Source organism: Bombus vancouverensis, chromosome 12, assembly GCF_051014615.1.
Source record: "Bombus vancouverensis nearcticus chromosome 12, iyBomVanc1_principal, whole genome shotgun sequence".
Classification (NCBI taxonomy): Eukaryota; Metazoa; Arthropoda; class Insecta; order Hymenoptera; family Apidae; genus Bombus; species Bombus vancouverensis.
The window spans coordinates 5274010-5490279 of record NC_134922.1 but is presented as its reverse complement, the minus strand read 5'-3'; the positions used below and the strand labels follow the sequence as shown (position 1 = coordinate 5490279).

The 216270-nt window shown below is 38.1% G+C and overlaps 1 protein-coding gene across 1 annotated transcript; it reads left to right on the top strand.

Annotated features, from left to right (window-relative positions):
* The first annotated feature begins 42788 nt into the window (after positions 1-42788).
* LOC117160838 (uncharacterized) lies at positions 42789-201077 on the top strand. The gene is made up of 7 exons (XM_033341872.2): positions 42789-43027; positions 51202-51711; positions 103433-103547; positions 156114-156238; positions 197526-197767; positions 197956-198088; positions 198183-201077. The coding sequence occupies exons 2-7, from the start codon at positions 51474-51476 to the stop codon at positions 198956-198958; spliced, it is 1629 nt and encodes a 542-aa protein (XP_033197763.2). The 5' UTR covers positions 42789-43027; positions 51202-51473; the 3' UTR covers positions 198959-201077.
* The last annotated feature ends 15193 nt before the right edge of the window (positions 201078-216270 follow it).

The following is a 216270-nucleotide window of genomic DNA, read 5'->3' as shown; positions in this document are numbered from 1 at the left end:
TCTTTGTACCGCAATATCGTACAGTTAAGACTGTTAGACGTAATTTATTTTCACGAAAGTAAAAATGTATATCTAAAAATCAGAGAGAAAATCTCCTGGACATAATAATTCCTATACATATGTATATACAAATATGATGGCTTATGAAAGTATATGAATACTTACAGACAAAACACCAACTTCACGAAAGTATTTGACCACCTGTACATCAATACAGACTCAGTAGGCAACGATATATCGTTATCAACTTTTAATTCCGTGATCATAAAAGCACCTAATTAAAAGATGATATGTTTTACAGGTTAATATTCAGTTAATATTCAGTCAACATTCTCTCGGATCCTAATCTGAAATAATTAGTCCAACCTAGCATCTCTAACATACGATCATTCGCTACTCACATTCATATCAAATTCCCCATTCCCGCACGATTGTTTCTAGATAAGGGTTATCGATTTTCCGTCACTCGCTGGCAAACAATTCTCCATAGAGCGAAAGGGTTAAACACGTGTGTACCGTTTCACGAACTATTCACAAACATTGCATTCAGTCTGGTGAATCAGGCGTAAATCTGGCTGCAAAAGTAGCCTAATTTACTTTTTTTTTCGACCTCCGGGGAATTGTAACGATTAAGCCGGTAACTCAATGGGTGCTGACGTCGGGAAGAGGGAGACAACGGGCCAGATGATTAAACACGGGGAATACATTTGTTTCACTTTCGCCTGGAGGAATAGGCAAATACGCGAAATTGTACTCCGCCAACCGATCGGCTGATTGATTCCAGCTACCACGGGAAAAATTTTCTCCATCGTACTAGACTACAAACCACGTTGTAAAATGGAATACACCTGAGTTTCTAAAAACAGGTGTCAACCTGAGAAACTTTTTTGTTCGTCGATCCATCAAAACTTTCGTGTATTTTCCACGGTATTCCTGAAAGGTGAAACGAATCGATTATTCGAATGAACGAACGGGAGATTAATTATCGGAACGTAACAAATTGTCGACGAACTGAATGATCATATTATACGGATTATATTTTATTATAAGACGGAAACTTCTATTAAAATCACCTGCTACGAGCCCTTCGAATTTTTAATTAAGACTACCCGAAACAAGAAAGATCCAGCGTACTCGCGATGTTTTAACATTTTTCTCAGACATAAATTTTTTGACGCTGGACTAACACGATACGAGCGAAAATGAGCAAAAATTCGCAGCGTGATTAAATCCCTCGAGTTTTGCACGCTGTAAACGACAGGTACGCTCGTGTAACGACGTTTGATCCCTTTCGCTGTGAAGAGTGACTAAAAACGAAAGACCCAAACGGCAAGAATGAACCAACAAAATTACGGATATTGACGGATCAGTGAAAATCGGTGATTAGCGCTGTCGTATTAATCGACGCAGTTTCGTAACCGTGATATCCAGCAGGCCTATAACGTGTTCATTACGTGTGGTACACGTCGAATTGCCTTACCGCTGTTGCACGCCGCTATTTGCTTTACTTTGAACCATCAAATTCTGTATCCAGGTTTTTGGCGTATGGAATGCACCAAAGCCGAGCGTATTTGTCAAGTAGTTAATTATCATTCGCATAGCCCTGTCCCTTTTATTTACGGCCACCGGTGGATGTGTTCCGGATCGACGTGGCGACCAGTGTAGTCGATGAGACATCCCTATCATTGTTACAGAGCATTTAATTAGCTCGCCGATTTTTCAAAACAAGACTCGTTCCGGAGGAAGCATCGTTAGAGAAAATAGAGTCACGGATCTGCGAATCGATCGATGAAAATTGCGTTATACCGTGAGAGATTTGATTTTCGTAGAAATCGGAGGCGGGGACTCGCCTGGCAATTACCAGAGGTATTGAAATCCGATTAACGTCGGCTCCATTGTTTATCGCGATTCGGACGAATGGCAATTTTGAGAAAGGTAAGCTTTATAGCGATTTTTTCAATTCTGGCCACTTGAATGATCTTTGTAAAGTAAACGGATCATTGAGTATCTTTCTCGATCCCTTCGGTACAAGTTTCCTACTTTGATTGTAAGTGGTCTTAGCGTCAATTCATTTTTAACAGATATAATGATTGAAAGCGAAACGAAACTTCCGAAGAATTGAAAAAGCAAAGTGTCATTCGTAAGGAACTTTAGGATCAATTGAAAGAATATAACAGTCTTAGCGGTATATCATTACAGATGTATTAATAACACAGATTGATACAAATGCCTAAATGGTGCTCGCGTTCGGAAAGTGCTTCGACAGCAACGCAAACTTTTGATATATAGCGTGTTTAATGGCAATGTACCTGGCTGAGTCAGTTATGAATATGCTAACCCGAAAGGCTGGATATGTCGAAGCTAAAACCAATTTCGCTGTTCGTCCTCCTTTTTTTTTTTTTTTGCAACTAAAATTCTGGAACACGTCCTGTCGTTCAAAAAATGACTGAGACGGAATGGATTAAAAAGAGTCCGGGCTTCTTCTAACATTCATGCCTACTTACCATCCATACGCTATCCAAGTACATTTTCCCAATATTCCTGCACTACGAGGCGAATGAAACGAGAAAAAAACACTATACGAAGGAGACGAGGAATAAATTTTTACACGCAATAATCTACTATTAATGACATAAAAACGGAACTTCTGTTAAAAAAAAAAAAAAAGGAGAAGGGCGCCGAAATTCGCACTAAAATTCCGAGTAAAAGCCAATATAAAATGGCCCTTGCGAAGAGCGTAAAAAAAGGGGGGAAAAAATATAAAATTGCATCATAGACGATATTCTCGCTAACATATTCGATATTGCGATTTATCGCGGTGCCCTTAAAAAGGTGGACACGAATAGGATGGGCACGCGAAGGGGAAGAAAAATCTCGTTGCTCGACGCATGTGTCGCCCTCCAAAGCCTCGTAAAAAAGCTACCCTAGATGCGTTTTATTGGTCTAGGCAGGTAGGTGGTATACACAGGCGTGAGGAACCGGGAGTTTCGCTTTTTTCGCCGCAAGTGGGGTTGCAAAATGTACACGTGGCGTCCTGAGATAACGCACGCTTAAACAAACAGCGTTACGGAAAGTTGTCTGGAATCTGTAAACAAAAAAGGTTCACAGAGTTTCCGCTTGTAATATAGAAACCGTAAAAGTGATACGTGCAACAAGGAAGCAACCGACAGAATAGAAGGAAATCCTACATGTTTTTTTTATATTCAATCGCGAAAAGGATTACCTGTAACTTTATCCTTTTTTACGACACGCTACCGGTAAAATGAAAATACCGTGACACGTGTTCCGGAGTATCGACTCTAGATATATCGTGTCGTAAAACTTGTTCCCTTTCGTGTTACCGTGAAGATACGAAAGCAATGAAACTTCTTACAATTTACTACTATTTTTTGAATGCACAGCTTTACCACCGTTCATTGTATTCTAGGATCCGAATCGATACGTAGTTTTACGATGTACATGCAATGCTGTAAAGTGTACAAAATAAACACAATATACAAGTGTAAAAAATAAACATGCATGAGATTTTGAAATAAACATTTGCATAGAAATAGATCTTGTACGAATTACCTTTTACATCGAAATCTTCTATTCTAATTGAATTAAAAGATACTTCAAAATACCTATGTTCTTATAATTTGAACCTTTTCTAACATTGGAGAAATATACAAGAGAATATGTTTTCTGAAATTCCAAATTACCCGATTAATAACAAAATAGATACGGAGATGCTCATTAATCAATATATTCTAAATTTAACTATCATCTTTATTTTACGATTTAATTTACGACTAATTTGCGACCATAATACAAAACACGGAACATAAAATATGTACCTTAAATTACATTGAATCGTGAAAATCAGGAACGAACGTGTTAACGCAACGAGATCACACTATACAATAAATCTAAAACCCTTCCTGTAACTCGCATAATCTTCGTGTAAGCACACTTTTTAGCCCACCCGACGCTTTTTTTTATGTCTTTGCACTTGTTAACGGATGAACATTAATCACGTGCGCGAAGACTGGCTCGTTTACAGATTTCCTTCGTTTCCTTTCGTGCGATCTGCTTCGGAGAGTCTCTACTTCCTCGAAATGAAATCACTTTACGCGACTGTAACTAATGCAAACAGAACGTGTAACGTTAGCTGAAAATGTACGTGAATCGCGCAGCCGTTGTTGAGGCAAATGTGAAAAACTTCCTTCAAATGAAATAGAACGTTGCAACCTCCGTGTGTGGCAGTACAAAATTTGCTTCACGGAAGTTGCTCTACATTTAATAAAAGGAGTGTTAGCTCTGGCCACGGTCTATAAAATTAAATTTATGTTTTCTGCAGTCTGATTTACACGGCGATGAATTCTGGCTGGATAATTCCATGTTAATGTTAGCGCAGACATGGCAAACAAAATAAATTTGACAAATGTACGAATTTTCCAAAATGAAGGAGAAGAGATATAAAAGAACGTTTCTTTGCATTCCATATTTTACAGTGAATGCTTTAGCGCTCGGTCGAAAAATTTCGTAACCTCGATAAATTCACGACAAGATTAAACACGCGAACGAGTAACGACTTTTAGTAAAAGTTTGTCTATCTCGCCACCTGATGCTAACAGGATTGTGTCCGCTAAATTTCGCGTACAATATTCACACGGAACAAAGTATAGCGTTACGTGCTTATAAATTATATTTCGACGTTGGCGAAATTTGAATCGTGTTTATCATGCCATCACAACTAATTACGCCACTGCTCATCGAACTGTTTTATAAATTATCTACACTTTGGCAGAAACTGGGAACCTGTTCGGCCATCGAATACTATTTACGAGTTATTCAATGTGTGAAATAATTCTCGCGCAGTTATAACGTCCACCGGTATTTTCCCGGAATGGAGAAAAATGACAAATTTCGCGCAGAATTTTTCCGTCCTAATAAACTTTCGAAAATTACAAAGCGCGCGGTAATTCGTTGAAAAGCAGAGAGGTAGTTGTAAAAACAATTTGCCAGCTGTCGTTTCGTGCTCACTTGTAAACAAGAGAACATCATTTGACCGGATCAACTCTGTCTGTTCCAAAAAGCGCCGGTCATTCAAAACAATCAAAAACGATCCATAGTCACCCTATTGCGACTCGTCTCTCTCCGGTTAGTCCCTCGAAGAAAATTTATGCACGTATACTGTCGATGCCGTGTAACGTCGCGTAATGGACGTTTTCGAAAAAGCGAATTGCACCGGGCGTCGATACGCGGCCGATTTAAATATGCAGATACAGCCAGTGATCAGGGAAAACGGTCACTTCTCCGCCACGGCCAGAAAACTGACAAACGGGGGGTATCCAGCTTTCGCACACCGCGGCAACTTCATTATTTTGCCTGTCAACCGTCGGCTGATAAATCCCTGAAACGTGACGGCGGCGGCAGATATTGCGCGTTTCGCGGTCACGAGGACCGCGACATCCGCGCGCACACCCTATCATTGAAAATAAAAATTTCACACTGGCTCGTTAAAGCTTATCGCGGCCGTGGCAATAATTCCTCGACACGAACGAAACGCTCTGGCACGATAATACGCCGCCATTTTTATGATAATCCCCAGCACGGGCCGGAACCCATCCCTGATAATTACCGAGTAATGGTTCTCTTTCAAGTTTTTGCGAGGCCAAGTTCCTTGGCGAAATGGCCTCGGAGTTGGGAAACTAAACTCGGCGACGATTTCGTGCATTCCGCGTACCCACTGGATGCTATTTCTTTTTCAATTGTGCGGCTTTATCACGTCCTATTGTTCAATTTACGCGCTAATGGATCGTTCTCTTAGGAAATGTATGTGTAGGAGGATAAGTTATCTTTGTGACATTCGAGGATAATCGTGTTAAAGTTTCATCGGTTTTAATATTTCTCGTAGTATCAGTGCTTCGTTTTCGTAAATGTATGTGGATATATAGTTCGTGAGGATACGTTCGTTATTTTCTCACGAGGTTTTAAGAGGTATATTTTAAGAAAAAAGATAGGAAGAAGAAAGGAAGGATTAACAGGAACGAAACCTAGGGAAGAATTAACAAAAATATATCCACTGATAATTTAATCATATATTGTGGCGCGTGCCATATTCATATTTGATGAATTTCTGGAACAACTTACGTGTATGGAGGAAAGGCAAAAAGGCAAGTTTAACTTAGGATACTTTTAAAAAGATACAACTTGAGGCATTACGCTAATATGCGGATATTAAAAAAAAAAAAAAAAATACAAGTGAACCTTCAACGGAACAACACTTGTTTAATTACGGAGAAACTTCTTAGCCGATTAGTTTTGAGATCAAACGGACAGAACGAAATTGTCACCGAGAAGTTTTGCAGAGGATTTAAAGTGGCATCGTTTCGTGTATAATTTACGAGCGCGCGTAGTTGGACAACCGGTAGCGTCCCGCGAGTAAACGTGCGGGTTTGTCTCGATTATTAACGCCGGTAATTCCGTTTTATCGACGATTGCCACTCTCGAGGCGAGACCTGGCATTCTCCGTACACTGCCATGAAAGGCCCCATGAGTAATCTGCGGATGCCGGCTAATACAGTGAAATATTAAGTGGGCTACTGGCCAGTAGTTTTTCTAGGGATGCCCTGTAGCTAATTATGGTCGCAAAAGAGAGGCAACACCCTTCGTTAAATCTCGTTTTGCTCCTTTATCCGCGTAATAGCGAAATCCTAGATGAAATATTCGAGAACGCGAGAAAGCACCAAAGACCTGTTAATATTACTCCGCTGCTAGTGACAGGCTCATCATTAACTATTGTTGTCGAGTTAAAACGCGGCGTTTATGGTTTATTTTATTTTCGTCGCAGGTTTCAGTTAAAGCTCTGCTGGCATATTCTATAGGGGATCGTAAGAGCAAACATAGTACAATAAAAAGTTCATAGACGTTTTATTAAAAAGTTGTAATTAAAATGTGAAACCTGATGTAAACGCTGCAGGTGTAATTTCGTTTCGAAACGTCGATTATCGATACAAACTTGATATCGATGCAGTATTGAATTCATCGTAAACCGAAAAGTTCGTCGCGATTTTGTATCATTTCGTAACGCGTAATATTGGCTCGTTTAATGCATTTCGAGTATGCGTGCCGTTCATAATAATTCTGGCAATATTCGAATGAAAATGTGCGAATCACGAAGAAAAAAGCATAAAATCACAAAAATACTAGTGCATTAGGATTAAAAAATTGTATATTGGTATGGGAGCTGTTTTTCATAACAGGAGGATATAAATTCGGAGACCGAGATGATAATGAAATTCCAACCAGACCACGGGACGAGAAATTTTCACAACTGCGTTTTCCTCGAAATTTAATTAAAATTTTTGTCTGCTCGGTTCCCTCGTGCGTTTTTCATTCCGCGCTCAAGATTTTCCTCGCTTTGTGAGGGAAATTACCAGGTTAATGGGAGGTTTCAGTGACGAAAATGTTGCGAATGTTAGCTGTTTCGGATTACTATTCAAGAAACCTAACTTATCCTTTCGTTCCTCGAACAAGAGCAGACAGAAACTTGAGGGAATTCATCTGTCGCCTTCTGGCGTTAAAGAAGGATCGTGTAAGAGGAATCAAATTTCTCGTGTGGCTTAAAATAATCCAATGGTCGTTTAACAGTGTGTTCGTTAGGAAGCGTAAAACAGAATTAAAACCGTTCCAAGCCGACAGGTTTCGCGCGAAAATCTCGTTTCTCTCGACTTATGACAGGGATGCTCGTTGCAACTTAAGGAGCTCAGACGCGTAATGCCTGCCTCTATTCGTGAAGCACGGCCTACGTGAACGCACTAAAACGAAACATTCTCTCTTCGAGCGAGATAATTAGGCAAAGCGTGAGCAAGCAAGCTATCGGTTGAAAAGAGAAACTCACTCTGCTTCTAGAGTTCTCTACCGAGAATACTCGCTCTGCCTCGAGAGTTTCTCTTTTCAACCGACAGCTTGCTTGTTGAAGAAAAATCGCGAGAATTAATAGCGTCTAATGCGTAATATAGTTCGTGACTAAGTGGCACAACGACGCTGAAAACGTGGATCGTTCCAAAAGATGTACTTACAATTTATAATGTTCAAACATTTACCAGCGTGTTTAACAAATGTTCGCGCTTAAACTTGAAAAAATAATCAAGAAACTGACTTTCTCTGGCTATTCTATTTACCACCATTAAAGATAATACGATCTTACCTGAGACTCTGAATATAAATTCGGATTTAAAGACACATCGATTCGCAAAAATGCCCTCGAATCATCGTCAAAGCACGAGAATTTTGGAATCAAGTTTGATACCAATGAAGTTACCAAGTACCGATTACATTTTTCAATTTCATTTGAATTTGTCCCTGAACGAACGCTATAGGATACGTTCAAATTTTCATTCAGTCGCGAATACGAAAATCCAGATAATCAGAAAATCCTGGAGTCGAATCGCGACAGGCAAGGTTCGCGTCGTCAGTATCCATTTGCACAATTCGTATCCCATTTGTAGAATAGAGGCAGATAGTAGACTCCTCTTCATTAGTTCAATTAATTCAATCTGTGCGGAAATACTTTTCGCGGATACATACTTCGTACCCCCGGAATCGCCCTCGACGATACCTGACCCTTCCATTAAGGGTATTGAATTTCGACTGTGCGTTTTGGCTCACCCCCCGTAGTCCGAATTCCAGTAGCGATCAGACTATCTGGACCATCCGATTCCAGCTAACCAGATCCGTTGAGACACGATTGTACCAGCGTGCCAGAGGTGAACGTCACCGCGAGGGCTATTTTCCATTCGGTGTCGAATAGGAAATTCGATCGGCGGGGCTGAATTCGCTCGAACTGGGAGCATGTTTAATCAATTGTTACTAGCAGCACAATCGGTCCCTTTTCCTTCATCCGTGGAATCCCACCGACACCTCAGTTCCTTCGAATTCTACCTTGCATGCTTGCCTCTTTTTGCCCTCTACTCCTTTGTACATGCTTGCACTGCTTCGACTGTTAAGCGTATAAGAGCAACGTTCATTTCCATTTATTTGTTTCAAATGCAAAAAGAACAATTAGAAATCTCTGTATGGGAAAGGAAAAAATAAGTCTAAGTGACTAGCGCGAAGAAAATTCAGAGAATTTTAAATTTCAAGCGCTAAACTGCACAGAGCAACTCTTTGAAATATTGGAAATATTTTTTTGAAATATCACGTAAGAGAATGTATTGGAAATATCACAGTTGCGTACGCGAAACTAACGTGTTGATAGGAAATCAAAGTGTCTAACTAGGATTCCTATTACCCTGGGCGTTTTGACTGCCAGGGTTACCCTCTTGTCCCAGAGAAGGGGCTGAAAGCTTGTACACGCGTGAAACACGCAGGATCGCGGAAGAGACAGGTGAGTGGCGTGGCAGACTAAAGGCGAGATTTGAGGAAAGCGATTAGCCGACATCCTGTCAAATGCATGCATCCCGTCCCGGTTGTCGCCTTTGTAGCAATCGACGCCGATAGCGCGGGAAAATTAATTGAAAACCGATGTAGTTGCGAATAGTTCGATTAATTTTCCACAGGTAAGTGGCAACCTGTGTTACTCGAGGACGCGTAATTTGCATTCAATGCACTGATAGTAAACGACTAAACGCGAATGAGAAATAATGACATAAATATCAAATAATTCTTGAACGCCCAGAGTTCTTATTTCTTCCTACTACCTTTGACCATAGCCATAGTGGAATCTTCTTAGAAGTAGAGAATAAGAAAAGAAAAATTGCAGAAGAAGGATGAAACTTTCCCGAAGATCGTTCGTTGAGATGTCCATTTACTAAACATTCTTTGGACATCGAGGAAATTAACGTTACCAATTATTGTAAAAGCTTGGAACTGTAGCGGTACTCGACAGCAAAGATTAACTCTTTTTCCAATGGTTCGTCGGTACGTGCCACTGTTGACAGGCTGTTTACGAAAGACCGACGAAACATAAGCAAGACCGCGATAAAGCATAAGTGCCTACAGGCCTAATGAGCCATCGATATCCCTACGGTCCTTCCACCAAATACTCTGAAGAAGTACAACGAACGCGTGCGTGGTGGGGATATCGAGAGGTGACAAAAAGAAAAGAAAGGGATTAAGAGATCAGTCGTGATAGAGAATCGTAAACGAGCGTCGTAAGCGAAGAATCGAATAAATTGTCGTCCCCACGAATCGCGAGTCGAGACTTGTAACGAAGACATTAGTCGAATTAATAAACACACTATTAAATAAAACGCCGAGTATTTCTTTGGCACCTTGCACGTCCTCAAACCTTTGCACCACCTCAAAACTTTGCCTATTTATTCAATTTATAATTTGAATTCTATAAGGAAAAGGTATTAAAATTTCCAAGGTCTTGCTGTTGGTTATATTTTTCTTGTAGCTGAAAATCGATTAAATAAGGATGGAATTATGATTGAAATATAAAAATTAATTCTGAAATTGGATACTGAATGGTCCTGGAATAATTTCGTATTAAACGACACAATGGCAATTGTGAAATAATCATTGTTTGATGAAGAGTGGATTTGTAAAGTTACCGCGATATGAATGCAGATTAATATGCTATTGAACGTTCCCTCCTTATTTATTTACGTGTAGGCTATTTGACAGGCTAATACATCAAACAGAAACTAATTATCTCTTGACTAACAAATGTAATCGAGTTAACTCCGTTTAGTTATAATTTAGAGATTGAATTGCTATTCACTTCTGCTAATTTGCTACTACACTAGCTACTGCACCGCTATCTGGAAGTTTCGAACTACGAATAATTAATTGCACTAATTGACGTATTCTATACTTCACAGTTTATAGTTAATATCTACTTTAATATATGTATATGTATAATATTCGACCTTGCGAGCTCGTTATCTCATTTTCGTAATGAAATATCCTGTATTTTACCTGATATAATATTTTAGTGAAAGACGTATTAAAGTATTGCAAATTTATTTAATAAAAGCTTTCTTTATACACTCAAATTATTCTGTTTTTACTGTCCGATTAACGTGTTGCGAAAATTGCACATCAGTACGCCGAATTTCACATCCCTCGATTACGGAATTTAATTACTTTTGATAATCAATTATACATATAAGTAAATTAATAACAGATAACGGTATATAGATGTTCCTATATAAATAGCGTCGGAATTAAAACAAATATCAAATTAATCTTTGTTCGTATGTAGAATTTGTCGATTTCTATATCAATTTTGAAGCAGATATTTTTAATATTATTATCCACTCCAAAAGTCACGTGAAACCGCGATTTTGACACCGAGTTCAAAAATTTTATACACTTTAGATACTATTGATAAACGATGTATTCCACTAAAGGATAAGGTAGACTCGACAATTTAAAAGATGATTTACGACCTTAGCCAAGCTTACCGCACGCTGACGGGAATTTTATCAGCATCGAGGACGCAACACCTGTTTCAAACTCTTTTAGAAAAAAATCTAGCGAGAAGCTTCACAAACCTAACGTACAAGAATTAAAAGTGCCCTTAAGATTCGAGTTTAAAGAGCATCCATCGATCATCGGGATGTCACAGCTCGAAACGAAGGCGAAACTCGTCATTTAAAGCAACTGCGTTAATTAATCACGCGCACGTGCCCTACGTCAAAAACGGCACAGGCATTCCAGCACGTCCGGCGTTATAAACACGGTTCGGTTAATGTAAGTATCGTTAAACGAGGGGGTTAACTGACGGCATTTAGATGAGCGTTCGGGGGTGGTTAATGGCCGCGCAGATCCGCGTGACGAAAACATACGCTGTGACTACCAAATATATAGGTATTCCCGAATCACGACGAACCGATGCCAAACCAGTGAAATATTTTCACTGGAATAAATGTAATGCCGACAATTAAGTTGGGGCAATGGTGAAAACGATCACGGATCTGTGACGGTGTGTTTATTCGACGGCAGCAAATAAACGCGGGGCATGTTATTATGCCACGGCGATATTTCGGCATCTGTTCGATCGTAAAACATTTTCGAACCCGAAATCGGCAACCGGTGATGATTTATCGCGCACGGTGTCAGCAGTCTTTGAAGTCACGCATCGAGGGTTGTTTAGCCGCCGCAGATTGATTAATTGTAAATTGAGGCGTGCATTGACGCGATCGTAAGGGGCAGCAGTTTTTGCCATTGATGGGCGATTAATAGAGGGATCCAACAGTGTTTGCATCATTCGCGTTTATTTTAAAAGGAACGAATGGTCGCAAGGCTGCTGTGCAATCGGGGTGTGCATGTTCTGTTCCATTTGAAACGAATAACTTTGCTTTTATGATGGTGCTTTACCCATACTTTGCCAAATGATTTCGGAAATCGACATCTAGATCATTGTGCGAATCGTAACATTTATGTGGAATGAATCAGAGGTATTATAACTGCTTGAAATAACGTACTCGTAAAATCAACTAGGAGCAAAAGTTTATAACTTTCGGGGATCGATGTATTTCAAGAAGAATTACCAATTACAATTTTTAAATGCACAAACAAAGGGACGAATAAATTGTATAGATATGTTAAATGAATTATCTTTAATCCCAACATTCTCTGCTTAAAATACTAACAGCCTAACTATCTTCCTTTACGATGGATTTAAAATTTTATAGAACCTATCTCGATATAACGCCATAATCAGCAGGCTTCGCATGGACTCACGCGTGAGGTTGCATCTAAATCGCGACTTTCACTTTTTATTCCCATTCCTTGAAAATTTCAACCCTTCACCCGATTGCGGAACGTGATTCTTCAAGCCATGTGCTCCACGGCTTGAGCGCTCCGTGGACGTGCCCACTAGCAAAAAAATATATACATGCATGTGTGCTCGAAGACAAGGATAATCGAATGAAAGTTAGAAGACGAAAGAGACACTCGACGAAGAATTGCTTGGCATCCGAATCGTGGATTATTCCGGAAACGTTCGAATTCTCCAGCAGCCGGTGGTTGGTTAAAATAGGACATTACAATGCTATCTGTGTTACCGACCAACGTACGTGAAGGGAACGTGTACGCAAGTGTAGTCCATCGATAGAAAACAAGGGTTAAAATTCACGGTAAAATGCCAGACTTGCTGGAGAATCTACTGGTTTCGAGACACTTGAGTTTAAATATTTATTAGGATTTTCAGAAACTAGTTAGGATATATAGCTTACTTTACATCGCCTTATATCTTTTTCAATTCCTGTTCTTTACCTTTTCTTAACTGTAATTCTACTAACAACGATGTTTGAAAGAACCTTCAATTTTTGTTAGTTTGCTTCATAGCTATCACCAATGTGGGTACAAATAAAAATTATACAATATAAAGGAAATAAGCAAAGATGAGGGAAGATGAAGTGAGATTTACGATAAGAAAATGTATGTAGATATGGAAGTTTTGGATAGTTCTAGAAATTGTTCAGAATAAGTTCACGGAGCATAAAAGTTTTCTGGAAGAAAGAAAATTGGATACGAATTGGAAATTGTTGCGAAGATTAAGAAATACAAATAAAACGTAATAATTCATAGTTTCGTTATTTATTACAAAATAATAATTAGCTTTATACTTGCTTTATACTATTATCATGAATATGTAGATAAAATACAATAGCAGTGAACCAAGGAAATTTTTGATGGTACATTCAAACACGTCTTACCGATAAGGAAATTTATTGATTTACACTGTGAACATGGAACTTAGTGATATTTCCATAGGAGGGTAATTTGTTAATGGTCAAACAAATTTCCTAAATAAATAAAACATAACTATAAGAAAAATTAATAATTGTAATAACTGTTCCTTTTTGAAAAAAGATAGAACTTGAATGAAATGCTTAAATGCAACGAAACAAGATATGAGTCATGTAGAAAGTATCATTACCAATAGTAGGTTAGAAGAATCTTACCTATTTATACCTCACAAGAATAACTTCCTTAGATATCTACAGAAGATTTTTGGTATACATGATATTTAGTGAACACATCTATCATCCAATACATTTTTTACCCAACAGATTCCAGCGCTAACCAATATCATTTTAGTGTCACTTCTAACATTATCGATTTACGGTAGAAAAACAAAGTCCTTTCCTAACCACGTTCCATCTAGATGGCCTCTGTCTCTTTAGGCAAAAATTAATTAATTTTTAAATAAATTATCTTTGTAGCAAAACTTCAAGCTTCGATCATTGTACAAAAAAAGAAACAAACAACGAACAACAAAAGGAACTTAAAGAGAAAGACCAACACTGAGAACTAAATTTAGCAATACAATTAGTAAATCTTATACTAACTTTGTAATTCTAAATGAAGCTATTTGGTACATGTGTCAATAATGTATACTTTACTGTCATGACAGAGTAAAATAATTGATAATGTAAAAAATAAGAGTGAAAAGCATTCCACAAAGAATTACGCCTACTTTATTTATATAAATATTATATATACATGTATGTGTATATATATTCTACATTATGTATACATTTAAGTAAAATATATTAACCATTATATATTTTTCTTAAATACTGATATATATACATATTTAAGCGCTATTGTGTTTTCCTATTAACCTAATTATAAATCTAATTTACCTCAAAAGCATGTGTCTAACTGTAAATTAAACTTGAGTTTAAAAAATTCCATCTAAATGTATAAATGTAATTTAACCTACCTATTAAAGATTGAATGATTTTCAAAACTTACTTGTATAAATTCGTAATCACGACAAAGTAATAGGATATTGTATAGAATATTATACAAAATTCGAATACTCTTTCATTCATCTCACTATGGTTTCTGAAATACATAATTGGACTGAATTAATTACGCATGTCCTTTACCTTTCCTTTATTTCTCTTCCGACTCCTTCCTTTCTTACTTCCTCTACACTTTTCTTCCCTTTCTTCCCCTTTCTTTCCAACCTTTCATCTTCCTAACCTTCTCTTCGACATTCTAATGGCATAGAATCTTCTTTATGCACCTCTTTTATCTATCTCAAATGATCTGAAAAAGAACAACATACTTCCACAATCCTAGTGGAAGAATACCTAGTATATTGTGACACTAGCTGACAAAATAATTTTAGAAACCATGACAAAATATCGCAACACTAAGTCTTAATATGAATCCGACAGAAATTCGTGTATGAACAAAAATTTAAAAAATATTACTTATTAAAAAAATTATTAATGTACTTATATATCTTGTATCAAACAGACTAAACTTTTTTATTTTGAAGCTTTTCCATTTTGCACTTACAGATTTTATTTCAAGAAATGGCTCGATACTCTACTTTAATAACTTCATAAATTACCGAGAAAGAGCACGCTTATTGAAAGACAGACTAAAACTCAGTGTATGTAATAATTGACTGTATTAATAGTCTTAGATGATTTCTTTATCAAAACAAAGCTGTGAAAACAACAACATCGAAAATTTGTGTTGATTCTGAAACCTGCTGATGGCGACATATCTCTTGCATATGAAATTTGATACATTTCCTTCTGGCGAATAACATTCAGTTTTAATACCTTCATATTTCAAATTTTAAATTCTACTGAGATTATACCAGATATGAAAATGCTAAATATGAATTTCATAAAGCAGAAAGTAGGATGAAAAGTTAATTATTATTACAGCGTTACGGTAATTACTATTGCTCTGTAATAATTACAATTTTTACAACAATGAAGTCGTAATATTCAAATAAACGCATTCTAACATTCCTTAATTATTTGAATATGTATATGTTATTTATTCATACTTGTTTATTCATACGAATATTTAATTTGAACAAATAACTGTATCTGATTCTATAAATAACTGTAGTGAATACATTCTCAATCATAGTTATTTAAATTATTTACCAATGCTAATTAGTAATATTATGATCAATATTATACTGATATTAATCGTTGATATCATATTACAAATGAAAAAAAAAACGCGACGTGCAAGAAGAACTATCCTAAATTGACAATTAAAACACAAAAAGAGGAACGTTACCACTCACGAGTATGATAAAAACTCGTGGTCATTATGTTCGCCAACAATTCTACGTAACACAACCAGTCATCCGTGTCGATTTGGACCTTTCATCCTATGACATGATTGAGTGATCGGAGGAACAGAAACGACGTGACTCACCATTATATGCGAAGAACGTTGTCATCGATACTGGAGTAGGCCAGAAGAAATCACTGAAGACGATGCCACGAAGATTGTTATCGTGAACAATCAATCCGACTCCGTGTAGGAAGAGAGAATAGGAGTTGTGAACAATCTTGAAGAAAACATAGAATATTACAATTAAGGCAAAAATAACGCAATTACAAAATCTTTAAGAACGTTACATATATACTGCATACAGCAATATATATGTACGTATATTATTATCGACTATATATCAATGGTATAATAACTAAATATTATCAATTATTCAATAAAAAGACAATACAAACGTATACATACCATTGCTTTCATTGCAATAAATCGAAAATCCATGGTAGGCCATCGTAGAATTCGTTAACCAACATGACGTCGGCGTAGAGTTCTTTTAAAACATTCGCGCAATTAACCAACCAAAGGAAATCAAAACTACGAGATATATATATATGCGGAACCAATTATGTTAAAACGAAGCAGCAACCCAGCTCAAATTTTGTTTTGTAACCTCATAATACGCGTAAACTACCGGTAATTAACCAAATGAACGAGTCGAGAGATACGAATAAATTAAATTGCCCACAAAACATCACAGATTATAACAATTACTAAATTATGAAATACGAAACGTATATTAAACAAACGAAGCTAACAACAGTGCACGAACGGTAACAGAATAACAGCAAAAGTGAATATTTAAGAATTATATATGTCGGAGATGAAAGGAAAACCGGAACCTTCCCTTTGCAATTTTGAGGAAGCCTTCTAATGCTTTAGCCTAGATTTTATTATAACTGTAATTAAGCAATTGTCATTTATAATTGTTTGATATTTGTGAAAGCGAAAGTGGATTCGAGGTGACAACTGGTCGCCGAACGTAGCCACGGTCACGGGATAAACGTTTTGCCTGACGAAGGTGTGGATCGGTTGTATTGTTCTCCCTAGAAATCACATAGAATTGTACTTTAGAGATGTCGATATAATGGGACACACGTTGTATTAGGAATCAATCTCCAGACAGAAACTGCCTAGTAACGGCGTTTGGATCTTTCTCGATGTTTCCAAAGAGTATACAACAAACTTTTGACAGAAATTGCCTAGCAACAACGATTGGAACCTTCTCGATGTTTCCAGCGAGCATATAACAAACAAATGCAGTCGTATAGCGAAAAAGATTTTCATCAGATATTCATTCGTGTGATCGCCTTGGAAAGTGATACATCGAGCAATTTACCGAGTGTCTCAGCAATCGTATTTTTGTGTTTAAAATTATTCTACGCATAGTAAAGAGTTATCCCGTTGACCGTGGATTCGTTTGAACCCCGGAACATTGTTAATAGCGTTAATTAAATTCATTATTCGTAAAACCTATCAATCGTTAATCTCATTATTCGTTAAATTTATTATTCGTAAGACATATTATTCGTTCCTCTTATTGTTCGTTAAACTTATTATTCTTTAATCTAATTATTAGTTAAACTTATCGTTTGTTAATCTTATCATTTATTAAACTCATTATTCATAATATTTTTGTAAAATCTTGTTTATTCGCGTAAATATATTCTCTGTTTCGTAAAACAATGGCTAATTCAAACGAAGAATCATTACGCGCCTTAAATCCTAATGATATCCCGACATATAGATTACATACGTATAATATATAGGTTACACACGTCGAGTAAAGTAACACGTCTCGCCGTACGACTTTCGACACTAAACTTGCGTCACAAATCGGTCACGAAATAAGCAAGGTAGTGGGGAAACCGCGGGAAGCAAATCGAACGAACACAAATACTATTGCCCTTGCCCTTTGCAATTAGTTTGTTTTCGTTTTCATTAATTATATTAATATAATTAATGTATTTCATTAACATTTATTCTTATATAATATATAATTATATATAATATATAATAATATGTAAATATATTATATAATATGTATTCTTATTCGCTATAATTAATTTTTAATATGTGTACGCTGTGTTAGAAATGATTGGTACGTATTACTTTTATTATTAACATTATTGTTAAATATGATTATTTCAGTGTATCTAGTCATTCGCATTGTATAATTTAATTTATAATAACTATCGATAAGAATGTTAGACATTGAAAAGAATGTTATGGAGACAAAATTAATTTATATTTCATTAAGTATGTTATAAGCATTTATATGAATTTGAAAGTATAATTGCACAGAATACATGTAATATGAAAAAATACATAAAATATTCAAAGTATTGTGCTTTCCATAATATTTACAGGTAAAACGATTTTCTACCGAGACTACCTTTTTTAATTATATTATCAAAAATATGAATTTGCATAAAAATACACATTCTAATCACGATTCTTATTTCTAACAATATAAATGAATTTGCTTGGAAGTAAACATCCTCGTGGGAATATCCTCCATATAATGCACGAAGATTATCACGGCATTCTAACGATAAGTGAAAATCCTAGTTGCAACACGTATGATTTATTGCATGCATTCCTCTGTACCAGATGCAGGATATGTTTCAACACGCATCTGTCGTGCATCGCGATAATTTCCTCGCCAAGAATGCGTCGCGATGCCTCTATTACATGCCCCTGCATCGAGTAATCTTCGACAGAACATTCCTACACGTTCCTTTCATTTCGTCGACAGAATAATTTTTATATCCTCTGAAAATTGAATTATTTCTCTGGCAGAGATTCATATTTGCCTGGTTTACGAGCTTTTCATTACATAACTTATATTTTATCCTTCGGGACGGATTTATTTTATTATCATTGAATTTCCACCGTGATTTTTATATCTCAATTTTTAAACGATTTATACATATAATTATATAAATATATAATAAAAATATATATTACAATACATACGATGGTATACGATAAATCTTAACATTGAACAAAAGAAACTACATTACCAAACAACGCCATCGAGTTCATGTATTAGAAATAATCGGTTTCTTGGAGTACACCCATTTAGACCACAAACACCACGATTGTAGTAGCCTCTTGCTTATCTATGCAAATCAAGATTACGAGATGATATACGTATCCTATTGTCCAAATATAATCTATATTAACAAACCTTAACTTCTAACCACATATACCCAAGATCTCGCAAGGAAATATATGAAATATAGAAAAACTTTAAAGCATAATTCCCTTGGATGCTTCCCAGCGTGAAAGTAGAGGGAACGAAAAAGCAAAAGATGAAAAGAAATGGATCGAGATGGAAGAAGGGACGCGTCTTAAATAAATCTGATGTGATACGACCTTTTTTTCTGTCAGCCAAGTAAGTGGATACGTTGCCAGTACGGACCGTAATAACTTGCAACATTTCCTGGACTAAATTATTTATTATCCTGCAGGATGCAGGACTCCCTTGGGTGAGTACGAACGACCTAGGAAGGAAGATATTATACGTCAACAATGCTCCCAGGGCAGTGTATAACGTTTTGCTTCGCGCACCTACACGTTGAATCTCTTTCACGGTTAAATTGGTGAATACGTGGAACTGTTTCGCGTGTTAATTCGCCTGGCCAGTGACATTTCACCAAAGAAATAGTGCGTTCACTCTAATTACACCCGGACAAAACCGCGAAAGGTTTCCTTTTTCTCCCCACGGACGACGAAATTGAAAAGATACCACTGAATATAATACTACATAAAAATTCGTATTCCGATAAACTGATAAATCTCGATATCCATCTATAAGATTTTACGTAGAAATTTATCGGTTTTGTGCGCGATAAAAGTTTAACGACAATTATAACCGACGATCGTAGAAAAAGAGATTGGATTTACGAGTTTCATTAAAAGTTTGTTTAATGCTCTTTATCACTCTTGGCGTTTGTAAAAATATGAAGACGAATTCTATCAGATAGTTGAAATTCTCTTGTGGATATGTAAATCGATTTCATTTTGTAGTAAAAATTCAACCTCAATTAACCTTCGATCATCGTAGAAAATGCGATGAAATGGATTTACGGGCTTCGCTGAAAGTTCAATCTAGTATCCTCTATATCTTTTTCAACATTTGTAAAAATATGAGAACGAATTTCAGGAAAATACTGTTTTACAAAGGTAACGTGATTTATATTATAATAAACATTTATCGTGCTAATATGTATCAAATACATGGAGTGGAGTTATAATCTTCATAAAATATCAATATTTTTCAATATTATCTTTATTACTCTTATTAAATTAATATTTTATTAACGCTCTAATGAAACATTTTATCAAAGAGATAGTTCTCTGCAAATATGTCTAATCGACTTTACAATAGATATTTACAATACAAATTGTGATATGAATCCATATAAAATAAGATGAATGTACCGAGGAATTTCGAGAAAAATTTCATTTCCATCCTACCTGTTATTCTTGTTACTCTTCCTGCCTCAACTTTCTAGAAACGGATGCAATGGAACAGAAATATATACATAGCCATCGTACACTATATCGGAAAAGGTATGGAAAATATAAGCATAGACAAAAGTAAAAGCAGCAAAGTAAAACTGGTCGATTCAGTCGATTGTTTCTCGATTTACGAAACAACAGAAACACCCGAAATGCGAGTGATACTATATCAAAGAGGCAGTGGAACGCGACATCTGATCGCGAGGTTAAATTTCTCGATTATCCAGACTCACTGACTTTTATTGCTATTCAGCCACTGCCATTTGAACAAGAAAGACGTTCATTCGTCTATTCTTTTTCTTTCGACGTGAGAGGTCAGTCGTGTTCTCGTCTCTCCTAAATCACCGGTGAACTTCTCTCTTACTTTTCGCATGTTCCTTTTTTCTTCCGCTTTCCTGTTCTTTTTTTTTAATGCCGGCACATCGTCTTCGAATTTACCCGCGGCCGAAGAATAGTCTCGTGAAAATTACTTCATGGTGGAGTGGCGAAAATCCCCGGGGATGAATTTGAGTTCGCACACGCCCGCTTGACAGCAGATATCGGAGAACCATTTCGAATGTCCGGAGGCGGCCTTATAAAGATTTCAACACTTGTAAAGATATTACTCTCGAAGCTTCTTTTTTCCATCAATTTTTTAGAACAATATCCATCGATTTGGAATTTGGTTACGTTAAGATTTTGTAACGGCAGCTGCGTTATTAATTAATAGCAACGATAATTTCTTATTCTCGTAAAAATTTATATCCATTGCGTAATAGATATTGTTTCTTTATCTTCTTAACAAAAATGGACTATCCGTTCACGCATTATATCTCGAATTATTAATAACAGTGCTCTCGTTTATTTTTTCACTGAATTAAAGTGTGTTATAAACGTTTTAACGATGGTCAACATGGAAAATTTTTATAGAGAAACTTTTCGCACAAAGTTCTATCTTTATCCAAAGCAGGTTCGAACAAACGTGAAAATGACTTCAGAAAGTTTGCAGACGCAGGGGTAAAGCCATGGAGAAAGGTGAGACGCGAGAAAATAATATGGAAACCGTCTTCAGTGGTCAAAGCTGGCCAGTACAATGGGGTCCAAGGATATCCATAAGGGAGCTACCTATCCTTATTTAAAAGCGGTCTCTTTTCCTGCTCTTACTTTTCATATTCACGCTTTCACCTGGTACATCGAGCGTACCTGGTCTATTGAATAAATCTCATGGAATACGTAAAATTGTCTGGGATCTGTAGACAGCGCTGTAAGGAGCAGACGTACCTTCCGGCTTGTTATCTATCGGCCAGAATCATGGAAGTTTTTGTAAAAATTGTGAGAATTTCCTGTTAAAAGGTTCAGTCGTGGATTTTTAACCGTCGAATCGTATCGATTTCGATATTTTGCTATTTTTAGGTAATTTTCATTTGCCATAAGAAAATATAATTCTTCTAAAAGTTGTACAATTTCCATGTTATGAAAATTCATTCCTGTAAATCAATGTTCTACGCATTTGATCAAACTTTAATGAAACTTACAGCGACCATTGATCTACACGTAAGAAGTAATAATCGAAAAAGAAGTAGCTACGTCAAAAACAAAACTCTAAAAAAGTTTTCGGCATCTATTACATTTTTCTTTTTTTATCCTTTCAAGGTACACATCCCATGTGTATTCTCTTCAGTCCCTCTGGAAAAGAAGCCCCATAAAAATGCCCAGGATTCTTGAGCAACTCTCGTTTCTGGCCAACCTGAGACCCAAGCTCGATATCTTTTACGTGTCGTCTGGTGAATTATGCAAGTAGCCATGTACGACGTACCTATAGGCTGAATACCACCTTCTCTGGAGGTTACCTGTACCGTGTGATGCAAATATGGTGTTCTGGAAAAAAGAATGAATTTAAATATTACAGCATGCGTAAAATTATACTGTTGCACTATCACAAAAATCTATTTTTTTTTCAGTGTATTATAGTATAAAAATAACAGTAACACAGTTACGTCAGTTCCAAGATGTCCTCTACTTCTCAATAAATAGCTCCTACGCAAGTGTCCTCTAAAAGTTGACCTAAATTACAGACTGTTTTTCATCATTCTATATCTAAACTTTTTACTACGTTCATATATCTACATTCTTCAACTGTACTAGGCTCTATATCCTTGCCCTATATCATTATCCTTGTCATAGGTTCACATATACATATGTTGCGATGCAGTCTATCCGTTTCATTTCTCATTCGTTTACCCACTTCAGTCAGATCTACGTACTAATTTATGTACCTGTGCTTTGCTTTCTTCGTGTCTCTATGTGTTCAGCACTCCTTTCTCAACTGCCTGTTTACACAACCATCTGATATATCCATCTATTTACACCTTTCGCTACTTCCTTCCGAAAATTTTCTAACGTACACACCAATGTATGAATTTCTCTTCTTCCCAATTTATTAAAACCATGTCACTTTCGTTTATTCCTTCCTTTCGAATACATGGGGTGAAAAACAATACTAAAATAAGGAAAAATAGATCAAGGAATTTATATCAACTTTCATAGAAACCATCTCTACATTGTACATTTAAGATATCCTTACGGATTATGTGTCTGGATGCATCGGTTTGCAGCTGTCCAGGTATATGCGCGTTTGCGCGTCGGCATACGTATGGGCCTGATATACGTTCCTATGAATATACTGCGTTAGGACTCCTTTGGGAATGTTTCGACCCCTGCAACTATTACGAAGGAGCTCTGTGCTCAACTCAGCCTCGATACGATCGCAGAATTCCTTTCGAAACCTGATGGGATATGGGTATATCGATCTTTGCACTGTCTAGCGTCTTTCAGACTGCCAAGATATGCCGTGATCACGATTCAATTTTAGAATTACTTGGTAAAGTATCTATTGACTCAATCGATTGGTAAGGTGTTACAAATATTTGTGATACACAGGAACAAAGAGAGGTTGTATGTATATATACAAAACTCTGATTTTTATGAAAAAATTAGCTCCATCCAATAGAGGATTTCCTCGATGCATTAAAGACAAATGATTCTTGTAATATTCATCATTTGCGTAATAAAATCTGAAGAAAATTTCCATTTCCGCAAGAAATTACACTTCTTAATTTCAGTCGATTTAGCATTTCATTCGAAACTTTGATCAACCTACAAATTCATTTATTTCCACCGAAACAAGCTCTCGCCATTCATTAATCTCCCTCCGACAACCAGTCCAAACAACGATTAATTATCCCTCTTCTCTTTCGAACGATTATCAAAATCGTAGTGTCACTGACGTCACGATATAGACATCGCCGACGAGCTTCTAGAAAGACGTTAAATTATTGTCGGACGCAGATCGTTCAAATACGGGTCTAACATCCATTTAGTCCCGTTTCTGATGTCGAGACTAGTCAGGGCGTTTTAGACAATGATATTTCATTGTTAAGCGCTATTACAGAGCTGGGTGCTAACCTCGAGGATCCTAAGGGTGTCCTCCATCCTGGGAACTCTATAGGCGATCGATTTCCTCTTGACTGAGCCTTAAGCCAACACCCTTTGGAACTAGCGTTTCGTCCACTTGCAAATCGAGAAACTTCTCTGAAATGCAATTTAGTTGCCACCTACTTTGTTATGATTTATTTGGTGGATTTTGACACTCGCATTTCTCCTTCTGGTGCGTTCTGTGATATACAATATATAATATTCCGGCAATACGCGTGCGTCGTGTAATATAAGAAAAACAAACATCCTCGAGAAATAAAGGCGAAAAAAAAGGAACGAAGCCTCGAGTTCCATTCACCGAGCTCTTGCGTAGATGTTGGATAGTGAATAGTTGGATACTGAAATCTCCAATGACGGAAGTATCAAACTTATGCCAAAGCTTTTATCTGTCTAGCAATCTATATATTTTAGAAAGAATTATTCAGATTTTCCAACATTTACGGTTATAACTCTATCAAAGTTCTATGAGAAATTACAAATTGGACATTTTGACTACTCTAGTTTTAGGACTAATTTGGATTTCTTGCCATTGCGAGTGTTTAAAATTTACAATCGGAGGGGAAAATATAAAGGTTGTTTTGTTTTTCAATCAATACTACCCCGATACTGAACTAATTACATGTTTCGCATTAATTAAGTTACATTGATACACCAGATTTAATAATTTTGTATACGTTAATACGGATGCCTGTGAATATTCGTGTGAACGAATTTCATGAAAATTTATTCGCTACCTCTTCTATTTGAATCAACTATACTGAATAAAAAATGAGGCAGAAGATGAAACTGAATTTTAAACTGGTTGAAACTTTAAAAATAGAATTTCGCTAACTACTACGCTCGAAAACGTTTATACCAAATTGCTGATTTTAATATTTTAAAACCGCTTCATGAAAATAGCGTGCTGGCTATGACTTATAAATTTCAGATGCTTGTATATCTTCTCAATACGAATTAAATAATTAAAATGTCCTATCCTGAGATAATTTTTTCAACGATTTTAAAATTTTTGTTGTTTCTTGATACAATTTCTACCGGAAAAAGAACTGCTTTATTTTTAGTACCAAGTTTTTATACAAATTTTACTAGAATTTCTGTGAAACGATCATCGCGTCGCTTCGGTAATGTCATAGACATAGAACATCGATTTTCAGACTGCTACACGACAAACTGATCTCCTGGAGCATCGACCAACCCTTTCAAATTGTTATCCTTGCATCTCAACGAAGGAAACTTGGATCACTCGGGTCCGTCCTTCTCTCATTTCCATTATTTTCCACAGGCAATTCCGTTCTCTGTTTAGATCAATTACAATAGCTATTAAACATGTAGAACTCGATTTTGGCAAGGCCTGAAAGTGAAGAGAAGACTTTCACATCAATTTACTATTCAATTTGAGTTTGAAGGGAAACTAAGGTGTAGTTTGTGAGTGTCTGTTTTAATGATTGAATGTTTACGCATTTATGGAAAATTTTAAGTTCTCTTTATTCTATTTCAAGCGTGAAAAAACCTCTATTTAGATTTCATTGCTCTAGCTGTATCTTTAAAATGTATGGAATTTGTGTGAAACCTATATAGACATGCCCTATCCCGTGTTTTGAAAGGTTTCGAAGAGTGGGAATTTAGGGAATTTGTTCAGCTATATTTTTCGTATCAAATATTATTGCCTTTTAGGAAATATGAAAAGGAGCACTTGGTTATATAATATTCGTAACTCCACTTTTTTTATAGCCGATCGATCTGGTTGCTGACGTCACGAGCAATGGATACTCGTGCTATAAAATATTTCAATACCTATTGGTGCCGTATTACTCAGCTACATTCTACAATCGGAGTAAAACGACTTTTTTCATAACAGCGTGTTTTCCATCCTCTGAAAGGCTTTAAATCTTCAGGCAGAGGCAATGCGGAGAGATTTCGCGGAAGAAATCCGGAAGCCCACCACCGGCAAAAGAGTCGATCGTAAAGCATCTCGTTTCCTTCCTGTTTACCAAGAGGGGTCACACATAGGCAACCAAAGTTTGCAGTTTTGGCCTATATTTGACAACACACGTTTATCTGCAAAGCCTACAGCAATTAGCAATTTTAGCAGAAAAATCGTATCATTTTGCCAAAAGAATTGTATCATCCTGTATTATCCTTGACTCTTGGAATTTTACTTTCAAATTCTCGATCTGTCCCTGGTCCAATTCCCAAGCTACCCTTGGTTCTATTGTCTAGATTCTAGATGCCTAATACATGAAGAGTGTCACGGATCTCGTAGACCTCTAGCTGTATAGTGTCCACCAAATCTCTAGATACTTTGGATACTGAAATATTCGATATCTCAACTTTCGTGGAATCCTTAGAGACTCCTGAGACTATTAATAACTTCAGCACCTATGGAAGCTCTCGGTGTCTGAGGGATTATGGATACATCTGGTGCCTTTAAAGCTTCCAAAGTTATCCATTATGTGACTATTAGCTCAGAGCCATGAATAACTTACTTTCCATTACCCATGTATCAACCTGTGGTTGATGTTGCCTCTTAAGAAATTACACAATAAGCAACTCCCAGGATAGAAATTTTATAAACGATGACAGATCGAGTACTCGAAGTTATCTTGTAACTAACTTAAATGAATATACGCGTGCATTAATTATAAAATTTTTGCATGTAACGTTAGTTTCGAATGGTCTCGCATGTCGAAACGCGAGCAAACCTTTCGGAATAGGTCGTTCCCCGTCAAGCAGCCGGTGCTTCTCTGCGACAGGAAATTTGATGAGGGTCCGACCGAAAACAAAAGAAATACGTATTTACACACGAGCAATCGTCCCGGAGTGATAAAGGCTCTCCATTGGCTTCTCTTTCTTGTTTTAGCCCTCAGAAAAATGCGCTCGTTTGTTCTCGACCCCTCATTCACAGGCTTTTACCACGACTGGCCGCTGGTCGTTCGTCGAACTTGTCAAGGGTAGCGTGATTCTCGCTAGGAAACCGTTGTTCTCCGATTCACGAGAAAAATTGCCGATAAATTGGCCGAAGAATGATCTCGTTCCGCAAAGATCAGAATACCTCAGAAACAATCGTTTTCCATTCTCGTAGGATTTAGATGTACATGGAGACGTTGAAAGGGGAAAATTGATTTTAGTGCTCAACACTTTTAAGAAATCAGAGTGTAAATCGTTCGAAAATCGAGAACGAAACCATATATCGTACGTTTTATTTTTCGAATAGTTCAGGAATTATGTGATTAACTAGCTATAGTGAGTATTGCTCGTTGCCGATGGTATATTTCGTGAATCGTGATCGATCCTCGTGGATATTATTGCGGAGTTTCTGCCTCCCGGGCAAGAAGGGTTGTTTGTGGGTAGAACGTGCCGCAAAGCTCGCAACCAGACTTACGGGAAGTCAAGCTTTAGGAATAATGAGGCGTTCAGTTCGCTGTTTTCTCACCCTCTCATCCTCGACTCTGTTGATTCTCTGAGTTTGCAGTCTCGCGAAATGATCATTTAAAAATGCTTAGAATAAGAGTCAAACGTGTCACGTTGCAAATTGTAAATTATTCGTTATACCAGCCTTTGCATGAAATAATACTTACTGAAATTGGAAATTTTTATAATCTCAGAACAAGAATATGAATCGTAAATCTGTTTATGAGTATCTCAAGTAAGAGTGCAGATGATGTGACTAATAGTTGCAATAATGTTAACAGAAAATAAGTTTGCCGCAGGGAAACGAGCAAGAAACCTGCAAGAACAGAATAGAAAGGACGATAGAAACTTCCTACACAGGTATATTAAAATTCAGGATTTTCCGCAAACTTTGTACAGTAACTTGGAACCCAGGAGACAATGAAATATGAAATTATATCGAACACAGCAAGTCTCTGGTTGCCATTTAAGTTAAACTACGAATGTTGGAACGAATGAACATCAGGATGAACCTCTTTAACTTCGTGTAGCTACCAGGAACACGAACAGCTTCAGTTTACGATGCATTTCTGTTGGTTTCAGCTTTTGGCATTAGTCATTCTGAGATCTGGGAACATTGAAAATGTTCCACTCAATTGAAAACTAATGCAAGCATACTGCTGCACAAGCAGAAGTTACGAAACTTTATGATGCTAAAGAATAACGTAACTTACAAGTCTCGCATAAGAGATGCATTACTTTTACTTAGGTTCATCATAATTACTTGAAATAGATAATGCAAGATATTAATTTCATTTCCTTTCTGTTTGATATTAATTTTATTTTCACTTCGCGGGATATGGAATCATGAAACGTATCGGCGACGTTGTCAATTTTCCAGATTCGTCAGATTCGCAAGACGCAAAGAGCGCAACTGTACAGCGAAATTTCTTTCCTTTTGCGTATGAAGATTGCGCTCGCATTTGTACGCAAATTTATCCAGTTCCGACTGGAAAAGGCGATGCAGTCGCTATACGAACGTATTAAAATTCAGGACTTCTCACAGGTCCCCTGTAGGAACTTGGAACTCCCGGAGACAATGAAACGTGAAATTATGTTAAAAAGCGAGTCGCATGGATACGAGGGTTGCGTCTAGACGGAAGGGGATGGACTGGGGAGGTGTACTGAGATAAAAGTTACCATGCTTATCGCTTCTCCTGATGGAAATTCACCGCCTCGCTTGTAGGACACTGCTCGTCACGTGAAAGAATTTCAAATCTTGTCAACGAGAGTATCCGTTTTGTCGATGCTTGCTTTAATAGAAACAGCAATATTCATGAATTTATATCAACGCATTTATTTAGTTTCGCATTAAAATTTGTTTTGTCAAAAATTGAATATGTAAAATGTTTGTAATCAATATTTCATCATATTCGGGTTACGTTCGAACGTGCAATTTTACAGCGAATTATGAATCTGGAAATAATATTTTAATAAATAACTTCGAAATTATGAATGGTCATTGATGGGCGGTCTATCCAATGAAATATTTCTGTTTTCGTCGGAAGTTTGAAATAAATAAAAAATATAGAATTAAATTTGTCCATCAAAGATAAAATTAACGTGCGCATAGTAGCGCTATCTTCGGAGAATTATATTTTGATGCTTCCGGACGTTGCGTCGATGTCAATACACTATCCACTAACGTTAATTACTATTAAATTACACGTTGGTTCCAGTTATTGTAATATTGCCCAGTCGTCTAATGGGTATCGACTGTTACTTGAATGCAAACGTTCATCGTGAAACCCATGTATACTAATGAGATGTGCTTTGGATGAGTGGTTAGTTCGGGCGTTTGTAGAATACTACGCATCGGTGTTATATTAACGAGAGACACTCTGTAAACCACGTTGCGAATTGTGTTGCAATTATAGAAAACATTTCATACGGGGTAAAACAATTGTTATAATATTGTCCTGTATTCTCTTTATTCGCTTTTGTATAATAATAATCGAACAACGAAAGCTGTATTCGAATTACGCTTGTAATATGACGAATTTATACGATAAATTCAACGTTACTGTCGTATTAAAATATATTTCTATATTTCTTTCCCAAAGTCACGAGCAAATTGCAAGACAAGAGCGTTCCAGTTACTTCGCGCTGTATTTTCCACAGATTTTCGTGTCTGCAAAGTAGGATTAAAATTGGTGAATTTTGGATTTGATTTTAATTTTCAACAGGTGTTCGACGCTGCATGAAGTTCGTTGTTGCAGAAATCGTAGTTCCGAAAATTAGGAGCAGCAGCTGCAACAAGAGAGTTTCCTAAACGTTCGAAATTCTGGCTTCGATAAAACTTTACGGATGTTTGGAATAATTCTGTGCTAGAAATTTAATACCATCAGAGTTTCAATACGAGCGATAAACTAGAAACTAACTAGAATGTTTGGCTATTGGCTATTTAATAAGTGTTCGTAACATAGGAGGCCCTTTACGATGGAATATGGTTTTTACAAAGTTTAACAAATTTTGGAACGAGATTTTCACAATGCATAATAATTTACTAATTATAATAGATTGACAAGAGACAAATTGTACGTTATATGGTGTACAATTTTAACAATTTTATTGAATTAGTAAGAAATTAATGACAGTTTTTTCGATAATAAAACAAATCAATTTACATATCTTATGTCTCATTTATCTTAATTGCTAAATCTCTGTCACAATTTGCTGCAATTAGCCGGAATAAACCAAAATCTATTTTCTCATTAACGTTTGCGCTTGGTAAGCCAGATAAATCCCTTGTATTATATTAACCTGCCCATGTATCAACCATCTGCTCTATTTTCCACTCACGTGCCAAGCGTTCCGGTAAATCCTGAGAGAGATTTTGACGACCTTCCTGACGCAATAGCAATAAAATATTGACTGATGATAAAATGGATATATTAAAGGAGATAGGACACTACCGCTTATTGGATACTGAATATTCTTATATAACTGGTGGAGAATTTGTTACTAGAAATTTTAACTCTAACACGGTACACTGTAATTTGAACTAGCTTCGCTCGACAATGGTGTCTTAACTTCACTAGTGTTTGTAACGTCTACTACCCGAGACTTTCAATGCCTCTATAAAAGTTTATGCAGAGACAAGGCGAAATTGCTATTGCACGACTCGTATAGTAGGCAGCGTACTGCGCGAAAACACAAGCTATCGTGAAGATAATGACATTATTTATTAGCGTTGGAATGACGTTTTCTTTCTCACAACGAGACATAGCTGTATTACAATGTTGTATCTCCGATTTGTATTTTGTTGTAGTTCGAAGTGTAATTTATTTAGAAACAAGAGATAAATAATTGGAAATAAGAAATGTTATCTCAAAATTAAAACTCTGTATGTTTCCCGAAATAAAAATTATTGTATCTAATATACCATTGAATTCACTCTCGTCGAGTTATAAACAGGTTTAATTTGTTTGTGATTATTTAAAACAACACCAAGGAATCTTATCGACCATATAACTCAAAAAATATTTTTACACAATCAGAAATGTTTTGTTTTCATTTTACATGCATCTCGACGGCATCTCTTTCCGGCCGAACCTCAACGAGATGTCGAGTGTTGGTTGGATCTTTTGAGGGAACCATGGCGAATGTTTTAAATGAAAACGATTCCATGCAACACCCGACTGCCAGAACTCGTTTGTCATTTTTTTTATCCAATCGCGTACCTTCACAACGTTTCCTCCAATATTTCCTGCTCGTAAACCTGAACCTGGGTATGCAGGTATTCAGATACAATTTCTGAACAGAACACAGTCTCGCGATTAATAATTCTTTCTAAAACAAAAAACAACGAGTAAACAGCCGCGGTCGGTAGATTTTATCGGTTGGTTCGTCGTTAAGGTTAAAGCTACACCCTTGGCCTCCTTCGCCGTCCATTTTTGGCTTCCTTTTCAGCTTTACGTTAAGCATCGTACCGGTGGAGCGGCAAAGAGCTAGAAACCCGCCAGGACCAGAGAGTCTTTTTATTGACGGTGATAAACATTTTTATGGACCCCACGCGAATTACTACTTTTTACAGCCTCCGCTGCTCGATCTGTGCCGCCAGCATCCCTCTTTCACCATCAACGATATCTTTCACCCTCCTGCATTATTCTTCTGCTTCTTGGGTCTTCTTTTTTTCCTTATTTCTTCGAAAATACTGCTCGATTTGAGGAAAAATTCGTTGGTAGGAACAGCAGCCGATGCTGTTTAAGATTTTCATTAAATAGGTCGAGGATTTAGAATTCTTCAACGGGTAGCTATTCTTTGAAACTCATTGAAGATTTGTCGTGTATATGTAAATTTGCATATGCAAATTGAGGATAGGAAAAACTCAGTTGGATCTAGTTCCCCTAGTCCGATGAACGATAATTGTTACGTACGATTATGCAAATATTATAGTGGTTAGGGGGAACTTTTTCCAGCTTTATCCTTTCTTCGTTACAGTTTTGAATCGGAAACTTTGGTTATTTGCTGGCAGAACGCTTACTGCGTTCATTTCTTTCCTTCATTCTGGTACAATTAAAATCAACATGAAATCTTGGATAATTATTTAATTTCAGAGAACCTTCTATTGTCTTTCGCGCTTAGAATGTCTGACCATATTTGTGTTTCTCTATTGCAGCCGTTAAAACTTGTCACATTTTGGATAGTATTTTTCATGACTATCGTACATTTTTGTCATTTTTATATTTTATTCGAATGCGATTTCAAAGCTAAAATAGAAGATTGGAAATATTTTATCCATCCAGTGTCAGAAAAATTTAGTATGGTAGTGAATATTTGTTGCACTGCATAGAGTAGCTAACCATGAGGTTACGGAGATGTATGTATGGCAAGGGATGCAGGGTCAGGGTTGAGGGATGATGCAAACCCAGGAGTGCAACCTAACACCCAACCGCTCTTATCTCCGCGTATCTGAAACGTCTATTGCTGGAGAGGTTGCTCGACGAAGCGAAATATTCGTCTTGTATGACGGGTCCATCTAAATTGAGATTCGATCGATTCACTACACCAAATTATGTATATACATTCTCTTTGTTCCCAGATTCTCTACATCTCCAAGAAAAAGAAAAACAAAGCAGATGGAATCCAAGAATTTAAAAAATAATCAACTTAAAATTTCATTAACTTAAAAAACTGTCCAGTAAAAGATTTATGGAAGTAATATGTTCACATGTAGGATATAATCATCATCTTAAGGAAACATCACCTTAAGGAACGTATACCTATCAGGATATAACTCAACGTTCCCAAGCTGAGATTTTATTTTATGTAACGTGCCACACATGCAGCGTCGATTTTTATGTATTTATTCGTCGATACTTTAGCACCGCATACAATGAATATTTTCCGCGGCACGTTGTTCCTAGGTAACATTCAACACGCTGCATCGATAATTTCTCACAACACAAAAGACCACGTGCTTCCGTTCCAAATAAATTCAGAATTTATATAATGATAATTAACAAACTCTTGAATAATACCACCCCTTGTCAAAAGCTACGTACATTGAACTGAAAGTTCGCTGGTTTCGACATATCGTATTGCAGGCATCAGATATTATTAACAAAGGAAGGATCGAAACAAGTGGCGAAAACGTCGATGTTCACAAGCAATGAGAGTATCTGATACTTGGAACAATCGCGTCCCAGAAACGTACAAAGTGGATGAAATCACGTAACATCCGCAGTGTTATAGTGAGTACAGTTTTGAGACGTAGCTACGTAGCGACATACATAGTTGGTATCTCTGGTGCAGAAGCCATAAAGGTTATCGCCATTACGACACACGACCTCCATGATACTACACCTCCGTGTCTCACGTTTCTACTCGAGGGCAGGACTGCAGGGAATTAGTCGTTGGATTCTGGAGAATGCAGAAACCGCGGGAACAAGCCTGTATCTTCCAAGTGTACAAATACAAGACAAGCGATCGTCTTCGAAAGGATGGTGGTCGTGCATGCACGTATTTCGTCAGTGTACGGAATATTTACTTCAATTAAGTTCCCCCGCTAACTTCGACGAAACTTTCGATTGACCGGCGAACTTTGTGCACGGACGCGAGTGTTGCGCTAAGTGGGTACGGAATACTTAATTAGAATGACAGAGAATGAGAGTATTGTAAGTCATATCGAAAAGTGTACTTCCTTTTGAACGAAGCTTCTGCTATATTACAAAGTTTCTGATTTTTACCTTAAAAAAGTTAATGGAAATGGAAGAAATTGCATAATCGTAAGAATTGTATAATTGTACAATTAATTCGTTATTGAAAATCATTACAATTCTTTATCTAATTACGGACGCAGCCGATGGCACACGTTGGTTTTTACATGAAATAGCTGATCATCATCGTGTTAAAGTTAGACTGGCAATTGTATTTTCATAACTAATATCTCTCCTGACGATACATAATAAAAGATTTAGTGGAGTTTGTAGTTGAATAGTAGAGTAATATGCAGATTCATCGTATTTGAGAGGCATGCATTGTTTGCTATTAGGGCAAAGGTAAATGCAAATAACAGCTGAGCAGGTTGTACCTGTTGGTAAGCAGAAACGTTCCGCAATATGGAATATCGAATGCAGTGACTTGGCTGTTCTGGACAGACAGACACCTAGGCACGAACCTACCGGATGCATCAAATGCACCAAATGCACCGTGATAACGTCACTCACAGGATGTAGGGTTGGTAATTCAGCCCTCCAAAGGCATGGAAGGGGGCAATTCAGCCCCCTTTCGCGTCTGCCTGTACACCACAACGAGTAATTTTCGAAATTGCCCTTCCAACGTCAATTTTAGAACACGTTATCCGAGGATTCGAAGGAAGTCGCCTTGAGAAAATTGCTAGAATTTGATCTAAGAAAGATAAAGTATGCTTCGAATCGAACATTGTTCAGAAATGTTAAGAATACGGCGACTTTTGTGTCTGAAGAAATATTCGAGAAACATTCGTTGATTCTTCCTCTGATTTTAAATCTTACAACGCAAGTGAAATATGGCCTGAACGTGAACGGCGCGGATCACGAAAGATTGTCAAAATCTTTACTTCAAATAAAAAATACAGTTGGTTACCTAAAAGAGACACAGTTTCCGGTTTTCCGCTAGAAGCGAAGAAATTGTCCCCCTCCGTTCTGAACAATTTCTTCGCGACAACATGTTGTCGCGCAATTTTTCGCGTTCGTTCATAAAAATGTATCTTAAGAGTACTTAGGAAATAAAGTTTCAGGATCCGTGTCATTGGAGTAGAATGGAACGCGGGACATCAGTACGCATTACAGGAGGGCAGAGGTACAGACACCGTGTAAACGAATTTCCGCGTCACGTGCAATTCCTTCGCTATATCCGCATTGTGACCTCACCCCGTTCGAGCTCCTTTTCTTTGCTCATCCTGGTTCGAACCTTGCTCTTCCATGCAGCCACGGCGAAATAAAATGGAGGAACGCTGGCAGAAGGGATGAAAAGAGCGTGAATGTTCCCTTCCTCTTCTTCTTCTTCTTCTTTCTTTTTTTCTCGCCCCCCGCCCTCCATCTTTCCTTCCTACTTTTCTCGCGATGCAGCTGAAGAAAGACGGAGTTTATTTTTATCTGACACCTCGAACTAATTTGATCTCACGTTCAGAGACACTCTTTGAATAAAAGTTCCCTATTTAGGAGCGTCTGGACGCTTTCCACGCAGAATTCCGCGCTGTAATGGCATCACAGGCGTCGTCACCGACAGGTGCAGCCTCTCAATTGCTGACCTTTGATCTTTTCCAGCGATAGATTTTGTTCTGGCTTCGGTTCAAAAAGAAACGGTCAGAAGCGCGGGGGAGGGGGTAAATCGAGAGGGTCGTTTTATATACTTGGATACGATTTATGATATCATTGGAAAACTAGAGAAAAAATTTTAATGCATTAAACACATATGCCACTTCACGCGACGTATTGCACGATAGTTCGCCGACTGGTGATATTAGAGATCCAATAGGAGTGGTAAGTTTACGTCATAGACTTTTACAGTCTGTAGGAAAATAAAATACGAAAGAACATTAGACAAACGAACGTTCGCTTCTCACTTCCACATCTCTTTAATTGAATAACCAACGAATAAATATTTCTCAGCACGTTTCGCTGGTATCTGCAAGAGTTTCTACTCACCATGAAAATCGTGAAAGCTTTCATAGAATTTGGAGCTGACATAGAACAGTGTATTTTGCATTCTGAATCACCACGTACACTCGATCGTGCTTTAAGTTGAAAGGACTCGTTTTACCACGAATTACTTTCTCGACACACGGGCGCCAGCAATTTCATTCATCGAATTGTTGCTCGAGTGTATTCGTACCAACGCATCTTTATTGGGCGCGCATATTGAAATACATGGATTTATTCCTGACAGTTCCCTCGACAATTTTTGTTAAGCTCTATTTCGTTGAAACGAGGACGGATGTTTTGTAAAAGTGCATCAGTCGCGACAGTCTGCTTGGAAGTCTCTCAGTCTGCTCAATTAGACTGGGGTACTGTGCGAGTTGCGTGTACCTGGTTTTACAGTTGATGCACCTGTAATGCAGTCGGCGAGCAATTAGCTACTGCTCCGCTCGCTCTGTCGGACACGCTTTTGTCCTCTACTAAAAAGCATCTACACAGACCGTGGAATTTTGCTACCTTATCATAATATCATCGTAGATCCTGATGACACACAAGCTGCACGCAAAACGGCTTTCCACTATGGAAATGTCGTTGGGATTACTACTTTAGAGAATAAACATTTTTACTTTTTACTCCGTGAATTTCCGCGAATTTATGAGACGTTTCATTCCCTCGTGGAATTAATGAGTTTTATTTTAAAAAAGAAAATACTATCGTTAATTGAATAATATTAACAAGAATTGTGGCAAGCGTTTATATTTTAGATAGAAGAAGCAGTGTTGCGATTTATTAAAATTCTTTGACCTTCGAATGTAGTGTAGCTCCCGTGTTGCCAGGAAATAGCTCAGGAAACTTTCGACGAGTTTATGTTAATTTTCGGATGTAATATTTCGTAGCATATTTAAAACTGAGGGCACTCATATACGGCAAAGTATCTTTGTGTGAATCTACGAACGTGTACTTGTACCTTTCGTCCTGTTGCACTCTCGTCTCAGAAGAGAGATTTCCATGCTGTTTCCATGCTATTCCCAAGCGTAAAGAACTAAAGATTACTGTACTATATCGAAATCGTTTCTGGGAAAGCGTAATAAGATAAAACGAATGAATAAGAAAGCAGGTTAAGACAGAGAAGTAGGGGATTCTAGAGAAGCTGATAACAGTTTGGGAAGAAAATTGCAGACCTGCGGGTTACCTGGACCCAGTACGACTGTACTGGAATTCGAGATAAGAAGGAAGATCGCTGGTGGAATACAAAAATATTACACTTCGACTCTATTTTCAAAATACATATACGACACTTTATATTACATATATTTATTAGAGTAGGACGAATATTTAAGCAAACGTCGAGATAAAAGATTGCATTATACATTTATGTAAATTCCCTACCATGTAACCGTCTAAATACAGTGTCGTCTACATATCTACATGCCTACATTTTTAAATCTTATTTTATCTGAATATTGCTGCGATACTATAATTTATGAATGCTGCATTACACCGATACTAAACGGTTCATTTACCAGAATTTTTAATGTCCAGATATTAAATTACGATACAAAGCTGCAATATTGAAGGTTTACTAAAATTATTGACGTAATAACAACTTTGTTCTTTCATTTATTAAACATATGCAGAGGCTTTTGGCAAACTTATCATCATTAAATGATATTATGGTATAAAGGTACTCATTTTTTTGCGCCATGTACCTGACATTTATTTTGATTATATCACTTCAATGTACTTGTATAATATATCATGATAGATATTGAAGACTAATAGCTGTAGCGTAAAATTTCTTGCTTAATATAAATATTCCTATATGATCAGATCCTCACTTTCTTTCGCGTTAATTCATATCGTTCACACTTCAGAAGCTCCGTTACTTGTTAGATATTATTATGCGAAGAATAGTCGACGCTATAGAAAGAGCGAGCTTTGCGAATGGGGTTTCTGAAGCTCTCTCGGTAAACTCAGGGCTTTCCTTTCGACGAGCTTTCAGCATTGTGCCGGCTAGCACGTGGAGGTTAGCCTGCGCACGTAAATACCATGATTGATGGGCTAGAAACAGCTCTCGAGTCTCCTCTATCCTCTCCCTCTGCCACTCCTCTGTTGCTTCTCTCTGCCCTTCATTCACGTCGTACTTCGACCTATTTGGTATGAAGAGCGAAGTTTACAAGGAACATACAATGGAACCTGATTTTCCGCACCCATACTTTTGTCTTTGGTCACTTAACACGTCATTTGCTGTGGCCATTGTTTGACTGTTCGACGCCACGTGTCGGCATCACGCGTATCTTTCCGCCCTCTTTGAGTTCGAATTCTGTTCCCAATGGAGATCAGACAAAATTTCTCGAAGAAGTCCATTAAATGTGATTATATTCGATGGGAGTGTTTCTTATCTTATGATTTATGGTTATCTCGAGGGATGGATCTATCTCCCTTTAGAATTATACCTTTTGAAATTCATGACGTTGTCGAATTGTTTCGTAGCCGATGCTGGATCTGATATGTTCTTTCGGCGAAGTATCGACCGAAATATTTCATGCTTGTAAATAGGATTCCTTTCAAAGGATATTTATTCTCACTGGAGAAACGATCGTTAAACGAAAAGAATATACTACGTGGAATGATGTACAGAGAGAATTTTGATACATTATGTTTGGCACGTTATGTGGATACTTGAATAGATTATTTGAGCAAGTTTTAGTATCGTAGGGAAACGTTTCCGTACGGTCCAATATCGATTTTGTCCAATAGCATAAATCTATTAAATTCCTTTGAACATTAAAGCAGTTCATCGATGTTATTCCCGCCTCGTATATAATTTTCGAGCCATTTGATTCCGATCGTACTATTCAAACGATGGGTTAGTTAACAAGGCTTGAGAAATGAGATTTATTTCATTTACTAGAGTCAAATTAACATGAACATTTCATTTTACAGCAAAGAACTAGGTTTTATCAATTTCCATCAAATATGTGTCCTTTCTTGAAATCTGATCTCTATTTAAAACGAACTACAGTGTCGCAAATTTCAAGCGGTGATGGATCGCGGAAAGAACACGATACATGTCCTATTTTTTTTTTTTTTTTTTTTTGTGGTTTCGCAATGTTAACAAAATTAAATTGTTCGTGAACCGCAGCTAAAATTTAAAAGACAAACACCAAGGTAAATTGTAGGCGACCGCAAATCGTTATGCTGGCTGCGCCGGTAACTACATCGAATTAGGGTGAACCGAAATCAAACTGAATCAAGCCAAATCAAACCGACACACAAATTGTAAGGGGTAGTAATTGTAAAGGGTATCCACAACACTCATGCAGACGTAAACAGCCGATACAATGACTTACTACATAAAATACTTGTACATTTTTAAATTTCAGTTCACTCAAACCCATGATAATCAGACTTCAAATTTATCACTTGTTCCTAATCACATAGACTACACAACGTAAATTATCAGAATATCACAAAGTTTGTTTCCCAATTTGTAATGCTTAATTAAAACATAATTAAACATTCGTCTTTAATGGTTACTACCATGATGTTACTTAACAGGCAATTTAGCTAACGGACCTAAGAGACATACTAGGAGAGATCTGTTATCGGAGTTTAGCGGTTTCCTTGATCCCAGCGTGGATGTCTCTGACGCGTATATCTTCACCTGCAGTGCTATATCCGTATCTGTCGTGGCATTCGACCCTGGTATATGACCTCAGGATAGATCGTGTCCTCTGAAAACCTCATTCTCCAAATGATTCAACTCTTCTTCACTCCTTTTTGCCTTCCAAATATCTGTTGATTTTGCAAACAATTTATTGTACATAACTTATCGAAGTTATATTCATTCGATAACAATACGTAACTTTATTTAACGTTCGCTATCCCTTGATATCTTTATTCCTGAACTAGTTTCTCACTATATGTTGCTCCTATAAATCACAAGAAATTTTTATGCGCGTGCACGTTTTATAATGAGTTTTTACACACGACGTTGAGGAAAATGATAATGCGGGACGCGAATCTCTATTGCTTCCTCAGGATTGATCGATCGGTCTTGCACAGGGAGCGAGTTTCGTCTGGCAGGTATTTCTGTCGCTGGTGTTAGTTTCGCTCCCGCGGCTGTCGTTTTTCTGCTACGTGTATCGTTTCTTGAATTTCGGCAGTTATGCCTGGAATATCGAACAGGTTATCAAAAGTGTTGAAGGTACATGTATGTGAGGTAACCGTATCGAATATTGTAGATTATGAAGTTTGTAGGCCTTAAATATTCTGGTCAGATAAAATTTTTGCAACTATACGTGTGTTTTTTAATATTTTTCATTTGACTTCTTTAATATTTAAGGACTTAAGGATACTATTTATTAGTATTCTTTATTTAAGAATTTAGTATTTAAGAATTAGAGAGTACACAAATTTCGTTAATGCTGCAGCAGTTTGCTGGAAAAGAGTGCTTAATAACTTTATGGAGAAGCAAATTTTTTCAGGGCTTATTGGGGATTTTGCCGTCCACCACGTGCACATTATAAATTACGGTCGAATCATGTTTATTTTATCATCCGGTACGATTAATTATTTCCCAACGATTAATTATTCTCAACATTTCTCGGCAATTAATTATCATTAGACGTTCACGTCTGGCGTTAGGATGGCTGTAATGTTATTGACCGGATCTGAATCTCGCAATTACTATCTTTACTATTTCATATATTATGAAAAAGGAATTAACATTTCATATTAAATAAAATTATTAAATAAAGCACGATAATTTTTTTAAATAAGATTAATGCTGTAATAAACAATTATTGCAATTTAAAACTTTTGTGCGATACGATTCCCGGAATAGTCACGACAGAATTTGATAAAAGAAGATCACTCTTATCAATTGGAACAGGAAGTATCGATTTCATTTGGTAGTTTAATTGATTAATTTTCCATGAGATTGCAATGTCCATTATTCGAATTCGCTCAACGTTGTTTCCGGTCGCTACGAAAATGAAAGTGTCATACGGAAGGTAATATCTGTACGATGGTACAACATTAATCGGTGGAATTTCTGCGAGGCTCGTGCAGCAATGTATTAACAATTTAACGAGCCGACACCTGCGATAGCTATTATAACACAATTATATACAACGCTTCGCGCGGAGGCGTGTATGCGTATTGCGAATTCGTGCAGCAGACTGCATCCGTACGCTAGAATGCAAAGTGAATTGCTTGAGCTCATAGGTCCCGACATAAATTCTCTCATTATTCCCTTTCTTGCCAAACTTTATTGAACGTCTATTGGATAGATTTTAATGTAGCATAATCTAAAATAGTAATTCATTGGAAACAGGTACGAATTTGTGTGCTAACTATGTATTCCAGATATGACCTGTATTCCAGATATGAGATACAAAATTTGATATTGAATTTTGAAATTCTAAAGTGTACTCTGTTCCCTTTCTTTTATAAATTTTAATATAATTTTACGGAAAGTATCATATATAAATTACAGTTTAAATAATATGGCATTTCTAGAAAAAAGAATAGGATATTCTGCTAATTGGATAATTCAATTTTTAGAAAAGCACAATATTAAAAATACCTACGTAAGAATGATATAAAAGTATGAAGAGAATGAAATTAAGTTTATTGAATATCGTAAACATCGCTTGCAAAAATGCAAAAGTACAAGATAGTAATTATTATTATGATATGTGTTTGATGGTAGACATCTTATTAAGAGTAGTTTCAGATTGCATGCTCTAAGCATGGTATTAAGGATGCTTTCCGATACTAATATAATCATTTCGTAATAGTTAGCAAGTCAGTGTAAAACAATAGACTGCTACATAACTGTACGAGGAATTTCTGCAACTTTAATAACACCGAGATATAATATATGCAGTTAATTACTTCATCGTGAAAGTTTAATCGCTTGGAAACTAAAGTTCCTGTTAGTACGTTGTTAGGCATTGTTCAATTCGTTATATGTCAATAAATTATTTAAGCGTTAATATATTTTACGTTTGATGCCTTCACCGGATACTCGGAAATTCATTTGTTAATTGTAACGAAATAGTTCTTGCAGTATATTAAACGCAATAGCTCGTAAATTATTAATAAATATATAAAATATTTAGTTCGTATTTCGCGGCTGCACTAGCGGATGTTAGATCGATACTACCACTATCTATCGGTGGTGCGCCGAATTAATGTCGATTGAGATTGAATTCTTCGATTTCCGCCATTACGCTTCCCGCCAATTTGAGATTTACAAGCATACGTCACGCTCTGCAGTTTTTGTACATTATTTAAGTGATTAGCGTAATTAACAGTGCCAGATATCGTTAGTACTGCTCAACTCGGTTTCAGAGATGGAAACAATTAAGGTATTTGGAGATTTTAAGTCTACATATATCATTTGTGTCAAATTTTCGACATGTGTGTAATCATTGCAAAAGTGAATGTTCTTGGCGTCGTTTACATGCTTCAGTTCCTATATCAAGTCACCCATGATAATTCAAATACTAGTAAACCGCAATTAGATTACAATTTCAAATTCATAACCTCAAATGAATAATATCATCTCGCATCATACAAATATTAAAACTATCACACCTCATCGAAAGTCCATTCGAATATTCTCTTTCGAAACATAAATCAAAGTATGAAACATGACACGTAACAAGCCATTGGCATCGTGTTTAATTTTTTGTACGAGTACGTGATCACGAGAAAGTGATTATGAAAGGGTGATCAATGGTAATCGTTCGAAAAATTAAATATGATGCCAATAGCTTGTTATGCGTCATGTTTCATACTTCGACTTATTGTTATTGTCTGTTATTGTATTATATATATATTGTCTTGCTGTATATTGATTGTCTTAATATTCGCATTGTTAATTTAAGATTATGGAATTGAAATCGAATAGAGGTTAACTAGAATTGCCAGGATAGCTTTACTAATCAATCGTAGACGTTGTAAATCTGAGAAAGCATACTGTGATATGATTTCACACACGTTTATACCGAAGAAAGCCCGTTGCAAAAAGCTCGTGCAAGTTCGCCTGTCCTTGTATCACTCGGATAGAATCGCTGGCACGCTTTAGGTGGTGGCGCGCGTGTTACGAAGGGCAGTTCGCCTCCGGCCGCCGTCGAGTACGAACGGATTGATACGACGTTTCTCGAGCAACGCGAACCTCTGTTACAGCTGTGTGTTATATTCTCGTGACAGTTCAGTGTCCAAATGTGCTACCGGCTACCTCCACCCACTATGCAGACACTCACGTCATTTATGCATCGTTCAACGTGACTATTCCTGACGGATAGTGATCGAATGCTGGAACTTCTACATACACGTTGCACATCTGGATTTTGGCGACTTTACTTCAAGTACAGGTATGTTTTACACATAATTGGATATCTTAGAATTAAGTAGTTTTCATGCAAGATTTTTGACGTTTTAACGCCAGACTCCGTCGATAATATAGGATTCTATGGCATTTTATGTGGGTTTATTGATATTAAAAAATTGTATCGCTCGAATGAAAGATCGATTGTTATGATAAAACTGGTGTCAGTGTTCTATAATAACTTTTGGAATTAATAGAATCTCGGTGATTGGTTAACGTATTTGAGTGTATGAAATAATGACTATAACGACTACAAGAAATTTGGAGTATATTTTTATCCATAGCTTGTAACATGCTAATGAAAGATTTGATTTCGTACTAATGAAAAACGGAGTTCATAAAATTTATTTGAAAATCAAAGTAAACCAGAAATAATTCAATAATTTCGCGAATTTAACAAGAATCAATAGTTGAATTCTTTTTCATATTTATTTCGGAACTTTTACAATATGCATCGAAACGTGAGAGTTGATTTGATTGAATCATTAATTTAACAACGCTGGAACGCAATATTCCTCCCTTTCTACGTAGTTGAACAGAAGATACTGTGCATACGAGAAATACAGTAACGAGTGATACTTTTATCTTTGTGTGTAGCAGGGGATTATGAATATATTATTCTGATATTTTCTGTACGATTCTGTACCATGGTATTCTCTCGAAAGTCCGACTCCGGTCTACGGATTATTCATTAGATAATGAAATGAATTATTACCATTGTAGACTTTAAATAAAAGTAGCAAGCTAAAGAGAGATTAATTAATTAATGTAGACCACATCATAGAAAAGGTTTTCCCATCGCGTATAATTTTGATAACAACATGGTTTAGTAGGTTGCAATGCGTATCTCGTAAACATGCGTGTTTACAATTTTTTGTAAGAAATACAAATTCGGGACTCTGTTTACATGTTGAAAACATATTATTTCGTTCATTTCGAGGATCTCATTTTATCAACCATTAAATGTAATATACATATATATAAAGGAATTCCTTTTATTTTGAAGAATTATCTCTAACTAAATAATATTCATATTCATATACAGATTATTCAAATTAATACTTTCGTAATTAATGAGTCTTAGGGCTCTTTTGTATAAGATTAATCATTCATGGAATTTGATGGATATTTAATTACCTTCTGATTAATTGAACTTAGAAAGTAGTCAAATTAATTAAGCTCAATTAATGTATCTTCTAACATATATTATGACATAGTTTGTACAATTTTTACATTTAAATTTTTAATTAAGCAGCAATCTAGGAACAGAAATAATGAAAGTTTTCAAACAAAGATTACCAGTTGTACCAAAACTAAGCTGTTTTAAATAAATTTTGCAGAAGGAAGTAAGGGAATAGAGAACTGAATAATTACGGGTTAATTAGACGTGACTTTCAATTTTGTAACTGTGAAAGAACATTTTCAGATAAATTGTAATTCGTGGTCGGCGAATTATTATCTCCGTGTAGATGATTCACAGGACAGAGAAATAAACGGCTCAATATTCCCTTGTGTATTCGCAAGCCGAGGCACGCCGCATTTTCCCCGCAAATTGTTTACGTCTTTTATTTCCGGAAACTGAGCTACGCTGTTACTATTTACTGTGAACCTGTCAGTATGGTGGCGAAGAGGATAAATGATAGCGTTGAAATATATGGTAACACGCTAGTATAAAAATCTTATGAGAAAACGTTATGCCAACGATCATACACGTTAATTGTCATGAAATTTAAGGATTATATTTATTGGAAAATTTAAGTCAATGCAACAAACGTAAACGCAAACAAAATTTCATGTGGTTAGTATAGAAATATCTTTAGTGGATGTTAAGATTTTAGACATTTTTGTTTAAGTCTTGTTAAATCGAACGATAATGTTTTCCTTCAAACATTTTTTTAATAAAGGAGAATTCTTTTGTTGAATTTTTTTAAACCTTCTGCGAAAATGTTTTTTAATTTTTACAACTACGTTTTTTTAGTTCGCACCCATTTCTATTCGTGTTTGAACATTTCATGTGTAATTTACAAACGTCAATACACAGTACTTTCAGCTATAATCTTTGTTTTATGGTGCTAATGAACGTTTTTGTTACCATGGGTTACAAAAAATGTTAAAAACGTTGAAACTCCGCAGTTTTTGAAAACTAGGTCGCGTTTAAATCTCTTTTCATATGTCACCGAGTCGTTAGAACAAAGTTATTCGTTTTCCACTATGTTCATTTGCCTAGCTCTTCTTGCAAAATAACAAATTTCAAAGTATAAAAATTACATTTTAAATGAAAAATATACATGGCGAATCATGATCCCCTTTACGTAAATTTCGAAAAATGTCCTTACGTACCTTTATCCATAGAACTTTTCCGGTTATTTCGTGCTATTAAAACGGATAAGTGCCAGGACCCAAAAGAAATCATAACTTCATTGTATTAGAAGTTTTATTCATCTCCTTTAAGTCGACCAATTTAATGAATGCTGGAGTCGGAGATTTAAATCGGACGATCCTAAGTAAACTTAGCACGAAGATCGACGTTTTAACAGGAATAAGTACGAGTAAACGGAAAGAGAAGCGGCTCGGGTGCGCGTTAATTTATTTAAGTTGGAATCTATACGAGCGAAGGAATGTAAAAGAAACAGAGAAACGAGGAGGAGAACGCTCAACGTTATTCCGAAATTGTTCTATGGATTTCTCGTCGCGAAGCTTAACGATCAAGAGGAGTCGCGCGGACGTCTCTCCTGGGAAATTACGAATTACATGTTTTTCAATTAAATATACCGAGACTCGTCTACTGGGAAATACAGAGTCGACGCGTGGAGAGGGGTGACGAAAAATCAACCGCGAGATTCGCGTTTGCTCGTTGATCGCGAATTTTAAAGAAGCCGCGTTCGATCGTTTTAACTTGATATTATGAAATGAAAGCAATTTCCTGATCTGATTGCGTGCATTAAATTTAATTCTATTTCATTCTGTTTGATAATTTTGGAATCGGCAACGCGTTGCATTAACGACACGTAATATATTTTGGGGACAGTATAGATTGGAAGCATTTGCGTCTGAAATGATTAATTTCTTTCCATGATCTCTTGTTTGTAAAGTTTAGAGATTATTTCGTAGAAATGTCAGAAATATTTATTATTGTTGCAATACTTCATTCGATATTCGTGTTTCTTTTTATGCATAATGCAAAAGGAGTATAGAAGAATAATTGCCCAGTTACGCGGTCAGCTTCTTCTTGTTCACGCGGGAAGATTAATCTTGCATTGTAAAGCGGATTACATTCTTCGTAATAGATTATCTTTAATGATAAAACGATACAAATGATTTCACGATGAGCATTACTCCATGATTGATCACCGACTCTTATTGAATTTGTCCAAGAATGAATTGCCATTCCATTACTCACGAGAGTTGCGAGTTACAGTTCTAGCAAAACCAGATAAAATCTTGCATGGCGTACAAAATTGTTCAGGATATTTTGAAGAAATAACAAGAAATGCTTTCTCGCATTAATCTAACGTAGGAAGAAATCATTTTGTGATTGAAAGCAATACAACAAGAAATATAATATCCGCAGCTGCTTGTTCGATCTTTTCAGTGAAATCAGAATTTCATGTCGACGAAATCGAGCGCATGTTATGAAATTCAACTAACGAGAAGAAAAATCATATACGACAAAGAATGAAACATTCGGAGAATATATCTTTCAATTCATCTTTCCTATCTTCGTATTGGAATTTTTCCAATAACGTGTTTGCTTTTTGCGAATCAACAGTTTTCATATTTTTTCCCCCACGACCGATGTAAAAAATAGTTTCCAATTACAGGATCATTTCTCATGCTGCAATTTATACGAGTCGACCGGGGCTTCTCAATACTTTTGGTTTAATTAATTGAAAAAAACTGAGCGTTGCAGCGTTCGAAGTTCAAATTGCTGCCTCGTCCGAGAAGGATACTCGAAAGATTTTCGTTCTTGTTAGGAAGCAGTTTCGAGTGGTTATTTAAGTCTGTTCCGCAAACGCAAGCCGCTCCTAGGCTTGCACGTTTCGCGGGCCATTTTATTCGCTTCTTTTTATTCCAACTTTCCTCTTCCTTTTCTTCGCCGTTCTCGTTTTCTTCTCTCTTTTCGTAGACCGTTTCTTAAGTATCAGGTAATTAAAAGTTCGAACCCACCACGATTCACGCCTGGAAAGATCAGTGCCAAGCTTGCTCTCGCCTTCTTCGTTCACCTTTCACGAGTGACACGCGGCCCCTCGACTTCCTTTCTTTTTACACCCTTGTTTCCCTTTTTCTGATCGGTTTTTTTTGTTGAAAAAGTTTGCGGCTGTCACGACAGGTTCGACGTTCCGATGAGAAAAGTTGAAAAATCCCACAGTGGTTTCTGAGCGAATGCCGACGGTTGTTCTAACGTTCTTTAATGTTCTCTCGCTTTCTTGGAATGCTCTTCACTGGGACCTGGAAAAACTGTCTTACGCTTTTGAACGAAAACTTCTCCCTCGCTAGTTACCAATGAATTTCGACTGAAAGAGATGAAAGCTGCATGAAATATGGTGAGGATTTAATTACGTCTTTTAACCATGATTTTTAGGTTACTTTATTTCCTTTGAGCAGGGCCAAATGTATACAGTATATTCATCACATGACCATTTTAATGAAAATACTACTTTATCTATACCTACAGATTTTTTACACGTGTTAAATTAATTAACGTTAAAGCAAATACATTGTCTTTCTTTCTATAGAAAACGAGAAGAAAACAAAAATAAAACAAAGAATTTGTTTCAAAATAATGTATCGTTGAAATCTTTCACTGAGCTGAGCTATCTTCTTTGTCTTAAATTGCATTCAACATATAATTTTTTCATTGTAGAAGCAGGAGGTATATTGTAAATGAGAAAGTAACACGATAAAATTGAATATTTGTCGAGCTAGAATGGAAGAAGCCGCGAATTTTGACGAGAAGCAGAAATCGTTTTGGAGAGAGTTGAAAAACGCGCCATTCTTGGATGGAACAGTGCGGTCTGGGGAAAACGATAGGTGCAGACCGTTAATGGTTTTTTAGTTATGCAGAGAAACCATTAAAACGTTTGCCCGCTCTCGAAGAAATTAATTCCAATTGCCGTTATCGCGGTGGTTGAAAAAGCTGCCTACCTCCCAGCTAGTGATCGCGGTATGTGGATGCTAGGAGGGATACCATTATCGCCACCACATTTCCCACATCGTGGGTGGTTCGGTCGGGCCTCAGAGGAAACTTGAGTTCTTTTTTCGTATTACTTCACGTTCTCGTGCACGAGTATGGAATAACCGAATAATAGAGAACAGTACGAGCAATAGGATTCTTATATTCCAAAGTCTGCGATATGTGTTCGATTTAATTGGATTCTTGTTAGTACTCCTCGATATCGTCTATGAGCGAGAAAACCAGAAAAAACGAAACAATAATGGCAATACCATATTTTATATTTTCATTAGCCTGTGAAATGAATTAATTGTTCGTAAGGAAAGTAAATCATCATACTCGCGACTATCCATTTTTCTACCAAGCTTTTATTTCTCGAGTTGAAGTACCGACTTTGCGATGATGTTCCATAAACTCATTCTTATTATCGGATAATTATTTTTATAACGGACCATAAATATTCATTTTTATATCGGGACAAAAATAATAAACGTCCGATTGGAAAATGAGCACGAGCGTGACGACACCTTTTACCGAGCCATCTCTTTGCTCCACGACTCGGTAATTTTATGTGCTTTACGTTATCCTTCGATCGATAGGATCACCATTTTCTGCTTCTAAGTCTTTAATATCTGGAATCTCTGATATTTCCCCGGCTGTTAGTGCTTCGAAGAAATAAGGAATCTTTCATTGTCATTGTCTCTTTCGTTTCGTTTCGTTCCCTTCCTGGTGACCCAGTTAGAGGAATAAAATTGCCCTTTAAAAGGAGCTCATTAAAATACTCGTCGATAAATCGACGTTGCCTCTTGCTAATGAAGCTTCCGTAATTCTTCAGAAGGTTCGCCGAAATTATAAACAAAAAAGAGAAAGTGGGTTAACGCGATCGAAAAGTTGAATCGACAGCGAGGATGTGGACGACGACGGTTAGAAAAGAGAGCGGGGCAATTTGCGAGGCGTAACTTCCGAAAATCCGTGGATTTCAATGAGTGCTGGTGGCACAGCTGCTTAGAACGAGCGAACGGTGTAAACTTCTCGACGGAAATTTGCGCGACGACAGGAAGTCGCCGGGGCTATATTTACGAAGACGGAAATATTCTCGCGGAAGTAAATTCCCGTTTACGATGCCACCCGGTGCCGTTTCGAAAAAGCTTTATTCCGCTGCATGCGCGTCGCTTAAACATCAGGTCACCGGTTATAAGCTGCGGTTTCATTGTATCGTAAAATTACGCCAAGTGTGAAAAATACGAGCCGACAGGTATCAAACGCTTCTACTTAAAATCGAAACGGCATTCCTCGATGCTGTTTCAACCGTGTCGAGGAACAGATGGTTTTATGGTATAATTTATGTTTGCCATTCTATGAAAGACGTGTTTGGAGAAAGTTCGGGAATATTGGCTCGCTTGGTATGTTATCTACTAAAATAATACACATAAAATAATGATTATCGGCGAAATATAAACAAAGTTGCAATACGTAATCTGCTGATACCAATTTTATTGACGTGTTCGTTAATTTCATATATTTTATCAAATAAAGGACTTGTGAAAGGAGGAGTAGTAGAAATTCTTAGAGTCTTATGATAATATCCGTACAAAATGGACCAAAAGGTGAAAAATTCGACAATCGTCTAGTATTAAAATTGATTCTCTGGAATATCAGTAACGGTGTTAATTTATCGTACAAATCCCCAATTCTAACAAGAATTTCATTATCTTTTCTCGCTTTGAACAAGCTTCGTACCAGAGGGAATTGAACCGTGAACAGGATAAATCCAGATTTTATCCATAACGAGTGGAATAAAAATTTAGATTGGATCAGGTTTCTTCGAGAATATTAAGGATCAAATGGAATCCAGGCATATGTCTGTCATTCATGAAGCGGTTGGACGCAGTAGTTAGCGTTGCTCGCCATTTAAAACAAATTCACGCGGTGGTTTTTTTCCATCCCCCTTTTTCATCTATCCGGACCGTTGTCAGTCTGATCTGTTTCACAGTCAACGAATTCCGTACGCGTCCGTGTCGGAACATCCGCTGTTCCGACACCAGCATCGATAAAACTAGCTCAGTGACATTTCTGATCCGGTAAACAACCGGCTGCGCTATTCTTTGTTCAACCGAATGCCAGTTTCGAAAACGATGAACGGCCGTTCCGTCAGAACTGTAGCATCGATCAGTTTTACGTTGCATTTCGTTTTCTGTAAGAGTGATTGGTCGAAACGAAACGCTATCAGATATTAGGAAATGATAACAAATATTTATTTCAGAGGTATTTCGTTTTGTTTTTCATTTTATTTCCACTGTTTTTATTTAATCCACACAGATGGGATTTGGATGAAAAAGCAAAGTTAAACGAGTATCAAGTAACTCTATACCGTTGCAATAACGTCAACGCTTTTTAGTTTGCTTTGCACGAAAGAAAAAAATTATTTGATGTTGACGTGCTGACAGCGTTTGACAGGGAAAACTTTCAATTTGATTGCAAACGTTCCTCAATCAATTATTTGCTCGCGACTACAACTTTCGTTTCAACGTGGGAATCAGTGTTGAGCACCAACCGCGAGAATTCTCATTGCGAATTAAACGGCGGTGGCACGCGACGGTCACGAGAACGGTTCCCAAGAGGCGTACGATAAAGTCAAACTCGATGGTACCTCGATAACTCGCTTATCGTGGTCGGATTATTCGCTTTCGTCGAACGAGAACGACAATATCGTTAGCTGAGCGACAAATGGCCACCGGCTTGAAACATCCTACGTTTAGACTCGCTGTGAAAATCGAGAGCCTTTATCATATTCATATTCATCTTCTTTAACAATCATCATATGTAATATGTAATATTATTTTTTTATAATATCAAAAATTTTGCAAGGAGAAATCACTGAGAAATATTTACCTATATAAATATAAATAAATGTATATATAAATTTATTTATTTAAATTATGATTTCAATGAAGTACTAACTTTGTTTTTCATTTTGTTCTTTCTAGGATGCTTAACGGAAACAATAAGACACCATTCCAGGAGCGTCGTTTTGTATTCAAGGACGCACTATGATGAATACGTGAAACTTTAAGTATAAAAGTGACGCAGGAAGAAAGACAGTGTATTGAACTTGAGAACAAATCGTATAAGAATGTGTCGAAGTTCGCGAGAAGTTTCTAGCCGAAAAGAAAGGAGAGGATGGTTGAAATCGGTGAGATGATTCCATAGATTATGTAGAATGTTTTCCTGAAGAGAGTGCGGAATCCCATAGACGAAGATGTGCTGCTCGGGTGGCCCTGGTGGCATCAGATTGACCAGATGTGGCGTGGTTTGTGGAATCGCGGCGCTCGCTGCTCTCAGCACAGCGCTCGTCGGTCCTGCTTGGCTTCACACCGAGGAAAAATTGAATAGTCCTTTTCAACCACGTAACTTTGCCAATGTCGTGAGTGTGCGATTCAACTTGGGGCTCTTCTTGGTCTGTCCGAAGATCGTAGCACCTCCCAACGTAACATTGAGTGAGTAGCTTTTCTTTTTACTGATGTAATTTTTGCAGGATTAATTTGGAGCTCTGTTATGATCTAGTTGATAAGTGATATGGCGAAATGTAATATAAAGTAGTAATTATTGTATTAACACCGCGAGTGAAACATGAGTAGGTAGAACATCTATCAGTGACTCTAATATATTTGAAACCTCTTCAGATACACATGTTTGTTTTAACTATAAGAACTTGCTATTTTCAAACGTGTTAAGTAAGCTTTGAAAATACGACGAACAGAGATCTTAGATTTCATAATTTTCGAATAGGCCTATTAGAGTATAGGATTTATCTATTCAGAAATATTAGAAATTAGGGTTTCCAATGATTTCTATCCTATATGATAAGTTTATTGATAGATGGATCTATTTACAATGGATTAAGCAGGAAACGATAGTTATTTAACGTGAACTAATTGCAGTAATGTGCTATAATTAAGACAACTAAATGGATAATTCACAACTCACAACTAATAGTTTACAACTCATAAGAACTCGGCAACTCAACTCTTCACTCCTCACACCTCGACTCTTAGTTAACAACTCATAACAACTCGACAACTCAACTCTCCACTCCTCACAATTCGACTCTCAATTAACGACTCATAACAACTTGGCAACTCAACCCTCCACTCCTCGCAACTCGACTCTCAGTTAACGACTGCCTGTTAATTCGTCCTTCTCCTGTAAGCATTCCTTTGTCTCTTCTCATAACCCCACCACGTACGTGTTCCGTAACTGTCCGCGGGCATGGTCACATAGGCCTTCTTCCGCGTAACTATTCGATTGAAGGACTGACGACACATTGATGGGCCGCTCGGCCCATTGAAGTTTCCAGACCTTTTTGGCCTATCGGCACTTAGGCTTTCTCGCAACATTCTTTATGGTTCACCCGATATTTCTTAGGCAATCTATCCACGATACTACAAGAGAAATAATATTCTGGAAAGTAATATTTGACAACGTGATGAAATTATTCTGTATTATTTAGTGAAACTTTTTGATAAAATCTGGATAGCTAAAAACTAAAAGGGGTGAGAGAAATTCGGTAGCAAGTAACAATTTTATTCTTGCTGGGAGATTCTCACTTCGTCCCATTGTTCTTTTAACAACGAACGAAGAAGCAGATAAGGTGGAAAAGGAAAACTGTTAGGATTACAAGACTATCTGTATTCATTAAACTCTTATCTTCCATACTTAGGCCTTGCTAATTAAATAGTCTGACAGAATTAATACGCGATACCCTTTGTCTTCAACTTCTATCTTTCTGGCAAGCGTTCGCCAAAACTCAACCTTTTTCTCTATTTTCTCATGAAACTTTTCGCGAAGTTCAAGCAGGAAACCTCTATTCAAAAGATCTTCAAGACCTCCCATCAGCCTCATTCTTTTATAAAACCTTTCGCTCTTCGATAAAATTGTCGCCCAATTTAAAAAACTGAATTACACATCTTTTCAATGTCATGGTGGCTTTTCAACGTTCCAAAAAATTCTTTCCTCGATCGAGGAAATACTTTGTAAAGTTTCCAAAAATTCTATCCTCGACCGAGGAAATCTAAAATGAAATGTCAAACTTTTTAAAGAACGTTTCGAGGAAAAACATGACGATCTCAGGTAAATCATCTAGGGGAATAGTTTCCTAGAAAGTCTGAACGTTACAGATGTCTATCAGACATTTTCACAAAGTCAATATCCCAGCTGAGTTAATCCTGGCCGAGATCCTTGGTTGATCTTGCAGTTGAACAGAATTTCATCCGAAAACTTTCCTCGTAAGTTCAACACCGACAAATATAGAAAACATCGCTGAAAGTTCTCGCGCGCGTTCCGCGCTTCTGAGAAAGCGTGCCCACTCGTGGCAACTTCAACAGAAGAGGCGGCAGGGGAGGGTGGGACACCTTTATCTAGAGACTTCGAAATTTTCTGTCAGCTTTGCGCGTTCTTCTTACTCCGTAAGAAGAAAAGAGAGGGGATCCCGGAGATTGCCACCGCGTTTGAACTTTTCTCGATGAGCGGGCCCACGTTGTCTCTCAACTCTAGGACGAAATCTCGCAGGACAAGGAGGGGTGAATAGCGTTTGCGACAGGCGAAGGATTTTCAGGAACGGCGTCGAGCGAACGTAAAAACAAATGACAGTGGCTGTAAAGCGGGGTCGAGGAAAGCTCGAGAGAAAGGGGCACGGTTACAAGGGTGGTTGCAACCACCCGGACGATGACAATTTCTTTTTATTTCCCTTGCTGTCTCGTCTCGCTCGCTCGACCAGGAGCTTTTCACTTTTATTTCTTTTCTTGGCTCTCCTACGTTCTCGGCGCCCGTGTCTTCCTCGTCTGCTTCCCTTTTTCTTACTTTCCTTGCCGTGGTCCAAGATTTTTTTTCCTGCCATCCGCTCTATGTACGTCGTACGTGTATTCTTGTATGGGCGTGCCGACGTTACACATCAGTTTATCGCTACGTTTTCTGTTCCTTTTTGTAGTTTAGTTTGTAGTTTTAGTTTTTTGTAGCCTAGCTACTATCTACTGATTAACGATGTAAGTGGGTGTGTGCGATTCTTCGATTTTTCGGATAGGACGGGCTTATACCTTTTCTTTCTTTTCTTATACCTTTAGAAGCTGAATGGAATGATCAAGACATTGCTTTTCAATTATAAAAGAACAGTACTTCGAGCCACGTTTTATCTCTTTCGTCCATATGGCCACAATCTTTCACAATGATCTCAAAACTTGGGTTAATCTTTCAACTCGGAGACCGAAGTTCTGTATTTCACTCTCTCTCGTTGTTTTCTTGGCGGTGTTCAGAACTGAGATCCAGTTTCGATGAATGGAAGGAAAACACACGGAGAGGGTCAGCCCAAGTTGCAAGTGAGACATCGGATGCTCTTCCTCCTGTATCCCCCTGGGATCAGAGTCTTGTGCTGTTCGGCATTGTTGTCTTTCTCTTTTTTCTTCGTCTCCACGATCTGACATACCAGCACGGATGGGATTCTTGAAGCAACCGTAAGAGAAATCCACCTACCGGGAAATCAAACTCGTGTGCAAAGTTTCCAGGAATGTTTAAGAAACCATATAGCGATTTAGTTGTTTTCAAATGACAATCTCTAGAGAATTACGAAAATTGATCTCTATTTAGAAATAGAGACGAGGAAAGAAAAGATTTATCGACCTAAACTAAATCTCTAACTAAAGACAAATTCTTGTTAATATGATATAACATAATATTATATAATGATTCTGGTCGTCGTTACTTCTCAAATTATCGTCTCGTCATTTCTAAAAGGAACGTTAATGTAACATATCGCAACTTAGAAGAGGCTTCTCGAGTTTATCTTCGTGGTCGATGATACGTCGTTTTCTTCACTCGCCAACAAAAGTCCATTTTCTTTTCTTTCCTTAGAAAAGCCCAGCGGAGGTTTTCCCTGCAGTTTCACACGATTAATTTCCCTTATGCGATCAGACCCGTTAGAGCGGGGAAGATAAATCTGACGTAACGCCTGGGGATTCCATCCTGGCTCGTTAAAAATGGAAATTACCGGCATTTTAAAAAGCTGATCTCGCAGAGCGTGCGGAAGCGGGCGCAATCGGGCCGGAAAAAGTTGGTAGAATTTGGCCTGGGAAGCGAGCTCGGTCTTCCGCAAAATCTACCAGGGTTGCTAACGAGTCCTTATTATCTTCGTCATCGGTCGGTTTTCGTTTCGCTGCCGACGAATCCTCGTAAGAATCGCGACGAGCACGCTGATTTCCAATGGATCGTTGATTAATGATAGACATTAAATAAAATGCTCGGCATCGTTCCGAAATAGCGACGAGCCGGTGCTACGTTGCGAGACATTACCACTTTTCCGTCTGACTATGCTCATACTGTTACTACTGATCTCCTACTCGTTGAAACTAGGACAACATGATTGCGAACACGATAGGGGAAAATACAGGTTAACGTGATTTAATGGTCGGCAGATCGGTAATTATGTAATTTAATATTGCTAGTGGCTAATATTGATAGATATTCGTATGTTATTTGGAAAATTAATATTGTATTTTCGTTCCTTTTTAAATTAGAGATTCGTGTTTCGCGAATTTTCGACGTATCGATGGGAAGGTATAATGTCTTGTTAAAATCGAACGGTACAGAGTGCTTTGACAGGATTATATAGTGCTATTCGCATTAATGATCAGCATTATATGTTGACTGTAACGTTAAGCCCAATTCTATGTCGCGTATTGATCTCAATCGAGTACAAGGGTGTACTGATTGGCAGATCTGCAAATGATTAAACCACGCTAATTGACCGATTACCGCAATTTCGTGCTAACTAACATGATGGTAGTCTTTAAAGTAATCAAATTACGTCACGAACAAGTAACTAAACTGTATATCAATGCGCGAATCATACAGTGACCACATTCCGGTTATATCCCGGGGAATTTGGAGTTTCGCTATTCGTTTTATTGCTTAACACGAGGCGTTAAACGCTACTTAAAATATATCATTTTCGGCAGATCTCATTTTTTAAGCTTGCACACGTATTTTTTCCCTTCGTACAATTTTCTGCTTTCTCTACTGGATACAGTCATCCTTGAAAGGCATTCAGATACGTCCGTCCAATTTTATTCATACGATTTCAAGCAAATGGTTCAGACACTCTAAACCAGATACGTATTCGTAAGTCGAATTTTTATCAGTTCCCAAACACTCTTCATATACTCGACGAAATCCTATTACTCCAGCAATAAAGAAACAGGAGAAATTTCCTTCAATTTGCCACCGAAGCACGATCGCACGTAGAGCTTAGAATCTCGGTCGAAAAAGGAATCCAGCCATTTTCCATGTGGACGGTTAACGATTAGTTGCGAAAAGACCGGTGGTTTCCTCGGCAGCTGTTTCCAGAGTCGAACCGTAAACGGCTTTCGAATTCATTTTTCAAGGAGCAGAAGCAAAAACATTGACAAACGACGTAACGATATTATAAAACAATTGATGAATGGCTCGATAGCCAAAGGATGACGACAAAGTGGTGTGTGTATTTCTTTTAGCCCGTCGTCGCAATTCACCCTTTTGTCTTTTATTTTCATTTTCGCCCGCCGCTTCTTCTTCCATCGGCTGACTCTTCTTCTTGGCGCGTATCGTAAGCCGTACAACCTGATAAGTCGCCTTCTCAATGGAGACAAATCGTTGACGTTCCACAGTTTTATCAAAGGTAATTAATTATCTGGAACGTAACGAGCTTTACTTTCCTCCAATATCGAAATACACATTTGATGAATCACAAACATAAATATAAATAACTAAACAGTGGTGTTACGTTCATTGTGAATTTCTGATTTGAAGCTGATGGTTTCATCGACTCGTTGCTAGATTTGAGAAATTATAAATAGGAGTTGGAAAGAGAAATTTCAATGAAACGGTGACTACCTACTTCGAGTCTAAAATTTTAAACAAATATTAACGAAGTTGTTAATTATTTAGATACGATAGTAGAGATGGGAATTTAACAACAATTCCCTTCGAGTTTAAGCTGCTTCGATCGTGCTTTCGCAGAATAACAAATGGATCTTTGATACTTTCTTAAATTATGAAATTTTACCTAAAACTAAAAGCCGTTTTGCGATTCATTCACGAACAATTTTAAATCCACGTTGGAGAAAGTTCGCAATGTAGGGTATCCAAGTAACCAAGGAGGTTGCCTTAATTTATTTAATAGATCCATTCAGAGTGGTGTATGGGCAAAGAGCGTGCAATGCCGTTCCCTAAAGACCACCGAGTTTCATTCAGTATATTAATGTTTGCATACAAGTACAATTACTCCATTCACACCTAATCAAAAATTAACGCTATTGGTGCAAAAATGTTACCAACAATTTTCCTCAAGAGAAAATCATGTAGAATGTTTGCAGAATGTTGCTACAGAAACCTGAATTTCTTCCAGTAGATATATATCATTTTATTAGTACATACTCCTAAGAGATTCCTCTATTTCTCAGCGTACAAAACCATTTTTCACAATTATCAAACTTACGTGATTCTTCTCGTTTATTCCATAAAAAATGTTTGCTCCAATGTTAGTTTCCCTTTGCTATTAAATCTTTCTCTTAATTAAGAAAAAGAAGACTTCTTGAAAGGATTGCTCGAGAATCGTCGATCGCCAATTTATATCGTCTAATGACTTCTTTCTCTTCAGTTTACTGGCCACGTGTACGCGTTTTTAGCGATGGATAAGAAGGAGGAAATTCGACAATATAAATCGCAACTGTCTCGACGCGGAGTGCACCCTCGCCACAATAATGAGATTATTTGTAATTCCAGCACCGACTGATCAAATCTTCCTAATTTCCTGGATCCACTCGTTTAAAATTCCGCTCGCGGAGTGCTGTCCGCTTTCTCTGGGGGGAGGGGAGGAGAGAAAACGCGCCCATCCGAGGCGACTCTTTCTGGACGAGGTAGAACTGTTGCGGAAGAAAGCTTTCGTTGCCAACTGGAGAAAGAAGCCAAGAGACAGAGAGCGAGAAGAGAGAGAGAGAAATAGCGGAGGGAGCTTAAGGGAGGAAAATTGAAAATAAACGGGCAAAACGCGACTAACGGAGTCGTATTAACTTCTAACGAGTGCTCTGAATACTCTAAATTAAATCGCCGAGCAGTTGGAAATTCGCAGATTCGGATAAAATTTTACCTTAATCCGAGATTCCTTTCTTTGTTGGTAGATATTTGACCGCGAAGATAATTCTTCACAGATGTTCATTCTCTAAGTCGTCAAATTTTTGTTTGTTATGTTGAATGAAAATTCGTGAGGTAATATAGCATGATGATAATTATTGATTTCTCCTCTTTGATAAATCAAATTTATTATTCTCTTTGACGTGGAAACTTTGCATTCATTAATGAAATAATATGCATTTATTAATTTTTGCTTTAACGAATGCAAATTTATTTGTATTAGTTGCTGTAGTAATTGCAATGTAAGGTTATGATGATAATAATGTTTGTGAATATGCGATATTTAATACACGGTAATAATTGGCATTAATTGCTGTAAAATTGTAATATTATGTAACGTATTTGGTTGACATGTGACCCACATTATGTTTGTTAAATTAGTTTGCAGCTCGTTTTGAGTAATCTGATATTCACTAGAACTTAATTAAAATAATTACTGGCAAACAATTAGCCAATGTCTGATTAAAGATTAGGTATCCTTTTTTTCATAACAGATTACTCTGTGGATCCACTAGGTTTATTGTTAATAATTAAGCAAAGAAATGACATTAATCTGCTTTATACTCATTGATTTTTATCCTGTTGTTACAATTTAACGTAATTAACACTTGATTGAAACAAAACCCATTGATCGATTAAGCTTCTCGCTGTGTGAAATTTGTCAAGCCGGATAATAGTTTAGCAATTTGTTTGTACATCACCGGTCCGTCGTTAAAGACGATTACGTTGAAGTATAATATATTTGATCATAAATTTTGGTGGAAATTTTCAGCACCATAAAATTGGGAGAGTATTTAAAAAAATGACAATTACGTCAAAACTATTCATCCAGATATTTCAACTGAAAATTCTAATAAAAAAGCAATTCGTCAGCTACTTCCTCTGAAATCCGAAATATGATCGCGCATTTACTAAAATGTAAACTTAGTCGTTGTTCTCTTAGAATGCAAAACACGCCGGTCCTTCGTATAATAAGTACTGCAGACAGTAAATAATGACCGAAATAATCTGGAAATTTTACAGTGTGTAAGACTTCACGATGCTTTGAATCGCGAAATATTAACGAGCGTTTGTTTTTACCTCGTCGCGACGATAATTCGATATAAAAATTATTTTAACGAATCGCATCATTTTACGAAAGCTTAAAGTAAAACGTACAATGTTGGAGGAAACGAGCAGTGAAGTTTCGCCGAGTTTCTTCCTTTGTAATCTAGCAAAGGAACGATGGTAACTTAAACAAAGTTTTCTTGTTGCACGCAAAATTAAACTGGTCTACAGATGCTAAACTTCCTGAAAAGTCCTCAGCTTTGCTAGCTTACAATTTTGTTTCTCCATTCACCAAGCTTTCCCCCAATGAAACGATTCCCTCTTGAACTTTTCCTTAAATCGAGAAAATAGTCTTCCCTCCGCCCTTGTTTCCCATCTCCATTGTTCCTCTTTTTCTTTTCCCAGTTTTTATTTTATTTTGCTTTTCCCTTTCGTTGTTTCTCGTTATTTCGATCTCTCGTTTCGTCTACCGGTTTCTCTGTCGCGAAATTCTCTTTCTCGCCCTCGGCCTTGCACCAAAGCAATTTAATCAGAGTCCGTTCCCTCTTGTTTCGTCCTATCGGTCTCACCAGCCACGGCTTTTCTTTTATTTGTACTCGAGCTTGCGGCGAAGCTCCCCGGTAGTTACTCCTCTGGACAAACGGAAATTTGAATAATCTTGCCGGTAAGCCTCGTTAAATGCCACCCAATGAAATTTGATGTTGATCGTGGCTGGTGCGAGTGCAAGCTGCCGTCGCTGTTAGTCACGCAATTACGTGATTGCTGTTGTCGGGATTATTCAATTACTGGCAACGTACGACCGGTAAAGCTACGGGGTGTCAATCAAAGAATTCTCGAGAGCTTCGAGATATAACAGAATTAGATTCATCACTATCTGAATTAACAACGACGTGGAAATATATGTCATCATGTATTTTAATTCAAATCTGCAGTAACGTTATTATAAACTTTGAAAGCGTTTGGAAAAGAAGCTTTACGAAAATTATGAGAACATTGAAATATTTTAGAGGGAGATCTATGGAAATTTTTCAGTTTTTGGTATCATGTCGACTTGAAAAATATTCTGCCTTCTGTAAAGTTACGAGTTTCCGTATTTTGTTGAAAACTGTGTGGTAATATCGAGAGAAAGGTAAAAAAAACGAGATTTCAGGCGGCAAACATAGCTTTAGTGTAAAAAATGTGACTGTTTTCCTGTTTCATATAAAATGTTGAATAAAAGTGTGCATGCACAATTTCATCGCGGCTTTAGGTTTACATGTGTGCGTTTACGCCCTACTGCGTTGCAGATACACGTGGACGTCAAAAATTTGACTGTCTGATCTTCGTTGCTTTCCAATTTTTTAGTTGTTGCTTTGAATTCTTTATTGCGATGTGTAAAACAAAACATGCCATTTTTATGCCAATGAATTTTATGCATGAAACAAAATACGTTAAATTGGCTTGCCTTTTTTCGTGAATGTATGGAGAATATTTGGGCAGATTAATTTAATTCAACATTTTGTTTTTTTATTTCTGTTCCTCGGGAATTCGATTATAAATTTAGGAAACGATGTACGCTAGCTTCAGAATTGTCAGATGATCGATTGAAACGTCGTTAATTAAAATGAAAAGGGAAACTACAATTTACGAAATTGCGTTGCGAGCATTGATTGTGTTTTTCATTTATAGGATTACGTGCTACTGGGATAGATTAAAGCAATTTTCTGGTCGTAATACAACTAAAAGCTTTCCGGTACCTCCATCTTAAAAGCTTTCTTCGGTTTCATTAAATATTGTTTCTGAAGGTGCGTCTGCGCGTCCCCTTTTCCACGGTTAACGTCGAAACACTTTAATATTGACATATTCACGGGGACAAACACCGTTATTTGACCGCTCCGGCGAAGAACTTTATTTCATTTCCAACACGTTTACGTTTGCCACTGACAGGTAATCTCCACTAGAAACCAAAGCGTTTGAAACAATTAAATCAATAAAGTTACTCTAATTACAATTACTAATTTTTACACAATAAAAGATCCAATTCAAGCCCTTTTGGCCATTTGCTTCGACTCTATAACCGAGTAATTTCGTAGAAAATCGGTGAAATTTAAATAAACGGCTCGATATGTTGGAATGGAAGAGTGAAATCAGGGTAATTGGATCGAACGATAGTCAATGGGGATAATTCCTAATTGTGCTTAACACACTTGACACCTGACGATCGACGTGGTTGCAATTCCAGTCCTTTCGGTTCGTGGTTTCGAGAAATCTAAGAAAATCTGCTGGATTTTCTTGCGGCATTGCCACAGACAGCGGGATAAAAAGGGAAAGAATGTCGTGCGCATAAGGGTAGCAAAGGGGCGGCGAGAGGGTGTGGTAAGCAGCAAGAAACTTGGATCGACTACCTGATGGGACGGTGCCATGTACCAGATGTTCGGTGTGGTTCTCAGTGCCGTAGATTGTGGAATCGACAAGCACTCGACACGGGAAAACTTTTTTCGACTTACCACCTGATCCCATCTATTTTTACTTGATTTACAATTTCGGAGAGCTTTTAGTCTAATGGCGTCATTGGGGTAGATTTCAAGCAGCTTCTGCTCCTCTATTAAAATTTCACTACGTTGGTCCGGTTACTTTATTTCAAAAATACGTTCGTTAATCATTAGAAAATACTTTATATCATAATTATAAATACTAAATATCATTAGAAAATTATAATATCGTTTTATATCGTTTTCTGAATCACGGTTTTAATTGATAATTAAAACAGGAGTACTATTATAGAAGTTGAATGAAAGCCGCTTGTATTATTGTTAGCGTATACGATACTTCTTATTACAATATATGAATGTCGTCTTCATTTCATTGAAGTTTCAATATTGATTTTCAAATTTCATTAGTCGGGAACGAAAGACTTTCTGGTGATTTTCTCACGGAACGGTGAAACTTGAAGTTCGAAGTGGATGTAAAATGTTGGGGCCAAGTGCGAACCGTTGTAAAGCATTACGTGGGAATCGCGCAAGTTTTGGCTAAAAGATACAATCGACATAAATCACCTTACTCATTCATTGTTAACACGATTATCGCGGACTAGGAGTTTTCTCATTAATTCGCTGTTTGGAAAGTTCTGTTCTTTCATATCGTTCGTCGATATGATATTGCAAGAAATATCTGTAATTCGCGGTATAGAATTGGCGTTTTAAAAAGAAAATTCGTATTTTGTCGGTCTCAAATCCTTTGCACAATGCGCGATATGTAAAAATCGATAGCCACGCTAGATTCAAAAACACACGTTCGTGAAATGGCAGTGAGCTTTTGCAAAAAAATGTTCCTTCTATCTTTTGTTTGCGAAACCTTTTTATAATCGACCGTGAACAAATTTTGCAGACATTTTATTCGGTTGTCGTGTACCTTAAAACTGGGTTATATTATACAAGTTTGTTGAAAAAGATGGAGGATTAGACGTGCTATAGATTTCCCGTAAGCGCTTTCTGATTACTGTTTGAAAAGCGAATGCAGTTCGTACGTCCGGATATTCGCGATATGACTATCTATGAAGTTGAAATAGTCGGCACAAAATTTCGATGGAACTATACGTTTTTCGTTCAAATATTGGCACGTCGAATCAGTGTTCGCGTAGAGACTGCACACGAGAATCATAAGCTTTCATTCATTCATAAATAGGATTGTCTAGTTGCGAGATAATTTTGCTAGATTTATTGAAGTGGAAGTTACGACTGCGAGATTACGCGATGATACAGATAAATGAAAATTATATGAACGTGTAGTTAACAGCCCCGAAAATGCCTCGTTAAAATTGTCTAGAAATATCTCCTCATTATTTTCGGTTATTCGATCGTTTACACTTGTGAAAGATCGAACAAAGAAAATTTGTCGTCCTGCCATCAAGATACGTACGTTAGATTCATCAGAATAGACACGAAACGTGTGCTTTAGTCGTAGTACAGACCGTTGGTAAACATTCATTTGCAGCGTGTACTTTGCTGACTGTGTTCGGTTTATTTTAATGTATCCCTGAACGAGGATAACCCTGCACTTGGTAGTCTTGAAACGAGATTAAATTTATAGGATGACTGTTTAACTTATGAGCTAGGACCATCTGTAAATGTCGTGCTTTAATCCTTATTTACGGTTCAGTTCCACTAAACTCTAGTTACTCGCTTTTATGTCAAACATTATTAAAAAGAGGATTGCTTCTAAATTACAGTTATGCTTTAGTTGTGCATGAATTTTGTAATTCCTTTAGAAGATTTTAATTAAAAATTAAATTAAATTACAGATGTTTACAAAGAAAAGGGTGTTAATTGGGGGAGGGGGTAAGACGGGAATTTCATTAAAGCGAATCTTTAGTTGGATCCATCAATATTTCGTTTGCCAATCAAGCGACTCGGATATCGGAATTCAATCTTTATCGCTCGATTTTCCGACCCACCCTCGTTATACGCAGAAATATGTGGGGGCCTGTGCGCATACGTGTACGCGAACGATCACAAACACAACCGTGTTTCTTGTCGAAACGGCTCGCATCGTTTCGCGGGTACGAACCTATCGAATGCCAAAGTTTCGAGCGTTTATTGCACTTTGACCGTTCGACAGTCGCCCATCGGCACTCTCGACAGTTATTTGTTTTGAGAGGGTTCCGGAAAAAGGACCGTTTTCCTTTTATAGTCCTGGCCGAATCGTTTCAGAAATCTCGATACTCAGTTACGAAGATTATGGACTTTTATTTCACGGAGATACGATGTTTATTTCGTTGGCGATAAAAAGAGGAAACGCTTGTTGGAAAAATTACTCTAACTCTGTATCGTGTATCGTAAACACGATCTGGCTTGTTTTTCCAAAACCTTCTCTATCGACCCTTTGCTACTTTTTAAATTGGTGTAAAAAAATCGATGTTTTGAAAATTAAGTTTTGCGAACAGCAGTTTTCGAGATAGCCGAGTTAACTCTGTTACGAACTTTTGTATTTATCCATCGTTAAACAATATTTTACGATACATAGAATATGCTAGGTTGCCAAATTTCTTTTTATCAATCATTGTGTTAGAAAACGATTCGCTTGGGGAAATAACGAAATACAATTCATCGCTTTGAATTAATAGTTTCATTAGCCATTCTACCAATTTTCGGACTTTGTTTTAGTACCATTCCTTCAACTTAAAAATTCGTGAACGAATCGTAGAGTGGGAAAGAACTTTGTTTTGAAGCTAGAAATCGATGTCTTTTTTGGCCGAAATTATGTTGTTTCGAGAACTTTAAGCTTTAAGTTGTTTTATGATCGTGCATGGGTATTGTAATAGATATTATCATCTTTTGCATACCGAAACGCAGCGTTTGTGTGGATCAGTTATCAGATTTGCGCGTCACGTCAAGTGGAACGAGATAAAGTAAATTTAACGACAGAAGAAATCTCATTTTGTAATTTTTCACGGAATTCTCTTGTCTCTAAATAGAATAACGAATATTTGATTTTTTCTAAAGTTCAACAATTAAAGAGCGTAACTAATTGCCTGCGATTAATTTGGCGGAATTAAATTCTGTGGATATTGTACATTTCTCTGAAGAAATAACTTCAAAGCAATTTCGTTAATATTCTCATTATTTTACGAGTCATTGTAAGTGTATTAGTTCACAAGCCATTTTATGAGTTATATTCATTTCTTTTATTACTTTGTTTTTACCTTAAATTCTCTCGAAACTGTCGCATTGCTTTGAAACAAAATAAATATTTTTCATTCGACGAATACTTTTTATTTAACGAGTATCGTGTTTCAATTTTTACGATCAGTGTGTAAAATACGGGAAACCAAAAATTAAAAATTGATTAATGTAAATGAAAATCGACTCTGTCTAATAATACCGCTAAGAACGGAATCGAATTCATTGGGCAACCAGAAAACATTCTCATTTCCTTTTTAACGAGATCGCAGTCTGATAGTTGGTGTCATCCAACAAAATTCCTTTTTCCATCGATCTGCAGATGCATTCAACTGGAAAGCGATAAAGCAGGTTCGTTATCAGAAACGATATCTTTGCTCGAAGCGGTAATCAAGTTTCAACCTTCCGGTCGCGGTACGCTTCCGGCTTGCTAGTTTCCCTTGCGCGCTGCGGCTATTAAACAACGCAATCCGTGATTCCACTCGGCCGATAAATTAATTTTCCGGCTTCGTTAGCGCCATAATGAGCTCGTCAACCGTAATTCTCCATCGAAGTCCCTCTGGACGAGAACCGCGTTTCGATAACAATAATCTGTGGCGATCCTACGTCTCTTTTTAGCCTCAAGATGATATCGAATCAGTGCATTAGAATTTTCTAGGAAGATTTTGAAAAAGACTTCAATAATTAGCAATTTCTAGCTTACTTTTCAGAGCTGTATGTAACTTCTGATTTGAAATTTTTGTAAACTTGGTGCATACATATTGCAAAATAGAAATTAAGTATTCGTCGATACAATAATAAATTTCTGAAAAACTAGTCACCATTATATTTTTATTAATTAAGGAGCAATATGAAGTGTATAGTTTCATGGAGGAATTGATATTTATATAGGACTTGAGAAAATTGGTTTTATATTACAACTGTGTTTAATTTTGATAATAACGCAATTAGCCATCGGTACATTTTAATCGATCAAGTAGTTTACCTTTTTCATATTTCTCAGCATGCCAACAGTCCATAATGACACTACTGATTGGATGCATGCATAATTAATTTCTCAGAATCGAGATCTGCTATTATAATCAGCAGCATCGTGTACATAGCAAACAATGGAACGACGAAATACCGCGTCGACGCAAATTTCCATGAATTGTTGTTGCATAATTAATATTATGCTTATATTAAAATAGTTGTACAAATGCATTGCATTTCACGAATATCTTCTGTATCTCTTTTTCCCCCCTTATTTGTAAATTTCTGTAGAAAATATTTTCATATAATATCCAACAACGTTACGAAGAAAACGTTTAGCTTCGTCGATTGTTGGGTTGAAAAATCTATAATCGTGCTTTGAGAGTTAATAATGAAAAGGAAGTAAGGGGAAGTGTTGGGAAAAACGTAATATATTTCGGGGATTTATATCTTCTCCTGAAGGAGAATTTCTCTTGGGTAAAAGTTATTGCCTCAACAGCCACTCAAGTATACCGGTTCCCGTATGTCGATTTATGTTGCTACCGATAATCTACAAAAAAAAGAAAAGATTATTATATTACAGCATTATTTTTATACTATGTTTACTCTAAAATTTGTTCATATTTCATTGAATATTTTACTTTTTGTGGTGCTGAGGTGAGTAAACGTTTACTCGTGTACAAAAAATGTAATAAAATATCTAAAAAATGCTTTGTCAATATATTCGAAAAGTAATTGCTGTTAAGTTATTGTATAAATTTTATATTATTACGTTGAAACGAGAAGAATACATCGTTAATAAAAAATGCAATATAATATTGTTGGTTAAGTTCTTGCAGACTTATGTTCATATTTTAGCTTTCACGCTTTTCAATTTTTCTCTTGCAACACAATCGATCGCTATTTTAGAGAAACTGAAATTCAGTCTTCTGCCGGTTGAACATACATTTTTTCGTTTATTAAAGATCAATCTCTTCCGCTGGTGAATCTATTACTGAACAACTTTTACTCCCATATTCCCTTTGTTTCATTCTAAAATTTTAGATCAATCGGAACAATTTTCTACTATTTTATATTCCGACAATAATTCTCTCATTCAATTTTCTTTCTTCAACTTTAACTTATCTGTATTCGAGTTTCTTTCTTTAACACTAAAACACAAACGTTCATAATTTCCCTACGTACAAATCTTTCATTTCTTGCAAATAATATCTTTGATCGTCGATTATTATCCAAATAGCATGCCCTCCAGTCATTAACCAAAGATAAAACGTACAATATCGTATCGTGAAAATAAAAATTTGTGAAATCTATAGATGTCTAGAGAAAGTTGTAAAATTCAGAAACGTTCATATCAGAGAAATATCATCGACTCACATTTGCGAGTTGGGTTTAAATATTTTTAATGTGCAACGTTGTATCATAAAGATAAAGATCTAGCAAAAATTTGTAAAACCGAAAGAAACCTGGACAAACTTAAATACATAAATTTCACAAACATTCGTATTGGAGAAATATCGATTAATGTTTACGAGCTGGGGTTAAATATGCAGGTAACATTGACCTTTCAAAGTCAGCAATTAACCGAAAGAGTGGAGTTCTCTTTCGTCGTCTCGCTCTTTTTAACAGTACGCCTATCAATAAAACCACCCTCTGTCCTCTTGTAATGGGTATCCACGTCCTCCGGAAAAAGGGAAGGTCGAGCTGCTCTTTGACGCGCGAAAGTCTAGCCGATGGAGAAGAGGACAGGGGAGCAGGGATAGAAAAAGGTATCTGAAGCTTCGGTCTGGGCCAAGTCGTCTGAGCAGAAGTTCGTGGGATGAAGATCAAAGGAACCATGTAATTTACTCACAGAGTCGTCTCCTATCAGTGGATGACTGCCATGTTGGCACGCACACGCGTACACGTGTCGCTGGTTGTATTATATTTGTAAGGGAAACGATTCGTAGATGTTCATTAGGCTTCGGTGAAACATACGACTACTTGTCGAAATAGAGTGTGGAAAGATTGGAGTAGAGATGTTTGGTTAGTCGAGACTCTAATCTTACTCAACACTATGGATCAATTTACAAGACATTAATGATTGTAGCGAAGAAGGTAGCGTGGAATTGTAATGTTAGTTTGGAAATCATAGTAATTAACTGTAATGTCAATACGTATCTACTTATTTGCGGGGTTGGAATTAAGGAGTGGATACGATAAATAACGAAAAGAAGTAACGATAAATAAAATGATAAATAAAAGAAGATAAGTAAGAAAAGTAAGAATTTCTTTTCATTCAGAATGTTCTAATGGTCCTTCAAGTTCTAGATATTAAGACAGATAGTAGACGATACACCGGCTGTATTTCCAAAAGAAGAATCCCGGACAAAGATTCTTGAGAAATTTTATTTCGTACGTAAATACATCCCTTTAACGAGCAGTGCGAGAGAGTGGCCAGAGTAGTTAACGAGAAAATGTAAAAAAATTTCGAAACAACGCGTGACATGTTAATAACTCGTGGTGTATAAAGTCGCAACGTGTACGAGATAAAACGCGCATGCTTAAAAGTGACCTATATCCTGGTAGTTTTACCGAGGAAAAGGGCGGTCATAAACAGAATATGTTCACGAGACACGTGTGTAGGTTCGACCGACTTCGAGTTTCTACCTCTGACACTCGTACAAATGCCAGGCGAGGGAGCAAGCGTTTATACGCGCGACAAGAGATCGTTTTCGTTGTGCTGAAGGTTGCTCGTAGAGAGCGTGGACGACGACGTAAAAATTGCCAGAGGCGATGCGGCACGTATACGTCGCCGTGAAAACTTCCAGATGATTCCATTTTCCCATGGGATGCTTACGGAACAACAGAGAGCAACGTGGGTCAGTGGAGACCAGCAGTCACATCTTGGCTACTATGACGCGAGCAGAGAGGAAATAGAGAAACGGAGAGGAAGAAGGAAATGAAGAGAGACGCCACAATGACCATGGTTGTGTGTAGCGCTGTAACTTGTCGGCATTAAGCCAATTAAGATGACGTATGGCTGCAAAACTTTCGCTCTACGAACCGCCACCAAGGACAATTAATTTCGCTTGCTCGTTCTTACCACCTTATAGCTAGTGATGGGATCAAGCTCGAATCATATTCATGAAATTGAGTCAATTCCAATACCAAAGTTTAGTTTCGTTTTCATTGTTACTTACAAAAACTTGTGTTCCATTTTCTGTATTTATTGTACAAGCACTTGAGTTAAACGAGATAGTTTCGAACGAGTACTGGTAACTATTTTGTCATTCGAAAACATCGAATCTCGTAAAACTTAATACTTCAATCTTGAAAGATAAAAAAGTACGTGCATTTCTGTTTACTTAAAATTTTTCAGATGAATTCAAATTTGTACTTAGTTGATCCCATCGCTACTTGTAGCTAACGCGACACCATGCTGCTAGTTTTACCTTCTGGTAACTCGAGTTGCAAACAGAGTCTCGTGTCTACATCCTCTATTTCTTCCTCCTTAACTGTTCCGTGTGACACACGATAATTTTTCACGTTTCCGTCGTGGCGAACGGGAAAATTGATTTCTGGAGTTTCTTGTTGGTTTGCTGGTCATCTGTACGATTTGTCACAGGTAACGTCTGTCGTTAATTTGCCCCAGGGGTGGATCGATTTGTAGCAGTTTCGACTTCAATTAAGAAGATCGGTGCCAGACCTGGAAATTTGTGGCAAGATTTTATAAACCAGTGGCCGATCCAAGATCCGAGACACGGTTAACTCGACGAGGGGAAAAAGTTCGGAAGAAAATTAACGAGATCGAAGCAAAAAGATTTTGTTAGCTTTCGCTAACTCAATTATTATCCCTAACAGGACTCGCGTTTTTTACGTTTGCTCGAAGAGATTGAATTATGAACCGAAATCAGCAGTTATATGCTCATAATGTTTGCTCTATTTGTTTCTTCGTCGCATGGGTTCGCTTTTCACTTTGGTTTGGCAACGCTCCACCTCTTCCTAATTTACATGATCTCGTACATACAATGTTCTCTACCGATTTTCTTGTTGAAGATGTGAAATCTTTGGACCTTGTCCAAAGGAGTCGCCGGTGCAGGGAATGTTGATAAAATGATTAAATCATAATTTTCGCATATGTATATATCGTACTGTATATAAGAACTAGAGTTCACTGCTGAACTACTTTTGTATAATATTTAATTAATAAGTATGTTAATTAATAATAATAATTATTATTATTAATTATTTAATTAATAATTTTAATTAATAAGTATTTTGTTCCTAGATTCTAGATTTTTAAAACTAAAAGAATGTTATTCTTTCAAATACGCCGTGATTTACGATGGGATCTGAAAGACCTGACTCCGACACGGTAAAATACGTAAGAATTAACACATTCTTCGTGCACCAGTTCTGTTCGATCGCTCATCGACAAGAGTTTATCGCTCGTTTGTTATCACTTGTACCTTGATAATAGGCAGAACGTTTCCAGTTGAATCACGGAGCCCTGAATTCGAATCGACAGCCGTGACGACGCGAAATTCTCGTTCTATTTCCTCAATTTGCGAGCTCTGGAGCATGCGATCCGCGTTAAAAGGGTCAATAGCGTTGACAGGTATCGGAGTCCTTTCTGAAAGGCTTCTCACATCCGATTAAAGCAGCCGTTGCGTCATTTCCGTCTGGCCACGTGCCGGATCGAAAGATCGAAGGGAGCGGCCGCGTTTCTCTCTTTCTCGATTTGATTCGTGTGGCATTCAACGCGTCTATCTACGCGTCATTTCCGGTTAGTTAACCTCATTGAAAAGCAGACCCAATGCCTCCGGCCGACTTCGATTCGAGATACGCGGCTGGAATGCGCCCCGGTTATATCATCGCGAAAGACATTTCCTGTTACTCGAGAAAACGGGAAACAGGTGGGTACATGTTAGCTTTAGCCAACTAAGTTGTAGATGTGGAGATAGAGAGATGGTGACATGGTCGCCGGATGGAGTGGCTTTTCTATGAGTTGAATTTTAAAGCGAGAGAAGACGCCGTGTCTCGATAAATCGCGTCTATATTTATAATGTTCTCAAATTCAACGAGATGTCGTCAAATCTATTTAATGGTTGTTAAAATTTCATTTAAAATTTGAACGCGAAATAAAAATGTAGCGAAAGTTTAAGTGTCCCGAATGAAACTCGATGTAATTAACGGCGTGATTATTAAGAACTTTGGATCGGCCATTCTGAAGAAATATGGTCGAATTAATTGAATCTTGCTTCATATTCTAACATCCTTAAATGATTAACGTAAATTTAAGTTTGCCAAGGAAGCGAACACTAAAATGATGTACATTTAGTCGGAACGTTTTAACGAGAAAAAATATCACCGAGAGGAAATATTCAGCGCCAGACACGGTACTCGAGAGACTTTTTTTCAAATTTCCAAATGTTGAGTGCTCCGCGCTTCCGCTGAATCCGATAGGAGGCTCTTTAAAAATGTCACGTTGGAAATTACGATGTTCATATTTTTAAACGTTTCACATATGATTTTTGCATATTTTATATGTTCCAGGAGAAATTTTATGTTGGCAGATTATCAGAAAGAAGCTTAAAATTATCCGTACATTTAGAAGCAACAAATACATCAAAGTTTAATGATTTGGTTTTTCAATAATAATATAGGGATGCAGTGTTTAAAAGATTTTATATTTGATTCAAAGTTGAATTAAACTTAATGATCGTAAAGTTTAATAATATTTTAAAGCGGCGAACGTATAAAATTCATATCGACACGTGTTCTTCTGGTGAAATTATTTCACAATTCCCATGGAACCAAGAAATCTTGTTACAAGAAGATTTTGAATCACAAACTTTCATAAATTGCTCGAAGAAAAATCGCCATCAGTCCTGTTACTGTTCATCTAAAGTCACTTTGTATGTAATAAGGGACTTCAGTTCCACGAAACTACTTTGAAACTTCACGCTTCTTACATTTTTACTCGGCGAGTGGCAAAACAGGTCGATGTTTCTTTTGAAAGAGTATCTTCGAGATGCATATAATGGAAACTGTTTAATAACGTGCATTTACCTTTGACGATGATAACTATGCAACGTTAAAATTGCTCATAAAAAACTTTTAAGCATCCTGTTCCGCCTTACGGGGAATTTGTGCTATATTGCATTTTTAATAGGAGTTATTCAATCGCGCTAGCAGCGTAACGTAAATTTGTTACAAACATCAAAAAGGAAGTATTCGGTCTACTTTGAATTTTTTAATACAGCAAATATGGAAGAGCAATGAATTATTTCGAAAGACACGTTTTATACGAATTTAATGGAAAGCTTGTGGAAAGGCAACGAGTTACTTTGCACTAAACATCTTGTAATTTTGATATTTCCAGATTGTACATTTACAAATTTGTACATTTGCAGATACATTTTCAGATTTCTTTCAAATTTGATCGCTATGATCATAATAGTCTTATTATATTATAAGATTCTTGTGTCTTATTATGCTAATGAGATTTCAAAATTGATATAGCACATACGATATGAAGACGTAAACGTTTTCTATGGCAATGTTCTAATATAATCATATTTCTGTCTGAATAAAACTCGATATTGATTTTATAAGTATCTACGTGCTACTATAATAGTAATTACACAAACAAAAATCTGAGTTCGATGATTTGAGTATTAATCGTAGGTATATTCTATGCAATCCTTTCAAACGAACAAGCGATTGTATCGTACTTCAAATTAAGTGGTTCCATATTCGTAAATTCACCATAAACTCTTCGATAGGTAAAAATGAAGATTCGAAAGTACAAAGAATGATAATCGTAATGGAATGTGTGTCGAGGTATTTTTGTTTCGTCAGGATGGCAGCTCTTAATCCACTTAGCGAGCCTTTTAATCGCAACGAGAGGGTAGTTTTTTGCGGCGATAACAATAGCCCGTCCGGATCCGTGCTATTAGCAAACGGTGCACGCGACTATGCACGTTTAACCAGCGTAGCGCCATAACTGATCCGAATTAATATGGCTTTGGATGCAGAACGCCGCAACAGAAACTGACCACGGTAAGAATTTATGTTTCACAGCAATTAAGCTGGAACGAACGGCTTACGCAGGGCCGCATGCTCGCCGGAAAACGTTCGCCGATTGATTCGCGGCTGGATGAACGTCTGTGTTCACCTGCGCCTCGGATTTCAACAAGGCAATTGAATTTCATCAAACTTAGATTTGCCACTGTGTGTGCCGAGCTATTTGCGTTTTGTAACGAATCCACTATGTGACTTTCTTCGGCGATCGATCGATTTTCTTACAACTTAAAAAGAATCGATTGTGATTTCACATTGATCGCGCAAAACTTTGGAGGAAAGTTTCTCGTTCTTGAATTCCGTTAAGACTCTATGGCGAGATCTTTCCGTAATCTACCTCTTTCCCGAGATTATTCCCGTAAATTGGACTTTATTCGGTAGCCGGAGAAATTCTGGTTAGTGGAATAAGTTCGAACGGTCAGTCAGGCCGTTTTCGTCTTCTTTCTTTTTTTTTTTTTTTTTGCTCTTTTATGCAGGAGAAAAAATTGGGAATTAAGCTTACGTGGATCGCGCGTTGGAATTTCTCGTTACTCATTTAAATCGTTGCTTAATTCTATGCAACACTTGTATGCTGTCGGAAATTCACGCACTAATAGGCTGTCGCGATGTACAGAAAACGCGTATAATGGAGCAAGCGTTTAATTAAGCGCCGCTCTGCGTTGAAAGGTCTTTAGTTATGCGGATGTATGTACGTGTCGGGCATTTTTGTCGATCGTATTTCGTTTGTCCTCGAAATTTGCTGCTTCACGATGAAGCTACAATAGAGTAAATAAGATTAATTAACTGTTAGCGAGGGTAATACTTTGTTATAGAATCCGAAACACTGTATGTCTCCACACGACTATCACGAAGACGAGGAAGTTAAATTCCTTCGAACGCCAAGGGAAATATTTCTTGAAGGAATGTTTCTAGGAGGAATTTGAAATGGTATCTGGATATTTAAAAAAATAGAAAAAAGACAAATATTAATATATTCGTGCATTGGTTTGCCAACTTGGAACCGCCGATCTGGAAATGTTCCAGCAGGAGAAAAAGACCGATTATCCAAAGCTTGGTTCCTGGCTGTCCTAATGTTACCGACATGGATCGCTACTCACCGCGAATCTAAGAGGAAAATTTTCTACTTTCTCCCCTCCTTCTCCGTTGCTAGGATTTTCTCGGTTCCTCCTTCGACGACTCGTTCATCCTTTACCTTCTTGGCCATAGACTCTAACCGCTACTTTCATAGCTACGAGAAGGACGAGGGAAACTTTTGTTCCCCTACCAAGTCGACTTTCATTCGTGTTCTTTTTCTTTGCTCACCTTCTCGCCTTTTCGCGCGCTACTTTTTATCCCTGCCTGCTGGCAAATTCAGCTTTACGAGCGTGAATCCGTGAAAGTTCCACACGTCGCATGACGAGAATGTGAAAGATGTAAGAAGCAAATGGAAAGAACGAGTATTCATGGTGTGATCGCACATCTTGATCAATTGATGTTTATGTTAAAGTACGTCTCGTAAAAATACGTCTTTATCCTACGACTATCGTGTACTGCATCGATTGTAGTGATGCTATTCTAAATTTCTACGATACAATTTGAAATCGAAATAGAGAATTTTCGTTAACGATTTAGGCATGTGGCAGCTGCGACATCACGGTTGTAATATTTGAAAAGTAGTTTTGTCTCTTTCTTTTTCCTTCTCGTTTCTTTCTAATTTTCTTCTTTTATTCTTTTCGCCCTATTTTCGGAACCTTATTTATGGAACTTTTCAAATTCTGCGAATAAAGCGACGAATTATTGCGTCGGCGCCACACAGCAGTCGGATAAAACTAACGAGTCCTCCAACGTGGAAGAAGCTGGATACACATTTTCTTTCTGACCATGGAACGTTCAGTACACAAACTTTTCCATTTTCCCGGTAGATCCTCGTTTCGTGCTCTGGCTGTTGCCCGGGTTTTTCACCGACGAAAATCGCATGGAATCTACATTACATATTCCGGAAGTTTGTATGCGGTCCACGGGTTGTAGGTCAGCCATGTCCAGTACGGAATCAGGAATGTACACAAAGTAAAAGCTGACAGAGTACTGCAGACAGTAGAGGCAAACAGAACTGCGGTTAACCCTCGCTAAATACCTATATGCCATGCCAGATCATAGATGATGGACTACTAACTACGTCGCTGCTATCTAGTAGTAAGACGATGTCTCCGGTCGGACGACACCGACGCATCGGACAGTGATTGCCTATTGATAGTGGCACACATCGCAAATATAAATACACACGAGCTGGAACTGTAATCGGTTGACATATTCGACGCGTTTCCGATGCACCTCGTATAATACGCGCTTATTACTTCACCGGTGAACAAAACATTTTCTGTCGGTACACTGACCGAGTTTGGAAATGTTCCTCCTTTGAAAACACGTTTTCATGGCGAAACACGTTTTCAGAGTTATGAATAAATTTCGCCTTCGAACCGCGGTTTCGCATAGTTGCAGCAAAATATTATCGCATAGGAAGATGAGGATGCATTATGAATGGCTTGAAAAAATATTTACGAGATGCGTCTTGTGGGAAATGGATTCGAGAAGTTGAACAAACTTCTTCGCTTTTAAATTTGTTTTTGATTCTTTGATTGGTATTCTCCCGACATTTTATGCAATTGATAATTTAAATGAGTTTTTTAAAGTCTTAAACGAAGTTTCATATAATCTGTATCATGGTTGAGTGATAGAAGACGTTTGCAATTTTGTAAGCATAATTCTACTCTGCTAAGAACTTCAATTTTCATTATCTTTTTCTAGAAGATTTGTAACATTATATCGAAAGTCGAAGTTAAAATTTTAATAAGCTTAAAGTACCGTGAAAATCATTAAAAGTGCCCGTTCACAATGAATCAACACAACCATGTCCAACAAAAAAATATTCGAAAGCTTTCGATGATTCTGGCAGACACGTTCTTCCTGGTGTAACAACCGAAAGAAAGAGAAGTATAAAAGGCGCCGAATAACTCGCTACGGGATAAAATGCACGGCCAGGTAGAAACTGGAAGGGGATACATCGTAAATTGAGGTGTTATCGAAGCTTCGAAACCCTTTAGCAACTAGATACACAGCGTCCGACACTGAACAATGTTGGAAAGAAGATAGAACTATCGAGAGGAACGTAGACAGATCATAACCGAGGCAGAAACCGAGAGAGGTAGAGAAAGGAGAATCATGTTCGTACCGTTTCCCGTCGGTGGAAAATTCAACTCGTGTCCGAGTATTCGAGTTTCTGGTATAAATTAGGAAAAAAGTGAAAATACGTGGAAACTTGGGGAATCAACTTCATTTTACGCTCTTATTCTACCCTTTTACACTTTTCCAATCACTTCGAGCAGATGTTGAACGTCGATTTTTTGTTCTTTCTCTTTGCTCTTTTTATTGTGGTGGAACAGTGAAAACGGTGTTTTCGAAGTTTCTTTCTCGAACGTTTTCGAGAAATTGGTCATCGACTTTTGTACCCTTTTCGCGCTTACAAGTGTACCAAAGGAGGTGAAAAATAGACGTTAGAGAGACAGCTCGTCCCTCTTTCGTAACGACACTTTGAAACTTACGTGCATGGACACGAGAGTTACGTACATCGACGTTTTCACCGGAAGGAAACTTCCCGCGTGGGCGGGGTGGTGCTAGTCGTAGTGGAATGATGTCTAAATGGGAGACCGCTTAGCATTTCTTTCATAGATTATTTTCACTCGAGAGGTTTCTGTATGGACAAGAGAAAATCTCTCCTGACTTTGACTGTGAATGTGAAACAGACTTAGTGTATGTGCTTGAATTTTTCTCTTCTTCTCCTTTATGTTAAATCGAAAAACGAGAAACGTCGTCAGGAAAAACACGTAAACACATTCGTATACTATCCGTAAATTTAACGATTTGCTTCTAACATTCGACTGATCTGGCGAAGTTGAAATCCATCACGATTCGACCAGTTGGAAATATAGAAATTGATAGATCCAATGTCAACTTTGGCAATCAATTGATTTAGTTGGACAAACGATGGATCAATCACTTTGACGTGATACTAATTCCCATTTGAATAGTGCGTTTAATCGTGATGATAGAGAAGTTTCGTAATCACAGCATCACAGCACACGATCCGCAAAATCTCGTGCATTTGCCTGAGAAGGCAGGCCTCGTAGGCTGAATTATGCCAACAAATTTCACTGGTCCGCCTTGGCAATCGATCTTCTCAGTCCCCTATAGGAATGCGAGCACTCACGGAGCTCGCAACTACAACGACGTATTGTGCCGACGATAAATCGAGCGTCGACCAACCTTCGAGACTTATGGAGAAGGCCATGGATTAACTGGCGATGCTAGAAAATGCCAAGACTCGTATTCACTCATCTGGCCGAAAGGTTTCTTTGCGATGCATTACCATAAAGTTCAGCGAGCCACGCTATTGAGAAGTACCTCTGTAAACATTTTCATCGTTTCTCTGCACAACATCGATACGTTACATTTCCAAGAACTTCTTCCAACTGTACTGATTGTACTCTTTCATTCCTTCGTTTCGTTTCTTTCGCCCTGCCTTCGCCGTAAACGTATCTTTACAGACGTATATCCTTCCACGTGGAAGAATGTTGACTCAAATTTAAGAGGTTTCTGTGAAATTGCTGTCGTTACTCTTTATTCTGATTCCACAGTTCGAACTGATTTCATTAAAATTACTCACTTGACTAGTTTTCTTCTTCGAATCGGATTAAGATGTTATTGGCGATTGGCAGGTGTAGAAAAAAATTCTTGTGTTTGTAGTTTTATATATATTGTCATATATATATTGTCATTTTAATCATTGCTTTCCTCGTAATATGGAACTCTACTACAAATAGTATTAGCCGGACCTTTTTCAATTCCTCTTGTTATTTCGAGTATAACCTTGTTTGTCAAGATTTCTTTTTCTCTCGTTACGTGGTCTTGAAATATAATAGACTGTCCTCTTCGGATATCGAGCAATATCGTCAAGTGGACCAACTATTTTAGTTTTCTTGTTATATAAAATAAATATAACTTGGTAATTGTATATTCAATTTTGAAATAAGTACATGCCAAAAAAACAGATTTATTATTTCAGTTTATATAAAGTTTCACAAAATGAATGAAATATTCGTGCTTTGAGGCTTCGTTTAATAGTTATAAATATATTTGTAATGGACACCATACGGCTTTAAATAAATACGATTTCTCTTTTGAGAAAATTCTTCCTAAAAAAAGGTTAGAAAATAATTAAAAAAAAAATTAAGTTCCATTAATTTATCGTGTCGCGAGTCTTTGAAATTATCCAGAAATTTATAAGATGCGAGAAATCTGGCACCTTAACTGGCAGCGTCTTAACTCTTTTGGATTATATGGGTTAAAAACTGTTCTACCTTTTGCTTAGTTTTTTATGCATAGTAGGATATATTTCAACCTGGAAAAATTGAAGTTACTCATAGCCATACAGTTTAATATTTTATTTAAAGTTTTTCATTCAGTTGGCAATGCTATGAACCAACGGTAAATGCGTGAAATAAGTAAAAATAAAAACTTGTACAAGTCCAAACAGATTCGTAAGTAGTTGACACTGTCGTGATTAAGGTTGGGGAATTGTGTGGTGCAGTGAATTTTTGTCTTTCATAACGGTATATGTTGTTTCTTTTCTTAAAATTTATTAGGAGTAAATAAATAATTTTACAATAAAAAAACGTATTATTGGATATTTTATACTAATTTTGAAGCTGAATGGGATTGTATGTACCCCGCCCATCCCATTTCATTCTGTGCAACTTGGGTTTTTATTTCCTTTAAAATCGTATGCCTTAAAGAGTTAAAGAGTGAGCGCGCTTAGAAAGAAGGGTAAGACGTGAATAGTCTGGTTTCTTTGTGCAGCTTAGAATTATCTTTAGATCACGCACTTTGCCGACAAGTTAGAGGTAAGTTGAAGCCGAGTTGGAGCGTGCTCAAATGCCGTGCTCTCGTATAGGAGGACGGTGTTGCAGGTGCGACCGTTTTGAGAGAACTTTGACTCGTATTATACTCGTTAAGTTAGCTGCAAGTTGTGGCTGACTATTTCGTGGCACTCTACGGAAACGTGCTTGAAACTGTTCGATTTAAATTAATATCGTGTACACGAAATGCTTAGTGTTATGGTGTAAAGAAATTTTGGAGATGTGCATCCCTCTTCTCGTGTTTCAGGATCAAAGGATTCGTTGCAGCCTTCCCTGTAATCTTATTTCAAACAGTAATTGCGATTATTATTAAACTGTCGGAAGATATTATATGTACATATATAATGGAGAACAGAAGAAAGCTTAATGGAGTAGTAGAGAAAAAAGACACCACAATTGTGAAAGAAAGAGTTGTAATCGACAAGGATGATTACGTTATAAATGAATATAATATGGATGATTATTTTTGACATGTGTAGCTAGATATTCTTATTATATATAGGTATGAATTTTAAACTTTCTTTTGCTCACCACTGTATTCGTTATAAAATTAGAAAAATGGCAAACTAACATAACTGTAAAATGTATCAAATCAAAAACTGTAAATGTATCACGGCTTGGTTCTAAAGATTGTTATCGAGGGGAATTTAAATGCAGGAAGGTGTGTTAATTAATTCAACATAGATTAACGCGTTTTTTTGCGAATATTTGTTTCTTACATTTTTACATTTTTACATATAACACGTACCACGTTCGTCCTGCTATTCTATTCCATTTACTGGTGACATTTTTTCCCCGTCGATTGGCATCGGAACGATTCGATTTTACTTTCGCCTTCTACATCGCTGTTGGAAAGTTCAGCAAATAGCGAAGAGTAAGGCGTTCCGGGATACAGGAAACGAGAAAATCTCCCTCGGGATCGAGGTAGATTTCGATCAGGTAGTCGTCGTGTTATGCTTTCGTGTCAGCCAGTGGATCTTTGAGAAAGTCAAAAGAATCTTTGAAGTTGCGATGGCACGATTGCAAACTTAATTTTAAATGTGCCAGAGGTCGGCGGGGTATCGTATCTTATTGGCTAGGACGAAATTCTCTGGCTTGAAATGAAGTCAAGTGGGACGAATAACGCGAGTGTAAAAAATATTCACGTTGTTTAACTTTATTTCTGAAGTTCTCTAGTAATCTGTTATTTTCCTTTGATGATACATCGGTTTGAAAAATAATACTCGACATTTCATTTTTAGCAGAATTATATGTTTTTAGAATTATATTCTTTATTAATAGATTTAATAGTTGATTAGAATTCATGAATCTTTCTATCTCCATGCTACACTGAGATAGTAATTATCCAAGAACATACCTTTGGAGATCACGGTTGCTCCACTTACATCTTAGATGCTTTCCTTGTCTGGATCCTTTAGATGTGGTAGCGTTGATGAATTACATTCCCGCAGATTGCGTTCACTTAAATCCTAGATCGTGTAAGGTTTAATTGATCAATGTTGAATGATCTGCAGTTCCCGTTCTAGTGAAAATCAAATAAAGAGTTCCCTCTTCCCTTTTTTTTTTTTGACAACGTCACGCGCAATTCTTTAAACTCAATATTAAAAGCTTCCTTGGTCGCATTGTGAACTGGAGAAACGCAACTCATTTTAATCGACTCGTTAGCAGCGTCAGTTGCACGGTTAAACGACGGCCGTGCAAACGAATTAAATTCGATCGCGATAATTAAAAAGCGCACGAGCTGCGAATGAATAGGTATCAACGTAAATGAAAACGCGACTCGCGTTATTAGAGACGGTTCGACTCGCGACTCTCGTTCGTGAAACGAATAATAAAGCGTTGGAATTGCGGGACAACTAATTAACGATGTGCTCTACACGCGTTATTTCAATCGGGCAGCAGGAGTGGGAATTTGCTGCAAAATTTTATCAAGTCGAGTAGCAACCACCGCGTGATTCTGCAATTCAATGCGTTCCGTGCTTGTGAGTTTCTTTGAGGCACCAGATGCCGGGCACGGGGTTAAGAGGTAATGTCTGCTGAAGGAAGAAGTGGGTTAAGTGATCCTGACTGAATAAGTAGACTCGAGTATCGCTGCGTGACTGACAATGAACCTTTTGTCAGCTGTTAAATTTGTTTTGCAAATTGCCGGCGCTTCTTTATACCGGATCGATCGGTGAAAATCGCTAAAAGCTGTTCGACTCGAGAATGAAACCGTTCGCCTGTTTTACACTTGCATCCTCTCTCGAAGCTTTATCGGTTGGCTGGTGACTATGAGAAATGATGCGCCTGGCGTTTGATATAATCGAACATCGTTTGGTACCCTCTGACATCTCCTTTCAAGGCAGACTCCGATCGATTCGTTCCTCGCATGTGAAAAGTGAAATACGTGATAAATTATACGAGTAGTCGAGATTAGTTATCGTCGAGGCTTCCATTTCGATTTGCCGTTATTTAATAAATATTTCATTGAACTGGATTATGTTTGTTTGCACAACAATTGTAAGTTGCGAGTTGTTTGCGCGTTGTACATGAAATCCGCAGTTTCACGTACTTTCATAGTTCCAATTGACATGGAGGATTATCAGCTTCATTACGAACTGCTTCAATCGCTTTAGATTATCTCGTTATAATTTTATGAAAAAAATTGTTCGATTTCCCGATGAACGTTAATTATATCGGTTGAAGTTTCTTCGCCGGCAGTTTTTTGCTAAAGTTCCGACGATCCGATGCTAATCCCACTGTCGTTTCCAGTTCCATTTAAAATATCCCGATCGACCGTCTCTCATTCCGTGGGATTTCAGTAAACGGGTTAACGAACTCGCTGCCAAAACCGGCCAACGCTGAAATGGAAAAGCATCAGCGGCCCAACATAGTCAAGGCAAAAAACCACTCCGACGGAGCTGTAAAAAGATCTTCTGTGGCTACCGAAAAACGGATCATATTTTCAATACGTTCGCATCCTCGTCAGTTATATACAAGTTCTCGCATCGGTACTTTATGTTTGTCTTTTCGATAGACCAGGACAGCGAATTCTTAATTATTCGTGTTAAGCTAGTTTCATCAACGAAATATTAAAAAATGAAAAATTTCCGTTCATTTTTCATCGAATCCAGTTTATTGACAATGCAACGATATTTAAAAGTGTTATCATCAGTGACTATCGAATTCCTGCGATATCTAGTTCGATTTAATACAGATCAAAGAAGAAAATGGACAGAGAATAAAGAATAGCCCCGCAATGGTATTTTGGGAAGAGAAACCGGGCGACTGTGTAACAGAAAAATGGAGGGAAAGAGAAACGAATTCCAAGTGTAGAGCGGAAACGCGATCTTCCTTCGGCCGTGCACCGGATTTATCCGAATGACGTATAGATCGAGTGACCAGTGGCCGATAGACTCGACCGTCGAAAGTTTATTAGTAATTCGTTTTATCCGTGAAATCCAATTGGGTGCACGGTCGGCGAAGGATAGGAAGCGCATCAAGCCGGTCATACGAAAAAAAAAAAAAAAGAAAGACAAGATGAAGAGGATGACGAACAACTACGTCGAATTGGCCGTACGGCTATGGTCAAAGACGGTTTCTCTCGTGCACGAGAATCTTTGTCTAACCGAAACTTTTTACCGAGACTGATACCAGCCAGTTGGACTTCTACTAATGCAGTTTTCTTGTCAACGAAGAACCGATGGTTGCGTTCAATTTTTTCTTTCCTTTATCGACGAATACAGATGGTAGAAAACCGTGAAAACTTCGGGACCCATATTCCGCGACAGTTGCCGAACTTGTCTGCGGGTTGGAGCTGCACATCGAAGTTTACAGACGAGATCGGCGTCTTTTTCAGGACGGTTGGCCGATTTCACGGATTCTTGGCCTCGTTGTTTACACAAACTGGACTTGGGATTGCCTGGAACCGGAATTTTTCGTGGAACTTTTCGAAATTCCTGGCAGCTGCGCGTATTCACAAACTGGAACAGATTTCGGTAGCTTCGAATTTAGATTGAAATGTCAAGTCGATGATTTGATAGACCATAAAATCAAATATCTTTAGTTGAGGAATTCTTGAAATGTAATTTTCTACAGATATACGGGAATGTTATATCTGATAAAACTGGATGTTATAATGAAAATACGAAATCTTTGAAGCACGAACTCGCAGAAGGAGGGTCCCATCGCCGATAAAGTAGCGGATTTGACTAGTGCGAGCTACAAAAAAGAAAATGCAATGCGAGAATGTTTTGCATCGTGATAAATAATGAAAGCAGACAAATTGGCATTGGGGAAAAAAGTAAAAGGGCTTGAGAGGATGCAAGAGGGAAATAGATTGAAGAAATAAATTGAACGCCAAGTATGCAAACGTTTAAACATCAAAAGCTCTTCCTGTATACGAAAGCGCGTACAAGATATTTTCTTCTCGCTGACTTTTTCCTCTTGATAAATGACAGCAGGAATAGCGCAAAGAATCAGATAGGGGAATAAAAAATGAAGCTCTTAAGGATTCAGAACCGCCGAGGAAACCGGCAGTGATGAGTATCTATGATTTGTTTCGTGTATAATAAAATGTAGAGGACAGGAGGACGTAGGAAAAAAGTAATTGATAGTATAACATATACTCTCAACAACGTGCCCTATCTAAGTTCGTCTGTATTGTTCTAGGAGAAGAAATAAAAATAGGGAAAAGAATGTACCAGGACGTTACAATCAACATCTCTTTTCTATGCACCTTGTTACGTATAATTGTCCCAGAAGGTAGCTGACGTTTCTTTACAAAGCTTCGGTTTAATTATAGGTTTAATCGCCGTATAGATGAATACTGCGTTTACGGAACTGAAAACGAAGTGCACGAGCATTCGCCTGCATGGACTCAGATGCGAGTCTCACGGGTAATGCTGCTTTTATCAAATATTTTAATCAAGGAAGATGCGCCATTAAATTAAATTCCTGCGTCTTGATAATTAATTTAAGTACATTTCTAGACAGTCGCTCCTAACGGCATTACCGTAACACATCGCGTTTCTTCGTTCAGTTCAATTTACGGTATATACGTAATTAAAAGTCCATCATATTTTTTCTATCCCGCTATAGTGAGATTAACCCCGAGTCGCAAGAATTTACATCAACGAGTCTCTAATACGCATGCTCCAAATAGAATTATAAAAAAAGAGAGAAAGAAGTAAAGAGAAAATTGCAAAAAGGGGATAAAGAAAATGGATGGTGCTTCCCATTTCTTATTACATTAATTTCAAGGCCTCTTTCATTTTCTATGGCACGGTCTCGTTAGGGTTTAATTGCATCGCGCATACCCGCTATTTTGATAAGAGCGTCCTGGAAAGAAGTAGAAGACAGCGGCGACAAGGCGACATGCCACGGAGTAGAGTGAATAACAAGGAAGGTGATAGAGAGAAAGAGGGAATCAAGAAGGGATGGGCTTGGTGATATTGATTTTGCAGCAACAAACCAGCGGCCGCATTTCATAGCCTAGCTAGGGCTACCTTGCGAGCGCAGGACCCGCAAAACAGCAGAAGTTAGCGAAAAGTTCCGAATTTTCGTGATAAATGCAACGCGACCAGCTGCGCCGAGTAAACCAGTTATCGACCATAAAACACATACACCGGTTCGAAACCTGCCGCCTCACCCTCTTTTCCTACATTTTTCTTTTTTCCCTTAATCGATTTATTTTCTGGTGTTGCGACACCGGTCGTTGCCTGTTGGAAGTTATTAATCGTCGAACCGTTTCTCGTTCGTTGTAAACCGAACAGTAGCGAAATTTTTCCACCCGCTGTGCTCCTATCACGTTTTCCTGAAGAGATATTGATGCCAAGAGTTACGACAGCGCGCTGGAAATTGCACGAAATTGCAACTTATTTCGTACAACAATTTTGTCAGAGAATATAATTAGTTTCTGGATGAAAGGAATAGTATGATCTCGTATAAAATTTGTGTAAAAGAAAAGGACTTGGTATTAAGAATCTGTATTTCCCATGTATTTACGATTTTATCTATATTAATTAACGATAAGAAGTTTTTGAGGAAATACTTTGAGGAAGCTTTTGGAGGAAATGCGTTCTCGATGAACACAATTTGCGCGCAGGTGCAGCGGCTGCGATTTAAGTTCAAGGCTATAAACCACCGTACGAGTCTACTGTCCTTAAGGTCGACTTTATCACTTGCCTGGTCTTATCGAACTTTACAGGTCGACGAATACGTGGTCCGCGTAGCCAAGCATTTCCACGCGATTAGAAATATTTTAGTTTCTTCCTTTTTCTTTCTTTTTTACCGGTGCTTCAAAGTAATTTATACGAAGCATGCTGGTGGCTCACACGAGAAATCGCAAATTTCTCCCAAAGCGTATGCTTAGCCGGAAATGCATACAAGGCAACAGTCGAGTTGAATTACTGGGATCGATATTTTTGCAACTTTTGTCCTCGCATTTTAGTTTGCGCTGCGAAATCTAGAATATAAAACGATGTAATTTTAAATTCGTGGTAGAGTCATGTAAAATTTTACGGAAAAATAAAAATCGTAAAATAGGAGTTTAGGAACAGTACACGTTTTTGAATTAATATCGGAACTTCAATTTCTTAAATAGAAAATAACTCGACCGCGATACAAATTCTTTGGTATTTCGTTTTAAATAAATTTAACGTAGATAAAATTAAAGAAATGATAATATTTGATATCGTTTAACTATTTTAACAATATTAATAGTTACAATAGGAAAATTGAAGTAAGATCTACCAAGGGCTGTACTCTGACGTACGTAGTCAAGGATTGAGGACTGAGAGGGGTAAAATAGGGGATTGGTAGCTAATATGTACAGAGATTACATTAAGCGAGATTTCCGAGTCGAATGCCAAAATTAGTAGCATTAACACGGAATGTCTAACCGGATTAAATCCTTTATGATATAGCATTTCCCCTAACCACGAGTCGATTTTATCCCTTTTAAGAAGATTTCCTTTGATCAGGATGCCTTTACTGCATTATCATCTTCGTGCCTTTGGAGTCAAATCCTGAAACGACATCGTTATATATATTCGTTATATATATCGATATATTCGAGAGTACGCGAATTGATAATTTTAATACACCTCGTTTGTTAATTAAAAGTTTGAAAATATACAATTTTATTTTTTTGATGACAGATAGGATTAAAATAGTCTAACAAGAATTTAAATGTCTGAGGAAGTTATTTAAATGAACATTTGCCCTTGAATATAGAGGCATCAGAATGGCCTATTGGCCACCGTTGAAAGGTAACATTAGCTCAAAGGATGGTCCAGTTTAACACAAACACAAAGACATTGGCAAGGATCTTGTCATGCCTTTCGTCCAATTAACAAGTCTCATCAGTGTTAGTGCCTTCGGCGAAAGGGACGTGTCTGCTTTGAATGTGTCCTTTGATTTTCAGATGTGCATTGAATGTGTAGACAGTTTAGTATCGTCGATTAATATTCCACAGCTTTTTTAAATCATAGGATCGTTTGGTAAATCATCAGGTTCGTACAAACTTCGTCGAATATTTTTCTTCAATTTTCGATCATTTTCAAACAAATCATATGCCTCACAGATCGTAAGCCGAGAGTTATAGGAATTTTAGAAAGTGCAATACTAGTTCAGTTAGATTCGAATCTCCATTACGCTATGCCCGGGCCTAGACGTCCATTTTGTTAATATCACCGAGTTGATGACATAAAAGCATTTTATGAAATCCATTTTCAGACTAATGGATAGCTACATTCTGTGTCGAAATAATGGATAGACCAGGGAAAGGGAATATTTTTGCTCGTTGCATCCGCCTTTGACGATTGCTGCCCGTATTTTCCGCCGGCAGTTAAAGGACTTTTTTATTTCCACGACAATATAAAAATAGAACGTGCACCGGAGCTTTTGTGTAATTTGGACACTTTTTCGGTAGTCCGTTTATAACTTTTCTCTTCCACGTACCATGCAACCATTTTCCGCAGCCATTCCACGATGCTACGGCCAGCAAATCCTCATCTCTTCAACATCCAGTATCCAACTCGAATAGCTAATTCATTCGAGTTCCATTCAGCAACTTCCAATTAAATCACAGTCTTATCAGACCGCGTATCTGGATCACGTAAAATCAATATCATACAAGCATCTGTGAAAAATCGTATGTAACAACGTAATAACATAACTAACGTAGTCAGTGTCCATAGGAAGTTACTTCATTTCCATCTAAATATCCGCCATACAGCGAATACCGCACAAGTCTCGCTTATCCAGCCATCAACGGGAACCGGCCACCGGTTTTGCAACTTTATTGCTCGTACACTTGACGTAGCCAATTATCTTGGCCAGCCTTTTGTTCCGTAAATATGGTTCATAATGCGTAATGGCGAGTATAACGAGACTCTGGCTGTTGTTCACAGTGTGTACACGCATCCTCCTTCAGCCGCGATATCCTTTGATCATTGTGATACAGGTCTTAATACTGGTGTTGGAGTGTGTCCTTCGACGATGAACGAACCACCCTCCTGTGCAAGAATTTATGAGCGGCTCTCGGAAAGCAATGGCGGACGGTGAGCTTTGAGTCGTTATCGTTGGCAAATCCGGAAATCGATGAAGCCAGGGATGCTGGTGTGTTCTCAGTGCAATATCCCGTGCCCGGTGGCTAATGTCTGCTTGCCTATCCATCGATCTACTCTTAATGAACCTTCTGATCATTATCCGCGTCGTCGCCGTCTCCTTCCGTTTCCGGTAGTTTAGACTAACGCTGGAAACTTCGACGGCAAGTTTCCACGCTCGTCTCTCGTCGCCTCGCGTCACTTTCTGATACTGGATTCACCGATCAGCCGATTTAGAATTCACCGTGTTGATCCGTCATCTCTTTCGATGTTTACATTTCGAATGCGACGAATTTACACGAGAGCCTTTGCATAAGAGAGTAAAATATCTTTTTGGAAATCGTAGATAGTGGAAAATATTAGAAGAAACCTGTATAATTAATTGTATGATTAACGGTATTTCGCTTTTCGATGGACAAGCGTTTGACACGAAGACATTCGAGGTTCTGAAATGTGTAACATGGCCTCGTGAATGGAAAATAGGGAAACAGTAATTTCGTGTGTCAAAAATGCTTGTTGTTAAAGAAGGAACTGCACTGGATATCCTTTAGTCCCGCAAATTAACAGGACAAATTCGTACTAAATAAGCCGGACCCCATAAAAACGTAAATCCTTTCAGGGCGAAAGACGGCTCTGAAGTCTCTTTGTATTTTAAAATATGCGGGACATTCTCTTCAAAGCATCGTTAGCAATGTATGCTGCTGCGCTATAGAAAGGATCAAAGAATGCCACAGTTTCATGTGTATTATTTTTCTTCTTTCTTTACGGAAGCTTAATGGCGATATCCATCAAGAGCTATATGGGACTGTCAATTCATTTTGGCCAAAATCGGATGACAAAACCCCGTAATACGTTACGACTTTCATCGGATGATCGATCGATGGGGGACAAATATTAGTCCAGAGAAATTCCTTTCGTCGTATATCCAGATGAGCCTGAAACTGCACACAGTTCACGACATTTTGCCCTCAAATGTATAATATGTTGTCCATAATTTCATATGCATAGGTTCACGAAAGTATCCAAATACTTGTGCATGCCTGTTACAAATATATTGTATATTTTTAGATTGGTTTTAAATTTGATCATCAATGCGAAATCATAACAGTCGTGTCTCATTACGGAGTTAATGAAATTTCAAACTGTTTTATAGACATGAAATATGGACATAAAAGTTTTCTATATTAAGTACGTAATAACTTACCAAATATTTTTGCAAACTGATCTATACTATCCCTATATCTAAAAGGAAATATTTAGAAGAAGTAACTCACATCTCTTTTCTACACAGTCTGTATAATAGCGAAGTACATTTCTCGTAATAGCTGCAGCAACATTTTAATTATTCAGATACGCATGAAGGATTGGAGTTGCATGTAACACGCATGAACAATCGAGCGGGATCGGTCGGCGCTCTATTTATCTGCTAAATCTGCATAAAATCTGGCAAATCCACGGGATTCGATTCCGCGATCGAACGACCATCTGTATGCATCGCCGGGAGACTGTGGCACGAATTTCAGGGAATAAATTGCAAATATCGTTTCCATGCTTCTTTTTTTCGGATAACTCGCTTGTAATCCCTTTGTCGGGCATCAGGAGGTATCAACAACCCAGCCGAGACACTCGTGTTCGATCTTTGGCGCTCATCCAACGCTTCCGGTCGGTTACCTTCACGACTCATCGCTTCGTACAATCCTCGTGTAACTCCCTGATTCCTCCAGTATTTGTGTGTTTTACTTTAATCCGCTTTCCCTTCAAGAGCCTCGCGTTTGTTAACAGAATATTTGCCGATTTAACATACTATCGTACAAGAGATTAGCGTCGTGTAGTTTTTTCCCTGTTACCTTTAGAAACACCTTTCGTGAGAATCTTTTATTTGTTAATCGTATTGATTACACCTAGGAGACGTACAATTCGAAATTAAAATCTGGTACAAATCATTGCTCTGGCAGTGTGTTGCGTGCGTTTCACGAAATCTTTTTCATCATTTTCTCGTGGCAAAAATGTGACTTCCTAACCTGAATATTACGGTAGCATCATGTTATAATCGTTTTAAAGATAAGTTCATTTTCTTTGAGTAGATATGTCCATAGTAACTGAATCTTCTTTGCACAAGTAGATAATTAGTATTTTTACAATATGTTAGATTTATATTGCAACTTGTATCGATAAAAGATAATGTTTGAGAAACAGAATACTGTACGAAATGGAGTAAGTGAAGGGTTTTAGATGTCCAGCGTGCTGTAGGCCACGGTACAGTATCGATTTTTCTCCCCGACGTATATAATTGATGATTACCGGAGAACTTACCTTCCGGCCCATGGTTTATTTACCAATGAATCTCGGAGATTCCAGCCATGTTACGCAATCTCACATGATGGACCGTTTTCACCAAGCTTGCGCTTTATCAGTACGTTTAAAATCAATAATCCCACTTACAATTTATATCTTGTCAAACATTCATCGTGTATCCTCCCACAAACAATACTAGGAATATATTTATATGTATATATATCGGGTTCACGTCAAGAATAGGGTTAGAGGCGTTTAACGAACTTTCGCTAGGATTAGCCATGGTTGTTATACAATAACGGTAATGTTTATTATCACAATCGTAAGTATTACAAAGTTATCGAGTAACCGCGGTGATTAGAGACGAATGACGGTGGCCTCAGGTTCGATAACGAATTCACGGCCAACGGGACGACGAATGGGATGTGATATACGATCCTGGTGTCACTCAACGTGCAAGTATTATAGTACTGCTCTCGATAGACTCAATCACAGTCCAAGTGGAACTGCCCTTATATAGTCCTCTCCCCACCTCTCGGGTCAATCTTCGTTTTTAAGGACAGCTATATAATTATTCCATACCTCTGTTGGGTACACGTCCCTCCCGTGACTGTGGCTACGTTCAGTGACCCGTTATGTCACTTCGAGCCCAAGCCCATCGTCATAAACCTTAAGCACCCATAATCAGATTAGAACATTACAACTATTTCTTAGTTTTATTACTTAAGTGTAGCTATAGTAAAAGTCTGGACTAGGGTATTGGGGTTTTCTCCAACATTCCAAAAGGGAGGCCCCGATGTCCTTTCATCTCCGACATATATCTATGTATGTAAAAGCTTTCATTTTCAGTTAACAAATTAGTTGAACTTTGAGAATTCCGAAGAAATATCTTCAACATGCTTTACCCTCTTGTTCTCATTTTGCAACTGATCTTTTAGTTACTGTTACACTAAAATTGGTTTATTCGGAGCACGTGACTGACATGCCATCCCAATCGATGTTATGTAAGCTGACGCAGGAACGACAGCCCGAACTCTGACATCGTCTAAAGAAGAGTTAATCCAAAACGAATCAGTGTCAGCGTCGGATTAACCAAACGCGTAATGTCAGGCTAGAGGCAGTCCGAAAGTAGGCGAGTAATCCCCTTCTAGTCCCCGATCGCTGAATCCAGCCGATTCCCTTCCGATTCAGTCAATTCAGCAATCTTTCTCTGGTAGACGCGTAGTTTGAATTTACTGCCACCTTGAACGACGACTTTTACGAGTGTTACCAAGATGCTACCTGGCATAATCCGATGTCCACGGTCGCCCCAGGACACGCGTGGTTTCTGATTGGATCACATCCTTGAATGTCCTCCGATGACCACTCCTGCCGCACATACCATAGAACGTTCCATGAGGGATTTATAGTCCGATGACAGTTCTACTTCGATTAAGTGGCAATTCCGATATTCGTTGACGCTTAACCCAATTCCGGAACAGTCCTTGTTGAACTATGAATGAGGAATTTATCACTGGATGCTCCGGATTTTCTTCTTAAATTTTATTGCATTTGAGAAATTGAATTACCGAAGAACGAAAATCATTTGAAGACGCATTTTACGAATATGTGCTGTGTCGTATACGAAACATTCCGGGATCTCAAGACCGCTGTAACGAGATGCGATGTAATGAGATAATGATCATGTTAACAAAGTTTCAAACAAATTTAAAAATGTAGAGAGGAGCTATAAAATATTTAATGTAAGCATATATTTCGCAGAGACGCATTACTCATAAAAGTTTTCAGTGGTAAATGTTCAAATACTGCCGTGAGACTGTGGCGGACGTTAACATTTTTTAATTCCGATAACAACTAGTACTCTAATGCAAACTTTTTATTCTCGCATATTCCTAAATCAAGCAAGAGATTATGTCAACCCCGTGTCACAATGAATCATTGATCCACTCTACTTCCCTTCGTTCGAAAAAAAAAAAAAAAAAAGGAAAAGAAAAGGAAGAAGTAGAAAAACAAACGAAACGTAATCTTTCACCGCAAATGTCAAAGAATCAGAGAATGTATCCGTGACGGATCAACGCGTCAAAAGTTAGCCAATTTCATGTGGAACTGTTCGGGAAAAGATCGAATTAGCGAAAGACTGAAATTTATCGGTCTGTCACGTGTGACCAACCAGATTCGGTGTCTCCACCGTTCCACGTTGGTCATCATCAATCACGCGGATGACGAACAAACACATCGATCCACTACTTGTTTGCCAGGCCCTGTCCGGTTATTGAATTATTGACTTTCCTGAATCGGGTCACCTGTGTCAAGGATAGAATCAAAAAGTGCATCGATATCGCGCACGCATTCAACCGCATCCTTTTGAGAACAAACGTCAATGAATTAGAAACCGGGCGGTTAGAGCTTTTTAGATCGGAGGACGTTCCCTGCACCGTCATAAATTATTCGATGCCAACAACTTGCCCTTAAAAAAAACCACGGACTAACTGCGCTCGCGGTTTAATTCAAACGCGGCATCATACTCATCATGTCGCGTTCTGAGGCGTTAGTTTGTTTTTCAGTATAATATTTTAACCTAGTTGCATGCGTAGCTCGTCTGAATTTTCTGTAAAGAGGAAGCGAAATCGGTGTTTCGTGTGACGATCCCTTGGATTTTTGAAAGGGTACAGAGATAGGAGAAAATATTGATTTACGAAAATTCTACGTTAATCTTTCGATATCCATTTTTAGAATTCTTTGTAAAACTAAAGAATGTGAACGCAAGTGTAAGGAACGATGGATAATGACCGCTGGAAGCTTAATTCCAGCTATCTATAATTACGGTGTCGTATGTAAAGGGGGTCAGCAGTTCATGACGTGGCAAGTTATATTAATACACCGTTGATAATAAGGGTATTGACACGAAGTCATTATTCCTTTTTATCAAAGATATTTTAATCCTTCTTTGTCAGCATCTGCTAGCATTTCCAATATAAGGTCGGTGCTGAAAATAACACGCGAGAACTAGATTAATTATAACGATCAACAGCGTAAATAAAATAAATAAAATAAAAACTCGCACGAGTTGAAGTTAGAAGTATTTTACAGGAAACATTGCTAATTAAAATCATCGACCGATAAACGAGTACAAGGTAATGACCAGGTTTAGACACACCGGTAATTTCAGGTTACTGCATCGATTGACCAGTTAACAAGATTTAATTAATGCTTTCCGGCTGATCGATCGTCGCGTTTCGCTCTGGCCGGCCAGCTTGCGAATAACTCTTGTTTCGAAAGTGCATCGAGGCCAGAAAAAAAGTGTGTTCCAGGTTCGGTGAATTTTCTATCTTTAATGGCGAGCGGAAACAGAGTCGTGGCACAGTGAATAATGACTGGCCGTTCAATGGGAGCTTAATTCCACGTGTGCGTGATTGCGGAATAGTATGCCGTTGCAAATACACGTAGAGAGAGGGAGCCGGTGCTTTTTATCAAAAGCCTCGATGTATTAGCGGGACGCTGGCGCCATACGGTCGTCCTGAATTGTTCGACAAGTGGATGACTCCTGAATTATTATTCATTGTCCGGGCGAAATTACTGGAAATTTCACGCTTTGCTGAAATCTCTGCCAGCGGATAGCCTCCTCGCGCCCGAGCCTCGATTTTAATGTCGTTATCGGACGCAATCGTACCTACCGGATTTCATTCGAAGGAATCTGCAAATTCACTAGTCGACGCCCGTGTTAAATGTACTGCAAGTTTATGGTCCACGCGGACACTCCCTTGCTCGTCTTCGTAAATAGTTTGCATCCATTTCGAGGTTTCAGGGACGCGTTTGATCGTAGAGTATTTTCATGGTTTCTCGTTTGGAGTTTTATTAGTGGAGTTGCTCGAATTCAGATAACTTTACGAATTTCGAAGAAACTTCAACAGTCGGACTGCTTTATTTTTCATAGTTATAATTACGAAATTCGTTTCACCAATGTAAGATATTTGTGGTGATAAAACGGTGCACCAAGAGTGATATTAGAGTATTTCGAAAACTTTTTTTGTAATTTGTTAAATGCATGATATTAGAGAAAAAATCTAGTGATATATTAATCAATAGACATTAATTGCCAAAACATTTTTCCAATTTTTTATACCTAACTGTAATAAGATGAAATATGATGATCTCAGATCAGATAGATTCGAATTCTGTAGCGAGCAAATTGATCCATCGAATGTATACCGTGTGTCATTTCGTTGCGAGTTTCATAACAGATATTTCAACGTTTTTAATTCCGACGTTGCGTCTTTTTGCCGTTTCTTTTTTACGCGGCTCGAAGCGGAACGATCCTGGAAATTAATGGGACGGTAGTGAGCCACGACATTTAAATGCGGCATAAAAATTCACCTGCTGCACCACACAGTGGTTGCACCTGTATTCATAAGGTTGTTGCGAACGAATCGTGAAACTTACAGATTAATAGGGGGCATTTAAACATTCCCGTAAATTACCCAGTGTGATATAATTTCCCAGGTACGAGGCAACGAGTGCTTAGCACACTCGAACGGTATTGTTTTCATTTTCCTGAGTGCAAAATTTTTCATTACTTTTGAGAACGGTAGCTAAATCATCTGAACTTTCGTCGATAAGCGGATCGTGTAGGTTGTCAAGTATCCGTTTCGACAAAACTTTGCAGATTTACGAATCCCATCAATTTTTAATAATATTTTCTATATATTACGATCTGCTTAATAGCAGCTCATACATCAAGTGGACCTTGATTTTCACTAGAGACAAGAGTTCATAGTTAGAAATGATAGTAACCTTGGAAAATTTGTATTTTCGAATTACTGTTCTACATCATGAAAATTATACGACGTCCGTTTCTTAATGGTCACTGCACTGTCTAGAACGAATAACGTTAGAAGTGCTGAACAAAGGTGATTAAGGATTGTATATGAATGCAGCCTGGCGCATAATAATTCTGAACGATCCTTTACTGCGGCGCTAAATGTTTCGCAGAGCGTCGACCTCGACGTTGTTTTCGAATTGAAGGTTAAAGAGACGTGATCTAAAATTGTAATTACATGTAATACGTAAAGCCAATCAAGAGAATGGACAGGCAATGGAGGAATAATATTACACCTGTAGCTAATGATCAGATACAAAATTTTACACCTTTGTCATCGTAAAATAAAATCGAAAAATTAAACAATTGTTCAGTCCATACTAAGGCTTTGGAAATTTTTCAAGAAATCTCTTCTTCGATGGTAGCGTCACGTCTTTTCAATCCAGCGGAAGAGCTGCAGGTCCCGATAGATTGGCTTTAAATCCGCGCGCCTTATTCCCGGACACGCTATAGAGAACACTCGATGCAAGTTTCCAGCAGGTGCAGTGTTCGGGCAACGATTCCTTTATCGCCGGGCTTTTTCATCAGAATTACAAACAATCGGTCCCGAGTATGCTTTTTAATCCGACCCAATAAAACAATCGAGCGTTCCGAGTCTTCTTGACTCTTCTCTTTCTTCCTCTCTATCTCCTCTTCTTTCTTTCACTTCCCGTCTATTCTGCGACTGCCGCGTCTTCAAGTCGATGAGGTCACAGAGAAATCCTCACCCTCCTCGATGTCCCTCTTTATCCCTCTGCTCGTTGCAGTTCCAGCCCTCTTTGTGCGCTTCCCAAACCCTCCTCTCTTTCGCTCTTTCGCTCTTCCGCGGCTCTTCCCGTTCTTTCAGTTCTTCTTCGTTACTCCCGTGGGAACACCGGCAGCGATGCTCGACCTTCGTCTCTTTTTAAAACAATCGAGCCTCGTAAACAACGTCATTCCCAGCTCTTTGTTTTGGCCGGCCATCTTGCCGCTTCAGGGGAAGAGAATGACTGAACTCGGTGAGCGTTCTCTCGCTGCGTCGACGATTATTTTTACCGCGCTCTGCTTCGAATAATCCAGTCCTCGTGGGGCTTCGTTGCTTTTACCTGAAAGTAATCTATTTGTTCTCGTCGGTGGCAATTTTGGCTCGATGCTTCGAAAGCAATTGCGTTTATTATACATCGCGCTTAATGATCAAGCTACTTCGTTAATGCTAAGTACGTACTATGTATTTGCCAACCATGCAAAACGTTTCGCAACGTTTTCAGAGCTACATTTAAATCGTGAACGAACCGCGAGTTGTAATTTCCTTTTCTATTATCATGAACATAGAACACTTGCTTGCAAGATATAATCAATTTTCAGTAGATCTTCAACGAAACTCTTATTTGGAGTTCTCAGAATTTCGAAGAACGTCGGACGCCAGAGAGCGCGTTACTCGAGGTAGAAGAGTATTTGTACTTGACAGACGAGCCTCTTTCTGACGCTACTTGGCAGGCTTACGATTTCGTCCCCGCAATCCATTTCCTTGTAGAAGCTTTCCAGTCCCTTTCTTCCTTGCTGTACCTGCGGCATAAAAAGCCACGAAATCCTATAAAGCTCGAAAGAGTAGGCGGTAGAATGAAAAGCTCTTAGCATGTCGGCATCTGTTACAATCCGACGTACTTGCCGGACTATAAATGGACCTTGACAATTTAAGAGGGTCCTGCAATCGGGCGAAACAAAATTATTTGCTGCGATACCCATCCATGGTAACTCGAGGCGAAAAAGTTTCACCACGCCCCGGTAAAATTGTAATAGCAGTGATGAAACAAACGTCGACGTGTCGTAAATCTAATAAAACGAATGGGACCTTTGCGACTTGCTTTAGAATTTCCCTGAAAAATGTTCCTAAAAAACATAGACGATTTTCTTGTTTCCATTCAATATTGTTTTATTCAATTCCTTTGTAATATATAATATATATTACTCACAGCTAAAATATTTCGTTGGTTGATAGTATTCGGTATTTGCATTTTTATCTTGAGTATAGCGTAACCTTGTAAGAAACGAAGGAGCATAGGGAATTTTCGGAAAAGATTTTATAATAAGAATATTTCTGTCGACACGTACGTAGAAAGTATTCGGGATTAATATGTTTGAGCCTCGTTTATAAGTAATTTCGAGTCGACGCAACGCTGGGAACGGACGAGGCATTAAGTCGAAGGGTGAGGAGCAGAATCGAGGGTGAGAAGCGAGCGATAATGGCGGTTATGGAGGGTGAGGGCGGAGAGACTCAGCGATCCCACTTTCGAAGACACGCCGTGCAGAGTGACGAGAAGGCATGAAGACGCGAAAACGCCCGATGAATACTTAACGTCCTCTTCGGTGTCCCTGAAGAACTGCGTGGTGAAACGCTTTTGATCCCTGGAACCGTCCTTTTCCTGTCAACGCGAAAAATAAGAAACCATTTTTCGTCATTAACTTGCGGATACCATTCTGTCACGTACCATGCTAATGCCCGGCTTCGTAACGACGAAACTTTAATGAAACGTTGAGTAATAGTTCCGATATTGTTGCTGCCACGTGGATTTAATGCCATTCGAAACTTTAATGCGAGAGGAAGGATTTAAGATTTAGGTTCGCATTCACAATCTTTTTTAATGCGTTCTATCAGTCACAGTACACCTGGGAAGGTCTCTACATGCTCAACACAGATTCTTTTCATCCGCTGCAAAATTTCTATGCGAGATCATGCATCCCCGATTCCTGTGTATGAATTTTTATCGCTTCTATAAAGTTTCTCGCATAGAAAGAAAGAAATTTTGCTCGGTTTAAGCGATCAAAGCATACGATTAAGCATACAAATTGCTGCGGAAGGTGTCATTTTCGGCTAAAATACGCGCAACAAGGAGAAACTTCGTCCTTTAAGAAATAAGTTTCACTCCAGCGACGCCTTTACGTAACTGGCGAATAGCAAAGACCGGAGGAAGTCTGATGACGACGGGTTGGAGAGGAAAGAGACGGTCGTCAAGGGTGTGTGTGGTTGAATAGCGAGTAAGGCGCCAGGAGAACAACAAACCGCCACGAGACCGCGATGGCTGACGCTCCGCTCTAATGGCACCACTCAAGATGCAATATCGCTGCATGAATATTATATAGCATCCACACGACCAGCATCTGCCAGATACTCGCGTCTTTACAGCCATCTTAGACGGTCGTATCGTCGCGGAGGTCCGTGTATCAGTAGAGGTTGGCACATCGAGAGACGAGTATACGTGTGTCTCGACACGGGGTGGCTGCCGCTTTCTCGGCTACAGCCGCCTGTACCCACGTTTCTACGTATGTACCAGGGACTCCACTTAGCTTGAAAAGCTATGATTATTTCAAGGTGCACTCACAAAAATTGGCTGGCCTGCTGTGCGCTGGCTAGAATCGGCCTTCAAGGGGATCGTTCGTGCACCACCCTTTTCGGTGGTATGTTGCGCCTTTTCCAAACGTTGCTCTTGAAAGAACCGTCGGCCCTTTGATGCCAGATCGCCGGAACTTGGCTTAAAGAGGCCGCTTTCCGGTTAATGTTGGATATCGAGAATATCGGGATTTTGACGTTTCCCTCTTCGATGATACCATTGCTACCACGATATGGCTGTTCGCGTTGGTTATTTGTTGCTTCAAAATCCTTCGTACCTGTCCATTTTTCAATGCTTTCGAATATCGATTGTGAACGATGAAAGCTTTGAATTGACGATCGTACTGAGCAATCTTTTTTGCGGCTTTCGATACGGAAAATTGATCAAAGACAGAGTGCGTTTCGTGGATTATCGAAGCAAATGGTCCGTCGACGAATATAACCAAGGAAGATTTATATTACTGTGGAAAAATCTGGGATCGCCTGCTAGTACGAAGTATCATTTTGTTCTCTTTATGTAACTTTGTTGGATTCCTGCGAGATTTATCAGTTTCATGGGATTACCAGCTATTTCATGGAACTGGACGGTCCACGTTTTAAATTACGCCGGATGACACACCTGTCACCGGTCTAGCTAATTTGGATTTTCAAAAGCTTCATGAAAATCTACCCTCGTCCAGGCGTCACGCTGTAACACACGTGTGACGCGTTACACGGCCGAAATGTTGGCGAGGAAACCTCGTCCGGTATGTACGGCCACGTCTCGCGGGTGCAACGCATTCAATTAATTGTTAACATGATTCACGATCGCGCGGAGCTTCTGTAGAAATGAAGTGCATTTCAGTTACTTGTGCGAGTATTAATGGAACCCTTTAAAAGCACGTGCTTCCACAGAACGTTCTGCGAAATGTTCAGATTCAATGAATTCTCGTAAATCATAAGGAAAAGGAGATGTTCGAATGATTTTAGAAAAGTTGGCGAAACAGATTTTCGATTCAACTTAGGAAAAGCTTGAAAATAATAAAAAATTAGAATAATTCGTACGAGTTCGTTGATTTGTTTAACGCAGCCACGAGCTAGCGATTTAGTTTGTAATTAATAAAACGCGTCACCTGGCTCTGAAAGGCGGTAAGTCTTCTGGCTTGATGTTTTCACGTGGAAATGCTCTCGGAGGATCTTTCTCGGTAATGAATGAAGTTAGTTGAAAAGGGGGTGAAATTTTTGTTGGGACGTCTCGATTCACTGTCGCCCGTTACCGTTTCTTCAGATAAGAAGCATAACGGCAGGACCTATATTCCGTAATTTTACGTTTTAACATTTCATTCGAGCACGTTGTCGAGTGATACGGTGATTTCGAAGGATTCGAGTTAAAAGACGAGCTCGAACAGCCAAGTAAGCCAAATAAGATGCGAACGTGTCGAGTGTGAAACATTAACGAGGAGTAAACACGTAAAGAGACCGGCGTACGTAGATTGACGAATAAATAGATAGGTGCATGTACAAACATACATATAGCGGATGTAGGATTTCTGAATCAACAGAGAAGAAGCCATGGTCTGTCAAATTTCAACGAGGCTTTGGCAAACGGCATAGAATTGAATTTCACATTGTTTTTTGAAACTTATCCACATTCTTAACTTCCTGTCACGAAATAGGCGTCCGCATGTCTGACGCGTTTACAGCTCAAACAATTTTAAATTGCCTCGCGTGCGTCAGATGTGTGTAGTTTTCATAGTCGTTTATTCAACGTCGGGCCACGTATAAAGTTTTATTACATCACACAGTCCCCACAAAATACAGGAATATAATTTTGACGGTCACTTGCGCGTTTTTACACACGACGCGAAAATATTAATTTACTTAACGAAATTTATTTCACTTAAAATAAACCCATGCGCTCGTGCATCGCGTTTTCAATTCTACTTCATTTTTATGCGGGGATTAATGGGAACGGAACCAGGAAATGAATATCAACGTTTCGTCGTGCGCCTGCATAAATGTGAAACTCAAGAGGGAAACTCTACTCTCTTCCTCGAAATGTAATATTTCCAGCGTATGAGAAGAAAATTGTTATAATTTCTAGAAGAGTACTAATTACCGACCGTGTATTTTTGCCAGTTAACTTGAAACGTAATTGGAACAAAGGGAACTCAATTTTCAAAAACATGACTTTTCCCATTGCTATCATTAAATATAAACGATAGATGTATCTTGAAAGCCATAAGATAATATCACGGTGCTCGCTTCGATCTCTTGTTACGAAACGTACCTCTGTTGTCAGAATTTTCCATGCACCTATGAAGAGAGAGGAATTTTTTTTCATAATTTGCAAGCACCCTCGATTTATACAGGATAGCCTCATGGGTCTGATCTCGCCTCATTAACTGCGAATCAGCAGAACATAATACCGCCTGAAAAAAAGCGTCCAAGGTAGATAGAGCGACAGAGGAAGGATGAGGATGGGTGATGGTTGGAAAAAGAAGAAGGCGGGACAAGCGTGAGATAGAAAGGAGAGACAGGAGTAGAAAAAGAGGACACGACAGGAGGAAAGAGTGGAGGAAATTTCGGGACATGGAGTTATCAGGTGGGGACGTGGAAGAGGTAATAGCCTGTGAAGGGAGGAGAGCAGGAGGCGCGGAGATTGTAAAATCGATGAGGTTCTTTCGCGCTTGGCGCGAGTCAAGTTCCTTAGGGTACCTGACGTTTCCTCATTTCTTCCGAAGTCGTCGAACGTTACGGGGCCGCGAATTGCTCTCGGTTTTTTCCTCAGCTCGGCTTAAAACACGACAAATTCTCTCAACCCTTGGCCCGGAACCTGGTAACCAGAGGCCGGGGGAGGGGGTTGAGAAAGCTATTTCCCGCTGTAAAGCGAGCTGTCTGCAGTAAGTATAAACTCCGGAGCTCAAAGGTGCTCGAGGCGCCTTCGAAACTCGCCGACTAGAAGTTGCACCCCCATTTGAGGGCGAGTGTACGCGCGCGCGCGCCAACAATCGTGACCCCATCCCCTATGCCCATGGGATTCGGAAGTTTGCGTTTTCTTCGCCCGGCCCCCCTTCTTTTACCGTCTTTCCTCGCCTCCACGCCGAGTCGCTCCCGTCGAGGGAATTTTTTTAAAAGCGGCGAACAATTTGAGATAATGGTTTGGTAGAGATGGATTTATGTTCGCCGGCTGCGAGAGCCTGTTATAATTCACTTTTCCGGGAATTTATGGACCAACCTTTTTGCAGATTGGTATTATGTTTTGTACCTGTCCGCGCTCTCTTGTGGTTTCATTACAGTGATTGGAACGATCAGTGAACTGCCATTCAATCAGGTTGGTCGATTGATATTTTTTTCATCGTTATCGTGTGTGACGGCTTAAGCAAATACAGCTGCTTATTGTCTCTTCGCAGCTTTCTTCCGCTCCGTTGGAATTTACATTCATTTCTGAATGCTGAATTTATTCTACCCTGTCATAATAAGCATCTTTTCTGGAATTACATGTATGTGTAACACTAATCCTTTAATAACAACGCGAAACTTAAGCACTACGCGAAACTACCAACTACAGTGTAGCTGCATTATTCCGTTAAGTTTTCGTTCTTCTCGTACTTCTTGTTGTTTCAGTCGGTATTTGTTGAAGTAGAAGTGGTTTCCACTGTTCGTAGTTTCTATGTAGTACTGGATTTAGCAGTACACCGTTTTGGAATCGGAATCTGAGACATTACCTTTCTGTTTGTCACGTAAAGGATCGGAAAGAGCAAATCAAATTTGAAACAAAAATCTTCTTTTATTATTAATGGAAAAAGGATTACGCCTTGATGAAGGCGTATTGTGTATATGTCATTAATAAAGAGAAAATTTATACCTCGCTTTACGACGCTGGCTTTAGTAACTCTTTGGATTAGAGACATTTCAAAAAAAGGAAAGGTATTGTAGGAGATATATTAAAAGCGAAAAAATTGTTTAATTTTACTATTCAAGAAAGGAAGAAGTATTGTGCCTTGATGAAAATTTATCATAGACGAAGAAAGCCTTCATCGCTTCTTTTACAATACGGCATTCTATCTTCTTCCCTTGTCAGTAGCTCTTTGCGCTGCAGTTGCTTGAATCCCTATTCCCTTCGGGAATTTAAGAACAAGAGCCTTCGCGCAAGAAACCTCCCTCTCTTTCTGCGTCCTTTGATACGCTCGCTTGTTTCTAGATTTCAGATTTCTACAAGGTGAATATCGTACTGTTCGCGGTCTTCTTGATGCTCGTGGGACTTTTATCTCATTCAATCCATAGAATTACACATTTTGTTATAAAATACCGTACCGGCTTGAACGATTACCTTCGATGTCTCGTGATAAAACAACAGGACGTCGATATCCGAATTAAAGAAAATTCTATAACAGCCGATCACCGTTAAATTCCGAAAACACCAATTAAATTTCCCGGTTGCTGCTTTCACTTTTTATCAAAGCGTAAAACGCAGCAGCCCGCGAAACGCAAATACAAACGCGGTATCGCATTGATCCGCTATCGAGAATCGAATCGATCCGCGCTGGTTCCGGTTTAACGGCGAATCGAGGATCGACGCGGTGCCATGCACCCGTCGTTATAATAAATTTACGCTCGATACTCATCCGCGCAGGGCTAGGATACGCGATATTCATATTTATTTATGAGGAATGTACGCGACCCTATTGATTTTTCGACCTTAACGCCGTCGGCTCGTTATTCGAGCGCCACCCTTTCAGCCTTTCACGCGGTTCCACGGCCGAACAAAGTGAGCCTGGCATAGCCGGCACAAGTCCAAAACGGCATGATGTTCAATTTCGCGGAGCATGATTTAAATATTAAATTAACAGAGGCGCGAGCTGTACGGGAAAAATTATTGCATGTCGGAAGAAATAAATAAATAAACACCGGTTTCTTAGCAGACAGGCTACGTGTTTCTGAACGTATCGTCGCAACCCGTCGGATAAAACCAGATTGAAAGTTTGCAGCGGAAAATGCGATGAAAAAGATCGAAATGTAAAATATTTTGAAATAAATCGAAAGAAATTTCCATTGTTGTACAATAGAACTGAGTTATATCCTGACAAATATTAAATTTCAATTATCTTCCGTCGATATCGCTTCGAATGTTTATTGTAGATAATTTAAAATTAAATTTAAAGCCTGAAATGAATGATTGTGTGTATCGATTTTCAATAAAACCGAATAATTCTTTCAGCTATTTCTACACCGCCCTGTTCGTATGTAAAATACAATAGCCTGGAGGATATACTGTCACAGGATTTAGGATTCACTCAACTGGAGTTCACCCCTACCGTCGTATCGAAAATGAGGTAAGAGTTGATTAACCTGCGACATGCATGTGTTATTAGGTTATCATAAACAGGCCTATTATAAACCTTTTTACGCCGACGCTTCATTTTTATCGACGTTAAATCAACCCTTTCGCTCTTACCGATTTATATATACACTCTCTTTAAATAGTAACGATGTCGTCGGAGCACGCATGATGGAAAATGTTTTTTGAAAGAGAAGATTGTTTGCGGATGAAATTTATTGGAAAACAATCATCCTACATTTTATATACATGTATCAGAATTCTAATAATAGTGCTTTCTTCTTGCCGCAATAAATCAGAGATAGTAATATAGAAAAAATTGCAATTACGAGATGAATGAGAGCGTAGCGGAACTAAGTGTAAGTATTAAATTCGAAATTTGAATGTCGGAATATTCACTTACGTTACTGACAAATTACAAAGCGTATCGTTAATTTAGTATTTAATAAGCTGATATAATCAACGCTGAAGCATTATTTGAGTTCAATCGAGCCAATAAATTATCATTTATCAGCGTAGACTTCTCTTTTTCAAATACTCTCTATTTCAACAAAAGTAAAGCAGGAAATCGTAATTATTACAATGTAATTATTTACAACAGATTAAATAAATTCATACGATCGATATCTATGTAAATATATTAGGATATTCGATTCGCCAAAAAATCTTCGTCGATTTCGTTAATAGCGTTCGCAACAACTCAATCAGTACTGAATCATCGTCGCCAAATTTCTTGCCTTGACAAATTCGCTTACATCGTAGAATTAGAAATTTCCGAAATATTTTGAGCGATGAACCGTAGAGAAAAAGCGGCGGGGAAGCGATAAAAATCAACGGAGTACCGGACGATTATTTACGGCGGAGCTAGCAACAGCACGAATAGAAATTAAATGCGAACAGCAGTTTAACGCGATAATTAATTCGAAATCAGCAGAACCGCTCGCAGATTAACAGACATCCAAGCCCCGGTTTTAGTTGTCTCGCTCTAGTTTGCGTCTGCAACCTCGTCGTCGCTCGTTTCTACCCTTGGTCGTGTAGTTGCTGCAGATAAACGCGAATACTTCATAAGCTCGTAATCCTGAAACAAAACGCCCGCCAAGAACAAAAGGATTCGCTCCTGGGTCTCTGTCTAGCACGGCAACCTCTCGTTTCCACTTGTACGGCTAGCAACCAGCTCTCTCGATACGCACTGGCAACAACCTCCGAGGGGTCGCGTCTTCCTCCTTTCGCGCTTCTTTTCCCTTCTTCGGCTATTTAAGTAAGTCTTAACCGAGTCGCGAAGCCAGTCGGTTATTAAAAGTCACTCTCTGCTGGCAATGAAACCAGCTGCCAACTTTACTTCGCCTTTTGTTTGCGACGCTGAATGGATCTGATGTCGAGGAGGAGGGGGTTAATGGTTTACGCGAGGGTGGAAGATGGCCTCGAGGTCTTTTTCGGGCGTTCTATCGCAACCGTGAACGATTGAACCGTTTCTTTTGATGTCTTTTTAGATTTGGGGAAGGTGTAAGTAGAATCGATAGGGTAAGACGGGAGACCGGGGGATTTTTTCGGCCGAGGGTCTTTTTTTTATTGTTTGGGAAAATACTCGTACGTCTCTATAGAATAAGCTTGGGTTTGGTAAAATTGAATTAGGATATATCGAGAAACAGAAATTGAGATTCCTTTTGTTTGAGGCGAGCAGTTGTTTTTCATCGAATCTCTCTTTTTTTAACAAAAAATTTCAAAATTCAATTTTCAAGTCAAGTTGAATCCTTCGTTTCCGTAAAGATAAAATATCTTTAATTTTTAATCGATACTCGCTATATTTTCAGCATCATTACCATCCTATCGATACTTTTTTGTAAAAAAAGACCTACAAATCATCTCATCAGAAATACGGTGTATATGAAAAACGCAGTTGTACATTTTACGCAAAGGAAAATAAATATCTCGAGTATCAGCTTTTTCATTTAGATTTTTAAGGATCGACCGTGTTACCAGTACGTCTGCCAAAATCCACCTCCAGTATTTGCTGTAGATATTTACTTTAGACGTTACTAAAAAGATACACGGCACCGTAAAAAAAATTCACGGGGAAAGGAACAGGGCGAACCAGTTGAACCAATTTCGGTAACATTCGACCAACCGAGTTGCAAAACCAACGGAACGAAGTCCGAATATTACATATCGTAAATCATTATCAGAAAACACAATCAGCTTTTTGAATCGTCGGCACATTGTCCTTCTATGTTGTTCGCCCGTAGCAAAAATGGAATCCTCCTGAAAATCCTATTTTCTCGGATCGTGTTGGACGTCAAGCACCACTGCTGGCCGAAACAAAATTGCGAAACAGTATTAGATATACGCGTTTCAGTTTTCGTGGAAGCTGAAACAAATAGTAATTTTCATTTTCAGACAGCGACCGATGCTTGTAGAATGTGAAAGTTTCTCGATAATGTAATTGTGAATAGAAAAATGGTAGTCAGTCATCGAGGAAATAGGAGGATTTGGAATTTCTAAGTTTTCTTTTAAAGAGAGGACTACGGACAATCTTCTTATAAAATGTGTTCCCATTTACAGAGGTTGTGTAGTTAGTAATCTATCCTAAATCCTACGTTGACCTTTTTTCAAGCTTAACTTCCTCTTGTAATTTAATTTTTTGCAGCTGCAATTTATATTAGACCATCGGACTAGTCTAATTTCTGTATACTTGGAAATTAAGAGTTGAAACAGTTTGCTATCATTTTTTTTATTTTTATTTTTTTTTAATTAATGAGAAGAAAAGTATTCAAAAACGAGAATCTGATTTTGCCAATGTTTGATGCCCTTCCAAATGATCGAGTTAAGTTTATCCGGATCGATGCTATTACATGGCATTAACAACCCGATCATCGTAACGGTTACAGCTCCATAAAGTCTTGGCAAGCCTCAGCGATGATACATCTTGTAATCTCTTTTCCTCGAGGAATAACGGAGTTCCTCTCTCGCCCGCAGGCCATAATCTATTTCTCTGCTGCATTTCTGCACCACTATCTCCTTTTTCTCTCTCGTTTCCTCTCGTTGCTTCATCGTGTTCACTTTCCGACTTCTTCGCCCGCGCAGCTGAACCACCGTGTCTTTATCCTCTCGAGGGAGGTTTATTCTTGTTAGGTTAAAACCAGAGAAGCAGCAGCAAGCAAAACAGCGGTTACGTTCCGCTTACCGACGGTATAACTTTTAAGATCGCAAGGACACGTACCGTTGTTTTACTTGTTTATTTAATCAACATTAATCGTTTAATAAATTGTGCAGTTGATAATTCAATGGGAGATAATTGTGTATAATTCAATGTACGATATGGGTAATTAAACGTTATTCCAGTCAGAGGTGATAGAACGATCAACTGCGTCGAAGTTAATCGCTTGACTTATTGAACAAATAAATACCAAAATTTAGAAATTCTTTGGGAGCGTAGTCGATTAAATTGGAAAATTTGTCAGTATTACTTGGAGAGAAAATAGAAGATTTGTGAAAATGTACATGTAGAAAAAATAGTTGATTAATCATCCGTCGTATTAGTTTTCATGAGAGATTATCTCAATTTCGAATGAATTTTTACTAATTAAACCGTACGTTAATTAAACCACAAGCTTCTTTGGATGGATTATTATGTCCAAGTTTTCAGCTTTTGAACTTTAATAATTCTAACAAAATCCTACGAAAAGCTGCGGAAGTTCCATCGACTTTTGCATCAAACATCAAACGTTGCCATTCATAAATCATTGAGAATTCGCCAATTTCAGATAAACTTCTTACGAAGGTAGACTTCTAACGAAGCTATGAAAAAGCACTAACTTTAATAACTTTAACGCTTATCCTAAGTGTATTAAGTATCCAGTCAGGGTCGGTCGTACTTCGACATTCTTATTCTTCCGGGAGCTTCGCATCACAAAAATCAAATCTTAGATTCGTGTTACCGGTTCACTCTGTCGTGTCAAGGTGAGACGACACGCCAGTCAGTCGGCGAGGGAAATCGGTATTAAGGGATGAAAGGATTTCGTTGTGGCGTATTTTGCCTGTAATCCAAGTGGGTCACCCCCGACTCCTTTTTTCCCTTATCGCGTTCGAAAGCCGAAAAGTTTTCGAGGCTCTATGAGCTCTACACTTCTTTGCCCGCACAGGGATCAAGCACGATTTTCGGCTGCAGAGATTGGAAATCGCACTAGCCGTTATTTCAACCTTCGGATAGTCTCGCCCCTGAAACGGCTATTGTGCACGAAACCCTGGAACAAGGTGACTTGTTCTCCTTGCGCCCAGGCTGCGCCTTTTTTCTTGCAACTTCGGAAATTCTGGATCGAGGGAACACCGGATATTACCTCGACCAAACTGAAGATACTTTTCTTGCCGAGAATATTTCTTTTCGGACGTGGCGCCCGCTCGATGGAAATCTGAACGGATTTAACAGAGCAGAAGCTCCCTGAATCTATCTGGAATTCATGGTGAATGGTAGCTCGTCGATGATATCAATGGTACAGTCTTCTGATTGAGTGTCAGCTATCTGGAGAGGAGAGAAAAAAAGAAAGATAGAATTGTAGAATTAATATCGATAGATAAAGGTTGAATATTATTGGAGAATGATGAAAGTGGATATATAGGAATTGAGCAATGATTGTTATAAAAAAAGGTAGAAAACCGATTCTTGAATGACTATGAACTTTACAAATCTTTAGTTATTTCTTTCTATTTTTTAAATTCCTATTCTTACGATGGAATATGATCTCAATTATCGAGGAAAGTTAATAGCGGCTGTTTACGTCCCGCATTGGAGCTTCCTTCCATATTTTAACAAACTTTATTGGTGTTTGGGTCTTTTATAAGAAGAATAGCATTCTGATCGATCATTATTTCTTTACTGTTCGCTGTTATAATCTTTCTTCCCTGCAGAATGCAACAATAGTCGTTTCTTTTTTTATTTTTAATGCATCGAATAATCTTCATATTGGATATTATAGAGGACCGACCGATCTTTTTCTTTTACAATTTTCTTCACAAATTTTATTAAGATACAAATTGTTCATTAAAATATGAGATACGTGATTCTAACATTTTTGGTCAAAAATATTATTCCACACATTTTTTAAATATCTTATAAATAATGTAAAGTACGCATATTTCATATATTTCCACTTTGCTCGGAGACATCTGAAAAACGCGAAGGAAAATTTCCACGTTGACGTTTTCCTTTCTTGAACCGACACTTATTCCACGCGCTTTCTCCCGCTCAAAGATCCCCCCCCCCCCCCACAACGTAATTGACCGGCTGCGATTTGTTGTCGGAGATTCGTGATATTTTTCTACTGTCGATGACATTTTACACAAGAATATTCGATCGTCGCGGCGCTTGTTATTACAAGCCTCGCTAAGGGTTTGTGTCGGGCTATAAATTACTTTTCCAACGAGACGAAGTCGACCGCAGACCCGTCAATAATTCATCGCAGGCCTGCACCCACCGAAAATCCTTTCACATAGACGGGAAAGACCTGTATGTTACAGCAGAAAAATATTTAATTTACCAAAAACCCCGCTGAAAATATTACGTCGAGATGAAAATTTTTATAAATCCTCCCGTGAAAATTGCGCGAGGTATAATATGGTGCAATGTGAATTTAGGATGTATCATGTTTTTGACATTTATTTATTTGAACAAATAGAAGCAACTTTTTTTATACCACGTATCTTTCGAACTTATTTCATCTGCACGAAAAAATGAGTTGAAAATAGAAAATAACGTGTTTTCAGTGAAGACTTCACTCTTCAGAAAATCGGTTCTGAAAGTATACCGCGTACTTACCTTTAAAGTATTATTTATTTAATTTTATGTAAGTTACAGGACCGGAAAGCATCTTTTTCGCCATCTCGATCGCATTGCCACTGAATAAATTTCCGAAATCATAGAAGGATATAGAACAATTAAAAGAAAAGAAACATCGAATGAGAATGGCCTCTTGTCTTCCGACTACAACGTACAGATGAACGTTTGACCTTAAATGCTTCTAACACGATTACAAATCGTTGAAGAGTTAAAGCTAGGTTCCTTGTCAGAGTATACGTTTTCGTAATGGAGAAGGCATATATTTCAGAGTCAGTTTCATTTACCCTTTCACAGAACTCCCCACTTTCACCCTGTTTTTCCTCTCTCCTTTTAACCACTCTACACGACCTACATGTACAAATAAGTAGGTACGCGCGTTTCAAAGTTTTACAAAAATGTCTCTTTGTTTTCCTTTAAGTATTCATCTTACGGTCCGTAGTAGTTCCGTGACTTTATACGTTTATTTAAATGTTTTAATTCTGTTGATCTTCCCATCGTGTATTGAATTGAATATTCTTCGCTAGAATATTTTTCACATTTTCTAAACGCATACTTCACTGTAAACTTTAAAATAGTAGCGTGATTCTGCAAAGAAAGCTTCGTGATTTGGTATTTCAGAACAGTTGTAAAGTTCGTGTATCGATATCTACAAAGCACAGTTCCTCTTGAATCCCTCGCACCAGAAAGAAACGTTATTCGTACGTCAGCGCGATATGCAAATGCATTACGGTGACGCGTGTCAGTGTTGGAACGCGACTGATTGTTGCGCAAGGGTTTGAGAAATTGTCTGAGATCCTTGTAGCAGAAGGCGTTACGTGTGAACCTCGATCCGATTTTATCGTCAAACGAAATGTTGACAATTTTGAATCGTGTCACCTGTTGCACTGATGCGATGCATCTCTTCGGATGCGATATTAAAATGCAAACAGTCAAGAACGTTTAAACCGATGCACTTGACTCGCATCACCCTGTGAAAAATGATTGGATCGCATAAAATATGAGACTCTTCGGCATATTTCTCCTCTTACCAGAGATGAGAAGTCAATTCTTAAACAAACTGAATTACGACAATTCTGCATTGAAACATCAGAAAACTTGTGATTTGATTCTACGACGAATGAAATTAATTTAGGAATTTTTTAAATAACGCTGATATCAATTTTTTTACGTATGTAATATCTTAGAGTTTTAAGTTTGTAAATAGTTTACGACTGAACTCGCAAACTCGTTGTAGTGTGAGTAAAATAGGACGCTGTAAGTCAGACGTTTAAGACAACCATTCGAAAGCGTGTGATCTTCCAGCTGTAAACTTCGTCAGGAACGATATTTCCAGGCTGAAAAATTTTACAACGATTCGTTTACAACCACTGAAGTGCGATCGTAAAGTTAGGAGATCGTAATGTCTAACACGCAATTATGGCTTTACGGCTAGTAGATATACAATCGACGGAGAGTTAGCTCCGATATAACTCTTACGTCGATTTATTTGATTAGTTGCTTGAGTAAATCTATCGAGTTTTGGTAATTGTAATTTTATTGTCTGTCAATTACCATATTTAATTTATCGAAGTAGAATTTACTTCTGTTTATCGAAATATAATTCTTTTCGTTTACGACAAAACAGCATTCATAAAAATTTGTTGTAAATCAGTCAACAAATTCGTAATCGATTTCACACAATCACGTTTAATCCTCGATAACGATATTCCTCTTCAAATATTCCTCTCGAATTTTGTACCGTTTTAAAATCATCTTCTTGAATCTTTTCACGTGGGAACATCTTTTTACGCTATATACCGTTGCCTTGCGTTCTATACGCCGTGAAATTTCCACTTAACAACTTTCGAACAACGATTTTTTCGATTCAACGATTCTTTATTACGGATCTCTCGGTTCGACGAAGTTCGCCGAAGTTTATTGAACGTAAGCATACACGCGAGAGATCTCACTGTTCATCTATTTTACAAGTCGCTCGTTCGCCGCATCGTCCATGCCTCGGAAGATAAGATTTTCCCGAAATTTATCGGGGCGAGGCTGGCTGGTACGCCCGGTGCTTTAACGTACTCATTTTCGCTGGCGCAGTCGGGACCTTATCGGTTTTCGAGGAAACTCGGAAGATTCATCGGCGTGGAGCACGGGAGAAAAAAATCGGCCGCGTGTGTCTCGCACGTGCAAGACTCCACGATGTAAGTGTGCTCGTAGCTCTCTCTTCCGCCAGAACAATTTATCAGACGTCGGATTTCGGCTAGCTTCGAATCCTGCGGGCCATCGTTCTGTTTCTACGATCCATTTCCTCTACATTTGTTTCGCCTGGATACCAGAAACGTAACCACACACGGGGAATTCTAGGATTCCAAGTTAAATAAAGGGTTGTTTGGTTCGACACTAGCCCAAAAGGTGTATCTCGATGTTAGGCGAATGCGTGGAAAATGTTTGTTGAAATTGGTTGAAAAAATAATTTTAAAATTATATATAATAGAATAGTTAAACTAATATTACTGATCAAATTTTACAAGCTCCCGGTGATAACAAATCCCCTTTCACTTTATCACAGAAAATAGACAATTTGGGTATTTCAGTCAGAGAATTTGGCCTCGATTCTATTCGACTACTCACGCACGTACCTTCCACACAGCACTTACTAACACTCGTACATTCCCCCTTCCTCTATTTTATACTCTCTTTCACCCATTCCAGACAAATTACGCAGATATTCCCAGGACACATTCGATCACGTCCACCCTGAATTTAGGTCGAACTAGATGCCACACTCAAAATTCAATCACTCGTTATAAACATTCGCACCAAGTTCTCATTCACCCCTTTCCATCTGTGGTTAGTGTGGTTAGATACTATTGGTCTAAATAATGCAGGAACAACATCGTATTATTTGTGGGAAGACTTTTAAATACCTAAATTCATGTATTTTTCTTACCCTTTTTAGTTCCACTCAATGTTCCATTATTTCTTAATTACTCAATGTCCCATTATTTATATTTCGTAAATTACTTGTCATAATCTTCTATAATTTGCAAGACTTCCTCTGACAAAATAATTTCAAGCAACACTTATTCGAATAAATTTCGCGCCGATTTCATTCAAAGTATTCGCTCAACGTGAATTACGAAAGGAATGAAATGTTGGTCGGGCAGGAATCCGATAAACTTCGTTCACGCGATACACATATGCAATTTCGTATTTGCAATCCAGTCGAAGCGTCACGCTAGCCGAAATCGATTTCCGACCAATTCATCTAACGGTTACGTACATTTTTTCCCCTCTGTCTCCTTCTAGTTCTCCCACTGTTTCCACCGACTCTGTTCATGCCCGTGCTCGCCTCCACCTTGCCCCTTTTCGTTTCACATCAGATGACAGCCAATTTTTATTCCAGTGATTGCATTTGCAATTCCCATGCGAAACTCCCGTTTTTAGTCACACTTTTCGCGCGTCTCTGATCCCTTCCTCGATTCTTTCCGAATAGCTTTCGCCCTTTCAACAGGGAATACATTTCAACCTCGAAGCGTTCAACCACTGTTTCCTTGCTGCTTTTCCTCCCTCGATGATCGCGGAAAACGCGACTGATGAATGGCCACGATATTCTCGCTAATAGGTGAAGGAATTTAATCAAAGACCAGATGGACGAAATGGTCTTCGCGAAGCGATGAAGGTAAAAATGAAAAGGATGTTATTAACAGTTATTAAAGTTAGTAATTGGTGATTTTAATCGTAATAAAATACAAAGCCACAAATTTCTAGTAATCGAGATAGAAATTCGAAAAGTTTTATTTTACATATTGTGTCATTTATTATCACGCGAATTCTGAATTTACGTATCTAAGTTTAACCGAAATTCTATTTTACGGACATCACATTGAAAGTAATATTTCGTAATGGCTTGCACGAATCGTAAAGGCTGTTTTTACTTCCACAATATAAGCGTATCTCTTCTGGCGAATTTTATTTCTCCTCTATATAGCTCCGTTCCGAATGAAGAAGCAGATGTTTTGTCAATAGTACCACTCGCATTTATTTAATAGCGATGCTATTTACAGCTAATTATTCTTCACAGAGAACGGGCTTCAGCAGGCTTATTTGACGTTCGTTTTGCGCAAAATAGGAAGCCAGTGTTCTCCGCATCTAAAACAAAAGGGGATGGTGTCGAGGGAAAGGGACAATTTCACAAGAGCAAGGCATGGCTCCTGAAAACATAATTCCAGTTCTTTAGGAAGCAATTAATTCCGTCCTCGAAGGAACGATAAAGGGCAAGGGAGAAACAGCAGTGGAGGTGCACGGCAGGACAGACATTTAAATTAAGTGGCTTCCTTCGAAATTAGATCAGGCAGAATATTCTCCGTTGTCCCGTTTCTTTGCGGTCAGTCAGTAATTCGTTCGTGGCGTAACTCTCGATATAAAATTTGCAAAAACCCAATTTGCAATTTGCAAGAAGACAACTGATCGAGCCAACCGCTCCATGGTAAACATCCCCCTAAATTGAACGACGATAAAGCTACGAACACGCGGTACCAACCGCGATTTTGGGCACGTCGATGTTTGATGATGTTTGATTCGTCAATATATGCCTGGAGTATACTGAAACGTTATGATGACCGTTTTGTCGATATCTTGACAGATGTTGTTTGCACGGAATATATTTCGTTGCTCTTTTTACAGTTTTTTATTGCGAAATTTGCTAGAATAAGAGTGCGGGAATAATACATGAGGGGCTCAGAGCGAGTTTTATTTCGTTTTAGAAATAAGGCAGAGTGGTGGACAGAGGAAAATTTAAGCTTGGTACCTGCATATGTTAATATTACTATTTCACATTAGACATTTGAAAAGAAACGTGTGTTCTCGGATATGCATATATTTATTTACGGTTTTGGTCAAATAAAAATCCACCGTGTAAAATCGCGGCACCATTTTTCCTCCGAGTTCTTCGTATCAGAGTGGTTCTTCTTACAGGCAGAAATCGATGTGAGATTGTATAGCAGTTAGTATCGCCGCGAACTTTTCTGCATCCAGAGAACATTCAGGAAGGAAGTTGGTTCATCGACGAATCTCGGTTGTTGCGATACTTTAAATGTCTCGTTGGAAGATTTTACCTGCAGCTTTAATGGAAATTGGAAAACTTTTGTCGTTCTCTATTATCCTCCAAGCGCGATTCACCTTAAATAATTACGATTTCGCACCGACTAGCAATAATTTCCAATCGAAGCAGTGACGTTTCAATTAAAAAAAAAGTAGAGAATAGGAGAATCTATCGAAAGCTAGAAGCTAAAGCTAGCAATACATCTTCAACTTCTAGCAAGGAAATTCTACCAGAAGAAGTTCCATGGGTCCCTAACTTGTCTCGTTGGTACTTGAGTAATAAAAAGAGGTTGCCATCTCTCGACCAACGTCAGTCAACTTGAAACTCCTCGAAACGAAAAACGACAAATCCTACAGAACCGTAGAAACAAACTACAGCACTCGTGTCTCCGACTGGGCCATTGGCATGTTTCGGGAAGAGCGATTCTCGACTACTCGTTCCAGCTTAACCCAATTCCACGGAAAATGGAACTCAACCTGATCGCTTCTTGGCCACGAGAAACCGTCGATAATGACTTTTTCTGCAATTGAGTTATAAGGAGTTAGGAGTAGAACATAGAAAATATTCCGATTCTTGACAAACAGGAGAAGCTTTCTGTTCATTTAATATAAAACAGAAATAATGAAATAGCAATTTAATTCTAAAATACATGTTTGGATCACAGAAATTTTTTTAAAACTTTTTTAAAACATGGTATTTTACATGTTTTCCTTTTCAAGTTTTCCACTCTTCCCGACGGTTAAAATTTTTTCGGTCGAAGTCGTTTAGTTTTTAATATACTTGATAGTAGTAACGATATTAGGTCTCGTTATAAAGTTTACGTAACTTTAATTCGCCTTCCTCTGGAGTTTGAAAAGTATGATTTAAAACATTCTGGCTCTAGGATTCGGATATGTAGCTTTCAAGACTCAATTCTCTAAACTTTCTGTTCCTCTGAAATTCCGCATGATTCTCGTTTCTTAATCACGCGTACTCCCACGCGTATAATACGCGCTCTTACCAAATGCAGCGAAATGTTTCAGACGTTGTATTAGAAATTATTCATCTGCATCTATGGGTTAGGGAAAAACCGTGCTGAATATGTCTTTTGTTCCACTGTCATCCTACTATTCACATTTCCAGAATGGAATAAAAGTTATCAACGGAATGAAAGAAAAAGTACGAGGAAACGAAAAGGTACGTAGCGAGAGACGGTGGTTGTTTCGAAGGGTGGAATAGCAGATAAAACAAAAGGAGAGAGAAATGGAAGAGGGGACGAACTGCCAGACGCAGAGACATGGTTTATTCCAACGTTCCGCATCGTTAGGGCTCACGTTTTGACGCACACCACCGAGGCATCACGAATTACGCGCAAGCCAGCTCGTTGTACGCTCAGAGAATGTACGCGACGCTGGTATTGCCGATGTTCTCCTGAATGGGCTGATACAAAGGGATCCACCATATGACGTGTAGCCGACTGTATACGCGCAACCGCCCTATTCGTGTATCGTCCAGCAGCATGGTGATAACTCAGTTATTGGGCGGAGAGTCCTACAGAGTTCCATGTCGTCCCGTGGACCAAATTTCTCCTTGGCAAGAGCCGCTTTCCATGTATCTTTTCTGCAAGTAACTTATTCCACTCTCTTCAGCGAGGAATAGTTCGAAAATACACTCACAAGTGTCCAGACGCTTTGGTTGATTTGTGATAACAATATTTCAATTTGAACAAAGTCTATACAATTAGTCACGAACTAGTATTCGGAAGAAACCTTTGTCGATGTTATATTAATTTAATTTACGATCCAACTTGTAATTCAGGTATTAAAGAATTTGAAAATGAAAAGCTTCTCAAGGAAACTATTCCGCGAGAAAGCTAACAAAAAGAGGGAGAAGATAAATAATTTATCGATTCTTTCAACGATCAAATTGGATTTTACTCGATGATCGGGTACTTAGCAGAAACAACGTTAAGTAATGGAGGAAATTCGACGCGTTATAATCTAGTTAATCGATACAGTCTTTATCATATGCAGATCTTACTTCCCTAGCCATTTTCCTTCATTATATACGAAGGGTTCCAGTGGCTCTTTGTTTTCATTGGTTCAATGTGGAAATCTACTTACTGGAAAGGTTATTACTTAATTGCCAGTTCATCTATAAGCGGAACTGTACAGACGTGTTGGGTTTTCTCGTGAAACTGGAACGATTTAATTATTCAGAATTAACAAGCTATAATCCGCGTAATATAGATACTAATTCTATCGAAGTATAAGAAATTTTATACTTAAATTGAATTTTTCTGCAATAATCCTTCTATAACCCTCTGAGGATTTTTCCTTCACTTAACATTTGGATTCGAAGAAAAGACTTTAGCGAAGTAGAAGCATTAAACGAACTTTGATTTTCGAGTTCAATTAGATCTGACGAACTTCCGTCTTGAAAACTTAGCCACGAGCTGGACTCGAACATCTCGTTTAACTGTCAGATCTCAGAAATCCAGTAGGTCGGAAAATCAACCACAGTATACTAATGTGATTGTCGTTTAGAACACTTGGAACTGCTATAAATTGCCAGTCGAACGTTTCTGTCGTTTACGGCATTTTACGAACTGCGAAATGATCCTGGGAACAAGCACTTCGAACATTTCACCGATACATTTGGGGAACTAAACATGTCGTTTACTTCGCTAGAAATTCTTCTTAGCACAACAGATTCTCATAGCTATCTCCTATGTGGATACAAGTTTCACAAGTGTCATGTACATTGAAGGATTAATATACGGGGTTATCCGCTTAACACGGAACCCACGCTTGCGAGAACATTGAGAACTGCACAATGTAGCATATACTCTTACTATTACAATCAAATATTGCGAACGATTTCTAAGCTGTTGCTAGAAGTACAATGGTGAGAAAATAGAATGGTGTGATTGTCACCGAAGAACTTCACATTTGATGTCACAATAAGGAAAAGACGATCAATGAGAAAACGAGTTACACATTTTCGCTGAGTGCAACGAATTTTCATGTCCCTAAGCTTCGAAGCAAACAAACGCGCCAGATTTTCTTCCCACAATTTTTTATAACTTACATCTTGGATTATGCTTATTTAAAATATAATTACAATGTAATTTTTGTTTATTTAAAATCGCATTTGATCGCCGCCGTTATTAACGGATTACAATGAAATTATTCGTATTCTTACAAACATCGAGCCTCCTTTTCTATTTCGATCGATAATTTCTATTTTTAAAATTTGTTAATGCTCGCTTTCTACGAATTAACCGTTATTACGAAATTTTGGATCGCTCTGCTATCGAATGTAAGAATAAGGAACATGGAAAGCAATTGGGATCTTAAGACAACAGGACATTTTACAGAAGTTATATTAAGCCATAATCAGTTTAAAAGGTAGAAGTGAATTTAACCCTCGTAGTGCAGTGTCTGACTAGTCCATAAACGAAGTTCTCTATGTTACACTCATAAGAAACCGAACGTGTCTCTGAGCGACAGATGTAACAGCAGTATTCGACAGCTTAGTATTAGATAGCTCGCAACATTTGATTGTAGTAGTAGAGGTACGTGTTACACTGTTGTCATTTTCAATGTTCTCGCGAGCACGGATTCCGAATTAAGTGGATAATCCTGTATATTCTAACCAAGAAAATTTGGCCATGTTAACCTTTATGAAATCTGAGTAATTTAATAAGAAATTCTGTCCTGTTTTATCAAGTATCCAAAGAAAATATTCGTAATATTACCTTTCCCTTGGCTGATCGAGAAATCGATAGTTCTCCAACGGTCGTTCAAAAGTTGCATGTCGTTTAGAACAGTTTAGAATTTGGTTGACGTTTCTATCAAAGGTTACGTTCGAATAGGTGATGTCAGAGTTGTGCATGGCTTTGATAAAGTTTATCCAACCACTAGCCAGAGAAAGCTACCTATAGGGAAGCGTAGGGCAGGGTTGAAATTGCAGCTGACAACTGTGGAGTGTCGAAAGGTTTCCCCGGTAATTGCCTCACGTGACGAGTTATCGATTCACCAGGTTATCACAGACGCCAAAAACTGTGATAACCATAACTATTCTCATTTACCGCATTTCTACACGAAACAGTTTATTCACGTGTTGAAGTAATCAGAGTATTATGCACAAAGAAATACAAGTGTGAAAAGTTTATAACAAGATGGTTAACATAAACCGAATAGCTTGTTCCATCAAAATGTTGTAATGTTGTAATAAATAGGGAAAGTTAACAGGAAGATTAACTTATTCGCACTTCACTATTCCCCACACGTATTTGTTTTTAGCTGAAACAGTCCTCCAGCGGGTATAAGTAGAAACTTCCAACTTCGGTCAGACAGCCACCGAGGAACATTTGCTCTTCGTGCGTTTCCCCTTCTCTTTACCTAGTAAACTAGAAAATGATTCTTCCTATAAACTATTCGAAACTATATTTAATTATAATCATTAAACTGCGGGTGTTTATACAATTTTATATTTTTATGAACACAGTTAGAGAAATGGAATCTACGCTGAGATTTGTTTTACTCGCTAGATATCATAACGAATATTAAATTACAAGTACTTTGGATCTTTTAAATATTTTTACATCATTGAGTTTCTTTTAAAAACATAAACGTTCGCAGCCTAATCATCAATCGCTCAGCTTCAACAATTCCTATTTTTCTATAATCTTCTTCTCATACATATCTCTTGTTTAAAAACTGCTCAATTACTCATTTTTAAATAAAATATTTCTTCATTCATTCTTATTGATTGGAAATCAGACATGTTCCACAATGTTCTCGATCTCTTATTCTTTAACAATGACACGTTCTTCGTTTAAATACGTTCATCGAGTAGCTGTAATAAAGGCACAGTAAAAATATTTGATGGAGTACGGGACATAGATTTATGAACAAAGTTTTCTGTCAATGTCGAACTGGTGCACAGAGACCAGTACAGGCTATCGGTTGATCAAGATTAATGACGATATCTCGCAACCAAGTAATTCCAGCCATCGAGACAAGTTGACGTTCGTTGTGTCGCTCTTGTTCTGCTTACACTACATTTATTCAACATTAGTGATACACGATTTAACATGCCCTCATCTCTTGCAGTCCTTTCGCGTGCCTACCAAAATCACCCTTGTCAACCCCGTCATCCTGATTTTCCTCACTTTTACGTGATTTATAACAATAATATAATCATCAACAGCAGGAAATTATGACGTGAAGTCGAAAAGGGACAACGCTCTTAGATCGGTACGTCCCATACATAAAATCCTTCACCGTTCAATTTCTGGACAAAAGTGAGAAATAATCTCTGCGTTTCTTGCTGCAAAAAATTTATCATACGAAATGATTCGATTTTGTTATAGAATTTGGACGTTCTTTTGAATACTTTCCATTCGAAATTATCACTTTAAAAGTGAAAGTTGATAACGTACTTTCTATAAAACTTTTCATCGATAATGGTATCAGGTTACAAAGAAATAGCGATTAAATTGCAAGTAGACGGGGTACTTTCCCTTTGTTCTAGCTAAGTATTGCAATGGCAATTTTGTCGATTAAATATCGTTGCTAAAACTTTTTAATCGTTATAGTGGAACTGTAACAGCGTTTATTATATTTATCTTCGTGTGACAGTATTTGGGAAATGGTACTGGCGCAGAGGTGCAGCTTTGCTGCATTAACGCTGCGACAGAAGTTTTATTGAAGCTTTTTTTTTGTACTACGCGTTCTGTTACAGCTGCGGTAAATTTGTTATGTAAAACGGGGCGGCAGAGTTTGTGGATTTTACGGGGAAGCGTATTTTCTGTGAAAGGCGTACAGAAAGGATTTCAAAAAAAAAGAGAAAGGAAGGAAGGTAGTATAAGTTAACGCTACCCAATTTGCTACCTTTTATTTTAATTTATCGGCGGACGCTTGTTATATAAATATCTGAGAGGTATTTATCTTTCACTATTTATCTTTACATCATTCTCGTATTTTTTTCCTTCTTTTTACTACACGAGATCCTTCGTTACCATGCTATTTATTAAATCATCAACTGGCGAAAAAAAGTTATTTAAATAGCTTGAAAATTGTTTAAAATTATCTGTTATCCGAAGTGTTAAAATATGTTTAAAGTCCTCCAAAACGAAGGAAGAATGTCTCGAAAGTTTCGAGGATAGCGAAACTTAGTCACTGAACGTCCCAGAGGATCTTAATGCCGCGTAAAATGATTATGCTGCTGCGAAAGTATGCGATGGAGGACGATAATAATAATTAATACTTTAATAGCTCGCCACAGAAAGTTACAATTTAATTCCTGCAATGCTTCAAAACGTTTAAAACGTCTCAAACTTTTCGTACTCTTTAAATAATAATGCTTAAGGGTACATTTATTGTACTGAAACCGTCTTGAAAAGTCTTTAGTCTGCGATACTATTACACCATCGCAAAAATTAAGAACCTCAATAACTAATCTTTTTGAGGGATACGAGTGATCTAAATTAAAATTAATTCTTCTTTATTAATTTACTATTTTGTATCAAAGCAAAAGCAGTTTCTTCAAATCTACCGATCATAGAAGGGGAACAAGTCATTGTCCATTAAATGCCCAGATTAACTAGCCACAATTGAAACATCAAGGTCTTCGTATAGAGCGGTTAGTGGCATAAGTTACCAAGAACCAAGAGTTATCCTAGCAACTTCTTGCCAGAGAAAGTTGGTTGAATACAAGCTGCGAAACCGCCTGTTTCCCCGGTGCTTTCACAGCTTCATCAAAGTTTGTTACTCGATTTCTCCAGATGCGAGTTTTAGACAGCGAAGTTAAAAGCTGTTAGTTAGCCGAGAGTAATCGAGAACTTGTGTAGGTTCCGATGAGTTCTATAGGCCAGACTAATTATGGCGTTGACGATGGTCGACGTTGCACCGTCCATTCTGCCGCGTTATAAAATGATTCGTTCCTCGACTTTCCACGTTTTCGCTTTTTCGGCAAGTTCCGTCCGAGTTGTTGCTGTATCGGAGTTTTCGCTTACGATTCGTTTCAATTAGCGCAGACATAACATGGAATTGGAGACTGTGATGAAGGATAGGGTGGTATTAGGGCGAATCTCGTATCGCCTAGGGGTGGGGATGATAGAGGTGTTTATCGAAGTTGCAGGAAACTTAATAATGTTGATTAAACCTCACACTCTTGGTTTATTTCTTTTTAGACGAGTTTATAAAATAATACGCAGAGAGTTATGCAGTATCTAAAGAAATAATATTTGTTCAATTGTACTTCATACGCGAAGTTATATTTCTATTAAAGTAGTTTTATGATATAATGTTCGCTGTATAGCATTCTTCAGACAGTGTTCGTGTATCGAATTATTTGTTATCGACGTATTTACTACAGCCATAAAGCAATATAATAAGAGAGAGAAAGAGAGAGATTGAACATCTAGAATCGATTCACCTAAGCTCCTCCCGGTAATAATCGTGAGAGAGTCCTTTGAACTTGAATTTCTAGACAGTTTCCTAACTTCTGCAGGCTCGTCTAACTTTCTATCTCATTTAGCACGAATCCACGATGGCTCAATACCACAGACGTATAGTTACTCGATATCTGAACTCCGCTGAACGAGGATCAGATCGCTGGATACCATGTGTTTCCTCTTTTCAGCGGTATACATCGTGATATATGACCACGTTGATATTATATCGCATTGTCGAGGAAATTTTCAGTAAAGAGGTAACTTAAGAGTCTCAAATATTACAACTTTGCGACTTTCGGGAATCTGCAATTAACGAAAATAACAATGTAAGAGAATCTAAGAATTAATTTAATAGTTTGACAACATTTGCAAAAGAAAATATACTTCAGCAGTCAATGATAATTGCTGTGCCACCAAAATGCACACTATTATCCGATTCGATATGTTATACAAATTCGAGTCGGGTAAGAAATGCTGTAGTAAGCGTTGAAGGAGCAAAAGGAGGAATATAAAAAAAATTTCAGGAAATTTTCGTAGCAACGAGAGAAGTAAAAGCAATCGCGAACTGACGTTCAGTTCAAACACGCCAAGAGTCGAACATAACCATTAGGAAAACTTTCGAACCGAAGTTTCATATCGTCGAACAGCCTACGACTGAAAATAATTATTAAAGGAAACTTCCAGGTAAAGTTTCCGAGAAACTTAAATCCACCAACTCACTTGCAGCGGGCTTTGGTAACGCGAAACATGTAACCTCGTTATGTAACATCAAACCATAATAGAGAATGAAAACGCAGCTATTTATTACACATCATATAATATAATCTCCTTCATGATCACGTTACACTTTACGTTCGGTGTTACCATAAAGCGAAACAGTGGAAAAATTGATATCCCGAGCCCCTCTTCCAATTTATGCAGTACAAAAATAATCTTTTCAACATCGTATTTGCAGTTCCCTCTATATTTTACAATTTCTTTCCTCTTACATAATGTTATCTTCGTGTGCTTGCATAAAGTCTCTTTATAATTTTTTCACAAGTACTTTTAATATACTCTATATATTCTATCTATATCTTCTATATATTTTACAGAAGTCATGGATTTGAGAAAACATTCAACCTGGAATTCTATTTCTTTGGGAAATTCTTCGATTAAAAAATATACAGAGTATCTTGGTTAAAAGATGAAATCATCTAAATATCTGCCTTATTTACGATCGTATGAAAAATTTCTCAGGATAAAGTTGAGCTATTTTAAGGGACTCGTACAACGATGGAAAGAATTTTTTCACAAGATTTCAATTGTCGGTGTCTTTTTCAAATAAAACTCTATTTCTTTTTTGACGTCAATGCATGCGAATTTTTATTCTATATACAAAAGTGTGTTGGGAAATGCTTATTTTAACCTTATTTTCGCAAAACTTTGTGTACGAAAAACAATGAAAGACGCGATGATACTCTCGTATTTGTTTCTCTTGTACTTCATACGCTACATTTGATAAAATTAGAATTGAAAAATCATCTAAATTATGCATTTTCCGACATAAGTTCCTTAATACTTTTGTGTAGAGGATAAAAAGTCACATCTGTTGAGATATGTATAATTTTCTGTGCTGGACTAGGTTAAGTGCGTAGTAGAGATACTTGTATGTGAATATCAGTGTGTGGAAGTATGTGTGTCCGAAGCGTCTCGAAAACAGATGAATGTAAACTCCACAGTCGTCGAAGAGTCGGTTTACAGTCGGGTATAGAAGAAAGTGCTGAGACGCGTGCAAATGTGTATCGATGAATATATAAGGAATCGTCCGTGAAATAAATACATTATTATTTTATTATTAATCCTCAGTGTAAATTTAGTGTTCCTATAACATTATTTCGGCCTCAAAGATCCACAATTCTCAACAACATCCACTGGTGCAAAAAAGAGGTCCAGTTAGGAAAATACCAATGAATTTGAAATCTTCTAAAAAAATGAACTTGAGAAAATGTTCTTTCCACCCTTACCCTAAGATGATCTCATTTAGCCGAGACACCGTGTATATAGACAAAGAAAATTAATATCGATATGTTTGTGGAATCAATTTCGAATTAATATTGGACCAAGGGGTTCGTAAATTTTTGGTGGATAGCGTATTTCGTTATTGCGTTTCCTCTTAGCTAGCAATACCCTTCTATTGCCCAATCAAAATAACACTAAATGACAGATCAGAGATAGCAGAACGACCTGCGCTGCACTAAATCAGGGGATCGATCTAAAGTGGGGCTTTCAATTGGCTGGATTGCATTTTAATACCTGCGGGCACCATTAAGTTTCTATTGCGTTTAACACAAGCATCCAGGCAATGGAACAATGCGGTTTACAGCTAATGGAAAACTGAACCCAAGAGAATTCTGGTAGCAATCAAAAGTCCAACGTAACTGAGCTTTTTGTGCGGGCTACTGTTTGTTCTGTGCGTCCGTCGCGAGTCGTGTTTTTTGTTTTATCGGTGGTTGTGGCGAAGATTATCGTTCAATTTCGCCAGAGAAAAGCACGTTCCGCTAAATAAACCAGAACCAGCGGATAGAAAGCCGGACGAATTGAATCGACGGTTTTTCGAAGCTCACTTCGCTATCTTCCCTTCTATTTGCATCTCGAACATACACTGCGCCGCGTTCTTTTGTTTTGCTTCAATTCTTCAGCTGCGATGATTGAAATTTGTCTGACTCTGAGGTAACAATTTACTTACACTAAGTTACGTCATTAAATCTTCTCTGTTTCATTTATTATAACATAAATAGATGACTGAGTACTAGGCACAGTAGAAAGCTACGAAATGTAAAAACCTTTTACTTTCAATTTAATTTTTCTCTTCTTTTTAAAGAACTGTCTATAATTCTGTTACCTTCGATTCGACAAGAGACCAACTTTTTCATCAAATTATCACCTTAATCGACCTCCATTTGAATAATTAATCACGGCAAACACGTTCGGTAAGCACCCTCGCTTCCATCTTTCTGGCATCAACACCGGCAGTCGTCCCGAAAAGCTTTCAAACCCTCTCTAATTGCGTCAAACAGGTTCCCGGCACTTATCGATGCTCGCAAAACCGAGCACTCAATTTTCCATGCGAGCAGCCGTCCGAAAGGGACAGGAAAATCGAGATGAACGATCCTCGGTCATCTCAAAGGGCTCGCGAAGGTGACCGGACATCGAAGGGTAAAGGGTGGGGAGAGGTAGGTTGACTGGTCGACACGAACACGTAGAGTACGATCGCGAGCGTACCACGTTAATTGGCGAATCACGAGCAAATGAAATTGTCGTGAGCGTTTGATCTAATTAGGCTGGGTCCTGGCGATGCGCCTGTGGCCCGCAGAATCATAATTAAAGGGTAGACTCGAATTAGCCGCGAGTCTACCCCGTTTACGAACCACCCCCCAACGGCGTCGCGTTCGATTTTCAACGGTTGTGAATTTTGACCATGCCCCTCGCCTCCGCTTCTCCCCCTTCGGTCATCTAGTATTTTAATTAAGATCAGCACGGATCGGATTATCCGTTAACGATAACGATAGAAACCGACGTGTTTGTTCGTTGCTCGCTCTCTTTTGTTTTTCAACTAGCGAACTCGATTTTTCCACGCTCTTTGCACAAAGAATCCCGTCTACGGGAATCTCGTGTAAAGCTTGTAAAAGCTTTTGTGATTGATATCTAATTAGCGATTGTACTGTACTGTAAGGAACGGTGAAGTTTCGATCATGTTCAGAAGCATGAAAATTCTTTCAAGCAGAAGCTTGAAAACAAATCCCAAAGGTAACTATTGTAGAAAAATTCTGAACGCGAAAATAGAAGGTAATAAAAAAAGCTCGTGTGATAAGATAAAGTTGAACAAGAAAAACTTTGCTCGAGGCGAAACTCTCCATGTAGACGTAATAGCTGCTGCTAGAATTTTAGCAGGAATATTTTGCTGAAATTTTCTTCTTTGTATCTTCTCGTGACTAAAGATCGTACCGATCCGAAAACTTGTTATCGATCTTGCGATGATTGCTAGCGGTCCGTGATAGTAAATTCGGAGAATACAAAATCCCGTGCATGATTCTCGCAAAATCGTATTAACTGATCAAACGAAGGAAATTGTAGAGAGATCATAAGTAGCTGACCCGAAACCGCCGGAGGCTTTTATTTTCGTGCATTAAAATAACACGAAGCGAGAAAGCTAATCCGCGAGCTTAAAATCCCGCCTGTCTGACGGATCAGCTTCGTCGAAATTCAATTAAGTTATCGTATTTGCAATTCAACGTACAATTGCCGGTACCTAGCAACGAAAACTTCGGGCCAGCATCGCCATGGCGGAAGAATTAATGGAATATGATTGTGGTACGCGTTTCAAGGCAACGATACGTTTTGAAATCGCACCGATAGCGATCGATGGTAAAAAAAGGAAACAATTGAAAACATAAATTCCGACGAACGGTTCTCAGTTTCATTCAACGCGCTCGCTTGCCACTTCTCCGTTATTTATGCAAATGCAGCTCCGCCGAAATTTCCATTTTAATCGGTAGCACCGCGTCCCAGGGAAAAATTTACCGTCCTGAATCGCCATCTAATCGCTGACAAAATATCCCCGCAATTGGCCGCTATCGGATTATCCTGCGACCAATAAATTCTACGAGGAAAAAAATTGCTGCTTCTCATTAACCGAAACGCAAGAAAACACTCGATGCTCCTCGTCAAATGAAAAGAGCGACTGTCGATGGTTTTAAACGATTTTAAGCGAATTTTAAACAATTCTTAATATATCAAAATAATCTTGTTTCGGTAACGAAAAAAATATTGTCGTGAAAATCAAGAAATAATTTCCATAGTTCACGACTGTATTGTCGTCTATGAAAGTGCGGTATCGGTCGCTTTTGTCGATCTGTTTTCAGTCTTCTCCTGGCACGCCTCTGACACCCTGGCCATTTATTTGTACCACTAACCACGCTGAAAACTCGTTTTGAATCAGACCGCGAACTTCCGGACTGTGCACGTGTCACCGTCCATCGTGTACGTTTCTGATATGTCGTTTTGCGACGACACGAAGTTTTGGGGCGTCGTTGCCGGACAACGTTGCATAACCTTCACTATTATACTCATGGCACGGTGAATTTTTGTATTTTATCTTTGGTACACTATTTACTCCGTATTTTTCATTCTCTAAACCAAATTTTAGCCTGCAATTTTCTTCGCAAAAGATGTGTACTCCCATAGAAAAATGTCAAATGTTTAATTTAACTTGCAGAAATTTTCAGGGTCTTTGATAACCTAGAACAGTGAAAATATTGAAGCTTCTGCAAAATGTGATTTCTTTTATTTTTGAAGGAAGTCTACGACGAATCTTGGAAAATTTAACGAGTGTGAGATAAAATTCTATCGGAATGTCCAAATGTTAAGATGATATGTAAATGATGCTGATAAAGAGGATTAATGAAGTAGCGTAAAAAATTTGAAATTCATAATGTTACGCTATTCTACGTCTCCTACACGTTACAATTTATATATTGATTTGTCTTTTCAACGTACTTCTTGTGTATATGTGCTTGATATTCCGTATTGCATAATCAAAACTTGGGTAATCATTTCACCATGTATAACAGTTTACCTGCATGAAAATTCGGTTTATTTCGCTGGCTTTGAGGCTGACCAATCTCTGCGTATATATTGCCTCGATGTTTGAAATTTCATGGTACTATGTATAAACCAAAACTGAAATTATAGATGTTCAATATTCGACTTTGACGAAGCATATTTTTTTAAGTTTTGTTTCATATTATCGACTGTTATAATTTCGGTATTTTTATTTTACGATATTTTCACTTCGTCAAAAGATGCATCGGTTTTAAATAACGTAATAACGGTAAATAAATAAAAGCACAATATCAACGATAATTAAAGATATAATCCACATTTCTACATGCAAATTATTTAGAGATTTAAGAGAAAGATCTACAAACGGGAAAAGATTTACAAACAGCTTAACGACGAAGGATTTACACTTATCTTTTCTTTCTTTTTATTAGCATGCAATAAAGTGTGTGCTTATTCACAACAGACCTTACCGGTGTTTGCATCCAGTTTCCACTCGTTTCGTGCGTCTTCTGAACAATCAACGTACGCCACGATGAATTTTCGGCTGTCCGCAGAAGAGACGCCGAACATTTCACTGGTAGGGACGAAATTTCAGATGAGTCGCGGTTAAATTGTTTACAGTGTAACGAGTGCACGCGCGCACTCTACTCAAATTGTCACTCAACGCTGAGAGGAAAATTGATTATGGTAGCGCAAATGTTTACGGGCAGGAACGATTTGGCCTAGCTCGTGACGATTTTCAAACTAACGAATTATAGCCGAGTGAACAGGGGTGTTGGCGCGAAGCGTCATTGAAAATCGATACGGCGAAATAAGAAGACTGCATCGAGACGCAAAAAATCGTGAAAATGACGTCCACGTTACGAAAATAACTCGAATAGATCCCTGTTCAAAGAATTTCAAAACAATATTACCAATTGTAAATCGAAAGCAATCAAGTCAGTAAATACGTGCAGCTTTTTATAGTTTGCCGGTCTATAGTTTTCAAGTACAAATAAGAGAAATATGATAGATGAAAGGCTATGCTTGTTATGGCAAATCGATTGGAAGGTAAGCAAGGCTACAGTGTCGAAAGCCAAAATATCTGGTTGGTGGTGCAAATGATCGCGGCATTGGAAGAATCCAGCCATTCAATAATTCCGCAGTCAGTCGAATATTGCAGTCCCCAGCCTGCACCTTTAATTAGCAACTACTGCAAACTCTACAGTTCATTGTTAGCTGGCTGATGCGCCATGTATATTTTCGTGCGAATTATTATGTACCCTCCAACTGCGGTCTATTTGATTATTGCCTTCGGACACAGAGTTGTCTCCCAAAAGATTTCGCAAACCGCAAATAATTAATTGGTAAAAGATTCATTGGTTCGTTAATTAGGAAATTGACCGATATTTTTCACAAGTATCTGCGACATTTATGTACATACAGGGTGTCCACTTTAGATATTTATTTTCAAAGACATGAATGATATAAAAAGACGTTTAAGGCAAAAATTGCACGATATCAAAAGGGATATATTCTTGTGTATTCTATCTTACGGTGACCTTGAAACCTATTGTCAAGAACATGTTAAAATTTTTTAACGGATTCATTTTACATTACATATTAATAATAATAATAATAATAATATAAGATTAAATACGCAAGACTATAATATATCCCCCCCCCCATTTCACACAATTTTTGTCTGAAACATTTTTTCGTATCATTCACCTTCGAGATATTTGAGCGGCTCGACATAAACCGGACACACTGTATAGCCTTTGTTTTTCATACAATTGACTTTTTAAGTTTTTACATTTTTAAGATTGTTATTTTGTAGGTTCTTTGTATATAAATATGGAAATTTTATATTGGAAAGAATTGGAATTCTTTATCGATATTTTTACCATGCAACTTCTGGATTTATCCGTATCGCGAACTCCACTTTGTATTCAATGTCTTCCGGAAAAGTTTTACGATATCCAGAGAAATGAAAAGTCGACAGTTACGATGGTTATGCATTTCTTACGCAAGCAGAAATATTGCACTGTCGATGAAATTTTCAACGCAATGTGTGTAAAAATTCTTTCGTAGTACGTATTCTTCCAGTTGTCGCAACTCGAACGCAGATTGTGTTCCATGCATTTGCGACTGTTTCTAAGTAATTTCTTTTTTCTTTTTAAGAAATTTAACATAATTTTTCAGAAAATTATCTTAAAAGTTAATGATTTTAACCAAGGCGAAACAACTTAAAGATTTTCCCTACCTTTGTATACGAAATAATGATAATTGATTATTATCTTGATGCATGTTTGATCGAACGTAACAGTTATATATTTCATTTCACGGCTACATTGACATTATGTAATTTCGATATTGTCAATCATTGTTTCCGACCGATAGATAGGTTTTGCCAACATATTACAGATTTGTAGGTACTCTTATTAAGCTTCTAAAACATAATCATAAATCTGTAGGGATGAAAAAACGCTTTCAAGTTCTTCTTAAAAGCAAATCAAGTTGTTAAAGAAAATTGACATTGCCGTAAAAATTTGATACTTCTTTGACACTATAATTCTATGATAAATTATAGTACCTTGATTAATAACGAAAGAACGAGCCGTTAATGCAGCGAATTTTTGCCATCGCTATATAATGGCACAGTTCTATTAAAATTCGTGTCATATTTTTTACAACAGTGCTATATTCATATATATAGCAAACCATCGATCGTTCAAACAAGGTTGAAAACATGAATTTTTCGAAAGAGTCCCGAGGTCATCGAATACATTCACCGGTAGGTAGGTGTTCTTAGTCTACAGGAGACGTCGCGTCGTCGCATCCAGCAAATTACTGTCGTCACTTTCCATCGCCTTGACTGCGTCCATTAGCAGCAGGGCATTCTGTGCTTTTTCAATCGACGGCCCATTCGAACTGCAGGCTACGTCGTCCCTCGTCCAATCTCCGTTATTCTCGACCGACGGCAATGTGGCACCTTTCTTTCCCCATTCATTCCACGGCTGAATGAACCGTCCAGGAAAAGGAATGAACGCGCGCGTTGGCGCAACCAGCTCGCGGCGTGCTCGCGCCACTAGGTCAGAGACACGGTTTCCAAGCTCTCTCAGCGAGCCTCCAGTCTCCGAGAACGATAACGCCGCGGAGACAATGAAGACTGGCCAACAATGGCCTGCGGGGATGGAAAGATGGCTGTAGGCACTGCCAACCTACCCAAGCCTGCTGAAAAGAGGATACGATGCCTGGAACGCGACAAATGACGAGCCATCCTACCCTTCGAACGACGCAGGTGTACACCCCGCCACCATTTAACATGTAGCTGAATAGCTATCTGGAAGAATGGCGAAAAGGTCTGGCCAAACTGGACAGCCGTTCCCAGACTTTTGCCGCGTTCCCTGGTCTTGTCTGTCGGCAGTCAGAATGCCTTTCACCGCGATGGTGTTTGATCGTGGATGGGCGATGCTGATCATTGATGGCACACTATCGTTAGATAGGACTGAGTCCTTTGTTGCAGAATTGCAGACTTAGTTGGACTGCATCGACGATCGTTTGGGAGATTGTTGGAGATTCGAAGCGAACGGTTCTGTAGGTTGATAATTGAGTTGTCACTTTGGTGACTAATGTTTCACGATATGTGAGGAACGATCTCCGAGAAAATTTTTGTGATTCGGTGTTTGAATAGATTTGATTTAAAAGAACGTATTTGTTACGAGCTAGATAGAAAAGCAAGATTACAGTACGTATGAGAGCATAGTTGTGGCAAAAATGAAGTTTAGTTAGAGAATTTATTTATTGGAGATTTATAAAGAAATGTAAATCATTTAGGAATCTTATACTGTCAGAGAGTTTTTCCTTCTCATCGTCACAAAAATTGCAACGTTCATAATTTAAAGATTCTACCAATGAAAACGTGCAGATCGTTTGCAACTCGAGACTCCCATGGACTTTGTAATCGAATTGGCACGAATTAATACGAGAAAACGGCGCGTTCGTTCGCGAAGATCAACGTTTGCATCTTTAACATAAACGGAAAAGCTAGTCCAAGCGAATTTCTCGGATTTTCGAGACTGGCACAATGGCGGGCCGGGATAGTTACTAACACGCTCTTACGCCTAAGCCTTCTGACTTCTTCCGGTCGATAAAGGATATCTTCAGCTTCCGTGGTTTGCCTTTTGAGGTAGTGTATTCAGCGAGCATTGCTGTAACATTGGTGCAACAATGCGAGCATTATATATCACGTGCGAAATGTTTGTGAAATTCGCAGTTTGGGGATAGGCGAACTTCGTTTTCGCCTTTCTTGCGTTGTTCTTGATGAAATTCCGCCGCGAAAATTCTCTGCCACTCCGTTCTCCTGGGAAATTGAATGAATTTCTAAAGAGGCAAAATGAAAATTTTGTCTGGTTTTCAGTGGAGAGATTGAAATTTTGCAGTGCCATTATGAGAATGAAATTTATTAGCAATTAGGGATATTCAAAGCGAGGAAGAAGTACAAATCCTAGATTCTCTCTGAAAAATAGCAGAATAACTAAAATTCCAGATCTTTTTTAATTCAATTTACTTTTTGGCTACAGAGTTAGGAAACTCGACGTTAACATTAACAAATAATGTTTGAAGCTACCGGATTTGTACTTTATTACTGGTATAAGCTTAATTTGCACTTATGGAAACTATTGCAAGATACTGCGTTTCGCACTGGCAATAATTACGTACATATTTGCATGAATTCGCTATTTTACATCTATCAGTGCAGAAATATTAATAACATTTCTCTACTGCACTAACGTGAAAGGCAGCATCCATTTGGAAGCTTTGACGAATGTTTCCTCCTCGGATAGTTACATTTAGATTCATGGATGCAGTAGAACGTCGCATTCTTCGTAAATGATAAATGCGAATTCCGAAACATTTAACTTGCTGAGCGCAATTTACTCGTGCATTTCGAGAGCGGCTGTGCTAAGACGCTGGTTCTGAATGCAGAAAGGTAGACGCAACTGCTGTACCGCTCGTTACGATGAATTTGCAGAACCCAACAGGAAGTTACAATGCGATATCTTGATAATCCTGAATATTATATCGATTAAATTCGTGTAGATGCAATTATCACTATTAGGAAGCTTTTGCCTACACTGTTGTGGCAACCTAATTACTATTAACTTAATCATTGGCGTTGCTATCAGAGCTAGTGAATTATGAAATACGCCTGTTACTGGCCGGTAAATTATGAAGACAAATTGCGTGTTATTGACTTAGTTAGCAAAGTTATCGATTCGTAAACGATTAATTACATTAGCAGGATGGTTGTTCCGTGAGCTGAAAATTTCATTCAACCACCGAATGCTAGAATTGCATAGTAGATTGAATTATTTTAACGTTTCATTAGAAATTCTAAATGCATAAGAATCAAGGCAACGAATTCAGAATGGAAGTGATAATTGATCAGATGGATAGTATTATAAGTTGGTAGAATTTCGTATATGAATTTGTTAATAAGATGGATTGAATTAATGGAAATAATTAGTCCAAGAACAAGGATCTATTTCAGGAAGGTGGACAGTTATATACATCTTTCAGGATATTTTTGCAGAGTATCAGCTTATAAACTTCACATCGTAACTCCTTCTGCCCTTAGCATGGAATTTCAGAAAAGGGGTACCATTTTCGTTGTTATGTCACGAGAGACTACAGCTCCGATTTCGTGTAGTGTCGACTTTGGTTAATGTCGAGCCGTGTCGAGCGAAGGTTCTTTCAAATTTTTGGTCACAGGCTACGATTCTGTCTGGTGTTATTCAAGAACCAATCTTCTAACATTGGCAACATATATCTCACAATGGTTTTGAATTATTGGCAACGCTTAAATATTTTTTGCCAATTGTGTGATTCTTTGTCGGTAATCAAATGTCTATCTTGAAAGCGATACAGAAGTTTAAAATGAACTTTATGAAAAAATTCTGCATTGAACTTTAACGAAAGCAAACTTTTAGACATAGAAATTAAAACATATGAAAACAGACGAGTCCGTTATTTTATAAATTACTTTTTGTAGCGTAAGTGCATTCGTGAATTTGTTGTCTTACTACTTTACATTTTACGGATAGTACGTTTCTACAGAAATAGAAATACAGAAGTCAAACGTGATAAATGCAATATTTCTCGGATTTTCTGGTGGAGAATAGGAAAGAGAAGATAGAAAGAAAACGTTCCAAGAGGATAATAGGAAAAGGGTGCGATAGAATATCAAATTTGGATCTGAGTAACCCTATCTTCTTTCTCGAATACGACACGAGGTTGACAAGGCTTTCGCCGGAGATGTCAGATTTTATCACCCGCCGACAGAAAGAATTGGAAACGGAAAATGAAACCTCGCAGAACATTCAGGGAACAATTCAAGGAGAATAAAAAGTGTCCTTGTAGCGAGCTCAAATTTTGGAGTACCGATTCGGTTACTATCAACCTTAATTGAAAAATCTAGTTTTTTACATCATGCTCTGTTAGTCAGTATTTTATACTTACTGAATCCGGATTACAAAATTAAAAATCGTCGATCTACCACGGGATACTTCCGTGTCAAACATTTCGGTATTTTTCCATTTAAAAAATGTAAAAACTGCTATAGCGATTAGTAAAACTTGTTACCAATTTACAGTATTCTATAAAGTGGTACACTCCACAACTAATATTTTCAAAGATAATTACCAATAATTCCCCAGATGATATTCCTAAATAGCTCTCCAATATTCTACCCATCCATTACATTATTTCATAATGACAAACTTTGGCGCAACGAAAACTAAAATTCTGGTACTCTACAGTATCATATAACAAGCTACACGACCACCCACACTTTGAAAGATAATTACAAGCGGCAAGTTATCAAACGAATGTTATATCGACTCGAAGAGCTAACGGCAAACTGTTAATCCAACGATTTAAATCAAAGCACATACGTACAATTTTTCTCTTTTTTACTCTTTTTTCCTTTTTTTCTAATAAAAAGCGAACTCGATCATTGAAACTACTCGAAATTTTAACGGAATAGTGGAGCGTCAATTTACGATGCAATTTACAGACTTATCGCTTTTTTATCACAGTTTCGCCAACCAAAACGGTTCTCTCTTTCACTTTCTCTCTCTCTTTCTCTCCCCCTATAGGTGTCCCAGACAGAAGAACGTTCTTCTCTCGTTTCTCGTGTGAATGGAACGACGAGCAAAGGGCATCCAGACAGATGTTCCCCCGAAATTCACGCGTCGGTTTTTGAATACAGGCGTAGTCTCGACGCGCGAAATTTTCAGCGACACATGGAGCTGTGCGGTCTCACGTTGATGACGCGAGGGAATGGAAAACGCAGCCCGACGCTGAAATCGCGAACGGAAAATTAAAGCATTTTCCACCCTCCACGAGAACCGGTCTGGCGGCATTGAAGCCACTGGCTGGTTTTATTTGTTTACGAGGATCACGAAGAGAGAGAGAGAGAGAGAGAGAGAATGAGAGAGTGAGTAAGGGGAGAAGAGAGAGCGAAAGAGGATGTGGTGGTTCTGCACGAATCGTTGCAGCTCGCCGTTTTTGCTCGTTGATCAACGAGTCCCGGTGCAATCCGGACGGAGTAAGTCAGGGTTTACGTAGGAATTAACGAGGAATCCGCGAAAAACGGGGGCCGGAACTCCGTGTTTTCATTAACTCTTGTGCTTTCGCCTCCAACTTGCGCCGCGAAACGTCATTATTAAGTTTGGAACGTCGTGCTCCCCTGCGGTCTGTTTAGCGTAAGAAAATGTAACGAAATCTGCTTCGTCGATTTTCCTCACGATGGCAGGGGTGATGAAGATGTTAGTCTGTTAAAGGCCGAGCTGTGAAATAATGAGCCAAAGTTTCATTAACGTAGTGTACCGAAAAGTCTGTAGTTATCTCAAAAAATATAAAAGATATATTAGAGTAACGAATAATTTGGAGAATGCCATTATATGACTCAGAGCTACGGAAGTATTTTCCACGATCTTCAAAAAGACCATTATTAGACCACTATTACAACATCGTTGTAATCTCCATGAAATTGTGGGATCTAATCTATTACATTTGTTTATGCTGCATGAGAAACATCCCGTACTAAAAGGGTATATCTACCAATAGATTTAAAACATTTATAGTGTATCGCACAGATCTTCTGTATTATGTCGCGTAATATGAAATTCCGGATTTCCAATAGACGCCATAATGAATCAAAGAAGTAATGATTTCCCAAGTCGGTCCGTTAACGGGAAAATTATAATTGCATTTTATGGACACGTCTCAACTTTACCTGCGTCGACGCGACCGACTCTCATTAACGTGAATCTTTGATGCTCGAAAATCTGCCTGTCACTCGTTTTCACTCGTTCTCACGTTCTAGTCGATGCCGAAAGAGGATATCAGAACCGTTATAGAACAAACTGATTTTAATCGTATTACTTATTACATTTCGTATCGCGTAACGAACCTCCATGTTCCTCGAGTTAATTGCGAACGTAAATTTTCGTGTAATCCGATTGCAGCTTTCTAAAACATTTTATTCAATTTTCCTTAAATTACACGATCAACATTTTTATTCTCAGCTTTCTTATACTTTCGTTGGAAAATAGTGAACAGGGTAAAGAAAGTAATTTTGTAAGAATTATGGATGTACATAGGTAAACGTTTCTTATATCAGTATAATAATATTGGAGCATAATGCATAAAGATTTGCAATTATTTATAGTATATGAAAAAGGCCCAGAGATATGACGGATATTGTAATTGATTTATTGTGTTGGGTATATAGATAGTCGAGTGGTTTAGTCTAAAACTATTGTTATTCAAGAAAGATGAATTAGTATGCCGAGGGACGTCGACACGGTAATGTTTACAAAGGACGCGCGGAGAAACTTGTTCGAGTACATTTCGGTGCTCTAGTGAATTTGTACAAGTTCCGGTATTGCCTCTTATTTTTCTATGGAGTGTACTCTGCGAGGTGTATCGATTTTTGTTTGCTTTGGGTAGGATAAACATTTTACTGGAAAATAAACTAACACACCACATAAACTCGATACGTAGAAAAATTGAAATTGAACGGAAGAAACTTTGCGAAACCATAACAATTATTTTATATTCATATAAATACTAAATTATATAATATTATATAATTGATCTATATTGTATCAGACATTCTATTTGAATTATATGAAATCATATAATGTAGAAAAATTATAGAATTACAGATTGAAAGAACTAAAGAATTGTCCACTTATTCGTGAATATTTTCGAAATTTTCGGAGAATCGGTTGCAGAATAGCAGCAAAACACGTAGGCAACTGAAACATTCCATCGAATTTTAACATTACTCGAAATGGCGGTATGTCTAAAACAAGCCAGCGACGGGGTTAAAATCCTGCCTCTATAAAAGCACACTTCAACAACATTGAATTTCTTCCTATCTGATGTATCCGGCCATAAAGCCGCGAGGATAATTAAAATACTTTCCCTTTCCCGGCTTGATGGGCTGGAGCGTTAATGCGAACTCGGTTTGACCAAAGTTTCGTCCATTTTTTACGATAAAAAGCCACAGAACTTTCCCACCAACTTGATATTTATTAAAGCGCCGTTTGTATCACTTAACAGTTTAGGTAAAGAGCCATTAAAGGTGTTAATTTACTAATTTACCACTAATGAATTTAAGGGAGAAAATAATATTTAGAGAAATGTAATTATAACGGAAATAATACTGAAATTATAACTGAAATAATGAAAGAGAAAAAGTGGAAATATCCATTTTTAGAGATTTTATAGCGTATGGAATTGGTGAATATTTTATAAAAAAATAATTCGATGAATAAAACTATTCGAGAATTTTTTGAATAGTAGCGTTACTTCACGATTTATAATTTACAAACTATACACATATACTGTATAATTTTTAATATTTTGCACTTCCTGTAGACTCGCAAAAGCCTGCAGAAAATAGTCTACATATCTGAATTTCTCACAAGTTTATAAACATCCGCAGGGTACTGATTACTTAATTTAAGAGCAGCATCTCGGTTCCTATTTCTCTCTTTCCCCCTTTTTTGCCACTTTTTAACGACAGCTTTAGCCCTTAACAAAATGCGTAAATTATTTGATGTCCCCTTTCTGCGGCCGCTAATGGCCTCCCCTGAAGGTTGTAACTATTATTATCGCATGGATAGTTAGTCGTCGAACTGTCCGAAATGCCATAAACGTTCCAAAAGTTCCATTTTCCGAGAAAATTGAGGCATGTCAAGGTTCGTGCGTTTAAGTATCATCCACCTGCATGTCATTGGTACACGCGGTTGCTTTGCAGTCCGCGAAATAGAGACAGCAAGCTGCAGGGTGAAAAAGCCGCATTCGTTGCAGGCACACAAATTCGCCACAGCTGGAACATTTGTCTTTGTAAATTCATTTCTCTGCCACATATTAGAAATAGTCGTAGGACAGAATAAATCGTATAAATTTAGCCGCGGTATAACATTCCTATGATTTATCATGGATTCTGCTGGAAGAATTAGTGGCATGGAATAAATCACAGATTCGAAACTTATCATTAATAACATTTGATTTTGTGCTTTGAGTTCTGCTACACGTTACATCATATATCTACAAAAAAGAAAGATTCTCTGTCAGATGTTATGTCCTACACACATTCCATTGGATTTTTCAAAATCGGTATCTTATATGTTCATGGAATTTTGTAGAGAAAAGAGAGACGTTTCAAAAAGAATAAAATATGATCTTATCAATTAAATATAGTATTTAGTAAAAAAAATCCGGAACTATTTATATCACAATATAATTTATCCATATTATATCATTACAAGTAATATTACCTGTATTAATGAATTGTCTATATCATATTATCTATATCATATTAGCACAGTTACCTATATTACAAGTTTTGTAAATCGTAAATTATTTTTTTGTATTACTATTTTGTTATAGATTTTCTTCTATTGATTTTTCTCTAATTAACTGGAATATCGAAGTAACGAAGTCATAAATATTAAAGTAGCAATCTTTTTCACAAAAAGGGTGTTTCCAGTACACCGTGAAATGTACTTTGAAGCGTATCGGCAACGTGATATGGTGCACAGTGAAAAGTTGCATCCCGAAGCAACGTTCTGTTTAATCGAAAATAAAGCTCGTGCGGGGCTCCATGCATTTTCAGTAGGTTCGCGGAAGATGAACGTTTCGCAGCAAGTAGCCAATGGAAATGCATGGCGGCGCTCAGATTACCTACAAACCAGAATAACAAGCGAGTTCGAGCAGTTGCAGAAAACGTAACTTCTCCATGAACCTTCGCGAGCGTATCTTATATTTCGCTTTACGTGTCACGAGCCAACGATAAAAATTCCATGAAATTTGGAAGATGCAACGTCGTCTAGGCGAAAGCAGGGGATCAGATTTCACTAAAAAAAGAAAAGATCGTACCAAAAAGAAGCACCTTCCTTTATAATTTAGCTTTCCTAATTTAGCAACATGCTTTGATACTGAAAGAATAGAATGCTAGATAACAGTTCGTTTGAAGCTTTTTGAAAACGAACAAGTTTTCCAAGCTTTCGCCTAGTTGGATAAATTTTAAATTAGACAAACTTTGGTGTATTATACTCCTCTTTTTTTATAAAGCCTGGTTACTCTTCAAATGAATACGACGGAGTTTATCCTTTCTAATTTAACGCGGTATAAAATATTTTCCATTAAAAACACAATTTTTATAGGATGTACATTGTTGTTTGACTTTTATTTGCTCCGTATAAAATTCTGACATATGTATATGTAGAAACTCCAATTAAAAATAATTTCGTGCAGTTCGTTAGACGATACATTTTACCGGAATATTTTTACATTTTTTTCAGAAAGAGTAGAGATTACTCTGATTATATAAATTTCAGCTACAATTCATGCGTTTTAAATATAAAATTCGGTATACATACGTTCGTTCCAAAAATTATCCCGATCCGAGGGGAAAGAATTCGTATATGCAAATGAGCGAGTGTAGAGTCGTATTAAAAATGAAATTTCTTCGTCGCGCTACCTGCCAGAATTTCAACTTTGAACCCGTGCAACAATGTGTTACTCGTTCATCAGAGACACGTGATATCACATGCAATTTATTCGAGAGAAAAATGAACCGCGTTTATCATGCGGTGGCGTTGCATAAAAATTTCCGCGGTAATTTCGTCTGACTCCTGTAATCGGGCCGAATAAACTGGATTAGCCGCGAGTAATTAGTGCAAAACAGTTTGTAACGGGCAAGCTCCGACTATATCCACTGGGTAATTCATGATTTTAAATAAATAGAATAGAATTCGTTGTGGTAGTCAGACCGATATGTGGCTCGTGGAATCCATTGTATTATTCCAGCATTTCGTTTGTTCCAAGCTGGCGTCGAATGTATTCGATTCAATATTTGGAATATTGAGATAGTGTTATTAATTATCGGTTAAACCACAAATTATGTATTACACGATACCTTATTTCCAAAGCAAAGATTTTAATCTGCTTTAAGGAATTTAAGGTGTAATAGGATTTTGCACGATAGAAATTTTTATTTTTTTTTTCTTTGTTTTTAAATATTTTTTTCTCATCTACATTATCACATCTTACAGTTAACTGCATTTTTTGAGAATGTTTTCATTCCAGTACTAAGATACATGATCACTGTTTCATTGAAATATTCATCTTTGGCGTGAAATTCTCATTGTCCAATTTCTAAAGCGTTTTAAGGAAGCGTTTCAGGCAAATGTTTTCTTAATTTCGTAAAGCGGACTGGTGCGAATGCATTCATCGCGTTTTGAAAACGTTTAAACGTGTTTTTCGTGGAGCTAAAGTTCTGTTGCAGTTGCGCGGCCAGAATGAGTAGAATCGCTTGGAAACCGAGGCAACAAGAAAAAATCCCGCCGCGGTGCAGGCCAGAGAACGTAGTCTAATTTTGAAGCGTTTAAATTATACGGTGCCCACTTGCCGGTAATTAAGACGCCGTGCACTCGAGAATTCCTCATCGTGGAATAATTGAGAATGTAAATGGATGAAAAGACGTTTTCTCAATAAAACTCCTCAAGACCTTCAATTACAAAATTCAGATAAATTCGTATCCTGCGAATTCGTGCTTTGCTCAACTGGACGTTGCATTCATTGCTCGAATAATCGTATGTTGCTGGTTTGATGCTTCGTTTCAAAAGTATGAAAAATTCTAGTTATAGAACTGCTTTTAGTTTTATGTATCATTCAACGAATAATATTTCAGACTTTATGTCTTGAATAGAAAGAATCCAACATGTTGTCTGGCCATATCAAGTGATATTCTACTCTTCGCACGATGATTTCAACGAAGGAAAGTTCTATTTGCTTAACTCTATTTTATTTCCGTAGATGAAAAATTACTGAATACAAATTATGTAGTTTAGATGCATGGATTTTAGAAGTTAATGGTCAATAAACGTTACAAAATATCCTTAGCTACGACTTTGATCGTTATGCACAATTTGCACCGTTGGTTACTTCTGTAATTATTACTCGTAACCATCCCACTTTACGTAATTTGCAATTCTGTCCTGTGTAAACATGATTATACACGAATAAACTATTTAATACCTAGTAACCTAACCTACATAGCAGAAGATATAGCAATCTACACGATGTAGGGAGGTTCTAATTGAAGATATCATGTAGCGACATCGATTGATGGCACTGGGATCCTCGTGTATCATTCTACCTTTGTAATAAGGCTAAGGTATAATTCTTGGGAATCTAATGAAGGTTTTCGTCATCTTCTCAGATTTTTATTAATCTTTCCCTCGAACACCTTAGACGTGTAAACTTATACTCCGCTATATCATGCACTTTAATGTATCATTTTTAAATTGCATCTTTTAATCTTCACCTCTTTCGCTTTTCATTAATGAAAGCTTTGCGAATGGACAATTTCAGCACTTCGCAACTGAAAATATTTTTTCAAGTAATCGAAAATTAAGCTGAAGCGACGACAGGTTCTATATAATCCAGAGATCCATGGCGACCAGGCCGCAAATTAAATTAGCCGCTGAACAGAACGGAGGAGAAACCAAAATTAATAGTTTTGGCTTGGAAGGAAAGGCGTCGCTTTGAGAGGCGAGGAAGGGGCAACGAGCTAGCCGCCGATGGGACCTCGGTATGGATATTGGCCAGTGGGTTGGCAGACCTGCCTAGTAATATATCAGACCCGTCCACTAGTAATATACTGCCTAGTGCGGCTTGTTTAGTAGTAATAAAGCGCATTGCTGCCGGCCGACAACGTCGACTAGGATCTTGGCAACGACAAGCACTGAATTTTATGTACATTCAGATTATAGATAGACGAGAGGCGAGCTTATCTTCAAGAAGTTTCACCAACCTTCCTGATGGCCATTTCCATCGGTTTCCAACCCACAAGCTTGTTTCTAGAGATATTTTATAGGCGAGGTGACAAGTAGACTCTTGGTTTATGGTTTATCGAGAATATCTTTATTATCGAGCCGTGGGAATCGATATTGGTGATAAATTTAAATTTTTTATGTCAGCATAATAAATGGAAGAATTATATCTCTGGTTGAGATAAAAATTTACGAATTTAAAGTTTATCGGTACACATTGGAATTTTCTTTCTTATTTTCATAAGAGGTGGAGAGGCCGAAAAAGAAATTTTGTCGAAAATTTCCCTGGTTTGAAGATGGATAAATATTCCCTTTCACGACGTTTTTATCTTATTTAAAGCTTTTTCAAATGTTCTGCCTAGAGGAGGAGTTTTATTTTCTCAATTAAATTTGGAGTAGAATTTATTCCTTTGTCAAAAAAATTCCACTGTTACTTGAAAAGAGAAAAACGTGAAATTTGCTAGTTTAAATTAAATTAAAAGGATCAAATGTAAATGCTTCATCCTTTTGTAATTCAAGCATTTTCCTTCCTAAAAAAAACCGCCCTTCAAACTAATGTTTTTCATTTTAATTAAATTCCAGCAACCCTGCATTATGTTTTCCTACCATTACCGTACATAATTCATTAACTGAACGCTTAAAATTAGCATAAGCTCAACGGATACATTTTGATTAAAATCCTTTTGGTCACTTTTAAATTTTATTTATTACAAATCTCCTATTTGACTCTCAAATAATCTTGCAATCAGATCGAATAAAGATCCGAAGGCTCTCGTATCTCATATAAACTTGACGAAAAACTGCCCCATCCAAGCTGATCTAAATATTCGATCTAAAAAACGAAGATGCAGAAAGGAACAAAACATGGTGAATAGAATCGCTTGGCACGAAGTCGGAGCTCCGTCTTATCCGGGCCGAAAGACAAGCTTTTCCATTAAGTTGCACGGCCAGCTTCTTTCCACGCGCGTACACGAGAAGGATGCCGGCAATAGAATTGCTAATCCGGCGATAAACACTTCGAAACGGCGCACGAACGAGTACTTTACGTGGCTGGTGTAACCTGCATCCAGGGCCATTAATGCACTCGCCGAGAAAAAGCTGCGCGTGTGCAGCGCACCGTGAAATAAAGCCGCGGGTCGAAGGGGCGCGCGATGATGAGGGTACATTTCGAAGGCTGCCGGAGAGACGGCGAATTTCCATTTGCATCGACGTACCTGGGGACTCGTTGCAAACATTTCCTCCGCATATTCCGCGGCGCGTTAATAAAATGGCTTTTTATCGAATCGAGAATGGATCGTCGAATGTGAAGACACGTCGAACATTCGAAGAACATTTTTGTCGATGTTTGATAGAGATAGATCTCTCGGAGCGTTGTTCCAAATGTAATCAACTGTGATCGTAAATGTTCTTTATCCTGTTTGTGTCACGGATTATTTCGATTCTGGATTTTCGATACATCTCTAACTCATCGTGTGAATCTCTAAATTGAAAATTTTACAACAGATCGAAGCACAGCGCAAATTTTTCAAACATTTGGAGTATTTTTTTTTTATTCAGCCGTAAAAAGTTCAATTTAGAAAGTACACATTCATCTCGATAGAATCAATATTTTGGCGTTCGATACGAGACCAAAACAACCTATTTATCAGCAAGCAAAAGTCACTAGAAATATCATGCCCCTCGTATACGACAGAATTTTTTCAACCGAAGATGGCAAAACCTTTCGGTAGGTAGGATCGCAATTTCTATCGTGTCCTCCTCAAACAGAAGCGCGAAACCGTTTGCTGTCGTTCCTTTCATCTCGTCTTCCTCCCTCTCGACGAAAGAAATTCCAGCGCCTTGGTAACGGGAAATTAATCTGGAGGACCTCCTATTCGCCAGGGAAACTCAACGGCCCGGCCACGCGTTACGCTCGATTTAATCTCATGACCAAAGCTGTATCAATTACCCTTCGTCTTCTTGCTCGTCCTGTTTCTTTCCGCTCGCTTGCCCGCCCCCGCAGCCCATCCACCGTAACAGCAACGGGATTACTCGAAGTTTAAAAATGCAAGCACTTTCACGGCCCCCGACTAGGATTGAGCCATTGATCTTCGTGTCTGATGCCCTCAACCCCCGCCAAACTACCCGCAGTTTCAGAAGTCGAATCGTGTAAAAGCCGCTTGATGTATAATGTAATATTGAGAAACACGCGTAACGACCGCAACATTCTCGTAATGGCCCACCGTTCTTTCGTCGTACGCGAAAGAATGCTCGCTATCGCTCGGAGAACAACGTGCACATCCTTCACGAGAAAGAGATTTAGGTATTTTATGTTTATTTGAAAGGGTTCTCCAGTGTTCTTATGGTTCATTGAGAAAATTATCAGTGATCAGTTTCTTGAAGATTAATATAATAATTGAAGGTTACAGAGAAAGAATACGGTAAATCATATTATTCACTTTTCTCTTTTTTTTTTTTGTAGGCGAGTGACTCTTTTCATAAGATAAAAATATTGATGTCGTGATAGTGAAATATATTTTCTTGTAATTTATTTGTAATTTTATCAGTTTTTATAAAAATGTTACTTTAAAGATAGATTTTTATCCGTAAAACGTTAAATTGAAGGATGTGAGGTGTATTTAATAATGGAATGGCTGTCAAAGATTTTCTACTGTTCGGAATATTTACTCGAATAATACTACTTTAATATAGGGACAACGTACTAAAAAAAAATGGGGAATTCAATGAATGGAAAATGTTTTATTACATCCAGGGTCGCAGAAATTTTCATTAAACCTTATACAGACATTTTTTCCACGGTTGTGAAAAGAACGAAGTAACAGCGCACGAAAAGCTTCAATTTTAAGCAGCTTAAAAACCAAGGCTTTTCTTAAAATACGTTATACTTAAACGTGCTCCTATTTTGGTACGAACAATGGCATAGTGCACTCAAAAGTCTGCGTTTCAAGAATGCACACATTCAGCGACGTTTATCCTTTTACAAGAGGAGGGAAATCTTTTCAAGTGCTGTCCAGCGAACGCAGCAGTTTTCATTTTCCTCTGTACGCAGCCTTTGACTTTGGTCTTATTCAATATAGGAAAATCGTAAAATACGTAAGCGGCTTCGATCCTTCTCTTGCTTCTGAAAAATTAGAAACGGTCGTTTGACAAACTGGCGGTTTGCGAAGAATTTGAATTTTCCATACTTCGAAATCTTATTAAGTAGAACACGATGATATCTGATTAGTAGATTTTTCTAATTTTCCACACGTATCAAAGATCCTGTATTTAATAAGCATGATCGTCTTTGGTTTCTATGTCTCAAAATTTTCGTAAATAACTGTCCATAGACGAATTAAGAAGACTAATCGCATTTTTCGAGAGGAAATTCTATTTTTACTGTCATTGAACGATAAATTCAAAATCATAAATCCTGAATCTATAAATTCTGAACATGCGAATTTCTCGTTTAAGCCGAAAATTTCATATGTCTTTAAAAATAAACCTCTGTTAGAACGACATTGACCCTTCAAAGTAGCCAGCAAGTAAAATCGAATTGTAACAGCCATCAAATAAAAGTACAATCGCAGACGGTTACCTTCTACGATCTGTACATAAAACTAAGGCCAGACCATCCAGATTTCCTTCCCACTACATCTACTTTTTCTTGCATCGGCTCGCAATTTATCGCGGTCGCTGTTACTTCGCAACGAAGAAACGTTTTATGCGATTTTGCGAAACGAAACAGCAAGTTGTGGTTACCGTTACGACGCGCCTCTTTATTCTTTCTCGATTTTTATCTTAGTCCATCGAAACGGAAGGCTGAAAATCAAGAGAATTCGTGAGATCGGACGTAAAGGGGAAAAAGTTTCTTTTCTGGTGGGTGGTGCCGGCGACAAATACCGTTTCCACCTCGATCCGATAGCAATCGAGAGAAAACAAACGCCTGCTTGAGCAGCCGTTGGACTTGGGTTTGGTCCGACGACGGATTACTCAGCTCTGTGTCTTTCCTCCTTCCTCCTTCGTTTCTTTGCCGACTTTCGCGCTTCGCTGCTTCGGGCTACAGTGTTTTTGCGGCTCGAGCTGACGCTCGTTCTTTGCGGTTCTTTTTACGATGGAAAAATTTGAACCCGCTGGAAATTATTACTTTCCACGGTGGTTGCCTTTACATTTGATAAAAGTTTATGGAAATGAAGATTGCGGAATTAATGAGGATTCTTATCCGCAAAGATTGTTGTCAGGTGGCGTGTCAGGTCTATTAACGAAATTAAAGATTTTATTGGTAAATTTATTTTTTTTAATTTTAGTACAGAAAATATTATACAAGAAGATAAGAAGACATTTGGGAGATCGGAGGAAAATATAGAATTTCTTTTTTCGCAGATTCGTTCAAATTTTTGGTAGTATATTCTAGAAGAAAGTAGATCTGTTTGGGAATAAAGGAAGAGAAATTTCTTCAATATTACACGGCGCGCCAACTAGCATAGATTAATTCGTTTCCTAGCTGGAGCAACCTCTATCTTCAAAAGCAAACAGAATTCTTAAACGCAGAAGGCCAAGGGTAATTAATACGCCTGATTTTGCATATTGGTTTCTTTGAACTCAAAGCCAAGTCTCAGTTGCATCCGGCTGATTGCAGGACAGATTGATGCACTGAAAGCATTAGTAACGTAGTGTGGTCAGACAAACTGGTTGGTAATTTTGAATTCTGTACTGTGAAACAACTTCGTAAAGAAAAAAAACACACAACAGAGTCAAATAAACAATAAATCCTATATCGAGATAATGGCAGATTTATATGGTTTTACAAATAACAGGATATCGGAACGCGATAAATAAAGCACTTGTTCGTAAACGACTCTTAAACTGATAAATTTGTAATCAATACATTACATATGTATGTAGTTACCGGAGCCTCTGTCTGTAAAACTGATTCATTATTACTACTTCAAGTGGTATTTATTATTTCGTAATCAAACCGTATTTATTATTCCGTAAATATCGATTATCCGATTAAATGATGAAGCTTCTATTTCGCACCGATATATCGCGATAGTTGGTAGAATTTAGAATGAAACTCGGTTACGTTCAAACGCATGGAAATTCTTCGTTCAAACGGAAATCTTGATGTTCCACTATTTAGATAACGCCTAATTAGCATCGAAACATTGCTTTAAAAGTACTAAAAGAAAAAAATACTGAAAATATTACCATCAAGCTCGTATCATTGGATCGTAGATGACGAACAACCGAAGCTGCTGTAAATTAAAAATATGTCTAATTGAACGACGAAGGCATATTATCAACTAATATTTCTCAGGAATATTTCTTCAAACGTCAAAAGCCAGTCCATTGTCTAATATCAAGGAACGAACATTATCTTTATCAAGTACAGCTCTCTCACAATGCGAACTTACCTCGAGAATTAGTCTCAAGATCCACTTCCCACCCTGCCATAACATCTTTATCGCGACACAGCTATCAAAGAGCTCACTGATTGCGAGAAAGGAGCTCTCTTAACACTGTGAACGATCTTCGATTTGGAAAAGCCATTCAAATCGATTTCCACAATTTCACGAGCATCTTGTGCATCTAGCTACTGGTCGACTCCCAACAGAGCTGGGCCATTCCAGTGCGTAATACTATATAACCATGCTGCATTACATACGGCCTGTGAGGTATGCGAGAGAACTAGTTGCAACAACAGCAGCTGGATTCGAGGCTAACTCGGGTTAGCCTCACCATGGGGTGAATAGCCGTGCCGGTATGTTTCTGGCTGACTGCCAGACCTGGTTACTAGTCGTACCACCACATTAATAGAGTTTTATTGTTATTTACTGTGACAACGGCCCGTTATTAACGAGAGCAAGCACGCAGCCCTGGACACTGACCGAATTGTTGATTCTCCTGTTCCGACTACTTGGCTAACTTTGATCCATCGTTGCTCCCTTTGGTCTTGATGCGTGATGCAAATCGTTGTTTAACCAAGCCTATGCTTCGTTCCACTTGTCAGCAGACAATTATCCGTCATTATGCAGCGTGCGGGTGAAAATGACGCTGTGGTTGAATAACGTCGAACGTAATAGTTCCTTCGATACCTAGCATCGTTTTTGATTCCTCTGGTTTTTTAGAGGGATGAGTGGCATGGCTTTGCCTTTGTAAAATCGTGTGCGCTGATGTCGGTGCTTGTTAGAGGGTATATATACTGCGTTTGGATCGCGTTGGCCCAACTAATTTCAGGAGAGAGATATCGACCGAAGGCTTTGAGTGTTTTTGAAGCGTTCCCTGCTGCTGTGGTGATTGATGAATTATCTTCGTGGAAAAATGAGAGGTTTTAGCGGAACATTTAAAAATTGTAGGGTGCTAGACAATGGGTGGTGAAAAATAGTCCTTAAAGAATTCAATAGTTTAGTGTGCACGTTTTGAATTGTATGTAGGAAAATGCATCACTTCATGCGTAACGAAATTACGTTGGTAAGATAATTTCAGCAGCATAGCACATAAACAACTGAATCGTTTAGTACCATGTAAGTTCTCTCATTTAGGCCAACACAAACAAGAGTTTCGAATAATTATATTGTCTCGTTATTCAAATCAACGTTTTATCGTTCAATTTAATTATATTTACAACATTAACATTATTTCATTTATGTTATATAAAAATTCTTTTTAAAGGTAATATATCCTAATTGGAAAATAATTAAACATATTCAAACAATGCAAACTTCTCGATATATTTTCCAAAATTATTACGCGTCTCTCTTAATATTTATATACGAGTACAACTGAAAAACCAAAAATAATTATCAGAAACTTACCTCAGTTTAGATCGAATACCTGTTCTTTAATCATACTAATGAAAGAATTTAATTCGTCCATTTAATTTCAGTATTTCACAGCAATGTATGCACCAAGGCGACCATAAATCAGTCGCATCCAATCTGCGAAAAGCATTTCAATCGTAATAAGTCGGAAACAAACTTCACAATGAGCGCGATGTGAAAAACGACGACGTAATAACCTCGTCGAGACGGGATCATTTCACGCGTTGTTAATTAAAAGCCAGCCGGTAGCGTTGTTCGTTAAAACGTGTACCTTTATGCATGCACATACTGTCATCCTTTCTCTCTTCTCTCTTTGGATTTTACGTATCGACTGTGTGTCGCAGTTAAAACATAATACAACATTAAAACCGGACAGTAATTAGCGAACGGGTTAGTTGATGTCGCATGATCACAACGAAACCGAATAATAATTCCCTAACAGGCGTAAATTTATGAAAACCTTCATTGATCGATCGCCGTTCTCAAGTTTTAATCAAGTTTTACATCGTTTTTCATGCTTGTCCGGGACAACCCAACTGGGAATCGGGAAATACAGCGAATAAGAGATTTCAGGAAAAACTGTTTATTAATTACGTCTGAGTGGATATTATTCCTGACGGTATTCCTTCAGGCGCAATTTCTCCAACCTGAGACGATATCGGGGAACGTAATTGAATTAGGATGTGGAATATTGGAAAATTTTCTGTGTAAGAGAATCTCTTAAACCATACTTTCGTTCGTCACAATACCGAGTTTATGAAGAAAATACCCTGAAACGTAGGTTCGTTTTACAAGTACTTTATCGATAAAATGTATATGAAGAATATTAATGACTTCGTCTTTCTGTATTTTTTAATCAACTTGTAATATCTTATACGGAGGTATTTGGAATGTTTTTCTTGCCCTTTAATTGGAACAGAGAGAAGTCTCTTGGGTTTTCCAGTTGAATTTAAAATCTTCTAGAAGGAGCTTTATAAAGAGATATTCTTTTACGCATATTTTGATTTCGCTGCCATTTGAGATTATTAACATCGTATAACAAAATACTGAATGAACGTTCCAACTTTTCCCTTGCCACATCCCAACTTTCTATTGCTACAAAATCAGATTAAACATTTAAATATAATTTCCTATTATCTCTGGCCACGATTTCGTCTCCTTTGAGAAGTAGCAAAAACTAGTTATTAATTCTGCGGCTTAATATTCCCATGTGGCTCCGCGAAATTTCGTGCAATCGACGTCCAAACTTACCACTATGCACGTCGACCAATTACTAGAACTTTAACCAGCTCGTTTCTAGTCGCACTTTTACCCTGTCCGATTTTTTTGAAAAAGTTGTGAATAAAAGGCGCACGGGTGAGTATACTTCCGCGACAGGTCGCTGACAAAAGGTCGTTTCGTCAAACAACCGGGGGAATATGAGAAACGTCCACAGCACAGCGTCGCGTTTATAAAGTTTACGCGCAGCTAACGCAGTTCTCATAACGTTCGCGACACACGCCACAGAATTTTGTAGAACGGTGTACGGTAGGGAGATGATTTTTAGGTGGTTGGAAATACTACGTATGTACAAGCGCTTAAAGAAACGCTCCATTACCCAGCTGCCACTGGCTTTCTTTTTAGTCTTGCGCCAGACATTTCCAGCGATACGTTCGTCGTCACGCTCCGCAGATTAAAAGAGTCGTTTTCGAATTCGAAATGTTCGAACGGCGGTCCATCCTTTATTGACTACATACCAGAAGAGATCTCAAGCATTTTAATATCATCAATAGGATATGATTTACCTGATTTATTAGATTAATAATTTTCTGATATTGAAACATTATGAAGGAAATTACAAGTGAAAAGATTAATGAGAGGATGATTCGAAGCTGAATGCCGACAATTATTAGCAGCAATTACATATTAAGTGGAATAAATGCAAGCTTTTCGATGAACGCATCGACTATGAAACGCATGTGCTATCACGTCGTCAATGTCATTATACAGATCTGTGGCAGCTATTGTGAATGACGAAGAATGAGGCATTATAAACGACGTTTATGAGACACGGGCTTGATTAACGCGTAATCACGTTCTCGCGTGATTGAGCGGGAAGTAATATTGTCCACATAAATACCAACAAGAGTTTCGCATTTGCTGGAAAACGTGTATGCGTAATTTATTTAATAAATTTATTAGACTGTATAAAATACATACGTAATTAATGAGTAGATATATAGAGAGATATTTAGCCAACAAGTTTCGAGGTACAATTAACCATTAACCATTACATTATCGTTTCTCTCCAAATCCTTACGAATCACAAATAATTTAAAAAATCTTTCTTATCTCAATAATGTAGCCAATAATTTTCAAACGACGAACAGATTGACGATTATCCGAATAATTACATATCAACGTAAGAATTCTTTTATTTGTGTAAATACTATGAATATTTCAAATCTTTCAAATTCTTCAAATTCCAGACACTCCATCTCTCAAAATCTATTTTGAGCACAACAGTGGAGTCTCCGGCAATCATGAAAATCGTGATTGACGTGGTCCGTTTGAAACGACCGTAGGTTCAAAACTCGAGCGTCTGGAGGGTTGATTGCGGATCCCAGCAAGCAGCACCCCTTAGAGCGAGACGCGCCGTTACCCAGCATGCTCCATTTACCCCGATAGCTACGAATACGTGTATTACACCCGTGGTATCGAAATTCCCCGTCCCCCGTGACACACTGTCCCCCCGCCACCCCTTTGCAGCAGCCATTTTATCTGAAACGACAACCATCCGCGACAAAACGATCTGATGTTTCGCGGGGAAAATTTCGTGGAAATTTCAACCAGATCGAAGAGCGCATACGAGCGCCTGTCACTATATTTTTCGCTATAAAATTTCCGTGATAAATTTTCAACGTCGTTTCGTCGATCAACGACGAACATACTTTACAAATCTTTGATCGATATTGCTTCTATCGTATATTTGTACAAAATTTTCGAACCTTTATTTTATCTGTCATGTATTGCTGTTTTTGGCAGGGTACTCTGTTCAAAAAGCAACGGTTAGCGGAGAATTCGAAGGTGCTCCTGGCGATATTTGGTAGAGCCGAGTATTTATAGAAGCGAGTGAAGTTGAGCTTTTTTCCCAAATAGGCTTAGTTGACCGTGGTTAAACTGTGCGGAGTGAATTCATGCGTTTATTGAGTTCCTGGAAATTCTTCTTTAACCGAATGAAGGATATCGTGAGTTCCCGAAGAAAAATCATCTATTATTTAATTCCTGTATTTTAGATTATATAAATAGGGCATTGCAAGTTTATAATTTGAGGAAAAAATATGTATATAATTTTCGTAACATATTTCCATGCAATTCTTAAGTATATTACTTAAGAATTATTAAGTATATTAATTATATTAAGTACAGAATATTTCGACGTGTTAAACACAAAATTGGTGTAATCGCAACTTATTGTTGACATAGACGAGTCATTGTTACGTATTGCGCCATAACCGCCGAGAGTCGTTAAAATCCTTTTATTCCTCAGTCTTGCCTCGACCGCTCAACGATTAGGACGTACGAGTGTAAATATATGTAACAATTAAAAACCATATGATACATTCCTAATAATCTATTGTATAATACAATGCGACTTCACAGAGGAAGAACAACAATGTTAGCAGGTGCTTGTGGTAAATAATCGAATCTCAAATAGAACAGTTCGTATGCAATATGCATGATGAGAAGATGAAGAGAGGATGAAGTTAGGAATTACAAAGTGAGTTACGAGCACACGAAGTAAGCCAATTAAGAATTTAAAATTGGAAAGAGGAGTTTATCGTCGTTTCCTGATCCGTTTTCGTTCACTGTCCATAAACAGCCATTGGGATGGTATTGACAGCGAAAAGAAAACGCCAGGTGTATGGCGTACAGATTCGAGTAGGGTTGAATTGATCGCTTAATAATGCAAATGCGATTTCAGTCTTTAATGCTCGCTTGAGCGTTCGTCACTTAATAGGATCGCATTTAAAGAATTGTACCGAATTTCACTGGGATTGGTGAGTCGTCTTGATAAATATTGACCTTTTTCATTGCGAAAAACATTCTGCCTTTTATTTTTTCTTTTTTTTTTTTTGAAGCCGCATTTTAAACGGCTAATTCGCTATAGAAAAGTGGAATGCGCTTTCGTAATTTCCCGACGATTTCATGTGCAAAAATTTAATTAACTGTAGGCTTCAAAAGATTATAATATCTGTAGAATATTCGTATTGAAAATGTCGTAGTCTTTAAAATTTATAAAAACCAATATCTTTAGTCAATTTGCAGTTTAATTTTTAGATATGTCAGACATGAATAGTAGAATTTCTTTTTGTCAGTCTACGATATATTTTGCAATAACCACCTTACGAATTTAAAACTTGCCCAAGAAAACATATATCTCCCATCAGTTTTTCTCAATTAACCGCAGGCAACAACTCAGTGTGTACAAAATCATGCGACTACGTGTCATCGTGTACGTGCTATGTGAAAGAGTAATAAATTGAAGCGATTTCCTCGACACGGCAACGAAGGTAGAATTCAAAAGAAGTTGGTCAGGGGATCGATCAAAATTTAGGGTATATATTCGGGTTGTGAAGCATTACAGCTTTACTGCAAATCTTGATTAACCTCCTTCGTCTTCGTCTTTGGGAAGTTCCAGAGTCCCGAAGTGCTGTGACGGTGGAGCATAACATCAATTTTCATCCCCCAATGACGTACGTCTTGTTCACGAAGACGATCGTCCGCATAGTTGTTGAATGTCACATGTTAAATTCGAGGGAGAGGCGCTTTAGGGGTAATATTTAATCCTTAATGGTGACTAGAATCATGTTAAGGTCTGCAAAGCTGTTGACAAGAGAAATTTGATATTAACGATATTGCGCAGAAGTGTCTGATAGATAGAAATTGAAGTTATCGTAGTAGATGTTGTAGTAATGATATAGTATTGTGCGCATTATATATCTGGTAATTTCACTTAAATTGTAATAGTGGAATATCGCGCACATTTCGCTTTACGATAAATTATTTAGCGTGGGTTCAATAGCCCATTTAATAGAAATTTAGTTGCTAAGATATGGATTTCGATGGAAATTTATACTGTTCGAGTCCTAAAATGTTTTACAGACGAACTTTATGTAATTGGAAACGTTTTATAAGTTTCTTTTAATATCGGCAGCGATCGTAACTTTCGATCGTTTAAAAAAAAACGCAAAGAAGCTTTAATGCGGTAATATTTTATAAAAAGTGATATAGACTCCCAATAAAATGAAATGAGATTCCTTTTATTAGGATTTAAGACGCAAAGAAATTTCAGTATCCGATATATTTTATTTATTTATAGTCGGTATAATAAATTTGTTCCGCACATAAATGAATCAATTTCTCTGAATTATATATCCAATATCTACATTTATACGTCAGTTATATTAAATACACGATAATAATTCATCACCATATATATTAAAATTTTCATCAGTTTTACTCTTCCTTAACTAAAAAAATTATAAAACTGATCAACTTTACCATTATTTACATTTTTAAAATGCTTACTGCATTTATTATCATGTATATTAAACTGAAATCCTGCATATATCACAATAAAATCCGAAAGAAATTCTACAAAATACACAAATAACATTTACTAAAATATTCAAATCATACACGGTTGCTATTTCAGAGCTACGTGCGCTTTTTATAAATTTAACTAAATAGGTTCGATGTCATAAAAAGCAGAATGTCATTCATTTTAAAATGCATTTTGTTTCATATCGATCCGGATCTCCATTATTGAAAAATTATTATTTAGAAGAGAAGTGTAATTTTTTAAATATTTACTTTTTGTCCTTGTCGTACGCTCGGACTTCTCGCTCATACATCCTCACTGACCTACGCCAAGCTTCATCAGCGTGCGTTGGTCAGTGACAGATGCTCAGTCAGCGTTTTTTTCATAGTTACTACTTGATTTATAGAGTTCCTGAAACAAATATATGTAGGTCACAGCGATTGGACATCGTCTGTGTACATGTATGGTACAGAAATGTTTTCTGAATGCCAGTGTTCAAATATTGTAACTTGGGAATCAATTGAGATGTTGATCTCACATAAAAAGTATTATAAAGAGCATGTTTTCATTTTTATTTAAATCGAAAGTAATATATTTACTCTGTAAAAAATTTCTGTTCGTAATTATTCTAACTCGAATTCAGTATGAATGTAGAACTATTACTTTATTACTTGTTACGCATATCAATAATCTTTTTCTTCGATTTAAGAAAATTTGTATTCAATTCGTATTTTGACTTATTTATGTGAATATTATTATATTCGAATGTAAAGTAACATTGCTATATATATGAAAAAAGATTTGTCGTATTCAATTATATGATGTATGTTTAAATTACTCATGGTTTGTAATTAAATCGTATTTAATTTATTTAATGGCATCCCAGTGAGAGATTTGGAAATTAAATTTCGTTATATTGAAAAGAGAAAAGTAATCATCAATGAATGAACATCAAATCTATTTGAATAAAAAATGAAAGAAAAATACTGCGAGCGTTTCGTTATATCAACGACGTTCGTACAACGATCGAGGGTTGTTATCGCGTTTTACGCAAAAATTTTCATCGGTCATAGTTGGATACATGGAAATGCTCTCGTTATTCTTACACGATCGTCTATAATAAATAAATCGTCGACAACTATGTCCGGTTTCACTTCCCGGCGCAAACTTTGTGAAATATGTGAACACGTTGACAATAGCCGTTCAAGGTTTCAACGACATGTGCCGTTGTCGACCAATCACACGTTCACCAAGGCATCTATTGTACGTAGTTACTTGTTTTGTACGACATTTCAATATCCATTGTACATCAGGCTATTTAAAGAGGAATTGTTCGAAGTCAGTAACCAGATCTTGAAGTAAAAATTCTACTGTGTGTTTTGCTTCAAAGATCAATATCGTCCGTTACATAAGAGTACAGCCATTGGTGGAAATTTGTTTTCCCATGGAATATCGTAAAAAAACAGTGATGTCGTTTTTTACACAATAATTCCTGACATTGTTTTTTGATCAAATATTTTGATTGAAACACTTTATCTCTGAAACAGGAAATTAAATTCACGTGAACGAGAAATGCAGTTTTTGCAGTAGTTTAATAAATCGGTTACTGCTCTTTTTTTTTGAAAAATATTGTTTTATTCCCTAGTTATTAAATGAAAAACTTGAAAATAACGAACGATTGAAAAAATATAATAGTGGCACTCACACACAGGTGTTTAATACTAGAAGTGAATTAAATGTAATTTTATTTATTTTCATAACTTTGGATAACTGTAATTGACTAACGTTATTCGAATTTATTTTAGGATCTCAGCACCGTTTCAAGTAGCTGCTGTAGCTCTTGTCCTGGCCGCCACAATTTCAGCTTTAATTGGACATTGTTATTCAGATCACAGAACCCTGGTCGCCTGTGGATTATTTCTTCTTAGTGGTAAGTATTCATGTCAAATCGTAGTTGAAAAATAAAATTAGTCAGTTGCTGGATACCTTATAATGTATTTTTATTTCAAATCTATACCAGATGGAATGTAAAAATCAGTAGTAATGAAAATCTTTTAATTTCCGCAATCGAAAAAATCTAGCGATAAAATTTACTATAAAGAGGAAGTTAGTATTTTTTGAAATTAAGGAACACACAGCAATCTGTTTGATAGAATCGTGCAAACTACTCCATCGAAAAGGTGCGTTTCACGTTTAACTTCACTAAGAGTTCTATCTCTATTCGATAATCAGGTTTCAAAAAGGGCAGAAAAATTTACCCTAAATGAAACAAGTTAGAACCGCACGAAATCAGAAAGCAAGCGGCGAAAGGCCGGCGCAATCTGTTTGAGCCAAAAAGTACATTTCACACTTAACACGATCCGAGGTTTATAAAGAGGAATGTCAGCATGGCCGAGGACCATAAAGTCTCATAAAAAGTGCTCGGTGGTACAGCAGTCGCTTCTAATCAGCGATGATCCGGCAAAAAATCGTCGGTTGGAGACAAGACCGCCGTGGAAACGCGGTGATTAACACGGTGGACGCTTTCAGAGCGACCACCGCGACCGGAAAGAAACGATAAAGAGGCGGAAAAAGAGTGGGGGCGATTTTTGAGAACTGACGAGTCGTTTGTTCGCTGGTCACGTATGGAGTTCGTAGCTTCTCTTTCTCTCCTTTCCTCTTCTACCGTCTTTCCTACAAGCTCTTCCTTTCTTTTTCCTTCACGGTCTCAGAGAATTACTTGGCGGTGTATCAACCGCACTTTCTCCCTGTTCCCTGTTGAAAAGCTAACAATGTGATCCTTGCTGTTTTAAACTCTCTGGCTACATGAGTTTCATGCGTGAACAATTCATAGATCACGAACGTTGTTTCCTTGTTCTCATGGGAAAGTTTGTACTCCTGCCAGTGGCTTCTTAATATTCGACGCTGTTTTCGTCGGAGGTAAATCGCTTTATTAAATAAAACGTTTACATGCCGGCTGGGCTCGCACGGTTTTTGCGACGAAAGTGAATCACTTGGTTATTCGGATCCTGTCGTCTCCCTTTGTGGTTTTTGGGAGATTATATGAGTAAATGTAAATTGAGTTTATTTGAGTGATGGAATTCATAAATGTGTCTGGAGCTCCAATAAAAGGAAGGACGATAAATGTACAGGATAATGTACAAGCTTGCCATTTGCGAAGTAATAATCTTCTACTGACAAGGAATCTATATTTCGATAAATTATCAAATTTTATCAATGTTTCTTTTCTCTATACTTTCAAGTATCGATTAAGAAAGATTGAGAGTAAAAAAATTCAAGCATCGATCATCTATGATATTCACGTAAATGGGTAAAATTTTAACTCACAATTTTACACTCGCATGATCAGCAATAAACAATTAATCATTAAGAAGGTAATAAAAAAACAACGAAGGTCATGAACCTGTATCGGGGGAGTTTTCCACTTGAGCAAAATCGAGTGCGTGAACGTAAAATGGAAATGGCGAATGAAAATCGAGCAAAAGTATATATCCTGGGAAAGTCTAATGCTCCTGGATGCACGGCGGATGAGTTGGAAGAGGATGGAGTAGTTCGATTAAAAATCGCTCGGGTGGGATCGTCGCTCGACCGAAAGTATAAAACGCGACGTCCCTCTGCCTTCGACTTCCGATCAAATAATTCGACAATCGTCTGCCAGGCTGTAATTAGCGACCAGTTTACCGACTTTTTTCAAGAAAAAGCTTCGCTTCCGCTTGCTACCTGAAAATCAACAGTCTTTTATTGCTTTTTACTTTTTAAGGGTTGAATATCATAATATTATTATTTATTATATACTAATAATAATAATATATTGGATCTTTCAATAATCAGTAATTAGAGTTTGTCAGACAGAATAGTTGCTGTTTTATGTTCAATTTGTTAAAATGTATATAAAATTTGAAAATGTTCAGACTATGCAAGATATACGAGGCATCGTTCGTACAAGAGTCTTTCACAAATTCAGATTAAGTTATATTATTTCATTTAATTGCACAGATGCTTGCAAATAAATCACAAAGTTCGTCCAAGAGAAAATTTAATTAAATTTCTTCCGTTACTTTGTTTCTATAATTTAATCTGCCTTTAAATCTCTGCATGTTTATTACATCGTCAATGACCGACAATAGCGAAAAACAGATTTTGAATAGATTAAAAATTGATTTGAGAGATCAAAGATAAATTATAATTACCATAAAATATCCGTCTCTGCGCAAAAACTGCAATATCGATGCACTCCATGAATAAAACTTTTTCCCTCAAAAGAAACAGACTGAAGTCGATAAAACAAGAGCTAATAGGTCGAAATCGAAGAGAAATGTTGAAAGCAGCGTATAGACGCTGGAAATAAAGAATAATACGTTGCTGAAAGGTCGACGAGAGCAGAAAACGTCAAAAATTGAACGATCTTATATTGTTGTCAGGGCTGTGTGAATTTGTCGGTGGCGTATCGGCGTCGAAACATTTTTCCGTTTGTTTCCAACCATACGGAGACACACGGCTGCGATGATGAAGTCATGCAGAACACACCAGTGGATCCATTTCCTCCATTTTCTCGCCGGTTCTTTCTCTTATTTTCAAGCCGTGCGCCAGCCGGATTTCGCGAAAAGCCGGTACGTTTCGCGTCGTGAATTCGAAGATATAAGCACGCGAAAAAGCTCGCCAATTTTATACCAGGAACATTCAGCGAAATATATGTATACAGACGTGCGTGTATATCAATTTTGCGCTGAAATCCTGCATTATTTGTCCTCAACGAAATTTTAATCGAAATGCAAAAGCATTCCATGTTCGTGTGAAAAACGCTTTTCCCCGACCTGTGAATGTTTAATTCTTGTCGGTATGATGATGTTTCCATGTTCTTTGGTTTTCCCATTAAAGAAATTAATCATTTGGGAAGGCGAATATATGAGTTCCTGCACTTTCAATATTCTTCAAATACAAATTTTATCAATTCTAACAGCGTTTAAAAGTCATAAACACCAAACATTTTCCCTGTCTAGAAATTTTTATCAAAGAAATTTCTTCTGCCACGATCCAATCCATACACTTGTTTTTCTAAACTGCGTGATAAGTTCTATCTTAAACATGTTCATTCCTTAGACACGAACAACAAAATCAATTAAAATACGAATTATTCTTTTTCGTCTCACGAAAACTTCGAACCTCGTTTAACCACTGTATCAAACGAAATAACGATTAACATCGTAATCGTGGTATCATTCCCTATTTTATTATTACTTATTCGTGGAAGACAAAGCTCTGACAGTTTACAAAGACGCGATAGCTCGCTATCGAAGGTTCCGTTTTCATTTTGTGCGTTCCTTTCCTCGTAGATCGTCGGGTAATCATGCTCGAGGCTAAAAGCGGTGGAAACTGGAAGTTCTTCTACGAAGACTTGTAATTACGTGTCGGAGAACAGGTCGGCCATCGCAGAGGGAAGAAAAAGATGGACACGAGAGATAGCCGGATCATAGAGGAGAGAAAAAGAGACTAGACCGCGGTCGAAACTCGAAAGCGAAGGATCGGCCTGATTTATATCGAGCTTTACTACTGGGCCTCGATCTCGTCTCTCGGTTTTCGAGGCTGCGCGCAATTCTGTGGCAGCTCCTGGAATCTGGATCAGAAATTTCTTTGAAATCCTCGGGAATTCTCCGCTTGATCGATGTCTTTTATTTCGCGCGTGGAATTGTGATTCATATCTTTTTGAGAGGCCTCGGGCCTGGGTTTATTACTTGAATTTTATTTTGAACAGCTTGAACGCGTTGATTCTTGAGTTACTCTACTTCTATTCTGTCTATTTTCTCCCTATCCTCGAAAACTATACTAACTGTTCTCTATTTTCTATTATTCCTGTCCTTTGCCTTCTTTCCATTTTCCTCCAACCTTTTCAAATTCTCTACTCCCCTTTACTTTCCTGAAATTTATATTTATCTCTACCTACTACCCTCTCTATATTCCTTTTAAATTTACATTCATTCTTATTTTTCCGCCTCTTCTGCATTTATACATGTTTCTACCGTTCTTACGAGTCTTTCCATTCCACCTATCTTTTTTGCACTCTCTTCTCCTACTCCTCTGTCCGTCTAACTTTCTTATGCCTCCCATTACTCCGATCCTCCCTCTACCCTACGAAGCACAGCGATAAATTGCCAAAAGCAATTTGCAATGCGATAATATCGGACAGACAGGTGTTGGGTCGCCATCTCGTCCGAGTTGGGGATTGACTTTGCGAAATGAAAACAGATACCCGGAGCGACGTGGCTTTTGTCCGTGTTCCGAGCGCGTAGCCGAGTAGACGTGACGTTTTATTGGCGGAATCGATAGCGATACAATATCGCGAAACTCCCTTACGCTCTGCCGTGCCGAAAAAGTTCTTCTCCGCGTACATCAAAGGCGAAGCTGAAACAGAGAAAGAGTGAAAGAGAGGGGGAGGGAAGAGAGCAGCGGTTGCTGGAAAGCAATACGAGCTCGATTTTCTCGACCTCAATAATACGAAGCACGAAGCAATCGGTTTCTGTGCGCCGCGATATATCGCGTGAACCGTGTCACCAACAAAGAATTTATTTGTTGCCCGCTTCCCGCAATTTGGCCGGTCTTAGCGACCGAGTTCCGTTACCTTTATTGCTTAAGAACGTGTATAACTTTTCCTGGAATTCCTTTAACTTCCTCTCGATACATTCTAATACTTTTGTTAACAAAGATTTACTCCTTGCAATAAAGATTGGCGCGCTAAAATTATCGTTTCTAACGTTTTGTAATTTGCAGTTGAAAGATTGATTAAATTCCATATTTCCATATTTTTGATAGAGTTGCTAGCGGTAGGTAAAGAGGAAATAATTGTAAGTAAATATAACGAAGTGGAAATTATTCTAACGAACAGAACAAGTGAAACTAAATGACTGTCGATTACTTGATAATCTGCAAAAGATAAGGTAACGATGACGAGTGGCAAGAACCGCGGAGTTACCTACGACTTCGAACTACGCGATAACTACTTAATACTTATCGATAAGACGTCTTTTCCGCTTTCTTTCTTAATCCGCTTGAACTTGTTCCAAGTTCCTTGAACTCTTCTCCTGAAACTTCAAAACGATTATGTCTACAGTAAAAGACAAACAAAATTAAACGATCAAGAAGTTGGACGCGAGAAGAGAGGAATAGAAACGTACAACGTAACGTCGAAGGAACGTTTCATTTGCGAATAAATTCTACTTTCATCGCTTCATTTCGTTGAAAAATGGTAGAAGTTGAGCGAGAAGTAACAAAATGACGCCAGAAATAGGAAGAAAGGAGATAGAATATAATAATGGGAATCAAAGGGAAGAAAGGAAAATTACGGAACTCAAAGGAAGTCGTGAAAGAGTAAGTCAGAGGTCGGTAGAAAGACATCTAACGACAAAAATTAAAATATAACCATTGAAACTTAGAATGAAGGATAGGAAATGTACAAATTGAAAAGGGGAAGATAATAAAAAGGATAAAAGTCGAAATGAAGTAATGGAGAGATAATAGAAATTTATAAGAAAGGTGTGGAGATTTAATAAAAATTGGCAGGAGGTTAGTGAAATAAAAGAAATTCAAAGCAATGATTTTAGGATGTTAAGAGTCGAAAACGAAATAAAATAGAAACTGGAAGAAAGATAATAAAAGTCAGGAAACTGGTAGAGACATATTCTTTAATATTGATTTATCCTTTTAGTAATTTCATGTAAGAAAGATAAATTATTATTTCCATAAAAGAAAAACGTCTCTGGTGCATAATTAGCTCTGAAAATTGGAAAATAAAATGAGAAATATTTTAACAGCGTTTACCACGAATATAACAATTATGTGCTATTTTCTGGGTGATGTGTAATTATTACCATTGCACGGCACAATGAGATAATTGCATATGAAAAATGTGCTGAAGTTTTCATGGTAAATTAAGTTTTTGTTACGGAACGTTAACTGATTGTCCATGTACAAAATTAAAGGCAAAATTGAAATTAATTACGACATCACATTTTATATATAAAAATGAATTCTACTTAATCAGACTCTTTATTTATTTATTTTCGTTTGTTATTTGTATTGACGTTTGTTGAACCATTTAACGAGAAATTATTTTCACTCTTGCAAAATATTTAAATTTCCATGAAACATAAATAAATCTTGATAAAGTAAATAATCTTTTAAAGGTGTTACGACCGTTCTCGCTACGATTGTACTGATCGACGCCGCGAAGTAATCGTTCCCCCTGTTTCGATTAAGATAACAGAGGTAGTTCAATGAATTTAACACTGAATTAACAGGGTTAACATAAAATTGTATATTTGACAATATTTAAAAATAATATAACGAACACGCCACAAATTGTTCAACAATTATAATTAGTTTATACAGGATTTGACCTGACTTTATTATATCTCTCGATGTATGCGTTCGACTTTTCAGAAGGCACTAATTACCATTCGATCATTTCTTTGTCTTCTCTGGGAGTCGACCCCCACTACGCTCGGGTCACGCCACCGTTCGCGCCTATAATCACGTATGCCGCCTTATTTGTGTGGAAAAAATAACGGACCGAAATCGACGTTTCTAGAACCCGCTGCTTGGTGATAATCATGCGCTCGTCGATACATTGTATATTTTCTGTCGGGCAGATCAGATGATCCGTCTGCGACACTGCAGGACCTTAGAAATACGGTCTATAGTAAGCCTCGTGGCGTAATAAATGGAAAGGGCAATAAATTAATGAACAGCGCTGCCATTAACTCAGGTTTTCTTATTTTCGTTATATCTCCACATTTTTTGTTATTTTTCTAATGCCTTAAATTTAACCTATTCTATCTACTCTATTACTGTTACATCTTATCAGTACATAAATTTTTCTCGCTTTTTCTTTTCCATTCTTTCCTCATTGACATTACTAATATCTCTCAAATTACTTTCATTAACATACTACAGTCACTGATTACTCCCATTAACCTTTCATAATTCTCATATAATATCTCTAGCAAATTTATCATACACTTATCAAGCATAGCACCTTCGAATTTTCCTCACTCTCGCTATTATGATATTCTCTGTCCTTCTCTATTCTTTACCCTTTTCTCTAGCAACACGGAAGCTTCCCGTTCATCTCGTGATTCCATCAGTCGGATCACGCTGTCAGGAATTAAAAGCGAATTATATTCATCCCCAGCCGTGTTTCTCGGTTGGCGCGAATTCGTCAACCAGTCTACTCGTAGAAGAACTCTAAATCCCATAACGAATAAACGGGGGAAATTATCTGCGACGATTTAATAATAACGTTCAAAAGTACCTACGAGCACCTGTGAGCGAACGGCGACGAAACTGCTATGCGCTACAGAATTATAAATTGTTGGCGAATACTTGTAATTGTTTCCTTTCTACTGGGATGGCTGAAATGCGCCGGCTGGCCACATTTTATCTGCTATTTTGTCACTGTGAACGCGCACAAACGACCGTAGAACCGCAACTGTCTATCAATTGAACTTTATTCTCTGTGTTTTGAACCCTAGTGCGATGAAGTTTGAAAAATTCTTAATTTGTCGATGATTGAATTTAGATATGAATTCTTTCTCAAATCTTTAGAATTACAAGTATTGATGATGGTGAGTGATAAATGAATAAGACGAACGGAACACGAAACAAGTATTCTGCATTTTTAATGCATTTTCCTAATGATGAACTAGTTTCATCGTCCTAGATTCTTAAGGTTTATGAGTTTTACAAATCAAAGATTCTTGTAGTGGAACTGTTAGAGTTTCTTCCTTGGAAATTTCTTCCAAAATAATTTATGCATTAAAAAGTTGTCCAAATAAAGCAGAGGGTATCTTAAATCTTTCGCAGATATTAAAGTTAGCTGTCCAGCAACTTTCGTGGCAGCAAATTTTCTCAAATTTAAGCTTGTATAAGAAAATCACACGAATATTCAAATTATTCTCAAATTCGACCGATTTGATACGAACCGTTTAACGAAGGCAAGGATATGAAGCGAATTATACAAACATGGAAAGCGAAAGGCGCGAACGGAAAATCGGATGCAACGAGATCGAGGATTCTAACGATAATCGGAAGCAGATTGTCGGCGAACGAAACGGAACAGTCGGTTAAGTGGTCTGGCAGTGTCCGAGAACGCTTCGTCGACTACGTTGGATGTCCATGGTCGGCTGGAAATGCTTAGTCAGTCGACACGAGAAATTATAGGTTGGGAACAGGCAGCCAGGAAAGCCATGAATTCTCCGTGAAAGCAAATATTCCACGTAAACGTTGTTAAACATTAAATCTCGTGAAAATGTTGACGGAAATCGATGAGTTGGCCATTCCCTTGGAAATATACCTGTCACTCTTTTGATCGTTCAGAAAAGTTTTACGGGTTTGACGTCCTTTATCTTCGCTTTTATTTAGTTACATAGCATGTCTTTTTGTTCTTTTTATTTTCCGTTTTTCTGGGATTACTATTTTTGAACGACTGGTACAACTTCGTCAGTTTTACTGTTATTTACAATTTTTCCATGATTCACTTTCAACATATAAGTATACAGTACACAGTCACGAAAAAATATTACAATTTCAAAAAATCTTAGGCTCTCTTTTCTAACATACTGTATAACTATAGTTACATGCAGATTCAACCAATCTACTTTTATTAAATCAACAATAAGTCTCGCAGTTTGATACTATTCAAATGTGAGTTTTAAAGTTCCATGAGATCAAATTCTTAAACCAAAAAGTAAAATCTAAAATTAATTCCATGTTCACGAAAAGCCTAATAATTTCAATTAACACGTGCATCGACGAGGAAGATGTTTCGTTTCCGTGGCGGTTCAACTTGAAACCCACGGGGCTGAGTTAAACGCAACCCTTTATTGTTCACCCGTGTACGTGTGCCTGCTTCGAACTTGTGTGCAAGTCGAGGTTAATGTACCAAGAAGCGCATTACCGGCTATGCTTACCATGAGAGAACTGTAAAGAACGAGAACGGCAAAACCACCGGTTACTTACTATTACACGAAGCAAAGAACGAAACTTCCTTCCTCGAGATCGATCGAGAAAAAAAGCTATTTCCTGTCTGCGTTCTTTGTCTGCCCGATATTCGAGAGGCTAGTACGAGAATTATCCCTTTGTTCTTCGCTAGCATTGCCATAGCGACATTGATAATGTAAAAATTGTTTCTTCCATTGTTTTCGTCGATCAAAAATGGAAAAGGAAGGAAGGTTATTATATAAACATTTTTTCTTTTTAACATGATATTTTTGAAATCCTTCAGTTACAAATTTCTATGATTTTATAGACTTTAGAATTAATAGATAATTCTTTCTATTATTTATTATTATAACTTGCCGTTTCTACTATATATTGTTGCTATTTCAAGGGTTGACGAGTTACGTTTTATTCTAACATTCGAACATTCAATCGGATACGTCGATTTTGTGAACGTTAATAGATGATAATTAAATTACAATTGGTGATGGAGATTGAAATTTGATTAATCTGAACCGCGAGCTTGTTTCAGATTTTGACGATAAATAGCAGAGATATCGGATATCTAGAGAATTATATTAGTCCACGAAGTATACGTAAATCTCTAATATCAATTATTGCGGTTTAGTGCGTGCTCTCCTAAATATTACAGCAACATTTCATATTAAACTCGTCCGAGGAAAAAATTGTATGATTGTAATTTCCCTCGGCTGCTCTTTATGAAAACACTGAAACGTTGATTCTGACGCGACGGTTCCCTAAATATTCCATGCAAATGTTATAACGCGCACGGTCTTCCATACACTAACCAGACTTCACGAACAATAACAGTTCCGGTCTGAAATTTTCCTGCTCTAACAACACACTATTTCTTTATTATTCCCTTTGAAAATTATTCTTTGCTTGTAGATAATTGGAATTAAATCATAGAAATAAAAATTAAGAATTAGTATCAATTAGCAATAATAAACAGGTAAGCTTTATTATTTTTCACAGCAAAAGTGCACCAAAGCAAAAGTTCTATTAAAAACTGGAAATGTTTCAACATTTTTGCGTGGAAAAACGAATTGCTGAGGTACCGAAAATTGCCGAAAAGTCAGTTGCTCGTTAATTAGACCAACCTTGCCAAACTTTCGTGTGCATGTTATTATTCGAAAGTTCGTAAAAATTAACGTGCATCTCTGACGAGCGAAATTAATGTACCAAGAAACGAGTGAGCGGCTAAAACAGCGAAAAACCGCGATGAAAGTCGCGAGCTCGCTGGAAGTACAGAGCACGGAAAAATAAGAAATTTCTAACGACTTCCGTGAGATTAACTAAACGACACTAAAATGTCTATCATTCGCGTAAAGCAGAATATTAAGCGAATAATATCCAATTCTTTTACTTTTCGCGAATCTCAAAATTTAACTTTTTGGGGTATTTTAACTCCTATTTTGTAATCATCATAAATTGTGCGAAAGGATGTTCTCATAATTTAGGATATCTGTTCAACTGTGTTCGCGGAGAGACGCGTCTGCGGTGCGACTCGTCAACGAGAGTCGTAAATTCTCGTTTCGATTAGTATCGGCACCACGAATCAGCCGATCCCCTACTTCGATTACGATGATGGGGACATTTAGATAGAATCTGACACAGGGTTTTACAGTTTAAATATAACTATATATTTCACACCTTAGAAGACTGAATGTCCGAATGAATGTTAAGTATAAGCGGAACGTTGTTGTCACTCTTCTCGAATCGCACCCGAACTTTCCTCCTGATTAACGCCTTATTAACCTAATTAAACCTTGCGACCGGCTAAAAGAGACTTTCCCGTTGTCGAAGACCCTGTCTGCGACGATTAACGAATGCCAGAGTTTGCTTTAAAATAAATACGGCGGGCGTTTCGCGCGAGAACGAACGCGTCGAAGCTCGCGGCGTGTTCCTTCTTCTCGTCAACGTCCAGACCCTCCTTCACTTCCGCCTGTTCCGTTGGCAGAATTTTCAAGGGTTGAAACAGTCACCTTAACGAGACGGCTTTTCTTTTCGTCCGCCGCTTCGGGCACTAAACCCTCTGACGAGTTCTCCCCTCGTTTCGTCAGAAATTCACGCTGCTTTTTCGTTCCCTACCTCACGCCCCTGTTACGCTGGACACGATTTAACGACGCTTTACCGAAGCAGTTGGAAAGAACGATTCCGACCCCCGCAATTGCACGGTCTGTTCGCTTTCCTCGCAACGAGATTAATCGGGGCCATTCGGATAGGATCGATGGTGGGACAACAGCCGAGGTAATGGTGTAATGGAATTGTAAATGGGGCCAATGCATTGATAAGAATTCCGGTTAATGCGGTTTTAAATGGCTTGAGCGTCGCCAGAAATTTATTTGACTATGTTGTTGGGAAGGTGGAATACGGGATTAAATACAGTATGAATTGTGCGAGCTTGTTAATTTTATAAAGTTTGAGAAGTTCGAGAATCTGACAATTTACGTTAATTGTTCATTTATTGGAAATTTGGTTATTTTCTAGTAGAGTAATTTCGTTTTTGTAATAGCATGTAGCTAGAGATTTTATTAAAATACTATGAAATATCTCTATAAACGAGGAAGATAATTAAATTGTTTCTCTGCTGTGTGATAATTCTATTTGTTTCATTAATAGCATGATAAATATTTGTAGTGATTTGCTTGGATAATGCAGAGGGCAATTACTAAAGTAGCATTAGCGATATAATATAATAACTTTGTTATTGTTACAGAATGTTACATACATATAATGATTAACAGTTTAATGTTCTGCGAAGTTCCTTGATTTATTGATAGTTCTAAACGGCATAGTTTAATGGAAACTGAAAATTGATGCAACCTCTAACATTAGTGTATCAATTATTTTGATTATTTTAACGTAACTCCAGGTTATTTATTAAGTTTGAAACTCTGAATAACTATATTCAGTAATGACATAATTACTATGAACAATTAGTAAATATATTCGCAAAAATTCAGAAGGATATTAATGTGAATATTATTATAAAGTTGTCTCTAATGACAGTAACTTAACATTTCAGTAACTTAACAAACTATTAGCGTAAGTACAAGCAGTGCTTGGAAAATCGATAAACCGTCCCATCTTCAAAGACGTGTGGAATCTTCATGCACGCTTCAGACAATGTTTCAATTAAGGCTTGAGAACGGTGTTGCGGTTTCACACATCCTGGAGAAGCGGTGGCCAAGGTAATAAGCGAGCTTCGACCTCTTGGAGATCCAAGACGGCCTTAATAAACCAAAGACCAGCCTCTCGAGAACGCCTTCAAACCCTACTTAAGACTTCGAGCGGTCGATACTAGTGGCTCAACGGCCACGAGTGAGATCTTTCTTTCATGCGACTAATAAACAATCAAGAATCACCGTACACAAGTCGATCACCTACGGGATCACCTATGGCGAACGTTTCAATCACTTATAAATTATAAAATTTTATTTCCAAACGAAACGAGCATGCAGAGTATAAGCAAGTTTTACGAATCAAATAACATGGTTCCTTGTGTCTTTTAGAAGAGTTGACAGTTACTAAAGATTTTTCAAAAAGACAAATTCATTATTCAGAATGAGTACTTCTCATTTTACGTTACGTGGTATCTCTGAATCACTATTGATAAAGGAAGCTTGTCCTGAAAATTCTCCTGTATTTTAATGAACTATTTGTAGAATATTCATGTGATTTCTACTCAAGCTGTGAAAACTTACAAAAACCCCGAGTGAAGCCACCAAAATTCGAAATGAACAACGCGCAACAAGTTGCTGCTTACATATGCTTTCCCAGCGTTTCGACAATTTACCATTCGGCGGGAAGCGATGTAAATTCCCGATTAAACACTCTCTAATACTCGACGAAGCTTTTCCAACAAGTCAAACAGCTGCCGATTCCCAGAGGCAAGAAAGAACGAGCAAACGACGCGTGATCCTCGACTCTGTTCGAGTAAGAAAACGCTAAAGCTTCGACCAAAGCATGCATTCCATTAGCATACCGTCGAACGTTTATTGACATTTATTACCTTTTGACTAACAAAAGATGTCGTGTACTAGAATATATTTAATCTCATACTAAGTGTACAAGATTAAGAAATAATTCGAGCAAACTTTGAAATTTTATAAAAATCCTCCCTGAGATTTGTTCACGTTTTCGTCGATTTCATTTAATAACTAATTATATGAGCTGTATTTTACTATCAGACATTTTTCGAACTAATGATTGTATCGCCGACGACGTGTATTACTCAATCTCCTGTGGCGTTAACACATGTGACATTACATTGGGATGATAGGCTAAATGACAACGAACCTGTTCATCAAGTAAACCCAGGTCATCGAAACTATAGCTGCGAACACATTCGATCGATTTACGAAGTATCTTTTTCTACCAATTATATCTCTTAAATAATCCAATATTAATAGTCCATCAACCGCTTGAGAAACCATCCCGCGGTTGAGATTCTCAAAAACGCTGTTTCCAGTGAAACGAAAGAACACGTGTACTATGTTTCAAGCGATGCTACACCATCCAAAGTTGAACAAAGTCTCAGCAACAGAATATCCCTCGACAGAGCCGTGACAGCTCACCAGAAGACAAAACTTTCGCCATGCATAATGCATTCAGTAGAATCAGCGGCGATTTTCAAGCGGCGAATGTAAATCGGTGAAAGAAACAGAATCGTCACCGCTTCCCGGCGTCGCTGCCTGGGCGCCCCACCCCCTTTCACGGCGATCGATAACGTGCCAAAGCAAGCAACGATGGAAGGAAGTAAAAAATAGGGAAACGTGGCCCCTCGAGTTCTCCAGTCGTTTCGGCCTGGGCTTTTTAAACCTCTTCCTACATTATTTTATCTTCCTTTTACCGCCCCCTCGAGCCTCTTTCGCTCGACTGCGCATTCCTTTTAGCGATTTCAACCCCCGCCTTCCTCCACTTCGCGTCGCGGTGGCCGCGATGGGCGACATCCGCTTTCGTTTCACGTTTCTTTAGTCCTCCATGCGTTTCCTTGGTTTCTATCTTCGTCGAGACCAAGATTGTGGAATTTTTTCCAGAGGAGTACCGTACCGTTCCCGAGGGGAACCCAGGCCCGTGACGATTAGACGAGTCCTGTGTTTCATAACCGATCTCTGGATAATTTTACGCTTCGCCAGGGATTTAACCCGTCTAGGAACCCGCCAGGGTTTAAGTGGCTAATGAGATTGAGTATTTCGATTTTATTTCAATAAATTTCCCTTTAGAATTTAGAAGTCAGCGGAAATTTATTCTATTAATAATTCCGATATATTAAATTCCAAAGCAGTTAATGCTAAGTTTACATATCCCATAATCTACAAATTTCAAGTCTAATATCTAACTGTCTCGCAAAACTCTTCTTGAGAAAGCCCAAAGTTTCCCTTCCTTCTTTCCGTCATGCCAAACTTCTCCTCTTCCAAAACGATTAAAAATATCTTCTTCTTTCTACCCTTTTTTTACCCTTCAAGTCTACCCGCAAGACATTTCACCCCATTCGTCGCTCGTTTGGCAGTTTTTCAAAAATCTCCGTCCGAAGTCGTCGGACTCCGGACTAGCCGGAAGGAGGAGAACAGGAAAAGGGGAGAAACTCGACGAGACAAGAGAAGGAGAAATTCGTACGGAAAATCCGTCTGAGAATTCCATCGCGACTGAGCGATCTCGTACTATCCACATCCTGATCTTTTCTCTCTTCCTCCCTCTGCCAACAAAAAGGAAACTCCTTTCATTTCGAGGAAAGAATGTTCGGTTATGCAACGGCGCTCGCGAGACTTCCGCATATCGAGGACCCACGCTTGCAGCAGGCTGAGTTCCAGGGGGCCGAGTATCCTGTGCGGTGAATTTGAATTAATATCCCACGGCAAGTGTTGTAAATCACGACGCACGGTTCCGAGTTGTTGCTTCTACGTTTGTTGTTACGCGTTCCCAGCCGGAAATTACGTCTTACTTGAACGGCCTCGTTAAGGGTGGTGCAATTCGCGTGTAGACGGGGGTGGGTTTCAGAAGATTGAAATAATTTGCGTTCGATAAGATTTGTCGACGGAGTCTCGCATAATGTTGTTATTTCGTGGAACGTAGCCTTAGCAAGACATATCGCCGGCAAGACTTGGAACGTCGATATTACATTTTCATGGTATTTGAGTGTTTGTACGTGGCCTATTCTAATTGGAGTATGTTCTTTTGGCTTACTTCATATCGATTTATATTACGTATCAGGTAACCTCCTTGGTAATATCGTTATATGTACATTATCTTTGGGGAGCGACGAACGTTGATTACTTTCGCTAAATGATCCCTCCCTATTCGGATTTCTTCAAAAGCGAAACACCAAACACAAAATCATTGCTCGCTATTTCCCGACTTAATAAATATCCGTTCAATTAAAATCATTTGAAGTGGAAAAATAAAATTCGCGAGATAAAGTCATTGTAGCCATCTTCTCTGCGCTCGCGTGGTTCCTAGACAGCGTATGAAAAGGGAGCTTGTCTGGGTCTTGGTTCGCCGATTCCCATCGGCGGGATATCGGCTCGCAATACGGCGTGAAGTGTAAAACCCGGCAGAATGGAAGTCAATTTACGAATACATCTCAAGAAATAGGCAGAGAAGGAGAGGTGCGGGAATAAAGGGCGGGCGTGTTCCCGTGGCAAGGCTCCGGCCACGCAAGGATCGCGCTGGATTACCGCTTCAAGCTCGATTCTCGAGCACACACCACACCGTCGAGCACGATATCTTTCCATTTGCTCGCCACGTCTCTTTCCGCTCTTTTTACGATTCGACCTGCACCCGTGTTTCTTACCTTCTCCTTATCGTCGACCTCCCTTTTCGCTTTCGTTCCTCGATAATCCACAGTGCAAGTCGACACGTACCTCTATATGTGTATAGATTATATATAGACGCATAGTATGGATCGAACGAAATCGAAATTCAACGTTGAGAAAAGGGGGGAGAGGAGAGCGAGCACCTGAACAAGGGTGCGAAAGGGAGAAAGTGAGAAGGGTGACGCGGTAATATCGCGTCTAGGGAGGCCAAATTGATTTCTCCTCGTAACCGGGGAGTGGTACGTAAGTCAGGAGAGAGGCTAGCGACCAGTAAGAGAGAGGGAGAACGTCTGGATTCAACATTTTAATAAAAGCCACCCGCGGTTTTGTCGCCACTAGACGATGAACTTTCCAGGCTTGAACTGATGGTCGGCCGCACCAGGTACCCAACCTTGATCACGATCATAGTTACGCCATCTGAGCAATTTCCTCGTCGAAGGTCGACTAAACTTGCCGGTGTTTTTCATGGTCACGTGGATCTTTTTCATTCTTTTCCCTTTTTCATTTTCGAGAAGAAACGAAACATTCGTTTCGTGGATGGAGATCGCATTTGTTTGGCCGCGCGGTGAGGAAGACTTTAATTAACATAATTAAATTGGTTTCAATTTCGAGATGGTTGTGGTATTGAAGCCTTTTAGGGCAAGCAGAGTTTTCAAAAGTCGTGGTATTTTTCGACTCTTTGCATGTGAAAAAACAGATATACGTTTAATTAACTAATACGTATCGTATCTTATACTCATTGAAGGTGTTACTCGGAATTCGTCCAAAAGCATTCAATTAGAGATCCCAGTTTCTCCCACGTCTCAGCCACGAAACAGCGATCGTGGAAATCGTCACGGATCAAAGATGCTATAGTCCGTAATCACGGCGAACCTGTCTAAATTAATATCCGTCTCGTAATGCAACGTTTCTGCCCGGATGCTCGTATTTTATTCCTTTTAATTAACCAAGGATTAAATTACCGGGGGATTCCGAAAACTTCAGGTCGCGTTCATTACCTTCTCCTCGCCGTTTTAATACGCTAATCCAATATTCTAATCGCTCGACAATAAATCAGCGGCTCGCTGAACGATAAATTAACGGGCCACCGACGAATATTAAAGTCCACCGTTCGAGCTTAATAACATTTTATTAGTCTTCCAAGCTGGTCCTGGAATCTGTATAGAACCTTTTACATCTTCCCTCTTCTTTTACCTTTCTCCCTTTCCCTCCGGATTCCTTTTTTTCTACTGTGGCAGGTATTTGGACTCGTTCTTCTTCGCTATTATTACTCACGAATGATTAATAAAGACGTGCATATTAAACCATAACTTTTTAGGGAAGCCCGCATCAGAAGGCGCTGCTTGACAAAGTGCCAAAAGAAACCGACCGACGGTTTTTCAGTTGTCCGCGCTAGTTTTCATGCTGCGTCCACCGGAAATCTGATGGAAAAACCACACTCCTGGCGTAATCGATACCCGATTTGAGGACGATGTTTAGTATAGAGATCTCTCTTCTCTGTCAACCGACGCGACGGCCATTGTTCCACGGGAATTACCAAAATTTCGCTAATACCCGATCTTTTGTTTTCGGATTTATTTAATGCACCGAACACTGCCGCGGATTTCGGGTTAATTTGGCCAACCTGCGTCGGCGATTCCCACCGGATTATTATGAATTTGCGTGTACAAAGATTTTCCTGCAGTTTCGGCACCAACGATTCGGAAAATCGCTTATTCCAGGTATTATGAATGATCATTCGTGGAAATGCTCGCCATGTCAAATTTTCGATGTAAATAAAGATTGCTACGCTTTCAGTAATATTCTATTCGATTGTGATAGTAATATGTAATTGCAACTGTTTTATGCTGCAATTAAATGTTGGATAATTAATGTCACAGGCATAGAAACATTTATTTATTTATTTATTTGTTTATTTGCTTATTTTGTTATTTATTTATTTGCGGGATAAACCTTTTGATATAATAAAAATATAGAAAAAGAAATATAAAGGAAAAATAAAAAAAGGAAAAAAAAAATAAAGAAAAGAAATAAAATGGTGCAGGAGATATACATGTACGAAAAAAAGGATAAGAATTGACATACATAAGATGTATAAGAAGCAATGAAACAGAGATACAGTATAAAAGTGTAAAGGAAAGTTACAGTATAACGTTGCTATAGAAAACGCTCAAGAGAATGTTTTAAAAATACTATAGATTGGTCGGAGATATCTGTACTCGTGTAACAAAGATTTACATGATTAAGCATACGATTTATGCAATTATAGTAAGTATATAATGTGCGATGTTGTGTATGAAACAATAGGTAACTTATTAAATTTTATAATGGTAGATTAAGGAAGATCAATTACATGATATCTGGACAGTCAAAAATACCTCTGGCTATTTTATTAATAAAGATTATATCAGATATAATCCTTCTCTATTACTATTATTGTAGTTTTACGAGTTTTCATTAATTCGTATTCTTTGTTTCGATACAATTACAACTATCTTTAAATCCCATTAAAAATTTGGAGGAAAAAATTTCAATAGAAAAATTCCGAAAAGTTAAAATCCATTCCCTACACACCATCCCGTTTAAATTAACACGCTAGAAACGTGCATCGAGCATGAACACGATGCTTTGACTTTCATCAGAGCTGCAAAACTATTTCCACAAATGGTCACCGACGATGGTCAATCTTTTTCTAGGCGTTCGTGTCGATGATTTTGATTTATCGACACGCCGCGCTGCTCGATCAGTTGTGTCCTACAACGTCCTGGCAGGCACTGTCCGACAAGACTTTCACGCTCTTGGTAAAAAGGATCCCGGGGGATGTTGCCTTCGTGAAGCAGAACGCGTTCCATTTTCCACGTCCGGTCGCCGTGATCGTCCGACGACATCTTTTTTACGCGCGGAAGATGATACGCCGGAAAAGGAATTGGGCTTGACAGCGTCTTCGTGAACGTGATGTTCTAGATGAGAATCAAGAATAAAAGACCGCGAGAAATCTACCGGTACCACGATCGCTTGAGTCCCTGTCATTTTTAAAACTCCGCGACATTTTCTTATTTCCTTTGTCCGAAACGTGCATCCTTCCGTCTACGCGATATGTCTGGAAGCGTTCGATGAAGTGGAAGAAGATTGAAATAATTGCGCTTCATTTCCGCTGTATAGTGGACGAAGAATATTAGGAAACTGATTTTTTAAGTTTCATGTTGTTTGTGTCTTTAAGAAATAAAAAAAACATGTATTAGAATTTAAATATATAATAATCTTTATTGACCCTTAAAAAAATCATAATGATTCGATTAGTCTTACTAGCATTAAATTTTTGGAATGGCAAAATCTTTGAAATGTTATTCTAAGGTAATTTGCTTGTAACTTTTTATTTTAAAATAGCATTTTAAGACATTTTTTTTATATATATGCCATATCATTTTCAGCATCTTATAACCAATTTCACTGTTAAAAGCTGGTGGAAACTAATAAAATTCTGACGTTGGAAGCACGAAAATCGACGAATAGCAGAATTTCTCGACCAGCGGATATTATTAACCGGACGAGAATGATTTTTCCCGGTTAAGGGATGCATCGAAGCGGAATTGTCGGGCAAGTTTCCGAAATTTCCGTTCCAAGATACCCTCAGCGAACTTGCAGATGAAACGCAATGGAATTTATGCCGAACGGAATTAGTTTTCTAGGAAGCTTCAACCGCGAAACCGCAACCGCGCTCGTAAATCGTGAGTCCTGTGTCGCAGGTTATTAGACCGAAAGTTCCCGAGTTAATCACAACTCCTACGTGCCGGGACGCACTTTCAAAAAGAGTTCCCCGAGTGGCAGTAACTAATAACGAGACCGACGTCGCCACTTCTGCCAACTTGAACTTGTCTCGTCCTGTTACATTCTACATCTCTTTGTTTCCATTCGCCATGTTTGACACATCCCTAGTCGTTCTTATTCTCCTTTGCATCCTTCTTTCATTTTTTGTCTGCACTTTTTTAAGGACAAAACGTTTAGGAGCGTTTTGTATTCAACTCGCCAATTAAGAATTTAAATTTGCTTCATTCAAAATTATCTTTCGGTTCTTGATTTTGTTTTCGTAATATGAAAGAAATATTAGCCAGTAGCCAATTAGCTTTCATATATTTTACATTGTTAAGGCGCGTTATATTTTACATCGTGCCCAGGGACTACCCACTTTCATAGGTTCGAACAGAAATGGACGAAAACATTTTTTCACCGTGTTAGTAAAATATTCAAGAGCACGAACTTCTCTAATAACACGAAACTCCGGTTTTCACGAGTAACAAGAGAGGTCGGCCGGTGTAAGGGAGATTCAGCGTTTCTTAGTTGCTTGCTCAACAACAAGCGAAATTACTGTTCGCGTAATAAGTAACGCGATTACTTCTACGAACGCAGTTTGTATTTTTCAATTTCTTTTATCGTCCACAAGAAACGAACGATGTATTTGCGTATTGAGGAAAATATTATCGGTGTAAAAACTTTAAACATTAAAAATATGATTTTATAGCAAAACTGGAAGAATTTTGTTGTGGTATTGCGGCTTTTGCTAATGATGCATTTACAGAGCAACTTCGTTGCAAATTTGATAGCAAGTAAATTATGAGCAGAAGGTTTGCTGTCTACGAAGACTTTTAACATTTAATTAATTAGAGACGTATAAACATTTGAGTTCGTGAAGTTCGAAACAAATTGTCAGAAAATATTGACCTCTTTCGTTAGTCAATACAAGAATTAAAAGTTTTAAACCTTTTACAGGAATGAATTTTTCTAAAAAAATGTGAGAAATTTAGTACTGAAAAGTCAAAGTTTTAAATAAATAAAATAATGTTTTTGGATTGTAACAAAATCATATTCTGATGTAATTTAGCTTCCTTTACATTCATACATTTAACTCTTTTTACGTACATGAAGACCTTTAGGTACATCTTAAACGTCTGAGCAAAAAATACCCTGTACCACGCGAGATCTATAAATGTCTGACAAGGGATGGAAAAATTTACGCGTATTACTCGACATCGAGGGGTGGCTTTGAATATCAAACACGCTAGGTGCTGGATATCTACAGCCTCCCCCGACTATTTCATAGTTGCCTGAATATACTGTTTCAGTAGTACCCCTCATCTTCGATCGAACCGAGGCCGCAACCCTAAATCACAATATCTCGACACTTGTATCCAACCGTGACTTCGACATCGGGTACGATTTTTCCTTTGTCCTAAATCAAATCCCGTTGCCCTTTCCAGTCGAGAAAGTACCTTCTGTTTCACCGTTGCTACCGTTAATATTTATTCTTTTAGTTTTTAATATTACATTATAAAATTAGAAATTAATTATTTACATATAATTCTATATATCTGCACGTAGCATAAATAACTTTCTTATAACGTGATAGATATTGAATCTGAACTTCTATTAACATTGCACAAGGATGTTTTTTATAATAATTATTTTAAAATATTTAATCTTCAATTGTTGTTATTGGGTACATGATCATAGCAATGAAGAAGGATTAAATTATTACGTTGTGAAGTATTTACTTTATTTTATATTCTATGTTCTATTTAGTGATCAATATAGAAAAATTGAAACTAAATGTTCTAAAGTTAAACAACGAAATTACTATAGTTATTTATGACCCAAGGATATCAATCGAGGATCGAATTGTATGATATATTTTATATTTTTGCAACAGCAGCTATGCTGAAGTCCAAGTGGACAATGGTAATCGAAGGAGTAGCAAGTTTAATTTACCGTGATTAATTGAAAACACTGAAAAATCGTCTACAAGCTCCGTGTTTTTTCAATTTTCTCCTTTTGTCAACACTTTCTGCTTCTGCTTCAATCCTGACAGTCTTATAAATGATCTATTTATCTGTCTTCGTTCCTCCATATTGCGTTGCACCGACCACGGACAGACCGTGAAACTTTCGCAGGAAGTTTCCACCAAGTGAAATAAGAAGATTGAGAAATATGAGGTCAAATTACCGCTTGAAGGAAATCCAAAGTTTTGTTGCGTCAACTTGTGATTACTCATCATGGTGGAAATCACTTCCTGTATTAAATAACATTCCTCGTTTTCTTTGAAGATTAATACTAACAAGCAACCAAAAGGAACTGATCTCACTCTCTTTCTCTCTCTTTCTCTCTCGGCTGTTAACAATTTCCATGTAAAAATTGTAAAAAGACGCACGTTAAATGTACTCAAATATTTTTGAAAATATCATTACAAAGGCAAGCCTCTCTCTTCGCTATGAAATTATTTTACGTTGTTTAACTTTGCTATAATGTTTAAAATTAGATTTTACGTTACTGAATTAACATTGTTCCCATTTAAGTGAAAATAGCTTTGTACCGGTTTGTTCGATAACAGACTTTGTGGAAATATTTTTATCGATGTTACTCACTGGATTTCTTTAAAGAATCTATTAAGAACACGAAATCTCCTTTCTGTAAATTCTAATGATTCTTCCAACCATTAATTTTTATTCGCAAGTCCGATTATATCGTTGAAATCGCACGAATTTCTAAACTTATTTCTAATAAACAAGTGGGTTAATAAACCAATGCTTCTTTCCCCTCTGGTATCCAATAGCCAATTTCAAAAAATTCTATGCCATTATCAACAGAATAAAACTTCTCTCCACTTTCCAAGTTTTCCACTCCCGGAAATTCAGTAGGGCGGAGGGTAAGTTCACTCGACTCAATACGTCAAGCAAATAAAAATGGAAAGTTGACAAGCCGCGGGCACGCGGTGGCTCCAGACATTCTGCCTCTGTCACGTTCAATTTGAATAAACTACCCCCCTCCGATCTTCCTCTAGAGATAAGACGCCTCAGGCCGAGGAGCGTCGCCACGTCTTTCAACTTTATTCAAATGCGGCCACCTTCGTATTGCCCTTTTTCTCTCTCGTTTCTCTGCCCTTCTCTTTTACCCCTTTGTCCCGAGTTTCTCGAGGAATCGCGATGGACCGGACCCCCTTCCACGCGGTTTTCGTAGAAACTACTCCGTTCCTTCGGGGCTCGACTGTCTTCATTTCGTTAGTTTCGCTCGCCACCGAACTTTCTAATGGCCGCGTAATCATTCGAAGGGCCCTTTCGGCCCTCGTTACGAAGATGGGCTTTAAAGGATCCTTTCTTACGCTTCTACAGTAGATTTGCTTCTGAAGTTTGTAACAAAGTGGAAGGATATTTGATTCCTTTATCGCTCTAATAGTGCGTTTCTTCATTGTGTCTCCTCTACATTTACTTCTGCTCAAAACTCTCTTATTTATTCACAAAGAATCATTGCGCCTTTTTTTATTAATCGTCAAATCCGTTTTTCTAATTTTTGACATTTTACTTAAATTTCGCTGTTTATTCCTTTCGTATTCTTTTACCAATCGACTTTCTACTCTTCTTCAGTCATCGATGTCACTGTAGAACCTATGTTCTATCCTTTAATCCACAATTTTTAAGTCTGCCAAACAAACTTCCTTATTTATTCATAAATTATCGCTATACCTCCTTCTACTGGCTGTTAAATTCAATTTTCTAATTTTTAATCCCTCTTCAGAATGAGGAGGAGAATGAGTCTCTCTTCAATGAAAGTGGACGCAGCATTGTTGACTGAGCGATCCGGAGGTGAAATCGGTCTTTATTTACCCTAGTCAACTTCTCAACATAGTTTCAAATGATGATCGTCGATCGATCCAACTTCGGGGCCAGTGTATCCTTCGTAGAAGCGCGAGAATTGCCGCAGGACACGTTTACTGCACTTTTCGGGGTTCAAGTGTGACGAAGCTTGCTCTGATGCGGTCGAACTTCGATAGAGTGGCTCCTTTGCGACACTGCCAACTTCCACGTGAATTTCTTGGCCGCTCCGATCGAGTGGCTCGTCTTGCAGACGAATTTCCAGCAAACTGAACATCGCCAGGGCGTTAGTTTCGCCTCATGAATCTCTGGTCGACCTTGGTCCTCGTTCGACTCGTTCCGACCGTCACGTGGCGAATACCAGCCACGTTTTCGTCACCTGTAGTACTTTAAAAAAGAATTTCCATAACGAAAGGTTATTGTTTTTAATCGATTGTCGCTTCTTTTCACGATAATTCCTCTATTTTTATTTACGTTTATTCAGAAAGAGAAACAAAGTGGTTGCGTCCAAAGTTTTTTAAATATTTTGTAGAAAATATAAGCAAAAGAGTGCTTAATAACTCCGTTGGTAAGGTTATTAACAATGTAGAACAGCCATACTAGCTGTATTTCAAGTTTTTTCATTATTAATATCGAAGCACACGTTGTCAACAGGTGAGGATTATTCGTAATTTATTTTTATCATCATTTTTAATTAACTGTTCTAGTACCTTGTCGGATAGAAAATATTTAAACATCATATGCTATTCATATTTAATATTTTTCACGGGAAAATTAAGCTTGAACTAGGATTAAAACTAAATTTTCTTACACATTCAACTCGTCTTTGCTAAATCACGGACGTGACTCGATAATATGAAGCAAAATATTAAATTACGTTGTATTTTGCATAAGATCACCTTCTGCATGCTTATACAACGCTTTCATACATATTTACATATATTACGCACTACATATACACTGTTTAACTCCTTAATCAAAATTTATCTCAGACAAAACCAACGATTCTGAAAACGCTGTATAATGAATTGCGGAAAATTCGTGGAAGGGGGATTAAATGTAATCGGTGCGCAGGATTCAGTCGGATTGGGTAATTTGCAGCGGAAACGTGCGGCTGCGAATTAACCAAACATCTATGGTGGTTTAATGAACGTCAGGCTTTAACGAACGCGATTGGTCGGTGGCTACGTCGAATGTGCTCCTCCAGCAATTTCGACCGTGTCTCCATGACACGATTACTTTCATAATCACGATCTCCGGAACCAATATTGCGTTCGCGCGCAGAATTTTAATTGAAATTGCTCAGCTCGTTTTGAGTAATTTCCAAAAATTCCTGGCCTCGATCGTTTCGCACAAACGCTGTTTGTGACTCCTGCCTCTTCTGGTATTTCCACTATTTTCATTTCGTACGTCTCCGATTTAATAACAACTTGATATCTGTATAATAAATATCGATCATTTTTATTGTATATTGAGATTAAGTTTTAATGATTTTTTTCAAATTATGAAGGATGGTACGAAAGACAAACTCCAATGATAAATATTCATAAATATATCAATCACTCGATTTCTACTTTTAAGTCTCTAAATCATTTTCATCAACATTTCGATGTAGATCTTTGTCACAACAGCCGGCACTTATCATTCAGTATGTTATTGTATAATTATCATACACTTTTTGAGAAAATCACATTGAATCCATCATCATTATTGGATCTCTATGATATTATCTCAATTTATTTTCTACATTCATGCATTGCATGAATTTATTTATTTATGTCCTGATTGTCCTATATAGTTACAGAAATTGGGATTATAATCATTTGCTGACCATTTTCTTTCACTGGGTCGTTAAACTCACAAATTACCGCAATTTTTTAGTGCATTTGTAGATCGTTTCACTTCAATAGAACACCATTAAATAGAGGAAACGCTCGTCTCGCGCTTAAACGCCGGCTAAATTAAAACAAAAACTGAAGTCATGGAAACGTGACGACAACCGACGACAAATAGCAAAGCGTCCAGCGACAGTCAAAATGTCAGAATGTCGTGTTATCATGATTGAAAACTTAAAAATTGGGTAAAATGATTTTTACATAAATATTATGATCTTATTCCAAAGAAAATAATATATGTGTAATATTCTCAACCGTAAACATAGAATAAATGATATCTGAAATACATCATTTCCGCCGTATAAAACGTCGGAAAAGTAACGTTACACAGGATTAAACAAATATTTTCGCCGATATTATTCAGCGATTGTTAGGCATAGAGGGCACAAACACTTGGACGCGATGCGGAGAGTTAAACACGATAAACCGCCCGGTGTTGCGAGTATAACCAGTATTTCCCTCAAATTTACACAATTTCCACCGGTGGAAATAGAATAAAATGATCGATAATTCGAACAGGTGCGGTCGCGTTAAAAGGAGAGCAAATCGCACTGGGAGATTTCTCGCGAGCTAGAGCCGCGACCGGATATTTCGTTTACGAAATAACGTCGGTGAAAACAGTGGGGCGGACGGCCAATGTAATGAAATATCGAAACCTTCGTCAAATATTGACGCGGTCGAAATAAAGCTTGCGATTCACTCGTTTGACAGGATTCATTGTGACGTCCCTGAAAAACCTGGCGCCGGCTGTATTCAATCGGATCGTTGCCTCGTTCGCGTAAACGATGAAAGAGGAAGAGAGGGTAAAATCGAGAGGGGATGAAATAATACCGAATAGCTTCGAAAGTTTCCCTACTTGAATTCGATTAATATTTCGTCCACTTTCGTCCATTTTTCTCGCCCGTTTTTTTCTTTTTCTTCCTTTTTATTCTTCTTATGGTTCGTTTCAAGTGTCGACGCTAGATTCGGAAGCTTTTTTTGGAAGGTACAGAATGTCCCGCCCTCTTCGACTCGGGTTATAATCGACCCGGCTTTTGTAAACATTTGCTACATACTCGACTATGATTTATTTTGGTACGCACCCGGTTGACGGACCGGAAAGCCGGGGAAAATGGAATCTTTCTGTTCGTTTCATCAATCACAGAGAAGAACGGTGAGAAAATTTTCTAGATCACTCTTTCATTTTTTTTTTCTTTTTTTGTACGTTTTTCTATAGATTTGAGTTTAACAAGAGAATAACAGATTTAATATTTCGCAATCGCCCTTTTAATATTGACCATTAATCATCTGATTATTAAAAGATAAGTTCTAGATAAATTTTCATGAGACCAAAATGTTTCGCAAATAAATATTTTTTATACCGAAAGATTCCGTGGAGGTTAATATACTCTCTAGCATTGTGAAAAATAATTTTTCATAGGTCAGGGATCACGCGATCCATGGAAATAAAATCGAGAATTGTTTAGAGGGGAATCGAGATGAAAATTAATTAACCGGATGTATCTATTACCGCCTGGTCGACAACTGGAAACTATTAGCGCAGTTTACGATGCCCGGCGGCGATGAAAATTACCGATACGGCATATTAAAATTACTTTTCCGGATAGTAACTACATTCATTAGCTGTACGCTGTATGAAAATGCCGGAATTCGCTCGAGCGAGAAGTTTGTTCTTGTTTCAGCACCCTTTCCCACGCATCACGTACCCCTCCACCCCGTTTTCTTGCTCTTTAATTTTCATTCAAGCTTCTCATTCCTTTTGCCCTGTTTTTGCTCTTTTCCAACTGTCACCTTCCACCTACTCTTGACACCTCTTTTTTGCCCTATCTCGTTCGTTAATTATGCACTTTACGATACGTATTGCTTCTTTGATATCATTTTGTAAGAACTTTTCAATTTACGTTAATACAAGTGGTTGGCTTCTTCGTTAATTAAAACTTGGACATTTGAAAATTAACCATCGCTCCATATTTATTCCTACATCCATTTAGATTCTGTTATAAATTTTTAAGGATATCCAAATATTTGGCCAATTAAACATAATTAATATTATTTTAAATTTTTCTATTTCAATTTAACTTCACACTCAAAGTCAGAAATTTTATTATTTGTGCCATTCTTCCTCTGTCCCCTCATTAAATTTACATAACTTACGTTTCAACTGAGGAGAAAAGACAGAAATCTAGAAATTTCTCCTGCACGCTATTCTTGAAAAATCTTGGTTTATGATTGTGACTGGCGACGAAAGAACTACTTGAGAACACGATTTAAAGACAGAACGAAAGTTAACTTGCACCCAGTGGCGTGACCTAACAAAAGAAAGAGATTCGAATTAATTTCTCAGCCTGACGCGCAAACAACTTCCCGTTAAAAAGAATAAAAGAGCAGAGAATATGTAGCTACGAAAAGAGAGATAAAAACAGAAGACCGATCTCTCTACAGCGGTAAAAATAAGAAAAACAGGAGAAAGACGTTGAACACTTTGCTGAGAAATTCAACAGCGAATTTTGCATGTAACCTGAACCAACTAAATTCCTACAGAACAAAAGAATATATTCCGCCTCGCCTTTCGAATAATTTCTGAATTTCCATTGGAATTACCATATAGATACATTCTAATTTCTTTCGGCAGTGAGCAAAATTTAAAATATTTGACAAATCTACGACCTCCTTCTGCCGAAATTTTAAGCAAATGTAATGTAGAAGCTTCTGATGTACCTAGATATTCAAAAATTTTACAAGCCTCTTTTCATTTTTCATAATTTTGTTCGCAAAATATAAATACGACGAATTTGTTTTGTTTCTACTGTAGATATACCAAGTAAATCATGTTATACAAACTTTCAAGCAATTTCATTTACAATTCACTTCTGTTAATTAAAGTAACACCTACTCTGGACGATGTTACCAACATAGTTACAAAATGTTATTTTTAATTCCATATCATCGGGGAAAGTAGTCAGCAGCTGGTATCGTGACTACGCCAAATTGGTTAATTATTCTTTAATCTAGTTTTGCCAAATGTAACAACAGTTTAAGAGGAGAAAAAGTAATTCTCGGCAAAATACAAACACGTGGTTGGATTGACGCGATTTAATAAAGAGAATTAAGCTGGCGATTTAAAAAAATGCACGAAGAAAAGATAAGAAACAAAGTGGAGGTTGATACGTGAATAGATTTGAATCTGCTACGGAGATAAAATTAATTCATGAGTGTCGTGCTTTTAATTAGGAGTATCAAATAAAAGAAAAATTTACTTTTCAGTAAAAGGGATATTCTTCTTATCTAAAAAATTAACGGATGGAGATTTGCTATTTGCCTTTGTATCTGCAATCTCGGTTAGAAAATTTTGCTAAAGTAAGAAATAAACGTGAACTCATACGCGAAGAATTATTTCTTAAGCAAATAAGGTATAGGCAATTGAATCTCTATAAACCCAATCAATCGCAAACCCGTCACGGTTTCTCCAATTTCCAGCACAGTTCCACGAGAAAATTTTGTTTCGCGTCAAGCGAATTCACCCGATAATTCTTCGGCGTTAATTATTAGCGTTAATTAGAGAGCACGTAGCTGTTTGTCCCGCAGGCACATTAAATTTGCACTTCATTAGCGCAGTTACATATTAATTCAGAAACTTGAGCACAACCGGCCCTGGTATAATTTTCATAAATCAGAGATGCACTCTTAACTGGATCGGAAACAATTCTCGCTGTTCCACTTCTCCGGTTACCAGAACACCGCCGATTCCAGACGTTTCAACCACCCCCACCCCTAGACGATTCCCACTTTAACTTTAATTCCCAATTCGGCTTCCAATTGCGGCCGCGATTAACGCAAATCCAATCACCCTGTTGTTCCCTGTTCTTATTAATTCTATCAGCGTATGACCAGCGTAATTCGAAATTTCTATTCGAACATTATTCTTATTCCACGTATATTTGAAGATCACTCGCTTCAAGTTCTAGTCAATTCCAAGAAACTGAAAGCACATAGTTCTCCATCGATCGTAAACACACGATGCACTAAACATGTTCATTACGTGTGACGTACGCACGAGTCAACACATACGTATGTACTTGAATAGAGCACGTGAGCTGAAAACCCTGAAATTACGTGAAAGTACTTCATAATAATTCATATTAAACGCATACGTAAAATTTCACAATATTAAGACAGGTATTATATGAACACTTCTCGTTAGCATGTAGCGCGAAGATCGGAACCATAATTAAATGTTAATTAAACCATGTTAATTAAAATTGTAAAATAGATTTAGTAGTAAAATATGAAAATGTTTTCGATTCTCAATTACCGAATTTCAATTTGAAAGTCTTCTAATTATAATAGCATCGTAGAAACGAATAAGTCAGAAAAAAGATACCCAACGGATAACTTCTTATAATACTCTTTATCCATCGCGTTATTTCGCGCGTTATACCGATTCCCTAGAAGATATTCGATTTGCGAGAGGAAGAATCTCTTATTAGATCAAGGAGCTGTAGAGGAATAAAAAGCTTCGATGCGACTTCCAGATTGCGCTAATCGTAGCGGTAAAACGACAGCCGAGGGATTGGGACGTTATCTTGAGGAAGCCGTGGGCTCCATTGCCATTACTACTATCGTCAGCGTTGGCCACCGCCTGAATACAAATTGCGCCGAGTAACGTGGCAATGCACTGGCCATCCGGCCGTCATACAAATCTACCCGTCGATACCGTGATCCTATCTCGAATTAATTCCTGCGAGCCTCTGATAAATTGGGACACGCTCGAGGTGTCGGATAAATCATGTTGCCTCCTGCGAGCTTTCACGGGTGACCAATCGATTTCTTTCGTTCCGTGCGATATGCTCCCTTCGAGATAGCAACCTCTACAGAGTGAATTGCATTTCCGACTTCTTCTTTTTTTCAATATCGTTCCGTTCCCTAGTTAATATCGTAATTTCTTCTTGTTGAAGATATCACTTCTCTCTTGACACGAAAGGATTTTTGATAGGGTATTTATGACTCGAGAATTGTTGGCTACTTGTTGTGAAGCAGTTCGTAAATGTTTTGTAGAGAACGAAGATTTATTCCTAGGAACAATTTATTGGCACGTTATTTGAGAATTTTTATATTTTTAGAAAGTTTCTGCCGTTATATTTATTACGGGATTTACAGTGTAGTATTTTCTATCTTTGAAGTTTTAATTGGAATTAAGAATTGTTTTCCGTGGCGGCAGTCACGAAAGGAAAAATAGAGATCATGAGGTTATTGATATCGCGAATGCTTGGCGAAAAACTGACTACTTGAACCGCAGTGAAGCCACGTAAGAGAGGAAAGTTTCGCCTAACGACGTCGTTATTATAACGTCAAATGTACTTCTTCGTACTTCTTGACGACACACTCAACGTTACACCCCTTGACTCGCAAGAACAGTCAGCCGTTGAAGAGGAAAGACCTAGATTCTTACAAAAAGGGAATTCATGAACATTTAGACATTTTATTTTGACATACTATCGACATAGTTTTTCTAATCGACATTCTGCTAGAAAATTCTTCATGTCAGATTATACAAAATGAACACCTGAAACTTTGTATACTTTTCACATTCTCTATACGTATTATAATTTCGCCAGGATGACAATCGTAATTCATCGCGTGTTAAGTATTCGATTATCAATGGATCCGTGAAATGAGCCGTGTTCGGGGGGGGGGGGGGATTCCATTGAACAAACATGTCGCAACCGAGTTCTCCATTGCCAATCGGAGATCATAGTTCCGCGTCAGTGAATGACAGCCTTCGTTCTCGTGTCCTCATTAATTCGCACGGCATTGTTCTACGGTGAAGCTGGCTCGTTTTATGACGCGTGTTAATCATGACAAATACGCGGTCCATCCGCGGAAGAGGATGAATCGCTTGATCACGAATTATCGTCGACTCTTAAGCAACGTCGCTCGTTTCTTCCCAATGATAGCTGATCTTGAATCGTTACACGAATTTTCTTCGAGGAAATTTGAATGATTAGATCTCACTACATAAAAGGATAATATTAGGTTAGTGCGTATGAAATTTTGATGCTCTGAACATTGAATTTCGCTGTTCTCGTTCCTTATAAAATCTTTACAATACGTTATTGCATATTTTAAAATATTTTCACGTTACAAATCATATGTAAAATAATATTTAAAGTAATCAGTCAAGTAAATATCATAATACGAGCTTCTCTCAATATTTTCGTGCCTATAATCTATAATCTACTGCAGAAGCAATGCTCAGATACTTATGAAAACCCTTTATTATACATCCATATAATCTCTTTCATCACGAAACGGTGAAAACAAAAAACACCTTGCCACGTGATATTTTCACGCAGCGAATTACGCTTAAAATCGATTAGAAACCAAACAAAAAAAAAAAAAAACAAAAATAGAACAAAACAAATCTCAGCCAACACTTCCACGTTTCCCACGCCAATTTTCCGACTAGTCCGCGTGCAGCAAATTAACACCCAAACCAGGCGAAACCGAATTCATTTCCCTGGCGAGCGTTTTCGTGAAAACTAGCCGCGATCCATCGTGCGTCGGACAGGAGGGACGCGAGGCATTCGCTCATATAATTCTTGTCTGCGAGTCGGCATCCAGAGGCACGGCCATGCCGGAGCCATCTACCCGTGGCTCAGCCACCAGCAACCGGAATTTAATATTAATACGAGCCGTTGCGTAGCAAGCAAGCCCGCTTGAATTTCGAGAATACCGGCCGCGATATCGAATGGTCGATCCAATTTCCACGACGATCACGACGACGACCAGCGGAACATTGACTACAACTACAATGGAGAAAGTCCCCGTGTTTTAGACTCGCTGCATCTCGGAGAAATGCCACGCGAGACTTTACCAGACTCACCCCCTCATGAGCAAAGAGTGGCTGGTGAAAGGAAGCCAACTGAACAGGTTTGGGGATCCTTTTGGATGGGTTTCTAGACGGATAGATGAAAGGAGAAGGTCCAGAAGGCAGCTTGAGAAGAGGAATAGTGTGTTCGTTAAAGGTTCAGTGATAGAAGTTATTCAGAACTGGTTAGGGTACAACTTAAATATTTCGCTGGTTACGGGGCTTTTGCAAACGAAAATCGTGTTCGTAAATAATTTAAAAATTTTTTCCGGGTTGATGTTTGAGGTTTGATATACAGAAAAAATGAATTGCAACTGATCATAATTTGGTAGGAGGGATTGATCAGTCATCGCCTGGACTGATGTTAGAGATTTGGTATAGAGCAAGAAGAAATTGTAATCGATTACAGTTTGTTACAAACAGTGAAGGAAAATTTTGTGAGGAAAAGAAAACGCGTGTTTACTGAGGATTGAGAAGAGAAAGTTATTCAGAGAGAACTGCCACACATGCTTTCAGTTTGACGATGAATTTTATGGCAGAAAATTGTTGCCAAGGGTATCCAACGATTACGTATTTTATTCTACTTTTAAGACTATTTTAACGACTATAAAACCTAATGTACATTCGTCCAATCAACATCCAAATCGTGCTACATTTAAATAACTATATTAAACATTTTTAACGCACATTTATGCATACTGAAGTCAAACACAAGTTTTAAGAAAGGGTTTCATAGTGGAGGAACGTGGGAAAAGGGTGAACCATGTTAGAAAAGAATGTGCGAGAACGACAATTGGAAGGGGGCAGGTGAGATGCTTCCTAGGCGTGATATGTTACGACTGGGTCAAGTTATTTAATCCTGCCGGCATAAAGCATCGCAGGCACGCTTGAAATTTATGCGCTGGAACCGTGCTGGAATACTCAACGGAGTGAATAGTTGGCCGAAATACTCCTGGCCGTCCAAGAAATTCGCGATTCCCTCGGGATCTACAAAATCGTTGCCGAAGTGACTCTTATAATCTCCACAAATTAAACCCCGTCGTTTTCGACATTTCCCTACACGTAAACGATTGTCAGAGGGGAATTTTTGCAGAGCCGATCTTTTTCAACATGTGCAGTTCGGGAGCTCGTCGAGGATTCCGGTTGGATGCTGAAATTCTTGACGAGTGCTATGTGTGTTTTTAGTAAACTTTCTTTGATCGGAGACGGAAATAGCGACAGGAAATGCTGAATTTTCTGGTATAATTTCTTTTTTGAAGACTCTTAAGAGACGAATTTACTCTAATCGAATAAAGAGAAATATTCTTAATTTTGCAGTTACATTTATTATTAAACGTAATGTATAATATTATGGCATACTTTAGTACGACTGAGAAAATTATTAAAAATTGCAATAATATTTTTAGAGAAATTAATCGTAGTCTTTGATAAACATTTTTAGAGTAACAAATTTAGCTTAATTATTTTCGCGAATTTGATTATTACAGAGCAGTTGTCTGATATGATACGAGGTTTAGATACTGGAAAATTGGATACAGAGGGAGCAGTATTTTTAATGATGTTTTCAAGAAAATCATTTGATCTTGTGGAAACAAGATCCGACGTAATCAAAAGTTCGCAAGTCCTTAGAGGATTTCTTACCTCTCGAATCTTATTTCCCTGTTCTATTGCACGACAGCGGCGGTGTTTGAGAAGAAATGACTCAAGAGACCGAGTTCTCCTTCTAAAGTAATATCTAACTACGTTTGTTTCTCTTGTAAGTGCTCTCGAATTGGTTGTCTGTTACGACAACTCTTCTATACGTAGCTCTATAATTTGTTCGAACCAAATAAAAAAAACCAAAAGACTCTTAATTAATGTGACTTTGGCTATAGCGGTTCAAAAAATGGAAGAAAAGATCTGCAATAGGAAAATAATGGTATTTACATATATTGTCATGGTACATTTCCTACCATTCGCGAATTATAAAAATAAAAAAAGATTTCCATTAATTTTAATACACAGTCTATAATATAGCCGCGTATACATTTTTAAAACTGCACTCTTTAAAAACACGTGGGGAGTTTCTTTCTTTGATCAAACATGAAAGTACGTGATTACTTCCTACCGAATTCCAGTTTAATCTATATTATCTTTTAAATTAGCAAGAACACAGTTTGACTAGTTTAAATTACGCGAGCTGAAGCAGAGACTGTTGAAGCTTTTCCTCAAGTTCCGTGAATCAAGTTTGTCAACTTTGATGCAAGCTACTTTCCAGGGACCGGCGATGCTTCACGCTGGTGAACACAAGGTACATGCATGTTACGTTCCACCTGGAGTGGATACGAGAAGGTAGACAGGAGGTGCCAGCAGCTGCATTTTGTCTTAGAAGGAAATTTCTGTTCCTGTTTCCCTGTTCCAGCCAGCGTCTTACAAGATTATCTCTGGCTCTGTCGTCACTTCGCATCAAAAATGTATTCATAAAGAGAGTATTTGCATTGTACAAAGGCTAAAGTGTTTGAAAATGTTACTTTAATACCGTGGATGCAGAAAATTAAAAAACTTCGGAATAGATTAATTTTAGGATAGTATATATAATCTCTATGGGCGAAATGAATAAAATAGTAATTTTTGTATTGAAATAGAAGCTATTGCAAAATTAACGTCGAACAAGAACGATCTAATGTTTTTGTAATTTACGATAAATAAATGATGTTTTAAAAACTGCCATTGTAAAAATTGAAACACGAAACTTCTGTATTGGTAGAATGATAAATTTTTCACTGAATGCTCGTTACCAGCTGAATGATCCTAGACAGGATTAACCTACGTTGGATGAAACCTTTGGAAATCGATATGTCACATAACGCATTAAACGATCAAACTACGATAACTTCTCGTACCCACAACTGCAAAATGCGTGATAACAGAAAAATTGATATAATTATCACTACTATTTTTACACGTCATTTTCCTTAATTTCAATCGATTTGAGCTTTCTAAGAGTACGACCGATATCTTACATTTACCTCGATGAATTTCGAGCTTATCTGGAAGTTTCTTAGACGCCAAACACTAGAGAAAATAAAGAAGGAAAGTCAAAGGAAAAATGGTCGCTCGTTACTCGAGCAACTTCTGTGACAGCAACAAGTTTCGGAGACATTACTAATAGTGAAATCATTCTCTACGACTTCTCCAACGAACTTTTCAATAACACGCTCACAAAAATCCATCGCATAACTACGCAATAGTCTTTACTAGAACTTAAGATAGTTCTTAGAATCCTTCTCGTCGACATATTCATCAATTTATATAAAGGAAACCATAGTTTTACTTCATAATATTAGGCACATTGTATTGTTTCCTCTTACGCTTTTTCTTATTTTCTTCGAAATTTTCAGAGGAAACTCTCTGCTGAATACAGGCATGTTTAGTGGTTAATATTCTCTATCTGTTATCTACAAACTTACAGATAGAGAGGAAGAGCTTATATTCGGAGCTCGTATCTAACCAAGACCTAACAGAGCGCTGGTCTTCGGAATTCTTATGGCTGACTCGTGCAGTCCGCTACTACTGCGCCCGACTCTCTGCGATTCGCCATCGCTGAAGCGCTCTCGGCGTTAAGTATTTTGTTTATTTTCCAGCCGATGGCAATAACGATAACCATGATGTATAAATCTTTCCTGGGATGATCATACTCAGCTGAACTTGAATGCTGCAGTTGAACCACTTCGTAAAAAATATTTATATAGTAGCAGATAACGTCCAGAATATAACATATTATTAAAAATATGTAATATACCTGCGTGTACGGCATAAAATTCATATGAAAGATTATTAAAATATGTTTCTTTTTATTTTCTTCATGAATAGTATCAAACGCAGATACGTACGTTTGTGGAAATATGTCAGACCAACTTGTTCTCCAATTCCTTTGCAGGATAAAAGATATTCCACGACACGGGAGATAATAGACAATAAACGAGAGCAGACGTGTCTGTCGATTGAGCGTCGTTCATGCTTTTACTGACGTTCATTGACTGTCAGAATTGTACAGTTACCCGTTCAAAACTTGATGGCTCTGCAGAATATTTTCACACGATTATTCCATCCTACGACTTGTAAATCGGTCAAAATTTCTATCCTTCGGAAATTCACGGAACGTGCAAACGATTGGTATACCAAGGGAAGAGAATCTACTAAGAAACACGATTCTTAAATTTCCTCGAAGTGTGAGAGTGATGGAATTTTGTTCAGCGAGTGAAGAATGTTTAGAAACAGATCGATAGACGTGCGAATGATGTGTACTTGGTTTAGAATCCAGGAGTATAAAGGAAGAGTATTTCGAATGATTGAGATTATTTGAACGAAGGATGCCATCGCAGAAGTTTCTGAATGGAAACAGGTAAGAATCCTAAGATTTATAGGAAAAATAAAAAGTTCTCGAATAACAAAGTGTCCCAATCGTTGGAACCTAATCTTACAGTTGGATTAGTTAAGGATTCAATCAATCGCAAATTGAGAGAGAGAGAGAAGTACCATTTAATCACGAAATGTATTACGTATAGCTTTGACTATTTTATTTGAGACTCGTACATTGAAAGTCTCATCTCTAATTTGGTATTTCTACAAAATACATAATACATAATACATGTTGATAAATTATATAATTAAGGCTTACACGACTTCTGCGAAATTTTCTAAAGCGGGAGGTCCAAAGGATTAGTGGGTAACCTCTAATTCTGCTTAATTTCCATTCAACATTCGGCCAGGATTAACTCTGATAAGCACGAGGATCCTGTACGTTTACTTTTGAACAGAGTCCGAATGCCACGTTCATATTGCGTCAATGGAAACGTCGAGTTCACTTCGTCGAATCCAACGTTTCACGACTAAATTGCAATTACTGCTAATTAATTGAGCAATGGGTTGAGTCGTCCGGGAACAAAGCGTAGCGGAATCGAGTCAACGGGGAAATTGAAGACGACTCTCGATTGAATATTCCAAACTCGTCGACGTTCTGATGACGACTGTCCGCGAACTTTCGTTTGCTGATATGATTCACGAGCCCCGATTTATTTCCGCGATACTACTCCCATACTGATACAATCTTCGTCATCTGTCTGTGTCAATTACAATTGCAAACTTCCTTTTTTTCCCGAGGAAACTTCAGAGGAATCTGGATGAATACGTCAAGCGTATTCGTTCGTGACTGATGAATGTAAATTTTTACTAATATTGATTTCATCTTTTGGAATTGTTATCAATCACATCGTATAAGAGGAATATCGTATAACGAGAATAAAGTGTGTGTAGCTTTATACCTTTAACGAAGTTGATCGACAAAACGACAGAATTACTTTGTTGGACGTAGCCACTATCTGTTGCAAATGTTGTGGTGCTATTTCAAGAAATTCAATTTCGGAAATCTAAAAGAATCAAATCCAAGTGTAATTAGTCAGGCAAATTAGGATTAACCCAAATTCAACAAAGATCCCTTTCACAGCCCTTAACGAACCTTAAACTTGTACCACGGCCTTTCCTCGCATAATTATTTCACATCTGTCGGAGCTTGTTTCTGAAGACGCGTGAAATTGGGTCGTGCCTGCTAACTAGGGCTAATTGATAAACAGCGTCTAGCCTGGCATACTTGCAAATGAAATCGGTGAATGAGGGAACGTAGCGGCTGACAAGCAGCGCGCTAATTAAACCCCTCTGCGTATAGAAATTCGATTCGTCGATACGGGGGAACAGGTTTTTGTACGTGCCAGGGTAAAATACGTGTGAAATGCTGGATCACGTGTGGATTCTCTGGGGCGATTCAGCTACGTTCGGATGATCTAGAAAAAAACCTATTCACCTAGATTCTTCCCTTCGAATAATTAAGAATCTTTTAAAAAATAAAGAAGTGCAAGGTTCTTTCATTTAACACTAGAACTGTCGACGTATAATATGTATCTAGATATTCCACATATAAATCAGTAAGCATAATTCAAATGATATTAATTAAAATATATTAATATCGAATTATCTGTCTATATAAATGAAATTCAATATTAATTTGGGCAAAAAATATCAGCATCTTTGTAGTAATCGTAAAAAATAATCTGAAAACGATCATTTCGACGGGTTTGGTAGTTCCAGCGTTTAGTGTTGTTACTTTAAAATTTTTTAACGATGAAAATAAATAAATAGACAAAATATAATAAAAAAGAAAGCTTAGAGATTAAAAACGAAGAATCCATTTTAACGAGTGTGATAGCTCTCGTTAGCGTTAACATTTCAATAACTTTTATAAAAGCGAAATCCTTCTCAGCTAAAATTACTCATAGTATATTTCAGAGTACAAAAATTTAGAAAAAGTAAGCTTTACTGCCAGATAAATTACAAATTCGATGTTTGTCCCTCTGAATACATATTTCAATGTAGATGTTATTGATTTAAGGTAATAAATAACCAACGGGATTAGCTGATTCCGATCGCTATCTATTTTCAAATTTTAAATCACCTTTGTGACAAGGCGTGCGTGCGTTCCGCGTGTTCATGTTCAGAGAGGACGCGGATACGTGCCCCGAATCGAAACGGAGCATAAACTTTGCCCCCAAAACGACGTACGTCCGATTGTAAAACGTATGGCAGCGTTAATTGAAATTTAAATTCATCCAGACACATTTTCAGCGTTCAACTGAGACGCGCAAATGAAATATGCATGCTTTTTATGCCCACTGCAATTTAACAAGCTGAAGCAGTAATCAATTATTGAAATTAATCTCCAAGCGAGTTTGAAATCTATGACTGCCTTGTGCACCGATTATTGCTCTTTTGTAGCAAGGAAGCAAAAAGACCGAGAATCTTAAGAAATCTCGGATGATTTTCGAACTTTGTCACGTTCATTTGAATTCTCCTGAATTTCATACGTCACATCACACATGAGTCGTATTAATTGTGTAATATTTTGAATGCAGATATAAATCACGTTAATGAATTATCGAAGATATTCCACAGAGATGCGTTTACCTTCCCCGTCGAAAATGACGATTTATATTAGCTAAAGTTATTCAATTTGCTAAATAACGTGCAGTTTCCCATTTAGGTGTTAATATAACTTTGCTGTGCTCTATATATATGTATTTTGTTAACATTTCTGAATAAAAGGCGCATATTTCACGCCAACTATATTCACGAACAATAAATAATCTAGTTCAACGGAATAATTCTGACAATAATGTAGAACAATTTCCTCAACGATATTAATAGCATTAAATCGGAGGTCTGTAACTCTGTAAAACAGAAAGGTAATAAGCATATATATGATAAGGTTTCCAAGAACGAACTTAAAGGAGATAAAATAAAGAGGGAACTTTTTTATGGAATGACTTAACAACACCGTATCCTCGTGAAATAGAAGCAAAATGGACACGACAAGCAGATGAAGTCTCTCAAAAACGATCTGAAAAGAAGACTCAGAGAACGTAGCTCGCGCGTTTCAGAGATAATCCAGGTCGCCGTGACGCGGGCCGACTATCTGTCGTTAAGAATGCAATAACGGCAGGGCTTATCCCGTCATAACAATGTCCCGTTGACGGTGGCTGGGTGCGACTGGAATTGAATCGACTGTCGAGGAAATGGCACCAAGCTTGCCTCGTTCGTTTTACGCGTATGCAAATTTTTATGCGGCGCGCTTTACGCGTGGTAAGATACGCTGTAGATAAAAAGTAAACGCGGCCAACACGGCCTTTTTGATATGTTCAAAGAAGGACAGAGGGAGCTTCGGAAGGATAAGGGTACTCGTTTTTGACGAAGAGAAAATTTTCGTTTCGAACGAAGAGTGCGCGACGAAAAATATTTTCTTCTTTTAATTGCGACAGATCAATTTAACTTTTTTTACAGAATAGGTCAGCACATTGCTAGAATTCGTTTATTCAATTACTTAGTTTCAAAAAGTAAGATTATGTATTTGGAGCGAATGGTTTCACGGATTGTTGTGTTTTTCTTTTCATTGAAACGTTGAATCTAATTGTTGGTCAGGAAGAGTGCAGAGCAATGTTAGACCTCAATTACTGTTAGTGGGGCCGTTTATTCAGCCGAAAGGCACAGTTAAGGACGCAGAAAACGCGACAAGCTTTATGGAACGATCAATTTTAATGGCTCCATTCGTCTCGCATTACCACTGTAATGCTAGCGTATTTACGAGAATGCAATAACGCTGTTGGCCGGGCTTAAAGAGATACGAGCGATCGAACGATAATAAAAGGGAAGATTGAAGCCTAGGAACTTGGTCTGCCGGCAACTTGGATCAGTTTCTCAACTTTTCACCTGCCTTAATCCACGACAACCCCTTCTGCGTTATTAATAAACTCCGTCTTACTTACTTTTCTCGGCTTAATGTTTTAGCTATGGCTATCTATGTTAAAACGAAGATTTCTGATGCATTCCATAGAACTCGCGTCGCTACATTTTTAGAGATTTCAGAGATTTATTTATAAATATATATATATAGATACAAATTTGTATTTCTTTTTACACGCTTCTTAGTTTCGTTTCTCTGGTACAAAATACACACTGTAGTCATCGATAGTTAAACAATACATCTTAGAAAATTTGAATAAAGAGATTAGAAATGTGAAATTTCCAGAAACTATCGTAGAAAGTTTGTTAGGTTGGCGAAAGAATAGTAGAAAATAGAAAGTATAAAACATTTGAAGACAGTAACCCTTCATAAATATTGAAGTTTCAAATCTTCCACAGAGCGGTAACACAAGATACGAATGATTTAACTTGAAAATGCACTGAATTCAAAAACATCTAGACCATGATAAAGATCTGGCTGTTACGAAAGTTTACATATTATCCAACGGAGTTTATCAAGTTGGCTCGATTCCGGTGAACAGTACACCGAGCATAGTTTCGATGGTAAATCACGAATGTCGAACCGATTCCGCCGGAAAACCATAAATATTCAAGACATTAGGATGTAAGCCAAGTAATAATTTCATTTGTGTTCCAGGACTCTCGTTAGGTGGTGGCCTGATAGTCCTAGCATCTGCTTTATCAGATGCATCATTGGAATTACCGGGAAAGTACAGTCTGCCCTCTACATCCACCATGCAAGCTGATGACAACGGTCTGCCACAGTATCAGTATGGTTGGTGCCTTCAGTTGTCAGGGCTGGCTTTGATTCTCGCGGAAGTTGCCGCTGTGTTAACTATGTCCGGGTATATGGCTCGTTTCTCTACAGTGGAAGAAATGGTACGGTCGTAATAATCGCTTTTTATGGATATCATACAAGGATGAAATATAGTTGATACAGAAATTGTTTGAAAAAAGAAAGAATTGTTTTCGATTTGAATATAAATAAACATTCTGATATATCGAGTGTTGTAACTAATTACATTTTGAATTCTGGTTGGACCTTATTATTACTTTGATTTTTCAAGGTGAGAGTCATGGTGCCTGGTGCTGAGAGAAAATTACGGGAACAGAGAGGACTAAGTTCAGAGTACTTAGTCAGAGCTCACCAGAAATCGCCTGGACCTCCACAGGCTCGAGGATTTGGGCAGCCCTCGAAAAGTACTTCTACTTATTCTATTACGTACTTTATCTAGCTTAAAGTAAATTAATGGACAAATTATTAATAAAAATTGATAATTTATCACATTTTCAGCATCCCAGAGAGCTCCCGAGGAAGGAACATCTCTGTTATGCAAAACAGCCCCGGATATCTGTGCTTCGAACCCGCAAGCTATCAGCTATGTCGATAAGGCAGATCTATCTCACGTCTTACCAGCGTATCCGGATGCAAAAAGTAGCGATCCCCGATATACCTTCGGGGATAAGTCAGAAGCTAGCGTTATCGATTCACGATTAAGCGGTTTTGCCGATAAAGAAGGTTTAATCGATTCTAGAATTCTGTCTGATTCGCGACAGAATATGATAGCTTTCACAGAGAATAAAGAACATTCTGTTGGCCAAGAGCCACGATACTCCGAATTTTCTCCTAAAACCACTGAACAAAACGTGGTGGACTCGAGATTGAGTGGCTTTACCGAAAAGGAAGGTCTCCTCGATTCCAGACTCAGTGGGTATGGAGAGAAAAACGAATCGTTGTTGGACACTCCGTTCGGGTACGATACGCGATACAATAGTTTAGCAGGGCAGACAGTGCCCATCACTCTAAAAAATCAGAACACGTCTGTCTCGGCTATTCAGTCCCAATATATTTATCAGAATTTTGGCACGATACATTCTGGGATTTTAAGGGTATCCGAGCCAGGAACTAGTTCTAGTTCGAATTCGAGTCAGAGAAGTATGACGCTGCAGAACCCGAAGAGAAAGTCGCAGATCGCCCAAAATACATTTAGCACGATGGAGTGTGAGAAGAGGAAACGAGGACCTGGCATGGCTGGTAAAACAGGTTTCTACACAGGTAGCGCCGTATGACCACCACCACCTCCTCCGACGCCCAGGTAACTGCAAGAGGAGGAAACGCCACTTTAAGCCTCTATATTACAAACTGAAGAGGAATCAGTGGCGTGCAACCTATTTCGTCGGAGGAATTACTTTGACAACTCTCGTGAAAGAAATCTGTATTATCGAGGGATATGCACAGATCTTGGTCGTATCTATAGTTGATAAAGTGGATATTGACAAAAATATGGTTATCATGTGAGTGAATAGTATCCACAGCTGATCGTATAGTTCCCTGTGATTCGTCGTCGAATGATAAACTGGAAGCTGAAGATTCTTTTGTGAATAAGGTGCAAACTACTTAAGAGATTAGATGCAGACTAATGAGAAAAGAACTTGTATATACAATATCAATAATAAGGTTGACATTGAGCTCCTTTTCTGCGAAAGAATAACTCGAAACGAATTTTTCTAACGTTTCGTAACTACTCAAGCGACGTGTCACATAGTCATTATAACAGCCGACATGTTAATCGATAAAATAAAGAGAAAACAAGATTTGTGGTAGCGTGCATAAACTAAGCGTAGCGTTAAGTGGCATAAGCAACGTATCTTTAAAAGGATTAATGTATAGGCTCGATTTTACTGGGTAATTTATGCCTTCTACTTGGGCCGTGATCTCTTTGCCACTATAAAATCTAGTCGATCGTACTTTGCGTGTCGATGCAGGAGGAATGACAGAGGTACAGGGTTGCCAGTCGTTTGATCCGCTTAATAATTTTACTCTGGAGTGAGAGATAGTTTCAACGCATTTATTATCGCAAATTCCATCGGTGCATAAACCTTTCCTCCAGTTATCGTTTTATAAGTGAAGCAACCGATAGTGTCGACCATGATTCGCATGGAAAGTAGATCAAGAGACATGGGAACTCGCAACTCGCCGTTAAATTTATCCTCAACTAATCACGTAATCGCGTTCTCAAGCTGCATAACCAATGGAATGGAGCTATAAGTCGAAGAAGAATATTAATGTAGTCGATATGCTGTAACATATAACTCGGTGATCGTGATATGGTCACGAATACTCAATCGGGCGTAAACTCGCTTGGCTATTTTCGGGAAAAGAGGGAATGCCGTGAGTTACGAGCGATAATTCGAGAAAACGATCGTTTGACGAATCGTGGAAAAGATTTTACCATAGGAACGGATCATCGACATGAAGCACAATAAATATTATTATACGGGGAAAAAGGAATAAATGGATTAGAGTACAAAACATTTTCTTACTACTACATCATACGATGTACCATCGTTCGCTTAGCTGTCTATTATTTAAATAATCGTTTCCCTTGATCGTTATTCATCTATGGCAAAGTCTTTCATTGCGTTCGCCAATCTTGGACATATCAATAACACGAAGAAATGTTTTTAATCCAATCCGACACGAAATCGTGATTTAAACTTCCTTCCTATTTCCTCGCGGGGTGCTCTACGCAAGGGTTGAGAATATTTTGAACATCTCAAAGATCCCGTTAAAAATTTCACCCTCGAGCAGGATCGTACGTTGTTGTGTATGTAACGTCGTGACTTACGTATATTCACGTATACAGATCGTAGGTAAGTGTAATAAAACGTTTTTTTTTTTTTCTAAACGCGTTGTTTCCTTACCCAACCCATTCGAATAAAATTGTACGTAATCTTGTCGTCGTGATTTATTCAAGATTATTCGTAATAAAAACCGTTTCTGCATTGTTGAATTATTCAGTCACTTCACTTTGGAAATCTTTTGACTAGCAACAGCTATGAATTTTATCTGTATGTGTATTTATAATGTGTATGTATACGTAATATTGTATTTCCTGCTACTCGTACATTTCTCTAAGCTGTTAGATTTCCGTATCTCTTTTATATCATTTTATTATCGTTTGCAATATTTTCCTACTTGTTATACGTGTTGAATATTATATATCAAATTATCTCTGTACTAAAATCATCACAAACGTTTTAACCAAGCGGATTACCATTTTACTATCGATCATGAAAATGTTTATGAACTAAATCCTAGCGTTTTCAATACCTTTTTAAACGATAAGAATTATGTGACATAAAACACAAATTTGTACGAAAAAATGTATCAACTGAAACTATTAAATTTTCCCAATTACACTCTTTAGTATCTCATACTGATACTATTCGCATTCGTGTTTCGCATGTCACTATAAATCTCTATAAAAAATTGCACGTCCAACTCATCAAATCTCATAATCTACCGTCTGCTTTCCAAATTACCCTTCCAAACAAACAAATAAATAAAAAATTACAATCCACGAATTCCGACGAAACTGACGTAGTAAAAAACGATGACTGTCCAACGATAAAGTAGACATTCCAAAAGTTGTCTGGAATCTCTGGTACAATTATCGAGGCACCCTTTCAGATGGCACTGTCCGCAAGAAATTTCCGTGCGAAGCATCGTCGGTGAGCTTCTCGATAGATGGCAGAGGCCGTGCTTATGTCGCGAGACTTTCTCTCCTAATGTTTAATTAACGCCGCATAATTGCCCGGCCAATTAGCCAACACCGTTTAATATTAATCTGCAATTTGAATTCATTTCGATGCGTTTAAAATTTATTGAATACATAATTAATGCCGCGTGGCGCGAATGCAGATACGATGCACGAGCCGCCCCCGGCACTTTGCACGCTCTCCCGATGATTTATTCCGACAGTCCTCCGAAAGTTCGCCCCGAAAAAACCCCATGAAAATAGTTAATCGTTCCCGAGAGCGTAGCTCGCGGAAGGCGACCGACATCCAAACAATCCTGACCAGGCATTCGTCTGTTCTGATACTGAAAACTCGAATATACGTATATAGGAAGGCTCAAGCGATAGCAGAAAATGAAATAAGTCGTTAATCTGTAGTGATGGAGGATGGAAAATTTCTAAATTGAGCGTAGCTATTTAAAAAAAAAGAAAAAGTCATAATTTTATGAATGAGAATTATATTTGACGGAAATAATGAATAAATATCATTCTTTTTTCTCTCCGCTGCTTTAGTACGGAATATTTTGTATATTAATCCATATACGAATATTAAGTGGTCTGGGATTTGGAAACATTGAATAACTAATGGATTCAGCATGTTTCTTCTGTTTTGTATTGGATAAATATGATTTACGTCGCCCGAGGTCGACCACGTTTCTTTCGAGAAAAGTAGATGGCAATTGAGTAATTTACGACCGCTGTTGGATGAAATTGAGGCCTGCGTGACCGATGATCAAATCGTTTTTTTAATGTTCATTTCTCGTTCTAGTTGACATGTTCTCGCGACTGACAGCAGTATGCATTTATGTAATTGCAAGTTCGCGGCTAATCGAGTTCGTTGTTCTTATCTCTATTTCACCTCAAATAATTAGCAAGCTGCGATGAACAATCCAATGTTATTTTTTGAAAGAAAACTTCTCAACGTCCCTTTCATCCTTCCGAACCCAAAGATAATCAGTAAAACAACTTAAAACTTCGTTTTCCATTTTTACCAAGCTGTCGCAATTTTATTTTACTTTCAACAACAAATCAATTAAACTTATTGCATTGTCAAAGATATTCACGCCTCTCGCCTCCTCCTACACGTTTCCAAAACAATCTACCGTTCCCCACCCCTTCTGTTCTTTTGAATTCAAAGAAAACGATCAGCCAAACAGCATCGAGTCTTCCAATTTCCCCGTGCTTTTCCTTTCTAACAAAACCGCGCAAATCGATATTCTCCCCTCCCCCATATACGAATACCATGGAACGCGAGGAGGGTGGCGGTGCGCGTGGGTAGATTGTCTCTGTCATTTACCTGCACCTTCCCAAATCGTCCCTTACCCCTTCGCCTGCCACGTCCGAATATTCCAGGCAACCCCGTTCCTGCAACAAACCTGCTACCCTCGACACGCTCGACCCACCCTCGCGACCCCGATGCTGCGTGTAGCCGTCTCGCTCTAATCCAATTAAAAACGGCGGGCGATCGCACGAAACAGCGGCTCATCGACCGCGGGAATTTTAATTGATGTTACAGGTACGAGAGGGTGGCGCTGGCTGCTGTTGCGGAGGATCGGAGGATGTAGAAAGGGCTGGCCTCGTAGGGCAAGGGGGTGATTTGCCCGTGTAAAACGGATCGAGAATGGAGTGTGGTTGAGGCTGGATGACGGTCTGTCAGCGAGCCACGTTGCAAGCCAACTTTCGCCAACACGAATCCTCTCCTCTTCAACGTGTCGCGTGGAATCGTGTTAACCATCAGCCAAGAGCAGCGTGTTTACGCGCGGGAGCAGACACGGGAACGCGAAACGGCACTGTGAGTTTACTGATTAACGTCGTGCTCACGGTGGAAATTCATGGTTGACGTGCATATAGAAGATCTGAGACGGCTCAGAGAATTTTGGTAATGATAGAATTCTCTACTTAGATTATAGAAAATTTGTGGATTTTAGGTGTATAGCTTCTGGAACGCAATCTGTGAGCTTACTGATTAATGTTGTACACATGGTGAAAATTCACGGTTGAAGTGGATATATGTGCGAGATTTGGGGGATGATAGAATCGTTTAGATGGAACGTAATTGCGATTATAGGAAATTTGAAGTTTGCAGATTTATATTTTTTAGAGGGCAAACTATGAGTTTACTAATTAATGTTGTACACACGATGGGAGTGAAATTCACAGATAGGATGGATGTACAGAATCTGAGATGATTAAGAAGATTTTTGAGATAATATTTCTTTTGAATAAATAACGATTGCGGTTATAGAAGATTTAAAGCTCTTCATTGCATTCCCTAGAGTGAAGATCGTGTTTTACAGGATGTAATGTTGTATTAGAAACATTTTTCGGAAAAAGGGACGCATAAATTTTAGCGAAGTGCTGATTGATTCGAAATTGATTAACGGAGTAATTAGCGAATCATTTAGCAACAGTAAATTTAATTACTCTTACAGTGTAGGCAACAAGCTTAATTATTATTAATAACAGGGTAATTTCAGTTTCAATAAAGAAGGAAACTATTAGCTGGAAGCAATCCTGTCTCGATCTGCTCTATTAATTTCTAATTTATAATGATCTGGTTTTCAATATAGATATTACTGTGCGCTTTTAAAAACGATTTTTCTCCCTTCTAATATGTCCACGCACGAGAACGTGAAAAACATAAACCAGGAGCAATATCAATGTTCAAACAAAATATATTTCCATCGTCTGCAATTATCATTTTATTATTTCATCCTTTTAATTATACACAACACAATAGTTAGAATCTTCCATTTTTATCCCATTATGCACAATATTTACCAATTTTTATCCCATTGCACAATATTATATAAAACATAAATAGTTCCTTGTATCACATATGTACACACATGTTGAGATATAGCACTCATTATGAAAGAAGTATAAAAGAATGAGAAGAATTAAGCAAACTAATATCCTTCATAAATAATATCTCAAATTCACAGAAATACGCAAAACTATTTAAAATCTTAATTCCATAGTTAGTTTTTCTATGCAACAAAACGACCTAGATCCTCCATTTTTTTATGTTGTTCTCATCATTTATTAAATTTTGGATTTTTTCATTGTATATCTCAGTAAGTACGCGCATCATTTTAATTTCTTTTTCTTTTGAAAGAATGGAAGAGACGGCCGTCTTAATCAAGGAACGTTAACGCGACGGCCAAATTATTTTCTACTAATTTTTCCTCGCGTTATCTCGCAGCCGTGTGGCAACTCTTATCGTCTCTGTTCCTCGTTCTTGCTATCGTAGCGGTAAGAAATTCTGCAGGAAGGAAGCGAGCGGCAAGGATGCCTTAATCCTCGCGGTCATCTATCATCGCGGACCGTACTGGTTAGCCGATTCTATCTTCCAGCTTTTTTTCGCGCGCCCTCCAGTCACCCAAGCCTTTTGTTGGCTTGTTTAATAACTCGTGATGAATGTACCTCAGGCTGCCTCGCTTCCAGTTGGTCCTGCGCGAGCCACAAGGATCCCCAGGGTCCCAAGATATCCTCGTTTCTTCTTCTCTTGCTTCCGACCCGTCAGAAATTAAAACGATAAATCCTTGGCGGAGTCTCGCGCTCACCACGAAAAATCTACGAACACGGTTTTCGATGGAACTACCAATTTTTTACTTTTGCTCTCTGTTTCGCCAGTTGATATTGGTTCTAACGTTAGAAAAAGATAGCTGCCACGGTATGTAAGAATATTATACTTGAAAGGAATATCGAGAGAGAGTCTCTGGTGTTACTAGTGTTAAAAATGGTTTCGATTAATAAAAATTGTTATTTATATAAAGATTACGAAAGAAAATAGTGCTATTAAATAGCCTTTAACGAACATCGACGAGCAGAAGACAGAATGTTCGAAAAGGTAGACCTATTACATCCTGTTCAACTCTTAATTGTACCATCAAGTTGTGTACGATTAATACACAAAAGTTTGTTAGCTAATTTAAAATTACGTACTTTGTTTTTTTTTCATATTCCGTATTTTACATAGTAGATTTAAAAATATAATCGTAATCCTAATACAAGCCATTCCGACCATCCGCGACTCAAAATTTCTGCCAAGACTCGTCAAATTATAACGCTACTTAAATTCGCGACCAAACGTGCCACCTAGTCCTCAGAAAGCTTATTTTCCAAACCACCCTCGCCCACCATTTAAATCCAGCTGCACAGTAATCTCTTCATTTCGCAAGCTTCATTTGTCACCTAAAGCGCACCCCATAAAAAGCAGCTCGCATCTTTTCACCCGAAATTCTGGCTGCCACTGCAGTTCCACCCTTTTTCCCGTTTGCTGATGAGGGTAGAGAGGAAAGAGGGGGTGAAACTCTTATCTAACGGTGGGACGAGCGACGCTGGTAGGGATGTATTAGCGGCCGGTATTAAATTATGGTCAGCCCAAGGCAGCAGTGATACCACGACGTTGGCCTGTAACAAACACACATCCCCTTCGTGAAATTAACCCCCGAGATCGTCGGTGCTTTCGAGGGATAATTTCATTTGGCAGCGGCTCCTGGCTAACGCGGACCATGGTCCATTTTGGCCGCAGGCTGTCTGCCTTCCGATTTTCCCTCTTTCTTTCCTCTTTCACCCCTTCTTCTATCTTACGGCTAATTTTTTTTGCCAAGATACGCAATTCTCTCGGCTCTTGCGCATGGTTCGTGGCTGGCCGGTGGAACCGTTCAGAAAACGAGTTTATATTGGGTCTCGTGAATGGGAGATACACTGTTTTTTTCTTTTTTTTTTCTTTTTCGATAAAACCGGAGGAATCGCGGATTCGTTTAATTGGAGAGAGAATAGTTTGCGAGTGCTGTACGTAGAGGTTCGTGAGCTTCGTAGACAGATATTTTCTTCTAATAGTGACTTTTTAATTACGATTTAATGCGATCTTGTGGGCATGGAAAATCTTTTGTAAGAATGCTGTTCTTAAAATTGTTGCTTTTTCTTTTTGATTAACTTGCGTTGCAGCATATCCTATTCCTTAGTCGTTTAAGGAATTCGGATCTAATTAATTGTGGGGTATTTTTGTCTAAATACAAGATTAAAACTTTGTCTACTTGCTAGCCCTAAACGTTCTACTTTGCATTAAAATAATGATTTGAAACAGATTCTCCCGACTTTGAATTACTTTATGCAGTAAATAGAAGTAGAATCGCCAGTTTCACGGGAAATCAATTTACCGGTTGCTACATGTTCGTAAAATGGCCTCGATCGTAACTCCATCGCAATTATATCAATGGCGATCGTAAATATACACGGAAGAAGCTTATCTTTATCATACGAAACTGCACGTATTAAAAGGTTAAAGCACGCGGCTTTTATTTCTGTCCGGAGATCGTCTGTGCCGGCCTTTCAGGGGTAATTTCATTTGGGCCAATCTCCACCGAACGAACTGCTCGACTTGCCGCTAGCCGCGGGCTCTTTCTATCTATGAAACATTTTTATCGTCTTCTCTCGTTTTGTTTTCACTATCGTGGTATTCTGCCCGCCACCGCCGCCCCTTATCGTCGAATCGTTTACCAAGCCACCCTCTTGCGACGATTCACGATCATTAAGGAATCGCGTTTCGCCATGCCGTCCTCCGCTTCGAACTAGTATTCCGTGAATCGGTGTAAAATAAATTTTATGTTGTGAAATAACGTTTTCCTCGAGAAGCATCCCTTAAGAAATTACAGTGGAATAAAATCAATTTTAAGGAAGTAACGTATTTGAAGGTCATATTTCAAGGAAAAGGCGATGAATTGTTCGTATCGTGATACAACATCCTTCGCGAGAAACTTGCTTTGATACCAAATCTTTAGGAAATTACATACGGATCAGAAAAAAGGATCAGATCGCATTAAAAGGATTAATTTGCCAAGCACGTACCATACCAGGCAACATTGAAAGTTAGCGTGTACGCATAAATCACAATCAATAATCACCGCATTAATTATCACGAACGAGAAGTCCAAGCTCGAGGAGGATCGGGTTAATCGATACTCTCGCCGCTCTCGCCGCGCAAATGTGTGCATGTACGTACGCGAGCACGCAACAAAGTAAGTAGACGTATATACCCGACGAACGAAAAAGGAAAACGACGCAAAAAGAAGTATCGGAAGAGAGTGAAAACGGAGAAAAAAAAGAAAGAGGCGACAGAGAGAAAAAAAGGGGAAAGAAACGAATAAAAAGTCGAGCTCGCGAGAAACCGATACTCCTATCGCAGCCTCTAATGAAGTGGCCATTAAATTAATAGCGGCCGATTTAATTCAACGGCATTTTTCTCAGCTGAAAGTGGTTTCCACGGAGCAGAAGCTGAAGCGACGCGATTTATATTCAACGTGACCGTCGCTCGTTCGTCTCTGCCCAAGTTTCACGACTTTTTTCTCAGCTGCGCCAAGCAAGGGAGGCAGAGGGACAGCGAAGAAAAATTAGAGAAGGAAAGAGAGAAGGAGAGAGCTTGGCTCTCCTGGTGATACGTTTCCCGACTGAGCTGGCGTTGAAACAATGAACCGACCAACCGGCGTGGTCCCTGCAAATCTCCAGGCTTAGCACCCCCATTGTCACCCCTGTGTGCCAGCACCCTCCCCTCGACCAGTCACGGCGGAAGGGTGCTTCGCGGATTTAGACGGTCCTGTCGCCATAGCAACTGCAGCCACCGCCAATCTCTCCAACTTGTTCTCCATACATGAGCTCTGGAACATCGCGTCCTCCGCAATCGACCTCACCACGCTCACTTTGATCTATCGATGATCGTACGTTCCGTCTACCGCTCGCCTTATTTTCCTTTGAAATTTCGCGTCTCTTACGTAGACTCGTGGAATCTTGGATATCGTGGCTATACGTAGACTTGGAAATTGTAGAAAGTGGCGCAAAGAGTGATATTTTCTAACGTGTGTAATTTTAACGCGGAACTTCGTTATGGTTATTAAATTACAAATGATCACGCATTTGTGGGAAACTTAAACGTGCGACCATGTATAGAATGCACGTGATGTACGAAATATTGAAAGTAAATCATCTGTTCTACTGTTTTCAGGTTGAAATTAAAATCTCCGTTAAAAGTATAACACAGTAGAATTGCAATACTAACTCTACCTTCATTTTTCAGGTGTTTCAACGTAGAGGCTTCGGAACTACGAAAAATACTTATCATTATGACTTAACGAGTTCATTCTCTGCTGAATTTGAGGATACGAAATCTTCCTGAAAGCAAAGTGGCAATAAACGAAATATTGAAAATAAATTACTTGTTAGAATATCTAGAAGCTGCAATATAAAGCCGGCTGCCTTATTTCTGCCGTATTAATAAAGTGCCTGTAATTTCACTTTTAACTCTAGCTTTGCTTTTTCTCAGGTATTTCAGTGTAAGAACTTCGAAAGTACAAAACTACTTATGATTATGACGTGACGGTTTCCTTCTTCGCTGGATATGACGATATGGAATCTTTCTATTAGTATGGGCGTAATAATCAAGGTATTGAAATATTGTAAGCTGAAATATAATATTTATTTAAATCCTATTTCCTTACATAACCGTATTAATAAAGTACTTATAATTTCACTTCTAACTATAGTTTCATTTTTTTAGGTCTTTCAACGTAGAAACTTTGGGGTTACAAAGTTACTTTTACGATTACAGAGGAACGAAATTGAAGATTAAATGTTACAAACTCGTAATAAAAGATAAAATAAAATTCTGACTCTAAATTTGAAATAAAGAAAGGTAAAATCGCCTCCCACGGGTGATTTGTACCAGATGAATCGTGCCCGAAACCTTCACACGAATCCCAAGAAATCCCAAAGATACCTATCTCTCGAAATCACCACCCTTCGTCGTCAACGAAATTTCTCAGCGCGAACGAAAGAAGCCAAGGACTTAAGGGATGCTTACTGTCCCCATGGACGAGGCGTAAATCCACGTAATTCGATTTGGTGTCCCTTCGATTCCCGGAAAACGCGGTCAGCTCTCGCGGATTTGTTCCTGAAGGAATCAGAATCAGAGAATAGACAGGAGGCTTTCGCGAGAGCCTGATAAACTCGTCGAAAGTGTGTAACTCCCGACGAGGGTTGGAAGCGTCGCGAGACCAGAGGTCAAAAGCCGGTTCAAGACACGAGGGTGGAGAAAAAATAAGGTCTCTCTTCCCTCGGTGGAAAGATTGCCCGGCGGACGAGAGAATGGCGTGAAAATGTCTCCATTTGCAGGACAAAGAGTGAGATTTTTTCGGAGTCCATCTTCCATGTTCTCGTCGTAGCCGATCTTTCACCCTCTCGATCCATACTACAAGGCCAGTGTATTTGTAATCGTGAGCATAGAGAGTCCTTTGAATTTTCTGGTGATTTAATTCCGTCGGTTTTAGTTCTGGGCTTTGGAAGAATCAATTTTATTATTATTTTCGTAACACATATCATAGTTTGTCAACATATTATTACTATAACATAATAGAACTTTGTTTATACGAATCTGCTAAGAGATACGAAGCTCATAGAATACTGTAGGAGTTCAGTGATTGTCTCCACTACCTATAATCTTTTGTGTATATAATAGCTCATGTACAGCTAAGTAGATTCAGTCGACAGGAGCTCATTTGTCCAGACAGTAAATATAATTTCGTTCAAATAGAAGGACCTCGTATAAAGGAATATCTATTGTACAGATAAAGTAAGTACACGCAGGCTAGTTTATCGATGATCGTGGAGAAAAAAGAACTCTTTATATCCATTTCAATTTACATCCGGAATATCCGGAACGACTACGCCTTTCCAAACTTTTTTTAATCTATATCGTCAAATACCTTTCTTAAAACTCACTTTACTCCACTGTAAGCTGCCCAAACCTCGTTTCCTCTTTGCACGCATTCCACATACGCGTTTTCATTGATAATCCGCGAACGATCCTCAAAACGGTTCAGTGGCGCTTTCACTTTCCTTTCATTTTGTATCCGACTTATAGTAAACACTGCTCTTAATCGTTTCGCGAATAATGGCAATTAGATTCGGTTCGGTTTTGTCACCGCCTCGTTCGGCGGCTCTTTTACCAGGCATAAACGATATTTATGACTATAATCCAGTGGAGGCGAGTCCGATCTAACGCTTGATTTCTTCATCTACCTGGATGGAATTCAAGCTCGGTTCTTTCGAATCTCGCGGAAAGCGACGCCAGTTGTAATAGCAGGACTTATGGGTGGGATAAACGCTGAATAGGGAGAACAGAGTGAACGAGAGACGAACGAAGACAGCGAGCGGTCTAGGAGGCGAAAGAAGACCTTCTAAACGATGGATAAATTGTACGGTTTATCCCGGTGCACGGGTCGGGTTATACGCTGTAAATGGAATTGCGGTACTTGAACGTTGCGGATCGACCAGATAAATGGCACTTTGCGTACCGCTGCTTTGAAGCGCGAGGAAACGCTCCATCCGCCTCAGTTCCCGCTCGTTTCGACGTTTCACGGATATTATGCGCAAGAAAATCGACCAGAGGCAAGCTTATGCTCAATTTTTCATCGACTATACTTGTAACTGATGTTTTATGCATAGTCTCTGGTCGTAGAGTTAGGACAAGGCTAAATTTTCCAATTTCACTGTAAATTTTGCTTGATAAAAAAATAATCCTGATTCCCATGGTCAGAGGCTGTATTTTACAAGGCTTGTTTACGATTTTCTGTTACATTTACGAATCAAATCAAGATCAGCTTGCCCTAGAGATGGAAAATGTTAAAAACTGGTAGCAAGATGTGATTAAACTTTTAATCATAGCTAATACGTGATCCTTTATATTTTTCGCGGGTATTGGCAATATATTGGAGTCTTCTGATTAATTCGTAGTCTCCAGTTTGCACTGTCTGCAGTGTGTTCCAAAGAAATGCCGGGACATTACTTAGTGTCAACTAATCGCTGTTCGCTTCAGTGAATTCCCACCTATCATGGAGGATATTTATTGCAAGTTACGTTAAAATACAACTTTGGCGATGGCCTGCTCGACCGCAATAATTAATGGGCTGACGATAGGTGTATAAATATCCAGAAACTGGTCATGGTTCAATAGTCGAGCTCTATCCAAGCGCAAGTACTAATCATTCACAGTGATTGATAACGCAATGGTTCAAACAGTACGCGAACTGCAAAAACATAACACTGTTTTCAACTGACGCCGATTACTAACGAAGCTTTATGCCTCGTCGACTAATCTTTTAAAAACTTGAATCAACAATTTTACATCGAATAGCCGGTTCGCGATTTGAAGAATTCTCTTGCAGAAGTTCTCTTGTTTTATCAGACTCACTACTGGCATTTCAAAGAATTTGTGAGCACCGGTAACTTATAATCCGCGACTTACCAAATATCGCTAATAATATTAATCGCGTAAAAGGGTCGCTTAATACTTTCTACATTAGAATTTCACAATTTTTCGTGCGCTAAAAATTAAAATGGAAAAATCTTTAACCTTTACGTTTGAAAAATCCAATCTCATGTTTAAACCTTTATTTGGTGCATTATCAGATTTATTACTAGAGCGCGAACTTTCATGCGTTTATAGGGAACTCGAAGGTACAAAATTGCATAGAATGGAAAAACATATAAAATATTCAGAGTACAGTCGCCCTTTAAGATATTTAATAGATAAAACATTTTTCTACCTAAGTTCGATTTTGTAAATTATATTTAGAAGAATACGAATTTGCATGAATATCCGCAGTCTACTTATTACTGTCGTACAAGTAATTTATTATCACTGATATGTTGCAACCCGTGACATGCGAAATTTCGCTAATAATACTCATGATGCATATCGATGCTTTCTATACTAAAATTTCGTAATTCCCCGTAACCAGAAATCCAATGTAAAATCTCATGCCTCGAAAGCCTGCGCATTAACCCACGAAAACACAGCCCCCAGTTCATGGTGGACGAAGGCCGGTTCTCTACAAAGTGCCAGGCTGGCTCCCCTCCTTCGTCTCACGGCCGCCATCTATATTATGACAATAATTTAATTTCGAGTCAGGGACTTCTGGGGCCTGCTCGTAAATACCCCGATTATCGGTTGCGCTTATTAAATCCGTCGTCGTCCAGGGACATCTCTCGTCCGGCTCCGGGATCAAGTCTTTCAAGAGCATCTACCAAAGTCTCATCTTGACCCAACCTCCCTACCTTTTCTTCTCCTTCTTCTTCCTCTTCGTCTGCACGATACAGCCCTCTCCCTTCCACGGGACTATCATCCATGTGTTCTCAGGCCTTTCTCTTGCTCCTACTGACAACGTCCAATCCGTGGTTGGTACGTGTTATCTTTTTCCTCTTCCAGGCATCCTTTACGATCCGCCGATGCTAATTTTACGGGGCTGTATCGCTTCAGCAGCAACGTGGCGGCAGTGCGGCGGCAACGTGGCATCAACGTGGAACTCGTAGCAAGGCCTACGAGCCTCGGTCCCCTTTCGTGGCGGCTTCACTGATGATGACGAGATGATCACTTAATTTGGCCAACAGCTGCCGCGTCCTCTTCCTTCTTTCCTTCTTCCTCTTTGTCCTCTTTCGTTATCTTCTTCTCCTTCTGAGTCTTTCTCTTCCCTTAATCTCGTTTCTCATCCTTCGCAGTCTCCATCTTGCTTCGTTCTTTGCATGCGCGCGGTGCGTTCCTTTCTTGTTTGGGTTCTTTTATAGCCTCGTCCTATATGAGCCGACACGCCACTCCAATGAGACTCGAGAGTCTTTCAGGAGGATGATACTTGTAACCCCGAAAAGATGTCCACTTTGTTGGAAGACTAGTAGCCGCTGGTTGATCGGTTGCGTGTTAATTTCAACAGTGTTCCAGTGGCGACTTTTGGAAAACGTTTAAGTGATGAAAATGTTAAGGTAATCGCCGAACCAGGGGGATTTAGTGGATACTTGTTGAAAGGTGCTGTTTTCTTTTTTTTTTTTTAAAGAATTACTTCGCGAGCTGGTTTCGGGTTTTGGAAGGATCAAAGGTTTGTGTGGCGATTTATGATTTTCGTTGCATCATGGTTCTTGCATCGGATTATTAAAAAATTCTGATTTTACTATCTCTGTCCTCAAAAGAATTTTTGAACGTTCCACCGCGTATCGAAAATCCGAACAACAAAAAATAAAGCATAATGGTGGCTGACGAGTTTCATAAGCGGTACTCGAGAGGAAGCCATACTTCGCTTCCCAAATCGCGTATCAATCGGTCGGCCAAGTCGAAATTAAGAGTCTATTACGCGTAAAATCCTCAGAGTAGCGGCCGAAAGCCAAATTTCCGGATGGTTGGTGCTAATACACGGATTCCATGAGTGCCGCTTCTTTTTAATCCGGGAATGATTATTTATGGACGTAAGAAGACAGCCGCAGAGCTTAACCGTCGCCTAAATAAGGTGTCGGTCTCGCATACCTATACGAATCCGTTATTAAATTATTATACGAGCGCGAGATTTACGAGCATTTTCGTCATCCCAGGATCAACGGGCCTGGCTCATCTTTTTCTCCATGCTTCATTAGAGAAACCAGGTGGAGCGAAATTGGACCGACTTACATCCTCTGCCTGGCCCGCTCTTTAGGAAACAATAATTCACCTGGCGCACCGTCGATTGTAATAGATATTTTGGTGTTTACTTTATCGTTCGCACGAAAATATAATTTCATAATTTCAACAGACATGCCGTGGATTTTAATAAATATTTCGATATTCATCTTGTTGTTTGAAAACGAAAATATAATTTCATAGTTTCATTAAGCACCTCGTCGATTTAAATATTTATTTTATTATCGAAAAATGGAAATATAATTTCATAGCTTCAGTATTAATATCTTAAGAATATTAAGAAATGTTTATATAATTTCCTAGTCTTCCCTTGGTTTTTTCAAGCTCAGTAAATCAAAAGGGGAACATTTATTATTCTACCGAGAAACAGGGAAATGTTTAAGACTCTTCAGTAGCACGAAATTAATTTTCAAAAATAGTGAAATATCGTAAAATCATAGATTATCGAGGAAATATTTCATCGTACAAATTACAGTTAATATAATTCTGTTTTCTGATAGCTAACATATTAAAATTTCTTTAAATCGATATTCGACTTCGTGAGCAAAGTTCCACAAAAACACGTTGTGCCGAGAATATTAATGAAAAAGTTAGCGGCATTAGAACTTACGAAAACGGACACAGAACTTGGAGTAGGATTTACGATGAAATTATGTAAATTAGACCCATGTTTAATACAAGTTATGCCAGCTAGAAGCGGACGATACTCTGAAAATATAAATTCTCTTCACTGAAATTATTTATCGGAATTGTAATTATCACTGACACATCGAACACTTTCTCAGCTACATTTGGACACCTCTTTCGAAAGTGTTAGAACAGTTAATGGCCCTTTAATTTCTTCTGAAATATTGCAGAAATACTCTCGGACGGTTTAAAATTATGAGAAGCGAAACAACTTTGCCAAATAAAATGGCTGAGTTCTTCATAGAGCTTTCAGCGTCTAAAATGAAATTTCTAGTCTTATTAAAAATAACGAACTTCGTAAATAGTCCGTCGTACTATCGGTCGGATTCGATATATTTTAACCATTTTAGAATAAAACAATTGACAAACCAATGGTGATATTGTATTCGACTGGTCCAGGCATTAGATCGATGCGTAATAAACGCAATTTAACGGGCATGTTCGTCCACTAAATCCACTTTCTACGTTTGTAAAATCGCTCGTTCCGCGTACAACAACCTAGCCACATCTCTACCAATTTTATAAACCCACCTATCGACAATAACAAACGTAGCCAACTCCCATTACTACGAAAAAACCTGTTTATCGCATTAATCAAATTCTTCACCGATCAAGCCCAACCCCGCCCAGAGTAACCAACCTAAAAAACCTGCCAAGAAAAACAAGATCCCTCGTTCCGGCAAAATTGAAACTCGATTAATCTCCGCAGCACGACCGATGCCTCTGCATCGATTATTCCCGGTGGCCGGATTTCCCCGGATTCCACTCAACCGATGCTCCGTCCTCCAACACCAGGGAGGGTTCCTCTTCATCTCTTTTGCAAAAACGAAAAAAAGAGGCCAAAGGGAAGAAACAAAAGAAGAAGAAGAAAAAGTAAGAAGACGCAAAACTAAAAAATCGCCGTAAACTTGATAAATTTATCGCGCGGCATCGCGGTGCTGTCGTCGAGGTTTAGCACTGCGCGTTCGCTATTTTTGTGGGTCGTCCGCCCCCTCGGAGTCTCGGTCGCGGCGGCGTAATTCAAAAATTCAAATTACGTATTCTATTAGGTGCGAGGCTGGCCGCGGGCTGCAACGCAAGAGAAACGAGCGTGAGAGAGAAAAAGTGGAAGGGTAGAGAGAAGAAGGGTAGGCCACGGTCGGCGGACGGTCGTTGGAGGAGCGAGAAAAAGGGCAAACGAGGGGACGGGGATCGAGTGGCGGCCGGTTCAATCGGCGAAACAAGGAGGAAACGAGCCGCTCTACTACTCGTGGCCGAGGGTACAAAAGGAGAGAAGGGTCCGGTAGGTGCGCCGTGAGGCTGGCCAAGAAGGGGTGGCAGCCTGGCACGTCCAACACGGAGGGGAGAGGCCGGGAAGAAATGAGAAAGAGTGTAATAAATTGGCGGTGAGATTATTCTCGACGTGCATTAAGACGTCAAGCGGCGACGGACGACCTGGAAAGTATTGCCCGACACCTTCTACGCCACTATTCTCCCCTTCCATCCAGTCCCCACCGCTCCACCCTTTCCCCCACTTCTGTGCCTGGCAAAAGCCATTCCCCTACCTATGGGGATATGGGATCGAGAGGTGGATCGAGAGAGGCGAGAGGGCTCACGGGGTCCGCATCCAACGACCT

What these genes read in the sequence shown, in the direction of transcription:
- LOC117160838 (XM_033341872.2), top strand. Translation starts at nt 51,474, where the DNA reads ATGTGCTGCTCGGGTGGCCCTGGTGGCATCAGATTGACCAGATGTGGC. An exon ending in TGGATTATTTCTTCTTAGTG is followed by an intron (nt 156,239 to 197,525) that starts GTAAGTATTCAT and finishes TTTGTGTTCCAG; the next exon opens with GACTCTCGTTAGGTGGTGGC. An exon ending in TCTCTACAGTGGAAGAAATG is followed by an intron (nt 197,768 to 197,955) that starts GTACGGTCGTAA and finishes TGATTTTTCAAG; the next exon opens with GTGAGAGTCATGGTGCCTGG.